General features: G+C 43.9%; 5 protein-coding genes, 4 non-coding genes and 2 pseudogenes across 13 annotated transcripts; 4 read left to right on the top strand and 7 right to left on the bottom strand.

Annotated features, from left to right (window-relative positions):
- Nucleotides 1-2414: 2414 nt before the first annotated feature.
- Nucleotides 2415-11278, bottom strand: Podn (podocan). Its single transcript, XM_035438668.1, has 9 exons — nt 10958-11278; nt 10379-10472; nt 9144-9208; nt 8507-8616; nt 7739-7895; nt 7321-7436; nt 6414-7071; nt 3467-3615; nt 2415-2598 (listed from the first exon to the last, which is right to left on the bottom strand). Exons 1-9 carry the CDS (start codon nt 11267-11269, stop codon nt 2415-2417), a joined length of 1845 nt encoding a protein of 614 aa, XP_035294559.1. The 5' UTR covers nt 11270-11278.
- A 17682-nt stretch (nt 11279-28960) lies between these two features.
- On the bottom strand, nt 28961-29064 carry LOC113834319. The gene has a single exon (XR_003482771.1). It is a non-coding gene; the product is annotated as a U6 spliceosomal RNA (small nuclear RNA).
- A 2147-nt stretch (nt 29065-31211) lies between these two features.
- Nucleotides 31212-106752, bottom strand: Scp2 (sterol carrier protein 2). The gene is made up of 16 exons (XM_027402413.2): nt 106563-106752; nt 98569-98626; nt 94500-94571; nt 91578-91709; nt 87946-88010; nt 86405-86531; nt 80437-80500; nt 73719-73805; nt 71993-72143; nt 70842-70989; nt 65407-65514; nt 60272-60425; nt 50334-50436; nt 44611-44740; nt 34514-34593; nt 31212-31792 (listed from the first exon to the last, which is right to left on the bottom strand). The coding sequence occupies exons 1-16, from the start codon at nt 106629-106631 to the stop codon at nt 31697-31699; spliced, it is 1644 nt and encodes a 547-aa protein (XP_027258214.1). The 5' UTR covers nt 106632-106752; the 3' UTR covers nt 31212-31696.
- Nucleotides 106753-115077: 8325 nt separating this feature from the next.
- LOC107978068 lies at nt 115078-115421 on the top strand (annotated as a pseudogene).
- A 14540-nt stretch (nt 115422-129961) lies between these two features.
- Echdc2 (enoyl-CoA hydratase domain containing 2) lies at nt 129962-142432 on the top strand. 4 transcript variants are annotated; one of them, XM_027402414.2, is made up of 10 exons: nt 129962-130094; nt 131947-132014; nt 132084-132171; nt 134278-134364; nt 135223-135315; nt 136993-137049; nt 137176-137363; nt 140450-140500; nt 141788-141835; nt 142285-142432. In XM_027402414.2, the coding sequence occupies exons 1-10, from the start codon at nt 129962-129964 to the stop codon at nt 142360-142362; spliced, it is 891 nt and encodes a 296-aa protein (XP_027258215.1). In that variant the 3' UTR covers nt 142363-142432. The 4 variants fall into 4 exon arrangements, with proteins under 4 accessions (XP_027258215.1, XP_035295618.1, XP_035295619.1 ...); XM_035439727.1 differs by lacking the exons at nt 129962-130094; nt 135223-135315 and having other exon boundaries at nt 131949-132014; XM_035439728.1 differs by lacking the exons at nt 129962-130094; nt 135223-135315; nt 140450-140500 and having other exon boundaries at nt 131949-132014.
- A 1511-nt stretch (nt 142433-143943) lies between these two features.
- LOC100761616 (protein zyg-11 homolog A) lies at nt 143944-179780 on the bottom strand. The gene is made up of 14 exons (XM_035439726.1): nt 179691-179780; nt 176704-176869; nt 172373-173124; nt 167491-167631; nt 157889-158065; nt 155098-155162; nt 154564-154663; nt 154424-154477; nt 153369-153530; nt 153250-153294; nt 150111-150305; nt 148026-148087; nt 146977-147074; nt 143944-144204 (listed from the first exon to the last, which is right to left on the bottom strand). Exons 1-14 carry the CDS (start codon nt 179778-179780, stop codon nt 144023-144025), a joined length of 2289 nt encoding a protein of 762 aa, XP_035295617.1. The 3' UTR covers nt 143944-144022.
- On the bottom strand, nt 148859-148976 carry LOC113834322. The gene has a single exon (XR_003482779.1).
- On the top strand, nt 159071-159136 carry LOC113834321. Its single transcript, XR_003482778.1, has one exon. It is a non-coding gene; the product is annotated as a small nucleolar RNA Z39 (small nucleolar RNA).
- A 16343-nt stretch (nt 179781-196123) lies between the features above and the next one.
- On the bottom strand, nt 196124-257691 carry Zyg11b (zyg-11 family member B, cell cycle regulator). 2 transcript variants are annotated; one of them, XM_027402417.2, is made up of 14 exons: nt 257456-257691; nt 241317-241482; nt 232303-233057; nt 225033-225173; nt 220264-220440; nt 214980-215044; nt 213290-213389; nt 212988-213038; nt 210670-210831; nt 210509-210556; nt 208806-209003; nt 208657-208709; nt 202628-202725; nt 196124-199808 (listed from the first exon to the last, which is right to left on the bottom strand). In XM_027402417.2, the coding sequence occupies exons 1-14, from the start codon at nt 257483-257485 to the stop codon at nt 199618-199620; spliced, it is 2235 nt and encodes a 744-aa protein (XP_027258218.1). In that variant the 5' UTR covers nt 257486-257691; the 3' UTR covers nt 196124-199617. The 2 variants fall into 2 exon arrangements, with proteins under 2 accessions (XP_027258218.1, XP_035295616.1); XM_035439725.1 differs by lacking the exon at nt 257456-257691 and adding an exon at nt 241921-241943.
- Nucleotides 200094-201830, top strand: LOC113834316 (annotated as a pseudogene).
- Nucleotides 246932-247038, bottom strand: LOC113834318. Its single transcript, XR_003482769.1, has one exon. It is a non-coding gene; the product is annotated as a U6 spliceosomal RNA (small nuclear RNA).
- Nucleotides 257692-267508: the final 9817 nt, after the last annotated feature.

Genomic DNA, 267508 nt, shown 5'->3' with positions numbered 1-267508 from the left:
CAACTCTTACGGCCAGAGCAGTCCAGAAGCAAGAGCTTTCATTGGTATAGGTCAGTCTGTGTGTGTGTGTGTGTGTGAATTGGGAAGAGGGTAGCTGCCTGAGTGTACCAGGCCAGTGTGGACTCAGAGGTCAGGATGTGGTGGTGGTGGTGGTGGTGGTGGTGGTGGTGGTGGTGGTGTGTGTGTGTGTGTGTGTGTGTGTGTGTGTGTGTGTGTGTGTGTGTGTGTGTATGTGTGTGTGTGTGTATGGGACTGTGCAGACAGCCAGTTTGGAGGGTCATGTGCAGCTGGCTGTGTGGTCAAGCTTGGGGTGTGGTGTCTGCACATGTCTGATTGTGTGACATATTACAGGAAGGGGTGGGACACGAGAGATTGTGGTCAGCCTGTGGCATTTGGATGCCCCTTGGGCTCAGCGTTGCGTGTGTCAGAAGGGGGCGCTCGTGAGGCACAGGCCTGGGCTGCAGAAAGGAGTTCGGTGGTCCATCGTCCTGTGGAACATGTTGGAGAGTCAGCGCTGGCTACACACAGCTTTGGGAGAAATGAATCAGAGGGAGGGGGGTTTGGAAGCTAGTTTACTGGGAGTGTGAATGGGGAGGTGCCCCTGAGAGTCTCGAACCAGAACTCTCTGGGACTTCTCCAGCAATCCATTCAGTTGACTTGACTATGGCCAACATCCACAAAGGGGAAGATTCTTCCTAACCCCAGAACTCCACAGCCCTTCCCCGTGAGAGCCAGGAAGTCCTCATGGAATAGCACCTTCCTGCTGACCCCTGGCTTTTAAGGACAGAACCTGAGACAAGGCCATAGCCGGCCCTGGGAGCTGGGTCTACCCCTCCATGCTCACAACCCTGTCATGCATCCATTAGTGGATACCTTGTCCCCATCATCTGATCTTATCCATCAATATTCCCCCCACCCCAACTACCAGCTCCTCCCAGCTTCAGGCCCCACTTCAAGTCACTATCCTAACTGTGGCCATGACAGGCAGCCTGCACCCTGGCCTCTTAGCCCCTAACACATTCTCTGAAGTCCTAACTAAAATTAGACATCCCCTCTGACCATTGCTCTCTTCATGGACACTCCCTATCACCTGCCCAGGTTTCCACACCCTCCCCACAGCTCTGCTACCAACACTTTCACCTGCCCCTCCTCCTGTCCAGGCTACCAAGCCTGACCCCCAGGACAGAGACTGTTAATCTATCCAATTTCTTTGGTCCTTGTCTTCCTGGTCCCACAACCCTAACCAAAAAGCTAGCCATGGATGAATCCAAATCTCTGCTTAGCATCTTCTACTGCATGGATAGAAAGCTGATGATCTCAGCTAATGTGACCAGATCCAGCCATCAAAGCCACTAGCCTGTCTGTGACTGCAGCCACTCAGATCCCTGGCCCTCCTTCCACAGTGGAACAATTACCAGCCTCCTGCAATCCCTACAGCAACCCTCATACCCACTCTCCTCACTGTACCACCCTCCCTCCACAGCATATCCCATGAGCAACCATTCCACCTGTGCCCAAAGGAGTACCAAGCAGAGTGAGCCTTTGTGAGTTTTACATGGCCTCCTCTCTACTGCCCCTCAGCCTTGCCACCCCAGAGTAGATATATTCTCTGACTTGCCAGTCACTCTCTCCACCCCTACCTCCCCCTCAGTTGTTCCCTGGGAAGTCACAGGGACTCTGTAGACATAGCCAGTTAGGCTCATAGATTCATCCAGTTAGGCTCACCAGTGCCCACCTCCCTCAAGCTCTTAGCACTGAAGTAGCTTGAGTCCCCTGCTTCTAGAGAAGTCCATGCATGTACTAGGTATGTGTGTATATGTGTGTCCACAAGTAAGCCTGTATGAATGGGTACCAATAGACATACCTCTATGCACACTTCTTCACACAGATATGTACATGTTGTTGCCTGTGACTATGTCCTGGAGTAAAGTATGTATGCATGTACACATGTATAGATGCTTGTGTGTGCAAACTTCCTTTACATTAATGGTCTACGGCTGCCCTCTCCCTCACTGCCCTGGACAAGCTCTTCCAGCCCCCTCGTGGTTTCTATACCTATCTCAAGGCCTAGAGTGACTACATCCCCATCCATCTCCAGCTCAGGCCTCTCTCCTGAGCCCCAGACTCAGGAGTCTCCGCACCCCAGGTATCTCCCAGTACAGTGCTCATCTGCTTGTGTTAGAATGCCTTGGCACAAACTGGCTTCCATGGGTGCTCTGCCACAGTAGACTCTCCCTCCCATGGTGCAATCCTACATTCAAAACAAACTGACAGATTTTCAAAATGAAGGGAAAGAATAGAGGACATGGTGAGGATGACACACAGAAACCTAAGATGGGGCAGGGACAGTGTGATGAGAGAGAAACACCACACCCACACAGACCACCCACCTGGGTCAGATTGGTGTCATTTTGTTACGGTCCCGTTTCCTCTTCCTCATCCTCCTCATCCTCCTCTTCTTCCTCTTCCTCATCTATGTGGCCCCGGTCCTTGGAAATGTCACCAACCTCAAAGTTGCCTTCAATGTCCAAGACCTGCAGGTGTTTCAGCCTCCGGAAGGCGCTTTCCACCACGGAGCCCATGGCCAGCTTGTTAAATCTGAGTGGCGGTCCATGAGTCAGTGTCAGGAGCCCAGGCTGATGCCCTCATGCCTGCCCAGCTCAGAAGGGAAGGGGGAATGGAGTGGGTGTCCGGGAAATGGCACAGCAAGTTGTAAAGGTTGGGGACTAAGAAGCATGGTGCACCATGGCAAGCAGACCTTTTAGGGCACTGACAGCTGGGAGGAAGGGAATGGCAGAGGACTGTCATCTACAAGGCAAGAGAAGTCTCCCATATGCATACACTCACTTCATCCACAGAGTAGCAGCCATGGGAGTTGTCTCTGCTGACCTCTGGCACTAACCCCAAGACCTGACCGGCACACAGGCAAGGTCATGGCTGAGCTGGTAAGGGATTTACTCAGTCCTGACTTTGGGCCCAACAGTGTCTCAACTCTGCTCAGAAGCCCAAGTCACACCACCTGGAACCTTCTGCTATCATCTGTTCTGTCTCCTCTCTGATCTGGGGGAGGGGTCGAATTGGGGGTGTGGGTGGGGTTGAGAAGAAGCCTGTGGAGTCTGAGTTCCCTGAAGTCCTAACCCCAGAGCCCAGAGGGATCTAGGCATCTGCATTCTGGTCTGACACCTGAGGCCCCCCTGGCTGGCTGTGAACACAGCTGTCACCTGTGTCCTCATAGCTTCTGGTTAGCAAGATGCTCTCTGGGCCTCCTCTCAAAACACCCTACACTTAACACTAGTCATTAAATGTTTCTGATGCCTGCTAATAGACTTATGAGCCCTTGCAGGGTTGCCAGAGCTGTGCTCATACTCTACCTGCCAGCTACTTCCCGGTGTCTCAATGGTCCATTTATTGTTAGATGTGGGGTCAGGAGGGGGCGGGTGCAAGCCAGGCTTTGGGGACTTCCTACCTGAGAAAGACCCCTTTGAGGTTGGGAGTGGAGTCGAAAGCGTTGGCAGGAACAGAGCTGATCTTGTTATTCTGCAGGTACAAGTACTCAAGCGATGGGGGGAGCCCCTGGGGGATCTCTGTGAGCTGGTTCCCAGCGATGTCCAGCAGCTGCAGAGGTGAGGAGGGGGGTCAAGGACTCCCATCTGTGCAGGGCACTTAACAGCTAACAGACTCCCACCAGGCTGTAGTCTATCTACATCTAATGAGAACCTCTGTGTGTGTGTGTGTGTGTGTGTGTGTGTGTGTGTGTGTGTGTGTGTGTGTGTGTGTGTTGGGGTGTCTGACAATCCACATTTTCTGGGTGGGGAAACAGTTCATCAAGGTTAATCCATCTGGAAGAGGCTGGAACATGCAATACCAGACCCCACATATTTGTTCTAATTGATGTAGATCCCACCCAGCCCCTCCCGCCTTTGCAAAGCCAAGCTGCTTGCATGCCATAGCCTTTCCTCTTTAATCCAACTGTCACTTCCATCAACCTAGACACGCCAGGACCCACGTGTGCAGGTCACATGTGCAGGGGCCAGGAGAACAGGCACAAGGCTTGTAGAAACCCTGGCACAGCAAGCAGAGCACAGGCTTAGAGCCATCTCATGCCTGGAGCCCAGGAGCCATAGTGGGGCAGGAGACCTGGTACACACTGGCTCTGTGCTCACCCTTGTTGCCCCTTCAAGTGCCAATGCACCTTCTCCAGCCCCACACTAGTGCTGCCATGGGACAGGAGTGCATGATCTTTAGGCTCCTTCATTGCCCTGAGAGGCTGGGATTGGGGGGTCAGCTCCCAGATCTCACACATCTCGGTAAGCCAGCATCAGGATTGCAGCAGAACCCCAAATTTCCAACTCTATCACCTTCTCTGCTCACAGGGCTTCTTGTTTCCCATTGTCTCCACAGCCATTGGCACCCTCCCCAATCTCAGCTTTGCCACTCCCTCATTCATTCCAGAGATGGTTGGCGCCCAAGGGTGCTGGGGACATGGATTCCATGAGACACCATCGCACTCTCGGAAGCCAGACAGGCTGTGTGGATGGACCAGAGCCTGACAAAACAAGCCACAGGCTTGGCTGTAATGGAGTGGTAAAAGGCCTCAACCAGCTTCAATACAGGAAGTGATTTCCAGGGCATTAGCATGGGGTAGATTGGAGAGAAAAGGAGCCATTACCTATCAAAAGACCCACAGTGTGAGGAAGAACCCCTGCTTGCTCCCCAGACACCCAGGCTGAGGCTCAGGGAAGTGTCTGACCTGCCTGTCCCTGCTACCGGGTAAGAGTGTTTCCTAGGCAAGATGACACAAAAGCTGAGTCTTATTGAGTCTTATGTATACCCCAACAAGGGCGGTGCCCCCTCTCTTTCTCACAGGATCTCCAGTTGTAGAACTGTGTCTAGTACAATGTGGGGACTCCTCCACACTTATAGGATGAATGAAAGAACAAAAGAACAAATGAACAGATGTCTCCAGCAAGCAAGGCAGGCAGAGTGCTTCCAGTAGAAGGGCTGGTGTATGCCTGAGCGGGAGCAGAGGGAGCCTTGAAACCCACAGCAGGGAGTATGGCCTGAGACTTCAAGGAAGCAGAAGACTGGGGCCTGTGTGCACAGGCGCTCTTCAAGTATGGGAGTGGCGAGATCCTAGGAAGGTGAGGTCCAGTTGAGAAACAGGGGGGTTGGCCTGGAGTATAAGCAGCCTGAATGGAGAGCTGTACTTGGGGTAGGAGCTGCCAGGCTGTCCGAGGCTGGCAACAGAAAAGAAGTATGCCAAGTGCAGCTTACAAGTTTCCCTGGGTGGGTTTGGGCCTTCCCCCTTAGTTAGAAAATGCAACAAGAGGGAGCAGGCGTGGAGGATTGGAGCCAAGACAGCTCCTGAGGAATAGTTTTAAGGGCAGCACGGAGGCTGGACTCTGGTGTGATTCTCAGGAGGGTAGCCTGGGCGAGGAGAGAACCCAGCCATGCTGCAGAACCAGCGGCCTCACCCATCACACCCTGTTCAGCTCAGGGTACCTCCTGGACTCTCTCTGCCCCCACCTCTCCCCAGTATTCTTTGAAGACACCCCAATCCTGATGTCAAGTCCCACCACCACAGCAAGTGGAGCACGTCAGACAAAAACGTGGGCCTCTCCTTCCACCCAGAATACAGGTAACTGGTAACCCACGGAACTAACGGATGAAGCTTATAAAGAAAAACAATGCAGAGAAAGACCTCAAACGTGGCATCTAAGCAGGCTCTGAGGAGGCCCGTGGGAGAGGGGACAGTGTGGAGGGTCTCAGCTTCTGTCATGAAGGATGGCTCTGGGAGGGAACAGAGCTGCTGTTCTGATAAATTTTACCTGCTCACTGCTCACCTCACATGAGAGGTTCTTCTTGAATAGTCATAGCAGCCGTGCTGATGATTGGCCCCTGAGTGCCTTGAGCCCCACCCCCACCCTGGCCGTCAGCTGACTGGTAAGATCAACATGAGCAATGCCCCAACCTCCAACATCAAGGCCCAGCCTTCTGCAGGCAGCTACTTCTGTGCATCAGGTCACTGGGCCCATGCTGCCCAAACTGCCCCTAGTCGTCCTGAACTAGGGACCCTGATCTGCCGCCGTGGCTGTATCTTACCTTTACCACCCTTCTCAAGCCTGGGCCTGCCTGTGGTGACCTGGCCTGGCCAACCCAGACACAGGCTCCTGTGTTCACTCCACCCTTTGCCTTTGCCCCTACAGGTAGGTTGGACCCCATGGTCACACCCCTCCCACCCTAAGTCAGCCTCCCAAGCAGGTGAATTAGCTCAGTCTGGCTAACCCACAGCAACCTGACTCCTGGCACAATTGTCCCTCATCCCAGTAGCTGCGTAGGCTCAGGGCAGCCATCCTAGTAGGTCCACCATCCTCTCTCCTCCCTGTGCCCCATCTGGCCCAGTCCTTTAGTACCTGCAGACCAGCAAGGTCCACCCAGGCACGGGGTCCTAGGGCCCGGCTACGCAGTCGATTGCCTGTGAGGTAGAGTTCCCGTAGCTGGGCCATGCCAGCTAGTGCCCCACGAGCCAGGGCAGCCAACTCATTGCGCTTGACCTTCAGCACGTGTACATTTCTAGGCAGGCCCGGAGGCAGGGTTTGCAGGCGATTGCCAGACAGGTCAAGGGAGCGCAGCAGGCGTAGCTTGCGGAAGGCATCCCGGTGCATCTGTGGGCTGGTGATGCGGTTGTAGCTGAGGTTGAGCTCTTCCAGGAAGTAGGTGGTGGCGAAGTCCTCACGGCCTATGCCCGTGATCTGGTTGTGCAGGATCATCAGAGTGCGAACTCTGCGGGGCAGGCCACTGGGCACGCGCTCTAGCGCATTGTTGTACAGGTGTACTGTGTGCAGCCGCTTGAGGCCCTGGAAAGCCAGCGGGTGGATGCCCTCGGCCCGCAGCTGGTTGCTGTGCAGCAGCAGGTACTCAAGGCTGCGGATGGGTGTCAACACGTCAGCATCTACGTTCTGGATGACGTTCTTCTCCAGGTGCAGCAGGACCAGGCTGCGGGGAAGACCCGCTGGGATCCGCGACAGGTTGTTGCTGGACAGGTCCAGGTACTCCAGGCTGGAGAGCTTCCTGGATAAAGGAGGGGACTGAGACGCTAAGCAAGAGCCCACACCCCACGCATACCTGCCATCTCAGCAGGCCTTATCTATACACTTGACTTGTCCCCAGAGACAGAAATGGCAACAGACACAAGCCCCAAAGTTTTGTCTCCAGGGAAAGCAGCCAAGGAAAGTAGACAAATGACTGTGCCCAGCTGGGACCAGCTGAGACTGCCTGGTGCCATGCTGATGAGAAGGATGCGGTGATACAGGGACCCACCAGAAGGTCTCGTTGTCCAGGCCCTCATCAGTCAGGAAGTTGTTTTGCAAGTACAGCTCCCGCAGGTTGCTCAGCTCACTGAAGGCCCCAGGGGGGATCTTCTCTAGCTTATTATTCTAGAAGAAAAGGGAGGGAGGGAGAGGGCAAAGTGAGAGGCAGGGGCAAGAACCAGGCCTCAGAATGAGATGCACAGAGAAACCTGGGGGCTACCAGGAGGGGAGTCAGACCTGCAGCATCTGGGTGTGCTGATGGTCCCCTCAAACCCACACTGACGGTCAGGTGCCCAGACATCTGCCTGCCCCACTAGGTGGCTAATACTCCTGCAATGAACTCTCAGATACTCTACTGGGCCATGCTTCTCCCTCAGCAGTGTGTGTCTGGCCATGGGTCTGCCCCCATCTGCCCTCTCTGTCCCCACCTTGAGGTGCAGCTTGTACAGGGCAGGTGGCAGGTGTTTGGGCACGTGGCGCAGGAAGTTGCTGGACAGGATGAGGATCTCGACGTTGCTGGAGCCATTGAACATGTTGTCTGGCAGCCCGGCATCTGCAAGCTTGTTGTTGTGCAGGTACACAGACCTGCAGGATTGAGGGACAGTCCTCACCCCACCTGGGCTCCCCGGCCCTAGGCCACCTTTGCAGTGTCCCTTCAAACTCTTACCCAAGCCCCGGGGAACTTTTCTACCATCTTAACCCAGGCATGTGGAGCTACAAAGCTTCAGAGCCCCCTCTATGGTCAGGGACAGGGAGCACAGGCTCAGCACCCTGCCAGAGGTCACCACATACATCAGTGGCAGAAACAGGACTTCCTGGTCCCAGCCCAGACTCCTTCATCTGAAGTCCAGTGTGGAGGTCCTGGGAGTAGTCCACCTCCTTAAGCAAGTTCAAAGAAGGGCAGCTCTGCCTGCTGGAAGCTGCTCTCAGACCCCACCACTCCCATGCATACGCTCTCATTCTTCATTTACTGGATGGAGACCTCCTGTCTCAGGTCTCAGCTTCCTGGATCCGGAGCTCCTCTAGGCCTGGGTGTTCCTCCAACACCCCGAGCACAGCCCATAGCTCACAGATTAGCTAGCCCCTTCTCAGGGCCTGCCTGTGTCTCCTCTTTGCCTTGGCTTCCCCCAAACCCCCACACTCACCCAACACACATACATTCCCACACACCCAGGATCATCCTTCTGACTTCTGACCTCAGATTTGGCTTTTGGCCAAAGGTGAGTCCATAGATCTTAGTGAGATAATTGGCAGCAAAGTCCACACTGATCAGGGCGTTTGGCAGGGATCGGGGTGCCAGTGTCAGCTGGAAAGGAAAGAGCCGGCAGAGAGACCAGTAGAGACTCACTCTGGGCCCTGCCACTGGGTATTCACCTGCCTCCCTTCCCTTGGCTCTTCCTCGACACCAAAGCCACTTTTCTAATGTTGAAGCTTGTCTTTTGAACAGATGTGCCCAGCTCCCATAGCCCTTAGCTTGGCAGTCAGAGCCCCTGCACCTGTCTGCACACTCCTGGGCTCCTGGGGAAGGGAGTTGGGGGCAGAAGAAACAGTGTAATTTGAAAAGTTGCTCTGGGTGGAGGGAAGGCAAGTGGCACTCCCGCCATCCTTTCTGTTCATTATTTACTTCTATACACATGTCTCCTTGTGTCCAGGCTTGTCTCAAATTCCTGGACTTATATGGTCCCCTTCTCAACATCCAGGGTAACAGGGACCCAGAGGCCAGGCTGGAAAGGGCACTGGGGAACAATCACAGAGCTCAAGGGAAGAGAGAGCCAAGAGGACCAGGAGGCCTGCCCACCCCAGGGAAGCCCGCCTGCCCTCCACGGCCCTCACCTTGTTGTTGGCCAGGTACAGGTAATTGAGGCTAGTCAGATGCTCAAACGCCTCTTCTGGGAGCCCTTTAAAGGACAGATCAGAGCCCTGGATGAAGGAGATACTACAGGGAAGCAAGAGAACCACCCACTTGCTAGGCAGCTCCCTCCCTTCCCAATCAGTTTCAGTGTTCATCACATGGCCCAAGCATAGAAGCAAGCAGCTAAGTGCGTGCGAGGGACCGAGTGACCTAGCCTAACCCTTTGAAACAGGAAGGAGTGCTCCCCTGAGGATGGCTGCAGGGGGGGGTCAGAGCCCCTCTTCAGTCTCAGCTCCACCTACAGGCAGGTGCAGTCAAGCTGGGAAGGGCTCTGTGCAGGGAAGGCCTCACCCCTGGTCCCCTCAGACAGCTGGCTTGTGAGGAGACCAGTTAGACTGGCCCTTCTCCAGCCCTGAGCTGGCCTCTGACATCCAGTTCCTGCTCCAGGACCCCCAGATGCTGGGACTGGCCCAAGTCAAAAGAGAGGGAACAGTTACATAAACCATGTGCTGTCTCTCCAAGGAATACCCTGCTGTGGAGTGTGACGTGACAGCCAGATAGAGCTCTAGCAACAGCAGTGAGAGAAACAAATTGCTAAGTAAAACAAAGCAGGCTGCCACCGTGATTGCAGGGGTTCAGCTGTGGCTTTAAAACCTAAGATGAATGACTGCAGATCACAGAGGCAGCTACACACTATAAACTCACCAAAACACATCAAATTGGACTGGACTTTTAAACTGGGTCACTTATGGCACATAAATTTCATATCAACAAAGCTGTTTTCTTTTAATGTGGGAAGGGAGAATACCGAAATCTTAATTTGATTAATTCTAAGTGGTAGGATTATGGGTTTTCCCCCCCTTCCTCTTTGTTTTATGAAAGTTCTATCCCAATTATGTATTACATCTGTCTTCAGGAGAAAAAAAAAAAAACAACTTAAGAATGTTGAACACTAAGGGTCCTTGCAAATTGGAGAGTCTTTGACAAGGTCCCAGCAAGCTTGTGCTCTCAAGGCCCCAGACCTCACCTTCTGGGTCTCAGACACTCACCACAGGTTCAGGCCTACATCAGAGAGTCCAACCCAAGCTAGGGCTTCCCTTCACCCCAGGGTCTACAGGGTGAGTTCTCCCCGTGGCCACCATGCCTCTCGGGCCACTGAGGCCCCGTGTCCCAGGTCCCTGAGCCAGTACCTCAGCTCCAGAGATGCCTCCCTCACCTCGGGAAGTCAGGCGGTTGTTCTGAAGGTTGAGCGTCTCCAGGCGCTGCAGCCGAGCCAGCTCCTCAGGGTAGATCTTCTCCAGCTGGTTGTTCTGTGGGGAGATGGTGGCAGCAGCAGTTCAGGGATAGTACATGAGGGTTCCATACCTACTCCGGGCCCCAGGAGCATCCCTCTCTTGGGCACCTGCCTTGGAATTCTCTCCTGAGGCCAATAGTGCCAATGCCTCCTGGAGCTGGGTCCCTTGGTCCTGGCTTTCCTAGTCCTGTAATAGTGTCAGTGGTGTCCCTATCAATCCAATCACTGGGCAACTCTGTGCCATTGGTGAGACATTTTCCTCTATAAGCTGAACATCCCAGACTCCTCCATGAACAAGCAGGCTATATCTCAGGGCTCTGTAACCAGGGCATCATTGGTACCATAGGGTCTGGTCTGCCTTGCTACCCTGAATCTGGGGGTGGGGGGGCATTGGGGAGACTGTGAATATTGGAGGTTCTGGGTAAGAAGGGAGTTGTGCAACTATGTTGAAGGCTTTGAGTTGGCAGCTAGGGGTACCTGCTGGAGGAGCATCAGCCTCACCTGCAGGGACAGATGGTTGGTGTGCTCCGGCAGGTCGCCTGGAAACTCACGCAGGTCAATGCCACCACAGTCTACAACGCCTTCCTGGGAGCAGGCACAATCTCGGGGACAGTTGATGGTGGTTGGGCCGGGCTCTGGCTCCTCAGGGCTCAGGACTAGCACAGGCTGCTCCTCCTCCACAAATTCATTCTCCTCAGGGCTCAGGCTGTGGGTGTCACTTTGGCCAAACACAGGTGCCCTCACAGCCAGTACAGGGCCCAGGAGCAGCTGTGGCAACAGCAGCAGGAGTGGTAGGCCCCTGCTGCTGGCCATGGTGCCTGTTGGAGGAGTGGCTCAGGCCCACCTTGGTGCCAGGTGATTCATGTCACATACATTGGGCATATAGTTATGGCCACTGGAAGTCATGATAGGCGCCTCGCAGGCTAAGACAGTGGCCACTCGAGAGCTTGATGACTGCTCCCATCTCTCATTGGGGTATATCCTCTGCAGTGATGGCAGTGCCATGAAGCTCTGTCCTTAGTCAGGGCTGCAAAACTGCCTATTACCCCCACCAGACTGGGTCCTGAGGATTTGCACCCCTATTTCACAGAAGGGATGCTAAGGCAGGGCCTGGGATTTGCTAAACTCCTGCTATCCTGGCATAGACAATGTGACAAGCTTTGTCCCTCCCTAGCAGGTGTGGCACTGTGCTCCAGCTCCCATGGAGGATCCCAGGACTTGGCCCTGCCACTCTCCCGTCATGAGCTGAGTTACACAGGATACTTAGTGACCCCTCCCTCGAGGCCTTTGCACATACTATTCTTTCTGCCCCAAATGCCCTTTCCCTCTCTTGTGCGATCAACAATTTCCTTTCCGAGAAATAACTCAAGTGCTACAGTGGGTTTGTGTAGGGGATAGAGTCTGTGATTGCCCAGGACTTAGCAATAGTTGACTTGGGCTGTGAACACTTAAAAGTCACAGCAGCTAGATTGAGAATAACTCTCTGTATGTGGGTACAGTCTGAGTAACCCAGAGCCAGGCAGAGAGGTGACTGGGCTGCTGCCATCCTATGACCTGATGTTATCCACTGTTGATGTTATTCACTCAGCCACCCTCCCCAGGACCTGACACGCTCACATGACCCTGCCCTTACAGAAACTCCACAGTGCAGCAGGGATGGGGATAGGCTAAGGATGATACTTGGCTACCAATGCCGCCCTGGTCCCACAGGCCAGGGCTTAGCATCACATGGACTCAGAAATGTCTCTGGGATGTGTTGAGTTGCAACAGGTGGCAGACCGCAGTGAAAGCCTCACCTCCTCCAATTCACTGCACCCTCCCTGCACCTCAGCCTCCTCATCTGTACCAGGCAGGTGCTGTCTAAACTCACAGTCCTGTCAGGACAGAGTATGACAACAGACACAGCATCTGAGGCCCATTAGGTGACAGGAGCAGCTGTTGCTCTGCACAGTAACATGTTCTATTGAGTGGCTGAGAGGTGCACAGTGTCCAGGCTCCAGGGTTCACTCAGGAATGGAGTGGTCACCAGTACGCAAGCCAGGATGGGTCTCTCCTACCACTCCCTCGGGAAATGCAACCATACAGCAGCTAGAAGGGTCTGGCCAGAGCTCGTCATGGCAGGATTAGGGAAACTGGGAAGTTGGCTGTGGCACTGGGTGAGATGTGGAGACCAGTGTGTGACTTTGGGCAAGTTTTGAAACAGTCTCAATTTCAGTTTCTCAGCTTCTTTCTTTCTTTCTTTCTTTCTTTCTTTCTTTCTTTCTTTCTTTCTTCCTTCCTTTCTTTCTGTGTGTGTTTCAAGACAGGGTTTCTCTATAGCTTTGGAGCTGTCCTGGAACTAGCTCTTGTAGACCAGGTTGGTCTTGAACTCACAGAGATCCGCCTACCTGTGCCTCCCAAGTGCTGGGATTAAAGGCGTGTGCCACCACCACCCGGCTAATTTCAGTTTCTTATCTGTCCTAGAGATAACAGAAGTGTCCTCCATGGGCACTCCATAGGTCAATGAGGTACACACAGCAAATGCTTAATAAAGCAAACATGAATTTCTACCTTCCATGACTCTACTCTAGTTGTTCTCAACCTTTCTAATACTGGGACATTTAGTACAGTTCCTCGTGCTGTAGTGTGTGGCCTTGTTGGAGTAGGTATAGCATAGGAGGAAGTGTGCCACTCTGAGTGTGGACTTTGAGGTCTCATATATGCTCAAGCTATGCCCAGTGACACAGCTCACTTCCTGTTGCCTATGGATCAAGCTGTAGAACTCTCAGCTCTTTCTCTAGCATCATTTCTGCCTACACATCACCATGTGCCATCATGATGACAATGGACTAAACCTCTGAACTGTAAACCGGCCACAACTAAATGTTTTTTTTTTTTAAGAGCTCCATGGTCATGGTGTCTCTTCACAGCAGTAAAACACTAAGACACCATGTCTTAGACTTAGACTTGGGGTCTGGCTGGTCCCAAACCATCTGCTCTGTATGGACTGTAGAAGACACTATAGCCCACTAGTCATTGTGACTCCCATTGCTGCACTATTTTTAGATACTGCTTTGTGTTTTTGGTGCCTCGGATGTCCCATTTTGCACTCAGCCCTGGGCCCTGGATACAGAGGTGAGGTAGAGCATATGCCTGTCCTGTCTGGGGTAGGTGATACTATAACCACTACTCACTCAGATCTGGGTGGCAGATAAAGGGGTCCCTAGAAAGACAAGATATTCCAGGGAAAGGGTAGGAAGAAGAGGACAACAGCCAAGTCCCTTGACCATGCAATCCATGTGGCCTAAGCAGACTTGAGCCCCAGGTCACTAGTCTGGCAGAGCCAGAGAGCCCAGCAGATGCCCAGCTCTTAGGTGCCAGAGATCAGAGAGCAGAAGTGACACTGGCAGTAACCCTGGCCCTCTACCCCCCTGCCACACCTCTACAGACAATTAGCCCTCCCTCCCTCCATAGCTGCATCCACAGTCTTCTGGCCAGAGCAACCAGGGGGAGATGGGAAGTGAGCCTCAAATTTACTCAGAGAAGGAGGCCAGGGAATGGATGCAGGGAAAGCGCTGGTCCTTGCATATACAAGGTACTCACTGGACAGCTGGCTCTCTTCCCTCACCTTTGGCTTGTCTCCATAAAAATCCACAAGCTTATCTGTACAAATACATAATTTACATCAACATTCTGAACCAAACTGAATGTTTTCTTCACCACTTTAGAGATCAGAGAGCAGAGGCCCTCTGGGATCAGCCACTGTAACAGCTGCTAAGGGTCTGAGCTGAGAGCTCCAGGGCTTCTGCACTGTCTCATGCACACATGGAAGCCTGAGGCAGGCTCCTCGCTAAGAGGTTCATGAGGCCCCATCTATCCCAGTAGACACTTGCTGCCATGTGTGGCTATGGAGCACTTAAGGTATGGCTAGTCCATGTTGAGACATGCTTTAAAGAACACACTATGTGTGTAGATTTTAAAGGCACTGCATGCAAAACACCCCATTAATATTAATGATACAGAATTCCTCATTAATTTTATATTGGTGAAATTTTATATTAACACTTTTAATATATTGGGTTAAACAAAATTAAGTTTACCTGTCTTATTTTACTTTTAAAAAATTATTTGAGCTGGGCGTTGGTGGCACACGCCTTTAAACCCAGCATTCAGGAGGAAGAGGCAGGCGGATCTCTGTGAGTTTGAGGCCAGCCTGGTCTCCAGAGCGAGTGCCAGGATAGGCTCCAAAGCTACACAGAGAAACCCTGTCTCGAAAAACCAAATAAATAAATAAAATTATTTGTTCTAGGCATAGTGGTGCATGCCTTTAATCCCAGCACTCAGGAGGCAGAGGCAGGAAGATCTCTGTGAGTTCGAGACCAGCCTGCTCTACAAGAGCTAGTTCTAGGACAGCCTTCAAAGCAACAGAGAAAACCTGTCTCAAAAAACAAATAAATAAATAAAAATCATGTGTATGTGAGACAGAATGTACATGAGCAAATGTGTATATGAGAGAGAGAGAGAGAGAGAGAGAGAGAGAGAGAGAGAGACGTGGGCGTGTGCATGCCAGGGTTAGCGTGTGGAGGTCAGGAGTGTATCTTCTCCTCCCATTCTTGCTTTAAGACTGCACTGCATATTCCATGCTAGCTGGGCATCAAGCTCCCAGACAATTCTGCCTCTGCCTCCCACCTTGTCATAGGAGTGCTAGGGATTACAGGTGTGTCCATCTGCATCCGTGGGTTCTGGGGACTGAACTCAGGTTGTCAGACTTGCACAGCGGTCGGTATACTTACTCACGGAACCGTCTCTCTGGACTCTCATTTTATTTTTCTTATCCTGGCATCTAGAACACTTTACATTGCATTTGTGACTCACATCATATTTGTTAGACAGTGCTGCTTTAGAGTCTGATGATACATTTGGTAAACTTTAGAGTCAGGTAAACTGAATCACCTGAGATGTGAGAGTTGAGGTGTCAAGTTCACGGGAGCTCAGAGAAAGCATAACCTTGTCACAGATGTCTTCCGACAGAAAGTGAAGCCTAGACAAGGCATTCTGATGGGCAAGTATCAGGCAAGAATGAAAGAGGCCAGTGTGTGTGACAGTCAGTGTGTGGGGTCCAGACAGTCCATGTGGAAAACTCCACAAAGGTCCCTGGACTGTCTGTGGCTGGTGGGAATGTCACAAGCGGGCACAATGGCCACAAGCCCAGGTCAGGTTAGGTAGGCCATGGGGTGTCAGCCATGTTTCTGGAAGATAAGGGGCTGCTGAAGTGAGGAGAGCAACAGGCTGCAGATGGAGGCTGTGACAAGGCTGTGCAAGGGTTAAAGAGGCTGAAGTGCTGATTCAGGGATGAAAAGCAAGGACCAGATTCCAGACAGAAAGAATGGATGTGGCTGGGAGCAGATGCTCACAACCCAGCATCACCTCCTGCACTCAGGCTCAGTGAATATTCACCGAGCCCCCACTCTCTTCTGAGCTATACCTTGCTGGAGCAAGAAAAAGCCCAGGAATAGGCATAAATTATGCTTCTAATTTGCAAGGTGGCCCCCACTGCTGCCCACCCCAAAAATCTCAGACTCCTTAGCAGCCCTACCCCAGAGGTATTAGCTTTGTCCTTCAAGGTTAGGTAGGCTAAGCCTCCCCTGATTCTGGGGGTTGAATGAATTTATGGAAAGGCAGAGGAGAAAGACCTATAATATCATCTGTTTGGATTCTCTGCCTTATAACTTAGTATGTTGAAAATAAGGGCTGGAGCGATGGCTCACCTGTTAAAAGCAGTACTCCACTTGCAGAAGACCCGAGCCCAGCACTCACTGGGATGATTTACAACCACCTGGAATCCCAGCTCCAGGGGTTCTGATACCTCTGGCCTCTGCTAGCACCTGCACACACAGACACAGAATTAAAAATAAGTCATAACCAGGCAGTGGTGGTGTATGCTTTAATCCCAGCACTCAGGAGGAAGAGACAGGTGGATCTCTGAGTTTGAGGCTAACCTGGCCTTCAGAGGGAGTTCCAGGACAGCCAGGGCTACACAGGAAAAACCCTGTCTTCCTGTCTTGGGGGGGCATGGAGAGAGAGAGAGAGAGAGAGAGAGAGAGAGAGAGAGAGAGAGAGAGAAGAGAAAGAAAGAAAGAAAACTAAGGGCTTGATGGCTCAGCTAGTAAAGGTTCTTGCCTCGAGTCTGATGACCAGAGTTGGAACTCCAGGATCCACATGGTGGAAGGAGGCAACCAGTTCTAGAAAGTTGTCCTCTGACTTCCTCACATGCTCTATGGCGTGTGCATACAAACACAGGATAGATAGATAGATAGATAGATAGATAGATAGATAGATAGAATAAATTAAAGACTAGAACTAATGTTTTTCTTCTGCCCATAGCCCTGAGCTGGTCTTGAAGGTTGAGTCAGAGTTCCCCAAGTGAACAAAGGGAAAGAAAAGCCCTCCAAGAAGATGGAAAGCATGGGCAAGGTGTGAAATAGGGACAGGAAAAAGGCAGAAGTGTGTTTAACCAGGGTAAATGGGGAATAGAAATTAGGATGATGCCATGGGCATTAACCACCATGCTAGGGAGCCATCAGGGTTCCAGTAGGTCATGATCAGCACTCTATATGACTCCACCAAGCCTACAGGTGCCACTTCCAGTCCAGGATTCAGACAGAAGGGACAAAGAGTACCCTCTCATGGTGCACAAAGTCATTGAATCTGACACTTCTTACCTTGCACACAGAAGACTGGGCCCGGGGTTCCAAGAGTATGCAGAAGGAGGTAGAAGCCCCAGACAGCCATTGATGAATTTCCCAGGGCCCTTCCCAGTTTTACGTGCCCTGTGAGCCCGTGATCTGATCATTTTGGCTTTCACAGGACAAAAGAGAAAGGTGGAAGAAAGACCCACCCAGGGGTCCTCCCAACTCACACCCCTGGTGCCTCTTTGTGCCTGGCAGAGCGCAGTAGTTTTATCTTCCCCAGCAGATTGCTAACATCTCAGGTTGCTAACATCCTTGCATGCCTGCATCCTAGCCAGGGTATTAGCCCTGGCTGCACACTGCAGGCTGCAGTTGCCTCCCAACCCAGGCCCCAGCACAGAAGCCCCAAGCTGACCCCACCCCCTTCTTCCAGCTGACTGCAGGTCAGGTATTTCAACTCTCGAGTCACCACGCCCAGTGCCCGCCACCACCCTCCTCCCGCCGAGGCTGGTGGTGGTTCCGTGACACCCACAACCTGGGGATAACTGTGCTTTTCGTCCTGCCCCTTTCTGTCCCGCTGGAAGTAGTTGTCTAGACAGACGGCAGGGTTGTGGCCCGGAGTGCACAGTGCACGGGGCTGTGCTAGACCACTCCGAGGTCCCTTGCTCGCCTGTGCGCCTCACCTGTCCGTGCACCGTAGGAACTGATTTCTGCCTCCTCCTGTGCTTGCTTCTGTCTGTAAAAAGGTCGGTGTTGGACTCGGTGGAGCCCCTGCTGAACTGACGTGGAAAGTCGCGGGATGCCCTGGGCCCAAGTTCTCAGTGCAGAGGTCCAGACCCCTTCCCAGTTCCACCTGCCCCCCACAGTCCCTGTCACCCTCCCGTGTGCCTCCACCTTCCCTCCCCACCCGCTCGCAGATTCTTTCCAGATGTGCGCAGCGGGAGGAGCCCGAAGGCTGGGACCAGCCTCTGAACATCGAGTAGAAAAAGCGTCCTCTGCCCCTGATCCCTCAGGGCTTGCCCCGACCCCGGTGTGTGTGTGTGTGTGTGTGTGTGTGTGTGTGTGTGTGTGTGTGTGTGTGTGTGTTGTGTGTGTGTGTGTGTGTGTGTGTTGTGTGTGTGTGTGTGTGTGTGTGTGTGTGTGTGTGTGTGTGTGTGTGTGTGTGTGTGTGTGTGTGTGTGTGTGTGTGTGTGTGTGTGTGTGTGTGTGTGTGTGTGTGTGTGTGTGTGTGTGTGTGTGTGTGTGTGTGTGTGTGTGTGTGTGTGTGTGTGTGTGTGTGTGTGTGTGTGTGTGTGTGTGTGTGTGTGTGTGTGTGTGTGTCCGACCGTGCTCCTGAGCAGGGTCCACCCCGCGACAGGGCGGGATGCGGCGACCCTCCCCGTGTGTGTGTGTGTGTGTGTGTGTGTGTGTGTGTGTGTGTGTGTGTGTGTGTCCGACCGTGCTCCTGAGCAGGGTCCACCCCGCGACAGGGCGGGATGCGGCGACCCTCCCCGGCAGCGGGGTGAGCACACAGCGGGAAGTCAGAGTGGGCTTCCCAGGCACGGCCCGTGGCCCGTGGTCCCTCTGCCCACCCGGCCACCGGTGCCCCTACCTGTGCTGCGCGCCGCGCCGTGGGCGGAACAGGCTCCCGGGTGTCCGCTGCGCTCCGCGGGCGCGGGCTCCTGTCATTCAAGTCGCGCCGAGCGCCCAGCTACGCCAAGTTTTGTTGTGGGTTCTCTCTCCCCGCCTCTCCCCCGGCCCCCGCCCCGCGTGCATCTGCCGGACGCCGGCCTCTCCCGACACAGGCGCAGGGTCCTGCCGGGCGCGGGGAGGGAGGGAGAGAGAAAGGGAGGGAGGGCCTGCGCCCAAGGCGCCGGGCTTGGCGAGGCCCCACTTCCCGGGAGTCCGCGCCGCCGCCCCGGTCCCTCTCCGCCCCGGCTAGCCGCCGCACCACGCCCCCGACACGGGCCAGGCGGGGTGCCTCCAGCGTACCACGTCCGACTGCCAGGCTGCTCGTTGGGACCGCTCCCCAGTCAGGCCCCCCGCACCTGAGGAGAGCCCAGAAGGCTCCTTCAACCACTGCCTCTGCGCTCAGCTTCTTCCTCATGCCTGAGAGGATTTTGCAACCATTCCAGATGCAAGTGCCTTCCCGTTCCCTCTCCCACCCTGGGGTCCTGGGCTGTGTGTGGCTAACGTGGCAGCGCCAGCCAAGACCCTGCTGGACCCCTTCCCGGCAAAATTCCGTTTTCTCCACCCCACCGTCTGCCCTCGCTCCATTGGCCCTGGGCCCACAACTTGGTGAACCTTGATGGATGGTAAATTGGTCCTGGAGTCTTCATGCACACAGGTCCTAGTCACAGAAAGGCAAGGGGGTCAGCAGGGAGCACCATATTGCTCCCAGGAGCTGAAAATGGTTCCAAGTAAAGGCGCACTAAGTACTACCAGCTGAAGCAACAGTGTTTGGCGCCAGGGCCTTCATGGTGGAAAGGCGGTGGAATGGGTTTGGGTGCTACTTGGAACCTCTGCTGTGAAACAAACCTTTCATATGTACCCTGGCCTTTGGGCAGGACTCACCTGGCTTTCTGAGAGGGATTAGAATAGTAAGTCAAACATGGAACCACTTGGCCACCTAAATTGCCAAGACCCTGAAAGACTGTGGTGAAGTGGCTCCGGACCTTTCACTCCTGTGCTGCCAGGCATTCTGTTTATGTCTCCATGCAGCAGTCTCTAAGCCTTACAGCCCTGCAAAGGAGAGACTGTTTCTCTGCTGGACTATGTAACTAACATTATCATTCAGAGCTTGGGGTTCTGGCCCATCTACCCATGTCAACAGCCCTCTGTGATGAGAACAGGCAGGTAGGTGAGTTGGTAAGGATAGAGCTTGGATTTGAACCTGCGATCATCTGTTTCCATTACCCATCACTGAAGAACTTAACAAGAATGGGAAAGGGAAATATTTTGCCTTCTTTGGCCTCAAATTCCAGTCCTCTCTGAGCTCAAACTTGAAAGTTGGTATGATTCACAGGGTTGGATAGGGCCCAGCAGAGATGCATCTCGTGTTTTCTGGACAGGGCCTAAATTCAAGTGGAGCTAACAAAACTGGATTCTGTTGGCCCAAATACCCATGAACCAAAACCCTAGAACAAGGAGAATCAGCACATACTGAGTGCTAACAAAGCACCAAGCACTGTCCTTAAATATCCTGTCCTCCACGCCCTGTGGGGAAGGGGCCACAGAGTAAACCATACCGGGAAGGGCCAGGGTGTCTCAGGGACCAGGCACATGGACACTATATACTCACTTCCCCCACCATCCAAACTAGCTTTGCCAAGCCAGTGCCCCAAAATGCTTTGTGTCTCTGTGGTGTTGAAGGTACAAGCTACATTACAGAGGTCTGGTCTGGAGGAATCATGGGTGTCTCAGGTAAAAAACGGAGAACGGTTCATGGGTATTTGGGCCAACAGAATCCAGTTTTGTTAGCTCCACTTGAATTTAGGCCCTGTCCAGAAAACACGAGATGCATCTCTGCTGGGCCCTATCCAACCCTGTGAATCATACCAACTTTCAAGTTTGAGCTCAGGTAAAAAACGGAGACGACCCTGGGGCAGAAGCAAGTCCTCTGGCTTTCAAACAGGATGCGGCACCGTTCAGTCTACCAGTGTTGCTTCGGCTCCTTCACCCTGCTTGTCAGTGTCAGCACCTGTTTGGTGTGAGATCACTACGGTGCTTGACATCAAATATAGGTTTTGGATGAAGACCTGGGTCCAAAGGAAAAGTAGTGGCTACACACCAAAACCTGTCTACACAGATACTAAATAGAGAAATCCAGAACTCTGCACAGCACTGGACTCGTGGTAAATACTCAGTAAACATACTGTTTTTACAACACGATTACCCACTCCTAACTAAACTCCAAGAGATGACCAATAGAAATGCAAAGACCAGCGTCATGGAGCACGCCTGTAATCCCAGCACTTCCTGAGACAGCTGGGCTACACAGTGAAATTCTGTCTCAAAAAGTGGTGGGGTGGAGGGTTGGGGAGATCACCCAGTAGGTAAAGCACTTGCCACACAAGCCTGATGACCTGAATTCAGATCCCCAGAACCCATAGGAAAGCTAGACACTGTAGCACGTGTGTCTGTGATTCCAGCGTACTCCAACCAGGAGATGAGAAGTGGAGAGAGGAAATCTCCAAAAGCTGTCTCGACTAGGTACAAGGTAAGGAAGGACTGACGCTGGAGGTTGTTCCTTCCCCTCACTTTCACACATTAGCCCCCATGCCTGAATTAATACACTAATAACATATACAGAAAGATTTTAAAGACGACAAGTGTTGAGAAATAAACTCCCGAAGCAAGCAACATAAAAGAGGGGGGAAGACAAGGCACACAAAGCTAGGGCTGAGGGACAGAAGGCTCTACAGGAGGTCTGATGATGAAAAGGAGCAGCAAGCTACTTATTACACTTATCAATTAGAGAAGAATTCCTTGAGCTTAGAACTCATGACCTTTCCTTATCCAGTGTCAGCACCCTGAAATGAGCTATAGCAGGGGCTGGACCAAATCAGAGTGCTGTTTGGGTCTATGGAGCCTGTCTGAAAGTCTTTATTGTTGTTTTCATTAGCACTGGGATTAAACTTAGGGCACTGTGCACACTAGGCAAGCGATCTACTGATAGGCTCTACCCTCAGTCCTTTTTAATTGGTTTTAACTTTGACACAGGGGCTGGTCAAGTTGTCCATGTCTTGAACTTTTGATCTGCTTGCCTACGACTTCTAGAGTAAGTAGGTTTATAGACCTGCAACCATCACACCTGACTGAAGGCTGTTGACAGAGGCCAAGATTTGGCGCTGGGAGATGGCTCAGCTGGTGAAGGGCTCATATCAAGATCAGCACACAGCCAGAAAAAGATGAGCACAGTGGCATGCACCTATAGCCTCAGAAACTGGAATGGAAGCTAGGTAGAGACAGGATGGATCCCTGGGGATTGCAGGCAGCTAGTTTAGCTTAATTGGTGAATTCTAGGCTCCCAGAGAAACCTTGTCTCAAAAAAAAAAAAAAAATAGAAAGGTTAGAGGCCTGGATCCGTTGGTAAAGTGTTTGTCATGCAAGCCTGAGGACCCGAAGCTTGGATCCCCAGCACAAAACATATGTGAAAGGTGGGGTCCCAGGAGCTCACTGGCCTAACAGTCTAGCCAAATCAGTAAGCTTGAGAGACCCTTCAAAAACCAAGGTGGAGAGCAACTGAGGGCAGACACCTAGAGAGTACTTCTGGCCTTCAGGGATATGTGCACACATGTTGACATGAACACACACAAAGACAAAACTCATCAAGGAAGCAGAGAATGGGAAACCCACAGGCTAAGTCATATACAAAGAAGTCTGGACTCCTATTACATTTCATACAAACTATTATTGGACTTATGTGTTTTTAATGTCCTCCACTGGGTTGAGCCCTCCAGGGCAAGAACCTTAAGTCATGTTGTGTGAGGTCCTAGGTAGAATGTCACATACCACCCCCCATCCTACAACATATACACACCAGAATGCCTACCCCTTAACCCCCACAACTTGAAAATATGTTATGTGACACAAAGAACTTTGCAGGTGTAATAAAGACTGTGGACATTTTCTTTGGGGAGTGTCTCCTGCTGGGGATTGAACTCAGGGCCTCAAACATTAACTAAATCTCCAGTTCAAGGTCATGGATTTCCTTAACTTTGTCATGTAAAGTTATCTAGCAATGCTGAGACATTTTGCATGCTGGAGACAGGAGAAACGAAACAGAATGGGCCTGTGATATCTGAGGTCTCCACCAGCTTTAGAGATGAAGGAGCTGTGAGTCAGAGAAGGAGGCAGCTCTAGAAGCTAAAACACGCACTGCCACCAACAAGGGCCTTCACGGGTAGCAGCATGGAGCTGAGTTCTGCCAAAATCCTGACCCATTACACCAGCAGCTTCTCTGGTGATCTCTGATGAGCTCCACATAGCAGTCCAAGTTGGCAGTAACTCAGTTTGTAAGACCCCAGGCCAAGCAGCCAGGAGAACCCAACCAGAAGTCCTGAACCTTGGTGGTGTTATCTAACCCTTCTTTCAGGAAACCCATGCCCAGGGAGGAAATGAGATTTGCCCAGGGGACCCAGCTAATGAGGGCTGGAGGCAGAATTCAAACTTGGGTATTCAGGTTCCAGCCCAGGGAGACTCTTGTGCAGCAGCCATTCAGTGGTCAAAGAACCTACTACAGAACAAGAACGGTCAGGCAACACACAACGGGCTGCCTTCACACTGAAAACCTGAAAGCCTTTGAAGATTCAATTCCTTTCAAAATCATGAACAAGTATAAAAAGTAAATGAGAGGAACGAGTCTTTCTCTCTTTAAAAGGCGAAGCCTTCAAAAACATCCGTCAGTGAAATGGCATGTTCTCCTTTCAGATGATCCTTCAGCCATCACTAAGGTCTGTCTCACAATGGATGTCCTCAGGGTTAAGATGCCTCTGTGGTTGGCGCCTCTGGTCCACTCACTACCAGTTTTCATTGCCAATAAGTTCAACTGATTTTCCTTTTTAAAAAATATTTTTATTAATTTATGTGTTTTGACCCACTGTATGTGTGTATAGCATGTACACACCTGGTGACCAGGGTGTCCAATACCCCTGCCACTGGAGTTACAGATGGTTGTGAACCACCAGGTAGGTTCTGGAAATTGAATCAGGGATCTCTGGAAGAGGAACAAGTTCTCGTAAACCACTGAGCCAACTATCCAGCCCTCAACTGATTTTCCACCAGAGATTTCTCATCCTCTACTTCTTCTCTTCACTTGTAATATCTAAGTAAACCCCCACCCTCCTTGGTCTTTCCTTTGCTCACATTTGTGAGCTGGTGCCATACTCTGCCCTTGGGAATCATCTCACCAAACCTTTGGCTTCTCTGAGTTGCCTTAGTCAACCATTCACTTACAGTATCTATGTCCATTTACTTCCATCCCAATGAAGGACCTAGTCTTGAACAGACCTGTGTCTTTCATATTACAGAAAGTGCCATATCCTAAAAAGTGAGTTATAACTTGCAGGAGAAAAAAGGTTAACATTGGGTAGTTGATTAATACTTACTTGTCTGCCTGTAACTTGTGCAACCTCATTTTCTTTAAAGATCACAATTTAATTATTTGTATGTGCGTGTATGGGGGGGGGTGGTATATGCACACGAGTGCAGGTACCCAAGAAAGCTGGAGGCACTGGATCTCCCTGGGGCTGGAACTATAGACAACTAAAATCTGCCTGATGTTGGTACTGGGAACTGAACTCACATCCTCTATAAGAGTAGCCCACGATCTTAACCACTGAGCCATCTCTCCAGCCCAATTTAATTCTTTTTTAATTTTATTTTATTTTGCAGTGATGTGATCAAACCCAGGGCCTTGCACATCCTAGGAAAGCATTCTGCCACCAGGCCACATCCCCAGCCCTTTTAGTTGCAATTTAAATAAACAGCACAGTATAATCAATTGCCCCCAACTATACTTAATGTTTATGCCATAAATGCAGCAACTATAGGTCAACATTTGTCATGTCTGCATACTGCTGAAAATAGTAACATGAGTATTGGCAGTAAAAACTTAAGAGAACTGACTATATGACCTCCACTTTGGCCAGCAAGTTTTGGATTTTTTCTTTTTTCCTTTTAATAGTTCTTCAAGAAGTCTGGCTAAAATCCCATACCAGATAAAACATCCAGCCAGATGGAATCAGACTCCACACTTCTCAAGGGCCAGAAATCTAGCCCAATATTCTCTGTTCTTACCAAGAATTAAAGAGCTGTTTGTTGCAGCAGTCTCCAGACACATCTAAGATTGGACTGTTCCAGAAGATTTTGTAACTCTCTATTGAGAAAAACTCTTAAAGTTGGCCAGACTTGGCTGTGGTTCCTGATAGCCCCTGAATCTTTCAGGGCCCTCTTCAGCTGCTTAGTACAAATCCCTAATTCCTACCAGTGTGGGTCCAACCCATGGAGTAATTTTTGTTGTTGCATAGGTCAACTAGAACTGCAATGGTTGGCAAAATCTAAGCCTCTGACTGTCATACTAAATAATTCTATATCTTTTCATTTAGTCACTGTTTAGTTACAGAGGAAATTAGATTTGAATGGTTCCTAGCGAGGCTTGGTGATGCATGTCTTTAATCCCAGTACTTAGGAGGCAGAGGTAGGTGGATCTCTCTGAGTTTAAGGCCAGCCTGGTCTACGTAGAGAGTTCCAGGACAGCCAGGACTTAACTACATAGAGAAATCCTACCTTAAAAAAAAAAAAAGATAGTTCTTAAGGAAAATGCAAGAACACATATGGTCAATAAAAGCAAACTGCCCCCAATCCTAAACCCAACCCAACTGATTATTTGAACTCAGAGAATTTCAGACTATCCCAAACCAGTAATTTCTTCATATAAAGATCTGAGACATGATCTACTGACTACACTTTAAAGCTACAACTACTAACCCTCACACCTCTAGGGCAGGCACAATCACGTCAAAACTTACTGTTTACGTGTGTGTGTCACACGTGTGCAGGCAGCCAGGAGGCCAGAAGCAGCACTGGATCCCCAGGAAGTGGAAGCCCCCCAACATGGGTGCTCCCTCCAGTAGAGCAGCAAGTGCTCTTAACTGCAGCTCCAACTTTAAAAAGGTGTGTGTGTGTGTGTGTGTGTGTGTGTGTGTGTGTGTGTGTGTGTGTGTGTGTTGCCTACATGTATGCATATGAACCATGTGTGCCTGGTGCCTGCAAAAGTCACAAGAGGGTGTTGGATTCCCTAGAACAGGAGTTAAGGATGGCTCTGAGCCACTGTGTGGGTGTTGGGAATAGAAACCAGGTCCTCTGCAAGAGGACTTTTTTTACTTTTTTCCCCCTGAGACAGGGCTTCTCTGTGTAGCTTTGTAGACCAGGCTGTTGTGAACTCACAGAGATCCATCTGCCTCTGCTTCCCGACTGCTGGGATTAAAGGTGTTCGCCACCACCTCCCGGCTTCAACAAGTACTCTTAATGGCTGAGCCATCTTTCCAGCCCCTCAACTTTTTCTAAAAAAGATGTATTATTGTTTTTATTAGTGCATGTATGTCTATGTGAGTGAATGCCACATGTGTGCAGGTCCCCTAAGGTGCCAGAAGAGGGTGTCAGATCCTTTGCAGCTGGAGTACAGGCAGTTGCAAGCCACCAGACATAGGTGCTGGGGACTGAGCTCACAACGACAAGCACTCTTAACTACTTTACCCCTTCTCCCTTCTCACAGAAGGTCAAACGAACTAGATCTTCACTTACTATTAGCTCAAGGTCACAAAGCTGTTTATCACAGTGAGGACCAAGCCACACACCTGACAGACCCCTAAGTTTCCCACAATACCAAGCTCCTCTAAATGTCTGTCTACAAGTCTCAGAAGAGAACACCCTCAGCTACAGGCTTTAAGTTCCTGTTTTATTTCCTTAAGGTGACATACACAGGGAAAACCAGAATACTTATGGAACTACCTTTTACAAGTATTTCACATTCTAAAAAGAACTCTTAAGCTGGATGTGGTGGTACATACCTGTTTGTAATCCTAGCACCTGGGCTGTGGAGGCAGGAAGACCAGGAGTTTGAGGTCATCCTCAGCTACACAGTGAGTTAGGGCCAGCCTGGGCTACAAGAGACTGTCTCAAACAAACAAACAAACAAAAACTTTAGTGATTACTATCTAATCTTCATTACGTCAAGAAATAGTTATTAGGGCTGGAGAGGTGACCCAATGGTTAAGAACTCATACTACTTTTTTGCAGAGGACCTGGGTTCAGTTCCCAGCACCCATATCAGGTGGCTCATAATTGCTTGTAACTCTGGTTTAATTTTTTAAATTGGTCTTAAAAACAAATTACTGCCAGGTGGTGTTGTTGGACATCTTTGATCCCAGCACTTGGGAGGCAGAGGCAGGTGGATCTCTGTGAGTTTGAGATCAGCCTAGTCTACAGAGCTAGTTCCAGCACAGCCAGAGCTGTTTTACCGAGAGACCCTGTCTCAGAAAAACCAACTAACCAACCAACCAACCAAACAAACAAACAAAAAACCCCAAACCCAAATTACTATTGGCTTACCTACCTCTAATGGATATTATATAGACGCTAGACATAAGATGAGTTTCCAGAACATTCAAGATATTTACGATGTAAGAGACCTGGTTCCTTCTTTGTAAAGAAACTAAAGGCCAGAGTGACTTAAATGCCTTTGGCTGACTTGGCTTACAGAAGGCAGAAATTGTCTCAGCCTCTCTGCCTCCACAGGCCTCCTACCCAGGCTTTCCATTAGTCCTCTGCTTATGAGACGCAGATGGTGGAATCCATGCAAAGTCATCTGGAGGAAACAGCAGAGTTAATGATAGACAAAGAACTAATGAACTCATCTTTCTTGTGACTTTACTTAAGGCTTCTGTTTTTAGTTGAAAGACTTAGGAGAGATTTCAAATGTTCTCAAAGAAAGATCAGGACAAGTCGGGCTAAGGAAGAATTCCTAATATTTTCTTTCATCATTAGGGTAGTAGACAGTCTACTTCAACAGACTACAATTCTGTGACTAGGTTCCCATCCTCAGACATGCCCTTCTATTGAAACTGTTGGCAAGCTAGCTTCCCTCCTTCTTCTTTTTTTCTTTCTTTCCTTTCTTTCTTCCATCCATTCAATCAATGACAATCAAGACTGAGGAAGGGGACATCAAACAAATGCACGATTTTGCCCCTAATGAGCCCTCTGGTGGGAGACAGGAACATATTATCATGAAGGAATGATTAGTTCCCTTTTGTGACTCATGGGGACAACTTCCTGAAGGACGAAATCTGAGTTTTCAAAGTGTGTATGGGGATAGGCACTGAGTGACTAGGGGTGACACAGAGAATAGCATGTGCAACACTACCTGGTTGGACTTCAGTAAAATCAAATAATGTGCCTGCTCAGTATGAATTCTTAGGAACCAAGTTTCCTACTTCCCAAGAGAACTCTCATCTTATGGAATTTTATTCCAGTCCAGCCTTCATCCCTAATATGCCATTGAACCAATTTTGTTTTGGCCACCAATGATTTCCATGTAGCCAAATTCTGTCAGATATCAAACTACAGATATCAAACGACCTCACTGACCCTTCCCAATTTTGTCTGTGCTCTCTTCTGGAGTTTCCCATCTAGCTCTCTCCGACTACCTGACCTCTGGTTTACTCAAGGCTATTCCCCAACTCCAAGTAATACCACCCATTCCTGCAACTTTTAATTCAATCCTTTTGTGCACAAGAACCAAATGTATGTCTCCAAATAGCTCATCTCTGACTCTTCTTGTCAACTCAACAGCTTTCCTAATATTTCTACCTGGGTATTTCTTGGGCATCCCAGAGTTAAGTTCAAAATATAAATGTTTCAAACCCTCCTGTTTCAGGTTTTGCTGTGGTAGAGCTAGGGCCCACCCTGTGTTATCAGCAGTCAGTCTCACCTCTGTATCCAATTGCCAGGTTCTGCCAGCTAGCTAGCTTTACCTCTACCAACTTTTCTACATTTGTCTCCACTGACAGTGTCTTTGTAGAGAAGAACACCACCCTCTAGCACTTAGATAGCCACTTTGCTCAGTCCATTGTCCCACAGCTGTGAAGGTGGAAGCTGGAACCATGACAGTGCCCTGCTTTCAGTACTTGTTCTGGGGGCCATCAGATACCCTAACTCCATCCTCTCCTGATACATGTGGCGTTTTGAAGTTTTGTGTGACACGTGACTTTCTTGTTTTCTGTTCTAATGAGACTAAATTTATTCAATATCCTAGTAAAAGTTTTGATTGCAAGTATCCAACAGTTTAAAAGTACAAAACAGATCCGAATACGTCACAAATTTGTATGTTATCCTTGCACAGGGGCCATGCTAATTATCTCTAGATCATTCCAAGTCATATTTGTGCACCAAAGCAAGCACACATGACTTTCTTTGAACAAAGACATGTGACCACAAGCTTTAAGAACACTACCTTTTTCTCTTCCTATGTCATGATGGCAAGGTGGACAGCAGCAGAGTGACAAGCCCTGTCTTCAGCTCCCAGCAGCTGCACTGAGAATGACACACCTTACGAATGCATTACCAAATGAACCAGGCCTACTGTAAGAGACTCCTGGTCCCTTGTTGCTCTCATCTTGGGCCTGTCCTTCCACTCACTTTGGTCTACTCAGTGACCCCTTGCAAGTTTTAGAGCAAGCCACCTTTTAACTCAACATTCTTTAGTGTTTTCCTTCCTAACCTTCCGTTCTCAGCTTAAAAATTATTTCTCACAGATACCTGCAGCCCTCTATCATGGCACCCTGATTGCTTGCTGTAGGAGAAACTGCTGACCAGCCTACCCAAGCCACAGGTACCCAGGCCAACCTGCATGAGCATGCATGGCAAGCACTTCCTCCCTGAGCCAAGCCTGCCAAAACACCCAGGGACTGCTGATGAGGAGACACCTGACTGGAAGACACCAATGAGGAAAAGACAACGAAGCAGAGTCAGCCGCTTGAGCCAATAGGACCTTGGGAGGGGGTATAAAGGCAGGTCTAACTTCCTTAATAAACCAATCTGCAACAGGCTCTGCTACTCACTGACTCCCAGTGCCTTAGTCGTTGGCGCTGTGTCTTCTCCCTCCCTCCCCCAAGGGGTGTCCGAAATGGGTAGCCCACAAGAGCTTGCCACACAGCACTTCACAGTCTATAATAATTATCCATCTCTTTGATTGTCCCCCTGACTGGACTGAAAACAACACAGAGGAAGAGCTCACCAGCATCTCTGGAGATTGAACTGTACCGTTTATTTGTAGTGCCTCCTATTTTTATAAGATCATCCTAAAGCCTATTTCTAGAATCTCTTGTTATCTAGGGCCAGAGGGGACAGAAGGGAGCAACAAGTGCAAACTACAGAGAAATCCGGCATTTTACTTCTTGGTATTCTCAGAGTTAAGAAGCCACTCGGATTAGGAGGTGGGTCTATTCCTTGAATCCATCTGTGGGACTTGAGGCCAATTGATATGGTTTAATTTATCCGCAGGTTCTATCAGCAAATGCCCTGTTGGTCACAGAACACAGAAAGCTAATGGTCTCAGGGACCTGAGCAAGTCCTGGCCACACAAACAAGGACCATACTTAGGGTGAATCAAACACCCTGACTTTTTACCTCTGACCTCTTTTGGGTAAAGGTCAACAAAAGCTGGGCCTACAGCTGGGCATGGTGTCACACACCTGTGATCCCAACACTTAGGAGGCCGAGACAGAAGGATTACCACAAGTTCCGGGCCAACGTGGGCTATGTGGAGAGTTTAGGCCAGCCAAAATTACTAAGACTTTGTCTCAAACCCCTCCCCCAAAAGCAACCAATCAATCCAGGTTAGACACTAAACTCCATGTGAGAAGACTAGCCTGGCCTGGCAGGAGACTGCTGGCTTAAATCTCCCTACTAACAAGGGACAGGGTCCAGGCAAGCAATTATTACTTGCTTAAGAGAGGCAGAGTCTTGGTCAAGTGTTCTTCCCACGCATACCATCTCTTTAGTCAAGAACTAGCAACCGTGAAAGCACAGTAGCTCACGTTCAGATAACATCCAGGTTCTTTGCTCCATAGACTAGAGAACACCGAGCAAAAGGAACACACACAATACAAATGAAGGACATAGGAAGAACTATTTTAATTTTCTTTTTAAATCTTCCAAAAGCATTATTTTTTATCCAAACCTAAGTTATAACAAAGAGCATCAGAATCAGAAAAACTAGAAGGAAGGATACAGCAGACAATCAAATGTATGAAAAAGAGAAATTGTGAGACTCAATTTATGAACTTATTAATATGAAGTTATAATTTGAAACTTGTGCCTCTGGGAGAAACTTTATTTAATTAATTTTAGCAATGGCATCCAATGGCTCTAATACCCTGATTTTTTTTAAGGATGCCAATTCAAAAATACTTTAAAAACAGCTCTGTTCAGTTGTAAATTCCCTCCTAAGCTCAGACCATAATTCTTGTATTTTAATTGGGAAGAAAAGAACTGTTTCAGATGGCATGAAATGCACATTTTCAAAGTTTTTTTCTTTTTTTTTTAAACTTAGTACAGAATTTTAAGAACTATTAGTAAGAACTTGATGCAGGTAATTAAAAGTGCGAGACACTAACTCCTGGTCAACTATGGAAGTCTGTTTCTTCTCCCATCCCCCCAAGGGGAACTCTCATTCCAAGTTTTCCACACATTGATCCTTAAATATACTTCTAAGCAAAACAAGAGCTTTGTTTACAGTCATTAGATTTTATTGTTCTGAATTTTATTCTGAAACTGAAATTTACCTCAAACCCTCACTGCCATAGTAGCCTTGTCATGCACAGTTGTATGCAAGTCTTCAAAGCAGCAGCCGTAGGCTGGGAGGCCCTATCCACCCCCAGCTCGGGAAAAACACCATTGGCCACACCCACTTAGCAACAAATCTACCTCATGCTAATCGGGAAATGTCGGACTAAGTCCTGACAATGAGACGTGGATATCTACATATCTATCCATCTCATCCTGATGTGCTGAGGTTTCCAAATGGAGATCTTCATAGCTTAGCTTTGCCAGGCTGAAGCTGGAGGCTTTGCAGCTTCATCGCCAGACCCATGTTACCAGCAATTTTCAATTTACCTTGAAAGAAGGCCTGTGAGTAATAAAAAATAAAATTCATTAGTTGGTGGGGTTTGTTCAGCATTTGCTAGTGTTTCTAGACTATTCAGGCATGAGATCATCTATCTGGGTCCTTAGCTTTCTGCAAAATACAAACTTTAGCTTTCTGGAACAGATTTAGAACAAGATCCCTTGACAGGAAGAATTCCCAACAGCTATGCTTTATGTAAGGGAAGGAGGGAGCAGAATCCCCAAATTCCCTTCTCTTAAAAGTTGGGGCTCTATCTCAAATGTAGTATACCTTGTTCAAATGCCAGACAAAACAGATCAACACTAGACAAATTTCCTTTAAAACATCATATATGGGCTTAAAATACAAAATTATAACAGGTTGTGGGGAGAGAAAATAAACTCAAAACCCATTTAGAAAGTCCTGGGATTCAGTGGATGATTGAAACTTCATCATTGGCTCTGCTCTGGTCCCTGAAGGGCTGGTCCCTGCAGAGGACACCCCCTACCCCCACTCCCCCTTCCACCCTCGTGTTCATGAGGTATTCCTGTTCCTCTGGCTCAGTGAGAAGCTTCAGCCACTCAGAAGGGCAGAGCCACAAACTGTTCCATTTAACAAGGCTGGGGATTAGATCACATGACATTTGCTAAATTTACTGTGTAACAAAATCCCAGGGAGACTCAGAAGTAGCAAAAGGAGAACTATAGCATAATTCCTGCTATGACTTTAGTGTTTTAACTCAGTCTGTAATAAGAAAGTACTGGCTGAGAAAGGTTTCTGGGAGTCTCAGAAGCACACAGCATGGCTGGGTTTTTCCACACCCAGGTAGGGCTCACTAACACTCCCTTTCCCCCAGTATGGACAAACTAAATATTTCCTTTTTATATGCAGAATGCCTTCTGTCTGATGACTGAGAGGTCAAGGTGTCTCGGAACACAATATATTTAACATATGTTATTTAAAAATACAAACCAGCTGTACTACAGAAATGCACCACCTTCTCCTTTTAAAGCCTCGGTAAAAAATAATGGAGAAAGCATTAGTGTCATCCACTGAGAATCCAAGCCTGAGGACTGTGTTAATCTGGCCCCTAGGTACTCTTTGTCTGTGCTTTTCTGCTGGCTAGATCACTGCTTTGCTTCAACCGCAGCCAAACACTGAAAGTAGAATTTCCACTGCATTTAATGGTTCCCAGTCAAATCCTCTATTGAGCATAAGGAAAGGCCATCAGCACATTAACAGACAGGGCTGCTGCTTTAATCTGCAGTTCCTCTGGGTGTTAACAGGTGCTGAAGGAAAACACGCTGATGCCATGTCCCCCAAAACGCTTGCACACAGATAAACTATAGGAGAGCAAGGACAGTGGATGTGTGAAGGGTGAACCTCTGCCATAGCCCAGCACAGTGTGAAGGGCGAACCTTTGCCAGAGCTGTGTGGTGTGCACAGAATGGGCATAGCAACTGGAAGAGTATGACAGCCAGCTCCTGTGCTGGTGGCCTCTGTCCCATCCAGGTTTCTGGAGTGGACTGTGGGCAGTGATGTCAGCGCCAGGGTGACGGCTACATTGAAGTATCACAGATGCACACTGTTCAGTCATGGCATTACTGAGACATACTCAGAAACCCATTTCAGAAGGAAGAGGTGCAGGAGTCAGATTTAGTTTTGTTCAGTCATGAATTACCTGGGAATACCACAAAGAAGATCCAACACAGCTAAGATAACAACAAAACTGAAGAAGAGTAGAGGGAAAGGCCTTGGGTTTCTTTTCTGCTAATGGAAGGCTTGATGTATAGAGTCCTCTCAACTCTGTTGATAAAGAAGGGCTCCTTGGCAACTTGGGGACCAGGAAGGACCATATGAGGCAGGTGTACATTTCAGATAAATACACTTTTTAATCTAAAAACTGTTTATAGCAACCTAAAACCATCGGGCACTGTACTGATGTAGAACCACCAAGAACATAAGATGTCTGTCTTCTGCGGCATTTGGGATCTAATGGGGATGAGACAGACTCAGGACAAGTGCAAGCTCAGCCAGAGGGACTGTACTCAAAAATTCAGTCAGTCCTTGAGGAACTGATTTGAAAAGTCAAGTCTGTCAAGGAAGGATTAAGGCACAGAGAAGAGCTTGGGCATCAAGATGAACACAGAAGGTCCTTTTGTGTCTACCACCATCTCTTCCTCCCTCCAAGTGTTCCTAGATTTCTTCTGAACCACTAACCCTGTATGCTAAGCCTTTCCTGAGGCCATCTCTTTCTCCACGTGGGCTAACCACAAGCCAAGAATGGCACCTTGGACCTTACCATGGATCTTACCACCTGTGCCTGGGATGTGTGCATATGTGTGCGTGCATGTGTGAGTGTGTGTGTGTGTGTGTGTGTGTGTGTGTGTGTGTGTGTGTGTGTACATACACCGAGGGCGTAGATCAACATTGGGGGGTCTTCTTCCATTGCTCTCCACCTTATTTTCTGAGACAGGCCCTCTCACTGTGAGCTCCAGGGATTCATGTGTCTCTGCCTCTCCAACACTGAGATTACAGACACATACAGCCATGCCCAACTTCTTTACATGGGTGTGTGGGTTTTCACGTCTGTGCAGCAGATATAGACTATCTCCCTGGCCTCTGCACTTAACTCTGACAGATCTGTATTTACCAAACTAAGTGTAGGGACCACTTCAGGTTCATCGAGTACTTCTAATACACAGGATGGTGGTGTTCTACAAACGTCTGCCACATTGTACTTACCGACTGAGGGTTCATTTTACCAGTCATCAAAGCCAGCAAGTCTGAGTCAGCCATGGTGATAGTGCAGTCAGCCTTCTTATCTAAAGCAGATGCATGCAAGACAACAAGAGAGGAGAGAAGAGAGATCATTCAGGGACATGACACCTGGAGACCACTCCTTCACGAGAATCACAGCTGAAGCAGCAAAAGGACATGACCCCCGGGAATAGTCTATTGCAGTCTGCTATGATGGGGTAGCCTTGATGTTCAATAGCAGGAATGAGTTGTGTTCTCATACTGGAACACAATGCAGCCATGGTCTGGAAGGTGAAGGTGTTGTATTTGTGACAAAAATGATGTAGAGGCAGTTACAAAGTAAACCTCAACAATGATCCTTTTTTTGCTTAAAAATACTATTCGGTGATAGAAATAAAAGAAAAATAACTGTCATCTTAGACATGATATGTTATTGTTACTGTAGTTGACAGACTCAGGGTGGCCCTCATGATCCCTGCCTACCTTTGCATAATCCCCTTGGGCCAGTGTAAGCAGGACCTGTGCCTTGTTTTAGCCAAAGGAATGTGGCACTTCTGGAATGGAATCTATGGGACTTAATGCTAAGTAAGCATCCATCTTGCTAGCAAAGTCACACCTGCACTCCTCTTGGCTCTGGTACATGAGGACTTCCCATAGAGAGGACCATATTTTCCAAGCGGTTGGGGGCAGCTAAAGCTACTAAAGCCATTATTCTCACAGCCACAGGAAATACATTCTGCCAACAACCCGGGTTAGCTTGGATGCCGAAACCAATCAAGCCCCCAGTAACTTGATTGCAGTTTTATGCAACCCTGTACAGAGAATCCAGCTAGGCTGTCATCAGCTCAAACACTGGAAACATGTGAGGTGATAAATGTGCCCCCACACACTGTGTAGCCCAGGCTGGCTCCAAACTGGGATTACAAGTACATGCCACCAAGCCTAGCTAATGTATATATTCTTTTAAGCCATTAAAGTCACCATAATTTGTTTTGCAATAAGAAAAATTAACATAATTACATAAGTAAGGGATTAACCAACTTTAAAAAAAAAAATCTATTATGTATACAGCGTTTTTTTGCCTGCATATATGCCTGCAGGCAAGAAGAGGGCACCAGATCTCATAGATGGTTGTGAGCCACCATGTGGTTGCGGGGAATTGAACTCAGGACTTCTGGAAGAACAGCTGGTATTCTTAACCACTGAGCCATCTCTCCAGCCCCCCAACATTTTTTTGTAAAAGATCAGACACTAAATATTGTAGGCTTTGGAGGTCACCATGTCTCTGTCTCAATTACACCATTCTAGGTAGTGCAAAAGCAGCCACAGATAATACACAAACGAGTAGCTGGGCCCATTTTTGTTTTTTTTTCCCTTGTTTTTTTTTTTTTTTTGCATTTATTTATTAATTTAGGGTGTGTGTATGTTCATGCACCACTTATGCCCGTGTATGGCATAGTGGGTATCCATCAGAAGACAACTTGGAGTAAATTTTCTCTTTCTACTGTGTTTCGGGACTGAACTCAAGTCGTCAGGCTTGGAGGCAAGTGCCTTTATCCACTGAGCCATTTCACCAGCCTCCCCAACAAAACATTTTAAAGCACTGTCAAATGGAGAGGAAGGTACCCACAACTCACAAATCTACAAACAAATTGTGTCGAGAACACTCAAAGAATTCCTACCACTCAGCTGTGGGAAGTTGGGTGAGGGGCTGGGGAATGGCTTAGGTGCTGCACAAGTCCAAGGAACTGAGTTCAGATCCCCGGGACTCACATAAAGCTGGGTGTAGCAGGGCAGCAGCACACGCCTTTAATCCCAGGACTCAGGAGGCAGAGGCAGGCGGATCTCTGAGTTTGAGGTCAGCCTGGTCTACAGATCAAGTCTGAGGACAGCCAGGCTACACAGAGAAACCCTGTTTCAAAAAATCAAAAAAAAAAGAAAATCCTCCCCCCCCCCCAAATGTGGGTATAACCTCAGCACTGGGGGGTGGTGCAATGGGCCTGAAGGTCACTGGGTCTTGTGGGCCTCAAACCCTGCTCCAAGTTTAGATTCAGTGAGAGACTCTGTCTTAAAGGAACACAGCACAGTGACAGATCAGGACACCTGATGTACTGCTCTGGACTCCACATGTGTGCATTCACACCTACACATATAAATATACATGGCTGTCCAAGAACTCACTACATAGATTAGGCTAGCCTTGAACTCACAGAGGTCTGCTTGTCTCTATCTCCCAAATGCTGGGATTAAAGGTGTATGCCAGCATGTCTCAGCCTAAAAGTGTTTTTGCTTTGTTTTGTCTTAGGGTAGATTTTATTGAATATAAATTATAGCCTGATAGACATAACTTTAAAAAACTGCCAGTTCCAAGTACTATTTTTTTAAGAAAAATGTGAGGCAACTAATATAAAATAGGACATTATAGCAAAATCCTGACTGATGTACTTTATGACTTAACACTCTCGCGCCAAAGAAACGTCCGAAGGCGTGATAAAATGTCCAGAACAGCTTTCTTCAGAAAGGCCTAAACTGGGAACAAGGTAAGGCAAGCTCGGCCTTCTGGCCTGGTAAAGATGAGATGCCGCTGCCTGCAACCATTTTACTGCTGAGTAAGGAGTCCAACACTAAAAAGAAGTAAATATGGGGTGATTCTATCTACAGGTTCCCAAAATAAGTAAAATTCAATCTGTGGTGACAGAATTTGGAACAAGGGTTCCTTTTGGGGGTGGACGGCATTAGGAGGGGCCTTAGGGAGGCTTCTGGAATGCCGGAATTCAGCAACATTCCGAAGCATCCTGATCTGGGAGGTGTATTATTCTGCAAACATTCGTCAAGAGAGTACTTCAGATCTATGCTCTTTGCCACAGGCTAGACTTCAATAAAAGTTACCCAAAGTAAAACAGAGTAAGAAAACAGGTGGTGGGTTAGAGTTGGTCAATAATTTGCCATTTCCTAGGCTAGATGGTAAAATTGGGGGGAGGGAAACACCTACTCTCATTTTATTTCTCCATCTTTTTCTAACCATTTATACTAAGTGTACATTACTTAAGTGGTGTCTTAAAAATATTTATTTTGGTATTACCAATGTATAATGATGGAAAAAAGACTGAACAACAAAGATTAATATCTCATTGTTAAATTAGCAATGATGACCCTAGGCAATGAGAGTTTTCCAGCAGAAAAGGACAAACTCGATAAGAAATCATTTTCTTAGCACTCAGCATTTTAAGCAGTCAGTCAGCATAACAGGGGTCCAATTGTTGGCTCCTCATCTTATAAAGGATTAGCTCAAATAAAAGTTGGTTTTCTCCCCCAAACCAAGTCACCTTTTACCCCTCTATTTTTTACTTCTTACATTTATCTGAAATGACACTACGTACTTGTGTGTATTTTTATCTGTCCGTGTACAAAGAATGAAACTTCAAGGGGGCAGGACCCCCCCCCACTCTTGTTTATTGCTGTAACACAAGTTCCAGGAAGAGGGTGTCACAAATAAAGGTCAGACAATAAACTGCTCAGATAATCTGGACCCGAAGAAAAGAGACAGGGGCCAGGAATGGCAGAGCATGCCTATAACTCCAGCACTCAGAAAGCTGACACAGTGAGAACCAAGCAAGCTTGGGATGCATAGTAATAACTTGTCTCCAAAATACAGGAGAGCTAGAGCAATGACTCTGAGGTTAAGAGTGCGAACTGTTCTTACAGAGGACCCACTTTCAGTTCCCAGCACCCAGGACAGCTGTCTGTAACTCCAGCTCCAGGAGATCCATAGTTCTGGACTCCTCAGGCACCTACACTGAAACATGCCATACAAAAACCTATAATTAAGAAGAAAAAATTAAGAGAGAGAGACATGGTGGACCTTTAATCCTAGCACTCAAGAGGCAGAAGCAGGTAGATCTCTGTGATTCCAGGACAGCCTGGTCTACAAAGAGTTCCAGGATAGCCAGGGATTTGTTATATAGGGAAACCCTATCTTCTGAACCCCCCCACCACCACCACCACCAAAAAAAGGAAAATGATGCCTGGCATGGTGGCACACCTCTTTAATTCCAGCACTCAGGAGGGAGAGGTCAGCCTGGTCTACCTAACGGATTCCAGGAAAGCCAGGGTACATAGTGAGATTCTATCTCGAATAAAGGAGGAGGAGGAAGGCCAGCGTAAACAAAGCATTAGGGAAGGCACACCCACATCGCTAAATAAGTAAAGCAAGATGGAGAGAGCTTTCACAGTAGGTTTTACCATTTAGGGACTGACATCTAATGGCCATTCCACTGTAGCTGCTACCAAAAGTTTCTCTTAAGTATAGGGTGAAAGGTCTGAAACTTAAAAAATGAATTCAATTTTCTGTCTAGAAAATCAAATCCTACTGCCAATACATAATATCAAAGAGTAGGTGAGGAGGTGGGGGGGATAACTAACTGAGACAGCTGGACCTGATTCTGTCATTTCCAGAAAGGATTCTTGAGCACGAGGCAAGTAACTTTGGGAAGAGACAGCTGCAGTGCTGAGCTCATCAGCATCTACTGAGCTCCCACCATGCTGAGCATGGCACACCTCTGTTCTTACGTGAGCTTTATAATTACCCTGTGCAGGTGAGAGAGATCACACAGTTGATGCAACCAAGAAAAATTAGTATTGGATATACTGATCCATGAAGTCTTAGACGCCAGGTGCTTTACAACCCTGCATCACAGTGAATTCCCACAACAGCTCTGCTGACAGAAACTACCCTCACCCATTTTCTGGAGGAGACAACGAGATGCAGGGAAGGGATGCACCTTGCCTAAGAGACTGGGCCAGGATCTGAACCCAGGCTTGACAGCCTCCACAGGCTCATCCTAATGTACCTGGGGACAGGAGACCCAGGGGCTTTCTCTACTGCGTTGTGACTAAAGGGCCAGAGTGAGAACTCAGTAGCTGAGGACATAAGGCAGGAACAAAGAAGTAACACGTCACATTAGAAGTTGGCTTCTGGGAGAGGTGCTATGTGAATTTTTTTCAAAGAAGTCAAGGGAGAGAAAGAACTCATGGAGAAGGGAGCAGAAGACATCCACAAATGGAGGAAAGATGATGGAAAACACATTACAAGTGTTTAACATAATTATGTGCTGTATACCACTACATACTCTTAGAAAGCAGATGGATGAAATATATGTACAAACCTTACTTTTTAACAGTAGCCCAAACTCTCCTGAATCTACATACACACCATAAAAGCCAGCAATTCTCCTCATGACTCCAGTTCAAACTAGGACATGTTACCGAGGCTTTAACATAGCTAATATCTAACAAATGGGCATTTGTGGTGGAGGTAAGAGGAACTGGCAGTTTCCAGAGATGGCTTTTACAGGCACATTTAAACACAACTCCTCGCTGCCAACAGGTGTCAGGTTTAGCAGAAATTACCCTGCCCCAGGGTTACCCCCATTCAGGTCTGGAACAGGGCACCTAAAATAAGGAGGAGAGTACATGGCAGGTGTTTGTGCAGGGAGTGAGGCCTTTTTGACATCGTTGATAGCCTTCTATAAGCAAACCATTTTTTGTGACCAAACAACCAGCTAAAGAGAACAGCACAGGAGAATTTTTAAATTCCTTAACATCTGTCAGGAAATAGAATTCTAAGTAACTATTAACCTTTATTTAAGTTTTAATTGCCATTACTGCTGGATTTGAGGGCCCATGTCTTTAATCCCAGTACTTGGGAGGCAGAGGCAGGTAGATCTCTACCAAAGCCAATCTGGACTACATAGCAAGTTCCAGGCCAGCCAGCCTAGGGCACATAGTGAGACCCACCCACCCCTCAAAAAAGCCATTACTATAGTCCCCAAAGCACCTTCTATTTTTAAAAGCTGCCTTTAGATGACACCTTTTAAAAAGTTTTCTTCTTATACCACTTCAGTGTGGCAGCTCATGGAATGCAAACAGTTTCTCTGCTCACTCATTTTTTTTTTTGGGGGGGACCCTATATTTAAATCAGGAACCTCTGCAACAAAGCCACCTTGTCACACTTGGCAGGCTCCCTATTTGTTGGTCCTATTCAACATTGCACAAAGCAGTGCCCCTAAGCATTCTCTCTCTTTTTCCAAATGCTTCACACTCTGCCAACCACCCCCTCCCTCTAGAGCCTGGATACCTAAGTACAATTGCAGGGAAAGGGGCGTCCATCCCTTGTAAGAGCTCTCCTCCACCTGTCCCTGAGGGCATGCTTTCCTTCGGGACCTCTTTCACTAATGATGCAGCAGCACAGGATCACTGTCTGCAACACCTTTCTTCCCTCTGCACAGCCTCCAGGTTCCCCTCAGCAAAATGTTCCAGCATCCACCCTCAAGCACTCACTTTGCTCTATGCCACACCAAGCTGTCACTCAGGATGTGGTGACACCATCCTCCTAAAAGTTCTCTCTGGCCCTGCTCACTCCCTTCGCAGTTTATCAGGCCTATGACAGCTCACAGTGAAGTGTTTGCCAGCTCATGTGGTAATGGCTTGATTCCCCAGCTGGAGCTACTACTGAGAGGAGACTGGGCTGTGAGGGTTCAAACTTCACCAGTTTTTCACTGATGAGGTCACAGCTGAATGGGCTGCTGGGAGGTAGGGCCTGATTAGAGGAAGTCAGTCAGTGTGGGCATGTCTCTGAGGGTACAGTATGTTCCTGATGCTTTCCTGGCTCCCTGATTCCTGGCTGACATGCAGTGAGCAGCTTTAGTCTATCGTGCTCTATCCCACCATAACAGTTTCCTCGTCATGCATGGGCCCAGACGCAATGGAGCCAGCTGCCCTTGAAGACCATGAGCCAAAACAAATCTTGCTCCTTGTTCTTACATCCCACAGCACTGGAAGCTGACCAGTGCCATCACAAGCACCCGTCCGTACACGGCTCTTCCACTTGTTCTTTAAAAGCTTTAATGAGCCTGGTGTGGTGGTGCACAACTTTAACCCCAGCTCCCGGGACACAGAGGCAGGCTCTGTGAATTTGAAGCCAGCCTGGTCTACATAGTGAGTTACAGAACAGCCAGAGAGACAGAGAAACCTTGTCTCAAAAAAACAAAAAATAAACACAGAAAAACTTTAATGATTTGATTATAATACATCAAATAGCTTTCAAACTTCTTCTTACGGCATTTTTTTTTAATTAAGTATTTTATGTGAAGGGGTGTTTGGGCTGCACATATGTCTGCGCACCACACGGGTGCCTGGTGCCTACAGAGGTCAAAAGAGGGTATCTGATCCCTTGAAACTGGAGTTATGGACAGCTATGAGTACATACTGGGGATTGAACCTGAGTCCCCTGCAAGAACAGCCAATTCTCTGAACTTCTGAGCCATCTCTCCAAACTACTATCGTGGCATTTTAAAATCTTTAGTAAGCTGATCCCAGGCCCTCTCCAGCAATATGGCTTCTGCAGGAAATGCTACCCGTGTCTTTCGTGGTGCACTGTTGTCATGTCTGAAGGTCTACCATGTGCTGTACACTGCTGGAATGATTGGGGATGCAGCAGTGGCCTAACAGACAAAGCTCTGCTGCCTGCGGATGTGCCACTGAGCTTTGGGAGTTTGGTCCACCAGGGAGCAAAGCACTGATAGGCAAGGCCCCTGAGGGCTTCGGCCCCAGAATATCTCTTGCTACTGCTACGTCTTTGCATGTTTGCCACTGCCATTTTTCTCTGGTATCTGGCATGGTATAGATGGCTGTGTGTGTGTAGGATCCCCACTGCCTTTAATAGAGAGATGAGAGAGAGAAACCCTGAAAGTGTGTGTGTGTGTGTGTGTGTGTGTGTGTGTGTGTGTGTTTCCCTTTTCGACAGCCACAGAGAAATAAGTTTACTGTCAGAAAAGTCAAATTGAGTGATTAGTTCGCCGATCTGTAGTCCCCCTCAGTTCCTGAGCTGCTGAGGGCTGGTCCTCATGGCAGCAGTCTGCTTTCACAGAATGTATTCTCAGGGTGGGTGAGTAGCGGCAAATGAGAGTGATAAGCACTACAGAGAAAACTAAGGAAAACAACAGTAAGTGTGGTTAGGGAAGTGACTGATGAGAAGGAAACTTTTGGGCAAAGATGAGGCAATGAAGCTATCTGGGGAAGATGGTTCCAGGCAGACAGAACAGACGGAAGCTCCCAAACGAGAACACCCCATGCTCAAGCTATAGCAGGAGGCCGGTTGCTAGAGCAAGGGAGGGAGAACACGGCAAGGCAAGCTGGCCAGATCATCTGGTGTTGTCACAGAAACCCTGATTCTGCTTGGAGTGGAGAGGGATACAAATCTGACTCTGGTTTTTGACCATCAGGCTGCTGTGTGAAGAACTGTGAGGGGCAAGGGCAGGAACAGAGACACAAAGCTCAGATCCAGCAGAACGTGGAGTGTGAGAAGAGGGGCCAAGGATGACCTCACAGCATTCAGACTAAGGAACTAAGAAAATACAACTTATAAGAAGAGGACAGACCACAGGAGTACATGCTTCAAGGGGAACAGGGCCCAGAGTTCTGTTTCACACACACTATCTTTAAGGTGTTTACATGGTTTAATATGCCCTCTAAAACACGTTAAAGTCTAGTTTCTAGTGTATCAGTATTAAATGATAAAGCCTTTTAAAGGGACCAAGGGCCATGAGGTCTCTGCCCTCAGCAACAGATAGAGGCCATTACGCCTCAAGAGTAGGCTTCTGGAAAAGGGCGGAGTTCAGCTCCCATCCTTCCCTCCTCTTTAGCCCACTTTCCTGACCCTTCCACTCTATCCCATGAAAGTAACAAAGCTCTCACCGGATGCAGCTGCCTTGTGCGCTTTGGATTTCCAGCCTCCAAAAAGAGAGCCAACTAAACTTACTGTTTATAACTTACCCAGTCTGTGATATTTTGTTATAGCAGTAGAAAACGCCCTAAGACAGGTGTCCATGTAGACTTGTCAGCTAAACAGCTATGTAGACACCTCTAAATTTAGTGGTGGGTCTATGTTGAATACATAAACCTGGGAGTCATCAGAAAATTGTTTTTAAAATATGAGGCTACATGAGATTCCCCAGGGAGTGAATGAACCAGAACTAAACCTTGCAACACTTCAATGCCTGAACTTGGGAGATGGGGAAATTATCAAGACAGGCCAAAATGAGCAGCCAGCTTAAAAAAAAAAAAAAAAAAAAAAAAAAAAACCTGAACATGTGATATGAAGGCTGGAATTAACAACTGCATCTAGTAAGGTGGCCATCACTAGGGACCTTAGCAAGAACAAATTTAGGAGAGATCGGGACAAAAGCTAGATGGAATGGGTTCAAGAAAGAATTGGATGAGAGGAAGTAGAGCTAGTGAACACAGCCAGGTCTGTCGAGGTCATCCACCATGCCCTGGAGAATGTGATCTTGAGCTAATAAGAGAGAATGCTCTTAAGCCCCACATACATGCTATGAACCAGGCAATATTTGCGGCCATTTATAGGTAAGAAAACCGAAGCTTGGCATGCTGGCTAGTTCATGTCAACCTCACCCAAGCTACAGTCATCTGAAAGGAGGGAACCTTAATTAGGGACCGATGGGGGAGGGCCCAGACTATTGTGGTGGGTCTGTCCCTGGGCTGGTAGTCCTAGATTCTATAAGAAAGCAAGCTGAGCAACCATGGGAAGAAGCCAGTAAGCAGGCCTCCTCTATGGCCTCTACATCAGCTCCTGCCTCCAGGTTCCTGCCCTATTTGAGTTCCTGCTCTCACTGCTTTTGATGATGAACTGTTATGTGGAACTGTGAGTGAAGTAAACTCTTTTCTCCTCTTGCTTTGGGCCACTGCATTTCATCACAGCAATAGAAACCCTCAGCAAGGATGAATAACTAGGCCAAGGTCAGAACTGGAGTGAAAGAAATCCAAGCCAGAAATCCAAGCCAGATGTGTCTATGTCCAGTCTAAGACTAGTATATCTTGTGTGGAGTACCCCCAACTTTGGAGGGGGTAGTCTGAACCTACATCTCTTCCCAAGGATAGAACAGTTGTTTTCAAGAACTTGTAACCTCTAACACAGGCCTTTGTGGGAACACCAAAGCAGTCTCCCCAGCTGAAAGCCCTTGTGAACTTGTCATTGCTCTAAGGGAAGTTACTATGGCACTTACCTGAGTTGGGCAGCACTGATCCTTTGCCGTTCTTCACATCTACCACCCAGGTGGCTTCTTTGCCCCCAGGGCCATCCTTCACTTTGAAGGCAAAAATGCCACCAATTTTCTTCACGAACTGTTCTCCTTCCTGGAAACAGAAGTAACACAGGTAGCTGTTACCTTATGTCCCCTCCTCTGGCTTTAAATAAAAATTTAAACAGGTACATGTGAGAAGCTAGGGCAGCAGAGTCCCCAGACTTCTGTAGGATCTTTACTCAGAACCCAGAAAGAAAACAAGGCAACAACAATTCTCCCATCTGTCAACTCTGAAAAGCAGCATGATAGAGGGAAAGAGGGGGCAAAAGGCATGCAGTGTCTCCTGGTGAAAGAGCCTGGATTTGCCCCAGCAGTTTGAGATTCATTCTGGTCTGTCTATACCAGCCTTTGATCCAAAGTCAGCTCCTTAACTTCTGATTTTGGTTCCCCACAATCAAAACTAAAAGTGATTCTGAAACCAAAATTTTCTTTAAAAGCTCAATTCCTGTCTTAGTATAAGGAACTATGTAAATAATATTCCATTTGCTTCTTAGTTTTGGATCCTAGGAATGCAATGGCCTAATACAGAAAATGCCACAGCAATCTCTGGCGGACAAGTTTCCCCTCTTTCCTTGCTCTTCACATCCTACTTTATTCCCACTCCACTTTCTTCACCTTCTTGAACATTTACGGCCCCAGACTCTGTTGTAGGCACCAAGGTTACAGTGTCGTGGGAGTCAGACACGGGCTGGCAGTATTCTGCACCATAGTGACAAAAAACATCCAATTAAAGGACGTACAGGGACACAGGAGCCGCTGGCAGGGTACACAAGGAAAGAAGACAACAGCTCATGACCTTGCTCTAAAGAAAAGGAGGGGCTGATGAGATGGCTCAGTGCTTGCCTGATGACCTGAGTTTAATCCTCAGAACCCATCATGAAGGTAGGAAATACTCAACTGCTTATTTCCCTGGGGGGATTTACACCAACTGACACCACATACTAACCTGTTTCTACGTGTGCAGAACCATGGCCCACATTTGTCTTCTCTCTCTCTCTCTCTCTCTCTCTCTCTCTCTCTCTCTCTCTCTTTCTCTCTCTCTCTCTCTCCCCTCTGTGTGTGTGTGTGTGTGTGTGTGTGTGTGTGTGTGTGTGTGTACATGGTATAACAGCAAAAGAGGTATAATTCAGATCCTACAAAACTCAGTCTGTTACAGTAGTGTTTTGATAACTTTTTTTAAGTGCACTCTAAGATGTGTGTGACAGTTAATCTTCATTACTAACTGGCAGGAATTAAGACTTGTCTAGGTGACACACCTTGCTGGTGGTGAGTGCATTTCCAGAGGTGTAAATGAGGGGAGAAGCCCCACCCTGGATGTGGGTGGCTCCATCCTATGTGCTGGGATCCCAGACCAAGTAAAAAGAAAAATAGGCTGAATGCCAGCACTTCTTTCTCCGCTAGATGCTCTTGGCTGCAGATGTGATATTATGACTCATGCTCCTGCCACCAGGCCTTCCCACCATGTTCAGTCTGTGCTCTTCTTAAGCCATGAGCCAAAATAAACCCTTCTCTCCTTAAACTGCTGTGTCAAGTATGTGGTCACAGAGATGGGGAGAGTGACTAACATACAATGTGCAACCCCAACATCATTAATTTCAGAACATTCTCATTTTCTCATGCAAATTTACACCCATCTGCAGTCCGACACCATTTTCTGATACTAGCTTCTGAAAACCACAATAAACTGGCTCATTCTGGGCATTTCCTATAAATAGAACCATACAGTGTGTTCTTTTGTGAGTGGCCTGTCTCATTTAGCATGTTCTAAGGGTTTGTGTGGGATTGTGTATCAACCAGCACCATTCCCCGCTCTCCTTTCCTTTCTATGGTCAGAAAATGTTCCACTGAATGCGGCTTATTTTGTGTTTTTGTTTTTGTGTAGTGTTTGCATGTGTGTCTGGGTTGTATGATTGTACATGTGGAGGAAGGGATGTTCACTCATGCAGGCACACGTGGATGCCAGGGGCTGATGTTTTTCTCACCTGTTTTTCTACTTTGTTTCTTTTTTTAGTTTTCGGTTTTTTGAGACAGGGTCTGTCTATGTAGCCCTGGCTGTTCTCGAACTCACTATGTAGACCTGGCTGGCCTCGAACTCACAGAGATCCACCTGCCTCTGTCTCCTGGGTGATGGGATTAAAAGAGTACTCCACCACACCCAGCTTCTACCTTCTTGACACAAGGCCTCTCACTGGACCTAGAGTTCAATGTTTCTGCTAGACTGGCTAGCCAGCAAACTCCCAGGATCTGTGTGTCTTCTCCCCACAAACACCAGGATGTTAGATGTCCCCGCCATACTCTGCCTTTATGTGGGTGCTCAGGGAATCTCAATTCAGGCCTCATTTCCCAGCCCTCCTGTTAGTTGTTTTCACATTTTTGTTTTGATGAATAACGCTGCTTTAGACATTTGTGTACACATTTTTATGTAGACAAAAGCTCTAATTTCTCTTAGCTAGGTAGTTAGAAGGAAACTGCTGGATCATTGGGTGCTGTTTAACTCTTAAAGAAACTAACCAACTGTCTCTAAAGTAGTTACAGCAATACTGCAACCCTACCAGCTATAAGTAGGGTTCAAATTTCTCTACATCCTCACCACTGATTGTTACCTTCTGTTAGTCAGCTGACTGGGTGCATTAGTCTTTTTTCTCATAGAGAAAATCGGCCTTTCTTGTTATTTCTTCCTTATTACCCTCCAGCCTACCAGAAAGCAGCCATGGGTCTTACAGCAAAGTAGCTGTTCTAAAGTATTTAGTCTACGACTACTTCTCCTCCCCTCAGTCCTATAGATCAAACTCTAGCCAGGTTTCTTCTGGGGCCAGGGGCCAGTGAATGACTACTTCCAGATGTGTCCGTCTGCTTGCACAGTGCCTCACGAAGCAGCCAGGAGCAGACACCATCGAGTTACAGTAGGAAAACCCCAGCAAGCATTTACAAGTTCTACCTTCTAAGTGCCTGAGAAATCCTGCAGTCTAATCTCTTACTGCTCAAAACAGATGTGAGTTAACTTTCACTTACACACCCATACTCTTCAGTCAATAGGACATTTTCATTTGAAACGGAGTAAAAGTGGGTAAGAGAATTAAAAGAGAAAAAAAAAAAAAACCCACAGTTGCAAAACTGGAGATCATTATTACCAAGAAGTCCTAAGTGCCTCTTGTGGGAGAAAAAGTACTTTCTGAGTGGAATGAAGGTCAGGGAGTAGGTGCTGCTGGGAACGCAATAGAACAAAAAATGAGGATAGAATTCAAAAAACGCCAGTGGAGTATTGGTAAGAAAGACAAAGACGGAAAATAAAACCTCTTGCTCGGTTGCCTCCACTAAGGCACAAAATGCATTAATTGACAAAGAGTCCGGACTTTCACTTCTCAGCACTGCAAACACTGAGGAAACTGACAATCGTGGGAAGGCAAAAGCAGACTAGGGATAAGGTTATGAAGGAGTACAGCATTAAAATGAGAGGGAGAGACAGAAGCTTGCATAGCTAAAAGCATAGTGCGAAGCTGAAACAGCACCTCTTTGTTAACCCCAGTAAGGAAGTCCTCCATGATGGATCCATGGCCAACCTCGGACTGCACAGTAGGTAATCTCTAACCCAATCTCCTATTTGACCTTTGAACTATGTCCTCATAGACATGTCCACTCATTTTACAGTGAACACTCAATAATGAAAGGCATTCAAAACACAGTAGTGAGCTATCATTTTCTGACTTAGCTGACAAAGATTTTTATATAATAAGCCAATATAGTATTGGAGAAGGTGTAGAGAAAGAAGCAGTTATTCTCTTGAATTGTTAGTAAGTTCTATTTCTGATGGGAATCTGGCAAGCTAGACTAAATGTTAAATGCACACCATTTAACTACCCAATTTTGTCCTTAATTATTTAAACTACTTAGTAATTGAAGTACAAGAGGAAATTTATAACAGCAATGTTGCACTTGTAAAATTGAATATAGTCACCATAAGTCAATTAAATAAATTATGGCACATATGTGCAAGCATGCATGCTGTTAAGGACCTATATACATGGCCACAAAGCATACTATAGGCGAAAACAGAATGAGGTCATGCCCCAAGATGGCAGCCTGATGGTCCTCCAGCTCTTGTCCCAGTGCCATGTCATCCACCTGGCTCTGCTCCAGCCCCAGAAGGGCTAGAGAATGCTGGTCCTTTCACAAGGCACACTAGCTACAGTGTAGACAGCTATTAAGAAATCCTCTGCCCTACATTAAGGGACTTAAGAAATGTGCTCTTCATTCCCTCTGTGGATCATACACAAAAATCTTAAAAACAACAAAAAACACTTGTTCTTGTAGAGATCCTGGGTTTGAGTCCCCGAACCCACCCAGCATCTCTCTCTCTCTCTCTCTCTCTCTCTCTCTCTCTCTCTCTCTCTCTCACACACACACACACACACACACACACATAATTCCAGTTCATGCTGGCAAAACACCCATACACATAAAATTTTTTAATTTAATTATGGTACATAAAAATAGATTTTCATGTATAGTACAATAAATCCAACATGTATCAAAAGAGTAGTTAAGTGTGTGCATTTTACATTTTAGTTTAGTTTACTATGCTAACATTTTAGTGAACTCTAAATGGTACAATTGAAATTTTGACATTTTTCTTTTCTTTTTAAAAAAGATTTACTCTTTTGTACTTATTTTTTAAATATCATATTGTTAATAAATTTAGATTTGATAGTTTTTTATTACTTATTTATTTATCTTATATGCATTGCTGTTTTGCTTGCATATATGACTGTATGAGGGTATCAAATTTAATATGTATAAATGTTTTGGTGCCTGGAGAGGCCAGAAGAGGGTACTGTATCCCTTAGAATTGGGCGTTATACACTGTTTCAAGTCACTATGTGGGTGCTGGAAACCCAGCCCTGGATCTCTGCAAGAGCTCTCAACTTCTGAACTGTCTCTGAAGCTACATAAAAATTTTTTCCTTTTTATGTGTTCCTGTATTGTGTGAATTTGTAAAATTAGAATTCTTTTTTTGCAAGAAGGAAGTAGCAAATAAAAAAAGACTTTGAAAACTGAGTGTGATGACTACCCTGTTAAGCCTAGTACTTCAGAGCTGAGGCCGAAGGACTATTATGTGTTTATGGCCAGCAAACAATCTATCAAAAAGACAAAAAAGGCTCCTTACATCTGAACTATACCCACAACTGGATATCTTCCCAACAAAGAAAACGAAATGCTTTTAAACATTATTTACTATAGTCTTTACATTCAAACCTGGAGATGTGCTCTGAGGGGTGGTGGCATACACCTTTAGTCCCAGCACTTGGGAGTCAGAGGCAGTTAGATCTCTATGTGAGTTTGAGGCCAGACTGGTCTACAGAGTGAGCTCCAGGACAGCCAGGACTATACACAGAGAAACCCTGTCTTGAAAAACCAAAAACCCAAACAAACAAAAATAAATAAATAAATAATAAATAAATAAATAAAACAAATCTGGAGATGTGTACATTTTCAAACTACAGTCTTACAAGAATTACAAAGAAGCCTGTGAAACACTCTGGATTCTAAAACACAGACTACTGTAGCACATGACACTATTTCACCTTGTGCTACCGCCAGCATCAGCTGAAACCGTGTGCCTCCCAGCCCTGGCTCTGGTCTCTCACCTCTTCAAGCTTCTTCTCGATCTCCTTAAAGACAAGATCTGCCTTGAATCCATCACCTGCAGAGCTGGTGGGCGCAGCCTCAATCTGATGAGTTCTGAAGGAGCTGTGGAAGGAATCAGTGTCAGCTCTGGGTGTCACAGAGGTATCTGGGTTTTCAACATATATGCAACAGTAACTTTCAAAAAGCCTAAGGACAGAGATGTTGCAACTCTGACCTAAAGAAAACCTTTAGTAAGTGTGTAAAACAATTACCCAACTTCCATTCCACAACAAACACTGAGTTCTCACTAGGTGAAGCTGCCCTTATGAAACTTACATGCCAGAGAGATCTTTAACAAAACAACAACAAAAAGCAGCTAAGTGGCAAGAAAGAAGGGACCTCCATGTGAGGTATGACATTGTAGATAATGGTCACAGAGAGCCCCTCCAGGGAGGTAATATTTATATTACATCTTCAACTGTGAAATGAACCAGGCCTACAAAGAGTTTTGGTGGGAAAGCCAAAGCTAGCCTGAAGGACCTTAGGTCTAAAGGTGGAAAAGGAAATACAAGGAAGCTAAAGGAGATACAGGCTGCCATGGTTACAGCAGAGGAGGAAGGCAGGCAGTGAGAAACCAAAGAGCACAGAACAGAACGAGGCCTCCCAAGCCTTAGGTAATTAGTTCAGTGGTTTTGTTTCTTCAATTTTCTTTTTGTCTGTTTATTTATCCATTTATTTGCAGCGCTGGGGATGGAGTCCAGACTCTTAGGCATGCTAGTGAAGCACTTTGCCACTAATGTGCCCCCAGCCCCTTTCATTTCAGTTTAAAGGTTTGGCATGTAACTCAGTGGGAGAACATGCATTCATCACGCAACAAAAAACAGACATATTAACAAACCACCCCCCCACACACACCCCAAGTTTCAGTTTTAAGTATAATCAAAACAATGGAGCATGATCTAATTTGTGTCTTGGAAAAGAAATCTAGCTGTCAGCTAGAAAACAGACAAGCTGGGAGACAAGCAGCTCAACTAAGAGTCTATTGCAATCATCCAAACGAGAAATGATGGCAATCAGAGCCTAATTACAAGCAAATGGATGAGGCAGTGGAGCACAGGCAAGGCTGGACTAGAGATTCACTTCTACCCATGATAGGAGATAATGTGTTGCATGACACATTGCTGATACCTAGGAGACAACCACTGATAATGGCCTGATGTGGCATCAGCAACATAGCTCTTAAAGCTCATAAGGGCCTCTTCCATTCACAAACAGTAGGATTCTGAGCAAATGACTGACTTCTTCCCACTACACAATGGGAGGGAGGGAAAAGACAGTGCCAATGACTTTGCAGAATTAAAACAAGAGCCTGAGAAGCACCTAATAGTGTGGAGTCCATGGAAAACAATAATAGCCATGAAGGTTGTAGGCTATAGGAAGTGTTAGGTCTGAGGAAGCAGTCAACTTTCAGCTGTGAGCTGTTAGATAATTCCTGACAGACCAGCACAGACTGGTGAAGGCAGGGGAGCCGGTCACAGGAGGGAAGCACATCTAGTCCCACCATCATTCCTCCCTCCCCTTTCACTTCAGTTTGAAGGTTTGGCATGTAGCTCAGTGGTAGAACATGCATTCGTCATGCTTAAGGACCCAGGTTGGGCCCCCACCCCCAAATACACTTCTCCTTTTCTTCTTTCCCTGTTTCTTATCATCTGTCTAACTATCATCTATCTATCCTTTATTTTTCATCTATCATTTATGTATCATCTACCTATCAATTATGTATCATCTATCCATCATCTATCTGTCTTCATCTATCATTTATATATATGGGAATTGAACCCAGGAGCTACAACACGCTAAGCAGGTCTTTATAGTAAGAGCTACACTCACATCCCTCTTTCAGTCATTTCATAACCATCTAAGCTGGTATGATAGTATAAGCCTGTAATCTCAGTACTTAGGAGAGTCTAGAGGACTGAGTTCAAAGTCAACCTTAGCTACATAGTGAGTTTCAAGCTAACCTGGGCTACCTACTAATACCTTGTCTCAGAAAAAAGAACTAACTGGGCATAGAGGCACATGCCTCTGATCCCAGCATTCTGGAGACAGGAGCAGGCACATTCCTGACCATCCTGGTCTACATAGGGAATTCCAGGAATACATAGTAAGACCTTGTTTGAAAGAAAAAGGAAGGAAGGGAGGGAGGGATGCACCAGCCCTTAAACACATAAGCAACACCCAATGGTTGCAGGCAAAATGCAAGGCAATAATGTTGAAGGAATGATCTGAGAGGTAAGATCCCACTAATACCTTATTAGAGCAAGGAGGGGATCTGCCTCCCTAAAGACCAAGCTGCTAAGATCTTGAGGGCAAAAAACGCTGATATGATGAAAGAAAATAAAGTAAGATCAGGGTGACCAACACAGCAAATGGGGAGAAAATGACATGTCATGAAGGTGGACAACTGGACAGAAGACACAGGCGGCACAAAGCTAGGAATCTGGGAAGCCACAGAGACAGCAGCAGTAAAGCAGAAGAGTGCTGTAATCCTCCCAACAGTGCACAATGACCCAGAGAGGGGACATGAAACAGGTGAAGAGAATGGTTAGGAGGCCGCTGCAGTGGTCCAGGTATAAGTGCTAGTGGCCTGGACTGTGGGCACAGTCTGCTAATGGAAATGACAAGAAGGGAACAGATTCAAAACAAAAACAGAATCTAGACACTTCGTTGCTGGAGTGAGGGATATGGAAAGAGGGAGGAAAGGCTGTCTTGGGAGTAACTGGGAACGACAGTGCCTTGAGGGAGGAAGAGTGAAGAGGGAGCAGAGAGGACTGGTGATCTACCTCAGCCATCAAGAGCTGGAGAAGTCTGTGATGTCAAAGGCAGGAGGACAGGAGAGTACAGAACTCACAGGAGTCAATCCAGGCAGGAGATCAAGTGGGGTAATGACCACCAACAGAATCAAAAGTATTGAAACCCTGGAATGGACTACAGAGAAGGCAAGACAGGACAATGGCCTTTGGAACCCATTATTTAGAGGTCTAGGAGCCAGAAACCAGGCAAAGGTCACAGAAGCCTAGAGCAGAAAGCATAGGAGATAAGAGTCGCTAAGTGAAACACTGCCAAAAGATCAAGTGCCCAGGAGATGTGACAACACTAATCTGGTTCTTCTGAGACACCATTTATGGACCAGTAAATTGAGTCCATCCCTGGAGCGGTGATAGCTAGGAAGAGTGAATGTTAGGGGAGGGGGGGGGACAAAAAGGGAATCTTTGGGTAATCTCTTAAAGAAATGCAGATTTCTTCTGGGTGTAAGCACAAAACAGTCCTGTGTTTATGATCTTCTCCAGGATTTTAGTGGTGTATACCTGTAATCTTAGCACTTGGGAGGTAGAGGCAGGAGAACGGAGAGCTGGAGATCATCCTCAGATACATAGTGAGTTCACAGCCATCTTGGGCTTCACGAGACCATATCACAACCCCACATCACATAAACTTCATCACCCAATCCACTTTTTTTTTTTTTTTGGTTTTTCGAGACAGGGTTTCTCTGTGTAGCTTTGGAGCCTATCCTGGCACTCACTCTGGAGACCAGGCTGGCCTCGAACTCACAGAGATCCGCCTGCCTCTGCCTCCCGAGTGCTGGGATTAAAGGCGTGCACCACCAACACCCGGTCTGTAACTCCATTCTATAGACAATGCATGAATGTGGTTTACAAACATACATTCAGACAAAACAGACATACACATAAAATAAATGAGTCTTAAGAAAAAAAAAAATTGTCGGGGCTGGAGAGATGGCTCAGAGGTTAAGAGTACTGACTCTCTTCCAGAAGTCTTGAGTTCAATTCCCAGCAACCACATGGTGTCTCACAATCATCTATAATGAGATCTGGTGCCCTCTTCCAGCCTGCAGGCATACATGCAGGCAGAACATTGTATACACAATAAATTTTTTAAAAAATCTTTAAAAAAAAAAAAGAAAGAAAAAATTGCCTCATGTGGTGGCATACACCTTTAATCCTAACACTTCAGAGACAGAGGCAGGTAAATTTCTGTAAATTCAAGGCCATCCTGGGCCACAGTAAACTCCATGCCAGGGCTACATAGTGAAATCCTGTCTTAAATAAATAAGTCTGTTTTTTAACCTTTAATCATCAATGTGCCCTCTTCCCAGCTACACAATTCTTGACTCTATCTGGTAAAATAATCGACCCTGGCAGCCCCAAAGTGTGCAAAGTATCTTGACTATGTGGCAGGTCCAGACATATTTCCAAAGGTCACGGTCTCCCTTGTTTGAAAAAGCTCTTCATTGATTAACCAATATTTCATCTAGATTAGAAGAAAAGTTAACATACAAAATACTGTTAATATTTTCTGAACATCCTTCCTTGCAAGTTACATAATATATGCCCTATTTGAAAGAAACTGAATAATAACTTAAACTCGGATAGCTCTCACACAGAAGATATTTCTCCTGATTTCTTTCTGTTTCATTATTTACTTTGTTTTGTCTTGCCATGTTGCTCAGGCTAGCTTACGTGATCTTCCCCTCAGCCTCCCAAGTCCCAATACTGGTGTATGCATATCATTGTACCTAGAGTCTCATAACTTCTTTTGATAAAAAAATTTTAGTAGAAACTAAATTGTGATTTGTTTTTATTTGAATTTGGTAAACACATGTTTACTGGAATAAGTCTAGCAGTGGATAATGTTGGAAGGGGCTTAAAGATTAATTTAAAGAATATTCTAGTTTGTGTTTGGATTCCTACTAGATACATGGCAAATTTCACTATAAGGCCTTCACAGACTCTGTATCAACAAATTTACACTGTGATGGTGGCTAAGACTTTACTTCTAAATCTGAAGCTTTCTTTAGCTAAACTGTCTTAACTCTGATCTCCAATTATCTATAATTATCTATAGTGAGTTTAGTACTACCTACCATGTGGGTTTTTTTTTTGTTTTTTTTTTTTTCTTTTTTTGGTTTTTCGAGACAGGGTTTCTCTGTGTAGCTTTTGGAGCCTATCCTGGCACTTGCTCTGTAGACCAGGCTGGCTTCGAACTCACAGAGATCCGCCTGCCTCTGCCTTCCGAGTGCTGGGATTAAAGGCGTGTGCACCACCAATGCCCGGCTCATGTGGGGTTTTTATACAAAGAAATTTGTCTGTGGAAGCATTGGTTGGTATGAAGCACTTTCATAGCATATACAATACCCTGGGTTTAATACCCAGCACAGCAGAAATAAAATAAAAAGTCAATACAAAGCACCTAGCATGTTCATGGCACATACCAGGCCTTTTTAAAGATCTCTTGCAATTCAACAACTGAAAGATTTTAGTTTGCTGAGAGAAAAAGTTTTGAAAGATTTTAGTTCACAGAGAGAAAGTTTCCCACGGGCCTTGGCCCATTACAAGGAAGTTGGCCCCAACCCTGGGCACATCCTATGGTTTAGATGGGGGCGATCGCCAAGACAACCCTCTTTGGGTCACACCTGGCTGGCCAACAGACAATCAAGGACTTTCTAGGGTACGTTCTGTGGTTTTTCCTTTGTAGAAAAGCAGGTCACACCTGGATGACCACTCTAACATGAGATCATACTTTGTAATCAATCACTTTGTGCCCCTTGTCTGTATGCTAATCTGCGGTTTTTTCCTATATAAGGAGCTTGCACCCTATGCTTGGGTGTGCAGCTTTCCCCGATATTGCTGACGCCTGAATGCGCATTCGTTCAATAAACCCTCTTGCTTTTGCGGCTCTTGGTCTGATTTCTGAGTCTCGGGGGTTCCTCGGGACCCTGTGCCCTTTAGGGGCCTGGGGTCTTTCAACAACACCACAACCCATCATTTACATTGCTGAAGACTTTAACGGACAGTTCTCCAACGATGACACTCAAATGGTGAATAAGCAGCCCAGGAAATGATCTCCAGAAAAATGATTAGCTACTGAGGAGATGCAAGCAAAATTGTGGGGTACCACTTCACATGCACAAGGACTGCTAAAATAAAAGACCAGTAATGACAAGAGTAAGGAGGAGCTTTCATGCAAATATCATTCAGCCTTCAAAAGGAATATAGCTTCTTGAAAATACTATGTTAAATCAAAGAAGCCAGCCATGAAAGAATACCATATGACTTCTTGTATATGAAACATGCAGAGTAGGCAAACCCAGAGACAGGGAGTGAACAACTGTCAGACTACAAATGAAACAGACTGGAAGTGAAAGCATTTGGGGTATGAGTTTGGGGAATGGGGTGGGGGGGGGGTGAAAATGTTCTAAAACTGATCATGGTAAGGATAACCCTGTAAATCACTGAACAGACTTTAAATGGTGAACTGTGCAGCATGTAAAGTGTATTTTAATAGAGTAGTTTAAAAATCACTTCTAAAGTGTTACCGTTACTCTTAGTATTTGAGATGAATACAAAGTCCTCCAAATGAGTCATTCAGTCTTAAATACAATGGGTAACAGGTCATTATGTCATTGATTTTTCTGATCAGAGAGGATTATGCAGTTGCGACATGGAGTAAAGTTCACAAGCCATCAGCAAGTACCTTTGATCTCAGAGCTGGCAGATGAGTCCAAATTGCATGACAGATACAGAGCCTCAAGAGCTGAGAGTTAAAAAGAAATCTCTTCAGGATATGGTGGGAAGTGCAACCAGACCCTCCTTGGCTGTGGCTGTGACAAGGGGATATTTCCCATTTTGTACTAAAAAGTCAAGTTCATTTTTTCCAAACTCCTGAGAGATATCTCAAATTCAATAAATAATACCATTTCAACTACTTAACCAGGGAGATGAACTAGAGGCACAGAGAAGAAGAAAGGCAAAAGTGCGGTGGTGGGGGGGGGTAAACTCACAGTTCACCCATAATCTACAGTGTATCACAGGCACACTTTGGAAGTTTTCTTAACTCTTAACTCTGAAGTAAATAATTTCAATATTTTCTAATAGTCCCCAAACAGGTATCATGACAAAAAAGTTAGTAGGGTGCTCTTTCTGGTCACCTCTCCCTAAAATGGCGCCATTTACACATGGTATTTAACTAGTTTTCTAGAGCTGGGCAGTAGTGGCGCATGACTTTAATACCAGCACTCAGGAGGCAAAGGCAGGCGGATCTCTGTGAGTTCGAGACCAGCCTGGTCTACAAGAGCTAGTTCCGGGACAGCCAGGACTCCATAGAGAAAACTTTAAAAACAAAACAAACAACTAGTTTTCTAAATTCCTATTCTAACGTGAGTATAGAGGCACATATGTCACATGATATTATCCCTGCATTTCTATTTAAAAATAAGCTAAACTAATGCATATATGTGTCCACTGTGTCTCCTGAGAAGGCCTGGGAGTAGCAATGAGCACCTCGTTAGTGACCAAGTGTGGTGTCTCAGCATCATTCTCTACTACAGGAAACCAAGACTCCTTGGAGAAATGACTGATGCTAGGGATGAGACATGGGAAATGTAAGAGGAGATGGAGAGATGAACCCAAATTTTTGTTCCCAGAACCCACATCAGACAGCTTACAACCACCTACAATTCCACCTCCAGGGGACCTGTTACCTTAACTCACCTGCATCTGCATGCCCAAACACACACAGGAAAATAAATATTAAAAATTTTAAAAAGAAAGTAGAAGGAGAAAGTGGGCTATCTTCTTGAGCCAGAAAAACGGGGAAGTTAGTACTGTAATGACTCATGGGACACAAGTGTCACCTTGAGGAGAATTCCCACTGGCCAAACCAGGGGCATTTTCAGCACCAAAACAACAGATACTAAAGCAGTGTGACCCCTGGGTAAAATAATGACTCGTGACTTCATACAGTGTATATGAATACATTTAAGAACGGAGAGGAGGGAAAGTTCTTTCTTAAAGCAGAATGTCAGTTAGTAAATACAGAAGAAAAAGTTAGAAAATCATCAATGGGTATTAAAATTAAAGGAGAGCCCCTGTTTGCCTTTTTCATGAATGTACTGACATTCACAAAAAGGGCAAACCAGAGAGGCAGAAAACAGAGCAGGGCTTGCAAAGAAGGTCGAGCAAGGATTGTAGGAAGGGTACATAAAGACTAAAGAGTTGGGCATGGTGGCACACGCCTTTACTCCCAGCACTCGGGAGGCAGAGGCAGGTGGATCTCTCTGAGTTCGAGGTCAGCCTGGTCTACAGAGCGAGTTACAGGACAGCCAGAGCTACATAGTGAGACTGTCTCAAAAAGAAGAAGAACTAGAGGACAAGGGAAGCAGGCCACAGAATCATCCTGCATCTTAACTGTGGTGGGAATTACAGATTGTACGCCACCTTCGTGTGAGAACTTGCAGGAATATACCTAAAAGTTGAAGCAGGACGATAACTGCCTCTAAAATAAGGTTAGCCTGGGCTACAGGGTGAGACTGTCTCAAAAAAAAAAAAAAGTGGACAAACTTCCTAATTTTATTCTGAAGAAAATGAAGTATCTATGCCAATTATACCATCTGTGTGGGTTTTTCATAGCTTGACTTTTACTAAGGGGTTTCAACTACAAGAGTGAATGGGGTAGTGTTCCAGGTTCATCAGCACAGAATGGATGAATCAGATTTGGAAAGAATAAGATTCAACCCCCTTTGTTTGACTCAAAAGCACCTACACACTATGAGACTGATCCTAGGGGGCAGGAAAAGTCACAACTTTAATTAAGCCTCAAGAGACCCAAACTGGAGTAGACCTAAGGGTTACAAAAGGCTGTGAATATTTAAAAAGGAGATAGTCTTTGAGATGGGTCTTAATGTTGGAAACAAAAATAAAATTCTAAGCAGAGAAAGCAGAGTGAGACCAGGCAAAGGAAAAACACCTCAAGGTTTGTAAAGGTGAAGACTACAATGGGATCTGTAAGTGTGCCCCTACCCTTTGTAGAACAAAAATGTGTGAATAAATGATTAAGTGATTACCAAGAATTACAAGAGAAAAAGAGTCTGTTAATGTTAAAAAGCCACAGTACGGTTAAAGACTTTTAAAGGATGGAAATTATGTCAATGATAATCAATTCATTCTGCTCAGAACACACCTGACCTCAGACCAGGCCCTGAGGTATCCCAGCACACTCAGAAGCAAGGTCGTTCACTTATGGCCAAAGGTGGTGGTGCACGCCTTTGATCCCAGCAGAGGCAGGCAGATCTCTTAAGTTTGAAGCCAGCCTGGTCTATAGCATGAGTTCCAGGACAGCTAGGTCTACAAAGAGAAACCCTGTCTTGATGAAACCAAAACAAACAAACAAAGGCTCACCGTGAAAAGGAATAATTAAAGCAAGAAGAAACGAAAGACAGATTTTGTGGACCAGGGAAGAGTCACTGGGATTTGGTAACAGAGGCAGGGAGCCGGTGAAAGGAAAAATTGGAAGATCCGAAAGAGGATACACATAATCTGGAACTAGTTACAGAAGGTGGTGGAAAACCAAGCGTACAGAGGAGCGCTGGGCCTTGGAGAAGGAGGAGCAACCGAGAGGCTGCAAGGCAGTTGAGGGATCCCAGAGGGCTGGGACAGAGGTACCTGAAGGAGCAGGTGCTTCCTTCATAGAGGGAGAAAGCAAGACACAAGGAATTCGAGCAGCAATGACACCTTATTCAGAACCCTGAATGCAAGGGTCCAATGGCACATACTTGGTTGGTTTCTCCGAACCACTCCGGCAACCCGAGAGGCCAAAGGAGAAAGCCGACCGTGGCAAAGGAAACCAGAAGGTGACTTGCCTGGATTCTACAGACTTGTGGGTCAGCATTCCTGGCTTCGCTGCCTCTTTCCGAACAAAATTCCCCTAAGGTTGACTGAGCTTTAAAACTAAGTCTTAACTTTTAAAGTCATATTAAAGAAGTAATGTCATGCTTTACCTCAAATGCCTATTCAAATTGTGAACTTTTTAAAATATGCAACTGTCACTTACTGTGAACGATCAGAAGGACAAAAGTGACAAAACTTGGTATTCCACTTACCTGGCAGCTTCAGGAAAACCCATCCTGTAGAGCGTAACAACCACAGCTCCTCCGAGGCCTAAATTGTGCTGCAGAGCCACCTTTGCCCCAGGAACCTGCCTCTTTCCGGCTTCGCCTCTCAGATGCCAGCAGAGCTCCACGCACTGAGCCAGACCTGGCGAGTCGAGCACAGAGCGCCCCGGGCCGCGTTAGAACGAAGTCTCCGCCCACTGGCCCCACGCGAGCCGCTAGTACGGACTTCTTGCCAAAGCCACCCTCGCTTCAGGAACTTAAAGCCCAAGATTCGCTGCTAGTTCCCACGCTAAGAGATCTAAAAAAATTCGAGTTCAGGAAATCGTGAAATGCTCACTCTTTCTTCAACCCATTCTTTTCTGGCAAGTTGAAATCGAAAACATAGCATCTAGCCAATTGTGGTGGCTCACACCTTTAGTCCCAGCACTCAGGAGGCAGAGGCAGGCGGATCTCTACAGGTTCAAGGCCAGTGTGTTCTACATATTGTAGGAGATGGGAGCGTTTTGAAAAGCAATGAGGAAGATCACATTGATCTCTAGAGAGGGGAATAGAAAGATACAGATGATATTAAGTGGGAAATGAAAAATTTGGGTAAGAGTAGGGGATCAAATTGGAGAGGGGAGAAGGAGACAATACTGATGGAAAGGAAGGAGGGATCTATAACACTAAGAATGTTTGAAATAGTCATAGGGGCTGGGCGGTGGCAGTACACACCTTTAATCCCAGCACTTGGGAGGCAGAGGCCTGCGGATCTCTGTGAGTTCTAGGCCAGCCTGGTCTACACAGCTAGTTCCAGGACAGCCAGCTCTGTTACACAGAGAAACCCGGTCTGGGGGTGGGGGTCATAGGAAAGCATCTAACTTTATATTTACCTAAAAGTACTTATGGTGCTACATACACACACACACACACACACACACACACACACACACACACACACACTTATTGTTTAAATGAAGTTATACATTTGGGATGATAATGCTTTTCCCAGTGCCAGGCATAAAAATCCTCCTTTTGAATTTTTGGTCAAGGGAGTTAAAGAAAGTCCCAAAACACTGAAGGTGTTGTTGTTACCCTTGGTTTCATCCCAGAAGTCAAAGGTAAGAGCCTATTGCTAAAGACGGCACATGCTAGGACACAGGACTCAGAGGAGTTGAGCTGGATCTAACCCAAAGGTAATTCTCCTCTCTGAGAATTACCTTTTTTAGTACCAGAAGGTGCTGTGGACGCTGGAAATAAAGGGGGGGTGAGAAATCAATAGTCCTACCCAGCTGAGGTGACTGTGAACCCCCCAAATGACCAGCCCAGCAAGATATCCCTAAAGGAACAATAGTGACATCCTTGACGGTAATCAACTGCTGTCAAATGAGGCTTAAGGCCCACTCAACAGGAAGGAAATCTCACCTGATACCATAACCTAGCCAATCACCAGTGGCTATGAGACCCTCCTGCCCCCACCTCCTAATCCAATATAATCTAACGGCATTCTGAACACTTATCCTTGTACCACAGAGAAGTGTACCTTTTACACCTCTTATGCCACTCAAATTCCTACCCTCACTCGGAAACACTTAGCTTGAAGATCTCAGTCAATAAAGCAGTTGCCACACAAGCTTGAGGGCCCGAGTTTGATCGCCAGAACTCACATAAAAAACAAACACCAGATGTGGTAGTGCATGTCTGTAATCCCAGTGTAGGGAGGCAAAGAAAGATCCTACCCTACTTGGTAAACTCCCAGTCAGTGTCTCAAAAGTCAAGTGGATGGTACGCCATCTCAGGAATAACACATGGAACTGACCTCAGGCTTCCACAAGCATGTGCATTCATATGCACCCACACACATATGTACACATTCATTCCTCACATACACACACACATTTGAATGAATGACGGAGCTAAGAAATGCTACTACAATGTTTGTGTCTACCTTCAAAGTGTTTTAAAACTAAGTACATTCTATCTACATTCCTTCCCTGTTTTGTTTGGTTTTTTGGTTTTTTGGTTTTTTTGTACCCACGGAAGACAACTATGCTAGTTAGTTAATTTTATTATTTTTTAATTAATTTTTTTGTCAGCTTGACACATGCTACAGTCATCTGGGAAGAGGGAACCACAATTGAGAAAATGCCACCATCAAATTAACCTCAGGCAGGCAGTCAGCTAGCTCACTGTGGACAGTGCCATTCCTGGGCCAGTGGTCCTGGTCTAAAGAAGCGGAGTGAGCCGTGGAGAGCAAGCCAGTAAGCAGCATTCCTCCACAGTCTCTGCTAAGCTCTTGCCTCCAGGTGGGGCTGTGGTATGGAAGCATAAGGTCAAATAAACCCTTTCCTTCCTAGGTTGCTTTCAATCATGGTGTTTAGCTCAGCAATAGAAAGCAGACTAGGACAACTGAATGGCATGCCAATTTTGGCAAAATTGTCAAATTTGATAAGAAAATCCAATGTCAACAAGATTAAAGAAAAAGACACATTTCCTATTCTATGGATGGGCATGTATGCTGGTATAATTTTCTTTTGAAGAAAGTTTCTAAAGCTCGGATTTTTTTTTTTCAGAGACAGGGTTTCCATGTGTAGCTTTGGAGCCTGGAACTAGCCCTTGTAGACCAGACTGGTCTCGAATTCACAGAGATCCACCTGCCTCTGCCACCCAAGTGCTGGGATCAAAGGCATGCACCACCACTGCCTGGCAAGCTTGGAAAATTTTAATTATCTTTGACACATCTGCAATGTGCCCTACAGGTGCATTTTTTTTAAGTATGGAAAGATAAAAGCATGCTTACTGCAACCTGTTTGTGAGAATAAACCTAACACAATCCAGGTATCTGTCAGTAAGTGATTTTTTTTAACAATAAGAATATGGGGCTGGAGGGATAGCTCAGAGGTTAAGATCATTGGCTGCTCTTCCAGAGGTCCTGAGTTCAACTCCCAGCAACCACAAGTTGGCTCACAACCATCTGTAATGAGATCTGGTACCCTCTTCTGGCCTGCAGGGATACATGCAGACAGAACACTATATGTATAATAAATAAATAAATCTTTAGAAAAAGAATATGATGTGGGCATTAAAAAAGAATACAGAGGCTGGGTGGGGTGGCATGAGCTTATAATCCTAGCACTTTCCAGGCTAAGATGGGTATTCAGGTCAGCCTCAACTATATTGTGAGTTCAATGATAGCCTGACCTAAACAACAGATTTTGTCTCAAAAATAAATAAATAAATAAATAAAGCTAAAAGGATCTAGAGATACATGAAAATAACACTGTACAATATATGCACTTATGTGAATAAAACTTGGGGTATGCTTTTGTTTGATAGCAGGGTAGCCCAACCTAGCTTTTCTATGTGTGCACAAAGGAGCACACACACATACTAAATATGAAAGCAAATCTTACAAAAGTCTTAGATTCTATGGGAGGGATCTGACACTACTGGAAGGCAGACTCTGGCAGGAGGAAATTCATGCTGCACATCCCGGAGCACCCATGACAAACAGAAATAATTCCATAGAAAATAGAAAATAATAAACCCCTGCCAATTTTTTAAAGTGACATAATAAAAGAACCAAAGAGATAAAAGAATACAAATAGCAAGGTAGCACACCATACTGCATTGCCTGTAAATATGCAAGTCTGCTTACTTGGCCTCCTTTGTTTTATCTTTTTTCTTGAAGAGCTTGGTACAGTACTCAGGACCTTCTGTATCCTAGACAAGTGTTCTACCACTGAGCTAATTTGACAGCCCCTGCAACCTGTCACTTTATTCCTCTCTCTTCCCCAATCCATCTAGCTTTTCTATTTTCTACTATGTTATAAGCTTACAAAATCTGAGGGGTCTCTTGTTGTTTGTTAGTTTTTTGATACAGAGTCTCTCTATGTAGCTCTGGCTGTCCTGGAACTCACTCTGTAGATCAGGCTGGCCTCGAACTCACAAAAATTTGAATGTGTCTGTCTCCTGAGTGCTGGGTTCAAAAGTGTGTGCCACCACTACCCAGCTTGAGTTTTAAATAGAAATAAAGCAAGGCTAACTGTTTTAATAAATACATTGTTAACTATAACTTCTCTATTGTGAAAACTGGAAGAAGTTAAAATATTCTACTAACCAACACACACAAGATAATAAAGAGAAAATACAACCCAACCCATCCACCTTTACAGAAACAAACCACAGAAATTTACTACTAAGTTATTTTAGAAACTGCAATACAGAGCTGTCATTTTTCAGTTAAAGACCTAAGAGTCAAAGTAATTAATTCCGGTCAGAAGAATCACGTGGTCAATGGGCAGCAGAGTCATAGTAAAATTTGTATTTCATAATTTCTAGTCTGGTTTTCTCAAGAGAAGATGAGTTCCATGCAGTGCTAACATGTAATGTGCTCATCTGAAATGATCTTATCTGGCTAGTCTGGTGAGCTCTGTTAGGAAACATCTGTTAGTTAGGTAAAGGGAAATGAAGTGACTGCAATAAGGAAGCATGTAAAGCTCCAGTTACAGGGCGGAAGTGACAGCTCAGAGGTTAAGGACCAGGGTTCAAGTCCCAACACCCACATGGCAGTTCACAACTGTCTGTAACTCCAGTTCCATGGGATCTGGTATCCTCATGCAAGCAAAATCCCAATGTACATAAAAATAAAGAAATCTTTAAATAAAACAAATAAACAAATAAAGCTCTAGTCACACAGAGTTCAGAGAATAGAGAATACAGACATACTGAAATCATAGACTTCAGCCACTCACAGCAGCTCATACCTATAATCCCAGCATTTGGGAGGGATGGGGGGGAGTGTTGCTGCAAGTTTAAGGTCATCCTGAATTATATAGTGAGTTCCAGGCCAACTCTGATTTTGAAAAATCAAAACAAGATGGCTTAGCAGATAAGCATATGCCACCAAGCTTGATGACCTCAGTTTGAAGGCCAGGACCCACATAAAATTAGAAAGAGAGAGCCAATTCCCACAAGTTGTCCTATGATCTCCTCGTATGTGTGCTATAGAACATGAATATACATGAATACATACACAATATATAGATAAATTTTAAAAAATAATTAAAAACAAATCAGGGTCTAAAATGTAATTTTGACAAAAAATAAAAATAAAAACTTCTGAAATCTGTATGTATTGTTACCTGTTGCTCCCAGTGGGTGTCCCTTGGAAATGAGTCCACCACTAGGGTTTACGACCCACTTTCCTCCGTAAGTGTTATCTCCTCTGTCAACCAATGCTCCACCTTGCCCTATGGGAGAAAGAAATTAACATTCACAAATGTTGAAAAAAAAAAACATTGGATAGGAGGCGTGTTTGCCTAACTTTTCCATATAGCCAAGGATTTCTTAATATAAACATTTCTTAAGAGCTTAATAATTTGTTACAAATGCTTCTAAGTGTTGAGTAATGATGTTGAGCAATAAAGGCTTATCTTTTTTAAGGCTCATCTTTCAAAAATGTTCTACATGAAACAAAGCATTTACTAGTTCCTAATAGCCCTGTAGCTTCCAAAATTACCCCAACTCTAACAGAGAGGCAGAAAAGAACTAATACGACCAAAACAAATACTCTCAACACTGTAACTGAAAATTATAGTTTCAAAATTCATAAGTTTCCAAAATGCATTTATTTTCTCTCTGGCTTCAGCTGTATTACTGTATAGCATATGATTTTTTTAATTTAAAAAATAGCATGCTGAACTTTAATCCCAGCACTTGGGAGGCAGAGGCAGGCAGATCTCTGTGAGGCAGCCTGGTCTACAGTGTGAGTTCCATGGCAGCCAGGGGTACACAAAGAAACCCTGTCTCAAAGAAACAAAACAAAACAAAGAGCAGGACTGGAAGTGTGGCTCAGTGGTAGAGTGCTTACTTAGCATGTGCATGTCCTAGTGTTTGATTCTAGCACCACAAAAAAAAAAAAACCAAACAAACAAAAATTCACTTTCATGAAATTCTGGAGAAAGACTGAAAACACTGATGAACCATAAAGGTTAAAAAAAATTATTTCAAAAACAAAACAAAACAAAACAACAAAACAAAACAAAACAAAAACATTATTTCACAGTCACAGGAGTGGTGCAAGGATCTTTTATCACAGCACAGAGTCAGGCAGACCTTTGTGTGATCGAGGCTAACCTGGTCTACATAGTGAGCTCCAGACCAGCCAGGGCTATGTAATGGAACCCTATCTCAAACCAAAATCTAAACAGAAAACAACTACAAATTTATTTCACATACTTGGTGGCCTCCACATTGCCTGTTAATGATTTTTTTTTCGAAGATTGGTGGTGGTTACAAAACAAATAAAAGTGCGTGGATTATATAAAATATTCTTCCAAATGCTTTTCTCATAAGATAATAAGGTCTGGGAGCTCCAGATGTGATGATAATGGTATGGGTGCTGTCCAGATAACAGTATGCAGAGTAGCCACAGCACCATGAAGAGAAGGAAGGAAAAGAGACTGCGAAAGTGGGAACAAGGAAGAGAGCCCTGGACAAACCATATGGGGTTCTGGACACATGTCCTGAGGGGGAAATGAACTTGGAGTGCTTGAGAAAGGAGGCAAGCCAGGCAGTGGTGGCACATGCCTTTAATGTCAGCACTTGAGAGGCAGAGGTAGCCTGGTCTACAGAACGAGTTCCAGGACAAATAGGGCTACACAGAGAAACCCTGCCTAAAAAAAATAGATAAAGAAAAGGGAGGCAATGTGGCTGCGGGAGAGTAATCACAGAGAGAAGAGGGTAGGGACACCTAGGTGAGGAGTAAAGAGACAGAATTCAGCCTGAACTTCTGTGAAAGAGAAACCAGAAGGTCTGGAAAAAAGGAATCACACTGACCTATTTCTAACACAACTAAGAGACTGAAGGAGTCCAAGCAGACTCAGGGCCAGCTGTGAGATGACCACAACCAAAAAAACTGTGTTGGCAGTGACAAAAACTGGCAAGACTGGTACACTCAGATTTATGTGATGGCAAGTCCAGCGACACCAGGACTCAATGAAGAATTCAGTGGGGGCGGTGTGAGAAAGATGACTCAAGATTGATTCTGCAGAGGCTGGAAGGATGGCTCCCAGTTAAGGCCACCTGTTGCTCTTGCAACAAGTTTGGTTCCCAGAAACAAACTTCGGCAGCTGACAACATCCTGTAACCGAGGGATCCAAAAGCCTCTTCTGGCCTTTGTGTATAGCCCTATACACGTGTGCACACATGCATGAGAACACACACATATGACTAATAAATAAATCTTTAAGACGAAAACAACTTTAAGAATGATTCTGGTTTCCAGTGTGATAAACTAGATGATATTAAAGATAGAATAGTTTGAGAAATATTAGCAATTCTATTCTGAACTTATGTTTGAGACGATGATAAGCCACCAAAAAGCAAATAAAACAACACACACATACACACACACACACACAAAAAAAAAAAAAAAAAAAAAAAAAACCTGTAACACTGTGAAAAGTGAGCAGTTTGCTCGCTGAATCTAGATTTCAGGAAAGCATTCAGAGCTGAGATACAAATCTGAAAGTCATCACCACATATAATATTTAACTGGGTCTGGTTCCACTACCAAAGCACGATGTCCACGGTACTCTTTTCCCCACAGGGCTCCTTCACTCACTGTGAGCAGAGATTTTGCCTTTCAGTTTAGTGTTTTTATGGTACTCCTCAGTGGTTCTCTGATTCTTGTAATTTCCCATAGGGTCTTTTACTTCTGTTTATTTGCCTTGTCCAACTCCAATGTGATAGTTTTTGTTTTATCTTATTGTATTTTATTTTGTTATTTTTTTTTAAAGTATATACACTAGTCTTGCAAAGGACCCAGGATTGGTTCCTAGGAGTTCACAATAGCTTTTAACTCCAGTTCCAGAGAATCCAATGCCTTCTTCTGGCCTGCACATACAAACATGCAGGCAAAACACAGAGAATAAAAATAAGAAACAACACAGGTCTTGTGTTGGGAGCCAGACAGATCCAAAGCTCTCTGAGAGGCCCTGATTAAAAGACAAATCAACGCTACTTCTGTGTCCTTGCCCAGGACAGACTTGGCAGATCCAGTCTGGGATGGAGACAGGACCTCAAGGGAGTTATGGTTTTGGTTCCTGGGAACCTGGCTTTTTCCCCCAGAAGAGACTAGAATTATCAGTTTCAAGGATGCTGTGTGCTGGGTCTACGATGTAATTGCAATCCCCTATGTTCCTTTTGTACAACATGGTTTGATTAGCTCTCTGCTGACTGTGTTCATTTCCCCCTGCAAATTATATATAAGATGCTGTACTTTTTAGTAAACCTCTTTGCATGAGCCATGCTTGTACAAACTTTCTTGATCTTTTTAAATTTATCATCCTTTGGTCCTCATCTCAGGAACCTGTCACTGAAGAAAACCCTGACAGCTCAGGACAGTCTTGGGCTGAGAGATGGCTTAGTGGGTAAAGTATTGCCATTCAAACATGAGGACCTGGATTTGAAATCCCAAAGCCCATGTAAACGCCCAGCATGAATATTTAACCCCAGTGCTGCATGAATATTTAACCCCAGTGCTGCATGAATATTTAACCCCAGTGCTTCTACCGCAAATGGGAAATGGAGACAGGAGAACCTCTGGATGCTTGTAGGGTACACAGCCATGAGCAATAAGAGAAAGACATTGTCTCAAACATGAAGATTGCCCTCTGACCTCCACAAGCATTCTGTAACACACACACACACACACACACACACACACACACACACACGATCTTTAAGAATGAAGAAAGTAATAAAAATTATAAATATCTAGGTAAGTATAAAAGACTTTTTCCTCTTAATGTCTTCAAAATATGATGAGAGCAACAATTATTTCATCATGTTAATATTTTCAATATAAGCAGATGCAATATATATGACAACTACAACAATGGGGTCAGTGGAGGCAAAGAGGAGTCGGTTAATGGGCTCATATGGTGGCAAGGTGTCTTCCTTGCTGTGGAGAGGCACAATATTAACTACAAGAAGACTGAAGGTTAAAGACACACCAGGACCTTGGAGCAGTAGTTCTTAACTGGGGAGGTTTTACCCACAGGGATGTCAAGAGACATTTTTGGTTGTCACAACTGTGGGAGGCATCTGCAGCTTTTTGTGAGTCAAAGGCCAAGAACACTCACTGCTGAATACCCTAAAAAGCACAAGCTCTACCACAGAATAACTGGGCTCAAATGCCAACAGGGCCGAGGCTGTCCTATTAACAGCCTCTAGAGAAGGAAAAGAAACAGAGGGGCTAAGGATGTAGCTAACTTTGTAGAGTGCCAGAACTTGGAAAATAGAAGAAGGGATGGCTCAGCAGGTAAAGTGCTCATGACTCAAGCCTGATGACCTGAATGTGTTCCTGGAATCCATACAAAGGGGGAAGGGAAAAGCAGCTCCATAATGCTGTCCTCTGGCCTCCTTACAGCAATATGCCAAGTGCACACCACAATACACACAATAATCATCAACTAAATAACTACAAAAATCTTGAAAAGAGATCAAGCCAAAAAGCCAGTAGATATGTTTAAAAAGTACACGACAAATGTTCAAATAATGTAAAAAAAAAGACAGAAGGGCAATGGGGAAGAAAAAGCACAGAACATAAGCAGAAACATAATAAAACAGTCAGTCTAAACCATATGGACATAGAAGGCTATGTTCTTGGACTAGAAGAAAATGTTCACAACATAAATGTTTACTATTGACCTGTATTATGGAGAATGTATGTGATATATATATTATATATATATATATTATATATATATATATATATATCACAATAAAGACAAATAACAGACAACCAAAGGGCAGAGATTTAAACAGATATAAAGCCAAGACACATGATCCATAAAAAGAGGGACCTAGGGCGACTCACAGCCAGCTGTAACTCTAGCCCTAGGGGATCCAACTCTGACTTCTGGACTCCATGAATGAGCACCTGAAGTCACACATTCACTTACCCACACACAGGTACCCACATATACACGTAATTAAAGATAATATAAATCTTTTTTTAAAGAAAATAAATGAATGACCAATAAGCACATAAAAAGATTTTCAATGTCACTAGTCATGAGGAATATGTAAATTAAGACTAATAAGACACAATTATATTCTCTTGAGCCTGCCTGAGGCGAAAACAACTGACCATCAAGTGTTAGTGACTGCAGTTCATACACTAGGAACGCTATGCTTTAGAAAAGGGACCCTTCACACCCCACCTATTAGGTTTTCTATTTCCCTTTCTTCAAAGCTTTATTTGAACACAATTTTAAAATACTTGGGATTGTAGACCTAATAAATCCTCTTTAAAATCTAACAGTACACTCTAAGTGCTGATTTGCATAATGTAAGTGAAGCATATGCTCTGTTATGCCAGGGTTGGTGCTGCCCAAGATTGGATATCCTAAAAACTCTCCCACCAAAACTTCTTACATCCCAATTTGCACAGTGTGGCAAAGCCAACGTGCAGGGAAAAGGCAATTAGTGAATTCTACTGTTTAATGATGAAAGTAAAGCCTTCTCAGTGGGATTTACACAGGCAAGGAGCCCTCCTCAAAGACGCTACCTTCTGGACAGAGCCCCAGTGCTTCGTAAGTGAGGAGTTCATTGGCAGAAAAGCAATCATGGAGCTCTATCACGTCAACATCGTTGGGTGTCAGGCCGGATTTCTCATAGCACCTTCTGGCAGCTTCTTTACTCATGTCAAAGCCAACCTAGAACCAAAAATCCATTCAGGAGTAAGTAAGGGGCCAAGGAGTGTAACAGAGTGACACATGCATAACAGCAAAAGCTCAAAATGCCACATATATTGAAATCTCAGCTGATTCTGCATTACATAAAAAGGAATGGTGTGGTGATTTAAAAGAAAATGACCCCTAAAGGGAGTGATACTATAAGGACCTGTGGCCTTGTTGGAGTAGGTAAGGCCTTGTTGGTGGAAGTGTCACTGTAGAAGTGGGCTTTTAGGTCTCATATATGCTCAAGATACCACCCCGTGTCTCAGTCCACTTCCTGTTGCCTTCTGATCATGATGTAACCAGCTCCATGTCTGCCTGCATGCTGCCATGTTCCCTGCCATGATGAAAATGAATTGAACCTCTGAACTGTAAGCCACCATGTCAATTAAATGTTTTCTTTTATATGAGTTGCCATGGTCAGGCCAGGGAGATGGCTCGGTGATTAAGAGTACCACACCCTTCCTTAAGGATCTGTGAAGGAGACAGGCTAGGTGCACTCTTGTAATTGGAAGGTGGAGGAAGGAGAATCGGGAATACAGGGCCAGCCTCAGCTACATTGCTAACCAGATGCTACTTATGAAAGAGCCATGACTATGGTATTTTAAATTAGTAGACATGCTGTTCTTTTGGTCTTTTGAAGAAGGTCTTCCAGAGGACCTAGGTTTAATTCCCAGCATCCACATAGCAGCTTACAACTGTCTATACCTCCAAAGTCCAACATCCTCACACAGACATACATGCAGGCAAAACACCAATGCACATAAAAATTAAAAAATATATATATTTTTTAAAAAGTTGCCATGGCCATAGTGTCTCTTCATAGCAATAGAAACCATAACTAAGACAATAGGCTACGTAAGAGCCTTTAAAGATCATGATCTCATAAGTACCTTCCAGAGCTAATGACAATAAAATGTTAGGTTGCAATTTAAAATAATATTTCCTTAATTTGATTTTAAAAAGTGAATCTCAAATATACCATTTTAATAATGCTTTTATCTTCAAATGTGCTTGGCAAGTCAGTCATCATCTCCTGTGCCACAATTTCCACAGCTTTGGCTTGCAGGCCATACTTGTGTACGAATTCTTCACTAGACACAATTGCCGCTGCAGCGCCATCTGAGGTGGGACTAGGAGGAAGTGAAAATAATTACTTACTCCAACGCCATCTCCTAGGGGTTCCCACTGGGAGCTAGGGGAGGGAAGACCAAGTTTGTCTCCTGGCCAATCCACAGTCTTCTCCATGGTGTTAAATTGCACATGCATCCCACTGAGGCTGTGATGGGGAGTGTACTTCTGTGTATGTTCATCTTATTGATTGTTGAATAAAATACTGTTTGGCCAATGAGGCAGCAAGTTAGATGGGACTAGGAGTCAAAGAGGATTCTGGGAAATGTAGTAGAGAAGTGGTGATCCAGGCAGGAAGTGACATAGCAGGGAGACTCATATTTAAGCAAGGACAAGCAGGAATGGCCCCTTTTCCCCTCCTCTCTTCCTCCAGATTCATGATGTGATCCACCGGCAAGGGAAGACACCAATGGAAGGTGTCCGATGATAAGTCTTATAAAATATATAGATTTATGATAATTAAGGCTGAGCTAGCAGATGAGAATTCTAGTCATTGGCCAAGCAGCATTTGTACATAATAGAAGTCTCTGTGTACTATTTGGGGCCCTCACTCAGGAGGGCGGCTGGCGTAAAGCACACACATGGCGGTGGGGCTCGGCGGCCTTTGGCAGAAAGATTTATGGTAACAAGGCTGAGCCTCTAGCAAGCCTTCAAATGCCCCTCATGCTCAGGTTGCAGTTTCTCCCCCAAGTTCTCACTGAAAGAATCCTGGATATGCCTCCACTGATACATGAGGAAATTCTGGAGACTTTCTGTGGAGAGGGACTAAAAGGCTGTTTCCTGGGTTAGTACTGTGAAGATCCTACTATGGACTCATACCACACTAGCCTTGCTCTATCCCAGAGAGCTCAGTCTGGAATTCTTTTGGAAGCTGAGATAGAATAGAATGGGGATACTAAAAAGTTCAGAGGTATAAGCCTTGAGATCTCAACACAGATCCCCAGTAAGCTAGGTGGCACACACAAGAGGCCCTCGATGAGTTGGGAAGGATTTTCTAAGTGGGCTGTCCTTCAGACTAACAGGTGAGAGCTGAACCATTTTTTTTCAGCTGCATCCCAGACAGTGTCTCCAGAGCTCAGCCAGGAATGTACACAGGACTACACAGAACTCAATGTTTGAGGGGCAAGAGAGTGACAGGCAAGTTTCAAGAGGTGACTGTGAGCATCATTAGAGCTATGATTCCTTCATTTCATATCTATCACAGAGAAAACTTTTCCGTATTAGAAGTCTACAGGGAAAACAAATGCTCCAAGAACCTTGGTGCTGCCCTGGCCTCCTAAGGCATACTTTTAATGAATAAACACTGACTACCCAAAGCAAGTAGGCATTACTAGAGAAGGAAGAAGTAAAACATAGTCTTTCATGACAGAAGGGGATCTGCCTCAGAGCACCAACAGGAAATAGGGGTACATGCTCATGGAGTAACCTGAGTGAGGCGACATTGGTAAGGTAACCCAAAGTGAGGTGATACTGGTAATTCTATGAAAGCTACACAGAGCCCACAGTTACCCACGGAGGGACAGACATGGGGGAGAGCAGTTAGTTTTGTTTTGGAAAAGTTAACATGCTTTCCTTACCAGCACTGCAAGACGGTCAGAAAATCAAAAATCTTTTTTGATTTCATTATTTCTTCTAAGCTGTATTCATCTTGGAACTGGGAATACCTAAATATAAGACGTAAGGAAGCAACTGTAATTTTTCCTGAAGATATCTTGGCCCGGTGTTACAGAAAATACGTGAATTTTCTTTTCACCACCCATAAACTTACATTAAGAAGTTTCAACCTTAAAGTCACTTGAATGAAGATCTTAAAATAAAGGGAAAAAACCCACTCCAAAATCGTAATGCTGTATATTAAAACTGTCTGTCCTAGTTGGGAATGGTGGCACATGCCTGCAACCCCAGAACTAACACTATGCTTGGTACTAACTATACTTGGCATTACAACTCAGGAGGAGGCAGGAGGTTTAGAAGTTCAAGGTCATCCTCAGCTACATAGTGAGTTCTGGGCCAACCTAGACTACTTGAAACAGTCTCAACAACAGCAGCAATAAAACCTGCCTGGGTTTTGTCATGGATTCTAGGTGCAGAGCTTCTAAAACCATTTCCTAAGCAACAGAACTGGCTTTGTCGGGCTAATAAGATGGCTGAAGCATGGCCCTAGTCAATCACTTCCTCCCCACTCTTCTTTCTCCTCCCTGTCCCTCCCCTCTCTCTCATTATAGCCCAGGTTGGCCTTGAACTCTCCATTTTCCTGCCTCTACTCCTAAGTGCTGGAATTGCAGGTGTGCACCACATACTTCCCCCTTTGTAACCTTTAAGATAGATATCTGTTCACCAAAAAGACCAACCACATAGGATCAAGGTGTAACTGCTCATCCTTGGCTGAGGAGAGGAAGTCTAGAAATTAAGTTCAATCATGTGTCCAGTCACTTAATGAAGCATGCCCATATAACAACGCCAATAAAAATTTTAGACACAGAAGGTGTGGGAACACCTAGATACTATTACCCTCATTGTTGCTAAGGAAGCAACCGTGAGGGTAATAGCCCCTCTCCATCGGGAGAGCATAAAAACTCTACACTGAGACTCTCCCAGTTAGGATCTCATGAATTCTAGACTGGACTCAAACTTGCTATGTAGCCAAGGATAACGTTAAACTTCTGACCCTTCTGCTGGGATAACAGGCATATGCCACCATGCCCTTTATATAATAACACTATAGTCACAAACACAGCACTTTCCTGAGTTCTATGTTATTCTAGAATCATAAGCCTGAGGAGGGGTCACAGGAACCCCTGGATTGTAGCCAGTGAGCCAGCAGTGTGGTGGGCTGGTCAGCTACCAGCATCAGGCATCTGAAGTGAGGTCAGTCTCCTGAAGGACAGAAGCTGACATGCCAGCCCCAAGAAACAATGTACCCAGCTGGTGTTAACACCAGTTAGATTATAGAACAGAACACCTTATTTTTTCCCCTGGTCAATTATAAAATACTAGTCATTAAAGTTAAATGACTTGGAGTCAGTGAGATGGCATAGGTAATGGTTCTGGCTACTCAAATCTGGTAACATGAGTACAATACCCAGAGCCCATATAAAGATGAAAGGAGAGAACTGACTCCACAGTTGTTCACTGAACCCCATACACATGCCACACACATCATGCACATAGCACACAATAATAGTAAATTAATTAATTTTTAAATCAAATGACTTGTTGGTTAGGGATATAGTTCAACTGGTAGAGTTGGGGTGGGTTTGTTTGCTTTTTAAGACAGAGTTTCTTTATATAGTTCTGGCTGTCCTGGAACTTGCCTTATAGACCAGGCTGGCCTCTAAATCACAGAGATCCACCTGCCTCTGCCTCCTGAGTTCTGTGCATAAAGGCCTGTGTCACCACACCCAGCTAGAGTGCTTTTCTAGTATGAGGCCCTGGGTTCCCAGCACCACATAAACTGGGCATGGTGGCACATGCTAGTGATCCTAACAATTAGGATGTAGAGGCAGGAGGATCAGAACCTCAAGGCCATTCTCAGATACATGTCCAGTTCAAGGACAGCCAGGGCTACATGAGACCCTATTTAGGAAAGAAACAGAAAAAATCACTGGCCCAGCACATGTGATATTCCAGGTTCCATAATAAACAAAGTTAACTTTGACCATGACTAACTTTCACGAACTACCTTATTTGAGTCATATCCCATGCTAGGCAAAGAGACATGGCTACAGTTCCTACCCTCAAGATATTCTGTATGTTTCCACAGTAAAGAAAGACATTCTGTTCTAATATTTATAATACAATACATACTATGACAGAAATGTTATGTGGGTGGTACGGGAGCACACAACTGTGCATTAAATCCAGATGCCCCAAAACAACTAACAAAGGAACAGAGGATTCCTGGCAGAAGTGGCAGCAGATGCAGAGCACCCTGGGGTGAAAAAGTCCATGGAGACAGGCAGGAGGCCTTGAAGTCTGGGGGGGGGTGTGAAGAGGCAAGATGAAAAAGGCGAGACAGGAGAAAGACCCAGGATTCGAGCAGAAAAGCCCATTTTATGGTGTCCATATTTCATACTGAAAACAGTGAGGAATAGGGTACTAAACGGGGCTATGGCACTGTAAGATCCGTATTTCAGCAGGAAAACTTGGTATGTAAAAGGGATAGAAAAATGACATTACCTAAAGCAAATTAGCAAAGAGGTGGGGGAGAGTAATTAGGTCAAGAAATGAAAGGGCCTAGTGTGGGAAACTAGATGAAGAAAAGGCACAACTTCCAAAGACAGTCCGTAAGGAGGCAGAACCTGTAAGGTCATCCCCAGCTACATATGGAACCCTGTGGGAGGTAGAGTCAACGATGTTCTAGCTTTCTATCTTAGATAGCAAGGTATATGCTGATGTCAGTGATCGTGATGAAGAACAGTGGAAACCAGGGTAGAGGGAAATGACAGAGTCAGAGTAGACCCAGTGGCTCTGATGTACCTGTAGGAACCTAAGTGGAGCCAACCAGGAGAAATGTCCAACTAAGTGCAAAGGCTCAGTTGTCATAGACTAGCCCCAGTCTTTCCTGCTTACCACAGATCCTCACAGCCTTTCAATAGCCTTATATTTTGTGGGAATGTGCTCAAAAATAGGATTTGAGGGTTTTTGTTTTCTTTTGTTTTGTTTTGTTTTTCTCTTTTGGAGGTAGGATCTCATGGAGCCCAGGCTGGCCTCAAACAAGATAAGTAACTGAGTGTGAAAGACCTTGTACTCCTGATGCTCCTGCCTCATTCGAGAAGCCAGACTCTGCCTTTTGGAGTCCCGAAGGACAAAACATGCACTGCTGTTAATACCTCAACATTCCAGGAAATCAGAAGCATCTTTAGTAGTTCTCCAAGAACTAAAGACAAGGATATCAGTTCTACACATCCTTACAGACATCAGTCGGCTCGCCCTAGCTCTAATAGTCACTGCCAGCATCTCCCCTGCATGGTAACTCTGTCCCAAGTACACTGCCTGAAACAGAATGGGGGAAGATGGCAAGGAAGAGAAGAAGAAAGAAGAGAAGGAGAGTAGTAAGAGGTCCCTGCAAGGGTCAGGTCAGGCAGGGATGCAAACCATGGAGAGGTGAAAATGAAAAATTGGTTCAGTCTGACTTACTCTGCCAGACTGGATAAAAATTCTAGAAAGTCTGATGCCAGGCAGTCTATTGCCAGCATATTTAAACACAATAAAATTTTTAAAGAGTTTCCAGGTGTAACACTATCCCTGATACACAAGGAGGCAATAACTATATTGAAACTTAGCTCAAAGTACATGCCATTTCTTCTAAGAAGATGGGTTCGAGAGAGAGGCTACCTGTATTAGCTTAAGGGCCTAGGGAAGGGTCTGGCATGGTCTTGGTCATACAGATACTATAGAGGTCATGTGGGCTATTAGCCACCTCCGGTTTTGGTTGTGGGAGCCAGGGGAACCGTGGCTGTACTGTTAATGTAAAGGTCATTTAGATTACTAGCCACCTTCAGTCCTGGTTGTAGGACTTTGATATGTCATGGTCCAACAGATTACCAGGCTATTAATCACCTCCAATTCCTAGCCTTCTAGAAAAACAGGTTTTACATCTTTCCCTTTGAAAGGATAATCCTGGGGCCTTAACATTCCTGGTTTCCCCAGAAATCTGTGGGCACAAGGACCTCGTGTTCCCAACAGAAGAGGAAGAGGAGGCAGCTACCATACATCATCTAAAGGAGTCTAAACTTAGCACATGAGCAATGGGATTCACCAGGACTTTCCCAATAGCCTTAGGTTTTCTATAAAAGATGGAATTTGTCTTGGATCTTAGGGATGGAATTTGTCCCAGTTTCTTTTCCCGCTGCTAAGATAAAATAACCTGACAGAAGTAATGAGGGAAAGGGATTTATTTTAACTCACAATTAAAGGTATAATCCATTATGGCAGGGAAGTCAAGGCGGCAAGCTTGAAGCAGCCGATCACATTCCCTCCCAGGTTGGAAATCAGAAAGGGGTGAGTGAATGGGATGGGATCAGCTCCCTCAACTTCCTGCGGCTGTGACTTCTCTGCAGTGATGGGTCTGGAACTGTGTGTGAGCCAAAGTAGAATCTCCCTTAAATTGTTTTTGTTACAGCGGCACAAAAAGAAACAAGACCGAATTCCGTATGCCCCAAGAAAGCTGACAACAGTGTGAGGAAGTACAAACATGGGATGATTTTTTTTTTTAAAGATTTTATTTATTTATCATGGATACAACATTCTGCTTCCATGTATATCATCTGCACACCAGAAGAGGGCACCAGATATCATAACGGGTGGTTGTGAGCCACCATGTGGTTGCTGGGAATTGAACTCAGGACCTCTGGAAGAGCAGTCAGTGCTCTTAACCTCTGAGCCATCTCTCCAGCCCCATGGAATGATTTTTGTGTATGAAACAAAAACGTCCCTATTACAGGTCTCCATTTAGTAAATGTGGCAAAGATAGTTGAAAAACAATTTTCTGATTACCTCTGTGCTAAGCATTAAGGACACGGAGATAAGAAATGGCTTTTGCCCTCAAGGAGTTTGTAATCTAGGAGGAAATAAATAGTTTGTAATCTAGGAGGAGGAAATAAGTAAACTGTTGTTACTCCTCAGGATGAAGCAAGCAGGGAGGAAGAATAGAAAAGGAGGGAAGAACTAATCTGACTATAGAGTTCAGAGGTGGGGCCTTGGGAGGTGATGTGGATTAGACAAGGTCATCAAAGGGGAGCCCTCATGATTGAATCCAGGTGGCTTTATAAAAAGTACAAGAGACCAGAAGAAACATATCTACATACATGACCCTAATCTCTCACTATACACTGTCCTGTACCTCCTTAGAATTCTGTCAACAAGAGGCCATTATCAAGCTGGACATGGTGGCACATATCTTTAATCACAGCACTCAGGAGGCAGCGGCAAGGAAGACAGTCTGGTCTACAGAGTGAGTTCTAGGACAGTCACAGCACAGGCTACACAGAAAAGCCCAGAAGAAGAAGAGGAGGAGGAGGAGGAAAAGAAGGAGGAGGGGAAAGGAGAAATTGGAAGAGGAAGAATGTCATTGTGAGATGTAGAACTGTGACTTGCATGTTCAGAACCACAAGGCAAAATAAATCCCTTATCTTTGCCGGGCAGTGGTGGCGCGCACCTTTAGTCCCAGGACTCGGGGAGCAGAGACAGGTGGATCTCTGTGAGTTTAAGACCACCCTGGTCTACAAGAGCTAGCTTCCAGGACAGCCTCCAAAGCCACAGAGAAACCCTGTCTCAAAAAACAAAACAAAATTCCTTATCTTTATAACTCATCCAATCTATGATATGGTGTTATTGGCAAAAGAAAATGATCCAACATGCATGGCATTGCTTTTATAGCGATTCCAGTTATGCGGCATCAGTTCAGTTCCCATGGACCACTTTCCCCAGCAAACACTGAGTTCAGGATATCAACCACTAAGCATTCACAGGATTGCTGGTGGACAACACATCTGAATACAACTGATACCATTTTCTTCTGATTATTTTTAGGATATAAATAATTATATTGTTCTTCCAGAATAAGTTAATAGCACTAAAGTGACTGAAATTCATCTCAGTTATAAAACTAATTTAACAATTTTTTTTGCTGTGCAAAGAAATGAACCTAGGACCTCATATATGCTAATCACAATCTCTAGCACTAACCTATATCATTAGCCCCAAGTAAATTTTTTAATACCTGTCACTCTCATTCTTATTTAAAAGAATCATTAAAGCCTCTCTTATTCTTATTTCAAAGAATCATTAATCCCAGCACTTAGGAAGCTGATTCAGAAGACTCTGTCTCCCATCTCCAAAAACAAACAAACAACCCTCCAAACATAAATAAATAGCCATTAAGCTTTAATGGTATTTTAAGCATAAATAAGCCAAGAACTAGAATGGCAAAAGCAGACAAAGTATGATTTGGGAATAAGCCTTTCTTCTATAAAAAAAAATAAAATAAACATCCAGGCTGGAGAGATGGCTCAGTGGGTAACAGCACTGGCTGCTCTTCCAGAGGTCCTGAGTTCAATTCCCAGCACCCACATGGCGGCTTACAACCATCTGTAATGAGATCTGGGGCCCTCTTCTGGCCTGCAGGGAAACATGCAGGCAGAACACTTGTAGACATAATAAATAATCTTAAAGAAAAAAAAAAGAACATCAAGCTAATATCTTTGAGATCTTACATTTGTTTTCCAAGGATACAATTGCTTATTACACAGTAGGATAGATCAGATTTTCATGCCATGTCTCTGAAGTACTTACGGGTTATTAACTGAGTGTTTGTGATTTTTCCATCCAATTTTTGCAAAGTGTTCAACTTTTGTTCCTGCAGAGAAAGCAAACATCAATCAATGTGCTATTTTCTTCGGCTCATTATCAAATGTCACAGCAGAACTCAGTGTTTTGCTAAATATTTCCATAGTTTCTCTTGCACTGATATTAGGGTTAAAGACAGCAATCACTCATATCATTTGTGATAACCAAATCTGAGTATTTCATGCATTTTGAATCAAGAGACATATGAGATAAAAACAGTTCAAACTGTCTATTCTATTTAATATAATTAAGATTCAATTTCAAAACTAGAAAATACAGTCTGGAGCCATTGTGCTTAGCTGGAAAGTATTTGCCAGCAGTGGCCCAGTGCCTGCCAGATGTCCCCAAGGCCCAGAGAGAGTGGGTATGTGAGGTACATCCTCCATGGCCTGATAAACATGAACAACTTCCATTTATGACACAGAAGGATCTTTAGAAAAGTTACAGCCAGTGAATCAATACATGCTTTCCACATCTTTTTTTGTTTTGCTTTGTTTTGGTTTATGTTCTGAAACAGGGTCACACTGTTTAGCCTTTGGCTGGCCTGGAACTCAATATGATGAGTATGATAGCTACAAGCTTAAAGAAATCTGCCTGAGGCCGGGTGTTGGTGGCGCACGCCTTTAATCCCAGCACTCGGGAGGCAGAGGCAGGCGGATCTCTGTGAGTTCGAGGCCAGCCTGGTCTACAGAGTGAGTGCCAGGATAGGCTCCAAAACAATACAGAGAAAAACCCTGTCTTGAAAAACAAAAAAACAAAACAAACAAACACAAAAAAAAAAAAAAACAGAAAGAAAGAAATCTGCCTGCCTCTGCCTCCAGAGGCTAAAGGCATGTGTCACCTTGTCTGGCTCCCAGTTCTATTTTTTAAGCCCAAACAACCTAGGCAAAGGACACTATGGAATAGGTTCATTTCTGCGATTCTATTTAACTACAGACTAGGTGAATTTTGACAGTGTGGTTTGTGGCCACAGTACAGGACTTACATTGTTTTCAAGGAGTGGTGCCAAACACCTGTAATCCCAACACACAGAAAGTGGAAACAAGGAGGATCAAGATTTAAGGCCAGTCTGCTCTACACTGAACGTTGTCTCAAAATATAAAATTAAATAGGGCCAGATGCTGTGGTACACGCCTTTAATCTCAGTACTCAGGAGGTGGAAATAGGGTCTCTACACTTTCAAATTCCTGGTCAACCAAGGATGAGATCCTGTCTCAAAATAAAATAAAGTAAAATAAAATAAAGGCCATGGGTAGAAACTATTGGGAGACAGACTTGAAGATTTATTGTTGTTATTTCTGATTTGGTTTGGAGTTTTTTAGTTGGTTGTTTCTTGTTTTATTTTGTTTTCCAGACAGGGCTTTGTGGCTTTCCATGGAATCCAATTTCACATATAAAACATCTCCTAGAAAAGAATTCTGCCAATTCTGCCAATTCTGCCAATCACTTACCACTTATTTCTTAAGCCTGACCCCAATTAAAGGCTAATGACCACTAAGTTTGAACTGCCAATTAAGTTTTTTGGCTATTGCCAGGCAAAGAAGAACACACCTGTAATCCCAGCACTTGGGAAGCAGAGGCAGAAAGATCAGGAGTTCAAGGCCATCCTTAACTACATGAGCCACCACCCCACACAAAATGTTCCCATTTTTAAAAGAATTAACTGTTCAAAGAATATGCTTAGTATAAAAATACTCCAATCCTCTAGAATCAAATTCTAAAACCACAAAAATCTGCTGATTCTATCAAGTTAAATTCTAAGAAGCAGTGGTTCATGCCTATAACCTCAGAACTCTGGAGGGAGATGGAAGCAAGAGGACTTCGTAAATTCCAGGCTAGGCTGGATTACACAGTGAGCTCCAGGCCAGCCCAGGCTACAGGTAGATCCTCCCAACAAACAAAATTGAATTCAATTATTTCAAATTTTAGACTAGAAAACTTATTAAGCTATCCCAAGTAATATAAAATTTAAGAAAACATGTAAGTTTAAAAATACACCAGTCCCAGGATTTCCAAGGCCAATGGAAGCTGCTGCATCTGTCTCTAAAGCCTCCAAAAATAATACAAACAAGAAGGAAAAGCATGAGTGGAGAATACCATATAATCAGCAAAACCAGAAAAATAATGATGCCCAAACCTCAAAATCTCTGTACGTTAGGAAAAAAAGAAAAACAAACACATAAAAAAGGGCCAAATCCCAACCACAGACCTTTGGGGTAACAAGAGCAGCCTGAAGGAAAACAGTACAAAGACAGTTCCTATAACAGAAATAAAGGACTTACTTTTAAATTTTTATTTACTTGTGAGTACACATGTATGTGCTATATGTGTGATGTGTGGGTCCCACGGATTTGAACTCAGGTCCTTATGCTTGTACAGCAAGTGCTCTTACCTGAGCCATTTTCTCAGGCCTCTAGAAATAAAACTTTAAATTGTAAATGTTTTTTTTTTGTTTGTGTGTTTTGTTTTTCAAGACAGGGTTTCTCTGTGTAGCCCTGGCTGCCCTGGAACTCTGTAGACCAGGCTGGCCTTGAACTCAGGGATCTGCCTGCCTCTGCCTCTGCCTCTGCCTCTGCCTCTGCCTCCCAAGTGCTGGGATTACAGGCTTTCACCACCACTTACCAATTTTTTAAAATTTTTTAAAGAAAAGTAAATGACACAATCATGAGGGGCTTTGGAACCAGAAAATGGTATTTGTATCACATTAAGATTAACTAATTTTGTCTTAAAGTAGGGGAAGACTGAGGTCTTGCTATAGCGTCCAGGCTGGCTTTGAAGGCCTGGAATCAAGCAAGTCCTCTACAATAGCTCAGACACAGACATTGATATACTTGACTTGATATTAATTTTTTGATTTTGATTATTATAATTTAGCTGTGAAAGTCTGTAATTTACTCTTTTTTTTTTTTTTAAGACAGGATCTTACTATGTAGCCCTAGCTAGGCTGACCTTGAACTCACAGATATCCTCCTGCTTGGCCCGGAATTAAAGGTGTGCACCATTACTCTTGGCCTGATCTCAAATATTTAAGTTACATTAATACTATAGATAAAAGATACTAAAAAAAATAAGGATAGCAAAATATAAATGATCTAAAAACAAGGTACTATGCATTTTTTTGTACTTGTTTTGAGCAACACTGTCATGAAATCTGAAATTATTTCAAGACAACTGTGAAAGCTGCCAGGCAGTGGTGATACACAACTTTAATCCCAGCACTCAGTAGGCAGAGGCAAGCAGATCTCTGAGTTTGAGGCTAGCCTGGTCTACAGAGTGAGTTCCAGGATGGCCAGGTAAACGAGGCCTGCATAAAGAAACCCTGTCTCAAAAAAAAAAAAAAGGAGAAAAGAAAAGAAAAGAAAAGAAAAGAAAGAAAGAAAGAAAGAAAGAAAGAAAGAAAGAAAGAAAGAAAGAAATTGAAAGCCATATAGGGCAACAACTCTTCCTAAGTCCCTAAGTCTAAAAGTGAAAAATCTATCTTTCAAAACTGATAATCTGATAATCTCTCAACTGACAGCCATGGAATGATGGGGGATGTCCTTCTGTGTATGTTTATCTTTATTGGTTGTTGAATAAAGTACTGTCTGGCCAATGAAGCAGCATGTTAGGTGGGACTAGGAGTCAAGGATGATTCTGGGAAATGTAGTAAAGTCTTGTGATCCAGGCAGGAAGTGACATAGCAGGCAGACTCAGAATATAAGCAGGGACAAGCAGGAAATCACTCTCTTTCTCTTCCTCCTGCTCCCTGCTCTGGAGCCACTATGTGATCCCAGCAAGAGAAGATGCCTGCCACTGGCGTCTGATCAGGTAAGTCTTTATAAAATATACAGATTAAGAAATCCTAATCATTGACCAGCAGCATTGTACCTAATATAAGTCTCTGTGTGTTATTTTTGCTGCCCATGTGGCAGCAGGGCTCAGGCAGCTTGGTGGAAAGATTTATCGTTACAATGAGCAATTTCAACTTTTAAATTACTGGGCCAGAGAGATGAGTCTGTGGGCATAAGAGCTTGCCACACAAGCCTCACAACCTCAGTCTGATACACAGAACCTAATTAAAATCCAGATGTAGAAGCTCATACCTATAATCACAACGAACCTATAAGAGAGGCAAGAGAGTCACCTGAAAGCCCAAGGACCACTATCTCGCAGCACACAGCACAAGGCAGAATCGAGAAGAAAGAGCCTGTCTCGACAAGGTGGAGGGTGAGCACTGACCTCCAGAAGTCACCCTCCCACATCCACGTGCAGGGAGTGGCACATGAGTAGCCACTCTCACACTCACACACACACAAAGAATGATAAATAAACAAAACTGTAATCTGGTCACATTCGTTATCTAGAAAGCGAGGGAACTTAAGGTCTGTATGATATTCAAACAATTTGATGCAAAATTCCTTATGACCTTATATGGGATATAGATTTCTAAATAGAATAAAAAAAAAAAAAACACCCAAGCTGATTACTTAACCCAGTGCTCTACTGAGGAATCTTCTCCACACGGTGCTATGATATTAACCACATAGGAACACCTTCCATACACTGGCAGGTAAAGCCAGGAGATCATCCATAGAAGAGGAATTGCTAGATTACCATTTCATGTCTACTAGCAACGTCTAACACTTCTGATATCCTCTACTCTGCCCACCTGTGTTACCAAGCTTACCATAACTGGAGAGAGAGGGTATTATCAAGATGGCTTTAGTGTTTTTCTGTTAGCATTAGTTAAGACAAGAGTGTTTTCATATTTAAAACAAAACAAAACAAAACTGAAAGCCAGGCTTGGTGGACTCAATCCCTAGTGCTGTCCAGTAGGAAGAGCAGAGCCTGAGTGAGCAAGGTGCTGCAGTCACCTGCCAGCACCCATAAATACAAACACATGAACAACTAAGAATGACCACCCTTGCTACACAGTAAGTTAATGGATATACTTCCTAATGAGATGATAAGCCCTCATCTGTAACATTATCAAAGGACCTCAAAGATCTTTCTAATATCCTCCTTCCTAAATTCTAACGTTGAAACCTGGCCTCAATGACTGGGAGATGGGGCCTTTGGAGGGAGGAAGTGAACTGAATGCTGATGTCACTACCAAAATTCACACATTGAGATCTAATCAATGCTAATATTAGCTGGAAGGCCCTTCATGAACAGGGTTAGTATCCTCATAAAAGAGCCCCTGGAGGGACTGGAGTGTAGCTCAATTGTAGAATGCTTGCCTACCATTCATGAAGCCCCAAGTTCAATGCCCAGCACCCTTATAATGGGTGGCAACCACCTGTAACTCCAGTTCCAAGGGATCTGATATCTTCTCCTGACCTCCAAGGGCACCAAGCATGCATGTGATGCCCAGACTAAGACCCACAAAAAACACCCATATGCATTAAAAATAAATAAACTTTTAAAAAGTTATTTTATCTTATATATCCCAGTCTCTTCCACATGTCCTTGACAAATACCTGTTATTTCTTATTACATGAATGTAACTAGTAATAAGCCTGGAAGGCGGTGCTGTTGTTGTTACTTTGAGGCAGGAGCTCACAATGTATCCTTGGTTGGCTTGGAACTCACTATGTGGACCAGGCTGGCCTCGAACTCAAGCAGATTCAGCTGCCTCTGTGCAGGAATTCAAGGTGTGTGCCACCACATCCAGCCTCTAGAGCAGTGATTCTCAACCTTCCTAATGCCACAATCCTTTAATACAGTCCCTCATGCTGTGGTGACCCCCAACCATAAAGCAACTCGTTGCTACTTTATAACTGTAATTTTGCTACTGTTATGAATCATAAAAAGCATCCTGATCCACAGGATGCTCTTAGGTGACCCATGTGGTGTGACACACCCACACAAACACATAAGGGAATCATGATGCACAGGTTGAGATCCCTGCTCTAAAGGGTGTTTTTTAACATACCATATTTTTCCATATGCTCTCTTCCAGCACACCCAAACATCTGTGGAGCAAGTGGGTGGGCAGACAATCCATACTTATTGATTAAAACATCAACATGCTTGTCAGTTGGATTGGTCCGATCTGGAAACTTAAAGAGAAAAAAAATAAAATTTAATGAGCAGCTAATATAAACGTGTTTCGTGTAACTTATACTATTGCCAAGACATTTGCTTATCCTGAGAACACAGTAAACAAAAAATGTTCAATGTGAATAAAATCATCAAGAAATACTTTGTCCCAGGAAAACATGAGAGGCTGGGTATGGTGACACACCCCAATACTTGGCAGGTAGAGGTGGGAGGGCCGAGAGTTTAAAACTAGTCTTAGCTACATAGCAAATCGGAAGCTAGTTTGGGATACAGGAGACCTTGGCTATTATTTTTTTTCTTTCTCCCAAGTTTTGTTTTTGTTTTGAGAAAGGGTCTCTCTATATAGCCCTGACTGTCCTAGACCTCACTCTGTAGACCAGGCTGGCCTGGAACTCACAGAGATCTCCTGTCTCTGCCTGCGAGTGCTGGGATCACCATGCTTGGCTTATTAATTATTTTAAGAAATTGCTTACAGGGCCAGGGAGATGGGTCAGCAAATAACGACTCTTCCCACACAGTCTGATGACCTAAGTTGACCCCCAGCACCTACATGGGTCAACAAGAGAACCAACTCCTGGAAGTTGTTCTCTGACTTCCTCTTTCATGCCATTTGCCATGTGAAGCCACTCAAGGACACACACACAAAACAAATACTTGTGAATTTAAGTCTTTTTCCTTAGGTTTTAAAAATATTTTATTTTATATGTATGCGTGTTTTGGCTGCATGTATGTCTTATGTACCTTGTGTGTGCCTGGTGCCCCCAGGAGGCCGTGATTCAAATGCATCCAGAAGAACAGGCAGAGCTCCTAACTGCTGGGCCATCTCTCCACCAGTGAATAAGAAAAAATGTTTATCAAATGTTCATTATCCACATTCAGCAGTAACCATTCAAGATGCAGGTAATAAAGGCATGAATGTGTCAGTTTAAGATTCTGCTCATCAGGCATTTAGATTGGGGGAGAAAAGGGACAAATGGGGAGACTCAATTATCATGCAAATAATGATGCTATAAAAGCAGAAAAACTGAGTGGGAAACTGGAATTCATGACAAGAGTCCGGAGCTTAGGTGGGGCTGTGAAGGCCTGGAGGAAGGCCACCATGGGCAGGCCGGAGCTTTGTTGGGGCTGTGGAGGTCCAGGGGATCCCATACCTTCTTCTGGCCTCTACACACCCAAATACAAGTAACATGGAATCACACACACACACACACACACACACACACACACACACACACACACACACACACACACGCTTGTGCAAAGAAATAAAAGCAAATAAATCTTAAAATATATGTATCTTTAAAATCAAATCATGTTCTCTGCTGCTTACTACAGACTCTATTTTTAATGATCAGATGGACAGTTTTCTCATAAAGGTAAAACAATCCCAAAGCAATAATAAATGAGACTCACTTTTACTCCAACAGATCCCTTCTCCATCTTCTCAAACCCAAGGGCCAACACACAATCTGCCATACCTTAAAGGAAATTTAATTATTTTGAAATTTAAAATTTCTAGGAACCCAACACAATACTATTGAATACTTCAATCTAAATATTAATCTACTCTAGGTGTGGTGGCACACACCTTTAATTTCAGCATTTGGGAGACAGAGGCAGGTGGACCTCTGTGAGTTTCAGGCCAGCCTGGTCAGTGAGTTTTGGGACAGCCAGGACTACACAGACAGACCTTATCTCAAAAAAAACCAAAATATAAATAAATAGATAAATAAATAAATGTGTGTTAATTTACCTGAAATAAAGGCATACCATAACCCTATAAAATATTTATTTGTACATATGTACACACTTATGCTTATGTATGACACACATGCAGCTGTGCATACCTGTGTGTGCACATGGAGGCCAGAGGTGATGTTAAGGGTCTCCCTCAACCACTCTCCACCTTGTTACTTAAGACAGGACAGCAAGCTCCAGGGGCCCTGCTGTCTCCGCCTTCTCAGCACTGGAATTGCTGGTATATGCCACCATGCCTGCCACCCGCCCTCCTCCGCTTTTTTTTTTTTTTTTTTTTTTTTTTTTTTTTTGACAGGGTATCACTATATATTTTTTGGTTAGCCTTGAATTTACAGATCCACCTACCTCTGCCTCCTGAGTGCTGGGATTAAAAGCATATGCCACCACTTCTCAAGACTGTTTTCTACATGGGTGCGAGGGATCTGAACTCAGATCCTTACACTTGCACTGCAAGCATTTTACCCAGCCATCTCCCAGCCCCCTCAGATTTAATAACTTAAAAATTACAGTGATAGCCAGGTGATGGTGGCGCATGCCTTTAATCCAGTAGTCAGAGGCAGAGGCAGGTGGATCTCTGTGAGTTCAAGGCCAGCCTAGGCTACAGAGCGAGTTCCAAGACAGGCTCCAAAGCTACAGAGAAACCCTGTCTCAAAAAAACAAACAACAACAACAAAACTATAGTGACAATTATTTTTCACATTTATTGAGTTAGTGTGTGTGTGTGTGTGTGTGTGTGTAAGTGTATGCTCGAGCAGCACATGTGGAGGTCAGAGCAAAACCCTGGAAGAGCTGGTTGTCCTTCCACTATGCACATCCCAGGGATCAAACTCAGGTTGTCAGGCTTGGTGGCACACACCTTTACCTATTAAAAAATCAAGAAGGTGCTTAATTCCTTCCCTGAGTCTCATTATACTAACAAAATTTTCCATCAGTGTGAAATGTTTCAGTAAAAAACAAAATACTAAAAAGCCATTTACAGCAGCTGGAGAGATGGCTCAGTGGTTAAAAACACTGCTCTTCCAGAGTATCCAGGTTCAGTTCCCAGCACCCACACTGTGGCTCACAACCATCTACAACTCCAGTTCCAGAAAATACAACACCCTCTTCCGGCTTTCGAGGGCACCAGTCATGCACCTGGTACACAAACATACATGTAGGAAAAACACCCATACACATAAAATAAACAAAAAATTTAAGTTACTACAATTTTTAAATATTTTAAATTTAATTATGATTTTAATTAAAATTCAAGGGGATTCCAACTAAAATCTCAAAAGAATTGTTTAAGGAGGAAAAGGACATCTAAAAATTACATTAAAGTTCAAGTGGAGAACAAAACATGACAAAACCAACTAAACTTTTCTTTTAAAAAAAGAAAGAACTACAGCTCAGTGGTAGAGCACTTGACCAGCAAACATGGAGTCCTGGATTCAACCACCAGCATGAAGGAAGGGAGGGAGGGGGGAGAGAGGAAAAGAGAGAGAAAGGGAACAAGGATGGAGAAAGAGGGACATCAACTTCACCAAACAGTAAGATGACACAGATCCAGGAAGAGATTGAAGGGCACCAGCTTACACAGTAAGATCGATTACAAGCTCTAAAATTCAGAGCCTAGGCGGTAGAACAGTTATCAAATCAGTAGACTAGAAGAGGGCCCAATAAAAGGCCGAGTATTTTTAGAAATAGAAACTATGATATATGATTATATACTTTATATAGGTGTAAATATATAGACATATGCATGAGCATATGAAAATATCTGGCCACCAAAAAAAAAAAAAAACTGTGCATAAATGCTTATGGCAACATTATTTCTAACAGCCAAAGAAAAAAGAAAAAAGAAAAAGAATGTCCATCAAAAGATGAATACCCAGATAAGACATAGCTTAGCCATGAAGTGGAATGGGCATAAATGGGAATAAAATACTGACATGTGCTATAAGAATGAACTTTTAGCCGAGCGTTGGTGGCGCACGCCTTTAATCCCAGCACTCAGGAGGCAGAGGCAGAGGCAGGCAGATCTCTGTATGTTCGAGGCCAGCCTGGTCTCCAGAGCGAGTGCCAGGATAGGCTCCAAAGCTACACAGAGAAACCCTGTCTCGAAAAACAAAAAACAAAAAACAAAAAACAAAAAACAAAAAACAAAAAACAAAAAACAAAAAGAACTTTTAAACAATAAATTGAGTGAAAGAAGTGACAAAAAGGGTCATGTATCACAGATGCAACCAATAGGAACAGGTGAGTTCACAGAGACAGAGCAGGCAGCGGTAGCGAGGGCCACGGTGGGGAAGAGACAAGGAGAGACCTTGGCTCATTTTCTAGAGCTTGTGAAACAAGGTTTTCATTACAGATGATAAAATGTTCTAAAATACACAATGATGATGGCTGCACTTTATGACTATACCTCGTCAAGAGTAAACTTCATGATATGGGAACTTTATTTCAATAAAGCGTTTGGGAGGCACTGGGGATATTGCTTAGAGGTACAGTGTTTGCCTGGTATCCTCAAGGCCCTTGGTTTTATTGCCAATAACACAAAAACAAATAATAAAAGGTTCTTTTTTTTTTAAAAAAAGCAATACCTATAAAATAAAGCAATCTTTCTCTGACGGCAACAAGGAGAGGTAACTAAAAGGGAACATCAATCCCATATTTATTTAAGAGCACAAGTAAGGGACCAGCAAGATGGCTCCTCAGGTGCAGGTACTTGCCACCAAGCCTGACAACCTGAGTCCTATTCCAAGGAACCACATAGCGGAAAAAGAGAACCAACTTCTATAAGCCTCAATGTATGTGCCTTGGTGAGTTCAGACACACGCAAATACACTAACAAATGTTTTAGAAAAAGTTTTAAAAGAAGAATAGAGCAATAAGCAAATACTCGGGGCTGGAGACAGCTCTGTGGTTAAGGGCACTGGTTGGTGGCTCCCAACCATCTGTAACTCAGTCCCAGGAGATCCGATGCCCTCTTCTGGTGCTGAGTCACAGCATGTGGTGCACAGATATATGTGCAGGCAAAACACCCGTACACAAAATAAAATATAACATTAAAAACTATTAATAAGGGGCTGGAGAGATGGCTCAGTGGTTTAGAGCACTGACTGCTCTTCCAGAGGACCCAGGTTCAATTCCCAGCACCCACATGGCAGCTTACAACTGTCTGTAACTCCAGCTCCAGGGGATCTGACACCTTCACACAGATATACATGCAAGCAAAATACCAATGCACATAAAATAAAAATAAATCATTTTTAAAAAACTATTAATAATAAGCAAACATGCCTTACCTCCTCGAATCAGTTGCTGGGCCACAAACAAAGCAGTAGAACCAGTAGAACAGTTATTGTTGACATTAATTATAGGAATGCCAGTCAGTCCCAGACTGTGATAGATAGCCCTCTGCCCACAGGTGGAGTCGCCTACAGAGAAACAAGGAAGAGCCTTAACACCACAGCACAGAAACCGTGGTTCTGTGGTTCAGCATGCCCATATGCTAATTTTTTCACTATTGAAGTTTTCGATAGTGTCCTACGCAGGCAGGACAGTGATGAACTGTGACCTCTGAGTCAGAAACAGTCACAGCACTATCTCCTGTTGTGCAAACATAAAAGGCAGTCACAACAAATGTTTACGTGCACTTTTTTTTTCTCTTCTTGAAACACGGTTTCGTGTAGCTCAGGATGGCCTGGTGCTCACAGTAGTCCTCCTGCCTAAACCTCCTGAGAGCTGAGATTCCAGGCCTGAACATCTCACAGGGCAGTAAAGAAGCAAGCACTTTCAACACCTTCCTCTTCCTGTTTCCTGTTTCAGTCAGGATTGGAATCTGCACCCTAGTACGTATGTCCCTGATCGCAACTTTGCATCTTACACTTTTTGTTTTGTTTTGTTTTGTTTTTCGAGACAGGGTTTCTCTGTGTAACAGTCCTGGTTGTCCTGGAACTCACTGTGTGGACCAGGCTGGCCTCAGACTCACAGAGATCCTCCTGTCTCTGCCTCCTGAGTGCTGGGATTGAAGGTGTGCACCACCACGGGGCTTTGCTTTCTTTACATGATACAGAGGTAGAGAAGGAAACAGTCAGGTGACTTAGGGTTTCTATTGCTGTGAAAAGACACCATGACCATGACAACTCTTATAAAGGAAAGCATTTCATTGAAGTGGCAGTTTACAATTTTAGAGGTTTAGCCCATTATCATTATGGTGGGACATGGTGACGTGCAGGCACACATGATGCTGGAGAAGGACCTCAGAGTCCTACATCTTGCAGGCAACAGGAAGTAGGCTGTCTCACTGGGAGTATCTTGAGCATAGGAGACCTCAAAGCCCGCCTCTACAGTGACACACTTCCTCCAACAAGGCTACACCTCCTAATAGTGCCTTTGAGGGCCTTATGGGGATTTCTTTCAAACCCCCATACCAGGTAACAGCAAATAATTCACTCTCACAGAGTTGTGTGATAAAGGAAATGATGGTTCACTTGATTCTCACACATACATTGTTAAAGGCCATCACAAAATGAATAAAAGCCACCATTTACTTTTCATATAAACATTCCACAATTTAAACCAAGTATGGTAGCACAGACTGTAAGTCTCAACTGCCCAGGAGGCTAAAGTGGAAGGACTGTCACAGGTTAGAAACCACCATGATGATCCAAAACTACTTCAGGAAGTTTTTGTGGCTAAGGAAGTAGCTCAGTTAGTAAAGTGCTTGCCTAGAATGCAAAGGACCTGGGTTCAGTCCTAGTACTATGTATGTCAGGTGTGGGGTACATGCCCGTTATTCCATCACTCAGTAGGTGCAGGCAAAAGGATCAGAGGTTAAAATCCATCCTTGAACTTGAGGCCAGCCTAGGCTGCATGAGACCCTGTCTCAAAAAATATTTTTTTTAGCTGGGCAGTGGTGGTGCATACCTTTCATCCCAGCAGTAGAGAGGGAGAGGCAGGTGGATCTCTGTGAGTTTGAGGCCAGCCTGGTCCACAGAGCAAGTTCCAGGACAGACAGGGCTGTTACACAAAGAAACCCTGTCTTGAAAATCTGAAATAATAATAATAATAATTTTTTTCTCACCAAGTTTTAAAGATTTTTGTATTCATCCATCCAGGCCTTACAGAAAAATATGACCCACACTGAGTACAAACTTGACTTTCCCTCTCAAGTAACGTGGCTCACAAGGCAGGAATGCTGGAACAGCAAGGTGATAGCAGCTGGAGGTTCAGACTTGCCAGGAGTCTTCTACTAAAACAGCAATGCTCACCAGTCCCTGGCAATACATGCATTTTACACACATTGCCCCAGTATGTCTACATCCTGGGATTCTCTGGTATCTTGAAAAGTAAAGGAAATAAATGATGGCTATGCACAAAGATTCATCTGTAGTATTATACATTTTAGTTACTTTGATTATGTAAGAACAGGATACCATTACTTCTAACAAATAAGCTAGTAGCTTTCAAAGTTAAAATACAGTATAATTACAAATGCAACATTGGGCTGGGGAAATGGCTTGTCTAGTATGTACAAAGCTCTAGGCTCACTCCTCTGTATTTAAAGCAGAGTGAGGTATGAGAAATGGGTAGATCTTAGTCAAAGGGTACAAACTTTTTCTTCTTCTTCCTTCTCCTTCTTCTTCCTCCTTCTTCTTTCTTCTTTTCTTCCCCTAAGACAGGGTCTCAGTTTGTAGCTCTGGCTGTCCTGGAACTCTCTATGTAGACTAGGCTATCTGGAACTCAGACATCCACCTGCCTCAGCTTCCCAACTTTTGGAATTACAAACATGCACTACCATGCCCAACTAAAAATTCTTGTTTGTTTTGTTGTTGTTGTTGTTGTTGTTGTTGAGACAGGGTCTCGATATGTAGCTCTGGATGTCCTGGAACTCACTTCATAAACCAGGCTGACCTCAAATTCACATAGATCTTCCTGTCTCTGCCTCCCGAGTGCTGGGATTAAAGGCGTACACCACCACATCCAGCTAAGAAATATGTTTAAGTGCTGTGAAAAAGCTTTTTACCAACCAAGGTATACTGCCCACTCCCCAAAAATGGTATTTTAATTTGTCTCCTGTTTTAATACCATAATGCCAAGAACAATTACATTGAGCCAACATACAAAGGTAACCTCTAAGTTCTGTCCTGAGGTTTAACATTCACTCATGAATTTGCTGCTAGATTTTATGTGCATAACCTTAGAACATTCTGTTTACTACATACCATACACATAGCCAATGCATGCCTGCTCCACAGCGGAATAAGGGATCTGGGCATCTGCCAACGCCTTCTGGCCTGTAAAAACAAGGAGTTCATCAAAAAGCCCTTGACAAAGTGACTTCAGGTAAGGTAAACTCAGTTTAGAGTTTCTTCAGATACCATTTATTTCTTTATCATCTGTTTGGTCCAAATGACAAAGTCTCCACCAAATCAACTTAGAGCTCCCCTTCTTCCTCTAAGGCACATATCTTCTTTTTGATGTTTTCTGTTCCAACTGCACCCCAAAACAAATATACTAAATCCTAAGACTATCCGCATGCAGCCCCTGCTTGCCTATAACTTACTATGTAGCTAAAGCTGACCTTGAACTTCTAATCCTCCTGCCTTTACCTCCCAGTGCTGGGATCACAGGTGGGGACCACCATGTCCATTTCATATGGCATGGGAATGCTGAACTCAGAGCATTATAGAATCTAAACAAGTACCCTAGCATCTGAGCTACATTCTAGTGCATCACCAAAAAGCCTTGGAGCTGCTTTTCCATTTACTATTTAGTTTTTTTGGTTTTGTTTTGTTTTGTTTTGTTTTGGGGGATGTGGTTCGAGGCAGAGTTTCTCTGTGACTTTGGAGGCTATCCTGGAACTAGCTCTTTCAGACCAGGCTGGTCTAGAATTCAGAGATCCGCCTGCCTCTGCCTCCTGAGTGCTGGGATTAAAGATGTGTGCCACCACCACCCAGCTTATTTGGGTTTTTAATTGTTGTAATCAGAGTTGTTTTAAATAGAGCAAGGGCTGGCTTGTGTTACAGGGTATTTTTGATCACATTGTGAACCCTGAGATTGTGTTAATTACTGGAAAAACCTGTTTCTAGTTGTAGTGTGGCTCAGCCCTAGCACACACCTTTAATCCAAAGAGCTTTCTGCTTAAATAGGTCAAGAGGCTGACCAAGCAACCAGTCGACAGGAAGTGAACATAGGATTATTAAGAAAAAAGCCATAGAGAGTAAGAGAGAGTCGGGAGGATGGCGAGACACACAGGAAGTAGAAGGGAGGGACATTCAGTTTAAGGAGTTGTTTGAGATGGTATAGGAAGGAGAGGCTTCTGGGACATCATCTGAGGAGGAAAGTCAGCTGGGTGCTTTCTCTGCCTCTCTGAGCTAGCAGGCTTTCATCCCAGCATCTGGCTCCTGAGTCTTTACTGGTAAAATCAAACAATTGAGATTTTGTAAAACAAAACAACAAGACCAAACAAACAGACAAAAAAACAATAACAACAACAACAACAACAAAAAAAAGGCCTGTAAACCACTTCATAGCCCAGTCTGGCAATGAACTCATGGCAATCCTGCCTCAGCCTCCCAAATACTGGGATTACATGTATGTGCCACCACACACAGCTCTTAAATCTCCATAACGGCAAGGTCCTTGTCTCTTTCATCTCCATGGCTCCATCACACATCTGGAGGGCAAAGTGGAAAAGAATGTCATTGCTGGAGACAGTTGGGGACATTAAGAACTGACATGCCTGATGGGCACAGTTGTGCATGCCTTTGATCCCAGTCCTTGGGAGTCAGAGGCAGCGGGAGCTCTGTGAATTCAAGGTCAGCCTGGTCTATATAGTCAAAGGTACAATAATAGAGACCCTGTCTCAAAAAAACTAAACAAAACCCAATGTGCCCATTTCATAAAGCTAGGATCCGATGACCATCCATCCTGTCTGCCAAACAAGAAAAGGAGCCTTGGGAGCTAGGGTATAGCCAGCAGGTCCCAGGCCCTGGGTTTGATGCCCAGTATCCCATAAACTAGGTGTGGCTGTATATTCCTATAATTCCAGAATGCAGGGAAGTGGAGGCAAGAGAACCAAAAGTTCAGGCCCATCCTAAGCTACACAGTAAGTGTGAGGCCAACCTCGGATACATAAAACAAAACACACAAAAAAGAACAGTATCAGATCCTGTCAGTGGAACTCCAAATGTAAATAATTTGTCAAGAGTCTTAAAAATGTTCATATTCATTATTCTGATTACTGGACTGCTAGAATCTATCCTCAAAAATAACCGAAAATGAGAACAAATATGTGTTTATCAATATGTTCATTTAAATTAACTTGAAATATCAAGAACTTAGGAACTTAAGTCTCCATAAACAATATAGCATAAATATGGTAAAATGCTGTATAAAAATTAAAATTTCTGGCCGGGCGTTGGTGGCGCATGCCTTTAATCCCAGCACTTGGGAGGCAGAGGCTGGCGGATCTCTGTGAGTTCAAGGCCAGCCTGGTCTCCAGAGTGAGTGCCAGGATAGGCTCCAAAGCTAGACAGAGAAACCCTGTCTCGAAAAACCAAAAAAAGAAAAAAAAATTAAAATTTCCTAGATAATTATAAATAACACATGAAATACCTCATAATAAAATTAGTTTCAGTAATTAGAATAGAAAGCTGGGAAGTGGCGGTACGTGCCTTTAATCCCAGCACTCTGGAGGCAGAGCCAGGTGATCTCTACAGAGATCCACCTGTAGGCCAGCCTGGTCTACAGAGTGAGTTCCAGGACAAACACAGAGAAAGCCTATCTCAAAAACAACAACAACAACAACAACAATAAAAACACAAACAAAAAAACACAAACAACAATAACAAAACCCACCAGAAAACAGATTAAAGCATCTCCCATTTCAGAGAAAGGCAGAAAACACTAGTCAAAAGAAAACTGTTTATCAAAACAGAAGACAAATATTAAAGAAATGGTGTCTGCCCCAAGAACCCACAGCAAGCAATTAATCAAATCTCTAATGACACAGCCATTTAGGGAATAACCACAGAAACTCCTTTGGGACTGCCTAGCAGTAAGTTAACAGGAACTAGGAGAGACTCCCTAGAAGGATAGTGTCTAGCAACTTCTCAAGGAATGGAGGGGCTCCTGAGATCTCCAAGTATGAGATACAGGTGTTCCCAGTACTCTGCCAAATCAACTGGAACTTAAGCTTACGTCTCCCCAACCACTCCTTACCTTTCCTACCACTTCTTAAGTTGACATTTACTTATTTGTTTCAACCATGCAAAGAGTTCCAATTTTTCCCTTTTTGAGAAAAAGAAAGCAAATGATGTGTAGCAAATATGTCTCTGCTGGAACTCAGAGCCATAGTTCAGGCAGCTGAAGAGAATGGCCCCAAAGGCTCAAGAATTTGAATGTTTGGTTCCCAGTTAGTGGACTGTTTAGGAAGGATTTGGAGATACGACCATGTTGGAGAAGGTGTGTCACAGGGGTGAGCTCTGAGGTTTCAAAAGCCCAGTTAGCTCTCTTCCTGCCTGCTGCCTGTACTCCAAAGCCTGCCTGTCTGCTGCCATGCTCCCCACTGTGATGGTGATGGACTCAACCCTCTGAAACTGTAAGCAAGTCCCCAATTAAATGTTTTCCTTTATAAATTGCCTTGGTCACAGTGTCTCTTCATAGCAAGAGAACAGTGACCAAGACAACAACCCTACTTTCCTTTCCCCAGCTGCCTTTACCACCTGTCCTAGCTGCCTTCTGTTGCTGAGCCAAAACATTCTGACCAAAAGCAACTAAGGGAAGGGCAGGGTTGATTTGGCTTTTACTTCATTTCACAGCCTATCACTGAGGGAAATCAGGACAAGCACTCAAAGGCAGGAACCATGAAGAACCACTGCTGGCTGGCTGACTGGCTGGCTGGCTCCCTTTCTGTCTTGTTCACAAGCCTTCCTACATCCATTAATAGTCAGACATGCCCACAGGCCACTCAGACCTGGGCAATCCTTCAGTTGCAACTCCTTTTGCAAGTGACTCTAGTTTGTGTCACATTGACACAATTAAAGTTAGTTAAAGTTAAAGTAGGACACCATCTCAACACACAGTTTAATAACATATGAAAGTATACAACACTGTCTGCTCTAGCTACGTATGTCCTTCCCTTCTCTTTCCACTACACCCATGGACAAGTTCCACGGGAGGTCCTCCCCATGACTGTGTTTCTTTTTGTGCTTGCAAGGCTGCCCCACTCATGGAATAAGACAGACCACACAATAAGCTATTCAATCTCCAAAAATATTTTTCTATTACCTGCTTCCTTTGCCAAATCAGGATAATCTCTTGAATTTTCACCTCCAGGCTTCATGAACTAGAATACAAAAGAGGATGATAAATAGAAACATGTACAGAGGGTTTGGTTTTGTTTTACAACAGTATCACAGAAATTCATTCAGTTATTCATTCAAACAAAAACACCGTACTGGGCTAAGGATATGACTAAGTGGGTAGAGTAACCAGGCTTGGTAGCCAAGGCCTGTAATCCCAGCAGGAAGCTTGCTATACAGCAAGTTCTGGGTCAGCCTGGGATTTATGACATCATCCCAAGAAAAAAGGGGGTGGGGGGACAAATGAAATGCTGCCTGTGCAAATCTGACAATCTACGTTCAAGCCTCAGAACCCACTGTGTAAGGAGAGATCTGAGTCCCAAAAATCATTCTTCACACAGTATACATGCATCATATGGTTTTCTCTCTCTCTCTTTCTCTCTCTCTCTCTCTCTCCCTCCCTCTCCCTCACACACATACTCTCTCTCTCTCTCTCTCTCTCTCTCTCTCTCTCTCTCTCTCTCTCTCTCTCACACACACACACACACACACACACACACACACACACACACTACAGAGCTACTCTGAACACAAAAATCCAATCTTTACCCTCAGGGAGCTTCCAATCTAATACAGAATAGGCAATAACACTAGTATTGTAAGTATAGAGTAATTGACAAAGACCAGTTTAGGAAACAAAATAAGAAAGCCTTTGCAGGGAACCATTTATTTTCAATTATTTATTTTGTGTGCACAGTCAGAGGACAACTTGGAAGAAGTGGTTTTCTCCTCCACCATACAAATTCAGGTAGGGAATCTAACTCAGGTCAACAGGAGTGGTGGGGGCACCCACTGAGCCATCACACAGGCCCCACACTTAGGTTTTTTCTGTTGATATCTGATTTATCAAGAGACAGAGTCATATCTGATACTTGCTCATATCTTCAGTTTAATCTTCGGCTCTACATTGTTTTGATTGAAGTCTATGAAATAAATCTCATCTGACACAGATATACAACTAGAAAAATATTTAAATATTCTTTTTTCCATGTCTGTGTGCACTGTGAATATGCATACAAGTGCACACATATACAAGGTTGATATTGAGAGTCATCCTCCTGTGGTTGCCCACCTATTCATTGCGGCAGAATCAATGAAACCCAGAACTTTCAACCTGGAAAATCTTGGAGGCAAGCTTGCTCTGGGGAATCTCGTCTCTGCACTCCAATGCTGGAATTAACAGGTTGGCCATATACCTGGCATTTACATGGGTTCTAGCAATCCAGATTTGCCAGTGACAAGCATTTTAACCACTGAGTCTTCTCTCCAGCACTATTCTTTCTTTTTACTGCTTTCTTCAAATGGTGCTAGGGATTAAACTCAAAGCCTGGCCAGGGATGGTGACACATATCTTTGATCCCAGCTTTAGAAACAGAGAGGCAGGCAGATTCCTGTGAGTTCTAGGCCAGTCAAGTCTATATAGCAAATTTCAGGCTAGCAAAGGCTATAACAGTGAAGCCCTGTCTCAAAAACAAAAAAGCCAAACAAACAAAAAACAACAGACAGGGCCTTGATGTGTGCTGGGCAAGTATCCTGCCATTGAGTTACAACCCCTGCCATGGATATTTCTTTTTAACACTAAGTAAAACTTAATAGGTAGAAATTATTTGGGGGGGAGTGATGGGGAATGTCCTTCTGTGTATATGTTTATCTTATTGATTGTTGAATAAAGTACTGTTTGGCCGATGAGGCAGAAAGTCAGGTGGGCGGAACTCGGGTGGCCTGGTGGAAAGCGCCCACATGATGGCAGGGCTCAGGTGGCTTTGGCGGAAAGACTTACTGTTACAGGGATGGTTTTCGAGACAGGGTTTCTCTGCGGCTTTGGAGGATGTCCTGGAACTAGCTCTTGTAGACCAGGCTGGTCTCGAACTCACAGAAATCTGCCTGCTTCTGTCTCCCAAGTGCTGGGACTAAAGGCATGCACCACCACCGTGCAGTAGTAGAAATTATTTAATGTGGAAATTGGAATTGGAATTGTAACGTGGAAACTGTATATATGTTTCTGTTATTGGTTGATGAATAAAACACTGATTGGGCAGTAGCCAGGAAGGAAGTATGGGAGGGGCTACCAGAGGAGGAGAATGCTGGGAAGAGAATGCAGAGAGAGGTTGCCAGGAGATGCCATGTAGCTGAGGACCCTTCTCCAGTAAGACAAGACCACGTGGAAATACTTAGATTAATAGAAATGAGTTAATCGGGGTTCACTTAAAAAAAAGAAATGAGTTAATAATTAAGAGAGAGCTAGCCAATAAGAAGCCTGAGCCATTAGCCAAACAGTTTAATAATTAATATAAGTCTCTGTGTGTTTATTTGGAGCCAAACAGCTGTGGGACCAGGCTGGAAAGAAACTCCAGCTACAGTAATGGGCAATTGAAACCATACCAGTGAACTCTTCATAATGTGTTGTAATAATATCTTGTACTCTGATCTAGGCATGGTGTTGAGTGCCTACAATCCCAGCAACTAGGAAGATTGAGGCAGAAGGATCACTTGAGCCCGAGAAGTTTGGGGCCAGCCTGAGCAAAATGGAGAGACCATTATCTCAACAAAAGGAAAGTGGAAGGGAAGAGTCTGTGAGATGGCTTGGTAGTAAAAGTTCTAGTTCAAAGGCCTGATATGAGTTCAATCCCCAGGTCTCACAGGGTGACAAGAGAGAACTGACTACACCCCAAACACACACACCCCCAAACACACACACACACACACACACACAATCAAATCTTTATTTATCCAATGAACAGATCCACAAACAATCAGTTACTTAACAAATGTGTCTTTTGGAACAAACATTATCCATTAATCATCTGCAAAATAGTGGCTCCAGGGCTGAGACTGTATCTCTGTTGGTAAAATGTTTGCTTAACATGTGTAATCTCTGGATTTGATCCCCAGCACTGCATGAACCAGGTATAGGGGTTGCGTGTGCAATCCTAGCACTCAGGAGGCAGAGGAAAGAGGATCAAGACTTGAAGACTCATCTACTGTAACATAGGGAGTTTGGAGGCCAACCTGGACTACATGAGATCCTGTCTCAAAGTAAAATAAAATGAAAAAATTAATAATTCTAGCTAAGTGTGGTGGCACATATCTTCAGCCCCAGCACTCAGGAGCAGAAGCAGGCAAATCTCTGTGAGTTTAAGGCCAGCCTGATCTACACAATCAGTTATAGGACAGCCAGGGCCATGTAGAGTGACCCTCTCTCAAAACCAAACAAACAAAATAGTAATTCTGTAAGACATACATTTCTTCTAAATTTGATTATTATATAATTTCCCAACATCACCACTCACCTCATAATATTTATTTGTCCAGCAGATACAGGATTCCTGATTTTTCTCCTAGGAACTTGAAATTTTATCATTGGTAATAATTACGACTAGATAACTGTTTCCTTTTATTTGCAGTTTTTAAGAAAACCAATAGGTTCACTAATGTCCAACAAAGATTTGCTTTCAAGATATAAATAAATTATTTGGACTCAATAGTAATGGACTTTAATCAATTAAAACCACTATCATGTTTAAAGGTCAAATGGCTGGGCTGGGGAAGTAGCTGATAAAATGCTTGCCTTCTGTATGAGAATGTACTTAAAAACCCCCAGTGTGGTCACCTATTTATGGTTCCATCCCTAGGGTAAGCAGAGACAGACAGATGACAGGCCCTCACTGGACAGTCACCTACCTACCTAGTCAGAGACAAGGGAGAAGCTCCACCACAAAAGAACAAGGTAGACAGAACCTCTAGACTCTCTCACCTATGCACACACACACAAAGTACAAATTGTCCTAGCTTTGGCCACTGAGAGCTTTCTCAATTGGCACCTGGCTCTTGACATAACCCAAGGGGGTACTGATTTCTTCACAATTATGACAAAATTATGCAAACTTACCTTGATCTTTACCTTATCTAGATTTTGCAATTTCTCCAATCAACCAATTGTCTTAACAGAAAAAAGATATTTCAGGGGCTGGGGTTTGGGAGTCTGGGGGCCTGGGGGCCTGGGAGCCTGGAGGTATAACTCAACTGGTAGAGTATCTAACATGAAGCCCTGGGTTCCATTTCCAGGATCACATAAACAGGAATTGACAGCACACACCTTAATCTGGGTATTCAGGAGGTAAAGGCAGGAAGCCTAGAAGTTCAAAATCATCCCCACCTACATAGTGAGTCTGGGGCCTGAATGGGATAAATAAGACACTTTCTCTGGACGAAATAAAAGATATTTCAAGACTTTTTTTTTCTTTTTTTTAAAGACAGAGTTTCTCTGTGGCTTTAGAGGATGTCCTGGAACTAGCTCTTGTAGACCAGGCTGGTCTCGAACTCACAAAGATCCGCCTGCCTCTGCCTCCCGAGTGCTGGGACTAGGGGCATGCGCCACCACCGCCGGGCTAAAACCTCAGTCTTAACATCAAGAATACCACTGATTTCTAGGTATTTTTTTCTGATTTCTAGGTATTACTGTTTCTAGGTCTCTTTGAATTACAGAGCTAGGACTGTTTTTAAAAGATGAAAAATCTCAGATACTCACATTAATACTTCCCACTCAACTTTAGTATTTCAGTATGTTTTATCTGCTGGTTTGTTTGTGGGTTGGTTTTGTTTTGTTCTGTTTTTTTGAGACCGAGTCTCTTGTGTAGCTCAGGCTAGCTTCAAACTTCCTATCTTCGAAGCTTAGGATCTTGTTTCGGTGTTACAGCATTTTCCTAGCATGCCAAAGGCACTGGGTTTGATCCCCTAGAACAACAACTAATTTAAAAATAACAAAAAGTCTGCACAGGGTTGGCAAGATGGCTCAGCAAATAAAGGTGCTTGCCACATAAGCCAGGTGACCTGGGTTCCCACAACCCACAGTAAGATGGAAGGACAAAATCAACTCAATAAAGTTGTCATCTGAACATTCTCTCTCTCTCTCTCTCTCCCTCTCTCTCTCTCTCTCTCTCTCTCTCTCTCTCTCTCTCTCTTTCTCTCTCTCTCTCTCTCTCTCTCTCTCTCTCTCTCTCATACACACACACACACACACACACACACACACACACACACACACACACACACACACACACACACACATTAACTTTCTTTAAGTTTAAAGGAAGCTTTTTGAGCATGAGTAAAGCTTATTGCCTACTAAGTTTCACCTAAAGTCACCTAAAGCTGACTTTTCCCTGGAAACGTTTCAAACAATTCCCCAACCCATGACAGAAAGGTAGTGTATATTTGGGCATGTTTTCTAAGAACAAAGCTGGGAAAAACCACATCACATGGAGAATTTTTGTGGTAGTTGGGTTTTGTTTGGTTTTGAGATAATTCTGCTATCACCTGCAGAGTGTTAGGATTACAGGAGTGTGCTACCAGACAACTGGCTTCTACCTGCTTTTAGTCTTCTAAATATTTTCTGGTCTTATGGTTTCTGCCCCAAAGCACATTGTTACTCATTGATTTAATAAGATTTGGGGGAAAAAAACAAACAAACCAAGAGATGAGTTCATGTTTGCAATATTCCAAGCCTAACTAAAACTTCCAAATTATCCTTTTTTCTCTATTCTTTTTTGTTTATTTATATGGGTTTTTCAAAATCTGCCTTCAGTTTGTTAGTGTGTGTGTATGTGTATGTGTATGTCCACTCTCTTCATGTCTTGGTCGGAGAACTTAAGAGTCAGCACTCTCCTTGTAGTACATGAGGACCAAGGATCAAACAAGGTTGCCAAATCTGATGGTGAACTTTTACCCATGGACCATCTTGCTAGGCCTTGGTCTTAGTTTAAGATAAGGTCTTATACAACCCAGGCTGACCCTGACCTTTGATTCTCCTGTCTCCACCCACTGACTTCTGGAACTATGGTGTGCACCGCCATGTCTGGTTTATGCTAGACTGGGTTTGGAACCAGTGCTTCGTGCATATTTGACAAGCTCTCTACCAAGTGAGTTGGATCCCCAGCCCAATCTTGCTTTTTTTTCTCATCTTTGCTCATACATAACACATATAGCACCCATATTGAATATACGCTTAAAGGGTGAAACCATCTTTTTAGTCCTGTCTTCTTCGTCAAGGAATAGCAATGCCTTTTTCACCTCAGCCTCCCAAATGGAAAAATAAATAAGCATATCTTATTTTTTTAAGATATGAAAAAGAAATAAGATAAGCTTTTTTTTCAGAAAATGTGCTTTTTCTATACAGTCCATATAAACAGACATTAAACAACTAATGGAAAACTGTTTAAAGTGGAACATACAAAAAAAAAAAAAAGTAGAACATACTGGCAAGGTGTGGTGGGATACACCTGCAGTCCCAGCACTAGGGAAGTTTGAGTAGCTGGATCAGAAGTTAAAGTCAGACAAATCTATATAGTAAGATACTGTCTTTTTTTTTTTTAAGCTAGAAAAAAACTTTTGAAAGTTCTATTACCCACCTATATCAGAAGCTCCCCCTACAAGAAACCATGGGATGCTCTCTAAGCTTTATAAAATAGTAGTCAACTTTCCTATTTACATGTTTTGAATGAATTACATGCTACTAAGACAATATAAAATTTGCTAGGAATAGTGGTGAACTACTTTAATCACAGCATTCAGGAGGCAGAAGCAAGAGGATCTCCATGAGTTTGAGGCCAGCCTGGTCTACAGAGAAAGTTCTAATATAGTCAAAGCTACAGAGAAACCCTGTCTTGGGGAAGGGAAATAACACAAAAATTAAGCCTGTTTTTTTTTTCCCACAGAAAAAAAATTTTCTCAAGTAACTCTTTCACAAAGTATATCCATCTAATATGGATTGTCTTTGAACACCAGGGATTATCATTGTGGAGGATACAGCAGTGAATAATCGTGGTACCTGCCCTGTAGCAACACATTAGGAGAATATAGACTTCTAAACAAAAAATTTCAGTGTGTCAAAGTAAATTAGAGTTAGGTTCAAGTCTCTGTGAAAAAGCCAAGATAATGGAGGGTTTCCTAGAAGATAAGATCTGAGCCGTCCCTTTAAGAACACAAAGAAGCAGGCCCCCAACTCTTGAGAGGCAGAGGTAGATGGATCTCTGTGAGTTCGAGGTCAGCCTAGTCTACAGAGATAGTTTCAGGACGGCCAGGGCTACACAGAGAAACCCTGTCTCAAAAGAAAAAGAAAAAAAAAAAAAAACCCACAAAGAAGTTAACCAAGGGATGTCAGCTGGTGGAAGTGCCATTAGATGCAAAGCAGCAGAAGATTGAGAGAAGCTACAGGTAACTTGGCATTACTAGGTCACGGAAAGTAGTAGTCAAGGTATTGAGAGAAACTCTATAGAAACTTCGGGTCACCTTAGTACCAGAGAACCAGCAACATGGTCAGAGGATGGAGGAAACCTCCGTTGTTAAGTGTCACTTGTGCATACCCACAGCCACACCTGCTGCTATCTGAAAAGGGCACTTATAGCCACTACAGAGCTGGCGGCATTCACCATCTCCTCTTCTTTCTGAAGACAGCCCTGGCCTCTGTCCAAGCTCCAAATCTTTTTCTGTCGTTTTGGTTTGTTTTGTTTGGTGAAACAAGGTCTTGCTACATAATCGTCTATGACCTCGAACTCCTGGCTGCACCTCCGAAGGCTCACACCACACACAGATGTGAGCCACCCGGACAGCCTACCTCGGATTTAGAATCTAAGGAAATGTTAGGTCTGGGTTATCTTTGGGGTTCCTTCACAGGCTCAGCAGAAAGAAAAGGGAAACAGGAAGGAGAAGGAAAAATAGCCGAGGGAACAAACCCGAGACATTGCGACCCTAGGAGCAGCATCATAAACCCCCGAGTCGCCCCTCTGAAGCCCACGCGACTCTAGAAGGGATGGGACAGCAGTGCAGCCTGCGACCGTCCCCGGGCCACGCTTCCTGTCACCTCGGGGCTGCTGGGCATCACAGGGACTTGTCTCCCGCGCCGCGCCTCACAGCTCTGTTTACCTTGGTCATACCAACGCCGACCACGAACACCCGGCGCAGGGGCGGAGAAGTCAACGAGGCAGAAGGCATGACTCCGGCAGCGGACCAGGAGGAAAGCGCAAGGGGAACGGACGGTGTCCCACGAACTGAAGCCTGGCTGAGCCAGAGCGCTTTGAGGTCGGGGTTCCTAGCCCTAGGCGTCGGGGGCGGGGCCTCGGCGTCGGGGGCGGGGCCTGGTCATGGGGACGGGACAGGAGGCGGTGTAGTGCGTCTGCGCATGCGCAGCTGTTCTAGTGGCGAGGAGTTTTTCATCGGGCCATTCAACTGACCCATCCAGATCCAAACAAAGTTTCTCAAGCAAGAGGAAAAAATCCTGTAACCTGGCATCTGCACCACTCTGTGTTTGTTTCTGTGCTTCCGCCCTTTACAGCGAGAGGGGGAAGGCCATAGAGGAAAGTCAGAACTCTGAGGATTCTTTGGAGTGTTAGAAACGTTCTGTTATCTGTTGGAAAGGATAGTTTCAACAATCAGGGCGTGTGAGCTGCTGCAGCACGATGTACACTAATAAAGTCAGAATTCTACATGTAGATAACATGTTTTTAAAAATGAAGTCAGAGGGCCGGAGAGATGGCTCAGCAGTTAAGAGCACTGAACTTTCTTCCAGAGGTCCTGAGTTCAATTCCCAGCAATCACATGGTGGCTCACAACCACCTTGAATGAGATCTGGTGCTCTCTGCTGGTGTGCAGACATACTGTATACATAATAAATAAATAAAATCTTAAAAAAAAATGAAATCAGAGCCAGGCCCGTGGCTCACAGAGGCAGGCCGATCTCTAATAATTACAGTTCCATCGAGGCCATTCTAGTCTACAGAGCGAGTTCCAGGACAGCCAGAGTTACACAGTGAAACCCTGTCTAAAAAATAATACCAAATGCCATAGCAATGAGCTCCTGTAATCCAATCAGAAGCAGGTGAATTTTTAGGAAGCTCCAAAGACATTAGCACAACCGACCCCATGTTAGAGGTATCATGCTGACCTTAAAACCTAGCACACAGGTCTCAATATATGCCAAAGAGGTTATAAAAACCTAATCCATCAAAGACCTAGCCCATAGTTCCAGGATCCAGGAAAGTTCCTAAATGTGCTAACCTTGCCTTTTGGCTTCCATAGTTCTGCTTCTTGCTAACTAAAGTGTGTCAAACAGGATGCGGTTTTTGTGCATAAAGGACAAAGAACTGTGAGGATCAGGGCTGCATAATTTGGGCAAATTCCCTGTCTCAGGCCAGCAATACAGACTTTAAGACTGTCTTCTGATGTTCTCTGATGGACTTACCTTCACACAAAAATTCAAGTCCAGCTAGGAAGTTCCAAGCTACCAAGTGAGACCCTATCAAAAAAAAGAAAAAAGAAAAAAAAAGTAAAGAACAGAAAGAACTGACACACACCACACACACACACACACACACACACCACACACACACACACACATATATATTAATATATTATATATATATATAATATATATATAGAAAGAGAGAGAGAGAGAGAGAGTTCCTCCTGCCTCTGCCTTCTGGGTGCTGGGGGAGTTAAAGGCAAGTGCCACCGCACAGCAACTATGTATATTTTTTATAACAGCTGGATCTTAGTCAATCATAAGCATTTTCCAATTGTTGAGACCATGTCCAAATAAGCAACAGCTTGCTATTGCTGTACTTTCCTTCACTTTCCTTCAATTGTTCTGTCTTCAAATTTTCAAATATTGCCCATATTTGAAAGCTGAGTTCTCTGAGCCTCTTTTGATTATGAATGATGCCTAGCTTATGAATCATTCCTTGGGTGGTTGTGCATACCTTTGATCCCAGCACTTGAGAGGCAGAGGCACATGGATCTCTGTGAGTTTGAGGCCAGCCTGGTCTACAGAGTGAGTTCCAGAACAGCCAGGGAGAGCTATATAGAGAGACCCTGCCTCAAAGACAAAAATCAAATACACTGTTCAGACAGACTTCTCTGGAGTTTTTTAAAGCATAGCTGGCTGGCTGTTATTTGAAGAGTCTGTATTCATCAGATAGCCTACTCACATTTATTTGTAACTCCAAAATCAACACTTGAAGTGATAAATAAGTTTCCCAAAGCCGTATTCTCAGGTGAGGTGAGACTAGGACACAATCTACTCTCTTAATCCAGTTCTCATACTGCAAACAAGTGTTTGATTTGGCCTTACTTGGTCCATACCTGTCCCTTTTTTACATTTTTGCATTCTTGTGCATTTGTTGGCAGGTTTGCTATTCTACAACTGCCCCCACACATAGTGTTGCCAGTCTTTCTAGTGTTTCCAGATGCAAAAAATCTTGGTGACAAACCTTATGAAAAATAGACATATGTTAGATAAACCTACTTCAGACATAAGTTACAGTGCTATTGGCCATGGTTCAATATTTTAAAAATCAGTAAATAATTACTTTATACACAAAACAAGGAATATTTTGTGTTGCTCAGTTGACAGAATTGTGGCCTGACACTCTCAGAAAGCTAATCCTGTGTTTCCTCTGATCCAGTGCTTCAATTGACCTTCATATTATGCAACCTCCATGAAAACCAGAACTGAAAGCCAATTGCTATGTGCACCCCTGTCATTGTAATAGTTACATGGGAAGCTGAGTCAAGACAATAACTCAAAAATGGAAACCAACCTATGCAGCATAGAATAGAGGAGAGAGAAAGAGTCCAAGAGATTTGACTCTACTATGTGTGTCCCTTTGTATACAATTTCTTCAGTCCTTTCTAACCCTCAGGACCTGCGGTAAGCCCCCCCCCCATAGATCTCCATGGCAGAAAGCATCATTGAGCCAGAGGAACACTCTTTCCAGGACACCTCTTGTCATTGTTTTTAGACTGCTAGAACTTAAGGATGTGTATTTGGAGCTGGAGAGAAGGCTCAAGAGCACTTGTTGCTCTTTCAGAGGACCTGCGTTCTATTCCCAGCACCCACATGAACACTCACAACTGAAGTCCAGTTCTGTCTGGAAGTCTAGTTCTATTGTATTGATGCCTTCTTCTGACCTCCATGGGAACTGGGCACACATATGGTAAGCATACATACATGCAACCAAAGCACTCATACAAATAAAACAAAATAAATAAATATTTAAGGGTGGGTATGCATAAATTCTATTTAGGTATGAGAGGAGAGTAACTGAGAAGCAAGCAGGGAAACTGGAAATATTTGTTTCAGGTAGAATGGAAAGCAGCCAGGAGGAAATGGAGCAGGATAGCTATAAAGGAATATCAAAGAATAACTAGTGAGTTCTGATGCTGAACACTAAGCAGGGTCAGTAAGAACCAGCCCCATTGTTGCAGGGATCTCTGCAAGCGTCACAGTCATCAGAGAAAGGTTCCACGTGAGGTAAGAAGAAAAACTCCACTTAGTCAGTCCTGGTTCATCTTCTGGAGTCTGACACCAGGCCAGTTTACTTTAGACATATTTAAGTACAATATAATTTTGGGGAAAAGTTTCCTAGCAATGACTATCTCAATCCCACACAATAAAGCTTAAGGCATGTCTGAAAGGTTCAGGCATTATGCTGGCCTGCCCCTGTTACCTGGTGGAATAGGCAGTACCCTGGTCAGCCCAGGGTTCCGTGGGAACTAAGTCTGCACACAGGTGCAGAGAACCGCTTTAATCCCCGCCCATTAATGCTCTCTCTGCTCTCTCTACACTTCTCTCTCTTTACCTTCTCTCTACTCTTCTCTCTGCTCTTCTCTTCTCTTCACCCACGTATGTGCTTTCTCTGCCTCTCTTTGACGACCGACCATGGCAGTCAGCCATTACCCCTGTTGTTCTTCTCTCTTAGTCTCCCTACTCTGCCAGGCCTAATAATAAAATGTCTCATCTGCCTCTTTTCTTCTTTATTTCTAATTTAAGCAAAAATCTAACAGTGTCTACATTGAAATTCTTTTTTGAAGTACATGTGACCTCTACCATAAAGATGAGTTCTATAGCTTAAAGGTCTAGGACAGTGGTTCTCAACCTCTGGGTTGCAACCCATTTGACAAAACTTTAACCCAAAAAATTTACGTTGCAGTTCAATAACAGTAGCAAAATTGCAGTTATGAAGTGGCAATGAGAATAATTTTCTGCTGGGGGTGACCGCAGCATGAGGACCTGTACTAAAGGATCACAGCATTAGGAAGGTGGAGAGGCTCTGGCCTAGGATCTGGTGTGGTCTCTGACTGAAACAGAGTAGAAGTCAGCAGGCTAGAAAGTGCACGTGACATCCCCTCTAAGAATGGTTTCTATTGACTGAGAAACAAAGCTAAAAAATAAAGATCTAGGGAGGGAGAGTTTGGGATAAACATGGGATGAGGTCTGGCTGTACAAATAACATAGGTCACAGGTAATTAATGGTTTATACATTTCCTTCATTGAGGAGAAAACCCTGTGAGATAAACATTCCTGGTTTCCCCAATCCTTATCTGTGAGTACTCAAGCCGTCTGCACAGTCTCTGAGGTTTAGTCAAGTTCAAACTGAAATCAGCCGCCCTCAGGAATACTATAAAGAAAACACTTGCATCAAGCAGAGAAATGGAACAAAGGGGCCCATAGTTCACAAGTCATTTTCAGTATTTCAAAATGCCTACTAAAGATTTATATCTACCTTACTAATAACAATAAATATGCAATTGCAAAAGTCAGCATAAAGTGCCTGGAAAGATGGCTCAGTGGTTAGAGCATGTGCACATACACAGAAACACTTAAATACACTCTGTCTTAGGGTTTCCACTGCTGCAACCAAACACCATGATCAAAAATCAAGTTGGGGAGGAAAGGGTTTATTTGAATTACACTTCCACACTGTAGTCCATCTTCGAAGGAAGCCAGAACAGGAACTCAAACAGGGCAGAAATCTGAAGGTAGGAGCTGATACAGAGGCTATCGACAGATTTTTCTTTGGGCTGCCAACTCACAAAAATGACGTGGAGACTTTATTTATTTATTTATTTATTTATTTGGTTTTTTGAGACAGGGTTTCTCTGTGTAGCTTTGGATCCTATCCTGGCACTCGCTCTGGAGACCAGGCTGGCCTCAAACTCACAGAGATCCTCCTGCCTCTGCCTCCTGAGTGCTGGGATTAAAGGCATGTGCCACCAACGTCCGGCTGACATGGAAACTTTATTAATTATAAAAGCTTGGCCTATACCTTAGGCTTGTCCTGTCATGAGAAAAAAATAAAAGACCCAGAGACAGATATTATGGTTCAAACTTCAAGCTGAAGATCAGAAAAGCAAAGTATCGGGGCCACCAGCTCCTACCACTACCCCAGGCTGAAGGGACTGATCCTGCTGCCTCTCCTCAGCATGGCTGCAGAATCCTGAGACTGAATGTCTTCCTATCATCAATGTGGCTGGAGAATGAATACCTGATACTGACTACTGAAGACCCTGTTCCTATCTTTTATACCCCTCTAGTGCTGGGATTAAAGGCGTGTGATCCCAGGTGCTGAGATCATCTTTGTGTGAGCTGTTTCTCTTTAGGTTTGGATCTACCTTGTGTAGATTTGGATGGCCTTGAACTCAGAGAGATCCTTTTACCTCTAAATCTTGAGTCCTAGTATTAAAGGTGTGTACCACCACCTCCTGGCTTCTGGATTAAAGGTGTGTGCCTGGCTTCTATGGCTTGTGGCTGACTTTGCTTTCTGAATCCTCAGGCAAACTTTAATAAATCATAAATAATCTATCACCACACTGTCCCACTAACTCTTATAACTTAAATTAACTCATTCCTACTTATCTACATAATTGATGACTACCTCTCCTCTTGCATGTCTTGCTTCCTTTATGTCGGCTGGCAGCTCTGTCTTTCTTCCCTGAGACCTCTCTCTGTCGCCAGAAGTCCGACCTAACCTCCCCCTGCCTAGCTATTGGCCATTCTGCTCTTTATTAAACCAACCACAGTGACACAACTTCACACACTGTAAAGGAATATTCCACAACAAGAAGCCATGGAGGGGTGTCACTTACTGGTTTGCTTCTCATGGCTTGTTAAGCCTGCTTTCTGATAGAAGCCTGGGCCAGCAGCACAGGGTGTATCACAAACAATTGTCTCGGCCCTCCCCAATCAATCTCCAATTAAGAAAATGCCCTACAGACTTGCCTACAGTCCAATCTTATGGAGGCATTTTCGTAACTGAGGTTCCCTCCTTTCAGATGACTATAGCTTGTGTCAAGTTGACATAAAACTATCCATATACATAATTAAAATAATCAAAATAAAATATTTTAATCAGCATAAGAGTTAGTAAGATAAAGGCAAATGTTGACTATAGTTGGATGTTTTCTTGTCCTGCCCGCCAGTTCCCAAATAACCACTCTAAGGCTTAATATTAATTATAATTGTTTGACCAATGGTGCAGGCATATTACTGACTAGCTCTCACAATTCAGTTAACCCATTTTTACTAATCTGTGCATCACTACATGGCTGTGGCTTACCAGTAATCTTCTGGCATCTTACCCTTTGGCAGCTACATATAATCTCCCTGACTCCACCTTCTTTTTCTCTGTAACTCTGTTTGGATTTCCCACTTAGCTATATTCTGCCTGGCCATTGGCCAAAACAGCTTTATTCATCAACCAATAAAAGCAACACATGTTCGAAGCATACAGAAGGACATCTCACATCAGCTAATAAGCATCACTACCTGAATTTGATCCCCAGGACCCACATGGTGGAATGAGAGGACCAACCTGAAGGTTGTCCTCTGACTTCCATGTCTACTTTCATCTCTTGACTACACACATACACAATAATAATCATAATAATGTCTGAAAAAAATTTAAATCATCGTAAGTTCAAAACATCCATGTCCTGCCTGAGTCCACTTAGTAAATCAGAGCCCCTGGGAGAGGGGTCTCCTCTTTTCCTATGGATCCCTAGAACCTAGCATGAGGCAAGGCACTTACTAAGCAGGTATTTTGTTCTTGAAAGTGTGATTGGCTGATGAAGGCAGCAATGTGATTAGATGCAGCCACCAACCAAATCAAATTTCTGTGTGTGTGTGTGTGTGTGTGTGTGTGTGTGTGTGTGTGTATGTGTGTGTGTATGAGTGTTTGGTGTGTATGTGTGTGTGTGTGTGTGTGTGTGTGAGTGTATGTGTGTATGTGTGGTGTGTGTGTATGAGTGTGTGTGTGTCTGTGTGTATGAGTGTGTGTGTATGTGTGTGGTGTGTGTGGTGTGTGTGTGTGTCTATGTGTGTGTATATGAGTGTGTGTGTGTGTGTGGTGTGTGTGTGTGTATGAGTGTGTGTGTGTGGTGTGTGTGTGTCTATGTGTGTGTGTATGAGTGTGTGTGAGGTGTGTGTGTGTCTATATATGTGTGTATAAATGTGTGGTGTGTGTGTGTGGTGTATGTGTGTATGAGTGTGTGTGTATGTGTGTGTGTGGTGTGTGTGTGTGGGTATGGGGGTGCCTATGTGTGTGTGTGGTATGTGTGTGTGTGTGTGTGTGTGGTATGTGTATCTGTGTGTGGTGTGTGTGTGTGTATGTGTATGTGTGGTGTGTGTGGTATGTGTGTATGAGTGTGTGTGTATGAGTGTGTGTGTCTATGTGTGTGTGTATGTGTGTGTGTGTATGAGTGTGTGTGGCGTGTGTATGAGTGTGTGTGTCTATGTGTGTGTGTGTGGTGTGTGTGTATGTGTGTGTGTGTGTATGCATGTGTGTGTGTATGTGTGTGTGTGTATGAGTGTGTGTCTATGTGTGTGTGTGTGGTGTGTGTGTATGTGTGTGTGTATGCATGTGTGTGTGTATGAGTGTGTGTGTGTGTGTGTATGAGTGTGTGTCTATGTGTGTGTGTGTGTGTGTGGTGTGTGTATGTGTGTGTGTGTATGCATGTGTGTGTGTATGAGTGTGTGTGTGTGTGTGTGTGTGTGTGTGTGTGTGTGTGTGTGTGTGAGTGTGTGAGTGTGTGTGTGTGCTTGTGGAGACAGGTGAAAGTGGGGAGGCTTCCTCAATTATTTCCCACTTTAGTGTTTTGTGCAGAGCCTCTCATTGATCCTGGAGCTGAATAACTTGGGTGGCCAGCTAGCCACGGGGGTCTGCCCATCTCTGACTCTCCAACACTGGAGTTTACAGGGGTGCTGCCCCCAGTTTTCATGTGGGTGCTGGGAAGCAAACTTGGATCCTCATACTTGCAGGGCAAGCACATTACCAACTGAACCATCTCCATGAAGCCAAACAGAACTTCATCGTTGTCTTCTTCTCTCCTCCTCCTCTTCTTCTTTTCTTCTCAACCTCATCCTCATCCTCCTCTTCTTCAAGACAAGGTTTCTCCATGTAGCCCTGGCTGTGCTGGAACTCTCAATATAGCCCCAGCTGGCCTCAAACTCAGAGATCCATCTGCCTCCTGTGTGCTGGGATTTAAAGTGTGCACTGCCCTACTAGGCTTCCAACAGAGTTTCTTAGCCATAAAGTTCAGAACAATTGTTATGCAACAGATACTGGACATGCCTCTCTGGTGACGTTGCTTAGAGGCGCTCAGAATGGTCCAGTGTTTGACATACTGACGTTGGCTTTCCTACAATACAGCCTCTAACAAAACTAGGCTGTCTCGAACCCCTGGCAACAGGATTGTTTACCTTTATACCAAGAAGGTTGGGAAATCACCTAAATCTGCATGCGGTGTGTGCCCAGGCAGACTTTGAGGAGTTCGTGCTGTCAGACCGAAAGTTCTTATGACACAAAGAAGCATGTCAGCAGGGCTTACGGTGGCTCCATGTGTGCCAGGTGTGTCCATGACAAGATCAAGCAGGCTTTCCTTATTGAGGAGCAGAAAATTGTTGTGAAAGTGGTGAAGGTGCAAGCACAGAGTTAGAAAGCGAAATAAATATGCAGCTTTTTTTTAAATAAAAAAAAATACTGGACATTCACTAGATGTTGATTTCAAAATAGGAATCTTTAGAAGTGGTAGGGTTAAGAAAATAGGCAATAATAAATACTGAAAGGATTTAGGAAGAACAAATGCAGCAAACTGCATAATTTAAAATACTTAGAACTGCAAAAAAATTACTTAGAACTGATGGATTAAATACAAATAAGGCCAACATGGTGGTTCATGTTTGTAACCCCATGTGGTAGCTTGAATAGGAATGGTCCCCATAGATTCATGCGTTTGAATGCTTGGTGCATAGGGAGTGGCACTATTAAGGGGTATGGCCTTTTAGAGGAAGTGTGTCACTGTGGGGGCAGACTTTGAGGTTTCATATATGCTCAAGTCATATCCAGTGTTGATGTTTCTCCTTCTGCTGCCTGAGGACCAAGATGTAGAACTCTCAGCTCCTTCTCTAGCACCATGTCTGCCTGTGTACTGCCATGTCTTACCATGATGACAATGGACTAAACCTCTAAAACTGTAAGCGAGCCCCAATTAACTGTTTTCCTTTATAAGAGTTGCTGTGGTCATGGTGTCTCTTCACAGCAATAGAAACCCTAACTAAGACACTCCGGGACAGGATTGCAAAGTCAGGAAACAAAGGCAAATTGCTGCAAGTTCAAGGCCAGCCTGATCTCTAAAGGAAGTTCCAGAACAGTAAGGCTATAGAATAAGGCCCTATTTCAAAAAACCAAATAGAGATGGAGAGGTGTTAAGCATGAGAACATGAGTTCATTCTCTAGAACCCACAATGCCAAAAAATAAATTACATGGCGTATGCCTTTGATTCCAGCACTGAGAGGCAGAGGCAGGCAGATCTCTAAATTCAAGGCCAGCCTGATCTGCAGAGTGAGTGCCAGGACAGCCAGGACTACACAGAGAAACCCTGTCTCTAAAAAACAAAATTTCAAGGAGAGTTAGGTAGAAGGAAGGATAGAGCCCACAGTGAGGAAACTGAAGAGGACTCTGCCCCAGCCTGGACTCCAAAGTTGCTTCATTTCCTCTACTTTGCAGGTAAAGAACTGATGGTGAAAAGCAATGTTGATGTAAAAAAACAAAACAAAACAAAAACCACAGCTCTTACCTCAAAGGGGACAAGAGGGAGTTTATTCTTGAGAGTAAACTATGAATAGCCACTGCCAGGGAGAACAGAGTTTAGGTTACTCCATTTCTGTGTCTTACGACATGGAAGCAGTTTCATGAAGCTTTACAGTAAAGGGACAAAGAAAGTCCTAGAACAAGGCAGTTTCAAAGTACAAGAGCAGGTGCATCAGAGAGGTTACAGCCAAGCAGATAGACCTTAGATGCTATCTGATCATTGAACGTAAATAAGCGGGCATGGCCACGCCTAGGTATGGTTGAGGAGAAGGTTATTGTAGATACGAGAGAGAAAACAGCCAGAGGCATCTGGAAGAGTCCAGAATGAACAGGGCCTTGGGAGAGGGAGGGAGAAGGGGGTGGGCAAGCAGACCAAGAGAGATCCAAGAGACCAAGAAATTCTGTCCAAAAAAGGCTGAGTTATATAGGGATCAGAAGCTGGGAGAAGGGAAGGGTAGGGGCTGGGTGAGAACTGCTGGGAGGGACTGCACACAGGTACTGAGTGATGCTGGGAGAGCAGGCAAAAGTCCACTTTGGTATGTCAATAGGCACCTCAGCCAGCCACTTATCCTGGGTTTCTATGAGACTCATCGTCTCAGCCCTGTTTTTGTTTTTGTTTTTTTGTTTTTTTGTTTTTTTGGTCCTATATGTTTATTAAGATATTAGGTCTAGCCGGCTGGTAGGCAGGCACTAGCTCTTTGTGAACAGGAGGCTAGGAACACTCTGAGAGAAACTGTAATGAAATCCCAGACCTAATTCCTAATTCCAAACCCCCATATGCTCAAATTCAAGAGATACACCTGCCTCTGCTTCCTCGGTGCTGGGATTAAAGGTGTGAGTGCCCACCACTGCCCAGCTTGAAACTTAAACAGAAACCAGACTTTACACATACACACACACACACACACACACACACACACACACACACACACACCACACACTTCTTTCCAGGAATTCTCTCTCATAGTAGGAACTTAACCAAAGACACACTGCAAATAATGGGAGACCACGTAAAGTCTGCCTTAAGCTTTGCTTGTTTCTAGTTAACTTTAAAAATCCCTAGCTCCAAGTTGGGAGTGGTGGTACCTACCTTTAGTCCCAGCACTCAGGAGGCAAAGAGGCAGGCAGATCACTAGTTTCAGGAGCTGGGGAGATGGCTCAATGGATTGAGACAGTTTGGGTCTCCAGCACTGACATAAAAACAAAGCAGGCGCCAGGCGTTGGTTGAGCTCGCCTTTAATCCCAGCACTCAGGGAGGCAGAGGCAGGCGGATCTTTGTGAGTTCGAGGCCAGCCTGGTCTCCAGAGTGAGTGCCAGGATAGGCTCCAAAGCTACACAGAGAAACCCTGTCTTGAAAAAAAAAAAAAAAAAAAAAAAGGACATTGTATTGGGGGCTGGAGAGATGGCTCAGAGGTTAAGAGCACCGACTGTTCTTCCAGAGGTCCTGAGTTCGGTTCCCAGCAACCACATGGTGGCTCACAACAATCCGTTATGAGATCTGGTGCCCTCTTCTGGTGTGCAGATATACATGGAAGCAGAATGTTGTATACATAATAAATAAATAAAATCTAAAAAAAAAAAAAAAAACCAAAACAGAGCAGGCACAACAGTCCACCTACAATCCTGCTACTCAGGAAGTCCCTTATGTGTTAGACTAGTGAATCAGGAGATCTCCCAGTTCAGAGAGACCCCACCTCAAAGAATAAGATGAAGAGCAATTGAGGAAGACAGCTGATGACAACCTCTGCAAACAGGCACTCTTGCAAACACGCATGCACACATATACACCAGAGAGAGAGAGAGAGAGAGAGAGAGAGAGAGAGAGAGAGAGAGAGAGAGAGAGAGAGGAGAGACTAAATCACTAGTTTCCAAAGGGCACCCACTAGATTTCGCCTCTGCAGATTTCACCTTTGGCTGAAATACCCATTGCTTTAAAGCTACGGTTTTCACTATCTCCACCAGATCCACAGCAAAAGATGTCTTCAGTATCTTAGTTGTCAACACAAGAAACACAGCTGTCATCACAAACAGAACAGGAGACAGTTTATGTTAGAACCAAATTCTAATGACCATGGCCCAGAAAGCATGGAACTAAGTTATCCCGGTTTCCACATTCCCTTTGAAATTAGTATCCTGATATCTTACAGTACAGAACAAAGTTACAAACCAAGTTTTGAGAGCCAAACCAATCCAAGACTTTCTCAGAGACCCTGATGAAAGGACAAACGGAACATAGTTCAGTGTCCTTGGCCAGAGGCAGTCTTGGCAAGGTTGAGTCTAGGGTCAGAGCCTTGAAGGAGTTAATATTTCAGTTCCTAGGAACTTGTCTCCCCCCGCCCCCCCAAGAAAAACTGGATTTGTCAGTCCCAAGGCCATTGTGTGCCCCTCCCTGACAGTCTTGAGATACTCTGTGTTCTCTTTTGCAACACTGTTTGCTTAGCTTTCAGCTGACTCTGGCCCAATTCTCCCTACGAACAGAGTATAAGATTATGTACTTCTTACTAAACTTGCTTGCCTGAGCCATCAGCCTGAATAAGACTTCCTAATCCTGAGCCAGGCGTTGGTGGCGCACACCTTTATTCCCAGCACTCAGGAGGCAGAGGCAGGCAGATCTCTGTGAGTACGAGGCCAGTCTGGTCTCCAGAGTGAGTGCCAGGATAAGCTCCGAAGCAACACAGAGAAACCCTGTCTCGGAAAAAAAAAAAAAAAAAAAAAAAAAAAAAAAAAAAAAAAAGACTTCCTAATCCCAAACTTTGCTGTCTTCTTTATTTTCTCATTCCATGGTCTTGCCATGGGCATTCCATAGTCTCATCCCACGGTCCCTATAGGACTTGTTACTGAAGAATGACCTGCTGACCCAGGTCAATCAAAGCAAGTTGTGAGCCACTATGTGGTTGCTGGGAATTAAACCCAGGTCCTCTGGAAGAGCAGCCAGTGCTCTTAACCTCTGAGCCATCTCTCTAGCCCCTGATCATTGTTCTTATTGTATATAATTTCACTGTGTTAGAGTTAAAACCTTCCCTTTTTATTTAGATAAAAAGGGGGAAACGTGGGATATTTTGATGGCACTCTGACACTCCTGAGACTGATAATAAAGTTTACTTTGAATCAGAGGACAGAGCTAGCTACTAGCTGATCAGAATTAGCTATAGAGGTTTTGGAGGACCCAGGACATACAGACAGACACAGGAAGTAATCAGGAGGGGCTTAGAAAGATTTTTGCCCATTTTGGATTGAAGAAGGAGAGAGAGGAAGTCACTGGTCGATTCTTCACCGCTTCTCTGATCATTCAGGTTCTTACCCTGATATCTGACTCCAGAGTTTTTATCATAAAGAATATTTAGATAAATGCTTCCACAAGTCATGCACTGAGTTCCAGGTTCAGCTTTTGTGAGTCATCACTCATGCTGGAGTGGGCTTTTGGTGAGACTGTTGTCCTTGAGTCGCTTCTGCTCCTGTAAGCAACCCCCTACTCATAATTCTGTAAGTAATCATTAAAATCATTGCTTTACCAAGGTGGTTGAAACAAGTTGCGATTGTTATAGACTATGGAACTTTTGACATTGGGCTGAATGCATTTTTTTTTTTTTTTTGCATTATGATATGGCTATAAGCCTCTGGGGGACAGGAAGTAGAATGTGGTGGTTTGAAGGAAAATACCCCCCAAAGGGAGTGGCACTAGTAGAAAGTTTGGCTTTATTGGAGGAAGTGTGTCACTGTGGGGGCAGGCTTTGAGGTCTCTTTTCTCAAGCTTCACTCAGTCAACTTCCTTTTGCCTCTGAGTCAAGATGTAGGACTTACAACTCCAGCACCACATCTGCTTGTGAGCCACATGCTCATAGCCAAGATGATAATGGAGTGACTTTCTGAAACTACAATTGAGCACCCCCCACCCCACCCCCACCCCTACCCCCGCAACTAAATGTCTTCTTTATAAGAGTTGCCATGGTCATGACCTGGTTTACCACAATTAAAACATCTAACCTTTTGATTTTTCTTAAAATTTTTATAAATCGCTTCTCCTATCCAAGTATCATCATAAATATGATATCCAGTATCAGCTGTATTTCTAATCCATTCGTCTACTGGTGCTGATCTTGCCTTTAAAGGCCTAATCACTCTTTTGCATCCTGAATTAGCATTTTTTCAAAGACCAAAAATTTAGTTAATACTTTTCTAACTTCTGGATCTGATATCATTCTATTTACAGCTGAAGTCAATCTTTGTAAAAACAAACAAAAAAAATCAATGTTGCCTTCTTTAGGGTCTTGTGTAATTTTAGTAAATGACTCAGTCCTCTTTCCTGATTCTTCATCCCTGTCACAAGCACTCAAAGTTGCTGTATGGCTTAAGGCCAAGGTGTGATCATCTAAACTATCTATGGAAATCAGCATACTGGCTTTCACTGAGAAGCTGATCTTGAGAAATTTCCATACCTCTAGCCATACTTAATTGTTCTATGACCCTGGCTTCCTCTCTCCACCATGTATTCAAGGACCAGCTTCCAATATTGCTGTAACTAAATCTTTCCACTCTTGTGGAATAATTCTGTTCTGAGTTGCCCATGAATTTAACATCTGCTTCACAAAAGATGATTGCATGCCATATGAAACCATTGCTTCCTTAAATCTCTTCAAATCCAACATTTCTACAGGATCCCAGTTAACTCCTGAATAGCCTTGAAGGTACATATCATCTTGTTGTTGTTCTTGAGTGGTAGTTTAATAAATTAAGATTGGTTTCCTAATATCCTTGGGCTGTTCCTGTTTAGTTTCACAATGAAAGGGTGTGGTAGGTTCTGCTCTAAACTCCTCTATGTGTGAATATTTTTCTTAGTTTCATTTGTAAATCTATGGATGTTATCTTATCAATCAATTTTTCATATTTAGCACTGATATCAAGCTACTTTTTAAAAATTGTTTTTCTAGACAGGGTTTCTCTGTATTGCTTTGGAGGTTGTCCTGGAACTTGCTCTGTAGACCAGGCTGGCCTGGAACTCACAGAGATCCACCTGCCTCTGCCTCCTGAGTGCTGGGATTAAAGGCATGTGCCACCAACGCCCAGCCATATTGTTCTCCATTCTTAATGTGGGTAAACACTCTTAAAAAGCAAACTAATTCCCCCTTTAAGAATGCCCAGGTGTCTCACCAGATCTGCAAGCAATAACAGCGAAATGTGAGGCTGACTTTTGCTGTGCTGCAGAGCTGTGCAGAGAACATGGGCAGCTGGCCAAGGGCAGCTGTAGCTCCCTGCATGTGGCTGGGGGCTGAGAGTGTGTGGCTGTGGCAGCAGCAGTAAAAGCTGGAAGAGGTACCAAGGTGCTGACCTGGTGTGGCAGTAGCCCAAGGAGGGGGTCCAGGAGAAGCCTGCAACCCACAAGGAGGGGGAGCCAGCTGCCTAAAAAGTGGACATAAGGAGACATGAGGAAGAAGTGGTGGGAAGCGAGGGCCACTGAATGACAGAGCTGGCTGGTGGTGGGCCACTAACTCCCAGTGAGTGGCATTTGAGACCAGGGATGGGCAGCAGCTGGAGGCTACTGTAGACAGGCTGCAATGGGAAAACCCAGTCTTGACCGGAGTGCCTGAGAGGAGGGAAGGAAAGCCAGCCATGGTGGCAACTCAGTCTACTGCAAATTGACTGCCTCGTGATTCATGCCCTATGTTGGATACCAAATGAAGCATTTATCTAATTATTCTTTATTAACAAAAACTCAGAAGTCAGCCGAGTGGTGGTGGTGGTGTATGCCTTTGCATACTTCAAACAGAAGGTAGAGGACACAAAAGGTAGCAGTCACAAAAGGCAGATCAAAGCCCAGGCACTAACGTTCCAGAATCAGCCAGCTCAAGGCTCTGTGGGATCTCTCATTACAGTTGTGCATCCACTAGAGCAGAGAATACTCTTAATCACCGAGCCATCTCCTTGGCCTTTGTGTAGCATTTTATTTCTTTACGTATTCTAGATATCAATCCTCTGTCTGATGCATAGCTGGAAAAGACTCCCTTCTATTCTTTGTGTAGGCCACCATTTCACTTGGGGTTTTTTGTTTTGTTTTGCTTTTGTTTTTCAAGACAGGGTTTCTCTGTGTAACAGCTCTGACTGTCCTGGAACTCTGTAGACCAGTCTGGCCTCAAACTCACAGAGATCTGACTGACTCCCAAGTGCTGGGATTAAAGGCATGTACCACATAGCTAAAATTTTATTATTTTGTGTGTGGTGTTTTGTGTGCAGGCATGCCTATGCACCACATGAATGAAGTATCCCAGAGGCCAGAAGATGTTGAATCCCCAGAATTGTGAGTCACCATATGGGAGCTAGGAATTGAACCCGGGTCTTCTGCATGAACAAGTACAAGCACCATAAGTTAACCACTGTACCATCTCTCCAACCTGATTTATGCCATCGTAGGGGCTATTAAGTGTGGTTGTTCCTAACAGCTCTCTAACATTTAAGGAAAACCTCCTTCAATTCTGATTTAGCTGAGAGTTTGTTTTACTTTTTTTTTTGTCATGAATGAGTATTGGATTTTATCAGATGATTTTCTGTTTTTAACTTATTATTTTTAAAAATTATTGAATTTATCTGCCAGGCGTTGGTGGCACACACCTTTAATCCCAGCACACACACACACACACACACACACACACACACACACACACAGAAAGAGAGAGAGAGAGAGAGAGAGAGAGAGAGAGAGAGCACCCAGGCTCACCTGTTGGAGGAGGGGGCCTGTTGGAGGAGGGGGTGGTTATTTCCCACAGTGAACTGGGCCCCTTCCACATCAATCAGCAATTAAAGACATACCCACAGGCCAGTCTGATAGATGCAATTCATCAATTGAGATTCCCTCTTCCCAGGTGTCTTAGTTTGCTTCCCTGTTGCTATGATAAAACACTGGCCAAAACAACTTAGAGGGAAAAGGGATTGCTTCATTTTACAGTTTCTGATAACAGTGGATCACAGAGGGAAAAGTCAGGGCAAGAACTGGTGTGGGAGCAGAAGCAGGAATCATGGAGGAAAGCAGCTTACCGGCTTGCTTTTCATGACTTGTTTGGCTTGATTTTTTATATAACCCAGAGGTTATAAAAGTGCCCCACGTCCAGGGGTAACACCACTCACAGTGGACTAGGCTCTTTCACATCAATCATTAGCCAAGGAAATGCTCCCCATGCCAATCTGATGGAGGCAATTCCTCAGCTGAGATTCCCTCTTCCCCTGTAGGTCTAGGTTTGTGTCAAGCTGACAAAAACTATGACAGCAACCTTTTGAGGTATAATTTGAAAACCACCAAAATGATATAAATGATGGGTTCTAAGAGAATTAATTGCTTATTCTGAAGGGACCAGACCCTCACCCGGCTTTGGCAGCCATGACAGGCTGCAGAAAAGACTCAGCAAGATGTAGTCCTCTGACTCAGTCATATGTGCTGAGCTTCCTGACTTTGCCCGAACTGCCCCAAGCACTGGAAAGCCAGATACCTCCATGTGGCAAGGACCCCATCAGAAGATAGCTGGTGGTCTCTGTATGTGCTTTACTGGCTCTGGATGTGCATTATGGCAACAGAGACATGCAGAGCATAGCAACCACCCTGGGAGGGTCTGTAGGCCATAGCAACCAGTTGACCAATCAACACAGGACAGGTTGTTCAAGCTCAGAAGTGCACCAATCCTGAGACTATTGTGGACCCCTAGACACTCCCCTTGCTCTGCCCCAATAATTTCCTTGCCTCTTGGCACTTCTAGATCCTTCTAGCTCCACCCTCTGTGTCTGACGGATGCAGGAATTGAATTAATACAGTTAACTTGTTATGAAGGGACCAGTCCCCCATTTCGGTAGCCATGACAGTAACACATGCTTGCTATGACCTTGCCTTGGTCACTAAGAGGTCAGATGCCTGCCTCGTGGCAAGGAACCAATCAGAAGTTAGCTGGTGGCACTATGCTTTACGGCTCTGGGTGTACTTTACGGACAAGTGCACAGCAATGACGCACAGAGCATAGCAACCACCCTGGGAGGGCCTATGGGCTATAACAACCAATTGGCCAATCAACACAGGGCAAACTCTCCAAGCCGGAAGGCACACCAATCGTGAGCCTGTGCGTACCCCTAGACACTCCCCTTACGCTGCCCTACAAGATCGCTCGGCAGCCGGTTCGAGGTGTCTTTTCTAGCCATCCGCCATGGCGGGTGGGTGAAAGACCTGAGCTAACATGGGGTTAGCTCATTAAATTACAATAAAGCCTCATGCAGTTTGCATCAAGCTCTCGAATCTGCCTGGTGATTGGGGTGACCGCAGTCGTGGCCTGGGACCCCGGATACTTGAGTTTTCCGGGGGTCTAACAGCACAAGCCTTTAATCCCAGCACTCGGGAGGCAGAAGCAGAAGATCTTTGAGTTCAAGTCCAGCCTGGTCTACAGAAGGAGTCCCAGAACAGCCAGGGCAAAGAAAGTCTGTCTTGAAGGAAAAAACAAACAAACCTGATGAAATAAGCACCCAGCAAACCCTACCCTTAGGAAACAAGATCGTTGACTACAGTGAACTCAATCATATACATACTGAAAGACCCCTGGAGGCTCAGGCGCCCAGGATCTCAGCCCAGGACCTCAACAACCCCAATCACTAGGTGGAGTCCAAAAACTTGATGCAAACAGCAAGAGGTTTTATTGCAGTTGTTTAATGAGCTAACCCCATGTTAGCTTGGGCCTTTCATCCACCCATCATGGTGGATGGCTAGGAAAGATGCCAAGAAACCATGGCATAGAGATCTTATAGGGCAGCGTAAGGGGAGTGTCTAGGGTTATGCACAGGCTCAGGATTGGTGCGCCTCTAGGCTTGCAGGGCTTGCCAACTGGTTGTTATGGCCCATAGGCCCTCCCAGGTTGATTGCTATGCTCTGCATGTCATTGCTGTGCACTTGTCCGTAAAGCACACCCAGAGCTGTAAAGCATAGCACCACTAGCTAACTTCTGATTGGTTCCTTACCACAAGAAACCTAGTGACCTCCTAGTGATCAAGGCAAGGTCAGGCAAATGCGTGTTAGGCTGCCATGGCTGCCGAAATGGGGAGCTGATCCCTTCAATACCATCTGTCCTCATTTGCTTTCTGTTGCCTTAATAAACAGGATGACCAAAAGCAACTTGGGGAGGAAAGGGTTTATTTGGTTTATAGATCTATTTTTCATTCATTGAGGGAAGCCAAATCAGGAACCTGAAGACAGGAACTAAAGCACGGATCATGAAGGAATGCTGCTACTGGCTTGCTTTTTAAGACTTGCTCAGTCTTTCTTATGCAACACAAGACCACCTGCCCAGGCATAGCACTGCCCACAGTAGGCTGGGCCCTTCCATATCAATCATTAAGCAAGAAAGTGCAGAGCCAAACTTGGTGGCACATGCTCCTAATCCCAGCACTTGGGAGGCAGAGGCAGGCATATAGATCTCTGTGAGTACCAGGATATCCAAGACTACAGAGTGAGAACCTGTCTCAAAAAAGTAGAAAGAAAATGCCCCACAGACTTGTCCTCAGGTTGATCTGATGGAGGCAATTCTCAAGTGAGGCTCCCTCTTCGTGGGTCACTCCAGTTTGTGTTAAGATACTAACCAGCATCTTTATATTATATTATATCTCACGCAATTTCTGTGTCTTATGGACACCTTTTGTAATACACTTAGACTTCTAGTTTCTGTCCTCATTTCTATTTCCTCTTGAAACAATCATTTACCCTCAAACAAAACTAATTTACCATGTAACCATTAGAAGAATTCTCTTTCCTTTTTAACCTTCTTTAATAAAAATACATTCTATATGTGCAACTTTTATTTTTTTTACTTTTTGGTTTTTCGAGGCAGGGTTTCTCTGTGGCTTTGGAAGCTGTCCTGGAACTAGCTCTTGTAGACCAGGCTGGTCTCAAACTCACAGAGATCCTCCTGCCTCTGCCTCCTGAGTACTGAGATTAAAGGCGTGCACCACCAACACCCGGCTATATGTGCAACTTTTATAACTTCCTTTTATGTGATGATTTCTCTCTATTTTGTCTGTTTTGGAAGGGAGGGGTTGAGTTTCTATGGGTAGCTTTGGAGCCTATCCTGGAACCTACTCTGTAGACCAGGCTGGCCTTGAACTCACAGAGATCTGCCTGCCTCTGCCTCTCCAGTGCTGGGATTAAAGGTGTACGCCACCACCACCCCGGTATTTTGTCTTGCGAAAACATTTTTTCTTAATAAAATAATTATATTGCAGTGAAAACTCAAGATGCTGCATAGGAAAAAATTGCTAACAGTCTTTGGTACATTTCTATATTTTCTTCAACTCAGAGGTGTGGGCAAGATGAGCCTGATCTCTACTGTTGTTGTGTCTGTCTTTACCTTTGGGTTGCCTGTTAGCATCCTTATAGAAGCACATCAAAGCACAGAAATCAGTCCTTGTCTTAACTCTGCAGTCACCTTGGATTCCGAGAACTGCAGAGCCTGCTAGGACCACCCTCAGATGAAGGCGAGGCTATGTGCTGGAGCACACCCATTGCTTCCTGGCAGTCAATCCCTTCCATCAAGCAACAGGGATTCTTTGGAACCATATCAGAGACAGTGATCAACCAGACAACACTTGACCAAGACATCAGTCATTCACGGGTTTTGTACCTTGTTTATTTTATTTTTCTATTCAAATGTACCACTCTTGTCAGCACCCCAAAGACAGACCTGGGGCTATCGGACCCTTCTATTCTCTCTAACAGTGTCATATTGATCTAATCCCCTTTCTCTGTCCCTCGTCATCCCCCCCTCTTAAAAAAAAAGGAGGGGACTGGTAAGATGATTTTGTAAGGATGTGACAGCCAGCCCTAACCTGATGGCACTGTGTCCTTACCTGCCCAGAAATGAAATACTCTGTCCTTGTTATGAGAGTGCTCAGACATGAGTAATAATTTACATAGGTCCCCTGCACTAACTAAGAAACTTAGTATGGATCAGGCATCCCTTACAGGCCAGGCCATTGACTTTTTTCTCTGGAATGCCTGGGAGATCCTAGTTGCCTGCAGGTGAGATAAAAATAGGATAATGGAGCCAGAACTTTAGTCCCAGCACTTGGGAGGCAGAGGCAGGTAGATCTCCAGGTTCTAGGTCAGCCTGGTCTACACAGTGAGTTTCAGGACAGCCAGGGCTACACAGAGAAACCCTGTCTTGAAAAAACAAAATAATGGTAATAGTAGGATAATGGGCCGTGAGGTAGTAACAGCTGCCTTTGCTTCTGTAAAGCCTGTTTATCCTACGGAGAAGGGAATGAAATGGACTTTTATTACCGTGTAGCGGGAAGGAAAAGACGACTGGGGGAAGTAAAACCATTTTCCTGACCAGCTGTGAATTCCATGGATATCTGTAGTGCATACCTTACTGATGTCTGCCCTTAGTACCGCCTTAACCTCCACTTCTGCGTGGCATGCTGCAGTGGCTGTAAGGCTGCTGTCCTTCTGCTTGCAGTAAGAATAAACGCATCTTCCGGGCGTTGGTGGCACACGCCTTTAGTCCCAGCACTCGGGAGGCAGAGGCAGGCAGATCTCTGTGAGTTCAAGGCCAGCCTGGTCTCCAGAGCGAGTGCCAGGACAGCCTCCAAAGCTACACAGAGAAACCCTGTCTCAAAAACAAAAACAAAAACAAAAACAAAAACAAAACAACAACAACAACAAAAGAATAAATGCATCTAATCTAAATCTGAATTGGGTCTAAGTCTCTGATCTTTCCCTGTGGATATTCAAACACCACAACTTGCAGAGGACCAGGACTGGATATCTGGTACCCACATGGTTGCTCACAACTGTCTGTAACTCCAGTTTCAGGAGAACTGATGCGTTGTATGTCTCTGGGGGCCCCAGGAAAGCACATGATGGATGTATAGGCACACGTGTAGGCAGAACACTCATACACAAAAAATAGTAAGTCATACACAAAAAAATAATAAAATAATGTCTTAAGTTAAACGAAGGTTTTTGTTTCTTTATGTTTGTTCTTTTAGTTTTGAGGCAGGGTCTCATTATGTAACCCTGGCTGCCTTTCAACACACAGAAATCTGCCTGTCTTTCCAGTTCAGGAAAGGTGGTGGCTGACTCTCTTCTGGCCTCCACTGGAAACCAGGCATACAGGGTACACAGGCAAAACACCCAAGCACATTAAAAAAATAATAATAAAATAAAGTCATTTTGACTGATATTCAAATAGACATTCCTGTTCTCTTTTGGTAACTGAAAGGATTCTCGTTTTTTTTCTTTCTTATTTATTTATCTATTTATTTATTTATTTATTTATTTATTTATTTATTTATTTATGACAGTCTCTGATCCAAAACTCAATATGTAGACCGGGCTGTCCTTGAACTCATAAAAATATACCTGCCTCAGTCTCTGGAGTGCTGGAATTAAAGCCATGGAATTCAGATTCTCCTTCACTCTCCCCCGCCCCCGTCACAAGGTTTCTCTGAGTAACAGCCCTGGCTGTCCTAGAACTCACTATTTAGCCCAGGCTGGCCTCGAACTCACAGAAATCAGCCTGCTTCTGCCTCCCAAGTTCTGGGATTAAAGGCATGTGCCGCCGCCACACAGTTCATTTTTAAAAGGCAGTTTGTTGAACATGGGATTCTTGATAAACAAATTGTTTTTTCTTCCTTTTAGCATTTTGAATATAGATTGTATAGTTTGCCGCATTATTTGTTATTTTGTGTTGTTTGCCACAGGCTGGCCTTGAGATCACTGCCTAGCTGCGGTTATCTGGCTATTTGTAGTTCCATTTAACAAAGACACTCTCCCGCGGCGCGCGTGCTCATGCAGTGATCAGTGGCATGAGTTTTACTCTTAGGTGGCTTAGCAGTGCGTCCATAGCTGGGGGGGGGGGGGAGTTTCAACTCAAGATACTTGATTGATCCACCCTGGGTGATCCAACCAGGTCTCCCTGCAAGGCCTCTTACAAAGGTAAGTTAGGTGGACAATCGAGTTCAGAAACTGGCGGTTCATAACTATTTCTATGAGCCAATGTAGTTAGGTAAAGTGGGGGGAGCCAGCAGTGGCCTTACTGCCTCTGGGAGATGAGACCTTGTCACTGGGTGCAGACCACCCCCCAGTGACTAACTAATGAGATGACATGGCACGTGAAGAAGGTGCACACCACACCTTACGGTTTGGACACCACCTTCCTCACCTCGCCTTCGGAGGAAAACTGCAGCCAGCGTGCCCAGATCTCACCGGGAAGCTGAGCTTTCCCACACCGCCTGGGGTCTCCCGGGTCGCGGGCCGCCGCACCCTTCTCTCCTCCCGTAGGTGGAGCCCTTAGCGAGACCTCGCCCGCCCCGGAACTTCGACTCTCCGTCTCAGCCGAGGAGGTCGCCGGTCTCCGAGCCACCAAGCCAGCCTGTTCCAGATGCTGCGCGCCCTGCCCCGCGCGCTGCGCCTCTCGCGGCCCTGGAGGTCCCCGGGGGCCCGCGACTGCGCCTCCAACGCCAAGACCGGGACGCCAGAGATCCAAGTGCACGCGCTGACAGGTCCAGACAAAGGTAAAGTTGAGGGCGAGGCCGGCCGGGACCCAACACGCCGGGAGACTCCGGCGGGAGGGCAGGAGGATTGGAGTTCAGGCCGCCCCAGGGTGGACTTTGTCTGGATCTGTCTCCCCAAACTCTCTGGAGGCCTGGAGGGAGGTGTGCAGCGGAGCGGAGAGCTCGGAACGGAGCTTTGCTCCGGGGATCAGGACCAAGAGTGTTGGCCAGGACTTTTCCTTCGTCCGGCCTTGGCAATGACCAGGGGGCGGAGGCGGCAGATCCAATCCGGATGGACCTGAGGGGACAAGGAGGGAGGGAGGGAGGGAGAGATATGCGTCCGCTAACACACAGGGCAAGTTCATGACCATTGACAGCAAAGCCTTCTATTGTACAATGTGCTGTGAAGCACCGGTGTTTGTTTGGACTTGGTGCCTGGATGCGATCCCTCTCTCCAGTCTGTGTAAGCCCCATCCCATCCCCTTTCCCATGTTTCACGTATTGTTTTATCGTTCGCGTCAGATTTATTTACTTAACTTTATTATTGAATATGTGTGGTTGCGTATGCCCCAGGGCACACTTTAAAAAAAAACAACTTTATGTCCTTTGTGGGCATTTATGTCTGTGTATCACACAAGAGCCTGGTGCCCGTAGAGGCCAGAATGTCCCCTGGAACTAGTGATAGAAGGTTGTGAGCAATCACGTGAGATCTGGGTCTTGAACCCAGATCCTCTGGGAGTGCAGCCTGTTTTCTTATTTGCTGAGGCATCTCTCCAGCCCCCACCGATAAAAATAAAGAAATCTTTTTTTTTCTAATTTTTTGATGCAAACAGCAAGATGCTTTATTGTAGTTGTTTAACGAGTAACCCTAGGTTAGCTCCGGCCTTTCACCCATCCACCATGGCGGGTGGCTAGGAAAGACCAAAAATAAATCTTAAAGAAGAAAAAATAAAATAAGCCAGGCAATGGTGGTGCACACCTTTAATCCCAGCACTCCTGAGGCCGGGCGGTGGATCTCTGAGTTTGAGGCCAGCCTGGTCTACAGAATGAGTTCCAGGACAGCCAAGGCTGCACAGAGAAGTCCACTCTTGGAAAAACAAAACAAAACAAATAAAATATTTATTTTCAGGGTCAGAAAGATGGCTCCGTGTATAGCCTGATAATCTGAGTTCATCCCTGGGTCTCTGCCTTTTTTCCCCTCTGGGCTTTTATATTTCTTACTTCTGTATAATAAGACTCCTTGTGTGATTTACTTGGGACCTGGGTGACACGCCCCCTCCAAAAAAATAGAGCTAAAAGAGTAAAACATACAACAACAGAGGCCAGTCTGGAGTACATTAGCCCCATCTCAACAATTATATTAAGAATAACAATAATTTTCTGGAAAAAAAAATCCATGAAGGTGACTTCTACAACTTGACGAGAGAGGAGGTGAACTGGTTATTGTCTCTGGTGAGGGCCTGGGGTGGTTGTTTCAGTTCTATTTCTTTATCCTGGATGGTGGATACAAGGATATTTGCCTGAATATTACTCTTTAGAGGGAAATGTGTGGTTGGGGGTGAGGGAGAATAATATGGAGGGAACTATGGAATTAAAGGCACCTATACGAGAGAGCTTGTGGGTCCGCCTGAGTGCCATGCTGGTAGCTCTCGTTTCTCTTGTGGCTTTGATTCACAGATCACAAGCCCTTCTACTCCCTCTCTGGGGCAGAGAGAGCAAAGGTTATTCTGTTTAATGGCTGGAGAAACTGAGGCCCAAGTCCAATGTGTGGCTTGCTGCACTTCACATAGCTCCTCAAGGGAAGAGGCTACCTTGAACCTCCTGCTCCAGGCCTCAGTTTGACTATCTCACCAAGGCTGCCTGTCCCTTGCAGGAATCACCGAGGTTCTGATGAATAGGCCTCATGCCCGAAATGCCCTGGGGAACGTCTTTGTCAGTGAGGTAAGGTATGGTACCCCAGGGCGTGGACTGGGATGGGCCAAGAAGTATCTGACCACATGTCCTCTACAGCTGTTGGAGGCTCTGGCCCAGCTTCGGGAGGACCAGCAAGTCCGTGTCCTAATCTTCAGAAGTGCAGTGAAGGGTGTGTTCTGTGCAGGTGGGTTCCCTTCCACCCTCTTCTTAGGGATCTGGCATACAGCATAGTCCCATTTTACAGACAGTGAGGGTCAGCATAGAATTTGCTTTGAACTTGGTCTTTCTGGTCTACTTTGCTTTCTTCTGACCTTTTATGGAGGAAATGGAGACACTGAGTCCCAACATGCTCATAAGGTAAATTCCAGTCCTTGTCACTAGAGCACTGCCTCCAACCTGCATCACCTGGCTCTCACAAGGGCACCTTGAACTTGTTTCAAAACCCAGAGAAACATGCAATCCAAGCCTACAAGGGGTAAGTCAAAATCATAGCTCTTAGCCCCCTTGGACCCCACAGCCCAACCTTTAAAGAATTAATTAGCTAAATGTGATGACATATGCCATAATCCCAGCACTTTTGAGACTGACAATAAGATAAAAATAATTAACTCGTTTTACTTCTTCCTTCCTTCCTTCTTTCCTTCCTTCCTTCCTTTCTTCCTTCCTTCCTTTTCCTGTAGCCCAGGCTGACCTTGAACTCACTTTGTAGCTGAGGATGGTCTTGGACTTCTGATCCTCATATCTCCACCTCTGAGTGCTGGAATTACAGGTGTGTGCTGCCACCCCCAACCCCTAGCTTGTGATTTTTTGGGGTGGGGGTGGAAAGCCATGAAGGCTGGAGAGGTGGTTTAGCAATTAAGAGCATATATGGCTGTCTTAGGCAGGCATGGTGGTGGAGTAAATGAGAGCTACATCCTGATCAGAAGGCAAGGTGGGGAGGAGAGGGAGAGACTGTGGGGAGGAGAGGAGGCTACACCTCCTAATCCTTCTCAAATAGTGCTACTCCCTATACAAGTAGATGAGCCTATGGGGGCCATTTTTTTATTTTTTATTAGTTCAAATTAGAAACAAGCTTGCTTCACATGTCACTCCCTTCTTCCTCTCCCTCCCCTCCCCCAACCCCCCACCAGCTCCCCACCACATCCCACCCTCTGCTCCCCAGGGAGGGTAAGGCTCTCCATAGGGGTTCCCCAAAGTCTGTCATATCATCCTGGGCAGGGCCTAGGCCATCCCCCATGTGGTCAGGATGAGAGAGCATCCCTCCATGTGGGATGGGCTCTCAAAGTCCCTTCTTACAAAAGGGATAAATACTGATCCACTACCAGGGGCCCCATAGAGTGCCGAGGCCTCCTCATCCTCCTTATTGACATCCACGTTCAGGGGTCTGGATCAGTCCCGTGCTGGCCTCCCAGACATCAGTCTGGGGTCCATGTGCTCTATGGGGGATATTTTTATTCAAACCACCACAACTGTTATTGCAGAGGACCTGAGTTTGAGTCCCAGCACCCACATCAGATAGCTCACAACCATCTGTAACTCCAGCTCTGGCTGTTGCTTTCTTCTGGCCTCTACATAGGTGTACAAACACATAACACATACATAATTTAAAATAAAAATAAAATATTTAAAGGCCAGGAATGGTGGCACATGCCTTTAATACCAGCACTCTGCAGAGGCAGGCAGATCTCTGTGAGTTTGAGACCACTTTGGTCCACACAGTGAATTCCAGAACAGTCAGATGTGTGTGTGTGTGTGTGTGTGTGTGTGTGTGTGGAGAGAGAGAGAGAGAGAGAGAGAGAGAGAGAGAGAGAGAGAGATAGAGAGAGAGAGAGGAAAAAGTTATTTTCTGTGAGTTTTCTCTTCATGTTCTTTAAGATTTATTTTTAGGGGGCTGGAGAGATGGCTCAGAGGTTAAGAGCACTGGCGGCTCTTGCAGATGTCCTGAGTTCAATTCCCAACAACCACATAGTAGCTCACAGCCATCTAGTATCTGATGCCCTATTCTCGAATGCAGAGCCAGGTCCTCCAGAAGATCAGTCTTAACCACTGATCCACCTCTCCAGCCCTTGACAATGTTCTTTGATGTACAAAGGATGATTCACTTTGAAGAAGTCCTCTTTGTTTTGATGACGGTTGCCCTCTCTTTACTGATATCTGCGCCCCCTGCCCCCAAGGCTCCTGGGACTGGGTTTCCTGGTTCCTCCCTGACTGCTTCTGCTGGCTCCTTTAACCACCTGGGATTTTGTAACAGGCCATTTCATAGTGGTCACCAGAAGCTTGCCCTCTGCAGGTGCAGACCTGAAGGAGCGGGAGCAGATGAGTGCTGTGGAAGTGGGGATCTTTGTCCAGCGGCTGCGAGGCTTGATGAGTGAGATTGGTAAGAGTCTGAGAATGGGGTGGAAGGCTGAGGGCCCCTGCTGGCACCGCCTCTGCCTGACCCCAACCCTTCTCTGAAGAGAGTATTCTGTTTTGAGCTCAGTATGGACACAAGTAATCTTACACAGAGCAGACAGGGAAGGAAGCATTTCTTCTCTTCCTCCCTTTAAAAATTATTATTATTTTTTTTATTATTATTTTAGACACCCTAGGTATTCTAGGCTGGTACTCCCACATTGCTGGGATTGCAGGCATACATATACCTCAAAGCCTAGCAACAAGCTATTTCGAGCAGCCCTTGCTTTTTGGCCATGTACCAGTCCAGTGGACCTCCCTGTCCTCAGTGTTCCTGCCTAGTAACTCCAGAGTAGACAAGCTCACTGAACTTTCAGGCTTGACAATGGCTGTTCCTATTGCCTGGCATACCCTTCCCAGCTACCAAACTTTTTAAGTGACCCTTTAAGGCCTCCAGTGTTTCCTCCTACAAGAAGTCCTCTCACCAGCTCTAAGCTTCCTGTCCTCAGAGCACAGAAGGCCTCAGAGCGTCACTGCCTGGTTATGAGTCTGCCTTCCTTCTTGGGGGGTGGGGGGGGTGCACACCTAGCTGAGTTCCATTCCAGCACCCTGTGCAGGGCTTGGCACACAGGGAGGCAGGTCCCAAAAGAGGGTGGGTTTGTAGCACCAGCCCTATTCCCAAACCCCATCAGGACCTAGAATTTCCCTATTGGGAAAAATGGGGTAAGATCCTCAGATAACCTGGCTGAAGTTATCAGGTGAGGTTCCTCAACCTAGGATCTGCAAGGCCCTCTGTCCTGGACCTGCTAGGTTTTGCAGGCTAAGCCAATCTTTGTCTCCACAGCTGCCTTCCCTGCACCCACTATTGCAGCCATGGACGGGTTTGCCTTGGGCGGGGGCCTGGAACTTGCCCTGGCCTGTGACCTCAGAATAGCAGGTACTTGGCAGGGTAGAGCTGGAGGGATGGGGTGGGACAACCTAGCCAAGCTGGGCATGTCAGATTTCTGTTAAGTCAGCCACCACTCTCAGCCTTCCAAACGAGAAAAACCCTGGCAGTATAAGAAACATGGGAAGCAGGTGAAGCTGCTTCACCACCCACTGCTGTCATAGACCATGCCAGTGAGAGCTCCTTTCCTCATCTAAGAAAGGTTGTAAAAGCTATTGAGTCACAGCTGACCATGCAGCAAAGAAGAGGGAAAGCCAAAGGGGACAAAGTTAGGGATTTGACCATCTAGATCTGGCCAAGTCAGATTACTTGAACTGAACAAGGGTGAGCCACGAAGACTGTTTGTCACTGACCCAGCTCATTGCAAAGGTGACTGGGCAGTGTGTTCTGGTTCATGGCGCCAGCCAGGTTTGTGGTTACTTGTTCTACAGGTGAGCCCTAAGTTGTGGAGGGTAATCAAGGTCATTAGTCACTTTTCTTTTTTTTTAATTTATTTATTCTTGCCTGCATGTATGTCTGTGTAAGGGTGTCAGATCTTGGGAGTTGCAGACAATTGTTAGCTGCCATGTGGGTGCTGGGAATTGAACCTGGTCCTCTGGAAGAGCAGTCAGTGCTCTTAACTGCTGAGCCATTTCTCTACCCCCACTGGTCACTTTTTTGTTGTTTTGTTTTATCAAGACAGGGCTTCTCTGTAGCTTTGGAGTCTGTCCTGGAACTTGCTTTGTAGGCTAGGCTGGCCTCAAACTCACAGAGACCCACCTGCCTCTGCTGGGATTGAAGGCATGCAACACCACTACCTGGCTCCCATTGGTCACTTTTCAAGGTCAGACTTAGCTGGGAGAGCACTTCTTAAAGGTAGACAGAGTGTCACCAAGGTGCCCACCCCCTCATGCCTTCTCTTTCAAATCCAGCAATATTAAATTATGTATCCAGGCATGAGGGTGGTTCCCATCTACAGTGTGTGAAAGAGAGACTTGACCTAGCATACTTAAGGCTTGGTTCCATCATTCCCAGCACCGCACACACAAAGTAGCTGGAGGGGGTTTGATTCTATAGCCAGGCAACAGAATTCTGCAGGAGGCCACTTACTCGCCCACGGTTCAGGCAGCTGACTCAGAGTAGAGAATGAAAACCCCTCTTGAGTAATGGTGCAGCCCCGTTTTACTGCCTACACTATACAGGTCAGGTGGCCTGTACTTAGGGAACTCAGCAAAGGACTATAAAGGAAAAGCACTCAGGAAGCAAAACTTAGAAACTGTCCTGTGCACCTTCAGGGAAACTTCAGGCTGACGCAACCTATGAGGGAGAACCATGGTGCTAACAGTCCATGTTAGACCTCAGGGTCCTTGAGACAGAAAACCCAGGAACCTACAATCACTGCCGGGTGCCCGCTGGGGGCCCCTTCCTTGTTGCTGGCCCTCCATTCATTCCCTAGTCTGTGTGACATGGGCAGAAGGGCTGCCATCTTTTCCCACCATGGATGCTCAGGAAGGGAAGACCTGCTGACCACGGCAGCTGGCGTAGTGGGTGGCTGGCCTGGGCAGGGGCTGGAAAGGTCTGGGCATGGCCAGACCTTGAGGAGGTAGCTGGAGAGACAGTGATGGTCTGCCCAGGGACTGCTAATAGAGGATGAGCAAGGGGCAACGTCATTCTTTTCTGTTTAAACAGCTTCCTCAGCTGTTATGGGGCTAATCGAGACCACCCGAGGACTTCTCCCAGGAGCAGGTAACTTCATCTTTTCTACTTCCTTATCCTAGGTCATTTCCTCCTTCTGTCTTGTTGCCAAGATGAGTTTCTCTAGATTTGCCCTTCTCAATCTGACTCACTGCTCTCACCTCTCCATACTGGCAGGAGGGACTCAGAGGCTGCCCCGCTGTCTGGGCGTGGCCCTAGCGAAGGAGCTCATCTTCACAGGCCGGAGAGTGAATGGGATGCAGGCCCATGAGTTAGGCCTGGTAAATCATGCTGTGGCTCAGAATGAGGAGGGTAATGCCGCCTATCACCGGGCACTGGCACTGGCTCAGGAGATCCTGCCTCAGGTATGGTGACAGTTGGGGCACAGAAGGATGGGATGATGGGAAGCCTAGGGACCAGGTGTTTCCTGGAGTTTGGACACCTACTGTGTTATCCAGTAGCAAAAGCCAACTTTAATTCTAAGTTAAAACACAAAGTGAATTTAGAAGGGCTGGAATCTAGTGGGCTCCAAGTCATCAAAGCTGTGATGACAGCAACCTTCTTCATCTCTTGTATGGCAGGGTGAAGTTACTTAAATCACACTGAACAGTCCCTCGTCCACACTATACCTTTCAAATGCCAGCTGGCACATGTGATATTGCACAGCACTGCTGTCAAGTGTTACCAAAGACTAGAAAACTAGGTATGCTACCAGTCACATTTCCTACCACACTACATAGTGGATTGTTCCTTGAAATATTCAGGATATACATTAACTCATTTTTTAAAATCCATAAGGAAGGATTAGGAATTGGTAGAGTGGACTTCATCCATGCTAAGCAACCACTAATGCTTGGCTAGTGAGTTAAAGGCTAGCCCGGGCTATATGCAGGAGTCCTAGGTTCCATCCCCAGCATTGAAGGGGTTGATTCCACAAAATTTAAACTGCTTGCTGGGCAGGTTTAGACCCAGGATCTAGCTGACTTGGGTCTCCAAGGCTCTGAGGTCTGCTGGCTTTGCTTGGAAGTAAGATGAGATCTCTTTTCCATAAAGGTATAAGGCAACTGAACTCATCAAGGTCACCATGAATGAAAACGAAAATTACAGTAAAGTTTAGGATTATGTTATTAGAATATGTGTCTGGGGAGGTCAGCCAGTAAAGTGTTTGCCTCACACGCATTAAGAATCTGAGTTCAACCCCCCAGAACCAATGTAAAAATGCCAGGTGTTCTGAAGGCCAGGCAACTGCAATGAACTGGGAAGCCAATGAGAGACCGTGTCTTTAAAAATGTGGACCAGTATGCCAGAGGATGAATGTGAGGCTGTCATCTGGTCCCCACACACCAGAGGTGGACATACACACAAACGCACAGAGACACTCATAAGTAGAATCTGTACAAAATTTTTAAGTTTGAAGTCAAATATATTAATTTCAAAACATTTTTAAAAGTTACAAAATAGGCCGGGTATTGGTGGTGCACACCTTTAATCCCAGCACTCGGCAGACAGAGGCAGAAGCAGAGTGATCTCTGAGTTTGAGGACAGCCTGGTCTACACAGCTAGTTCCAGGAAGGCCAAGGCTACACAGAGAAACCCTGTATCAAAAACAAAACAAAACAGGTCTACATTTGAAGCTGGGTGTGATGGCAAGTGCCTTTGAATCCAGCAGCGCTGCCCCCCCCCCCCGCCCCCGCAAAAAAATTACATTTGAAGCTAGTTGTGTAACTCAGGAGGTTGAGGATTTCTTTGAGTTCGAGACCAGTTTGGTCTACTAAGAACCTGTCTTAAGCTCCCCAAACTTGTAATGATTTTAGAGGGGAAGAAAATTTCTCTATGTATTCTTTGGCGCAAGGATCAGGGTATAAATGGAGCTTGATGCCCCTTGTGGGCAACCTCATGCTGACAAACTTCTGACAGTAGTCAAGTATGGGACAATGGCATCATCCTAGAGTTACAGGCATTTTGAGTGCTTCAAAAGTAGCAAGAGGGAGAGTTGGGAATGTGACTCAGTGGTAGAATGCTTGCCTAGCATGCACAAGGCTCTAGCTAGGTTCAATCCTTAATACTGGCAAAAAGTTAGGAATGATAGGTAGCACATGCCTTTGAACTCAGCAGAGGACAGCCTGGTCTACATAGCAAGTTAGCCAGAGCTACATAACAAGACCTTGTCTCTAAAGTAAAATTAAAGTAATCTGTGAGCCTACCTACATTGATTGACAGCTGTCCCACATCTACAACTTTCTGAAGAGGGGTTGTATAATAAGCAATTACCACCTAGTCGGCAAACCATTGAATAGGGAGTGAAATGGTTCTAGAATCTATTCAGACCGATTAGGATACATTAACCTTTAACTAAATGAGTTGGCTGTTTTCCATTTGAACATCAAAGAAATTAACATCCTAAGGCCACATTGACCCACTATTCTTATAGCCAAGTAACACCTGAATTTTATTCATTGTATTTCTAATTTTAATATATTCACATAGCCAGAAATTTATTTGTTTATGGTATATAAAACATGTGTTTAACAATTTAATTTTGCAGGGTTTTTTGGGGGGGTCTCATGTAGCTCAAATTCATCTTCCTGCCTCCACCTCCCAGGTGCTGTCCTGGGGGTACATTAAATTTTCATTCTTCTTTTTTTTTTTTTTTTTTGGTTTTTTGAGACAGGGTTTTTCTGTATTGTTTTGGAGCCTATCCTGGCACTCTCTCTATAGACCAGGCTGGCCTGGAACTCACAGAGATCCGCCTGCCTGTGCCTCCTGAGTGCTGGGATTAAAGGCTGCACCACCAACGCCCGGCAAGTTTTCATTTCTAATGAGAGAAACAGTGCTGTTGACTGGTTGTCATTCATGGCAAACAAACCAAATAGAAGAGAGAAAAGAAGGGCATAAAATAAAACCCAAAACATTAGTGCTTGCTAGGATGAGCGCTAGAAGGGAAGGAACAACAGTGGGAAGATGACTGGAAGTTGGGGGACTTGCTGGCCCCAGTGCTTCAATCCCATGAGCCTCTACTTCACATCTGTAAAATGTGTTGTCCGTAAGCACTCTGTTACCATCTTTGTGGCACATGCCTGCAATCCTGAGACTAAGGACCACAAAGAAAGACCAGCTTCAGCAAAATCTTGTCTTAAATGTTTGCTCAGAGGTCAGGGGCCCACTGTGGCTCTAATTCAGTGCCTAGCACTTGCCTAGCATGGGTGATGCTCTGGGTTTAAAGTCCAGCACCAAAGACAGTTATAGTTTGTGAACTATAATGGGAAGGACATGTTGGGAGGATCAACTCAGCTGGTTAAGACTAAACAGTCAGGAAGTGTGCTTCTTTCACTGTAGAAAAGGAAGCTTGATTCAAGAGGTCTATCAGTAGGAAGGCTGGATGCAGAATCAGACCTGTACCTTCCTGTCCAAAGCTCTTCACTTACAAGTCTCTGAATGTTCTCTCGCCTAGGCACCCATTGCTGTGCGACTGGGCAAAGTTGCCATTGACAGAGGAATGGAGGTAAGATTCTACTGGTCAGGAATTGTATGTCAGTCATTGACTAGGATGTATCCCCATCACTTCTGTATAAGGAAACGGGTAAGAAGGGTAAGACCACATAAAAGTGAGAGGTAAGAAGGCAGATCTGTGCGGTTCTCAACTCATGTACCTGGGCTTGGGCTGGTGGCTACTAAAGGAGCCTAAGTGTAGGTCTCAAGACATTAGCTTACCTGTCACACTGCAAACTATACCAGACCAGAGATGAGAACTGAGATGTAGGGATGAAACATGTCCACTGTCTATGTGGTATTAATGGTATTCTCCTTAGGACAGCCAGTATCGGGGACTGGCTCAGTGTTAACTAGCAGTGCTGAGTTAAAGACTGTGTGTGTGTCTGTGTGTGTGTGTGTGTGTGTGTGTGTGTGTGTGTGTGTGTGTACTTTTAATCTCAGCACTCAGGAGGCAGAAGCAGAAGGATCTCAGAATTCAGCTGTCTTGAACACAGCAAAGAATGTTTTCTAGAGCTGAGGATTAGTGTCCAGGCATGACTGTACACAGGCATGATTGTATGTATACACCTACAATCTCAGGGGTTGGAAAGCTAAGAATTCAGGGTCATCCTAAGCTACACAGTGAGACCCTGCCTCACTGCAGCTCAATGGTAGAGCACTTGCCTCACATACCAAAAGCCCTATGTTCATTCCTGGATACTGTGTGTGTGTGTGTGTGTGTTTTCAATCCTCAATGGCATGGGATACGGGGGAAAGTAGGGTTAGGCTCCAGAGAAAAGTTATAATACAAGCAGAAACACGTTCATATGAATTGACTGAGTAGGAATGGTAAGATGGCAACCTGGAAGGGAAGAGTCTCAATCCAAGACCACTTCATTTCAGTCACTGTTGTATCACATGTCTCAGACTCCTCAGTAGATCAAAATGCTCATTTTGTAAAGTAAGTTTTGAATAGTGCTTGCTAGTGACTGTGCCAGTGTTAGCAACAGTGAGCATGAGTTAGCAGAGGATAGAGAATGTGCCAGGCCTCATTCCTAAGTCCTGACAAAAGGCATAGCCAGACAGTCTGGAGGAAGAGACACTGGCTGAAGCATGTAGAAGCCAATTCTACCTAATTTAGCATCATCACACACCTTCCTACGCATCTCTCTCAGGACCCTTTACCACTGCTGTAAAGTCCAGGTATCAGTTACAGAGCAGCAGTTATTTCCACTCATAGACAGTAGGGTGGGCTGGCTCTTTGTGGATGGGGTTGGTTGGACAAAGTCATATGGACTCAGCGAGTACTTTTTTGCAGGTGGACATTGCATCAGGGATGGCCATTGAACATATGTGTTACGCCCAGGTATATAAGTACTGTTGGCTTGTGCATGTTGGGGGGTAAGCAAATATGGGGAGCCTCATGCAGTCTAACTATGCGAGTGCCTCCTAAATAACCTAAGTGGCTCCAAGAGAATCACAGGTCTTCACCTCAAGACTCTTTCTTTAATCATTTAGTATCCAGAGAACCACAGAACACAAAGATGCTTCACAAACAGGAAAAAAAATCACTTTTGCTGTCCAGTACCAGTTATCTCTATTGGGGGCTAAGCTGGAATTACTATGCTAAGGCCTGGTTAGACAAATAAGCAGACAACCCTGTGGAGGGGCTATACACTCTTTTGATAACTTGTGAGAGGGGAGGGGGAAAAAGCTACTCTCCATCATACCTAGATCCACTTATGCAATGACCATATATCTATATCTATCTATACATATACATATATACATATACATATCATTGTATCTTTGCAGAACATCCCAACCCAAGACCGACTGGAAGGGATGGCAGCCTTCAGGGAGAAACGCCCCCCAAAATTTGTTGGCAAGTGACCCAGTTAATTTTAACTGCACACCATAAATAGGATCCAGAGGAAAAGTTCGCAGGCTAGCCCTCTTAAGTTCACCTCTGGCCTTTGGTTTCTCCACAAGAACGATGACAGACACTGTAATTGGCATGGTGCCTAAAACCAAGGTGCTGACCACCTCACTTACTGCCACCTTCCACCTTGCTCACCAGGCCTTCCTGGTTCTCTTGGGGAGCAGTGAGAAGGAAGCCCTCATTTCTTCCTTTCACAGAATAAACCAACCGGGTTTGTTCTGGACAAACCATTTAACCTCTCTAGAACTCAGCTTTTTTAAATCTGGAAATAATCAGCTGTAACTTAAAATCCTTGTGTTCAATAAACGTGCTACAACCATCGGCTTGTACTGAAATTGTGGGGACCAGTGGATGCCTTCTGCAGACAGTAGAGTGGCAGGAAGGCCTTCAGTACTCATCCAGGATCATGGACAAAGAGTTAGCCGCCCCGAAAGAAGGGGTGGGGAATCAGGCGGGCAAACTTGGTGCCTGGAGGACAAGTGGCATTTGAACTGGCAAAGGTAAGCTAAAAGGTGCCATATTTGGAAAATAAAGGGCCAGCTCCTCACAGGCCCCTGGATACCTAAATGCCCACCTCCTCGACTACCAAGACTGCCGAGAGCTGAGCATCCTCGGCACAAGCACCAGCCATACTGTTGGTTTGCTGCCAAAGCATGTACCAGGATGTGTTTGTATCCCAGAAGGGAGAAAGTCACAGGAGGGCTGCACACATTGCACATCTTCCCACTGGCAAATGCTAGTGGTTCCCAGGAACACAATGTTCCAGGTACTAGAACTCAGGTTCAGAAACTAAAAACAGTAGTGTGTGAGTAGAGAGTGCAGTTTATAGACATGGACATCATTAAGATGATGCCTGAGACAGTGGAGAATAGAATAAGGTAATACACAGCCAAGGCTGGCTTGAGGTTATAGTTTAGAGTGTATCTTAGAATTGCTAAGAATGAGTTCCTTCCTCAATTGATGCTCAAAGAGGGCTTCTGACTACTCCAGTTAAGAGTCTTGACCAAGATGGCTCAGCAGTAAAAGTGCTTACTATTCTTGCAGAGGACCCAGGTTTGGTTCTCAGCTTCTAGCTGACAACTGTCTGTAACTCCAGCTCCAAACTCAATGCCCTCTTCTGGCCACTGTAAGCATTCACTCACATGCATGCATGGACACAGATCTTAAGTCTAGACCAAGCTTTAACCCCACACATTTATACATACTCAGTGGTCTGACTCCTCAAACTGGAGGAAAAAAGGGAAAGAAAAATCAGAGCTATCAGGGTGTGGTGGCTCAGGCTCACCACCCCAGTACTGAAGCAACAGGACTGCTGAGCTCAAGGCCAGTCTGTTTTGTTGTTTTTTCCCCCTTTTACCTCTCAAAAGTACTTTGGTATTAAACAAACAAATCAAGAGAAACAGCAGTAAAGACTGTTCCTCCCTGCAGCACATAACCAGGGGAAGCAGCGATACCAGGTCTCCCTGAAGTCTGTTCGGCAGGAATAGGACCGGCCTTCTTGTAACAGGAAAGAAAAACACCAAGACAATTGATAAATGCCAACAACCAGTTTCAAAATTCCATTACCCAAAGGCAGAAACCCTGTCCTTAAGCAGCACCCTTCAAAGGCCCCTAAGTCAAAGAGGGCACTGGGGCTGTGGGAGGTCTCTGGTAGTTTGTGAAGTGCATCCTGAAGTCCTCCAGGATGGAGGCCGCCATCTGCCTCACCTGGGCATTGGCCTGACCACGCTCCTGGATATCACACACGAGCTGCAGTCCTCCTTCTTCTACCAACAGTTTGCAGTATTTGCTAGCTAAAAGGAAAACAAAGACACTTGTGAACAACTGACATTTTAAATGTTCCCAATTCATCATGTTCACATGAAAGACACAGTGGAAAGATGAAACTCTTCATGGCCCAGTAATTAACAGGTAAAAAATGAGTCAATTCCTGAATAATCAGATATGGTGAAACCACAGATGGCCATTGTAGTGTATTTTTCTAGACAACTGTATGCTTCAAACACCTTTAGGTCTAGCTATTAGAAAAAGGAGCACACCAGAGCTGGAGAAATGGCTCAGCAGCTTTAACAGCGCTTCCTTCATTTGCTGGCTCCTTGTAGGCCCAAAGAAAACTCCCATTCCCCAAACTTTAAAAAGCAGTCCAATGAGCTCAACCTGGATGACAGAATTTATGGTGATCAGATAAAAGCCAGCATTGCTCAGGAACTTCTTCCCACCTACCAAAGGGTCATATTGCTACCTGTGGTTCCTTTTAGCATATCAATGCTCATGCTAGCCTCCAAGGTTCCCTCAGTATCAAAAGTAACTGTTACAGAATTCTAAATCCTGCCCTTCTCATCTTTTCCCCTACCATAAATTCCCTCCAGCTCATGAGCTTCCCTTCCCCAGATACCCATTCTCCATATAACCTTGTTATTCAATGTTGTTCAAGTGCCTTCTCCTTCTCTCTCTCTCTCTCTCTCTCTCTCTCTCTCTCTCTCTCTCTCTCTCTCTCTCTCTCTCTGTCTCTCTGTCTCTCTCTCTCTGTTTTCTCTATTCTCTACACCCTGCTGTTCTCCCCTCTCTGGCAAATAGCCTCAGTCTGCTTTCTCTACTATACTCTTCAAGATGCCTGACTGTTCTCTTTCTCATATCTATAATAAAAAAGGTCCTTCCCCTTAAACATACCATGGCTTAAACACACCATTGGCTTATGCAATTCCTAGCACCACGTAATTCTAGTTTCAGGAATTCCAACACCCTCTTTTCACTGTTTCCTGCATGCAATGTATGTGCACATGCATACATTCAGGTACACGGATGCACAGAGAGATTCTAAGGCTCAGCTGAATGGATAAAGTAAAGGAAGGCTCTTGGAGCCAGACTAAGAAGGGAAAGAAGCTCTGGGGGCTGGAGAGATGGCTCAGCAGCTAAAAGCACTTACTGCTCTTCCAGAGGGCTTATCTGTAATTCTAGTTTCAGGGAATCTGACACCCTCTTCCAGCCTCTATAGGCACAGTTACACATGGAGGCAAAACACCCATACACATAAAATGAAGCCAGTTCTGTTTAGTGCCTAGCACGTTCAACAGGGTGGAGTCCACCCTCAGCACCTAAAGATCAAAAAAGGAAGAACAGTATAGCTGACAGTACTGACCTGTGAGGAACAGGATGTCTCTGTCGCTAGACATCCACTCCCAGATATGCTTGTAATTCTGTAGCTTTTTAAAAACCAGTAAAACATTTTCACTTTCCCTTTAACTATGGGTAAATGGAGCAGACACAGGTAAACAATTTTTCTTTTTTCTTTTATTTAATAATTTTAGATTTAATTAAAGAATTTTAACAAATTATGTGTGCATGTAAGTACCTATGCAGGCCAGAAGAGGATGACAGATCCCCTGTAGATGGAATTAGATGGTATGTCACCCCAAGGTCTGAGTGCCAGAAACAAAACTTGGATTATCGGGAAGAGAACTAAGTATTCATAACCACGGAGGCATCTCTAGCCCAGTGGTTCTGAACCTTCCTAATGCTGCAACCCTTTAATGCTGTGGTGACCCCCAAAATTATTTCGTTGCTACTTTACAACTATAATTTTGCTACTGTTATGAACTGTAACATAAATAGCTGATATGCAACCCCTGTGAAAGGGGTCATTACTCACAGGCTGAGAACTGCGGCTCTAGCCCCTGTTGTATTTTTGTTTGTGAGTTTGTATCTGTTATGTATGTGCAGTCAAACATTCTATGGCACACATGCAGAGTTCTAATGAGAATGGCTGTCATAGGCTCTTATGATTAATGCCTGGTTCCCAATTAGTGGAACTGTTGGGGAAGGATTAGGAGGTGTGGCCTTGTTGGAGTGTGTGTGTGTCTCTGGGGATGGGCTTTAAGGTCCCTCTCTGCCTGCTCCTTCAGATCAGGACAAAGCTTTCAGCTACTGCTCCATTACCATGCCTGTCTGCTTTCTCCCATGATGATATGGACTCTGAAACTGTAAGCAAGTCCCCAGTTAAATGCTTTCTTTTATAAGAGTTGCTGTGGTCATGTTGTCTTCCTACAGCATTAGAACAGTGACTAAGATGAAGAACCAACTCAGGTTGTCAGGCCTGTGCAACAAGTGCTTTCTCTTTTACCAACTGAGTCATCTCCCTTGACCCAATAGAACAGTTTTTTTTTTTTCTCTGTGTAACCCTGGCTCTCCTGAAACTCACTCTGTAGACCAGGCTGGCCTATAACTCAGAGATCCACCTGTCTCTGCCTCCCAAGTGCTGGGACTAAATTCACCACTACTGCCCAGCTTTAATTTTTTTGTTTGTTTGGGGAGGGGGAGAGCATTTTATTAAAATCAATTCTAGCCAGGCGTTAGTAATGCACGCCTTTAATCCCAGCGCTCAGGAGGCAAAGGCAGGCAGATCTCTGTGAGTTCAAGGCCAGCCTGATTTACAGATCAAGTTCCAGTATAGGCTATAAGGCTACAGGGAAACACTGTCCTAAAACACTCCCCCGCAAAAGAAATCAATTCTAAATTCATCCATTACTCAGGATATTAGCTGGAAACCGTCTGCTCTGAATACATACGATTTTTACTGCAGACATGATGCATGGCCCATAGTGCCCAGAGCTGAACTTCTGGCTGAGAGAAGTTGTCAAGGAGTGGGGAAAATGATTTCAAAGATCTATAAAAAAAAATTACAAAGATATCAATTCAGAACTCTAGGATATAATTTTTTTCAATATTTCCCCTACAGAGTCTGTTCTGCATAGAGACAGATGTACTATGCAGTCTTTATGGATGTCAGGGTGATATGAGATGCCCTTTTGTATTCTGTTTTTATTGCCATTGATTAATAAAGAAGCTGATTTAACCAGTAGCCAGACAGAATAGAGCCAGGCGGGAAATCCAAGCAAAGATACAGGGAAAAAGAAGGCAAAGTCTAAGAGATGCTAGCAGCTGCCAGGGAAGCAAGATGTGAGGTAACAAGCCATGAGCCTTGTGGTAAAATATAGACTAATGGAAATGGGTTAATTTAAGTTGTAAGAGGTAGTTAATAATAAGCCTGAGCTAATAAGCCAAACAATTTGTAATTAATATTAAGCCTCAGAGTGGTTATTTGGGAATTGGCGGGTAGGGGAGAAATGCCTGGCTACAAATGGCACCCATCGTGAGGCATGTATATCCACATGAAGCCTAAAGAAGCCTTTTGTTTGCTTGCTTGTTTGTTTGGTTTTGGTTTTTCAAGACAGGGGTCTCTCTGTATTGCTTTGGGGGCTGTCCTGGAACTCGCTCTTGTAGACCAGGCTGGCCTCGAACTCACAGAGATCCGCCCAGCTGCCTAAAGAAGCTTTAAGAAAAAGATTCTAGCTGGGTGTTGGTGGTGCACGCCTTTGATCCCAGTACTCGGGAGGCTCATTTAAGAAACAGCATTTCATATGACACTAGTATTCTCTGTCTCATTTTATTGCATGCTGTCAGACTCTAAGGAGAACTTAAGTCTTGGCTTTCCTTAGAATTTACCAAGAAGAACCACAGGATGCGAACATGAGGCTACTTGACATAATACCTTATTACTGCATCACTGCAGAGTGCACAAAAGGAATGACTGGTTGCTGTAACACTTTAAAGTTACCTGTAGGTCACCAATGCTGACATCTTACACCATGAACTTGGCCAATCCTGGATTGTTGCATGCTGCACCCCAGAAGAGAGAGGGAGAAACCCAGATTATTATGTGCTATTGTTAAATTCTGTTACTGAAAAACCAACACAACAGGCTATTTCACATTACTTACACATATTTTAAATAAGAGTGTTTTTAAAAATGTGAGGCTTATTTAAAAAACTAAATCAACTAGATAACTACACTGTATAAAATTGATGAAAAACTGCAGTGGAAGGTGTAAGAGCTCAGTGGCAGAGTGCCTACCCAGCCTTTTGTCCAATTAGTGCCTGGTAACGTGAGAAGTAAAGGGGATAGGGATATGACTCAGCAGGTAAGCACTTGTTGCTTTTGAATCCAGAACCCACATGGTGGCTCACAATCATCTAAAACTCCAGTTCCAGGGGATCTACACCCTCTTTGGCCTCCAAAGGCACCAGATACATGTGTGGTGCATAGATAGGCAAACATTCATAAACATACAATTAAAATAAATCAAAGGACAAAAAAAAAAGGAAAAAAAAAGCAGGGCTGCAGAAATGAGCACTGACTGCTCTTTGCAGAGGACCTGTGTTCAATGCCCATCTACCTCCTAATCCTGAGCCCTAGGATTAAAGGTGTCTACCACTACCTCTTAGCTTCTGGCTGCTGGGATTAAAGGTATGTGTCTGACTTCTATGGCTTGTGGCTGACTTTGCTTTCTGAATAGTCAGCCAAGCTTTAATAAATCATAAATAATATATCACTACATACACTTTCCTTAATTCTTATATTAACAGAATGGTAAATCTGTTTTTTGTTTTGTTTTTTAAACAAAAGATCCATCCTTTCTTCTTGCAAAATATGAACTACTACATTTCTCCAGGACATTTACAAAAAGTTATCTTCACTGCAAGAAGAAACAGACAAAATAAATGTCCCCACAGTTTAAAAAAGAAGCAAACAGAAAACAAAGTAGAATGAGAAGTTATTGATTTAAGAGATATAGCACTGACAGGGCTACTCAGTGAAACACTGTCATGAAAACCAAACCAAACAAACAAATAACAAAAAGATTGGAACTCCTGAGGGAAAAAACACTGGCATACCAGGTACTTTCTGAAATGAATTGGAGGTAGCATTGAAAACATTGGACCAGGCCTGTAGTCCCAGCACTGTGGAGGGTAGGGAAAGAGGACTGCCAGCAATTACAGGTCAGCCTGTGCTACTGAAGCCTTGTCTGAAGAAACAAACACAACAAAAAACACCAGGAATCTGTCTAAAAGGTTAAAATGATTGGCTTAGATCTCTGCTAACCTGATGGCAACCTGATGAACAAGTAAGGGCAGAAACACCATACTAAACAGACAGGACATCTAAATGCTTGATGCTGAGACAGCCCTGTCCCTACTTTTCCTTCACTGGGCTGCTGTGTAGACAGCAGATTCTTCTCCAAGTTAGCTCCAACTAATTCATACCTCTCCAACCTGAACCCAAGTAGATAATAAATTCAACTCACCACACATCTCACTGGCTCAAAGAAAAACTTTAAAATACAAAACTTTAGGGATTAGAGAAATGGCTCGGCAGTTAAAAGAGCACTTGCTGCTTTTGTAGAGGACCCAAGATTGGTTCCCAGCACCACTCTAGCTACAACATCAGCACCCAGGGATCAAATGCCCTCTTCTGGCCATCCCAAGCACTTGTGTGCAGGCAACATGTGCCCGCGCGCGCGCACACGCGCACACACACCATTAAAAACAAATACAAAACTCTGAAACTATTGTTAGAGCTAGGTACAGTAGCCCACACAGGCAATCCAAAAGCCCAGTGAATCTGAGGCAGGAGAAACACCATGAATAAAAGCAGGGTCTGAGCTAGAATAAAGAGACTCATTTCAAAAATAAACAACAAAATTCAAACAGACCAAAAAAAAAAAAAAACTATCACTAATAATATTTAATGAGATGAGTAGCAAAATTCAATAGATGTAGAATCTTTCTAAAACTCATTTAAGGAAAATAAGTTGTCTGAGGAAGAAATTACTCTGGATTTTGGAAAGAATGATTCTTGTACCAAGTCCTGGAGAAGATCACGCCTCTGCACATCACAGGCTAGCCAGTGCTGTCTGTCACAGGTCAGATGGGCTATCACACCAGCAGCGAAGTAGCTCACTTCTATGTTGCTGTTGTGGAGCAGACTGATGATATGTCTCAGCAGGTCTTCTGTCACCAGCTTGGGAGTGAGCTCTCTGACTTCAGCTATGTTGTTCTACAGGGTATAGGAACACCGCAGGGCAGGGAGGGAAAAAGGATCAGGAACCAGCAGCATCTTCTCTACAGCTCCCTTTAGACACGGTCCCAGAATTTACTCCAGCCCCTTCTCTCCAAACTTGGCCTATGATCCAAATCCCACCCCTGCATGAAGAGCATGATCTTTAATACAAAAGAACTGAGAGTAAAGCACCTCTCAGTTAATGTTTAATCCTGCAAATAAACTTGACATTCAGCAAGACTAACTTGTCAGGTTTACACTGCCAGTAACTGCCTGAACTAGGAGGAGTTTGAATCTAGGTCTAACACAAATGCTTACATTATCTTGAAATTAAAAATGAAAGCTGTTCTACTTCTTTTTTTTTTTAACACATTGCATTCATTTTCTACGCTGTGTGATAAATGACCACAAACTTACTGGCTTAAAATAACATGCATTTCTATCTCACAGCTGCTTTGGGGCAAGAGACAGGGCATGACTTAGCTCTGGTCTCTACAATGAGGTTTCACACAGTCACAATTTCATCCAGAGGCTCTAGTGAGGAAATCTACTTCCAGTCTCACTCAAGAATTCATTCCCTGTGGCTGCAGAACTAAGATTTCAGTTTCTTGTCCAATACTTAAAGGAAAAAGTTCCTTGAAATATGGATGGCCCTCTTCTCCAGCCATGTTCTCATTGTCATTCTGAGGCAGTGGAAGCTTTGTATATATATGTGTGTTACTTTTGTAAAGTAGCATCCTATCAAAGTTGCTGAGAAAGAAGGAAGAGGGCCTGCTCATACTAGAGGGGAGAGCTGGCATGGAGACAATATAAGCTCTGGGAAACCTCACTCTTTAAGAGTCCCCTGTGAATTTGAAAGCAGAAAGGCCCGAAGGGGTGGAATGGTTGTAAAAGGGAAGAGAATCAGTTAGCATTTCAACTTCTTTGGTCCTCAGGTCCAGACACTAGTATGTTGAAAGGAATCACAACTGTAAAGTCTGAGGCAGCCATTGCTCTGGTTTTGAGACTCTGACTAGTCAATCCTTCAACCAGCTAAAACCCCTGTGAATAACATGATTTCAGTGGGAAGCTTATCTGACATTAGTCCCCAACAAAGAGACATAAGTTACCATTAGTATAACTCTAACTCTCAAAAGTCCTTGTGAGTCTTTAGCAGTCAGAAGGACTAAAACATATCTGTCCAATCAGCAAATAGGATGTTTCTCATCTAAGATACACAAGGCTTCCATTCAACTTTCTGAGGTTATTTTCTGCTGTTTTCCTTTTTCACCTCTTCTCCAAATTCCAACTCTTCTGGAAACAAATTTCTAAATTATGGGAAATCAAGAGGCAGAATTGACATATGAATTTGGAAGTTTCTGAAAAATTAACTGCCTTGACAATCTAGAATTATCGGTAAGTGGTTCCTATTGGAGGGTCTGGAGCCTGGCTGCCTGAGTTTGCATTTTCATCCTACCTCTCTCTTACCAACTAAGTAAGACAAATGGGTCCCGCCTGTACACTGTGGATAGAGTACAGTTGGAACACACAATCTTTTTTTTTTTTTTTTGAGACAGGGTTTCTCTGTGTAGCTTTGGAGACTATCCTAGCACTCGCTCTGGAGACCAGGCTGGCCTCGAATTCACAGAGATCCGCCTGCCTCTGCCTCCCTAGTACTGGGATTAAAGGTGTGTGCCATCAACACCCGGCTGTAACACACAATCTTGCTTATCCTTGAAATAATTTTTTTCCTGATATTCCTTAGCAATGAGACTGTGCTGGTCCTCCCATAAAAAAAAAAAAAAAAATGCTCACTGCCCTTAATCTCAGCTTGACAACATCAAATGCTTTTGGCTGACATTAGCAAACAGGATACAGGCAGAGCTGCGAAAGCTCTGGCAGATGGGGAGTTACCCTCCACCACCACTTTGAGATCTCTGTGAGACATAGACTCAGCAGACCACCAGTGCCAACTCTGATCCCAGAGTCAGATCATCCTATCTCATTCAGCCTGCAGCCCCAGAATCTCTCCCTCAAGACCAGCACAACTGTAGACATGAGCTGAGTTCAAACTATGGGTCAACTGATTCTTATGGGAAGAAGTATACATGTATATGTGTGTCATGTCTGTGCAGTGCACATGTGTGTGGAAGCCAGGGGTCAACATCTGTTGTCTTCCTCAATCACTCTTTTCCCTGCTTTTTCAGAAAGACCACTCACTGAACCAGGGTCACAAGGATTTGGCGAGACTGGCTGTGAGCCCCAGGGATCCTCCTGTCTCTGTGCCCCCAGTGCTGGGATTACACTCATGCACCACCACACCCAGCTTTACACACAGGTTTTGGGGATCCAAATTCAGGTTCTTAGATTTGCATGGCACACACTCTACCAACTAAGCTGTTTCCAGGTTTCTCTTGTTTATTTGGCTTTAATTTTTGAGTCAGGATCTTCCTATGTAGCACAGCCTGGCCGCAAACTTGTTTGTCTCCCTGGAGCTGAGATTACAGGCCTAGGCACAATACGCACCATCTATAGAGTTCAGTAAGTAAGATAGCTACTATTATATTTTAACTTTTACTTTTATTTTGTGTATGCCTGTGTACTGTGTGCATGCAGTGCCACAGAGGCCAGAAGAGGACATTGGGTTCCCTAGGACTGGAGTTACAGATGTTTGTGAGCTGCTTTGTGGGTACTGGGAATCAAAGCCAGGTCCTCTAGAAGAGCAACAACTACTCTTAATCATGGAGCCATCTCTCCAGCCCCAGACAGTTATTATTTTAAGCCGCTAAGCTGTGGGTTGTTCACAGTAACAGATAATTACTGTACAAGGATTATCTGCTTGCTCAGAATATAATCATTAAATGAATCTATACATCTAAACTGACTACAGAAGTGCCCAATATAAAGTAGGTACTATGTAAGTATTGCTTTAATTAAAAGTAATTCAAATAATTCAACTTACCAAAAGACCAAGTACTTTGCTTTGTATCACAGACATGGAAAACGTCTGTAAAAGAACACACAGGTTACTATACCACGAAGAAAAGAACTTTATGTCTAAACTCAATCCCACCTTCCCACCTCTAAGACTTGGATGATGATTGCCAATCCTTCATTCTCAATAAAGTACTTGCAGGCCGATGGAGACTCATCTGTAAGATTCCAAAGTGCTTTCAGAGTAAACAAGAAGGTGACATCATTTAACTTCTCAGCCACCTTTTGTCTGAGTATTGTTAGAAGTTCCTACAAACCAAAGAGACAGGCAGTAAAATCACCCCCTGTCCAACTCTTTCCTATGAAAGAAAGGAAGGGAGAAAGTGGGAGCTGGGTTGATAGAGTACTTGTAAAATGCATGAAGCCCCAGCCTGGCTACAAACACCTGTGCCACACATACATAAAATAAATCTTGTTTTTGTTTAGAGACAGGGCCTCACGGGTAGCCTTGGCTGTCCTGGAACTCACTATGTAGACCAAGCTGGCTTTGAACCCACAAAAAGCCCCCTGCCTCTGCTTCCCAGTGCTGGATTAAATGCCTAAACTACCATGCCTCGCTACCTCAATGAGTAAGAACAGATCTGACTGACTCTGCCTCCCGAGTGCTGAGATAAAAGGCCATGTGCCACCACCACCCAGCTATTACTTTCTTAATTATTCAAGAAAGTGCCATACATTTGCCTCATATCCAGCCAAATCCAACCCTCAATTTTGACTTTCTCACTCAAACCACACAGTTGCCTTTCACAAACCTCTTCTCAAATAAGCACAGAAAAAACATTTTAAAAGCTGCATTCAGCTGTGCAGTGGTAGTGCATATCTTTAATCCTAGCACTTGGGAGGCAGAGGCAGACAGATCTCTATGAGTTCAAGGCCAGCCTGGTCTACAGAGCAAGTTCTAGGACAGTCAGAGCTATTACACAGAGAAACCCTGTCTCAAAAAACCAAAACATAAAAAATCCATACACCTTAAAAAAAAGTTATTAAAAAATAAATAATAAAAGCTTCATTTATAAATTTGTTCCTTTTTTTAAGTTATTACGGACCAAGGATATAGTTCAGTAGTAGACCATTTGCCTAGCACGCAAAAGACTCCAGAATAGTGGAGTAGGAGTGGTGATCACCTCAGCTCACTGGCTTACCTTGATGGTAATGATGAGCTCTTCCTGAAGCTGCTCAGTCTCCTCAGGTAAGAGCTGAAAGCAAACAGAAGACCCAAGTGAAATTCCTAAGTTCTCCCAAGCCTAGGAAGGGGGAAATGGTAACCCTGGCACACACCTACCTTCAGGGCTAGAATGGAGGTGATGCTCACTGCCATTGTTTGCATCTTGGGGTTCTCACGCCTGCACAGCCACCTCATAACAAGCTTGGCAGCATTAAACCTGAAAAGCAGTTACTTTCTTCAGTGGTGTAGCCTCTGGTAAGTTGTCCATGCCCCTCCCTGTATAAACCCTCACCCATTTTTCTGTAAGTAGCCCTAATTAAGCTAACTGGTTCACGAAAATGAAGACATGAAAAATAGAATGAAGGGTGGCTAGTTGGGAAGAGGAAGAGGCTCAGAGTAGAAGGGAACGAGAGAGTATTTGGGGATGAATAAGATCAATACATTATATACAGGTACAGAAATACCACAATGAAATCCAGTATCGGGTATAGTATATGCTAAGGAAAATTTTAAACATAAAAGTAAAACTCAACTTCTAAAGCGTTAGCAATGAAAATAAGAACATTTCAGAGAGAGCCCAGGAGAAGTACATTCCAGAATGTAACTAAGTGCTGCTGGCCTGAACTAATCAGATGTGTTATCTGTACTTGCCTGTCAAAGGGAACGTCCATAAGAATCTTGGAACTGGTTAAGGAGAGAAGACAATTCTTCTGTAACTATTAGGGAAGAAAGGATGAACACTCATCAGCAAATGTGATGCTCCATTCTGAGAGCAGTTAAGAAATGTGGCTGGGCCGGGCGGTGGTGGTGCACAACTTTAATCCCCCAGCACACAGGAGGCAGAGGCAGGCGGATCTCTGTGAGTTCGAGACCAGCCTGGTCTACAAGAGCTGGTTCCAGGACGGCCTCCAAAGCCACAGAGAAACCCTGTCTCAAAAAAAAAAAAAAAAAAAAAAAAAAAAAAAAAAAAAAAAGATATGTGGCTGGTATGACCAATGACTACTTATGTAGAACTCGCCGTGAATTTTTATTTTCAGAGACAGGTTTCTTTGTGTAGCCCTCGCTGTCTTGGAACTAGCTCTGTAGACCAAACTGGCCTCAAACTCAGAGATCCACCTGCTTCTGCCTCCCAAGCACAGGGATAAAAGGCGGGCACCACCACCCAGCCTCTCTCCACAATTTGAATTTACTCCTACAACTGGAATAAAGATTGAATTGTACTCTTAAAGACCAACTCCCATGTTTTAATATATTTTTATTTTTATTTCATATGCACTGGTGTTTTGCTTACATGTATGTCTTTGTGAGGGTGTTGTCAGATCTACTTTATGAAGTTACATTAATTTTGTGTGTGTCTCTCTGTGTGTGGGTGTGCATGTCACTTCAAGCATGTAGAGGTGAAAAGACAACTTGGAGTGACCAGCTCTCTTCTTCCATCATGTGGGTCCTGGAGATCAAACTTGGGTTAACCAGGATGCCTGGAGATGCCTTTATCCTGAGAACTATCATGCATTTCAATTAGATTTGATAAATTTATGCTGTGAATAACCACCACTGCAATCAAGATTTAAATGGTATCATGCCACCCACTCTTTTAGCAGGTTTTGCTTGAATCGTGTTTTTTAGGGTCACCTACGTTTCATGTACCAACCAGTACACTTCTTTCTTGTCAGACAAGACTCCCTTAAATGCCATCACATCTGAGTATCTATTCATCTGTTGTTGAAACACTTGGGTCAGTCCACCTTTTGATGATTTCAGATTAAGATACTATGAACATTCATGTTTAAATTCATTGCTTGTTTTGTGTGTGTCTGTGTGTGATCTATGTGTGCTGACTTGAGTGTCTTCACTTACTGTTCTCCACTTTTTTAGTTTGTCTTTTTTTGTTGTTTCGTTTTTGAGTTTTACTATGTATTCCTGCCTGACCAGGAACTCAGAGATTCCCTGCCTCTGCCTCTGAGTGCTGGGATTAGAGGCATACATGTGTGCGTGCAGCACAACCAGACAGGTTTAAGGACTTTTTTTTTTTTTTTTGGCTTTTCAAGACAGGGTTTCTCTGTGAAGCTTTGGAGCCTATCCTGGCACTCTGGAGAGCAGGCTGGCCTTGAACTCACAGAGATCTGCAGGTTTAAGGACTAAAACTCATGCCTGCAGAGCAAGAGTCTCTACCATTGAGCCATCTCCCCAGTCCCTCAACTTTTATTTATTCGTTTATTTATTTTGAGGTTCTGGGGACTAAACCTACAACCTCATGCATGCTAGTAAGTGCCCTACCACTGAGCTACACTCCCAGGCAAAGAACTTTTAATTTTGATGGTTTTATTTTCTGGTGCTGGGCCTTATATACACTAGCAATTCTCTTTCACTGAGCTATGTCCCCAGTCCTAAAGAAAAGCTTTTGCTTTTAGTAACCTAGCATATCTTATGACTTGTGAGGTAAAAAGAATTTTCTCCTAAACATTTCATGGCCTTAAGTTTCATATTTAATTCTATGATTTTACTCACCTAATTAAAAATATTTTATTACATTTATTTAGAAGTTGAGGATGAGATGTGCGTGTTGCTTTCTGATCTCTGTGCAAGCACATATGAACATGCACATGTGTTCACATATTCCTGCAGAGATCAGAAAGCAACTTACAGGAGGTGACATTTTTCCTTCCATCATATGAATCTCAAGGATCAAACTCAGGTCTTTTACCTGCTAAGTGCTAACTTTTATCTTGTTGGCCCCAATTCAACTTTCTTTTTTCCCCCTGGGATTTCTGTGTTAAGATCTCTTGTAGCCCTGTCTGGTCTTGAATTCTCTGTATGTAGCAGCAAAGAATAACCTGAACTTCTAATCCCACTGCCTCTGCCCCAACCCACCCCCCACCTCAAGTGCTAGGACTATAGGTGAATACCATCACAACTGGCCTGATAATGTTAGTGGATGTTTCTTAGTAAATGTTTGTTTGTTTGTTTGTTTATTTATTTATTTATTTATCATGTGTACAGTGGGTGTCAGAAGAGAGCACCAGATCACATTACAGATGGTTGTGAACCACCATGTGGTTGCTGGGAATTGAACTCAGAATCTCTGGAAGAACATTCAGTGCTCTTAACCCCTGAGCCATCTCTCCAGCCCCATGGTTTTTTTTTTATTATTTTTATGCTTTTGGTTTTTGAGACAGGGTTTCTCTGAATTGCCATGGCTGTCCTAGAACTCTATCATAGACCAGGCTGGCCTAAAACTGCCTTCGAGTACTGGAATAAAAGGTGTATGCAACCATTCCCAGCTTTCTGAGAAAATGGTTTCGGCTTCATTGCTTATACATATTTCCTACTTTTTTCTATAACATAAGTTATCTATAAAATAAAAAACTGCAATTCAGTAACACATATTTTCCATATATATGTTCTAAGGTTAAATATCAGTCAATAATTTAATTCAAATTACCTGTTGGTAGTAGGGGAAATTCTTCATTGCTTTGAAGAGTAGATAGATGACCTCTGACAACAGGCGAACAGGCATTCTCTTGGCCAGGTCTTCACGCGTTAGGTTGAGGACACAAGCACTGGCTGTGAACTGCACTGGCAGATCCTGCGGATGATTCTGCATTCCTATAGCCACTAGCTGAAGATAAATTAGTTTTTAGAGGGACAAGACACCACTAAAGACTCTGGTGCAGATCCTGTGGGTGATTCTGCATTCCTATAGCCACAAGTTGAAGATAAATTAGTTTTTAGAGGGACAAGACACCACTAAAGACTCTGGTACTGGCCTGGCAGTATTGGCACATGCCTTTAATCCCAGCCTTAAAGGAGGCAAAGGCAGGTGGACCTCTGTGAGTTCAAGAACAGCCTGGTCTACAGAGCCAGTGCCAGGACAGCCAAAGCTACAGAGAAACCCTGCCTCAAAAAACAAAAGATAGATAGATAGATACATAAAATTATGGTACTTTCTTCAGTATATTTTGGGTGGTACAAATATTTGCTTATTGGGATAATAACAGACATTTTTCTATTCTTAGCATTTATTCTGTAGGACATTGAGGAATTGCAGCAATTGCTTCAAATCCAATTGTAGCTATTAACTAGTTGGGTGGCTGTGGATCTGAATCTCTTCATCTGAGCCATGAATTTTATGATCGCTTCCCGAGCATCACCCAAACTACTGTGGCAAATACTGCAAGGGACCCAAACACCAGTCAGATTATGTTATTTGGGGGGATATTTTGAGATGGGGTCTCATTGTGGAGGTCAGTTGACCTAACTCAGCAATCCCCCTGCCTCAGCCTTCTAAGAGCTAGGATTCAGACATGTTCTCCCAGTGAATCAGATTATACTTCATTCTTCAGCATAAATCCTCAGAGTTCACACCAAGGGATCCCAGGCATGAAAGTGAAGGCAGTGGGGGGACAATCATATGAGAAGACTTCACTTACAAAGCACATTAGGCAGGGCCTAGAACCTAGACAGTGAGAGGTAAGAAGTGAAAGAATAAAAAGAAAAAACAAAAACACCCAAGATAGACAAAAGGATGGTATGCATGCATTACTAAGGGAAAAGAATTTTATTTCTTTAGATTTAGTCTATGAGTGCTGTGCCTACATGTAAAAATAAATTTTAAAACTGAGTTCTACATGTGATGAAGCAAGTCAGTATGGATAAAACTCATGATAGCACGTAAATGCTTTCTGATGTATAAAAAGTAAAAATAAAAATAAATGAGTTTATCATTTCCTAAGCCAAAATTCAGGCTGGCCTCATTATATAGCCAAAGATAACCTTGAACTTGTGATCCTCCCATCTTTGCCTCTCGAGTACTGGATTCACAGGTATGTGTAGGGGACACTGTAGCCACGCCTGCTAGGCCGTCCCTTCTTCCATTTCATCTTCAGCTTGCTGTACTTACTGCTGCCCCGCTGGCTGGCTAGGTTGTTCTGTAAGTAAGGCCTTTCCCTAATAAATTCCCTTGTATTTTTTACCTGGCTCCATATTGGTAATTCCCACAATATCTGGTGTCAGGAGTGGGATATTGTAAACCTAGGCCTCGTTTGGGAGTGCCCCGAGGGTCCCACTAGCTGGCCGGGAAAGCACTCCCTCTCTCCACAGGTGCTCCCAGCTCCTAGCTGACTGCTGCTGCTGCTGAGCCGCTCAGAACAGTCCACCCAGCTGGGAGAGTTCTACAAACTTCCCCACGGTTTTACCACCCGTTTCTAGCTGCACGTGCATGGGACAGGCCCAGATTGTGGCCTGCCCTTTCCCAGAAGTCCTTTGCCCTTCGAGCTCCCCAGGGCCTGCACAAGCCCCAAGTCAAGTCTGCTTTCTCAGGATCTGTGGCTTCCCCTGGCCACAGAGGCGGTAAAGCAGCACCTTTTTCAGCGGTTGTGGCCGAAAGGCCTTACATGCTCCCAGCTAAGTGCCGCTGCCGCCATCTTACCTGACCAACTGCTGCCAAAAGCTGTACAGACTATCTGAACGCCTGTGCCACCTGCTGGTCAAAGATAGTTACTGCATCTGGAGTAGGAGCCATCAGGTAAAATCATGGCAGAATATTTATCATTTGCTTCAATTGGTAATATCTTTACTTATTATGTGAAGTCAATGTTTGAGGAGGGTGCTAATCTGCCAATTACCTGCCTATATGCAGTAATGGCAGTTACCTTGCGAGTACAAATAACATTACTAGCCAGAGGCCTCAGGAACAGGGACAAAGATAACCACCAACTGCTTGTAGAAAATAACAGTTTACGCAATGAGGTTTTGGAGAACAGATTAAGTCAGGCCACATTTGTGCAACAAGTGGAACAGAAGTTGGATGATAAGCTTGGCTCTATGTCTGATATGCTAAAGACAGAGCTGTCTGTTACCCAAGATGAGATGCAACGTATTTCTGATAAGATAAACACAGAGAGATGCTCCATGTCTGAGGCGTTAGAAGCTAGGCTGTCAGAGGACCATGACGAACTAAAGAATATCTGTAGCCAACTAGAAACTCAGGTAGACTCTGTGTCCCAGAAAGTAGATGCAAAGGTGCAAAATACCCAGGATAGGTTTGAAGAATTGGACAATGCCATTCAATCAATTATTGAAGCATCTAAGGCAGCAGATAACAAATTTTGAGTCTAGATATGAATGTTTGGAAGATAATTTACAGAACAGGGCTGACAGATTAGATAGGTCCATTCGGTCAATTGCTGAGGCCTCCAGATCAACAAATCATGACCTTGAAGCTAGACTCCAATATTTAGAAGGCAGTTTCCATGCCATCCAGATGCTGTCTAAGGATGAGCATATTAAAGACCTAGAAAAATGTGTAGAGGAGCAGTTAGAGCAATTTACGGATTCACTAACATGCTTGGAATCCTTTGTGATGCAGGAAATTGAAACTTTTCATGAGGATATCATTACTAGGCTTAAAGATCATTGGGATGCCTCAGAGACAGAAACACTCCAATCCGAGGCACTTACTCTACCCAGGCATCATGACTACTCTTCTAAGGTTGTTACTTGTACGCCATTAGTGTACCAAGCTACCAGGTACCTACCTTCAAAATCCACCTTCTAAGAAACACCCTCAGGGACAGATGGCTTATTATGGCAACCTATACAGCTGAAGGAGCTTAAGCATATTAAGGAATCAGTTGTCTCATATGGTCTCCATAGCCCATACGTAAAACAGCTATTACATTCATGGGCAACCTTTAACAGGGTGACACCCACAGATTGGGAATGATTGGTAGCATCTGTACTTGAGAATTCATGCTAAATCCAGTGGAAGGCATTGGTTAGGGAAGCAAAGCTCCTTGAGCATCAAGGCATAAAGGACGGTTATGAAGACACCCTAGATAAGACTCTTGGTGAGGGTATTTATGCTTACCCACAGGCTCAGCCTGAATATGAAGCCCATATACTGTCCCTATGCAGGAAAGCAGCATTAAATGCCTGGGATAAGGTTTGTGAGCCAGGAGAACGCCTAGAAGCTTATACCAGAATAGAACAGGGACCCACAGAATAGTTCCAGGACTTCTTACAAAGGTTAACTAGGGCAGTAGAATTACAGGTAACAGATCCGGAAACAAGACAATCAATTATATATACAATAGATTATGAAAATGCAAACCCAATATGCAAAAGAATACTTTTGCCATTAAATATCAGATCAGCTCTGCTAGAAGAATGGGTTTTGCATGCAGCCAACAACGAATAGATTGTGCAAGATACTGGAGCTTGGGTAGGAGAAGCCATCTCGAAAGGTTTAAAAAGGCAACAGGAGATTAAAAGTTCTAGAGGTGAGGATGCAAGGGCTTGGGAAGGAGAAGCATCTTACAGAGGTCAACATAGGTACCAAGAAGCCAGAGTTTACCACTACTATGAATCAGAACCTTGGGTAGGAAGAGCCTTCCCCAGGAGACCACGAAGACACCAGGAACCTAGATGTTTCAGCTGTGGTAGAATGGGACATATTAAGAAAAATTGTAGACAAGGGAATTCTAACAATGCCTCATACGGAAGGCCACTGCCTTCTGGATTGTGTAGAAGATGTAGTAAGGGCAGACACTGGACCAATGAATGTAGATCGACCAGGGACATGCAAGGAAACCCGTTAAGGCCGGGAAACCCCAAGGCCTTAAGACGGCCTCCTTAAGACGGCCTCCTCAAGACGGCCCCCACATTGAGAAAGGTCCAGTAGTTCCCAGTAGCAGTGGAAGACAATCTCTCACAGGACGAATAGATAGTTCTTTGCCTACTGTGAAAAATGATACTGCTCTAGATGGTAGTTTGGATAGTGATGAAGAATCAAATGTGAATGGACAAAATGAGAAACGCATATTTTGGCAAACTTCTATTAATGAAAAAAAGGCCTCAGTTGAAAGTGAGAATAATAAAGTTATTACTGGCTTAGTAGACACTGGGGCAGATGTGACTATTATCACCCAAAAGTCCTGGCTTCAGAAATGGCCTCTTAGAGAGGCAAATGTACAATTTTTAGCAATTGGAAATCTATCTAGAGTTCAACAGAGTGTTCACTCAGTGGTCTTCATTGGACCGGAAGGACAGAAAGGGAGACTGAAACCATATGTGGCAGATACAGCTATAAATCTCTGGGGTCGTGGTCTCTTACAGCAATGGAATACTCAGATTAATATTCCTCCAGTGTTGAATACAAATTATGTACAATCTTTAGATTGTAGAAAAGATCTGGTAAGACACTGTGGAAAATGGTTACCAACCATCCAGGCTGTACAGAAACTAGGTACAAATGATAGACATTCAGAGGAGCCAAAGGCCCTGCCATTGAAGTGGCTTACAGATGAACCTGTTTGGGTAGGACAATGGCCTATGACCTCTGAGAAGCTAGAGGCTTTAGAAAGATTAGTTTAGGAACAGCTAGATGCTGGATATATAGAGGAATCTACCAGCCCTTGGAATTCTCCTGTATTTGTTATCAAAAAGAAGTCAGGTAAGTGGAGAATGCTGACAGGCCTGAGAGCCATAAATAAGGTAATTCAACCAATGGGCTCTCTGCAGTCAGGAATGCTGTCACCTTCCTTGATTCCTAAGGGGATGGCCAATCATAGTCATCGATTTGAAAGACTCTTTTTTTCACAATACCATTACAAGAAAATTATAGAGAAAAATTTTCATTTACTGTATCAACTCTTAATAATTCACAGCCAGTTAGGAGATATCAGTAGAGGGCTTTGCCACAAGGAATGCTAAATAGTCCTACTTTGTGTCAGCACTTTGTACAGCAACCTTTGGAAATAATTAGTAAGAAATTTTCACAATCTCTTGTTTATCATTACATGGATGATATTATTTTATCAGATTCTAATAAGGAGACTTTGGAACGTATGTTTGAAATGCTGAAGGAAGTTGTGCCTCACTGGGGGTTACAGATTACCCCAGAAAAGATACAAAGTGGAGATTCTATTAACTATTTAGGTTACAAGACAGACTTACAAAGAATCAGGCCACAGACGGTACAAATTAGGAGAGATCATTATCAAACTCTTAATTCTCTTCAGAAATTATTAGGAGAAATTTCTCAATTACAGACGATTATTGGTGTGGAAGGTCATGACTTAAAGCATTTAAAAATGGCCCTTAAAGGTGATAAGGACCTAAACAGTTTGAGAATATTATCCGCTAAGGTGGAAAAAGAATTACAATGGGTAGGAAACAGAATATTGGATGAGCATGTAGGTCAGATAAACCTTAATTTAGACTGTATTTTGGTTATCTTGCCATCCAGAGAATACTCTTCTGGGATTCTGATGCAGAGGGAAGACACCATATTGGAATGGATATTTCTGCCACATAAACAGAATAAAAAGTTAAAGACATATATAGAAAAGATTTCTGATTTGCTTTTAAAGGGAAAATTAAGACTCTGTCAACTGACTGGAAAAGATCCAGCAGAAATTATAGTACCTTTAACTAATGAGGAAATTTCCTCCTTGTGGAAGGATAATGAATATTGTTTGCTCTTACTGACTTTTTTGGAACGATTAGCAACAATTATCCCAAAACTGACAGAATTAAATTAATTAAAAAAAAGACAGTCTGGATTCTTCCACGTATTGTAAGACAAACTTCCATTTCTGGAGTTCCTACTTTCTACACTGATGCCAACAAATCAGGTAAGGGTGGTTATAAAGCAGTTGAGGTAAGCAAAGTAGTCCAAAGTCCATATACATCTGTACAGAAGGCAGAATTATATGCAATTCTCATGGTACTTATGGATTTTACAGAGCCTCTTAATATAGTTACTGATTCTCAATATGCAGAGTCCTATTACACATTGAGACTGAAGAATTCGTTCCTGATATAGAATTAACTTCACTGTTTATACAATTACAGGAAACAATCAGAACAGAAGTAATCCTCTATACATTACACATATCAGATCCCATACGGGTCTGCCAGGCCCACTAGCACAAGGCAATGATGAAATTGACGTTTATTAATTGGAAGTGTTCTAGAAGCCTCAGAATTTCATAAGAAACATCATGTAAATAGCAAAGTTTTGAAAAAGGGACTTCTCTATCACTTGGCAACAAGCCAAGGAGATAGCGAGAAACTGTCCTACTTGTTCCTTTTATAATCAAACTCCATTTCCAGCAGGTTGTAATCCTAAGGGCATTCGGAGAAATGAGGTTTGGCAGATGATGTCTTTCACTTTGCAGAATTTGGAAAATTGAAATATGTGCATCATACTATAGACACATTCTCAGGGTTCCAATGGGCTACTGCTCTTAACTCTGAAAAAGCTGATTCTGTTATTACACACCTGTTAGAGGTGATGGCAGTTATGGGTATACCTGCACAAATAAAAACTGACAATGCTCCAGCATATGTCTCCACAAAATTGGAACAGTTTTGCAAATATTTTAACATAAAGCATGTCACTGGTATACCACACAATCCTACGGGACAAGCAGTGGTTGAGAGATCTAATAGAACAGTTAAGGAGATGCTCCATAGACAGGCTGGGAAGACTAAATCCCCCAAACATAGGTTGCATAATGCTTTATTAACACTAAACTTTCTTGATGCCAATGAGAAAGGACAAACAGCTGCAGAAAGACACTGGACTACGGAAAAAACTGCTGAACTGAATCAGCCGGTATACTTCAAAGATGTACTAACTTCTGTATGGAAACCAGGACATGTGTTACAATGGGGTCGGGGTTTTGCATTGGTTTCCACGGGAGAAGGAAAAACTTTGGATACCATCAAAGTTGATCAAGATTCAAGTGGAAAAGGAAAAACCTCTCGTTGAGGACAAATGACAGGTATTCTACTAAGGTATATCTCATAAACTAAATAGAAAACTTCCCAAAGGAAAGGGAAGTGTTATGCTTTTATCTTCACAGGAAAACTCATTTCCAGAAGTCAAAGGACACTGCATGGGTAGACACTTAAGAAGAGAAGGTAGCTATAACCAAACAAAAGGAATGTGTCATATGGTAAACTTTATAGCTGTCTCTTAGAGAACTCTACTTCTCTTTATTTCCTAGTCCCTATTCAATTAAACCAATGCTGGATTTAGAGGTGAATTTGGCTTTCCTCCTCTAAAGTCCAAGCATGTTGTTTAACTAAACTTTAGATATTCTGTATTGTATCAAGAAGCCAATTGATGTAATACAGAATAAGAGAAAAGTTGGGGACTGTCTTTGTCTTTTCTTGGCTCTTTCTTTCGAGGTGTACACCCTCTCATAATTGTTATTCTCCCATGGTTACCTTTTCTTTCTTTCTCTTTTCTTTTTCTTTTTTTTTTTTTGAGACAGGGTTTCTCTGTGTAGCTTGAGCCTATCCTGGCACTTGCTCTGGAGACCAGGCTGGCCTGGAACTCATAGAGATCTGCCTGCCTCTGCCTCCTGAGTGCTGGGATTAAAGGCGTGCGCCACCAATGCCCGGCATGGTTGCCTTTTCTAGTATGCATACTTACACAAGCAAACATTTCTCCACCAACATTTATGTTTGAGTCCCACATAGCCAATGAAGACCTTCCTGACAGCAATCCCTGGACGCCCTGGAAAGAAATTGGGCCATACCTCCTCGACTGCACTGGATCCAACTTACTCTGTTTCAACTGAAACTCCAACCAGAGCTTCGGTTTAATCAACTTTAATCAAGCTGAAGATTTCAAGTGAGATCTTCAATCAAGGGAATCCCATCTAACATGGACTGGATACAATCCATTCAAGACTTTCACTATACTATAACATGTTGTTCCTACAGGACCCAACGAGGCTATTGCCATCCCATTTCAGCAGTAAATAACTTGGAGGATGCTATATCCCCATTCCCCCATTGTTGTCACTTAGGATAGTGTATATCTAGTTAGGGATAGCTTCCTATTGTTTATGGTTGGTATTGGAAGGAGGTGTTCAGGCTTGAACACCTCTTTCAGATGACTTTAGGGTTTAGTTAAAATACATAGTTAGGATGTGACACAAGCAGATTGTTGTATCTTCTTTTATTTCACCTTTATTATTGTTAATTTTGGATACTTTACACTGTTAAGTTTTAATCCTCTTTTAGACTAAAAGGAGAATTGTAGGGGACACTGCAGCCACGCCTGTGAGGGCGTGGTCAGGGTGACATAGGGAAGGTTTAAGAGTGAGGGGAGCTCATGTGGCCACCCCTTTCTTCTGTTTCATCTTCGGCTTGCTGTACTTACTGCTGCCCCCACCTGCTGGCTAGGTCGCTCTGTAAGTAAGGCTTTTCCCTAATAAATTCCCTTGTATTTTTACCTGGCTCCATATTGGTAATTCCACAATAGGTGTGTACCACTATTCCAGGCAACAATTCATTTCGTTTTGTTCTGTTCTTGCTTTCTTTCAGAAAATCTGAATATAGGACAAGTGACATATAGCCCAGTTAGTAGAACACTTGTCTAGCATGCACAAAGTACTGGGTTCAAAGCCCAGCATGGCAAAACCAGGCATGCATACACCTGTAAAGCTGGCACTCTTCTGCAATCTTAGCACTCAATCAGAAGAAAATCAGAAAACCAAGGTTGCAACTGGGAGTGTAGCTTAGCAGTGTTTCCTAGCACACATGAGGTGTCCTCAATCCCCCACATTACATAAACTGGGCACAATGGCACATGCCTGTAATTCTAGCTCCTAGGAGGTAGATGTAAGAGGTTCGGTGGTTCAAGATCATCCTCAGCAACATGAGGTTAAGCCCAACCTGGATATGTGAGACTCACAAAAGGAAAAGAATGAAGAAAATCAGATACTAGTTTTAAAACTAAACAAATAAACACATAGAAAATGTCTAGAGTAAAGTGAATTCAATTCCTACAAATAGATCCATAACTTCAATTTTGTATGTTAAAAAGATAATACAATCTATTATCTTCCTGTAGTGTTCAATAAACAACCCCCCCATGTAGATTAGGCTGGCCTGGAATTCACTTTGATCTGCCTTCAGCCTCCTCTAGAATGCTGGAACTAAAGGTATGCATGCACTGCCATGCTTGCTAGTAAACAACTTTCAATAGACCAAGCAAGAAATGACAAAATGTTTCTGCTGTACCTTTAGAGTTGCAGGCAGGGTGACTTGCAGTGAAAGCGTCTCTGTGAAGAGCCTGTAGAGAGCTTCCTTCACAAAGCAAGACCTGTTCCTGTACTGGCTCAGTGCTTCCGAAATCTGGCTCATGTTGGCTCCTCCAGCAACCTGAAAAACATGGAGTCACAGAAGGCTTCACCTCCTCATACAAGCATTTGGGTTCTGCCAGCTTTAAAGCAATAGCAGGTAGTTTACAAAGTTGCTCCCATTTAGTTAGAATTCTAACAGGATCTTCCTCATCCTCCACTGCAGCTCGGTATCATAACAAAGCAAGTTGGTGGTGGTATCAGAATCACAAACTTCTCCCTAAACTATAGTCCAGTTATACCTGGAATCCCAACACTCAGGAGGCAGAGACAAGAGAATTCTTAAATTTGAGACCCTATCTGAATCAAGGACTGGGAGAAAAACAGAAACCACAAAACCTCAATTGGCTGTGATCTGGATATTTGCCTTGGTGTAGACTACTTGCCTAGCAAGTGTGAAGCCCACAGTACATTTCCTAGTGCAAACAACAAACAAGCCACACAGGAATGTGCAAAATTCCAACACTCAACAATCATGATGGAGGCCTATCCGAATGTTAAGTACTCACACAGGAAAAACATCCGGTCAAGGCAGGAAGGCACAGGAAAAGGAACTCACTTGTCCTTGTTGCTAACCCCCCCTTCTCATATGTCATAACTCTTCCTTGCTATCTCAGGATGATGTGTTAAACAGCCCATTTCAATTGGCCTAAAGGTATCAGAGGTCTCCTGATTTTCAATCATACCTTCTATTATACCCTCTCCTTTAGCCACTCTCCAAAACATAAGGAAAAAGAAAGAAAAAAACACTAGACATGACCAAATTCCTGGGTAGTAAAGATCAAGTAAAAAACAAACAAATAACAACAACAACAAAAATCCAGGAACAAAGAAAAGGATCTTACAAAATGAAAAGAAACTTGAAAACATCCATCCTGCCTCACCACTCACACCATCAAACTGACAAGAAAGTGCTTTTGTTTTGTTGAGACAGGGTCTTACCCCAAATTTTCAATCCACCTGCCTCTGCCTCTGCCTCACCAGCCCTGGAATTACAGGGGTGTGCCCACCTAGGGAAGTGCTTTTGTAAAAAGAACTGACAAAAAGTGAAAAGATTCAAACCAACTCCATAGCAATCAGAAGGAATGAGGAAAAATGCAAAACTACATTTCAGCTGAGAACAATTCTTCCAATAAACCAGGCACAAAACTTGGAGCCTCAGTATGCACTTTGGTATATGAAAGACAAAAACGTGAATAACGAAGAGGTGAGGAAGGGAGTAAGGTTTAAAAAAACTGAGGCAAAGAAAGGTTCATTAAACTCATCTGCTACCTGAGTTCAACCCCTGGAATTCACATAAAGGACAGTTGACTCCAGTTATCCTTTGTCCTCCACCTATGCTTTCCCCCCTCCTTCGAGTGCGTGAGAATGCGCGCGCGCGCGCACACACACACACACACACACACACACACACACACACACACACACACAGTAATAATAGTGATAATGGGGCCGGGCGTTGATGGCACACGCCTTTAATCCCAGCACTCGGGAGGCAGAGGCAGGCGGATCTCTGTGAGTTCGAGGCCAGCCTGGTCTCCAGAGCGAGTGCCAGGACAGGCTCCAAAGCTACACAGAGAAACCCTGTCTTGAAAAACCAAAAAAAAAAAAAAAATAGTGATTATGGATGGGGCTGATTTGATGGCTAAGAGAGTAAACATACTTGCTGCCAAGCCAAGCCTGGTGACCTGAGTTTTCTGGGAGAGAATCAACTCCTGAAAGTTGTCCTCTGATCTCCAACGCATGGACCGACACACACACTCTCATGCAACTGTGTATGTGGACAAGTAAGTGCATTTTTTTAAAGTCAGGCATGGTGGTACAAACCTTTAATCCTAGCACTTGGGGGGACAGAAGCAAGTGGATCTCTGTGAGGACAGCTTGATCTACATAGCAAGTTCCAGGCCAACCAGAGATTATAATAAGATACTGTCTCAAAATAAAACATTTTAAAATGGTAATAAAATGAATAAATGTAAGTTTGAGAGATGGCTCAGTGGTTTAGAGTACTTGTTCTTGCAGAAGCCCTGGGTTTGATTCCTAGTTCCCACGTGGTGGCTCACGTCCATCTGTAACCCTAGTTCCAAGGGATCTAACACCTTCTGATTTCATCCAGCCCCAGGCACACAAGTGGTACATATACACACACAAAACAAAACACTCATACACATAAAAACTTCAAAGAAAAATTAAAATAAAAAACTTAAGCTGGGCAGTGATGATACATGCCATTAATCCCAGCAGTGGGGAGACAGAGGCAGGCTGATCTCTGAGTTTGAGGCCAGCATGATCTACAGAGTAGGTCCCAGGACAGCCAGGACAACACATAGAAACCCGGTCTCAAAACTCCTCCCTGCAAAAAATTAATGACAATATAAGCCAAATACATCAGTGATATTGAGGAATACATAGGCACTTACTCACAAAAGGATTTGTGGAAGGGGTATACAAGTATACCTGTGTGTGTACATGTGGAGGCCAGAGATGGTACTGAGTGTCTTCCTCTGTCACCCTCCACCTTATTTTTTGAAACTAGAGGATTTCTAAATGGTCCATAGGGAAACATTTTTTTAAAAAAATCCATGCTGAAAAGATGGCTCAGGTTAAAAGTTCATACTACTTTTACAAAGAAGGAGAGTTCAGTTCCCAGCATGCACAGCAAGCAGCCCCTGCCTGTGCCTCCAGCTATAGGGAATCCAACAACCTCTTCTGGATCCCACAGGTAATGCAGTCACATTGGCATTCCCCATACACATATGAATAAATTAAAAATAAAAATAAATTTAAAAAAACTATGCAATATACAAGAATAGTATCTATGACAGTGATTTTCAAAACAGAAATAGAGTATGTTCATCTAATACCAGAAAAAGTACGCACACTCTGGCTGTTTACAACTCAGTGGCTAAGAGTACTTGCTGTTCTTGCTGAGGGCCCACGCCTTGCCTGTATGGTGGTCCACCTCTGCCTGTAACTCCAGTTCCAGAGGTTATTGAAGGGGACAACCAAACCACGCCTGCTCGGGGCTGGCTACAGGTGTGCCTGACCATAGGGCGTGGTTAGGGTGACATGAGGAAGGTTTAAGAGTGAGGGGCACAAACATGGGAGCCTCTTCTTCCCTTTCTTATTCGGCTTGTGCTACTTACCTCATTTCCTGCCAGCTGGCAAGGCTGCTCTGAGTAAGTAGGGTACTCCCTAATACATATCCTAATTTCTATACCTGACTCCATATTGGTAATTCACCTTTAAGATATGATGCCCTCTTGTGGCCTCCATGCCTACTGCAAAAATGTGGTGTATATACATACACTAGGCACACGTGCACCACACCCACACCTACACCCACAGAGGCAGGTTTTTTCCAGACAGGGTTTCTCTGTGTAGCTTTGGAGCCTATCCTAATAGTTGCTCTGGAGAACAACCTAGCCTTGAACTCAGAGATCTGCCTGCCTCTGCCTCCCGAGTGCTGGGATTAAAGGCGTGTGCCACCGACACCCGGATTCTCTTTCTTTTTTTAATGTGCTGGGGTTTTGGGGGGGGGGTATTTGTTTGTTTGTTTGTTTGTTTTGAGACAGGGTTTCTCTATGTATCCCTAGCTGTCTTGGAGCTCTTTATACCAGACTGGTCTTGAACTCACAAGGGATCTATCTACCTGCCTCTGCCTCCCTAAATGCTCCTTAAAAAATTATTTTTCAGGGGTCTGGAGAGATGGTTCAATAATTAAAGTACTAGCTGAGCCTGATAGTAGTAATGCACACCTTTAATTCCAACACTCAGGGACAAAAAGGTAGGCAGATCTCTAGAGTATGTGGCCAGCCTGCCTGGTCTACAGAATTCCGGGACAACACACACACACACACACACACACACACACACACACACACACACACACACACACACACACACCAATCATACACATAAAATAGTCTTTAACACAGACACTTGGATCTGAGTCCCAGCTCTACCATTTAATAGTTCCATAACTGTGGGAGCTTCCCTTTCCTCATCTGTGAAATGGGAGGATTAAAGGGAGGTAACTCCAGAACATGGATTTTGCATGGGAAAAAATAGTTATCGTTATCAAGCTGGACATGGAGGTGAAAACAGTTTCTGTGTGTTTGGGGGGTGAGGCACATGTTTGCAACGATGTATGTAGGTGTGTTCACCCCAGACAGCAGGTGTGAAGGCCACAGGCCTTCATGGAAGGATACTTCCTCACTAACTTCTCTACTATTGTTAATCGTACTCATATTTTGAGACAAGTTTCTACTGAACCTGGAGCACACCAATTGACTACCTTGGCTGTCTGGTGTGCTCTTGGGATCAGCCTACCTCTGCTCCCAGGGCAGACATTACAAACACTGTTACAACCACTCCTCCCCACTTTTAAAATAGGGATGTTGAAGATCTGAACTCTGATGCTCATACTTTCCCAGAAAACACTTTACCCACTCAGCCATCGCCACAGTCCCACAACTTGTTAGACAAACGATGATAGTTAAGAAAGGCTGGTGGTGGTGGCAGCTCAGGCCTTTAATCATAGCACTTGGGAGGCAAAGGCAGGTATATCTCTATGAGTTGAAGGCTGGCCTGATTTACATAGTGAGTTCCATGACAGCCAGAGTCATGTTGAGAGACCCTGTCTCAAAACAAAAACTAAAATAGGGACTCTGTATAAGTAACCCATACCTAATATGGATTCTAATATTCAGGAACATATAATGTTCTGAACAAATAAAACAAAAATGTATGTTAGAACAAACCTTCAAGCCTTGCTTTTCCATAAAGAAATTAGAATAACCAGCATCCGTAGACAAGAGTCCCACAAATCGCATCTCAGGCCGCTGCTGTACGAAGGACTCCACAACTTCATCAGTGATGCCAGTGCCCCCAGAAATATCCAGGGATATAAGGTTGGGCAGTATGTCCTTCTGCTGTAACAGATGTAAAGCCAGGTCTGATCTGAGCTGCCTGTGATCAGAAATATCAAGGTGAAGCAGGCAATTCAGTTGTCTGAAGACTGCAAGAATCTGTGGGTTGGTCATGGTCAGGCACTTCAGGTAATGCATTGTGAGAGATTTGAGCCGGTCCTTACAGGTGAGGAGTGCAGAGATATTAGTGACCAGAGTATTGGAGATATCCAAGCTTTCCAGCTTTGGTAACTGAGAAACACTCACTAGGTCTTCACTCCAAAAGGACACATTGGCAACGCTTAAAGTGTGCAGACCAGTGAACTGACCCAAGGCCTGTAGTCTCGAGTTTTGAGGGACACTAGTTGAGTCTAACCGAAGACACTGAAGATTTTTCTGGATCCAGGCACTGCGTCTGAGAGCATAGATGATATCTGAGGCTAGAAGCTCAGAATCCACTGAGGTGGCATCCACTTCAACAAGCTTGTGATGGCAGAAGGCTTTTGTGAAGGCCGATGGTGAGAGTTTAGCTCTTTGGATATTTATCAGCTTCAGGTTTGTTTGCTTGCCTTGGAAAATGCTTACTGTCCTGTCAGTTATCTTACCTGTAAGAAAAGCAGAGCTGCTTACATTGACAACAAAATCCCATGCCTTTTCTGGCTGTGAAGTAGCAGTGAATGAGGAAGACAGATGCTACTAAAATTTCTAACCACACCTGGCAATGGTGGCGCATGCCTTTAATCCCAGTACTTGAGAGGCAGAGGCAGGTGGATCTCTGTGAGTTCAAGGCCAGCCTGGTCTAACAGAGCAAGTTCCATAGCTACTGAGAAACCCTGTTTTGAAAAAAAAAATTCTGACCACATTTACTGCTGCTTACACTGTACCAGACATTATTCTGTAACTATTCTCCAGGCTTACCTCCTTTATTTTTGGCACTAACACTAGGTGGGGATTGTTAATACTGTTAGATGAGGAAACTGAAAGAGTTTAACTTGCCAAAGGTCAACTTATGGAAGGTTGTAATTTGGAGCTCAGGTTTATCTACACCAACCTTGCTCACAGAAAAAAAACAAAAACAAAAACAAAAAAAACCATAAAATTCAATAGGGGATGAACAATAAGCAAATAACCCTATTATAATCACTTTGGGGCAGGGAGGAGTGGGGCATTCAAGACAGGGTCTCACTATGTAGCTCTGCCTCTGCCTCCCCAGTGCTAGGATTAAAGACATGAGCCACGCCGGGCAGTGATGGTCCACCCGTTAATCCCAACATTCGGGAGGCAGGGGCAAATGGATCTCTGTGAGTTCGAGACCAGCCTGGTCTACAAGAGCTAGTTCCAGGCCAGCCTCCAAAGTCACAGAAAAGCCCTGTCTCAAAAAACAAAAACAACAACAAAAAAAGCTTTTTCTATTATGATCGCTTTAAATCAAAATACAGGATAACTTAACAAGCCACTTACTTATCCCTGTTTTCTTTTTCCAACTTAAAAAAAAATTTACATTGCTTTATTGTATGTGTATGAGTGTTTTGCCCAAATGTGTCTATGTCCATTATATGTGTGCCTGGTGCCCACAGGTCAGAAGAGGGCATCCAATCCCCTGGAATTGATGTTACAGATAGTTGTGAGCCACCATGTGGGTACTGGGAACCTCTGCAAGAGCAACTAGTGTTCTTAACTCCTGAGCCATCCCTGCAACCTTGGAAGATTTTATTTTCTTCATCTACAAAACGAACAGGCTGTACTAGACTCTGTGTTGTAAAGATTTACAAAGCACTGTCTATATAGAAGAGTCTATGCTAAGTAATGGGCATATCAGACACCTGTAGCCCCAAAGGAACTCAATCTAGGCGGGCATACCAGTAGATAATTAAAACACTTAACTTGTACTCACAGCAGTAACCCATGATGGATAAAACTGGGACTGGTGAGAGTAATGTGCTTAAGGGAAGGTTGTGTATGTGTGTTTTAGATGGGGAAGCATTCTGTAGCCCAGATACCACTCTTAGATTTTTTTTTTTAAAGAAAGACACAGCTGGGGACCACTGAGAAGGCTCAGTGGGTAAAAGGTGCTTGCTGCAAAGCCTGAGGACTGGAGTTCAATTCCAAGGACCCGTGTATTGAAAAAAACAAGAAGACAACTCACAGATTTTAGTTCTTTCCTTCCACCATGTAGGTCCCAGGTCTAGAACTTGGGCCATCAGGCTTAATGACCAGTGAGTGCCCTTACACTTAGCCTTCTTGCTGCTCTCTCCTTTGTTTTTGCTGTTGTCCTTGCCCCCACCCCCAGTCAGAATGTCCTAGAGCCCAGGGTGGCCTCAGACTCTTATGAAGATGACTGATATTCTGATCCTCCTGCCTCCTGTTCTCACTGGATTTACAAGCATGTACCATTGAGTCTGGGCTCTTTTCTTGTGTCGTGCAACTCACTAGACATGTTTTCCACCACTGAGCTACATCTTCAGCCTCAAAGAAACTTAAAAGGCTCTCACACATCCCATAATGTAGAGAATAATGGATGAGGATGCAACAGAACGTTGGAAGCCGGAAACAGGTAGATAAATGACAATGACTTCATTTTCTTTACCTATTATTAGGCCAGCAGCAAGAATAGCTTAGAAAGCTTAGATCATCCTGTAAATTAAGATAATCAAAGTAAGAACTATAAATAAAGGTATTTTTCAAATAATAAAGCACTGAGGTTCCTGAGGCTCCCAATATATTATAGGCTATTGTCACTGTTGTTAGATGCCCTCTAGAATTAGAGGGTAACTAAGACCCTACTGTTGAAGATGCCATGTACATTGATTGTATGAGTAATCAAGTAATCAAGCTGGAACTGAGTTGAAAGCTTCCCTTCCTTGCTGGCCAGACCTTACATAGTGCTGAAAGATGCTAAGTAGGCTGTCAGGGGAGAACCGTCCAAGTCTTACTCAAATGTGGACTACACTACTGAGGTGCCAGGCAAGACCTGGCCACTGGTGCAATAGTGGCAAGTCTGTAATAGGAATAACCAACTGTTCTTCAGTTGGATTTGAAATTCACACTACAAGTGGGAATTTATCTCTGGCACTGCATACTTGGTCAAAAGTCTGTAGCCAGGGAGGCATAGGCCTTAGCAGGACTGTTGCTGTTTTGTTAACTGGACATGACATGCCTGTGAAACTACCTTCCAAATACTTTTGTGTCATAGATCAGTACTGTTGTCAGCTTTGGTTGAAGAGGCTTATAACTGCTTAGCTGCTAGGAATGAATAACTGTCTTAGGGGGTATGAGTACTTGATATGCAAATGTGAAAACCGGAAATCAAATCCCCAGAACTCAAGTGAAAAGCACTACATGACCAAACACATCTATCACCTAGAGCTGTGCAGGTGTGGAGATAGGGGTTGCTAGGGCTTGCTGGCTGTCAGGTTAGCTCCAGGCTTAGTAAGAGACTGTTCTCAAGGAGCTAAGGAAGAAAATGATAGTGCAGATCACCTGATGTCCTCTTCTAGCCTCTGCATGTGTATACAAGGGCGCACACACACACACACACACACACACACACACACACACACACACACACACACACCAAAAGAAAGAAATAGAAATAAAAAGCCTGTTGAAAGCTGAGCCCTAAATGGGTGTTTTCTATTATCCATTCCAAGGCTCATAGAAATTGCAGAAGAGACAGGGAAAAGAACCCTAAAAGCCAGAGGATTGGCCATTGCAATCTTGTTTTCTCAGTGGCTGTATTAATAAGAAGACCTACAGAAGACTGAGCTAGTCAACATTCTGTCAGAGGGGGAAGGGAATCACAAGAGCCCATTCTCCAGGAGGATATAAATGTAATTAACAGTTGCTGTGCATGCAAGGGTAGGGGGTCCTCATCAATAGTACAGCCACTGGTGCTCCTGTGAATAACCCCTCTCCAAGGCCTCTGAATGTCCTAATTAAACCCAGTGAGTCACACACACACAAAAAATAAGACACTTTAAGACTACACTATAGCAGGCGTTGGTGGCGCACACCTTTAGTCCCAGCACTCGGGAGGAAGAGTCAGGCAGATCTCTGTGAGTTCGAGACCAGCCTGGTCTACAAGAGTGAGTGCCAGGATAGGCTCCAAAGCCACACAGAAAAACCCTGTCTCGAAAAACCAAACAACAACAAAAAAAGACTACACTATAGAGAATGTTTAGTACCTTGCCGAGCCAGCCTCTCAAGGAACTGATCAGCTATTTCATTAGGGAAACACCAATGCTCTGGAAGGCACAATGTTCCATCAGGTCTTTTAGAACACCACTGCTCTAAGTTGGCAATCAAGACATCCAGGCAGATGCTGAACAAAGAGTAGGGTGATGCTTCCTCCTAAGTAAGCGGAAGAGAAGAAAGAAAAAAAATTTAAATTACCAACCAGAAAAAAAATTACAGGTATCATATACATTAAAAAGATAATTTAAACCAGTAGCGACACACAATTCAATTTTAATCCCAGCATTCAGGGCAGAGGCAGGTGGATCTCTGTGACTTTGAGGCCAGCCTGGTCTACAAAGGGAGTTCCAGAACAGCCAGAGATACACAGAAAAACCCTGTCTGAAAAGCAAAACAAACAAACAAAAAAATGTAGAAACTTTTTTTTTTCAAGACAGGATTTCTCTGTATTGCTTTGGAGCCTGTCCTGGCACTCTTAGACCAGGCTGGCCTTGAACTCACAGAGCTCCACCTGCCTCTGCCTCCCGAGGCCTGGGAGATTAAAGGCGTGCTCCACCAATGCCCCGCAATAAGTAACTTTTGAAGGGCAAGAGAATACAAAATTCGTACACAAAAATCAATTTTATGCCGGGCGTTGGTGGCAAACGCCTTTAGTCCCAGCACTCGGGAGGCAGAGGCAGGTGGATCTCTGTGAGTTCCAGACCAGCCTGGTCTACAAGAGCTAGTTCCAGGACAGCCTTCAAAGCCACAGAGAAACCCTGTCTCGAAAAAAAAAAAAAAAATCAATGTAATGTATTTGCAAATACAACACAATTTTACATGAACATTAAAAACAGAGAGTTGAGCTATATGCTTTTAAATCCAACGGCATGAGAATCTCTGTGAGTTCCAGAGAAAAAAATTAAAAGGGCTGGCCATATTGTTAGGCGATTGTAATCCCAGTGCCTAGGAGACTGGAAGAACTGAATCTGAAGGCAGTCTGGGCTGTACAGGGAGACCAGACCCCATCTCTCTCACATACACAATTTCCCAGAGCTGGGTGTACCTCAGTGGAAAACTACCAAGGGAGCCCTAGAGGTTCACCTTTACATTCAAAAACAACCCACCATCTCAACTAGACTGGTTCCTTCCCTCTGAACTCAGCCTCCCAAACTCAGGGGTTAACAGGCGACCACAGGAGTTTTCATTCCCCATGTGAGCACCCAAGGTCAGCACACTCCGGGTCAAGTTCCAGTGTAGAACCACTCCGTGCTTTCCAATTTCTGCCTTCTCTACATGGTTAATGGAGCCGGTCGGTGGGCAGCTTGAGAGAGATGCTGCAGAACTGAGGAAAAGGGCTAAGGGGGCTTACGCGCTGAGGTGAAAGTAAGGAGACCTCAGGGGTGCTGAGGAAGGAGGCTGTGGGCCTGAGGAGGGAGGCTGAGAGGGGCTGAAGGGGCTTGCTGGGTTGGGGTCTGAGGGGAGCAGGCTCTGGGGAGAGGAGCTGGGCTGGGGTCTGAGGGGAGCAGGCTCTGAGGAGACCCACCGGCTTGGGGTCTGAGGGGAGCAGGCTCTGAGGAGACCCACGGGCTTGGGGACTGAGGGAAGCAGGCTCTGAGGAGACCCACTGGCTTGGGGTCTGAGAAGAGGAGCTGGCTTGGGGTCTGAGGAGAGGAGCTGGCTCTAAGGAGACCCACTGGGTTGGGGTCTGAGGGGAGCAGGCTCTGAGGAGACCCACTGGCTTGGGGTCTGAGGAGGGGAGCTGAGTTGGGGTCTGAGGGGAGTAGGCTCTAAGGAGACCCACTGGCTTGGGGTCTGAGGGGAGCAGGCTCTGAGGAGACCCACTGGCTTGGGGTCTGAGGAGAGGAGCTGGCTTGGGGTCTGAGGAGAGGAGCTGGCTCTAAGGAGACCCACTGGGTTGGGGTCTGAGGGGAGTAGGCTCTGAGGAGACCCACCGGATTGGGGTCTGAGGAGAGCAGGCTCTGAGGAGAGGAGCTGGGTTGGGGTCTGAGGGGAGCAGGCTCTGAGGAGACCCACTGGCTTGGGGTCTGAGGGGAGCAGGCTCTGAGGAGACCCACGGGCTTGGGATCTGAGGGGAGCAGGTTCTGAGGAGACCCACTGGCTTGGGGTCTGAGGAGGGGAGCTGAGTTGGGGTCTGAGGGGAGCAGGCTCTGAGGAGAGGAGCTGGGTTGGGGTCTGAGGGGAGCAGGCTCTAAGGAGACCCACTGGCTTGGGGTCTGAGGGGAGCAGGCTCTGAGGAGACCCACTGGCTTGGGGTCTGAGGGGAGCAGGCTCTGAGGAGACCCACGGGCTTGGGATCTGAGGGGAGCAGGTTCTGAGGAGACCCACTGGCTTGGGGTCTGAGGAGGGGAGCTGAGTTGGGGTCTGAGGGGAGCAGGCTCTGAGGAGAGGAGCTGGGTTGGGGTCTGAGGGGAGCAGGCTCTAAGGAGACCCACTGGCTTGGGGTCTGAGGGGAGCAGGCTCTGAGGAGACCCACTGGCTTGGGGTCTGAGGGGAGTAGGCTCTGAGGAGACCAACTGGGTTGGGGTCTGAGGGGAGCAGGCTCTGAGGAGACCCACGGGCTTGGGGTCTGAGAGGAGCAGGCTCTGAGGAGACCCACGAGCTTGGGGTCTTAGGGAAGCAGGCTCTGAGGAGACCCACGAGCTTGGGGTCTGAGGGGAGCAGGCTCTGAGGAGACCCACGGGGTTGGGGTCTGAAGAAGAGCTGGGTTGGGGTCTGAGGGGGGCGGCGCCGGCGCGTAGCGGGAACTCAGCATAGAACGAACTTCAATTCCCGCGCCTTCCTCAGCGGCGCCGCGAACAGGGAGCACGAGAGGGCGGGACGCGACGTCCACGGAGTCCAAGCGGGCCTGCTCGTGAACTCCAGGGAACCGTCAGGATCGACTCGCCGTCCGCAGGGGGTTGGCCGCCCCGCCCGCAGCACCCGCGGGCGCGCCCCACGACCGGGGCCCGGGGACCCGGACGGCGGCCACACTCACCTGCAACACGCAGCGGCCCTGCGGATCCTCCTGCGCGTCGGGCAGGATGAGGGTGCGCGGGCACAGAAACGGGTGCAAGAAATGGACCATGGCGCCCCGGCTCGCGCGAGCCCGACTGTCTGCGCCACGCCACGGCGCACTCGCGGAGAGCGCAGAGAGGGTCGCACGGAGTCTGAGTCCCGGCTCGCCCTCCCGGCGCGCCCAAGCCCGCCGCGACCCCGCCCCCGGCCGGACGTCCAATGGTCCTTGCTCGCTAGGCGCAGCCAGCCACCCAACTCCTATTCACCCCACGGAGGCCGACCGTCGTCAGAACCATGCTGGTGAGGCCGCCCCCACGGGAGCACTGTATATTTTACTTGATTTTTGTTTTGTTTTGTTTGTTTTTCCAGGCAGGATTTCTCAGTGTAGTCCTGTCTGTCCTGGAACTCACTATGTGAACAGGGTGGCCTTGAATTTAGCGATCCACCTGCCTGTCTCGAGTGCTGAGATTAAAGGAGTGTGCCACCACCGCCCTTATTGAAATTTTGTGGGTTTTTTTTTTTGGGGGGGGGACAGGTTAGAGATGGAACCTAGAGCCTTACTCAATGTAGGCAAGAATTCTACCATGTCCCAGATTTTTAAATGCTTTAACAAATTAAAATGAATTTTCAAAGGTCTTGCCCCTAGAAGTATGACACCAGTCATGTTTCGACTCCTAGATGTAAACTATACAAAAAAATTCTGGAGGCTGCTGATCTGCATCAGAGTAAAAAAAGCACGTGCAAGCCCGGATGACCTGTGTTCCATCTCCGGAACCCACACAAAGGTGGACGGGAACAACCGACCCCATACTGCGTGCAGTGTCATGCCAGTCTGCATACATGATGTGCACATACAATAAAATTCCAAAAAACAGCACAGGAGTGAAGCCGAGAGAGCCAGAAGTTCAAGGTCATCCTCAGAAGAGTAGTTTGAAAGCTAGTCTCCCTTATAAGACCATCTTATTTAAATATACATATATTTATTAAATATATATATATATTGCTGGGGTCCATGCCAAAGAGGGAGGAAGGGAGGGGAAGAGGGGAGAAAGCGCTTAAATCCTTTGGATTGTTGTAGGCATCAGAAACTTTCCTCTACAGTAAAATCAGGTGATTGGGTAAGAACGCTCACAAGATTGAAGTCAAGATTGCAGAAGATAAAGTTTATAAAATACTATCCAAGGTCAGGCACCTCCCTGAAGCCTTCTAGATAAACGAATTCAAATGTTAAAATTAGTTTTCAAGAACAAATGACCAGGAAATACTTGCCTCTCTGTCTCTCCTTTTTCAGCTACCCTGGAACTTGCTTTGTAGCTGACCTTGAATTGATTCTCCTACTTCCACCTCCCAGGGTGCAAGGGGAGCACAACACCCCACCACAAATGCTCTTTAATCGTTTTTTTACTAAAAATAAAACAAGGAAGAAAATTCGGTATTGTCCTTGAGGTCCCCACTTTACCTGCAAGGAAATGAAGAACCCAGAGAGTAAATATGTGAGGCTGGCCTGGAGGCTACAGCCCCAGCCCTCCATAGGCAGAAGCTGAGAATCAACACTAATTCCAGGCCAACCTAGTCTATTTAGGGAATTCTGCCCAGAGTACATAGGAAGGTCTTGCCTCAACCAAGACAAGCACCCGTAATTCCAGCACTCTTTCTTTCTCCCATTTCTGATAACATTAACAATAAAATAGGTAGACCTGAGTGTTTATGTGGGAGCCTTCTAGACTAGAAGGTAAAAATGAAGATAATTTTGCAAAGGACCTCTTCTAAAGGGCTAAAGAATGTACCTACTTCCCTGCCCCCTGCCCCCTGCCCCCACCACACTCCACAGCTTCCTAACTCCTAGGGTTTGTCAGAACGTGGCTGAGCTACACCTGTTCCTGAATTTACCTTCTCTGCTAGCTGAGATGCAGGGGAATGGCTGCTAGATTTCAGTTACTCATCACTCTGCAAGAACAGAATTTGGAAGATGAGAACAAACTGTTGAAGAAACTAAAAATCACAAGAGCCAGGATGAAGAGGGTGTCGTCGGCACATGCCTTTATTACTAGCACTTAAAATGGAGGCAAAGGCAGGTGAATCTCTGTGAGTTCTGGGCTACCTAGGGTGGGCCCACATAGTGATAACTATCTTAAAACACACACACAAAGGTAACAATCTAAGAATCTCTTTTTTGGGATTTCTTTGTTTGTTTGTTTGTTTGTTTGTTTGTTTTTTGAGATAGGATCTCTCTATGTAGCTTGGCTCTCCTGGAACTCACTATGTAAACCAGGTTGGCCTTGACCTCACAGAGACCTGTGCCACAATGCCTATCTCACAAAAAAAAAGAGTTCTAAATATTTATTGTATTTTATGTGTGCCTGACCATGGTTGACTAATTAAAGCAAGCTCTATTTTATCTATTTGTTTGTTTGTTTATTTATTTATTTATTTGAGACAGGGTTTCTCTGTGGCTTTGGAGGCTGTCCTGGAACTAGCTCTTGTAGACCAGGCTGGTCTCGAACTCACAGAGATCCGCCTGCCTCTGCCTCCGGAGTGCTCCCATCCTGAGCTCTATTTTAAAGGTCCATTAAACTAGGATTTTAGAGAGCACCCCTGGCTAGTTTTTAAAGATCCTTTTATGTAGGGGAGGAGGAACCCACTAGCGTAATAGAAAATAGCTGCAAAGGCATTTACGGGCTCAAGATAATTGGCTGTTAGAGAAAATAGAATGAGCCAGGTGTTGGTGGTGCACACCTTTAATCCCAGCATTCTGGAGGCAGAGGCAGAAGGATCTCTTGTGAGTTCCAGGCCAGCCTGGTATACAGAGCGCATTCCAGGACTGCCAGGGCTACACAGAGAAATGCCTTCTTGAAAAACCAAAAGGAGGAGTCAGGAGAGATGGCTTTGCAGTTAAGAGCACTGACTGTTTTTCCTAGAGGTCCTGAGTTCAATTCCCAGCAACCACATGTTGGCTCACAACCACCTGGAATGAGATCTGGTGCCCTCTGCTGGCATGCAGGGAGAAGACTGTATACATAATAAATAAATAAAATCTTAAAAAAAAAAAGAAAGAAAGAAAGAAAGAAAAGAAAAACCAAAAAGAAAAAGCAAGAATGTGCATCACGTAACTGGGGAGTCATACACCACAGGGTTGGAGGGCACATGTATAGATCAAAGTATCCCTGAAAATATTTTGCAGGGCAAGGGGTAAGCAAGGGACAGTCATACATTATGGGGTCACAGGTTCAAAAACATGTTTTGCACGGCACATTGGGTTTAAGAAACTGAAACTTGTTCCTAACTAGAAATAGAAGCCTATCCTTGTAGGGTGTAGGGACTTAACAACAGTGTGGCTCCCGTTTTGAACGGAAGCCAACATGGCTCCTGGTCTGGTTTCACAGCAACACATGCATACAGATGTGTGGGATTCCCTGGAGCTGGAGTTACAAGCCATTTGGGTGCTAGGAACCAAACACGGATCCTCTGCAAGAGCATGAAGTGCTTTTAACCAGTGAGCCATCTCTGCAGCCCCTATGAGAGCATTTTCATTTCTGTACTAGGAAGGGAAAGGGACACATGTTTGTGTAGAGCTAAGAGGTTAGTGGGAAACACCTGATCTCGGGTGAGTTGGTACTTGTGTGGGCAATTTCTGAGAAGAAGCTGTGTCGAGTGAGTTCCAGGACAGCCTCCAAAAGCTACAGAGAAACCCTGTCTTGATAAGCCAAAAGCAGAGTCGTGGGGCGGGGGGGGGGGGGGGGGACTGTGTCTACAGACATCGATGGACTGCTTAGAATTCAGTGGTGTGGAGATCAGAATGTTGTAGCCCCACAAGCTAATTACCTTATCTTGGGCTAGCTCTAGCCCTCTGCAACGGCCATTCCATGCTCACTTGTGTCTGAGGTAACATCTCGTGACTAATAGACCAAAACCTTTTGGAATCTATTAACAGACCACTAGCTTCCACCAACCCCCAAGCTAAGGATGTCCTTAGATAGCATCTTACACCTATAGAAAAATGTCTTCTCTCTTGCTGTAATTGCTTCTCTGGTGTATCCACCATCGCAACTTGTGGAAGAAAGGGTTTATTTGGCTCACACTTCCACATCATGTTTCATCATCAAAGGAAGTCAGCACAGGAACTCAACAGGGCAGGAACCTGTAGGGGTGCTATTTACTGGCTTGCTCAACCTGCTTTCTCCCCCCCCCCCCCCCCCCCCCCCCCCCCCCCGCCAGGGTAGAGTTTCTCTGTGCAGCCTTGGCTGGCTGTCCCAGAGCATGCTTTGTAGAAGACTAGGCTAGTCTCAAACTCACAGAGATCTGCCTGTTTCTACCTCCCAAGTGCTGGGATTAAAGCTGTGCTTTTTTTCTTCTTCTGTTTTTTTTTTTTTTTTTTTTTTTTTTTTTTTTTTTTTTGGTTTGCTTTTGACACAGGGTTTCTCTGTGTAGCTTTGGAGCTTGTCCTGGAACTCACTCTGTAGACCAGGATGGCCTTGAACTCACTGAGATCACCTGTCTCTGCCTCCTGAGTGCTGGGATTGAAGGCATGCGCCACTGCTGCCCCACTCTAACCTGCTTTCTTATAGAATCCAGGACCAACAGTCCTGGGATAGAACCTCTCACAATGGGCTGGGCACTCCCACATGGATCATTAATTAAGAAAATGCCGAGTTACACAGAGAAACCTTGTTTTGAGAAAACAAAAATAAAATGAAATGAAAATGCCTTACAGCTGCATCTGTGAAGGTATTTTTCTCAATTGAGGTTCCCTTCTTTCAAATAACTGTAGCTTGTGACAAGTTTACATAAACTTGGGGCTGGGCAAGGTGAGGGTCACTGGAAAGCTGGCTCAGTGATTAAGAGCACTGGCTGCTCTTCCAGAGGACCACTTGGCAGCTCACAACTGTCTGTAATTCTAGTTCCAGGGGATCCAACACCCTTACATACAGACACACATGTAGGCAAACACCAATTCAAATAAATAAATCATTAAAAAAAAAAAAAAAAAGAACTAGGGGCTTGAGAAGTACTTGTTCTTGTTAAAGGACCCAGGTTCCATTCTCAGCACCCACATGGAGGTTTACCACAGAGGCATCAGGCATGCATGAGGTGCACAGACAGACATACAGGCAAAGCACTCAAACACACAAAATAAATAAATCTCAAAAATGAATAAAAACTAGCCAGCACAATTTCTAAAAATTGTTTTATTATATGTGTATCTGTGTTTTGCCTGCACGTATACATGTGTATGTCCCGCATACATGCCTGGTGCCTGCAGAGGTTAGAAGAGGGTGTCAAATCTCTTGGAACTGGATTTGCAAGTGGTTGAAACCTTGTCTCAAAAAAAAAAAAAAAAAAAAAAAAAAGACCTGGATGGTATTCACTATGTTCATAGTTTTTTCTTTTTCTTTCTTTCTTTTTTTTTTTTTTTTTTTTTTTTTTTTTGGTTTTTCGAGACAGTTTCTCAGTAGCTATGAAGCGATTCCTGGAACTCTGTAGACCACCAGGCTGGCCTAGAACTCACAGAGATCCACTTGTCTCTGCCTCCCTAGTGCTGGGATTAAAGGCCTGAGCCACCATGTGGTGGCTGGGAATTGAACTCAGAACCTCTGGAAAAGCAGTCAGTGCTCTTAACCTGTGAGTCACCTCTCCAGCCCCTGTTCATACATTTTTTATCTGTTAATTATATCTTAATTAGGAAAAAGAATATTGACAAAAATCAAATGGCTGCCTGGAAAAGAATTACAACTGTAGACACAGTTGTTTTCTCCCCCTACCAGATAGAAAGATGCATTTGTTTAGAGAAGAGTAAGTGATAAAAACTGTGTCCTTTTCTCTTTTTTTAATAATTTCTTTTTGTTTTATATACATAGGTGTTTTGCCTATAAGTATGTCTGTATGCAGGAATCACATCCCCTGGAATAGCAGTTACAGATGAAAGACCCCTGGAGGAGGCTCAGGCCCCCAGGATCTCTGCCCAGGACTGCATCGATCCCAATCACTAGGCGGAGGTAAAAGCTTGATGCAAACAGCAAGAGGCTTTATTGCAGTTGTTTAACAAGCTAACCCCATTAGCCCGGGCCTTTCATCCACCCACCATGGCAGATGGCTGGGAAAAGACTCCAAGAAGCCACGGGACAGAGATCTTATAGGGCATCGTAAGGGGAGTGTCTAGGGGTATGCACAGGCTCAGGATTGGTGTGCCTCCAGGCTTGGAGGACTTGCCCTGTGTTGATTGGTCAACTGGTTGTTATGGCCCATAGGCCTTCCCAGGGAGGTTGCTATGCTCTGCATGTCATTGCTGTGCACTTGTCCATAAAACACACCCAGAGCTGTAAAGCACAGCCCCACCAGCTAACTTCTGATTGGTTCCTTGCCATGAGGCAGGCATCTGACCTCCTAGTGACCAAGGCAAGGTCAGGCAAGCATGTGCGAGGTTGTTATGGCTACCGAAATGGGGAGCTGGTCCCTTCCCAGACAGCTCTGAGCTGTCATGTGAGTGCTGGGAATTTAACCCGGGTCCCCTGGAAGAGCAGCCAGTGCTCTTGAGCCATCTCTCCAGCCCATCTGTGTCCTTTTCTTAACCCACTCTCAACCCCAGAGTCCTGTCCAACTGTACACCTGTCTCCTGCCTTTTGTTTTGTTTTGTTTTGTTTTGTTTTGTTTTGGGTAGCACTGTCAATTGAACTTCAAGCATCTAGAATGCTAGGCAAGGACTCTACCACTGAGCAGTATGGCCAGCCTCCCTCACACCTGTTCTAAGTTTTCTATTTCAGGGGTTTGTTTTTTGTGGCTTTTATTTGTTTGTTTGAGAGAGGGTTTCATGCTATATTGAGCTAGTCTAGAATTCACTATGTAACACAAACTGGTCTCAACACAAACTTGTGACAATTCTGCTTCAGCCTTCCTATTTTTGGGATTGTTAGTTTGAGCCAGCATGTGCAGCAGCTGGGCATTGAGACTGGGCATTGAATCAGGGCCTCCCAAATGCTAAAAAGGCTCATTATCATTGAGTTACAACCCTCTTCCCTAGCTAAATCAAACTATCTGTATTCCTGGTGGTAGCCTTTCCTTTGACTGTTGTATATTGAAACAGTGTGGTATTTTGAATGAGAATGGCACCATAGGCTCATATATTTTCATGGTTAGTGCCCAATTGTTGAAATATTTGTTGGGCTTTCATGAGGAACCTGCCTGTCCTGATGCTGGTGGGTCTTTGGAGTCAGGTATGGCCGGTTATGGTCAGCTCCAACCTTAGCCTGGGAAAGGCAGCCATCAGAAAAGATTTAGAAGAAACAAATTTAATCACAAGTTTTCAGCTGCGAGATGCCTTGTGTTTTACTAAAGTCCTCAATATCTCTCTTCTTAATGAAACCTCCTCATATTTACATGGCTGCATAGTTTTGAGCAATTAATCTATCACCAATTTTTTTCTAATGCCACCAGTGCCTGATGGGGAATGTACTTCTGTGTATGTTCATCTTATTGATTGTTGAGTAAGGTACTGTTTGGCCAATGAGGCAGCAAGTTAGACAGGACTAGGAGTCAAAGAGGATTCTGGGAAATGTAGTAAAAAAATGATGATCCAGGCAGGAAATGACATAGCAGAGAGACTCATACATAAACAAGGCAAGAAGGAAGTGGGCCCTCTGTCTGCCTCCAGAGTCACCATGTGATCCACCAGCAAATGAGGATGCCAATGGAAGGCGTCTGATGAGCTAACAGATGAGAATCCTAGTCATTGGCCAAGCAGCATATGTACCTAATTTAAGTCTCTGTGCATTAATTGGGGCCCTAACTCCGCCGACAGAACTCAGGCGGCTGGCAGAAACCACCCACAGGAAGGGCTCAGGCAGCTTTTGGCAGAAAGATTTATGGTAACAGAATGGTGTCAGTGAGTGGGATGACCCCATGCCCCAAGGTTCCCAGAGGAAGAGGGAAACCTGCACCACAGCCTGCCCTGCTGGGCCGCTGAGAGGCATCGGAGCAGCTTCCATATGCTCGCGCTGTCCTGGCACTCCCAAGATGATAAAGACAGATCCAGATAAAGAAAAACCTCTAAAGGTTTACACTACATTAAAAAATATATGTAGGCTTGTGAGAGAAAAAGTAACCGGAGGAAATAGAGTAGCTGGGTATGGTAGCACACACCTTCAATCCCAGCATTCCAAAAGCAGAGGCAGGTGGATTTCAACAGAGAAACCCTGTCTCAGAAAGAAAAGAAAGTAAAAAATAGAATAATAGAAAAGCCACCTAAAGATAAAAAATACACGGAGAGTCTGGATACTATATGCTATATTGTCTTTAAATTGTTTGATTGCCAAGGAAAGAGTTACTGCTGCTAAAATACATTTGATTATAAATGCTGCTAAATTAATCCAACGTATACATTTAAAAAATGCTTTGACTTCAAAATTTAAGTCAAAGGACAGGCTACTTGGAAAAAAAGTTTTTGCTTGTGTTTCCACAGAAAATCAAAAGCTGTGGATTCTTTCCAGACTAATATGGTTTGATCAGGCAAGACCCCCTGAAGCAATGACCCAACTGATCCTACATTCAAAACAGCTGAGATGGTGCAGCCTTTTAGACTACAAAAACAAGGACTTGGTCATGGTCAGATTTCTATGTTTTATCATGATCCCCCTGGTATGGACATCACCCCCAATGAGCAGGAAGCAGTTTGGAATGAACTATGCCCAAATTCCCTAATACTGTTTATAAATATTTGTTTTCACTTAAGTGGGGTTAGTTATAAATGGTAATGGACATAGTAAGAAAAAAAGGAGGAATAGGATATAGGAATGAATACTGTGCATTGGTATGGATTTTCATTTATTGATACAACTTTAAGGTCAATTTTGTGATATATATATATGTCTCCTTGTTTAGGTATTGTGTTTATACAGATCTTTTTAAATGATATGCATAATTAAATACAGGTTATATAATCATCTATGATAGTCAGAACTTATAATTAGGTTAGTTAGGTTTTCTAGATATAGAGAGATGTATTTGAGATGAAAAGGTATTCTTCAAACCTTTCAAAGACTTACAAAATATGGCATTTAAATGGTTTAGTGTTTTTCTTGGCAGTGAGACAAAACTGCTTCTGACACACCAAATATGTCTGAGAGGAAAAAGGGCATCGAAGAAACTCATCATGGAGTTTGCTTTCAATATGGCAAGATTAGCCATTTGAGCAAGAAACTGCTCTTGCCTAGACTGTTTGTTGCTGTATAAACTGGATGTGCAGGACCCACAAGAAAGTGACTGTTGAACTTACAAAACAAGACAGTCCTGAAGGGTTCCTGTTGAAATGGAGAAGTGTGCCAGACACACTATGGCCTATGGGCTTAAGATGGATGCCCCAACGTTACAGAAGAACTTTGGGTGACTGTCCAGGTAGCGAGATGTCTCTGTCAATTCTAGAGTTTATATATTATCCTTCTGTGGTCTTTGATAGAGTTGAAGACAGATAGTTATGGTTATAGTTTTCTTCAGTTATTATAAAAGATAAGTTACCTTCTTTTTATTTAGACAGAAAAGAGGAGATGATGGGGAAAGTACTTCTGTGTATGTTCATCTTATTTATTGTTGAATAAAGTACTGTTTGGCCAATGAGGCAGCAAGTTAGACAGGACTAGGAGTCAAAGAGGATTCTGGGAAATGTAGTAAAAAAATGATGATCCAGGCAGGAAATGACATAGCAGGGAGACTCATACATAAACAAGACAAGAAGGAAGTGGGCCCTCTCTCTGCCTCCAGAGTCACCATGTGATCCACCGGCAAATGAGGATGCCAATGGAAGGCGTCTGATAAGATAAGTCTTATAAAAATATAGATTTATGATTATTAAGACTGAGCTAGGGGCTGGAGAGATGGCTCAGGGGTTAAGAGCACCAGCTGCTCTTCCAGAGGTCCTGAGTTCAATTCCCAGCAACCACATGGTGGTTCGCAACCATCCGTTATGAGATCTGGTGCCCTCTTCTGGTGTGCAGATATACATGGAAGCAGAATGTTGTGTACATAATAAATAAAATCTTAAAAAAAAAAAGACTGAGCTAACAGATGAGAATCCTAGCCATTGGCCAAGCAGCATTTGTACCTAATATAAGTCTCTGTGCATTAATTGGGGCCCTAACTCGGTGGGCAGAACTCAGGAGGCTGGCAGAAAAATGCCCATGTGGTGGTAGGGGTTGGGCAACTTTTGGCAGAAAGATTTATCGTAACATGTGCCTCTGTTGTTGGCCTTAAGATCACCCCCTCAACCTGGCCCAAGTTGTTGGTCAGGCCTGTTTAATTAATCCTCTTTAAACTGGAGTCATGCCAACTTTTTTTGGGTATGTTCTTTTGCAGGCCTTATGCCTGCTTAGACGCCATCTCTTTGGTTGCCCGAGAGATAATTTGCAGTGTGTGTTCTTCCACCCTTTTCTTTCTTATATTCAATAACACTCCCTCGGGAGAAGTGCTGAATAGTTCCCTCCAGGAATGATGCCGCTTGAGAAGCTGTTGGAATGGTGAAATATCAGCCTTGGTGGTTGGTGTTCCGGGTATCATGCCTACACCAGTGGAACACTTGGGAGAGAACCAACTCACCCTTACTCGACAGGAGAGAGATTTTGACTTCACGCTTCATGGTGGCCATTGTGGCCACCATTGTACCCACTGCCATGGCAGCTATAGTTTCTGGCATCGCTGTCTCTCAGTCAGTTGCCACAGCAGGCACGATGAATAAGCTCTCAGGGGAGGTTGCTTCTGCCTTAATTTCCCAAAATAATATCAATTCTCTAGTACAATTGGGCACTTGAAGATTAATGAGACCAGGGTACCTTCCCTATAGGGAGATTCCCTCTTAAAGGGACTGCCTATGACAATTCAGTTAATTAAGCAATGGACTGGTGTTGGTGGCCCACGCCTTTAATCCCAGCACTCGGGAGGCAGAGGCAGGTGGATCTCTGTGAGTTCGAGGCCAGCCTGGTCTCCAGAGTGAGTGCCAGGATAGGCTCCAAAGCTACACAGAGAAACCCTGTCTCGAAAAACCAAAAAAAAAAAAAAAAAAAAAAAAAAAAAAAAAAAAATTAAGCAATGGAGTGGGCCTCTACCTCCTAATAACTAAGACTAAGAGTGCACTAGACTACACCTGGCAAGAGAAACATTTCCAGAACAGCTAGAGGAGAAACAATTTATTAGATTTTTAAAGGAGATTTGTGCTTAGGATACAAAGAATTGGAAGCATCTGTTAAGGTTTTTTTGTCATTGTCCATTTGGGCTTTTGTTGTTTGCTTGATTTTAACAATTTCTTTCACAAAGTCCTGGTGTCCAGGTCAGTACTTCCATGATTGGAGACCTCCCCATGGGTGGCTAGTGGCAAATGACTATTGTAAGCCAATTCTAGTCAGATGTAAGAAGTACAGATAAGGTTTGTTTGTTTGTTTGGGTGCTAGGGACAAAACACAGTTTTTCATGGATGCTAAGCACATACTCTTCCACGAGCTATATACCCAGTAAGATATATAGCTTCTTTTCTCTTTCTTTTTTGGAAATCTTTATTACATTAATTTTGTATATGAATTGTTTGGGATGCTGGGAGGCACTCACATACCATGAAACATATGGGGGCCCGAGAGCAATTTGTAGTTCTCTCCTTCTACCATGTGTATTCTTGGGATTGGCAGCTGCCTTCACCCACTCAAGATCTCTTTCTGTATCTTCTATGGCTCAACCTTCACTTTGAAGTAATCCTATCCTAATTCATCGGGTTGTTAGTGTCTTTGACCCCCCTTTGAAGAAGGAAATGGTCTCTTCTGTGACATCCCGTGTTTTACTGTAGAAGTGTCTACAATAACAGCACTGAGCAAGAAGAAGCTGAAATCACAGACTGACCAAGTGCCAACCGGCTCCATTCTGTGAGCTGGGCAAGAAGTATTCACGGTAATAGTGTTTTGAAAAAGAAAAAAAGTTTGGAAATTGGCTTTCATGATTAGATTGGATTCTTCTCCTTTCAGTGATTGGACTCACTGCCCAGTTAGAATTAGGTGTGATAATCGTTCCCTGTAACAAGGCACTTCAGACTGTTCTGGAACACACTGTCAAATAGTATCTTTTATTCTTCCCCATTAAAATTAAATTCCTTGAAGTGTCTTAAGCATGTTTGAGTGATAAACCTAGGCGCTTTTTGTTATTTTTGAGGTGGGGGAGTCTTACTATATCACACAGACTGGCCTTGGACTTGAGCCTCTTGCTTCAGTCTCCCTAAGTGCTGGGATTATAGGGGTGAGCCAGCGAGCCTGATTCTAACATAAGTACTTCATTATGGAATGATGTTCTAGCATACAGACTTCTGCAGATTTCAGAAAGCACTCATAATGGATTATTAAGGCTTAATACTAATTTTCAAAGGATTTGGAATGAAACAACACATTTATATAAAATTTGTAACATTTATTTAGGCAAAAAATCCCAATCTGTACATACAACATTAATACGTAAGTGATGTTCCATCTGAATATATAGTATAAGAGCAGAATGCTCTTCTTGTTCACCAGGCCATAACTAGAAAACCTTCAGCCCAGACAATACAGAATTGTGTTTGAAATACACCATTCAACTTCCCCATGGGTTTCCTGATCCTTGAAAAAGATTAAACTCATCAGAGTTCAAGCAAAAGATAGCTTTTCATATACACAGTCTAGAATTTGACAGAGGAATCCTGAAAAATCAGATATTTTGTTATTAATTTACTTATTTTGGACTTTTCAAACGAGGTCTTTCTATATAGTTGAAGATGGCTTGGACCTCACTTAGTAGCTTGGGCTGGCCTCCAATTCAAGACCCTTCTGCTTTGTCTCCTGGGTGTAGACATTAAAAGTCGGTGATTAATTTTGTTATACTTAAGTATTTAGTGTGGAGCATGAGTGTGTATAATGTACACATAGGGATCAGAGGACAGCTTGTGGGAGTCAGCTCTCTCCTCCTACTATGGGGCTTCTCACCATACACGAAATTGAGCCCGTGCTTGGCAGCAAGCAACTTTACCTAGTAAGCCATCTCACTGGCTTTAAATGTTTCTGCAGATTATCTGAGAAATTTTGACCTAACATTAACCTTTAGAAGAAAAAATCTCTCAAAGATTTCCTTTTATGACGGTGTGTCAACTTTCATTACTTAAGAACTTCTTGCTTCAAAATCAATTAAAATAAGATTGAGAGTCTGGTATAATGGCACACACCTTTAATCTCTACATTTGGGAGGCAGAGGCAGGTGGATCTCTCTGAGTTTGAGGCCAGCCTGGTTTACATAGCAAGTTCTAGGTCAGCTAGGACAACATATTGAGAGTTTTGACTCAAAAAACAACAAAGGCAGGCAGATCTCTGAGAGTTCAAGATCAGCCTGGTCTCCAAAGTGATTTCCAGAAGAGAAACCCTGTATCAAAAAACACCCCCCCCAAAAAAAAACAACAAACAAAATCTTTAAAAGAACTCAAAGTTTTCCATAAAGTAAGCTCAAAGTCAAGCATTTATCATTTAATGGAATAGATTTATGATCTGTCAAAAAATAATTTTAGAAAAAAACATATAAAATTGTTTTTTCTGTCCAGGAACTCACTCTGTAGACCAGGCTAATCTCAAACTCAGGGATCTGCTCTGAGTGCTGGGATTAAAGTTGTGCCCTACCACACCCAGCTAACAATTTTAATTTTTGAGGTGGATCTTATGTTGCTAAGGCTCATCTTAAACTCCCCACTCAAGTCCTCAAATGATGCTTCTGCCTCAGCCTCCCTGGTATCTGAGAATATGGGTGTATATAGAATTCAAGACCTTCCTGGCCCAGCACTTGCATGTTAAGGTTACAGCATATGCTACCACACTGCTTGGCATATTCTTACTCATCACTGGTCTGTCAGCGAGGCTGTATTGTCCTAAAGAGCCATCCTTTCAGCACTAAGAAACTGAATTGGGTTTTGTATAATTTAATTTTAAAAAACTAGGAAAGACAGAAAATGTTCTTTCTTAGGCTGTTAGTCACCATGGTGTCTTGATTAAGACTGGAAACAAATGCATGTACCACAAAGTGTGCCACATCATGCAAAGCCCATGAAATTCTAAGTAACACAAACCATGACTCACCTAAAACTCAACTGCAAAATTCTCTATCGTAGTCTTATTTCTATCACTGGTGGGTTTTACATTATTATTAAAATGAACACTTTTGAGTTAACACTAAGAATTAAAAATGTGTCAACATACAGCAAATGACAACTGAATATCCAATATCCACTAGATGGTCATATGAAACCTCCACATGGGATTTAAGAAGGGCAGCAAGTTTGCAAACCTCTCTGGAAGCAGTCTCAGAGCAGTTCTGAAGCCCAAACATACAAACTCTCCACATAAATAATGTGCAGATAAAACTGGAAGGGCTGACATTAGGACACTGCCTATAATCTATAACTTCAGTTTATTAACACTGTTGAGTCATAACTGAAGTCTCACAATAACCAACTAATAAAAATGTGCCATTGGAGGAGACAGGTTGCAGGCTACCATATACAAAATGATCCATTCTCTCCTTTTCAACTTGGAGTACTGCTACACATTGTTCTGAGCTTCTGGGAGGAGGATGTATTTTAAAATACTAAGCCAAGCCTGTCTTAGTGCACCCCTATAATCCCAGCACTCAGAAGGCTCAGGCCAGCCTGGAAAATTTATTAAGACTCTATCTCAAAACAAATGAAGGCAAAAATGAAGGCTGGAGAAAACTCAGTGGCTGCTCTTCCAGAGGACCCAGATTCAATCCCCACACAGCAGCTCACAACTTTCTGTAAACTCCAGTTCCAGAGGATCTGACATTCTCACATAGGCATACATGCAGGCAAAGCACTGATGCACATAAAATAAACCGTTTTTTTAAAAAAGCAAAATGGCTGGGAATGATGGCCCATGCCTATAATCCCAGCATTTAGTATAGGGAGGCAGAGTTCAAAGTTATCCTCAGATACATAGTGAGTTTGAAACCAGCTTGGGCTACATAAGATCCTGTCTCAAATAACAAAATGAAGCAAAACCAAAAACCGAGACAAATTTCCTGGTAATTCACCATACGGTGGCTCACAATCATCTATAATGACATCTGGTGCCCTCTTCTGGCATGTAGGCATATATGCAGGCAGAACACTGTATACATAATAAATAAATCATAAAAAAAAAATCACCCCAACATTCAATGTTTTCAGTAACATGTACCAAAGGAAAAAGTATGGTTGAAGGGTATCAAAGACAGAATAGTGTTATCTTAACACAACAGCCTTGCTGAAGTGACTAAGAAGCTAGGCAGTCGGGGCAGTGGTGGCACTCACCTTTAATCCCAGCACTGTCAAGACAGAGGCAGGCAATCTTTGTGAGTTCAAGGCCAGTCTGGTCTATAAAGTGAGTTCCAGAGCAGCTAAGGCTGTTATACAGAGAAACACTGTATCAAAAAAAAAAAAAAAAAATGCCGGGTAGGTGAAGTGTGTTTGGGGCACACAGGCAGGGTGGCTGAGAATTCTAAGTGAGCTCTGGTTAGAGATAAAACAAGGCAAACAAACAAACAAGTAAAAAACAGACAAAAACTGACTAGGAAGACAACAGGCCAGCATAAAAGAACTCATTTGTAAGAGGTACTTTATTAGCCAAATTTTTATGATTGACGCAGTTTTTGTTTTAAAGATTTATTTATTTTTTTGCTTTAAAGATTTACTTATTTTTGTTTTAAAGATTTGTTTATTTATATTATGTATACAGTTTTCTGCCTGCATGTATACCTGCAGGCTAGAGAAGAGGGCACTAGATTGCATTACAGATGGTTGTAAACCACCATGTGGGTGCTGAGAATTGAACTCAGGACCTCTGGAAGAGTAGCCACTACTCTTAACCACTGAGCCATCTCTCTAGTCCTTATTTTGATTTTTTTTGACACAAGGTCTCACTAAATAGCCCTGGCTCTCCTGGAACTATGTGAAGTCACAGAGATCCACCTGCTTCTGCCTCCAAAGTACTGGATTAAAGGCATGTGCCACCAAGCATTCGTGGTTGGTTAGTTTAAACATGAATCTTTGATTCTTTAGAAACAAAAAATACAGAAGCAAACTCCCAAGGCAGTTTCCACTCATCCTCATGGTGGGTGAACTCTCCTGACCAAGCTAACAAGCAGCAACAATCAGGGGCAACCCTTGGTTAAGATCAGTAGTCACCGTGTCCACCCCTTTTTACTTCTTGATTTATAGGTAATTAAAAAAAACATTTAATATCCTTCTCTCTTTTTCTGATAGTAGGAATTCAACTCAGGCCACTCATTCTAGTACTGAGCAGAGTTATACTCTCAACCCAAAAGGAGAAAAAAGAATCAGAGTATAAAGACTATAGCAAAACTTACTCGATGCACAAACACCAGATGTTTTGATTTGCTATACTTTGCTTTATTTGATTACAATCTTACAAAGTCTAATTCCATTTCCTTTCTGGGAGGGGTGCTGGGGACTAGACCTGGGACCTTGTGGATGCACTTCCTTCAGCAGATCCAAGTGTTGCTATTGCTGACTCAATGGCTTGTGTCTGAGTACACCTATGAGTTCAGCAAGGTCATTCAGCTTAACCTAAACTGTGCCTGAAAGCACACCCTTAAGCCAGTGACTTTGGAGGTACCAAGTACTTACATTATGGTCTCCAATTACAAAGGGGAGGCCTACTGGGTGGTGGTGGTGCATGTCTCTAATTCCAGGACGTGGGAGGCAGAGGCCATCAGATCTCTGTGAGGCCAGCCTGGTCTACATATGGAGTTCCAGGACAGGCTCCAAAGCCACACAGAGAAACCCTGTCTTGGAAAAACAAAACAAAACAAAAAAACAACAAAAGGTGAGGCCTGTAAAGACTAGTTGGACATACCAAACATATATTTACTCTATTTTAGCTATATTCAGGACTTTATTGAAAACTGTCTTAATGATGGCTTTCATAAGCACCCCAGCGCCAGACACAATAGCACATGCCTGGGATCTTACTACTTACTCAGAATTGTCAACTGTGTGGGATCAAAGTAGACTACAGCCTTGTGTCTACATTTAGTGAGACTCTATCTCAAAAACAAAACCACACCATCCCCCACAAACAAAAATCAAAACACACATCTTGATACATCTGGGATGTGGTCAGTTTTGTTTTTTGGTATGATTTTTAGTTTTGCAATGTAGCCATGACTGGCCAGCAAAATATAAATTGAGATGTTTTTTGAGTCTTCATGTGTCAGATTATTCTGAAAACCTCTGTAGTTTTTTGACCATTTCTTGTTCTGCTTCTTGAGTTAGGGTTCTGAATTTGCTATGTGGCTGGCGATAATGGGAATACAAGTGTGTACCACCACACTTGACTTTATTTTTCTAAAGATTTGTAAAAGCAGAAAGTTTAGAAGGAGCCTCTAGGAACATGCACCTTGTCTTGACACTTAAAGCCAAAGTTTTCAAGCAGGCTTTCTCCAAAGTATATAGATAGACCTGGCTGGTCAACACCACCAACAGGATACTGCAGACTATCCTATTGTCAGAATTTTACTTTTAGACATTAAAATTGAGGGTGAAGTGTCACCAAAAAGCAAAACTCCCTTGAAAGAATTCTCTTTTCTCTGAAATATGCTTAACTATGAAAAATGAGTTTTTGTGGGGGAAGCTGTTAAGACAGGCATCATTAAATAGTCCAGGCTAGCCTCAAATATTCAATAATCCTGTCTCTCCAGTGGTCAATCATAGGTTTGAGCAACCATCTCAGGTGAAAATGTATCTCGCAGCTCTAAAAATCCCTTGAACCAATGAAGTAAGAATTAAACCACTAAAAGAAAAAAAGAAATTAAACCATTGTTTTATATAGCTTTTTGATAATTCTATGTATGTGTCCTTTCAGTTTGATTCAGCACTCATTCCTATGAAGGAAGCCCAAAACATTCAAGTCTGAAGACTGTGACAGTGGCGTGAAACATGAGTCAGACATGTTGAAAGCATACTAATACATCAATCAGCTGGACTCTCGTGTAGCCCAGGATGACTTAGAGCTAACGGTCCTCTCGCCTTCATTTTCCACACACTAACTAGGATTTCAGGTATGTGCCCCATGCCCAGCTTAAACTAGCTCCTTTCTAAACTGAAATGTTTCTGACTTATTTAAAAATATCAGTTTAAAACTCTACTGAAAACATTTTAGATGAGTATGAACAAAATGTGGTCAGAAGACATTTCAGATTAAACCTATACACAAAACAAGATGTAAGTGTACTTGTTTGAGATGGGTCTTGCTATCTAGCCCATGCTAGCCTTGAATGACCCCTGCTCTTTAATGTTTTGGATTAAGGACAAGTGCTACCAAACTCCCCTTAAAATAAAAATTTTGTTCTGTTTTGTGAGAAAGGGTCTCTGTGTATTGCCCAGGCTGGCTTGCAACTCTGTACCCTAAGCTCATCTCCAACTTGTAATTCCTTCTGTCTCACCCTTGTGATTGATTACTGGATTATGGGTCTAAAATGAAATGATTCCCGGTCTAAAATGAAAAATGAAATTGAAATTAAGTTTGTTGGTAACTTGGTATCTCTCAGGTTCATAGGACAATAACTGAGTCTTCATTACATCAATCATCTTAAAGGCAACTGTCTTTTTAAAAGTCCATCAAAAACATTTCCTTTTACCTGCTCAGCTACACATTTAACCATTTAGCAGCAGCCTATTCTTCTCTTGCATGTTTGGAAGTGAGATGTGGACATCTTTTTCTAACACAAAGACATAATGACATACACTGAATGTCATTCTAACAAAAGTTGGTCTCAAGCTCCACCCCTCCTGCTTTAGTCTCCTGAGTGACTCGAGTATAGTATGAGGCGTTTATGCTGACAGACACCCATATTTTATCAGGAGAAAAAAATTAACATTTGTGTGTATGTTGCTGAGTATTTAATCAATACATGCTAAGAACATACTCTACCACTGAGCTACACCCAACTCAAGGTTAAACTTTCATAGCAAATTTTCTGTTGTTAATTGTATTTTAACTAAGCAAAATAACTCTGTAAATAGTCTCTACTCCACTGAATAAGAATGACTTTGGGAAAGAAGGGGTAAAAATAGTCAGTTTAACCAATGACATTTTAAAAAACTGCACTCTTTTACATCATGACAGTGTCTCAGAGAGGCTTTGACACAGAATGCTGGGATGTTATACTGAGGTAACTGGGGAAGTATCTCTGGAGTAACCTGAAGACAGTCCGTGCTTCCAGACTTCAGTATGGAAAACAGCTCCTGCTCCTGGCCTTGGTGGGGGGGGGCAAGGAGAATTGTCCCATTCTCAGAGCCATACCACAAAAGCAATGTCTAATTCCTGTTCCCCTCTGTTCTTCTTTCTTTTGTATTTCTTTGACTGTCATCCAGGTGCCAAACAGCACAGAGCTTCCAGAGACACAATGGATTTCCACTCACACAAAGAAGCACACCTTGTGAAAGCTACACAGAGAATGAAGGTATTTTACATAAGCAGAATAACACTCACAACTGAAGCAGTGCTGACATCATGTCAGCAGTCCTGCTCACGCTGCTAATTACCTGGAAGGGACTCTAGAGAAGTCTGGCGTAAGGGTTCGTGCAATTAATCATAAAACTGTAAAATCTCAAGCACAGGTTAAGTTCAAACACCAAAAGATTTCTTAAAAGACAATAATGAAGGAAGACCTTTCTTGCTTCATAAGTTAAAAAAAATCACAAGACAAATCAGACTGTTCACATGGGCAGTACTATACATCACCAATCCCAAATGGATCACAGGACCCTTACACTCACACTCACACTCCCCAACACCAGAGCACACTATTCCAACCACAAAAATGATTCCTGCTGTTCATTATCCAACTATCTATGGCTATCAGTTTAGTCGGGCCTGGGGCTGTTTTTTACAGGGAGGGGGCCTCCCATGGCGCACAATGTGTTTTTCTAAACTGTCCAGAATGGCTACAGCAATTTGCTGGACGTAGGGATCTGTCTGCTCATGCTCTTTGATGTTGTACAAATGCTGCAGACCTCCTTCTTCAATCAGCATGCTGCAGTACCTTGAAGCTGAAAGAAAACATGACAACATTTCTCTTAAGATATTTATAAGTTTTGAAGTTATCCCACAACCAGAACAAATTCTTCAGAGCTTAAAACAAAACAAAATGCAAAGGCCAGGCATGGTAGAACATGTAACAAACCTACATATTAAAGACCCTGTCTAAAAATTCAAAAACAAAAAGCCCCTCACAAATCAGGTGTCCTCCTCTACCAATCTCTACTTTATTCCCTTGAATTCAGGAATCTTAAAAAAAAAATTATTTTATGTGTATGGGTGCTTTGTCTACACATATGTCTGTGTACCCCTTGCATGCCAGGGCCCAGAGAAAGCCAGAAAAAGGTATCAAATCCCCTGGAGCTGGAGTTATAGATGGTTGAGTCACCAGGTGGGTGCTGGGAATTTCAAACTCAGGTTCTCTGGAAGAGCAGCTGGAGCTCTTAATTGCTGAGCTGGGTGGGTGTGATGGCACACACCTTTAGCCCCAGCACTACAGCAGAGGCAGGAAGATCTACATGAGTTCGAGGCCAGCCTGGTCTACAGCTTGAATTCCAGGGTAGCCAGGGCTACACAGAGAAACCCTGTCTGTCTTGAAAAACTAAAAAAAATGGCTTTCTGGAGGCTGGGGAGGTGATTCAACAGTTAAGAGCACCTACATGGTGGCTCACAACTGTCTATAACTCCAGTTCTAGGGAATCTGATAGCATGTAAGGGATGCACAGACATACATGTAGGCAAAACATCCATACCCATAAAATAAAATTTAAATAATAATTTAAAAAAGGCTTTCTGGAACTGGGTATGTCAGTGGGCTTAAAAAAAAAAATAAAAGAGCTCAGTCTCCAGTGCTCCAGGGGCGGGTGGGGTGGGCTGAGCCGGGGCTGCCACAACCTCTGCCACTACCGCCGCCACCCTGGGAGGACCAGAGCAGAGCAGCGCACGAGTCCCGGGAGAGAGGGGCTGCGGGGCGGCCGTCCCTGTCTAGGACCAAGGGGCTCGTGGCGATGTGAGCTATAAGCGTGGACACTGTCACCGGAGCCGCTGCCGCCATCGACGAGTCCCCCGGTGAGCGCAGGCCTGGATGCACGGTGTTCGCCTTCATGCTCTGTCTGCTCGTGGTGTTGGTTCTGTTGATGGTGCACTGTGTGCGCATACTGCTAGACCCCTAAAGCCGCATGCCCGCCTCGTCCTGGACCGACTACAAGGAGGCGCTCGAACGAGGGCAGTTCGACTATGCGTTGGTGTGAGGGGGCACCCAGTCCCGGGCTGGTCCTCTGAGATGGCCGGCCCGGTGGAGGAACGCCACTAGCCTGGACTGCACTCTGTATTGTGCCCCAGATACCCTAGCCCGGAATTGAAAGCGCCCGGAGAAATCCAGTCCTTACCCCCTAGCCACCCATCTCCCTTCCTGGCCGGGCCAGAACCCCACCTTGTGCCTTTATCTGTCCTGTCCCCCTCTCTTTGCTGATCCCTCAACTCTGTATCCCTTAGTGGGCGAATCATCCCGCACCAACCTCAGCCTTCCCCGGCTACCAGGCATGAGTGTTACATCTTTTCCTGAGATTGTGGTCTCCTCTATCCCCTTCTTCTTTCCCTTGTTGTGATCATCACCAATTTCAATGCCCTCCTTGAGTTCTGGCCCTGGCAGGCAGGCAGGCTGTCTTTGGCTCTCTATGGACGCTGCCTACCCACAATGCATGGTACAGCCTGCCCCAGAGACAGACCCTGAAACCCCACCATGGTTGCTGCTGTGTCGACAATGTCTGGCACTTCATGTGCGGGAAGGAGTACAAGCAGGCTCATCCCCTTCAGCCCCAGCCCCAGCCCCAGCCCAGGTTAGAGTGCCTTTCCTCTGCCTCCCCGCTCACAACTCCCCCATATCCCCTGGCCCTTCCCTTGCTTTTCCACTCCTCCCTGCTCCTGAACGATGGAGGTGATAATAAAAGCTATTATTGAGCGCTTAAAAAAAAGATTAATTAATTATGTATACAGCATTCTGCCTCCATGTATGTCTGCACACCAGAAGAGGACACCAGATCTCATTATGGATGGTTATGAGCCACCATGTGATTGCTGGGACTTGAATTTAGGACCTCTAGAAGAGCAGTCAGTGCTATGAGCCATCTCTCCAGCCCTGGCAGTGGCTTTTTCAATCCCAGCATTTGGGAAACAAGTGAATCTCTATGAGTTAGAGGCCAGCCTCGTCTACATAGCAAGTTCTAGGCCGGAAAAGCCAGGGTTACATAGTAAAATAAACAAGCTTAGGGTTGAAGAGATGGCTCACTTCTAACAGGCACTTGTTATTCTTATAAAGGACCTGGGCTTAGCTCCCAGAACCCACATGGTGGCTTATAACCATTCCAACTCCAGTTCTGGGAGGATATGATGCCCTCTTCTGGTCTCAACAGGCACCAAGGCAGGTGGATTTCTAAGCTAGGGCCCAGTCTGATCTACACATTTCGAGGACTGCTGGGAAACACAGAGAAACCCTGTCTCAAAAAAACAAAAACAAAACAAAACAAAACAAAACCAAAAAACCTCTTAAAAACAAAACAAAAACTCCATGTCTTCCAGAGCTGAAGTGACATGTTAGTGAAGAGTCATGTCTAGCATGTTCTAGGCATGGTGGTACATGTCCATCTCACCACTCAAAGTTGAGGCAAGAGCACTGCTGAGAGTTTATGGCCAGCCTGAGCTATACAGTGAGTTCTATGCCAGCTTGCCAGGACTACATAGGAAAAACCCAACAACCCATTACCCCCACCCTCAAATGACTTTCTGTAAAGGAGAATTTCACTTGAACCACGGTTCTAATTTTGGTACATACGATTCTTGCTGCAGACGTGTTGCATGGCCCAAACTGCCCACAGCTGGACTCCCGGTGTTGTAAAACAGCCAAGTAGTGGGAAAAATGGATTAAAGGATCTAAAGGTTCAAAATTAAAGAATCAAAGTCACATTTTATACAAAGCATCATTTCTAAGCAGCGAGTCTTACATCTTTAAGAAAATACATGGCTGGGTGTTGGTGGCACATGCCTTTAATCCCAGAACTCAGGAGGCAGAGATAGGTGAAACTCTGTGAGTTCAAGACCAGCCTGGTCTACAGTTCCAAGTGCCAGGAAAGGCTCCAAAGATACACAGAGAAACTCTGTCTCAAAAAACAAAACAAACAAACAAACAAAAAAATTATGTGCCATTTCTAAAAAAGCAATACACACCTTTTCTTTGTCATGGCTATTTAAAAAAGGACTGCACTGAGACACCATGGCATACAAAAGGTATTTAACATATGTATAAGGGAGGGGTGTGGATCTTTCAAAAGCTTTTTGTTTGTTTGTTTTCCATTTTTGGTCTTCCCCCTTAGATATCTATCTGAAAAAGTACACTTTATACTTTAAAATTAGTTACAAGAAGACAGATGTAGTGGCTCACACCTTTAATTGGGAGGCAGAAGCAGATGGATCTCTGAGTTTGAGGCCAGTCTGGTTTAGAGACTGAGCACCTGAATAGCCAGTGAGTTCCAGAATAGCCAGGGTGATATAAAGAGCCGTGTCTTTAAAAAAAAAAAAGTGGGGGGAGGGTGTGAAAGCTACAACATATTAATAAAGAGAGCCATTCACCACGGAGATAGAACAACTGTAAATATATACGTACCAAAGGCAGCTAGAGCTACTACTTTAGAAAACAACATAGCTTGTGCAACTAAGTCCATGTGTCAAAAAAAATTTTTTTTGAGAGATCTTAAAAGAGCAACCTAATGTTGTACCTCAAAGTCCTAGAAAAACAGTCAAACCCCAATGCAGTGAATGACAAACCATAAACAGGGATGAAAGTTATGAACATGGAGACTAAAAACAATGCATAGAATCAATTAAGTAAGGAGTTGCTTCTTAGAAAAAAAATAAAAATGACAGTTCCCTTAGCTAAACTATCCAGAAGAAAAGAGAAGACCCAAATTAATACAATTAGAAATTTTAAAGGTGTTACAACAGATTACAATGAAGTTCAGAGAATTATTAGAGAATATTTTTAGAAATTGTATTTCAGAAAATTGGAAAAATTGATACAATTCTAAATGACCTACCAAAATTAAGCAAAGAGGACATATACAACTTAAAACAGATCTATAGCAAGCAAAATGATTGAAAGTCTAGAGGGTGGAGGGAACCCTGGAATGGTGGTGAACATTTAATCCCAATACTCAAGAGGCAGACAGATCTCAGTGAGCTGAAGGTTTACATAGTGATTTCTGGGCCAGGGAAGCTTGTCTCAAAACATAAACACAGAAACCAACCAACCACCAAAGCAAACAAAAGCCAAAAGTGAATTAAATTCCTACAAAGCAATTTAAGAACACATATGACCAATCTGGCTTCATTCCAGAGACTCAGGATAGGTCAGTATATGCACATCAATAAATGTTATATAGCACATAAACAGACCTGGGAACAGAAATAATGATCATCTCAATCACCAAAGGCCTTTTTACAAATTCAGCTTTCATGATAAGTCTGAGGAAATTAGCCCAATACAACAGGCCTATGTAAGCTCACACTATACATCAAAAGGCAAAGATAGATAGATAGATAGATAGATAGATAGATAGATAGATAGATAGATAATTTCCTTATTTAAAACCAGAACTGGGAAAAGAATTCCACTTTTTCCACTGTTACTTAATTTAGGACTCATGTTTTAGGTAGAGAAAAGAAGTAAGACAAAAGGATAAAATAAACAAGGCATAAATGGGAAAGGAGGGTATCGAATTATTACTTTTTTATTTTTTGGTTTTTCAACACAAGCTTTCTCTGTATAGCCCTGGCTGTCCTGGAACTTGCTCTGTAGACCAGGCTGGCCTCAAACTCACAGAGATCCGCCTGCCTCTGCCTCCCAAGTGCTGGGATTAAAGGCATGTGTCACCACTGTGCAGCAAATTATTACCATTTGGAGATAATTCTTAGTTCTGTTAAATATTTTCAGCAAAGCAGCATCATATAAAACCAACATCCCCAAATTAGCAGCCTCTGTCTATAGCAGTAGCAAATCTGCTAAGAATTAATTCAAGGAAGAATATTCCATGCAGAGTAGTTACATAAAAAATAAAACACCCAGAAATAACCTAGCCAGGGAACGAAGGTCTAAAGACACCAAGAAGGAAACTGAAGACAACACTGAAAAAAGTGGACAGACTTCCAAGCTCATGGGTTGGTGTAATTAATGGTGTGAAAATGGTCACATAACTGAAAGCAATCTACAAATTCAATGCAACCTCTATGAAAATTCAATGGCATTCTTCACAGAACTAGAAAAACACCCTGAAGCTCTCATGAAAACACACAAGCAGGCCTGTGATGTGGTCCCTGGGATAAACACTTGCATTGCAAGTCTGTTGAGAAACTAGGCTCCAGAACCTCAGAAGACAACCACTGCCTTCCAAAAGTTCTCCTGACTGTCTAATGCATACCACAGCATGTTGGCAAAAGCATGTTTACTCTTACACACACACACTCACAATCTACTTTTAAAAAGAAACAGAAAAGTCGCTGAATGTCAAAACAATCTGAGCAGAAAAGAACAATGCTGGAAATAGCAGAGTATCTGACCTCAAACTATAGTACAGAGCCATAAGAATAAAGCAGCACAGCACAGGGGCAGAACCAGACATTCTGGCCAGTGGAATAAAAAAGGAGGACTCAGAAAACATACATTGGAGGGAGCTGAAGAGATGTCTCAGCAGGTAAGAGCACTGGCTGCTCTTCTAGAAAAGAAGTGACTAAGTGAGGAGAGCAAGAAGAGGCCAGGAAGGAGAGGAAGGGAAGGCTGCATGGGTAGGAATAAAAATACAAATATGTGACTTTTCTAAAAAATAAAATAAAGTAACATATATTTAAAAATCTTTCTTTCTGGCCTAGTGAAATGGCTCAGCAAGTAAAGGCACTTGCTACCAAGTCTGACAACCTGGGTTTAATGCATTGACCCACTTGTTGGGAGGAGAGAACCAACTGAAAGTTGTCCTCTGGCCTTCACATGAATACCAACAGTATGCACAAGCATCCCTGCTCCTCCACACAAAATAAATAAACATTAAAAAATGTTTAAATGGGCCAGGTGGTGGTAGTGGTGCACACCTTTAATCACAACACTCGGGAAGCAGAGGCCGGCAGATCTCTGAGTTAGAAGCCAGCCTGGTCTACAAAGCTACACAGAGAAACCCTGTCTTGAAGAACCAAAGACAAACAAATAATTCCTTATTTTTTTTTAAAAGATGGTCTTACCCTTTAGCCAATCCTAAGCACCTTTAACTTCCTGTGATCCTCTTACCTCAGCCTCCCTGGTGCTACAGTTATAGGTAAGAGCCCTCACACACATCCACTTGACTGCATTCCTCCTTTCCTTTGTTTTTGTTTTGCTAAAGATTTATTTATTATGTATACAATGTTCTGCATGTATACCTGCAGGCCAGAACAGGACACCAGATCTCATTATAGATGGTGAGCCACCATGTGGGTGCTGGGAATTGAACTCAGGACCTCTGGAAGAGCAGCCAGTGCTCTTAACCACCGCACCATCTCTCCAGCCCTTCCTTTGGTTTTTATGTTTTGTTTTGTTTTTTTTCGTTGTTGTTGTTTTGAGTCAGAATTTCTCTGTGTATCCCTGACTATCCTAGAACTCACTCTGTAGACCAGGCTGGCCTCAAACTCAGAGATTGGCCTGCCTCTGCCTCCCAAGTGCTAGATTAAAGGTGTGTGCCAGCCACTACCTCCCAGATATTGTAACTTTAAAGATTTAGTTTTGACTTGACTGAGTGTTTTGGTCCTGCTTTTTTACTTTCTTTAGAGGCTTTCTGAAATACTGGCAGACATCATCTTCTTTAGAGATACTCAAAAGTTTTGCTAGCTCTTTTGGACTCTAACTGCCAAGGCACAGTATCTATCAGTCCAGGAATCTCCTCTCTCCTTCTTTTTTGCAGGGGGGTGAGGGGAAGGAGATAACCAAGTTGAGAATACTCCTCAGACTGGCATCCATAATGTATCCTTGAACAGGTCTGTGCTTCCCCTCTCCAGTTCTCCTTGATCTATTAACAAGAATACCCCTTGCCAGACCACACCTTTAATCCCAGCCTGATCTACAGAGAGAGTTCCTGACAGCCCAGTCAACACAGAGAAACCCTGTCCCCCAAAACAAACAAAAAAGCCAAAAACCTCCTCAGTCAACAGCAGGTACCCTCTGCCATAGGTCAAAACAGCTTGCTTTACGGGAAAACTGTCATTCCCACCACTGATTCGGACCACATAATCCTTCCACTCTTCACCCAAAGCACCAGCAGCCACTTCTGTGGCAAGGGGCTTCTTATAGGAAGATGAAGCTTGCATTCATCATCTACTATAATGAGTTTCTGACAGCCAGTGGCTGCTTCATCTTGACACAACCACTGCCTAGGGAATGCCATGGAAAAGCCCTGTCTGCCTCTACCTTTTTTTTGGGGGGGAGAGGAGGACCCTACGGAATCAGTACATAGCCCAGGCTGCCCTTCAATGTGCTATGTAGTCTAGCCTGCTCTCCTACATTTGCCACTTTTTAAAGTTATTATTGTGTCCTGTGTGTGAGTGCACGAGTACAAGCACGCACTGGGAGGTCAGGGGACAACCCCTGGGAGTCAGTCCTCTCCTTCCACTGTGGTGGGGGTGGTCTAACTCAGATCCTCAGGCAAGCTCTTACCCATTGAATCATCTCCCTGCTTCTTGAGTACTGGCGTTACAGAGATGAACCACCACATTGGTCCTTAGATACACACTTTAAAGACTTTGATTTGTAAAGTAGAAAATGGAGACAGTCCATGATAACTGGCAGAACCCCATGAAAAAGGTACAGAATTTGCTTTTCTGTTTGTATTGGTCTAAACAAAAATGGGTTTAAAAACTGTTGAAGAGGGGCTGGAGAGATGGCTCAGCAGTTAAGAGTACTGGCTGCTCTTCCAGAGGACCCCAGCTAGATTCCCAGCTCCTACATATAGGCTCACAACCATCTGCAACTCCAGGTCCAGAGGACCGACCCAATGGCCTGTGAGGGCACCGCATGCACACGGTACACAGACATACAATCAGACAAAACACTGACTGCACATATAAAATTAAAATAAAATCTAAAACACAAGCCAGCATTATGATGTGGCCAATAAAAATAAGTCGTAATAAATTTATGCAGCAATGGGAGTATTTCAGACAATAAGTTGCTTATCTTCCCACCTAATTTGCCACAGGCAGATTTAGCCTTCCTTAAGGCCCCTTTGTTGTTGTTTTTTTGTGGTAGGGGTAGGATGGGAGTTGAGTGATAGGGTCTCATGTATCCCAGGCTGCCCTCAAGCTTGCTGTGTAGCCTAGGACAGCCTTCAACTTGTGATCTTCCTGTCTCCACTGCCCCAGCATTAGCACTTCAGACTCAGGCTGCCATACTTTGGTTATGTAGTGATAGGGATTCACAAACCCAGGGTTTTATGAATAACACAGACAGCACTTTATCAGGCATATAACTCAGCCCTCTTGGTCATCTTTAAATTTAAAGAGCAGAAGACAAATTCCAGAAATCTGCCTTCAATCAATATGGATAAAGGAAGGAATGCTGAATGAATAGTAGAAAACAAATCACAATACTTTTTTAAACCCCCTTGAGACAGGTCTTGTCCTATAGCCCAGGTTGGCCAGGAACTTGGCAATCCTGCCTCAGCCTCTTCAGTGCTGGGATTATAAGCATGCACACCATGAGTAGCTACTTTACTCAAAACCAGTACTATGAGAGATACTTCAAGAAAGACTGTAAGAAAAATGACCAGATTACTTAATAATCATGCTAATTACCTGTATGCTACCATCTCACACTCTGGAGTTGGCCATTTCAAAATAGCTGAATGCTAGAAGACACAAGACATAGGATATATTACAATATTTTTAACAATGTTACTTTACAATGAAGCTTTTATATTTAACTGTTACAAAAATGGCCCTACCAAATCATCAAGAAGAGAATTCCTCTGGCTACGGCTCAAGGTCCATGCCTGTTCACCTCTGGATATTAAGTGGGCGATAATCCCAGCTGCAAAGTAACTGACTTCTACTTCCACACTGTGCAGGAGACTGCTGATATGGTCTATGAAATCCTTCCACATTAATTCAGAGTGTAGCTCTTGTACTTCAGCTATATTGTTCTGGAAGAAAAAGAAGGTATAAAAGTCTTATGCAAAGGAAACAGCTAGGACAACCGTTTCAGACACTAGACATTCAGACACTAATGGTGATCGACAAAGTACACAAGGAGGCATTTTGCAGACTGCAATAAAGGAAAGGGAAACTGTGGTAGTCTGAGTAGTAAGTATCCCCTCGTCTTAGATACTTCAACACTTGGTCCCAAACTGATGCTGCTGCTGGGAGGTTTAGGAAGTGTGGCCTTGTATTACTTTGTCACTGGGGCATACTTTAAGGTTTCAAAGCCTTGCACCATGCCCAGTGTGCCCCTTCTCATCATGTTTGGAATTCAAGATGTGAGCTGTCAGCTTCTATTCCTGCTGCCATTCTGACACTGACTGCCATCATGGATTCTTTCTTTAAAAAAACTTTTCTTGACTGTGAGTTCAAGGCTGGCCTAGTTTACAGAGCTAGCTTCTAATATAGCCCGGGTTAGCTTCCAGTACAAAACAAAACTTTTATTTTATTTTATTTTTTGAGGTCTTAAAAATTTATATGCATGAGTATACACCAGGTGTATACAGTGACTACAAGCCAGGAGAGGGCATCAGATCCCCTGGGGCTAGACTTGCAGGTGGTTGTGATTCTCCATGTGGGTTTCTACCCAGGACTTGACCCTGGGTTTTCTGGAAGAGCAACCAATACTTTTCCTTTTTTTTTTTTTTTTGAGACAGGGTCTCACTATGTAGCCCTGGCCGTCCTGGAACTTGTTCTGCGGAACAGGCTGTCCTAGAACTCACAGTGATCTGCCTACCTCTGTCTCCCAAGTGCTGGGATTAAAGGTGTACGCCCCCGCTCCTTGAAACCAATACTCTTTTTCTGTTTTTCAAGACAGGGTTTTTCTGCATAACCCTGGCTGTGCTCTATCTAAACTCAAGAGATCCACCTGCCTCTTCCTCTTGAGTATTGATGTTAAAGAATGGTACCACTACACTAGGCTTGTTTTATCTTTTTAATTTAGTAATTATACTTTATCTGTTTTCCATTGTCACTACATATTCAAAAAACAACACAATGCCATTTTTCTATATTTCTTTTATTTATTATGTATTATTTTTAAGACAGAGTCTCACTACTATGTAGGGACTTACAGAGATTCACCTGCACTACCACTCCCAGCCTCCTTCCTTCCTTCTTTCTTTTAGAGACAAGGTATCATGTAACCCTGGCTATGAGAGGAGAAGATGCTTTGAACTTCTGATTCTCCTGTCCCCACCCTTCATCTCCCAAGTGTAATCTCATTTTTATACTTTATACTCATGTTTGTATTTTCTTTAAACATCCAAATTTGTATGATGCAGAGGGATGGAAACCAAGTTTCATGAATGCTAGACAAGCACTCTACCAATGGACCTATATCCCCATTTGTTTACCGCGCGTGCATGCACACACACGTGTGTGTGTGTGTGCATGCACACACAGAAGATAATTATGCCTTGTAATTAATCAGGAATGGTATATAACTTACCAAAAGTCCTAGAACTTTTTGTTGAATGGATGACTCAGTTGGGAAAGACTGTATAAAAAAAAAGAGAAAGAACATATAAATATCTAAAGAAACAAATATAATAGATAAATAGTTCAAAGAAATCAACCACATTCAAACTGTTAAGTAAAATTCCATTCTACCTCTAGAACTCTCATGAAGAGTTCCAACCCTTGATTTTCAATGAAGTGCCTGCATGTTGTTGGGGATTCATCTGTGAGGTTCCAAAGTGCACTCAAAGTAAATTTCAATGTAGTGTCCACTGAATTTTGATTAGTTTTCTGCTTCACTATTTGAAGAAGTTGCTAAGGAAGAAAAAAAGAGTTAAGTTTTCATTATTGAATTGTTGTCATAATTTGAGATTACCAATAAGCACAAATCTATGAGGACTATTCTCATAGCTTAAAGCATCCCTGTAAAGGTTTTAAAAAATGTAAACTATATGTATTTATTATTTAGTGTGTTGGGGGGAGGCCATCCAAACCACAGCATGTGTGTAGAGGTCTGAGAACAATTCACAGGAGTTGGTTTTCTTTCCACAGTATCATTTTCTGGAGGTAAACTGAATCTAAGAAATATTAAATAATTTGGTCATAATCAACTTGATAAAAGAATTAGAAGGCCACTGGGCAGGCATTGGTGGCACATGCCGTTAATCCCAGCACTCTGGAGGCAGAGGCAGGTGGATTTCTGTGAGTTCAAGTCCAGCCTAGTCTACAGAGCGAGTTCCAGGACAGTTTCCAAAGCCACACAGAGAAACCCAAAAATAAATAAGTAAATAAGAAATAATAAATAATTAGAGAGCCCAATTCTAACAAATTTCAAGTTTTCTTTAAGGAAAAAAGGAAAAGGCTGGGCATGGTAGCTCACACCTGTAACGCTGGGACTTGAGAGGCTGTGGCAGGAAGACTGTTACAACTTCAAGTCCTTCCTGGGCTACACACTCAATGATAAGAGAACTGAAGTTTACACGGGGTTTTAAGATAACAATAGCTTTGACATGTCTTATAAGCTACATCTATAATAACTAGCCTATGAAATGCAGTTTGTGAGCTAGGTGTGGTGGTGCGTGCCTTTAGTCACAGCTCTGGGGCTGAATAACATGCATCAGGCTCTGGGTTCAACCTCAGGAACAACAAACTTAGCTATTATCATCATTACTATTAACTTTACTTACATGAAATATATCCAAGTAGACCACTCTCTTAAATTTTTTAATATTCTGTCAGCCAGAATTACTGAGGTATCTACATAGTTCCTAAAAGCCCTTCACCTCTGCTTTTTGAGACAGAGTCTCATTATGTAGCCCTGGCTAGCCTAGAATTCACAATGTAGACCAGTTTGGCCTTGAACTTACAGAGATCTACCTGCCTCCATATCTCAAGTGCTAGGATTAAAGGCATGTACCACCATGCCTAACTCAAAATATGTCCCTAACAAAAACAAAGCATTGAATCCCCTGGAAGTGGAGTTGCAGGTGATTATAGACCACTCAGTGTGGGTGGTGTGAACCAAACCCAGGTCCTCTTGCAAGAGCAGCAAGTGCTTTTAATCCCTGAGCCAAGGACTGACTACTAGTTCACAGCTGTTTGTGTCTGTCAAGGACCAAAGTTACTTCAATTAAAAAAAAAAAAAAAAATTTGGGCCTGGAGAGATGGCTCAATGATTAAAGAGCACTTGCAGAGAAATCCCAGCATCCACACGGTGCTCACAACTATCCTTAACTCTAGTTTCAAGATATTTACTATATTCTTCTGACCTCTACAGGCACCAGGCATGCACATGGTACAAATATACACACAGGCAAAAGACTCATATACATAAAAATGAAATAAATGTATAAAATGGGAAAAAAAGAATACATTTGGGGTCGGGAATACAGCTCAGTGGTGGAAAACCTGCCTGGCAAGGTCAACCCCTAACTCTACACACGACCAAAAATCAAATCCAAACAAAACAAGAAACAATTGAATACATTCATTTAGAAAAAGTGAATGAATTAAAACAAATAGAGAGAGACTAGGACAGGGGTGGTCTGTAGTAGAAAGATGACTTAGCATGTGTGAAGCCCTGGCTTATATCCCCAGGAACATGTACACCTATACCCATACATATCCACAAAAGATATACCACACTACTTGTCAGGAAAAAAGAAAAGAATACTATCAAGGGCTGGAGAGATGGCTCAGAGATTAAGAGCACTGGTTAATCTTCAAGAGAACCTGGTTTAATTTCAGCACCCACGTGGCAGCTTGCAACTGTTTATAACTCAGTCCCATGGAATCCAATTCGCTCTTGTAGACTCCACAAGCCCCAGGTCACCTCTACACAGTGCACAGACATACATGGAAGGAAAGTACCCATACACATAAAATAAATAATTTTTAAAAATTAAAAACAAAAAACAAACCAAACACCAAAACACTATGTAGTATCCTAAAAAGAGGGAAAGTAAACTTACCCGGACAATGAAGAGCTCAGCACCAAGCTGTGCAGTTTGTTCTGTAGAAAGCTAGAAGCAAATAAAGATAAAGTAAAGGTCCAAGTATTAATAGGTGTGAGTTTACTATAATTTACCATAACAGCCTCCATAGCCAGACTGAAATAGCTCATTAGTCTCCAATTCTGCAATATTCAACAAAATTAAGTAAGCAGGGTAGCAAAGAGGTTTACTAACTTTTCTGGCACACAAACAGAGGGGGGCAGTAGAACTGTAATGAGCAACCACTGCCTTTAGGAAATCATTCAGCAAAGTTCAGGTACCTTGGCAGCCAGGATGGAAATGATAGCAACTGCCATTCTTTGCATGTTTTGATCTTCGTGATTGCAAAGCCACTGCATGACAAGCTTGGCTGCTTCAAACCTGAAAACACAAGAGGGTTTCCTCAGTCTTGGAGATCCAGGTATGATTTCAGGGAGCCAGGTGAAGGCTGATACTACCTACAACTTAGTGTGTGGGAAGGGAAGCTTTCTCTCTCTTTTTTTTTTTTAAGACTTTATTTATTTATTATGTATACAACATTCTGCTTCCATGTATATCTGCACACCAGAAGAGGGCACCAGATCTCATAACAGATGGTTGTGAGCCACCATGTGGTTGCTGGGAATTGAACTCAGGACCTCTGGAAGAGCAGTCAATGCTTTTAACCTCTGAGCCATCTCTCCAGCCCGGGAAGCTTTCTCTTAATGAATGTGAATAGCAAATTACCATTAGAGTTTTCAAAATGTTGCATTTTTGGATTCCTTCCTATGCTGGGAACTGAACCCAGGGCCTTGTCTGGGCAAAAGCTCTAACACAGAGATATATCCCCAGATCTTTATCTTATTTATTTATACTGTCTATTATTTTTATTTTCCCTACTTGTAGTGTGTGTTTAATTATCTATGATGTGCATGAGAGTGCAGGCATGCTATGATATATATGTGGCAATCAGAGGACAAATTTTGAGAATCAGTTCTCTCCTTCCACTGTGGGTTCTAGAGTTTGAACTCAGGTGGTCGGGCTTTTGTAAAAAGTGCTTTTTATCAGCTGAGCCCATCTTGCCAGCCCTTATTTGTGTCTTTTTGAGACAGGGTCTCATGCTGCTCAGGCTGTCCTCAAACTCTCTATGAAGCCAAGGATGACCTTGAACTGCTGACCTTCCTGACTCCACCTTCCATGTGCTGGGATTACTGGCATGTGTCACCATACCTGGCTCTTTGTTTTTATTTTGAGACAGTCTCAGTAAGTTGCCAGGTAGGCTTTGAACTTCTAATTCTCCTAATGGGATTATAGGTCTGCACCACCGTGCTCATCAAAGTGATAGCAATGGTAGAGAAACAGGAGCATAGGGGCTGAGGAGAAAGCTCAGCTGGTAAAGTGCTTGCTGTGCAAGCATGAGGACCTGAGTTGAATCCCCAGCCACCATGTAAAAGAGCTCGGCATGGCAACGCATACCTGTAATCTTAACTCTGGGGAGGCAGAGACAGGAGGATCCCTGGGACTTGATGGCCAGCCAGTCTAGCCCATTCCGTGAACTCCAGGTTCAGTGAGAGACCCTGTCTCAAAAAAATAAGGTAAGGAGCAATTGAGGAAGACACCCAATGTCAACCTCTGATTTTCACACGGATACATGTGCACATTGTACACACACACACACACAACAACAACACACACCCATAAGAACATACACAGAGACACAATAATACAGAAATATAGTCAAAATTGGCATTTTATCTTCTATAATGAAAACACTTCAGTATTTCAATATCATAGCTTTAAGCATGACCTTTGTTAAAAACTTTTAAGATTAATTTTATGTGAGTGTGTGAGCACAAGCATGCTCTCACACAGCATGCATATGTAAATTAGAGGGACAACTCGGGGGAGTCCCTCAACAACTCCCTCAAGTTGTCCCTCCTTCTACCATGTGGGTCTTGGGGACTGAATTCATGTTGTCAAGCTATTACTTGCCTGTTAAATGGAACATCTTGAAGAATACGGTCACTGCAGAGTGAGAGCAGGCAATTTTTCTGTAACTAAAGGATAAAAAGGAGAGAGAAAAAAGAACAAAACAAAACTGAAAAGAACATCATTCTCTTATCTTTTAGCCAAAGACAGTCTTTTAAAAAATATTTTTAATATTATGTTTAAATGTGTGTGAGGAGAGTGTGAGCATGCTGAGTGCTGGAGACTGAACCCAAGGCTCATGAATGCAAGGCAAACACTCCAACTAAACTCCAGTTACTTATACAACCAGCTCCAGTTACTGTTTTTAAATTCTGAAAGACCAAAACTTTTGTTCTTGGTTTGAGACACATCTCTCAGTTATGTGGTTCTGGCTGTCCAGGAGCTTGCTATATAAACTAGACTGGCCTTGAATTACCAAAGATCAACCTGTGTCTGCCTCCCAAATACTAAGATTAAAGGCTTGTACCACCACACCTGATCAAAAGTATGTTCTTTAAACTAATTCTTTATAAATGCTACCAAGAATAAATTGTTTTAGAAAAACTTTATACTTTTAAACATGAGAATTCAATTCAGATTTTATATTAGTATATTAAATTATGTTCTTTGAAAGCCCTTTAACTGCTGGGTGGTGGTGGACATGCCTTTAATCCCAGCACTCTAGAGGCAGAGGCAGGTGGATCTCTGTGAGTTAGAGACCAGCTTGGTCTACAACAGCTAGTTCCAGGACAGCCTCCAAAGCCACAGAGAAACCCTGTTGCCCTTCAACTTTAAAAAAATACTAATTTTTATTTTGCCTGTGTATATATATATGCCCAACATGTATGCCTAATGTCTGCAGCGGAGCCTCCATGTTGACACTGGTGTTAGTATTTAGGCATCTGTATTGACCTGTCCTTGGGGTTCTGACAGGATACACCCTCAGCTGCAGCCACTAAGAGCACCACCAGTGCATATTCACTATGTTCCCTTATATACGGACCCTGTCCACCTCCCATCCTCTCTCTCTTTCTCTCTCTGTCTGTTCCCCCCTTTCTCTCTCCCTCTCCCCTTTCCTTTCCCCCTCTTTCCTTTCTCCTCTCTCTTGCTGCTCCTGTCTCTGGGGCCAGTCTCCCCTCTCCCCTTTTTATGATCCTTTTTTCTAATTAAAAAAAAAAAAACAAAAAAAAAACAACCCTCTTCTTGAACCCTGTCACATGGCGGCTTACTCTCGACTGCTGCTTTTCTTACATTCTAACTGGGAATGGAAAACCTCTCTAAGAGCAAGTCTCGGCCTGCACCCCACTCCCTACTCCATTCATTTGAGTCATGGTCTCATGCAGCCCAGGCTGGCCTCTGACTTACTATGTAGCTGAGGATGACTTTGAACTTTTAGTCTTCCTGCTTTTACCTCTGAAGTGCTGGGATTACAGGCAAACAAGTGTAAGCCCTACTCCCAGGGAAGGAACCATGGGCTTTGTATATTCAAGGCAAGCACTCTCTCAACTGAGTTATATTCTTATGCTTGGATGCTTTCCTAGCTATATTCTTAGGCTTGAGATGTCTCCCTTGAGCTCCCAGCAGTACAGTATTACTTAGCTGAAATGTCTGGGAGAAGAAAAAGCAAACTTCAGAGCTTTTAGTGAAAGGCAAGATTTCAAAGAGCAAGTTATGTTGGAGCCATTATCTTGAAAATTGGTTAGGAAAAGCAGTGGAACCATTATGAGAATAGGTCGGCTACTCTAAGGACAAGCAGCAGCTCTGACCAGAGTGTAGGAAGGACAAGCATTAAGATATGGGAACACTGGCATGGACTTTACCAGTTAAGCAGACCAAATATGAAAATCCAAAATCTAAAATAAGAAGCTCTCTGAGGTCAGGTGGTAGTGGCGTATGCCTTTAATCCCAGCACTCAGGAGGCAGAAGCAGGCAGATGTCTGTGAGGCCAGCCTGATCTACAAGAGCTAGTTCCAGGACAGCTAGGGCTAAAGCTCTCTGAGTATCATAAAGGCATCAAAGGTCTTGTTTTTCGGTCTCCAACTTTCAATTTTGACATTAGAGCTCTTAAGCTGACTTGTTTCTTGGTACTCGCTATGCTGTGTTATGAGTTTTTCTGTCTGAATTGCAGACCTCATCATAGGGAATAAAGAGACACAACTTAATTGAACTAATGGCTTAAATTGGTAACAGAGAAGCATCACTGGATCTGATCAATGGTTTATTCCCTCTGCAAAATATCATAAGCAAACAGAGAAAATGACATTTGTTACATTCTTCAAGTTTTGACCAGCTGGAATTTTGACTTTTATTGCTCTAGCCTCAGATATGCAAGTATTCAAGAATTTTCAATACTGCCATTCACTAAATTTGGCTATCATTAGCCTAATCCTACACTGTCCTTCCTACAGTCTGGTTACAAGCAACTTGCCCTCATTGGAATGGCTTGTACATTCCCATTTAGGTTCCATTGCTTTTCTTATCCATTTTTCATTTGTTTGTTTATTGTTTTTCAAGACAGGGTTTCTCTGTAGCTTTCTAACTTGTCCTGGAACTTGCACTGTAGACCAGGCTGGCCTCAAACTTACAGAGATCCACCTATCTCTGCCTCCTAAGTGCTGGGATTAATGGCGTGCACCATCACCACCACCACCACCACACCACCACCACCACCACCACCACCACCACCACCACCACCACCACCCCAACCAGATTTATTTATATACTATCTATCTGTGTGTGCCTGAGTGTACATGTGGACTATGTATATGCAATGCCTGCACAGATCAGAAGAGGACATCAGATTCCCTCCGAAGCTGGAGTTACAGATGATTGTTGGCTGCTATGTGGGTGTTGGGAGCTCGTCTAGGTCCTCTGAAAGAGCAGCAAGTGCTCTGAACCACTGAGCCATAAGCTAAGTAACATTTAAATGTTGTATTTATCTATCTGTGGTGAGAATGCGTGGTTTGATATGCATGAGTATGTGGGAGCCAGAGGTCTACACTGGTAATCTACTCACCCATGAGTGGATGCACCATTCCCTAAACTAGGATCCTAGACTGGATAAAAGGAAAAAGGGTGCTAAACACTAGAAACCACCACCATTTGACTACTGATGGAATGTCGCCAGCCAATTCTCCTGCTCCTGCTGATGTGATATTCCCACAACAATGGACTGTAACTTCAAACTATTAAGCCAGTTGATCTCAGCAGAATATTTTATCACAGACTGGAAAAGTAACTAATATACTTACTGAACCTGGACTAAAGTTTCAGCTAGACTAGCTGGCCAAAGAGCTCCCAGAATCCACCTGCCTCTACCCCTATAGGGCTGGAGACCTGAACTCAGGTAGTCCTCAAGATTGTGCAGCAAGCACTTCACTCAATCTCCTAATTCCCTAAATGTTATTAAATAGAGAAAATATTTATAAAATACATGTAATATATGGCAATACCTCTTAATCTTCAGTAGATAGACACCAATCACCAAAAATTTATTTTGGAGGTGAACAATTTGTGATAGGGTCTCACATTTCCTAGACTGGCTTGAACTCACTACATAGTCAAGGATGACCATGGATCCCTGGTCTTCCAGTTTCACCTCTTAAGTGCTTAGAATACAGGAATTTACCACCACATTTGGCCTGCACAAATTTTGTATTTGAAAGTCTTTAACTTCAAAAAATATTATATTTCAGGTATTCATCTGTGTGGGGATGGGGTGGGGGGACCAGAAGACAACTTGTGGCAGTCAGCTATCTTTCTCAATGTGGGTTCTGGAGGTTGAACTCAGGATGTCAGTGGCAAACATCCTTACCTGCTAGGCTACATCATCAGGAGACAGGAAACAGGAGAGAGGAGAGAAGAGAGGGGGAGGGGGAGAGGGAGAGACTGAGAATGCCAGGGCACATGGTCATGTGTGAAGGCAGGCAGATCTCTTGAGTTCAGGCCAGCATGGTTTACAGAGCGAGTTCTAGGACAGCCAGGCCTACACAGAGAAACCCCATCTTGAAAAACCACTACTGTTTTTTTAGCACCCTGATGTATGACTAACCCCAGATTGGTGCTCTAATTTTTATATATACATACTTTTTTAAACTATATGACAGGTTTACTAAGATACAATTCATATAGTATACAATTCATGTTATCTGTGGTTTTTAGTCTATGAAGTTATACTCCTATGACTGAAGAATTAGTACAGTCACCCCCCCCCCCCTTTTAAGACAGTGTCCTGTAATTCAACTAGGCCTTAAACCTGCCATGTAGGTGAACATGACCTTGAACTCCTGCTCCTCTTGCTTCCATATACTGGGTTCTGAATTAATAGCAAGGCACCACCATACTCAGTTTTGTTCAGTGCTGGGGATTAAACCCAGGGATCTGTGTATGCTAAGCAAAAATCCTACAAACTGGGCCACATCTCTTGCCCAGTTTTTAGCATGTTTTCCTATCTCCAAAAGAAATTCAGCGGGGCGGGAGACATGGCTCTGAGGTTAAGAGCACTGACTGCTCTTCCAGTGGTTCTGAGTTCAATTCCCATCAACAGATGGTGGTTCACAACCATCTATAATGAGATCTGGTGCCTTCTTCCAGCCTGCAGGCATACATACAGGCAGAACATTGTATACATAATAAATAAAATCTTAAGAAAGAAAGAAAGAAAGAAAGAAAGAAAGAAAGAAAGAAAGAAAGAAAGAAAGGAATCAATTAATTAATTAATTAATTCATCTAAGGATACAGCTTAGTGACAGAGTATTTGCCCAGCATTGGCAAGTGCCTGGGTTTGAGTCTTAACACTGAAAAATAAAATAAAATCCCACATCTGTTACCTATTACAATCACTCTCTATTTCCCCCACCCTTACTTCTTAATATTTTATTATGAAACTTCTTTCTCAGTTTTCCTTTGCTAATTACAGCAATAGGGTCTTGGTTCTGTTTTGTGTTTTGTTTTGTTTTTGCTTTCTCTATGTAGCCCTGGTTGCCCTGGAACTTGCTGTGTAGACCAGGCTATTCTCAGACTTAGAGAAATCACCAACTTCTGCCTCCCAAATGCTAGGATTAAAGGCATGCCTGGAACACCAATAAGTTTTAATTCTGAGCATGGTGATGCACGCCTAATCTCAGGATTTTGGAAGTGGATTTGGGGGATCAGCAGTTCAAGAACAGCTTGGGCTACAACAGAGCCTCTTTTGAAAGAACAAAACAAGAAACAAGAAGGCTTGGTTTATTAAATTGAACTGTATGGAAATAGGAGGCAGTAAAAGAGGAATCTAAGAATACTTAAATGGGAATTCACAGGTGCTTACCTGCTGGTGATTAGGAAAATGTTCCATGGCCTTGAGCAGCAAATGGGTCACATCAGCGAGGAGCCGGACAGGCATGCCTAAAGCAAGGTCCTGCTTAGTTAAGTTAAACACACAGGCACTTGCAGCCAGTTGCACAGGCAAATTCATAGGATGGTTTCTCATCCCAGTAACCACAAGCTGAAACAAAACAAAACATTTAGTCCTCTTAATTGACCTCATAAACACAAATCCTCTTCATATAATAAGGCTGCATTGTTGTTATGGAATAACTTCAAAGACATGTTCATATGCAAAGCACCTAGGCCATTATTATTCTCAGTTCCCAAACTTCCCTCCCTCAACAGTGCTGCCAGTTAGAATGCAATAAAATCCATCCTCTCTCTGGACTAGACCACTATTCTTTCACTTGTCTTCTTTCCCTTCTGTTCTTCAATTCAGCTGAAAGCTTAGCTTTGTTTAAAATGTATTTTATTACTTACTTATGTGTGTATGTGTGTACATATGTGTGTATGTGCCCACAGAGGCCAGAAGAGGGTGCCGGATTCCTCAGAACTAAAGTTATAGGCAGTTGTGAGCTGCCCGATGTGGGATGTAAACCCCAGAGGTTCTCTGAACAGCAGCAAGTGCTCTTAATTAACCACTGAGCCCTCTCTCCAGCCCTGGAAAACCAAGCTTTCAACCACACTAAGAAAACTGAAGTAACTGGAAAAGAACTTCAGACTCTGACTACCGCATGTATTCTCCTTACCAGGACACCTTGCCAAACCATAAGTGATCTTTTGCAATCCTTTCTAAAGTTGACCCCTCCATGGATATGCCAGATCATTTCCTTGTCTGTCTACTCAAGGAAATGATTATTTCTACATCGTTTTTAAAAGTCTGGAGTGGGAAGATCAGCATATTTTAAAACCTATTCATTTATAAATAATGGGGAAGGGCACTGCACTTGCCCATAATTCCAGTACTGGGAGGCTGAAGCAGGAAGCCTGTAGATATGAGGCCAAACTGGATGACACAGCAAGATCCTGTCTAAAAACAAAACTCTACTTAGGTAAATGGGCTTTAATCTTTAATCTCTAAATAAATCAATGAGTATTTCAAATCAGAGCTAGATATCTAGTTCTTTGTGCTCAGTTTTATAGAAAGCAAAGCTGGAGCTGGGCAATGGTGGCACATACCTTTAATCCAAGCACTCAGAAAGCAGAGGAAGGTGGATTTCTGAGTTCAAAGTGAGTTACAAGACAGCCAAGGCTACACAGAGAAAACCTACTGCGGGGGAGGGGTGTGCATACCTGTTACAGATGTTTTTCCCCACCAGCCTGGTCCCACAGCTGCATTAGCCCCAAATGAACACACAGATGCTATATTAATTATGAAACTGTTGGCCAATGACTAGGGCTTCTTATTGGCTAGCTCTGTCTTAATAATTAACCCATTTCTATTAATCTAAGTATTTCCACGTGGTCTTAGCTTACCCCTTTGCGGTCTCCCATGGCATCTGACTCTGTTTCCCAGAATTCTCCTTATCGCCTAGACCCGCCTATTCTTGCTGCCCTATTGGCCAACAGTGTTTTATTCATAAACCAATAAGAGAAACATATGTACAGAAGACATCTCCATCACACACCAAAACTGGAAGGGGGAAAAAAAAAAGACATAGCAAGTACTAGCATCTACTGGTTTACCTGGAGGGAGTGACAGGCATTAGTGGCAATAATAGAATGTTATGATTCCTATCCAAGCCCGTTTAAAAATTTAAGATACCTAGGGTATCAAATCAGTACTAGCACTGCCCCTGACTTATTGTTTCTTAACCCCTCAGTTTCACAGTCTATAAAATGGTAGATAAAAGCCACCTCTTCAGACTGTACCTGCTAAATGAAATATGAAATAAAGTCTTATACTCACAAATTTAAAGTGCGTAAGAAGAATTATCTGGGGTTAAAATATAGATCCTTGAGGCCCATATAGCCTCATCAAATCTAAATTTCTTGTGCTCCTACTTGTTGGTTATGTATATCTGTGCTAGAGGTCAAACACAAGTCCTCTACCACTAAATGAAACACTGGGTGTAGCAAATATTCTCTTCTAACCAACCTCCACCTCTTCCTTGAGACAATGTCTCAACTACATATCCCTGGCCAGCCTAGAACTTGCTCTGCAAACCAAGTTGGCATTGAACTCAGAGATCTGCTCACCTCTGCCTCAAAAGTTCCAGGGTTAGTGGCACACACCCACACCCTACTTTTAAATTTGTATTAAGGCAAGGTCTCCTTATTTTTAGTTTTTAGATTTATTGTACTTTTATGTATATGTACGTTTAGTCTGCATGCATGAATGTGTACTACATGCATGCCCATTGATTACCTGGAACTAGAGCAATGGATGGCTGTAAGCCACCATATGGGTGCTAGGAATCAAACCTGGGTCTTCTGCAAGAGCAACAAGTACCCTTAACGGCTGAGCAATCTCCCCAGCCCCAAAGCTCTCATGAAGCCTAGGTTGTTCTCAAACCTGCTACGTTGCTCACTTGGGCTTGAATGTGAAACCCTTCTACCTCATGAATGACTGAGTTATATGGCTTAATACAACCATGTCCAACTGAATATACCTCTCCCTTTCCTCCCTCCCTCCCCTCCCTCTCGGGGTGTCTGTGTGTGTGTGTGTGTGTGTGTGTGTGTGTGTGTGTGTGTGTGTGTGTGTGTATACTGGGGAATAAACATTAGGGTCATGAATTTTAGGCAAATGCTCTACCACTGAGCTATAATCCCCCATTCCTTACTTTGTACATTTTTATTTTGAAACAAATTCTTGCTATGTAATATATGCTGACCCTGAGCTCACTCTGTGATGTAGTTCAAACATGAACTTTTAGCCTTCCTGAGTCTGTCTCCTGAGTAATTGGGAATTATAGGACTGTACCACCAGGCCCAGCTAAATACTTGTGTTCATTTTAATTTTTTTTAGGACAGAATCTCTAATCCCAGCATTTGGGAGGCAGAGGACAACCTGATCTACAAAGTGAATTCTAGGACAGCGAAATCTACGTGGAGACCCTGTCTTAAAAAAACACCCCCCACACACACTTAAAGAATTTCCTTTCTTGGGTGCTTGGGGGGGGGGTGTAGCTTAGTTGTGGAGCACTTGTCCAATATATGAAGAGCCTTGGAGTTAATCCCAGCACAACAAGAAAAATGAAAAAGGAAATCTTCAAATCTTTCTCAGCTTACAAAAACATCTTAATTGATTAACACCATGGGTCTGTTACAAAAGAACAGGTATTTATAAAACAGGAGGGGAAAATACCTTACAGATTTTTTTTCATTTATTTGTGCATGTACATGCATGTACCTGGAAGTCAGAGGAATACTTTTGGCAGCCAGTTCTCTCCTTCTACCTCATGGGTTCCGGGGACTGAACTCACCTCCTCAGGCTTGGCAGCAAGCTCCTTTAAGTGCTGGGCCATCTCACTGCTCCCCCCACAACACTCCTTTTTTTTGTCATACTGAGGATTGAACCCAGGGCCACACGTGTATGAGACAGAACTCTTAACAGTGGGTTAAGACAAGATTTCACTATGTAGACCAGACTGGCCTCAAATTGAAAAGATCCACCAGCCTCTGCCTCCTGAATGTTGGGATTAAAGAGTATGTGTCAATGTACCTAGTTTAATGAACATTTTTTCCTTAGATAGGGTCTCACATAGCAGAGGTTTTCCTCCAACTCACTATGTATCCAAGGATGCCCTTGAATTTCTGATTGTCCTGTCACCATCTCCCAAGTACTGGGACTACTGGCATGTGCCACCATGCCCAGTTTGTACAGTGTTAAGAGTTTAAAACTTTGGTCTCATTCATCCTAGGCAAGACTCTACGAACTGAGCAACATCCCTAGGCCCTACCTTATTGAAATATTCATTTTGGGAGACGTCGTATGTGTGTGAGTGGTGTTATGTACATGTGTTTGTGTAGAAACATGGAGACCAGAGGACATCATTTGTCCTACTGTGTAGCATTCCACCTTGTTACTTTGAGATAGTTTCTGGTGTCCAGCAAGCCCCAGTAACTCTCATGTCTCCATCTGCCTCTAGCACAGGGGCCTACAAAGCCACACTGGCTTTTTAAAACATGTAATGGAGGATTTGAACTTGGCTCTTCACGCTTGCCCACTAAATATTCTTTCCCAATGAGCTATCTTTCTAGCCCTACCTTTTCTTTCTTCCTTCCTTTCTTCCTTTTTCTTTCTTTCTTTCTTTCTTTTTTTTTTTTTTCTTTTTAGAAACAGGATTTCTCTGTGTAGCTTTGGAGCCTATTCTGGCACTCACTCTGTAGACCAAGCTGGCCTCGAACTCACAGAGATCCACCTGCCTCTGCCTCTCATGCTGGGATTAAAGGTGTTTGCTACCAACACCTGGCTAGCCCTACCTTACAGAATTCTAATATTGTATTTCTAAAACACTTCTGAGTGGGAAGTAATACAAGGTTGATACACAATGCAGAATACTGAGTCCATTCCTATACTTCCATTTTCATGTAATAAAACATCACAGGGTTACTGGTCTGAAGTAACAAAACAGCATTGGAAAGCATTTATATTACTTAATGAGACTGCATAAACTTCAGGAATGATATGCAATTAACTTATTTATAATAATAACTGAAACCTGGATCATCAATCCCATTAAAAATAAAAAAGAAGTAAAATACAAGTCAAAACTAAATATACAAAATCTTCTAGAAAATTTTTTATCACCAGTTTCTTGTTCTTACCTTTAAGATTTCTGGCTTTGTTTTTTCCATCACATGAGTCAGGCTAAAAAGATGAAATAAAGCTTCCCGGACAAAAAATGCTCTTTCACTGTACCGCCTTAATGCTTCTGCAATTTGAGTTTCATTGGCTTCTCCAGACACCTTTGAACAGCCAGAAAATGAAGTGTTTAGAATTCTTTTCACCCTCTACCTTTCTGCATCTTTTTTTTTTTTTCTTTCCCCCGAGACAGGGTTTCTCTGCAAAGCTTTGGAGCCTATCCTGGCACTCACTCTGGAGACCAGGCTAACCTCGAACTCATGGAGATCCTCCTGCCTCTGCCTCCCAAGTGCTGGGATTAAAGACGTGCGCCACCAACGCCCGGCTTCCTTTCTGCATCTTAACATCAGCTAACACATGGAATTGATCACTTTCTAACTCACCACAGCCATCATCTCTAGAGACACAGCACAAGCCTGTAATTAATATTTTCTACACAGCTCCTAGAATAAATCTCAAGACTTCATACTTTATCAAGCCTTGCTGTCTCACTGAGGCTTTTAAGCTGCCTCTTAGGGTAAACTCATTCCTTTAAATCATAATGCTATCATGATTGCTAGCCTTTCTCCATAATCCTTAAAAAAGCTAAGCTCTAGCTCAAAGGTCATCACATACAAGGTCCATTCTAAAATTTTCTCTTTGCTTAACTAGTCTGTACTTACCTTTCCTAAGCCAAGCCCATCTTTAGAGAAATCCTTCCTGACACACACCAATGTAAGTCAGGTTTCCCCCAAATTTATTTTTCCTAGTTATCATAGTCCTCCCACTTTAAGACTCATTTACCACTCAATGTGTATCAACAGTGATTAGCATTACAAATGGCTTAGAGGGAAAACTTATTATGTATGCATCAAATAAACCTGTTAATTTCACCAGATTGAGTAAGATTCATAAGAGGATTGAATCTAACTTATTTTGCACAGGTTAATATGCTTATGTTAAACTGTGGTTCAGGGAGTACTGGGAAACCAAATACAGTTAATGAGAAGAGACGCTATAAAGTAATCAAACTAGCAAGTGAAAAATGATTGCCAGATGGTGGTTGTGCACGCCTTTGATCCCGGCACTCAGGAGGCAGAGGCAGGTGGATCTCTGTGAGGAGTTCTAGGTCAGCCTGGTCTACAAAGCAAGTTCCAGGACAGACTCCAAAGCTACACAGAGAAACCCTGTCTCAAAAAAAAAAAAAAAAGAGAGAGAGAGAGAGAGATTAAGTCACAGGGCTGCTGAGATGGTTTTAGATGGATCCCTAAAACCCAAGTAAAGGTCAAAAGAGAACCAACTTGACAAAGGTGTGCTCTGACATCTACAAACTCGCATATGCACACTTGTATTATGCATGAACAGACACACATATAATGATGATCGCCAATGAATGATGAGATCTAGGTACTGTACAATCCCCAGTGAATTAATAATCTGATACTAACTGTTGATATTATAGGAAGAAAAGACTAACATTATGCCCAGCCCAAAGAGTACTTAATTTAACTAAACTCCAAACCCAGCTAGTAATTTGCAGAAAATATAGGAATGGTGGTTCAAAACTGAACCACAATTTAGGAGGTGAGGCAGGAGAATCATAAGTTCAAGGCCAGCTGGACTACACTACCAGTACCACGTCAGCATGAGACGTTACAGAAAGACCCTATCTATCCCAACTCCTAATGTGGCAAAAAGACAGAAAGAAACATGGACCATGAACATATGTAGCCAAACAAATTTTTAAATTCTACTCTGAGGAGAATTCTAAAAGTAAAAAGGACTTTTGTTATTGTTATTTTGTTTTGTTTTCAGTAGACCAGTTTTGTTTTTGACAGTCTCACAACGTATCCTTGGCTGGCAAGAACTTTCTGTTTAAACAGGTTAGCTGTGAACACATAGTGATTCACCTGTCTCTGCTTCCAAGTGCTGGGAGGTATGCACCATTATGCTGGGGCCAGTAGACACATTTAAAGGAAAAGAAAGGAAGGAGGGGCCTATGAGACAGTTCTTTGGGTAAAGGCATCCGCCATCAAGCATGAAAACCTGAATTTAGTTCCTGGAACCTACACAGAAGAACCTCCTGCAAGTTGTCCTACAACCACCGCACCTATACTATGGCATATATACATAAATGTAATCATTTTTTAATTTTAAAAAAGGAAGAAAAGAGAGGGTTGCTGGGTGTGGTGCACACCTTTAATCCCATTAATTAGGAGGCAGAGGAAGGAGGATCTCTGAGTTCAAGGTCAACCTGGTCTACATAGTGAGTTCCTGGTGAATCAGGAGCCATAGTTATACCCTGTCTCAAAAACAATAAAAGGGATGCAGGAAAATGGGCATAAGATTACATGCCTTTAAGTCCAGAACGAGGGAGATAAGTGGATCTCTGTGAGTCTGAGACCAGCCACGTACACAGTGAGATCCTGTCTCAAAAGAAAAAAAGGGGGAAACAGAGCTGGAGAGATGGCTTACAGGTTATGAGTACTTATTTTTGTAGAGTATCTAGATTGATTCCCAGCATCATATATAAAATTTAAAAATCTAAAAAAAAAAATTAAAAATCTAAATATAAAAAACTGAAAAAGAAGAGGAGGAAAAACCTATAAACTACAAGATGCTGCAAAGACACTCCAGGGATGGAGTGCTGCCTCGGTGGTTAAAACAGCATATTGTGCTGGGCGTGGTGGCACACACCTTTGATTACAGCATTCCGGAGGATCTCTGTGAGTTCAAGGCCAGCCTGGTCTATAGAGCAAGTTCCAGAACAGCCAGAGCAGTTACACAGAAAAACCCTATTTCAAAAAAACCAAAGTGGGGACAAGACAAGGTTTCTCTGTCCTGGAACTCACTCTATAGAACAGGCTGGGCACAAACTCAGATCCATCTGCCTCTGCCTGCCTCCCAATTGTTTGAATGTGTCACTATGCCCTGCCTAAAACAAATCTTAAAAAAGACTTCCAAAAAAACCTTTTTGCCTTTATTTATTTTTTGAGGGTATGTGTGCCATGGCACCTGTGTAGAGGCTAGAGGGCAATCTGAAGGAGTCAGCCTGATGATCTGAGGTCAATTCTGGGCACCCATGTGATGTAGAAGATAAATGACACCTGGTGACTTCCACATACATGCATCAAGCATGCACACCTCTCCCCAATAAATATATAAATGTGGTTTTAAAAATTAGACCTAAAGTCACAAAATAAGCCAGGTGGTAGTGGTCCACACGTGGAGGCAGAGGCAGGTGGATCTCTGTGAGTTCAAGGCCAGTCTGATCTACAAGAGCTAGTTCCAGGACCCACCTCAAAAAACCAAACCAAACCAAAAACCCAAAACAACAACAACAAAGAATAACTGCAGGGCTCGAGAGATGGCTCTTCCAGAGACCTGGGTTCAAACCCCCCAGCACCCACAAGGCAGCACAAACTCCTGTTCCAGGAGATCTGATGCCCTCATACAGACATACATGCAGGCAAAACATCAATGCATATAAAATAAAAATAAATCATAAAAAAGTTAAAAAGAAAGAATAATTGTTTCTCAGACTTTTGGGTAAGATTAACTATAGAAACAAAATAAAACACAAATTTGCAGGGCTATGCCACGGAACATTTTAACAGCAGAATCCTTAAAATTTGAGGAAAAATACAGTAAAAGTGAAGGGACCAGCTTCCCTTTTGGCAGCCATAATGGCCGAACATGTGCTTCTATGACCTTGTCCTAGACACTAGAAAGTTAGATGCCTGCCTCGTGACAAGGAACCAATCAGAAGTTAGCTGGTGGCGCTATGCTTTACGACCCTGGGTGTGCTTTACGGACAAGCGCACAGCAATGACGCACAAAGTATAGCAACCACCCTGGGAGGGCCTATGGGCCATAACAACCAGTTGACCAATCAACACAGGGCAAGCCCTCCAAGCCTGGAGGCACACCAATCCTGAGCCTGTGCGTGCCCCTAGACACTCCCCTTACGCTGTCCTATAAGATCTCTCGGGAGTCCCTAGGAACCGTCTATTGTGAGCCATCCGCCATGGCGGATGGGTGAAAGACCCGAGCTAACATGGAGTTAGCTCGTTAAATTACAATAAAGCCTTCGTGCAGTTTGCAGCAAGCTCTCTGAATCCGCCTGGTGATTGGGGTGACCGTGAACGTGGCCTGCGACCCCGGATACCTGAGTTTTCCGGGGGTCTAACAAAAGAAAACAAGGAAGAAAAAATAAACAAGGTTTAAGTGTGATATCCTAGAAGGTAAATTTAAAAAAGCAAAAGTATTACAAGAAGGAAGACAACATTGAAAGGTTCAGGCAGATACCTTGGCAGTTTAAAGGGTCCTGTGTTGTGTGGCCACGTCATGGCTAGGTCACTCATTACGGGGCTGCATGGGGACTCAGTGCATATGCTCGAGCTCCCCCTTATAAACCCAAAGCATTATTCTCCTCTCTCTTTCTGGCGATCAACCATGGTGGTCGGGCCATTAACTCTGTTTCTGGTGATCGCCCACTAACTCTCCTCTCTTCTCTCTCACTCTCTGCCCTACTCTGTTCTTCCATTTCTCTCTCCCCCTCTCGCTCTTCCGCTCTATAATAAACTGGTTAATGTATTCTCTATAATTCACATCCATCTCTCACCCTTCTAATTTAAACAAAAATCTAAAAAATTTAACTGTCTCAAATACCACTTTGGGTCAAATAGGATGAAGTATGAAAATCAAGATTAGATTTAGTAGATGTCAAGGAATTCTTAAGAGTTCAGACTTGGTTGATAAAGTAAACCTTGGAAGTGAGATGGCCAACAAATTTAAGAACTCTACTTGTGAAGTACAAGACTGAGGAAACTAATGATGACAAAAATCATAGGAATTCTGTGGTCAGAAAACCAGCTATGGCGGAACTGAAAACTGAGGAAAAGCCAAACCAAGACCTACTTCAGAAGAGGTAATAGGTTTAGTGGAAAGCACACAAACTTTAGATTCTAACTATCCAAGGCACGGAATAGATTCTAAGATCAGCTGGCTGTTACCCCTAGGAAAATCATTTCTGGGGCTGGAGAGACGGCTCTGCAGTTAGGAGCACTGGCTGCTGCTCTTCCAGAGTACTTGCCAACACCCACATGGCAGCTCACAACTGTATGGGATTCCAGTTTCAAGAGATCTGATGCCCTCTTCAGGCACCAGGCACACAAATGGTCCACATACATCGAGGTAAAGCATTTGCACATACAAAATTAAACTAAGAAGAACGACTTTTGGGACAGTGTAGGTAGCATATAGCTTTAATCCTAGTCCTCTAGAGATAAATGCAAAAAGAAGGATCACTGTAAATTAGAGGTCAGCTCCTTCCACATTGTGAATTCCAGGCCAGGCAGGGCTACACAGTGATGATACCCTATCTAAAAACAAAACAAAAACAAACAAACAAACAAAAAAACAAAAGGGAAAAAACCCACTTCCTTAAATTAGGAAATTAGGTGTGGTGGTTCACATCTGTAATCATAGCAGCTAGGAATCAGAGGCAGGAGGATTATGGAGACACCCAAATAAGTAATGCATATAAAAGTGCAATAAATGCATCACATGTTCTTAGAAACACCTGCCCTACTGGGCAGTAATAACACACACCTTCAGTCTCAGCACTGGGAGTCAGAGGTCAGCCTGGTCTACAGAGCTACACAGAGAAGCACCTGCCCCATATAAATACTGGAAAATTACACTGGCTGTTTTTTGCATCCATTAGTGTGGTCTTATAAACAGACACAAAAAGCCAAAAGCCAACCTAAACTCATCACAAACACAATATTAAGATAACCATTTCAGACATGATTCTAATCAATTACACTGAATTGGATAATTTTTTGTTTGTTTTCAAAACAGGGTTTCCTCTGTGTAGCCCTGGCTGTCCTAGAACTCACTCTGTAGACGAGGCTAGCCTCAAACTCAGGGATCTGCCTGCCTCTGCCTCCTGAGTGCTGGATTAAAGGCAAGCACCACCACTACCCAGGTAAAAGAGGCAGGCAATTTCAGCTCTCCTCCTCCTTCAACCTGTCTTCTTTTTGAGCTGTCAAATCAGTAGTTAAAAAAACATCAACCTTTGAACATAGTTGAATAAAAAAAGTTCTGCTGGCAGTGGTGGCACACGCCTTTAATCCCAGCACTTGGGAGACAAAGGCAGGCCTCTTCGAGTTCAAGGCTAGCCTGGTCCTGTTCCAGGACAGCTAGGACCATGTGTCCTACACATAGAAACCCTGTGTCAGGAAAAATAAAAAGTCTAATGACCCTTTGTTTTGAATCAGGTCCTTGCTGTGTAGACTTGACTCACCTGGTCCTTGCTATGTAGCCTAGGCTGGCTTCAAACCCTCCTGTCTCAGTGTTCTATGCTACCTACGATTCATAGACATGAAACAGCATGCCTCACTTATTTTAAAAAATATTTTTTAATTTATGTTTATGATTTTGTCTGTATGTACGTCTGTTTACTACCTGTGTGCCCAATGCCTGTGAATGCTAGAAGACATCAGATCCTCTGGAACTAGTTACAGATGATTGTGAGCTGCCATGTGGGTGTGCTGGGAGGTTGAACCAAGGCCATGCCCTCTGGAAGTACAGCCAGTGCTTTTAAATGCTGAGCCATCTATCTCTCCAGCCCAAATATTTTAAAAACACTATTGTTATTGTTGTCATTACTATTAATATTATTTAAGACAGGGTCTCACTAAGTAGTCCTGGTTGCCCTGGAATTCTGTGTGTAGACCAGTCGGGTCTCAAACTCAGAAATCTGCCTGCCTCTGCCTCCATAGTACAGGGATTAGAGGTAAGCACTCTACCAAATCAACCCCATCCCCAAGCCCCACTGGACTTTTCGAGACAGGGTCTTACTTTGCAGCCTCTGCCTCCATGAGTGCTTGGATTAAAAGTGTTCACTATGCTTGGCCCCACTGGCCTTTTATTTGGGAATATTACCCTAATGCAAGCCTTTTCACTATACAGTGATTTTCCATTCCTTGTTTCATATATTAGACATTTATCCTAATAAAGTCTTGTGGAACTAAAAAGTTGACCAGTCAGATAAAATACATTTTTATGATCTAACCTTCAGCCGAGTGTTGGTGGCGCACGCCTTTAATCCCAGCACTTGGGCCTTTAATCCCAGCACTTGGGAGGCAGAGTAAGTCGAGGCCAGCCTGGTCTACAGAGCGACTTCCAGGACAGCCTCCAAAGCCACAGAGAAACGCTGTCTCCAAAAAACAAAAAAAAAGATCTAACCTTCAAGTGTCCTTTGCCCGTGAGGAATTCGGAATAACCAGCATCTGTGGCCAGCAAACCCACAAACTGCATGCTGGGCCGCTGCTGTATAAAGGCTTCAACAGCTTTGTCTGTCACATGCTTTCTCCCTGAAACATCCAGGGAGACAAGACTGGGCAAGATGTCCTTTTGCTCTAGTAACCGAAGGGCTATGTCTGATGTAAACTGTTTATCATCTGAGATGTCAAGATGATTCAGATGTTTCAGTTCCCGAACAACATCCAGGATCTGGGTAGTAGTCATTTTTAAACATTTCAAATGGTGCATGGTTAGAGACTTGAGTCGTTCTTTACAGGCCAGCAGGGCAGTGATATCTGTGATTGAGGTGTTAGAAATATCCAGGCTCTCCAGTCTAGGCAATGAAGCAACTTCAGCCAAATCTTCATTGTAAAAGAGCACATTAGTGATGCTCAGAGCTCGAAGACCAGAAAGCCGGCTGAAACACCGCTCATAAGGATCTTCCAGGGACAGAGTTAATGAGTTTAGTACCAAGCACTGAAGATTTTGCTGGATCCACTTATTACTGCCAAGGCCACTTATGATGTCTGTGATAGTGATGTCGGCATTCACACCTGTGGCATCAAGTTCTACTAACTTATGGTGGCAGAAGGCTTTCCGGAAAGCAACGGCAGAAATCTTTGCTTTGCGAATGCAAGCTCGCTTTAGGCGCATCTGGTTACCCCTGAATATTCCCACAGTTCCATCATTCAGCAAACCTAGAAAAAAACAAATAGTATTTTAACTTCAGAAAAACAAAACCACAATTTAACTTCAAAAAACAAAACTACAAACAGCAAATACTTCCAACATCTTTTAAATTTCTAACACACTTCCATGCTGCTGTATTTCACTTGATACAATTCGATGAGATGAAGATTCTATTACTTAGGCTCAAAAGAAGACTTTCCAAGATTATGGAGCTGGTAACAGTAGACCATGTAGGGGAAATGCTGACCACGCCCACTGGGTGGCTGGCAAGGCACTGCAGGCCATGCCCACTTGGGCATGGTCAAAGTGACAGAGCAAAGCTTTAAATATCAGAGACGCAGGCATCCGGTGTAAACCTGGTCGCTGGCACTGTTGTGTGAGTACTTTCCTAATAAACCATCTGTTATCAATCTAGCTCTGACTCCATTGCAGTCCACTTTAAGACAGACATTCACTAACACCTGGTTCTCTTCACCCTATGAGGCACACAGGCAGCTGTACTCCCCAGCACTTCCTTTCCATTAGATAGGACCACATGCTAGATATAGTCGAGCTGCAGGCTTAAGCACCTGAGAGTCAACTCTATTTTCCTTCTGTGACAAAGGAGAAGGCTTCAAGTTCTAAAGATGTAGTATTATGTATGAGTGAGGTTTAAACTTTACACTAATATATTGATACCAATATATTTCTAGAATATCTTTTAAGTTCACAGTACATTATTACATAAAGATACACACAATATATTTAGTACATATAATGGCTAGAATTCATTATTAAACCATTAGCCAGAGCTGGGTATGATGGCATACACCTTTAATCCCCACACTCAGGAGGCAGGGGCAGGCAGATCTGAGTTCGAGGCTAGCCTGATCTACACAGTCAGCACTACACAGAGAGACCCTGTCTCAAAACAAACAAAAACCTGACAGCCAGACAGGTTTCTCTGTTTAACAGCCCTGGCTGTCTTAGAACTTGCTTTGTTGACCAGGCTCGCCCCAAACTCAGAGATCCACCTGCCTCTGCCTCCCAAGTGCTGGTATTAATGGCATGTGCCACATCCACCTGGACCTACACTTATTTACTTATCTATTATTTATTTACTTATCTATTGTGTGTGTGCACCACCACACCCTGCTTGGCTTAGTTTTTAGATTTTTTAAAATTTTATTATTTATTCATGTGTACGCACATGTCTGCTCATGGCATGGCATGAGTGTGGAGGTCAGAGAACAACTTTGTGGAGTTAGTTCTTTCCTTTCCCATGGATCCCTAGAATAGAACTCAGGACTTAGGCTTGGCGGTAATGCTATTTATCCAGTGAGCCATAATACCAGCCTCTGGTGTACTTTTGTTGTAGTAGAATATTATTTTAAAGTGTATGGCTTTTTTTTTATGCTGCATTTGTTTAACTCTGTGAAGCTGTGTTGCTGTGCCTGTCTAAAGTACCTGGTGGCCTAATAAAGAGCTAAATGGCCAATAACGAAGCAGGAGCAAAGATAGGTGGGGTTGGCAGGCAAAGATTATAGAGGAGCAACAAGGAAACAGAGAAGCAACAGGAGAAAAGGGGAAAAGAGGACATCAGGGGCCAGCCACACAAAAAAGAAAGAAAAGATATACAGGAATAAAGAAAGATAAAGCCCAGAGGGAAAAGGTAGATGGGTTAATTATAGTTAAGAAAAGCTGGCTAGAAACAAGTCAGGCTAAAACTGGGCATTTATAAAAGCCTGTGTGTGTGACTTATTTGGGAGCTGGGTGTAGGGCCTCCAAAAAAGCACAAGAATAAAACATAGCACAATATTTTGTTCTTGTTTTTGAGGCCCAGTCTCGCCCTGTGTCTCTGACTAGCCTCAAACTTGTAGCCAGTGCTTGAAACCTTATTGAAAAGATTTAACATCTGGGCACTATAGTACACACTTGTGATCCCAGCACTAGAGAGACTGAGGCAAGATCATTGTGAATTCACTACTTAGTTAAAACCTCAAACCCTCAAACACACACACACACACACACACCAGAAAAAGGTTGTGTTTTCCTTAAGAAAGAAGGAAAAACAAACCAAGAAATCATACAACAAATGCAAATAAAAAGAGCAAAGTAGAAGCCTCTTAGAAATGACCTATCCTGCTGAGTGATGGTGCATGCCTTTAATTCCAGTACTTGGGGTGGGGATGGGGGGGGGGGACAGTGCACAGATCTCTGAGTTTAAGGCCAGCCTGATCTATTGAGCTAGTTCTAGGACAGCCAGGGCTACAGAGAAACCCTGCATGGAAGGGGGGGGATGATCAGACAATAGTATTACAAGAATATGACACTTTGGAGCCATATCTCAAAAACATTACAGAGCACCAAGGCAGTGGTAGTGCACACCTTTAATCCCAGTACTCAGGAGGCAGAGGCAGGTGGATCTTTGTAAATTCAAGGCCAGCCTGGTCTACAAGAGCTAGTTCCTGGACAGCTAGGGCTATACAGAGAAACTTGTCTCAAAAAACTTATTTAAAAAAAAAATTATATACCAAACAATACCTACTAAAAAGAAGTAACAGCCATACCTATAATATATACTCTGTGCACAGTGGTGATTGCAAGCATTTGGGGCAAGATAAATACTACAGGTTTAAAAGAACTTTTATGGTCACATCAGCTAGTCTACACTAACAATGCTGTTCAAGCTGCCACATAGTCATTATCAAATCAGAACTAAGGCATTTTTGTCTGAGAGCTGTTGCTATGTGATGGAATACTTACCCAGTGTGTTCAAAGTTTAATTATTGTTAGACATTTAAAAGCCTCCATGAAAGTTGTCACACTGAACAAAAACTGAGTCAAGAGAGCACAGGGACCAACTCTGGACACCTAGAGTTGCAATAATACAGCCCTTTCTTAACAATGCACCTTGCAACCTGCTGGCAGCCTGGGAACCCTACACACACCTGCACTCATCTGCATATAAGCCTGCTTTAACAATGAAAACAAGTTACTCTTCTTAGCAATCCCCAGATAACACCTATTTCTAGTCAAACATGTTGTGAGATGTATCCAGTATCTGGGCCAATTCAGCCTAGACAGGTTGTAGGTACATAACTATCAGGACAAACTGTGTCCTCTGAGAGAACTTTTTTGTTGTTGTTATTGTTTCTTTTTTTGTTTTTTCAAGACAGGGTTTCTCTTTGTAACTGCTCCAGATGTCCAGGAACTCTCTCTGTAGACCAAGCTGGCCTCAAAGTCACAGGGATCCACCTGCCTCTGCCTCCTGAATGTTGGGATCAAAGGTGTGTGTTACCACTGCAGGGCACTCTGAGGATTCTGATGGGGGAAGTGCTTCTGTGTATGTGTTTGTCTTATTGGATGATAAAGTACTGTTTGGCCAATGAGGCAGCAAGTTAGGTGGGACTAGGTGTCAAGGAGGATTCTGGAAAATGTAGTAGAGATCCAGGCAGGAAGTGCACAGCAGGCAGACTCATATATAAGCAAGAACAAGAAGAAGTGGTCCCCTTTCTCTCTTCCTCCTGCTCTCTGCTCTGGAGTTGCCATGTTATCTGCCGGCAAGAGAGGGCAGCCAGCAGAAGGCATCCTCAATAAGATAAGTCTTATAAAATATATAGATTTATGATAATTAAGACTGAGCTAGCCGGACACTGGTGGTGCATGCCTTTAATCCCAGCACTCGGGAGGCAGAGGCGGGTGGATCTCCTGTAAGTTCCAGGCCAGCCTGGTCTCCAGAGCAAGTGCCAGGATAGGCTCCAAAGCTACACAGAGAAACCCTGTCTTGAAAAATAGAAAGAAAGAGAGAAAGAAAGAGAGAAAGAGAGAAAGAGAGAAAGAGAGAAAGAGAGAAAGAAAGAAAGAAAGAAAGAAAGAAAGAAAGAAAGAAAGAAAGACAGACAGACAGACAGAGAGAGCTAGCAGATGAGAAATCCTAGTCATTGGCCAAGCAGCATTTGTACCTAATATAAGTCTCTCTGTGTTACTTGGGACCTTAACGTGGCGGCAGGGCTCGAACAGCATTGGAGTAAAGACTTATTGTTTTTTTTTCTTTTTTATATATGTGAATTACAAACAAGATTGAATTACATGACAATCCCAGTTCCTTTCTCCCTCCCTTCCTCCCCTCCCACCCCCCAACTAAAATCCTACCTATCATATGTCCTTTCTTCTACTCTACACCTGACTCAAATTTTCTGCTTCCTCATGACCTCTGCATTCTTCCTTTTCTTCCCTTCTCACTATCGTAGCTTCCTCCCCTCTCTTCCCATGTTCTCAATTTGATCAGGGGATGGTGATCCTTTCCCCTTCTCCAGGGGACAATGTTTGTCTCTTTTAGGGTCTTCCTTGTTTACTAGTTTCTCTGGCAGTGTGGATTGTAGGATGGTAATCCCTTACTCTATGTCTAAAATCCACATATGAGTGAGTACATATCATGTTTGTTTTTTTGTGATTGGGTTACCTCCCTCACACATATCATGTTTGTCTTTTTGTGATTGGGTTACCTCCCTCAGAATGGTTTCTTCCAGTTCCATCCATTTTCCTGTAAATTTCAAGATTCCATTGTTTTTTTCTGCTGAGTAGTACTCCATTGTGTAAATGTACCACATTTTCTCCATCCATTCTTCGGTTGAGGGGCATCTAGGCTGCTTCCAATTTCTGGCTATTACAGCTAGTTCTGCTATGAACATCGTTGAACAGATGTCTTTGTTGTATGAATGTGCTTCTTTTGGGTATATGCCTAGGAGTGGAATTGCTAGATCTTGTGGTAGACTAATTCCCATTTTCTTAAAGAGTCGCCATACTAATTTCCAAAGTAGCTGTACAAGCTGGCACTCTCATCAGCAGTGGAGGAGTGTTCCTCTTTCTCCACATCCTCTCCAGCAAACTGTCATTGGTGTTTTTGATTTTAGCCATTCTAATAGGAGTAAGATGGTATCTCAGAGTTGTTTTGATCTGCGTTTCCCTGATGGCTAAGGATGTTGAGCACTTTCTTATGCATCTTTCAGCCATTTTAGATTCCTCTATTGAGAATTGTCTATTTAGTTCTGTACCCCATTTTTTAATTGGATTGTTTGGTGTTTTTGAGAATAGCTTCCTGAGTTCTTTGTATATTTTGGAGATCAGCCTTCTGTCAGATGTGGGGTTGGTGAATATCTTTTCCCAGTCTGTGAGCTGTCGTTTTTGTCCTGCTGACTATGTCCTTTGCCTTACAGAAGCTTCTCAGTTTCAGGAGGTCCCAATTTATTAATTGTTGATCTCAGTGTCTGTGCTACTGGTGCTATGCTCAGGAAGCGGTCTCCTGTACCAATTAATTCAAGGGTATTTCCCACTTTATCTTCTAATAGGTTCAGTGTGTCTGGGTTTATGTTGAGGTCTTTGATCCATTTTGACTTTAGTTTTGTACAGGGCGAAAGGCTTGGGTCTATATGTAGTCGTCTACATGTTTGCATCCAGTTATGCCAGCACCATTTGTTGAAGATGATCTCTTTGTTCCATCGTATATATTTGGATTGTTTGTCAAAAATCAGGTGTTCGTAGGTGTGTAGGTTAATATCAGGGTTTTCAACTCCATTCCATTGGTCTATCTGTCTATTTTTGTGCCAATACCAAGCTGCTTTCAGGACTATAGCTCTGTAATAGAGCTTGAAGTCAGGGATGGTGATGCCTCCAGAAGTTCCTCTATTGTACAGGGTTGTTTTGGCTATCCTGGGTCTTTTGTTTCTCCATATAAAGTTGAGAATTGTTCTTTCAAGGTCAGTGAAGAATTGTGTTGGGATTTTGATGGGGATTGCACTGAATCTGTAGATTGCTTTTGGCAAGATTGTCATTTTTACTATGTTGATCCTGCCTATCCAAGAGCATGGGAGATCTTTCCATTTTCTGGTATCTTTAATTTCTTTCTTTAGAGACTCAAAATTCTTATGGCACAGGGTAAAGACTTATTCTTACAGGGTTATTTTAGGGAGACTCCCCCACTTACTATCTTCTGCTCAGGCATAATCAGGCATACATACGATTAAAATCATTTGCATCATGGTAAGGGACATGTAGAGAAAAGGAAGTACAACCCAAACCTGTCTGTCAATCAAAACAGAGAACCACCCTCACTAACATCTCCTATAACCAGCTCCACCTTCCACTAAACTCCATAAAGTAAAGCCCCAAACAGTAACCAAGTTTCTTCAGTACTCTCCCAATCAGGTGGTCCCGTCTCTCTTGGCAGTGACTTTTGTTTTGCCATAATGAATCTTTCTTTTTGTGTGTACATCTTTTCCAAGTTACGTGGACAAGCTACCACAAACTGGAAAAAGAAAAGTATGCTAGGGCTAGAGAGATGGCTCAGGGGATTAAGAGCACTTGCTCTTGCAGAGGACCTGGGTTCAATACCCAAGACCCATATGGTGGTTCACAACTATCTCTAAGTCCAGTTTCAGGGAACCCAACATCCTCCTCTGGCCTCTGCAGGCAACAGGCACACAAGTTATGTACAGTAACAGCAGAGCTGGGGGAGGCAGGCAGATCTCTAAAATCAAGGTCAGACTGGTCTACAGAGTAAGTTCCAGGACAGCCAGGCCTATACAGAGAAACCCTGTCTCCAAAACCCCAAAACCAAAAACAAATTTTTAAAATCTCAGCAACAGAAAAGAAACTAATATAACACAAAACTGAAACTTTTTTTTTTTTTGAGATAGGTTTTCACATAGTGCAGACTGAACTCAAACTCACTCTGTAGCTAAGGATGACCTTGAACTCCTGATTCTCTTGCCCCCAGTCTCCCAAGTGTTGGTATTACAGGCATGTGTGAATACACCTAGCTTTTATGTTTGTTTATTTATTCATATATTCAGCAGGGTGGGAAGTTCAAAGGCAAACCTTCACAGCTATGGTCTAGTGGTTTTTGATAAGAGCCAAACAGTTGTGAGGGAAGAATTTTCTGTGTGTACAGGGACAACTGAATACCCATGTGTAAAAGAATGAAGTTGGACCTAGATCTTAAACTATATACTAGTCGGTTGGTGGCTTTCTAAAACAAATTTTTAGACTAAACATGCTGACATGATCACTGAGAAATGCTAGTATTGCATAATCTCTTAAACTGTTGCATAGCATTGTGAGTGATTTACTTTTAATATATATACTACTTATTGATAGTTATTCCAGGTCCTGTGCCAGGATTCCACTTAGGCAATTCAGTAAAAACAAACATAGACATTTCCTTTTCTAAATTATACTAAATAACTCAATTACAGCTCCATTGTCCTTGTTCTTTGGAGTGCATAATCTGCACACACACCTAACAATATATTTCTCTTTTTTCACATTTAATATGTGTGGGGATGGGAAAGTATGGGCAGAGGCCAGAGGAGGTTTTCAAGTGTCCTCCTCTATTGTTCTTAAGTCTTCTTCCTTTGAGACAGAGTCTCTTACTGAACCTGGAGCTAATAATGGTTCCTTCCTTCCTTCCCTCACCCCCCCCCCCAGACAGGGTTATATCTGTGGCTTTGGAGGCTGTCCTGGAACTAGCTCTTGTAGATCAGGCAGGTCTTGAAACCCACAGTTTTTTCTATAATAATTTGATTCTCTCACTGTCAAGAGAAGATGTAAGGTATTTCTATACCTGTTGATTTTTATGTAGAAATACTGTAGTTGGAGAAGTTCCTTGTGACATAATAATCACTTTTTAGGTCTTGGAGAGATGGCTTGGTGAGCAAGAGCATTCACATTAAGAGTCTTGATTCTAGCATCCACATAATGGTTCACAACCATCCCTAACTCCAGTTCCAAGGGACCTGACACTCTTGTCTGATCTGCATATGCACCGGGAATGAATGCACACACACACAGGCGAAACACTCATCTAAATAAAATAAATAATCTAAATGTTCGTTGGGGGAGGGATTGTTTTGTTTTGGTTTTTCAAGACAGGGTTTCTCTGTATTGTTTGGGAGCCTATCCTGACACTCGCTCTATAGACCAGGCTGGCCTCGAACTCACAGAGGTCTGCCTGCCTCTGCCTCCCGAGTGTTGGGATTCAATGTGTGCGCCACCAACACCCAGCTGTGTGTGTTTTAAATTGCTTCTTAAATCAAAAAAGAAAAATAATGGCTTGCCTAGATTGGGAAGGGGGAAAAAAATCAGTAAATCTGAGGCAAATCAGGTAAAAATAACTGAGTTCCTTTTCCTAGAATCAAGTTCATCTGACTTTTTCTACTAGTTCTAAGAAAATAATTAAATGAGCCATAGTAGCACACAATTTGTCTCTCCCATCTTTCATCATTTACCATGAAATGCCATGGTCTGAAGCAGTCGATCAGCCACCTCCTGTGGAAATACTCCAGGTTCCTGCAGACATAGTGTTCCATCTTGTCTTGCTGAACAGAACTTCTCAAGGTTGGTGGTCAGGAAACTCAAGCAGATGTCAAGTAAGGAATAGGGAGATGCTTCCTCCTTGGAACACAGGAAGGAACATAAAGGGAACACACACAAAAATGAACAATTAGTTTCTAGAAAAGTGGAGAATAAAACTTATTTACTCATTCAATAAGTATTTATTACCTATGAGACAGAGAATGAACACTGTGACAGCAATAGATACCATGTTAGGCAGTGGGATACAATCTCTAACGTCCATTTCAGAAGCAAGAGAACACAAGTCCTGAAACCAATCTCTATACAGCCCCGTAAGTATTACAAGGGAGGATACACTGGGTATGTGCAAACACACAGCAGGTTCTAACCAGTCAGAAGCAAATAGGGAAGGCCTCAGAGGAAGAACAGATCAGTTTCCCTAAGTCATCACTGTGATACCCTAATCAGGTATTTATGGGTTCTCCAAAAGACAGCATTCTTTTTTTCTTTTGAGACAGGGTCTCCCTGTGTACCCACCTCTGGCTGAACTGGAACTCAATATGTAGACCAGGCTGCTTCTACCTCTGGAGTACTAAGACTAAAGATGAACGCCACTGTGCTCATCCACAAAGACAAAATTCTTAAACTGTTGACTTTCATATCTGAATCCTCCTGTGTTGGCCAGTCTTATGTCCACTTGACACACAAACCAGAGTTATATGAATGGACAGAACCTCAACAGAAGTGGGAAAGGTTTATCTTAGCTCACAGTTTCAGATTTCAGCACAAGGTCAATCCAGGTGTCAGGAACTTAGAACAACTGCTCACATCACAACTACAATCAAGAGCAGAGACAGGAGTCACACACATTTGGTGTTCAATTACCCTTCTTTACTCTTACGCATCCCAGGACCCAAAGCCAGACAACTGTGCCACCCACTTTCAGGCTAAATCTTCCCACATCTATCAAGGCAACCAAGACAGTCCCCCAAAGACAAGCCTACAGGCCAACCTGATGTGACAATCTGTCACTGAAATTCTTCCCAATGATTTTAGATTGTGTCAAGTTGACAATTAAATTAAACATCACATATCCCTATTCCATCAAATAAGGTTTTTTTGTTTGCTTGCTTTTTGGTTTTTTTTTTTGTTTTTTTGGAGACAGGGTTTCCCAGTGTAGCTTTGGAGCCTGTCCTGGAACTAGCTCTTTGTAGACCAGGCTGGTCTCAAACTCACAGAGATCTGCCTACCTCTGCCTCCCGAGTGCTGGGATTAAAGGTGTGCAACACCACTGCCTGGCCAAGTATTTTTATAGTCTTCCCTTTCACCAGGAGTGTGTTTTTTAGTTTCTGCCTTTATGTAGTGGTCTCAGTTCTGATTCTTATGAATGAAGTTCAAGATGTTGTCTACTATTTGAAAGGTTCCTAAGGTTGACAAGTTCATCAAAAGACAATAATGGTTCCCCTTTTCCTGTACACCTGAAAGATTTGTTTTGCTTGTAAGTACCTGTATAGGCTGGGCAGTGGTGGTGCACACCTTTAATCCTAGCACTTGGGAGGCAGAAGGAGACAATCGCTGAGGGCAGCCTGGTCTACAGAGAGAGTTCCAGTACAACTACAGCTACATAGAGAAACCCCCCTCCTCACAACATCCCCCTCCAAAGTCATTTTATTACATTTTTATTTAATTATTGTGTATGTGTATGCATGCACCCATGTAGGCATGTATATGTGTATGTGGGAGCACATGCAAAGTACACACACAGAGGTCAGGACACCTGTCTTAGTCACTGTCCTATTGCTGTGAAGAGACACCAAGACCAAGGCAAATCTTATAAAAGAAAGCATTTAATTGGGTCTTGCTTACAGTTTCAGAGGTTTAGTCCATTACCATCATGGTAAGAAGCATGGCGGCACACAGGCAGTCAGGGTGCTGGAGAAGGAGCTGAGGATTCTACATCCTGATCCATAGGGGGGAGGGGGAGAGGGGAGAGAGAGAGAGAGAGAGAGAGAGAGAGAGAGAGAGACTCACTCACTCTAGGCCTGGCTTTTGAAGTCTCAAGTCCACCCTCAAGTGACACACTTCCTCCAATGACCCTTTTCTAATCCTAAGAGTTGGCTCTCTTTCTGCACACGGGTCCCAAGGACTGAACGCAAATCAGGCTTTGTGCCTTTATACACTAAGCTACTTTGACAGTCTTTGTTTTGTTAGAAATAGGGTCTCACTCTGAAGTTCAAGTTGTCCTTAATTCATGGCATCCTTCTGCCTCAGCCTCCTGAAAACTAACAATCCTGATACTTTGGTATCCTGCCTGGCTTAATTTTGTTATTATTGTTGTTTGTAATGCTAGGGATCAAGCCCAGGGCTTTTTTAGGCTAAGTAAACTATCACTAAGCTACAGCAGTTGTTTATTTTCTAAAGATTGGGTAAGAAAATCAGGTAATTTACAAGATTATAACAACTTTATGATAGAAATTACTGATTTATTATTTTCATTTTATTTTAGAGACAGGGGTCTCACTGTATTGCTTAAAGCTGGCCTAGGGGGCCAGTGAACGGCTCAGCAGGTAAAGGTGTTTGCCACCAAGCCTAATAACCTGAGTTTGATCCCTGAAAACCATGTGGTAGAGAGCTGCCCCCGGCCATGTTGCTCTGTGTCCTCCACAATATCACTATGGCACTCCTCACTCCTTCCAACTAAATAAATAAATGCAAAAAAATCATTTTAAGATTATTTATTATTGCCGGGCATTGGTGGCACACGCTTTTAATCCCAGCACTCGGGAGGCAGAGGCAGGCGGATCTCTGTGAGTTCGAGACCATCCTGGTCTACAAGAGCTAGTTCCAGGACAGCCTCTAAAGCCACAGAGAAACCCTGTCTCGAAAAACAAAAAAAAAGGATGATTTATTATTATACTTTGTTTTTGTTTTTTGTTTTTTTGAGACAGGGTTTCTCTGTGTAACAGCCCTGGCTACAAAGCTAATTCTAACTTTGTAGACCAGGCTGGCCTCTAACTCACAGAGCTCTCTGCCTGCCTCTACCTCCCAAGTGCTGGGATTAAAGGCGTGTGCCACCATACCTAGATTAATTTTCTTGACAGTTTCAGGGTTTTTAAAATTTGTTTTTATTTGTGTTTTGTCTACATGTATATATATGCATGACATGTATGCCTCATGTCCACAGAGGTCAGAAGAGGGCACTGGATCTCCTAGAAGTTGTGGGCCATCATGTGGGTACTAGGAACTGATCCTTCATCTTATGCAGCAGCAGCCAGTGCTTAACTGCTGAGCCACCTCTGTAGCCCTAAGATTTCATCTTTCAAGTTTTTTTTATTTATTTACTTGTTCATTTATTTGGAGTGTGTGTCCCAAAGAGACCAGAAGGGTATCAGATTCCCTGGAGCTGGTGTTATAGGGGGTTGTGATCTGTCTGCTGACATGGGTGCTAGAAACCAAACTGTTGACCTCCTCCAAGAGGAGTAAGAGCTTTTAACCTGACCACTCATGTGCACACAATCTCTCTCTCTCTCTCTCTCTCTCTCTCTCTCTCTCTCTCTCTCTGTGTGTGTGTGTGTGTGTGTGTTGTGTGTGTGTGTGTGTGTGTGTGTGTTTGGCTACATGTATGTCTGTGTGAGAATGTCAGAAGTTCTGAAACTGGAATTACAGACAGATGTGAGTTGCCATGTGGATGCTGAGAATTAAACCTGGGCCCCCAGAAGAGCAGCCAGTGCTCTTAACCACTGAACCATCTCTCAACCCCATTTTTTATTTTAAGGATTTATTTTATTTTCATTGACATGTGTGTATCTATGTGAACATGTCACAAGTTCATGGATGCCTGAGGAAGCCAGAAGATATTGGGAGCTGAAATTCTAGGTGATTGTCAGCTGCCTGATGAGAGTATTGGGGATTGAACTCAGGTCTTCTAGAAGAGCAGCAAACACTCTTATCCCCTCTGTGCCATCTCTCCAGCCTTAAAAAAAAATCTCTCCATTTAACTTACAAAAAAAAAAAAAAAAAAAGCCTGGAAGTCTATGCAGCTCAAGTTGGTATCAAACTACTTCAGTTTCTGGAGGCCCTGAGATTATAGGTAGTATTACACTTGGCTGTGAAATGCCTTTTTTATTAACATCTTTTTGTAGGACTGAGTAATACTTGGACTTGGGACTCCAGTTGTCTGGATTAAAATGCCATTTACAAAACTATGTAAACTTATTAGGTAAAGGACTTAGTCTTCCTGTAATTCAGTCCATGATCTAAAAAAATGCAGGTAACAGTACCTACCTCATGGGACTGTTGTCAGAAATAACTACACTCTAAATGCAGAACTCTTGAAGTAGTGCCCAGCATGTACTAACTGCTGAGTCAGTGCTTATTATAGAATGTAAGTTCCACCAGGAAAAAAAATGTCTTGTTCACTGATAGTCATAAGCCTAAAATAACACCAACTACATCACAGCAACAAACATGTATTAAACAGTGAGTCATAGAGCACAAATTTACTGTTAGGTGTACTTTAAGACCTAGAGAAAGAGAGGACATACTCAGAGACATTAAATCACAAGGTTAGAACTGAAATAAAAGAATGGAACTAAAAGGCAGCAAGCGTCAACCGAAGCACACCTTGCCCATTTTGACTTCCTACCACCATACTTCACGAGAAAGCACCTCTTAGTTTGTGGATTTTTGTTTCTGTTGCAGTGCCAGGATTGTACAAGTACAGTGTCACTGAGCTACAGCCCTCCCATCATTTTCTACCAATAATTTCACCGGGTCAGACTTCTAGGATTAAGCCATCTGAGACCAGATATAATCAAATCCTCCACTCTACCCTTTCTGACATCTTACAAATGAAGAAGTCAATAAAGTAGTCTCAAGGACACAGGTGCTATCATCCTCAAAAACACAGATATTAAGGCTGGAGAGATGGCTCTGTAATTAACAGCACTGGCTGCTCTTCCAAGGGATCTGGGTTTGATTCCCAGCATCCACACGGCAGTTCACACATTTGTAACTCCAATTCTGGGAATCCAACACCCTCATACGCACATGCATGCGGGCAAAACATTAATATTAAACTAAAATTAAATTAAACTAAAATATTAAAGTAAGCTATGCATGATGGTACACACCTGTAAGTAATCCTAGCAATGGCAAGGCTAGACAGAAGGATTCGAAATTCAATGCCACCCTGGGCAACACAGCTGGTTCAAAGCCATCTAAGGCTACATAGTGAGTGTAAGTCTCAAAAAAACCAAAGGCTGTCTATGTAGCACCATGGTAGGGCATATCCCTAGCATGCAGAAGGCCCTGGATTCAATTCCAAGCACTGAAAATAAAATAAAATGCTGTAGTGTATTTGAGCTGAAGATAGAACTCAGTGGTAAAGCATTCGCCTAGCATGCACAAGCCCTGGGTTTGATCCTCAGCATTGCAAAAATCCAGCCAACCAACCTAGACCCTTAAGTTATTAGTAAATACGAACACCAGTGAAATAAGAGTCTTGGTATGAAAAGTTGGTTAATGCATTTTTTTCCTTTTTTTTTCTCTTCTTATGGAACGCTTCACAAATTTGCATGTCATCCTTGCGCAGGGGCCATGCTAATCTTCTCTGTATCATTCCAATTTTAGTATATGTGCTGCCGAATGGAGCACGAAGGATGCTTATGAAGAAGTTTTGTTTTGGTTTGGTTTTTGGTTTTTGGTTTTTTTGTTTTTCCGAGACAGGGTTTCTCTGTGTAGCTTTGGAGCCTATCCTGGCACTCACTCTGGAGACCAGGCTGGCCTCGAACTCACAGAGATCCAGGAGGATTAAAGGCCTGTGCCACCAATGCCCGGCTGCATTTTTTTTAAGATTTAGTCGGCCAGGCATGGTGGCGCACACCTTTAATCCCAGCACCCCGGAAGCAGAGGCAGGTGAATCTCTGTGAGTTCAAGGCCAGCCTGGTCTACATAGAGTTCCAGGGCAACATCCAAAGCTACAGAGAAACCCTGTTTCAAAAATAAAAAACAAAAAAAGATTTATTATGTATACAGTGTTCTGCCTGCATGTATGCCTGCAGGCCAGAAGAGGGCACCAGATCTCACTATGGATGGTTGTGAGCCACCATGTAGTTGCAGGGAACTGAACTTACGACCTTTGGAAGAGTAGCCACTGCTCTTAACCTCTGAGCCATCTCTCTGGCCACCAGTTAGTTTATGAAAATTTTAAACTCTTTTACAGTAATTACCTGTAATTTGCTAAAATTTTGTTTTGTTTTGTTTTTTTGTTTTTTGTTTTTCAAGACAGGGTTTCTCTGTATTGTTTTGGAGCCTGACCTGGCACTGGCTCTGTAGACCAGGATGGCCTTGAACTCACAGAGATCCCCCTGCCTCCACCTCCCAAGTGCCAGGATTAAAGGTGTGTGCCACCATGACCATCATTTACTAAAATCCTTTATTCATTAAGCTAAAAAATTCTTTAAACCCTGGGAGCACCAATCCCAGACCCCTGTCCCTGAAATCTTCAGTTCTTTTCTAGACCCGAGTGTTCACTCACTGTCCAGACATTAGGTGGGGAGAGTTAATGCCAGTTCCAGCTACAGTGGGAACTACAGGCTTCTTGGGTTTTGAGTGACAACACCTGAGACCTGGTCCTAGGCAGTCTCAGAGTTAAACATTTGAGTTGTTAGTGCATGGTGTCTGCAGCATGACCTTGCAGAATCCAGAATCTCATCTTCTGCATGTGGGGGCTGAGAATTGAACCAGGGTACTGTTAGACTGACCGACCTCCCAAATCCCCTGGGTTAACTTTTTATTTAAATTCTTTAATTACTACTCATATTTACATACCTCCCATTCTCTCACACTCCCATCCTCCCACTAACCCCCCCAACCCACCCCCCAACTCCACCCCAGGGAGAGTGAGGCCCTCCACAGGGGACCTTCAAAGTCCATCATATCATTTGTGGGAGAGCCTAGGCCCTCCTTGCTGTATCTGGGCTGTAGTAGTATCCCTCCACAGGGAATGGACTCTCAAAGTCCATTTGTGCTCTACGAATAAACATTGGCTGCACTGTTAGAGGTCCCATAGACTGCCTTGGCCTCCTAGCTGGCACCCACATTCAGAGGGCTTGGGTCAGTCCAATGCTGTTTCCCCAGCTTTATGACTAGGGTCTCCATGCTCTCAGTAGGTCAGGTCAACTGTTTCTGCCGGTTTCTCTAGCACAGTCTTGGCTCCTTTGCTCATCCCTCCTCCCTCTCCACAACTGGATTCCAGAAATATGGTTCAGTGCTTAGGTGTGGGTACCTGTTTCTGCTTTGAACAGCTACTAGATGAAGGCTCTAGTGATGGGGAAAATACTTCGGTGTATGTTTATCTTATTAATTGTTAAATAAAGTTCTGTTTGGCCAATGAGACAGCAAGTTAGACGGGACTAGGAGTAAAAGAGAATTCTGGGAAATGTAGTAGATAAGTGGTGATCCAGGCAGGAAGTGACATAGCAAGGAGACTCATATTTAAGCAAGGAGAAACAGGAAGTGCCCCCTTTTCCCTCGGCGCCTCCTCCAGCAGCTCCATATGAGCCACCGGCAAGAGAGGGCACCATCAAAAGGCATCCTCTATAAGATAAGTCTTATAAAATATATAGATTTATGATAATTAAGACTGAGCTAACAGAGGGGCTGGAGAGATGGCTCAGAGGTTAAGAGCACTGACTGCTCTTCCAGAGGTCCTGAGTTCAATTCCCAGCAACCACATGCTGGCTCACAACCATCCTTTATGAGATCTGGTGCCCTCTTCTGATGTGCAGATACACATAGAAGCAGAATGTTGTATACATAATAAATAAATAAAATCTAAAAAAAAAAAAAAAAGACTGAGCTAACAGATGAGAATCCAAGTCATTGGCCAAGCAGCATTTGAACCTAATACAAGTTTCTGTGTATTAATATGGGCCCTAACTTGGGAGGGTGGCTGGCATAAAGTGCACACGTGGCGGTAGGGCTTGGCATGGCGGAAAGATTTATTGTAACATTCTAGGAATAGTAACCAAGGTAGACATCAATCTCATTACAGGGGAAGGGCATCAAAGGCATCCTCTCCACCACTGCCTGGATTCTTAGTTGGGATCATCTCAGTCTTCTTGTTCTCCTTCCCCCACCCCTTCTTCAGGGTCAACTTTTAATCCTAATGTTTAATTAAAGTCCTTTTTTATCCTATTGTTCAGTTGCCAATTTTGATTTTGCACATTAAAGATCAATAAAGTCTTGTTCTCTTGGCAAAAAAAAAAAACTTTAAAAACAACCAAACATTTAATAAACTCAGGGAATGCTAATATGTAGCTTTTGCAAGGACTTTGTTTAACGAATAAAGGATTTTAGTAAATGTATCTTTTGTTGTTTTGTGGTCCTACGGAATCTAACCCTGTGCCTTGTTCATGGTAAGCAAGTGCTCTGAACTGCACTTCAAATCCTTTGTTTGTTTGTTTTGACATGGGGATCCCTATGTAGCCCAGGCTGGCCTCAAAAAGATCCTCTTGTACCTCCCATATATTGAGATTACAGGTGTGTGTACTGTTTTTAATAATCTCATAAGTTCCTAATGGCAATTTATATGAAACTGAGAATCAGTAAGCAAAATTCCAACACTATCATCAAAATGCCCTTCCCCCAACTTCACAGTGAGGTCACTATAGAAAATGCACTGGAAGCAGCATGCCAGATCCTTACAGTTTGTTTTCTTATACTCTTTCCTCCTATTTAAACCATACTATACTACTGGGCTGGTAGTGTAGCTCAGTGAGCAAAGGGATTTTCTGAAAATGTACAAACTGAGCTCAATCCCCAGGTCCCAATGGTGGAAGGAAAGGACTGCCATAGTTGTCATTTGACCTCCACACACTCTCAACACACAGCTAAATAACAGAACAATGATTTTAAAATAAATGATTTCCAGGGAATTGCTACTATTACAACATGATGATTGTGAGAGTTTATATACCTACTAACTGTACTGAACAAAAGCTGTCCCCATTCCAGAACATGTTTCATAATTCAGTTAAGAAGGGCCATCCTCCTTGGGGCTGGAGAGATGGCTCGGCGGTTAAGAACACGGATTGCTCTTCCAGAGGTCCTGAGTTCAATTCCCAGTAACCACATAGTGGCTCACAGCTGTCTGTAATGAGATCTGGTGCCCTCCTCTGGTGTGCAGGCATATATGGGGGCAGAATGTTGTATACATAAAAAATAAATAAATCTTTAAAAAGAAGGAGGAGGAGGAGGAGGAGGGCCATCCTCTCAGTGTGTTGGTGGCGCAGGGCTGTAATATCAGTACTTGGGAGGCAGAGGCAAGCAGATCTCTGTGAGTTCGAGGCCAGCCTGGTCTACAGAGTGAGTTCCAGGATAGGCTCCAAAGCTACACAGAGAAACCCTGTCTCGAAAAAAACAAAACAAAACAACAAAGAAGGGCCATCCTCCATCTCAAATATAACACTACTTCACATAAAGTCTTTCCACCTGGGTACAGAGGCCTATACCTCTATTCCTAGCACTTGGGAGGGTAAGGCAGAGGATCACCTGAATCCACCAGTTCAAGTCCAACCTGGACAATATAGCAAGAGCCCATATCAAAAAGTAGCAAATCATAAGCTTTTCAAGATACTAAGGGTTCTTAATATGACTCAAAGTCTCTCAGTCTGATCACAGGTTTGTGCTGTCTAATCTACCAAACCTTCAATGCTAAAGTCACAGGTTCTAGAACACTCCCTGCCTAGCCTTCATGCTACCTTTAGTGACTTTTGTTATTTTGTTTTGCTTTTTGAGAGAGGGTCTCCTGTAGCATAGGCTGACCTCAAAATCACCAAGGTAACTCTGAACTACTGATCCTCCTGTTGTCACCTGAGACTAAGCATGCACCTCCCTAAGCCCCCGCACCCATATTACTGATCCCTTTCCTCCTCCTAACTAGCCCCCCTTCTATTTTCATGTAAGAGAAGAACAGGACCTCATGAGCCTCTCCCCTTCCAGGACAGAGTAATGATGAGCCAAATCTTGGGTGGATCTTGTAACACAAGTAACCAGAGCTAGCTGGGTTTAAGAAAGAAAGAGCACAACAATTGTATCCTGATCCTCATGCCTCTATCTACACTCTTTACTTTCAGCATTTTCTGTATTCCTGACTTTTCTCAACATACCTGACAAAAACAACTAAAGGAAAGGATTTACTTAGGTTCACAGTTCAAGGAATATGCATGTTCCACCATGGTGGGAAAGGCATGTCAGTGAAAGTGAGGCAGTTGGTTACATCCCACCAGCAGTTGGACATCAAAGGGCTAAGGCCTAATCCAGACCCAGCTTTAACTCAAAATGTCTGTCCTGTGGCAACACATCCCCCAGGTGGGCACTACCTCTTACAGGTTCCACAACCTGCAACAGGAAGACCATATGGAAGTTAACTTAGACACAGGAGCATATGGAAGACACTTCACATTCAAGCCGTTATATTGTTGTTCTAATATATTTTTAATTATGTGTGTCCATGTGTGACTATGTGGATACGAGTGCAGGTGCCTGAAGCAGCCAGAGGCCAGAAGAGGACATCACATCCTCTGGAGCTAGAGTTAGAGGAGATTGTGAGCCATAAGATGTGGGCACTGAGAACCAAACTGAAGTCCTCTGGAGGAGCATCAAAAGCACTTTAAACCACTAAGCAATTTCTTCTGGGTACCCTTTACAGCACTGTCATACTTTTAGTTTTGTTTGTCCCTCACTCCACTCTCTCCACCTCCCTGTCCCCATCTCTCCTTCTCCCAATATTCCCTATTCCACTTGCACCACTTTTTTTTTTAAGATTAACTTTTATTTCTAATTAATGTATGTCAGTTTGGGTATGTGCATATAAATGCTGGTGTCTGTGGAGACCGGAGATATCAAATTCCTCAGAGCTGGGGTTACAGATAGTTGTGAGCCACCCAATGTTGGTGCTGAACATTGAACCTGGGTCCCTTGGAAGAACATCAAGCGCTCTGAACCAGTATTCCCTCATGTGGATTTTGTTTTTGAGACCGAATCTTTATAGTCCTAACTGTCCTAAAACCCCTTATGTAGCAGAATGTTGGTGGCACATGCCTTGAATCCCAGCACTTGGGAGGCAGAGGCAGGCAGATCTCTATGAGTTCGAGACCAGCCTGGTCTGCAGAGCAAGTTCCAGGACAGCCTCCAAAACAATACAGAGAAACCTTGTCTCAGAAAACAACAACAACAACAACAAAACCAACAAAACAAAACAAAAAATTCCTTATGTAGCCGGGCGTTGGTGGCGCATGCCTTTAATCCCAGCACTCGGGAGGCAGAGGCAGGCAGATCTCTGTGAGTTCGAGGCCAGCCTGGTCTCCAGAGTGAGTGCCAGGATAGGCTCCAAAGCTACACAGAGAAACCCTGTCTCAAAAAACCAAAAAAAAAAAAAAAAAAAAACTCCTTATGTAGATGAGGCTGGCGTTAATTTCGAAGAGATCCTCCTGCCTCTCTCTGCTTCCCAAGTGCTGGGATTATGCTACTATGCCCAGCTTTATTTATTTATTTATTTATTTGTTTGTTTGTTTATTTAAACCACTGTAACCAAAGTGCCTATACAATATTGCCCAGTTCTTAGCAGCTGGCCAAAAAACATCTCGGCATCAACGTTTTATACTCTGAAGATGAGGCAGACTCTAATAATCAACAATAACAGAAATATAAAAATATAGCAATTGAGATATATCCTATGAAAGAGCTGCATAACAGAGATGGGTGTGACCTAGGGGTTTTTTGCTGCTATTTTGTTTGTTGTCATTTGAGGAGCAGGCAGGACAATCAGGGTTTCCCTGAATCTCTTTGACTGCAAGTCCACTACACATGTGGTTCCTTCTCATTACGTTAGCCTGTCCACAACAGAACTCTTATAATTTAATTCTTCAAGTCTCCACTTGGAAGAAGGATCCTTTCCAAAGCCACACTGACTATCATATTCCATGATGCCACCATGTCTGTCTTAGCACATTTTAAGAATGCTAAAACCCTTCACATTCTCAAAGATATAAAAAGGTAGAGACCACACCTGTTTCACAAACATGATACTCCCAACACAAACAGAGTCAAATGGCAAAAACACTATTAGATGAATGAAAGGTCAGGGCTGTATCTTAGGTCTGAAGTACCAGCATTACAAGAGTTCTTGTAAGAAACACAACTCTCAGACTCAACTCCAAACTTAATGAATCAAACTCTGGAGGTAGGAAGGCCAGCAAACCCTTCCTGATTCACATAAACTGAGAACCTCTGCCTTAAATATGAAGTATCAAAAATGTACCATAACATTTGAAATATCTATATTACAAAGCATTATAATAATCATTTATTTACTAAGTATATGTTAAATGTACTGTGCAAGAAAAACAAAAACAAAAGAGTAGCCCCTACTAGTAATTTCCAGCTCACAACAGGCCAGTATTTTCCCTCTTCACCCCTCCCATACACTCTTACTGTGCATACATATTTTAACAAGCAAGAACAACAAGTTAGCTGAAGTTTAAAACACAATAATGCTCAATTATCTGCTGTGGTCTGAATGTGTTTCCCCCAAATTCATAGGTGAATGCCTATTCTAGCCTAAGCAGGTAGGACCTTTGGAAAGTGATTAGATCAGCTAGTCCGAATAAGACTAGTGCCAGTATATAAAAGAAGCCCCATGGAGTAGCCTTGCTTATCCACCACATACAGATACAGAGAAAACATGCATCTATGAACCAGGGCAAAAACTCCCACTAGACACTGGGCATGGTGGTGTCTTTAATCCCAGCACTTGGCAGGCAGAGGTAGGCGGATCTCTAAGTTCGAGGCTAGCTTTGTCCACAGAGCTACTTTCAAGACAGCTAGGGTTATACAGCAAAACTGTCTTGAAAAAATACAATAAATAAAATATAATAAAAAAGGTGATGGGGAAGGGGATAGGACTCAGAATATAGCTCAGATGACAGAGTCCTTACCTGGCATGCACAAGGGTCTGGGTTCAAAACACAGCTCAACATAAACCACGTATTGTGGTACACACCTAAAATCTCAGCACTAGGGAGGCTGAGGCAGGTGGTTCAGGAATTCAAGATCATCCTCTACTACATAGCGAGTTTTAAACCAGCCTGGGCTACACTGAGGCTTTGCTGTAGGGGAGCTGTAAAAGAAGGGGCTGGGAGATGATAGTCATATAAATGTTTTTCTGGAAAGCATGAGGCCCGGAATTCAGATCCACAGCACCCACATAAAAGCTGGGCATGGCAATGTGTGCCTATAACCTGGTGCTGGGATCTCTGAAGCTCACTGGCCTACCAGCCCAGCCAAATGAGCAAACTTCAGGTTCAGGAAGGGATTCTGTCTCAAAAAAACTAAATAAATACCGGGATTTGGGAGATAACTCATAGTTAAGAGCACTTCTTGCTCTTTTAAAGAACCAGGGTTCAATTCATGCTTACAACCATGTAATATTCCACTTCAGGGGATTTGACACCCTTTTCTGACCTCCACAGGCACCAGGCACAGAAGCAGTACATTTCACACACAAGGAAAACACTCATTCACATTTAAAAACTTTAAAAGAAATTTTAACTAGAAGAAAAAACTCTGGCCTCCACACATACACATGCATACATACATATACATGCACATGAGCACTGACACACACATGTACATATAATATATACGTTAACACAGAGAGAAAATAAAAAGAAAGCACCTTTTAGACAATGAATGTGTTGGTGCTTGTCCCTGGATATCCTATGCTCCAAAACTCTTAAAATTTTGTTGTTTATAAGTTTGCCCGCTGATATTTTGTTACAGCAACTTAAATGGACTAAGACAGTACCTTTCCCACCTCATTTCCTACTACGCATCCTATTTCTTCCCGGCGGTAAAAAGCTAATCTTTCACTACAAATCTTTTATTTCCTCTTTTTTCTTTTCCTTTTCTTTCTTTCTTTCTTTTCTTTTCTTTTTTTCAGAGACAGGGTTTCTCTGTATAGTCCCTACTGTTCTGGAACTCACTCTGTAGACCAGCTGGCCTTCCAAGTGCTAGAACTAAAAGCATTTACCACCATACCTAGCTTTCATAATACATCTTAAATTTCATTCATCCTTCTACTCAAATTTATAGTGAAGCTTTCTTCTTTTTTCCAAAATATTGCATATAAATTCTATTCCTGGGGGCTGGAGAGATGGCTCAGAGGTTAAGAGCACCGACTGCTCTTCCAAAGGTCCTGAGTTCAATTCCCAGCAACCACATGGTGGCTCACAACCATCCCTTATGAGATCTGATGCCCTCTTCTGGTGTGCAGATATACATGGAAGCAGAATGTTGTATACATAATAAATAAAATCTTAAAAAAATAAAAAAAATAAATTCTATTCCTCCTTTAGGCCTAGCTCAAATGACTCCTTTGAAGGCCCACATTCCCAAAAGTCTAACAGTCTAGTATCTTCTCCAGCAAGATGGCTCTTTAGTTTGTCACTACACTAATCCCACTATATTCTTTTTTGCAACAAAAGCAAGATGTTTTGGCTCACCCTGAAGAATATGCTAGGTGCCTTAAATTTCAGTGTGAGACTGTATTTGTCAGGTGGGGAAATGAGACCATAAACCAAATCATTCAAGTATCTACCTGATCTGGGCACTGGAAATAAAGGGAATTAAGTAAGGCACAGTTGTTTCCAGAATCTACATTCCATGGGAAGGAACAGATTAGCACACAATGACAGTAATAAAAGTGAAGGAGGCAGTCACTGGAGAATGGCAATGTATGAAAGTCAGAGTCAAGTGTTTATATGTTAAATGGCCAGACAGTAAATTACTTTCCTAAAAATCAGATGGAGGAAAATAGAAACTAGGAAACTATGATTAGCCTGAATTCTTTTGACTAGAATGTATTATTCCTTTGACTAGAATTTAGATCAAAATTTAGCTTATTGTAGACGATGGAATAATGTTTTCAATACATACCGAAAAACACAGGTAACTCAACTCACTTAAAAAATGGACTGTAGTCACAGCCATTTTGAAGCACAAGGAAAATTTGCAAAGAAAAGGTTCCTCTAAGAAAGGACAGAAAGGGCAAAACAAATGCACCCTTTAGAAGGAAGGAATTCAGAAGCCTGTCACAATATGACTGACTGCCAAGCTGATTTTCAGACCTCACATGCCCTTGGTCTCTGCCTACCAACAAAAACAAATCGTTTGTTCTGAGCAATAATTGTCAAGCTTGCAAATTAAAAAAAGGCTTTTAATCTCCCAAAGTGTAACTCCACATGAAAACACACTCAAAAAATTTCAAAACCTTTTTAGATATTTCTGTCAAAAGGCCAAGTGATCACAATATGTACTACGTAACACACTATCACTCAGGTTCTTGCAATGACACTAGGTAGTGAAGCTTCCAGACTATTCTTCCATACCTCCAATCTCCCCGCTTCCGCCCTCCAAAACAGAAAAGGGAAAAAGGCAGGCTACGAATCTGTTCGTGCCCGCCCAACAGCTCCCGGGAAGCAATCGCCTTCAAATTGTTCCTGCTTAGACCCCTGAAGCTTGAAGAAGGAAATAGGGACAGATGCGCAAGCCGGCGACGAGGACATCCGACAAGGGGCAGAGGAAATGCAGATGGTCTAGGACCAAGGGGAAGAGGGGGCGGCGGAGATAAAATGGTGAAGAGAGGAAGGGGGGCGAGGAGGGAAAGTAGGCAAAATGCGGGAACGAAAAACAGGGAGGGAAGGGGGGCTAACGATCACAGAGAAAGGGAGAATGGTTGAGGAGAAAAGGGAAAGGTTAAGGACGGGGGCTGGAGGGGTGAAGAACGCGAAGGAGGCAGTCACGGGGGGGAGGGACAAAAGGGTGTCACCGGAGAGGAGGGAGATTAAAGGATGCCCCCTAAAAGGATTCGCTCCTGCTGGATGGGGAACGCCGAGCCAGAGGAGGCAGAGGCCGAGGGTGCGGGAAGAAGGGTGAGGAGGCTAGGCTGCCCGGCGTCCTCGGGCCATCGGGGGTTGGGGTGGGGGATAGGCAGGCCGCGCTAGCTCACCATGGTTGCGTGGGCCTGGTCCTCCGGCATGCAGCCTCGGTCCTGAGTGTGGCAGCGGGCCGAGCCCGAGCCCGAGCCCGAGCCCGAGCCTAAGATCTGCCGGCGCGGGGGCTCCAGGAGGCTCGGGTCGGGCAGCGGCTCCGGGCAGGGCCCAGGCCTCGGCCTCGCTCTTCTGAACTACAGCACCACAGCCGCAGCCGCAGCCGCAGCCTGACCGAAACACAGACTCCGCCTCGCTCGCCGTGCCCGCCGCGCCCCGCCCCCACGAGGTCCCGCCCCTCTCCCGTGCCTACTGCGCCCTGCCCCCTTAGAAGTCCCGCCCCTCTCCCAGTGGCTGCTGCGCCCCGCCCCACAAGGTCCCGCCCCCTAGAGACTCCGCCCCGTCCTAGCCTAGACTCCCTTTTTATAGGGAGAGTCCTTAAAGGCTCCACTCCCTCTGACACCGGGTCAAGCCTTTCTGACTGGAGGAGCTTTAAACCTTACCACCTCCAGGAAACTGAAGTGCTTGCCGTCACTCATTTTTTTTTTTATAAATTTATATAATGTGTATTGATGTGAGGGTGTCAGATCCCCTGGAACTGGAGTCACAGACAGTTGTGAGCTGGGAATTGTACCCGGGTCCTCTGAAAGAACAGCCAGAATTCTTAACCTCTGAGACATCTCTCCAGCCCCACACCCTAATTTTTTAAATTTAATTTCTGGTTCCTGGTCATTAATTATTGTTGTCATCATTATTGGTGATTTCAGCGTTTTTTTGTTTTGTTTTTTGAGACAGGGTCTCTACAGAACCTGGCTGTTCTGAAACTCATTGTGCAAACCAGTCTGGCCAGGAACTCATAGAGATCCTTCTGCCTCCTGAATGCTGGGATTAAAGACATACACCACAATACCCCAGCTCAAATACTTAAAAATAAAATTATATTTATTTATTTATTTGGGTGTATTTGGGTGTGTATGGGGTGGGAGTACCTGTGGAGGTCAGAAGACTTCCAGTTCAGCAAGTCGGTTCTGCTCTTCCACCATGTTGATCTCGGAACTGCCCCAGATGATCATTCCAGGAGGCAAGAATCATTTAACCTCTACATCATCTGACCAGTCCTAAGTAGTTTATTATTTTTAATTTTTATTTTATGAGTATGGGTGTTTTACTGAATGCATGTCCGTGCACTACTTGTGTGTTTGGTCCCACAAGGCCAGAAAAGGGAACCAGATTCCCTGGAACTGGAGTTACATAGTGGTGAGCTACCATGTGGGAGCTGGGAATTGAACCAGTGTTCTCTGGAAGAGCAGCTAGTGTTCTTAGTTGCTGAACTCTCTCTCCAGCCAAGGATGTTTGATTATTGCAGTGCTCTGGCCTTTCTGGCTACCCTCCTCTGCAGATCACCCTTGTTCCTACCTCCCATTGCCACATTTCTTACTGCCAGTGATTGTGACCTCTTGAAATGTCCATTCTTTTTTTTAAATTTATGTATTTATTTATTGTGATGCTGAGGATGAGCCTAGGGCTCTAACATACCAGGCAAGTACTCTGCCTGCCACTGAGTCACATCCTCTGGCCCCACAATCTTAATTTTGACTATCTCCCTTCCCCTCCTTAACCTCCTGCCTTTTTAGTTCACTCTCCGATACTCCAACATTCAAGTCATTCAAGATCCAAAAGCCATGGCCTATTGCGTGGGAATCAAGATTCACTAGACTCAGTACAGGTTAAGTAAAGTTGATTCGGGAAGAGTGCACTCACACAAGAAGCAGGTGTCCACCGCAAGTTCCAGCTCCAAGGATTCACCAAGACCACCCTCTGTGACCTGACCGGAAGCAAGAGAAAGTGCTGGGGTCCAGGACCCCAGATCTAGTCCTACCCTCCATCATGTCAGCACCTGTGACCACGCCCAAAGGGGCAGTGGTCAGTGCTACAGGTGAGGGCAGGGTGGATATCTCACTAGAATTCCCTTTTAGTCTAAAGAAAAAGATTTAGGCTTGATATGAAACTATATACGAAGATAGCAAATATCAAGTGTGCTCTAGGAGAAGGAAAAGTAAGAACAAACACACTTAAGACCTATCGCCAGTGAAGCAACAAGAGAAAATGGCAAGAACTACATATCTAGTCCTAGGGTGATGGCATAACAGAGATTACTATAGAGTTGTCCTAAGCTGGAAAGTTTTAAGTCTTGTACCTCATATTTCTATCTAGGAAGAGAGAACAATAACTGTGACAGTCTAATCTTCAACTTCATTGAAGACCTGAGAAGGAGGATAGCAATACTAGAGTAGGCAGGAAGTGTAGACAAGCAACCTCCAAAAGGCACAGTGAAGACAGAAACAGCAGACTACATGGACAGTCACCCAGAGTCTCACAGCAACATAGGGGCAACCAGCTTAGGCTAAGACTTGGAGTACCTGACTGACCAACACAAGCAGGGAGGTAGAAAGGCTCTTACCCTGACCAGGCAAGATTGAGCAATCATCTAAGTTTATCTCCTGCAAGCACAATAGGACAGCGTGTCCAAAGTCAGCGGGCGAGGTGGGGCAGTTCTTTGCCCAAGAGGCCATTAGCCAAGGAGAGAATGGACTCCTGAATGAGTAACATTGGTGCCCATCATATTCTCAGGAATAGCTTGGTGCTGTCAGGAGCAACTGTGTCTCATGTCAACAGAGTACTAATATTAAAGTATTTAAATGCCATATTCTGCAGGTCTATGAAGTATTTGAAGATCTAATATCTATGTCTGACTAATCTCATAGATAAGAAACATAGTTGGTAATAGTCTGTAATTCTCAGAAACATAGTTGTACAATGGCTGAAGCTTCCCAAAATAATTTAACCAAGACAATGACTTAAAAAAAATGTAACTATATACATATATATAATTCTCAATAATAGAGATGGAACTGAAATGTCTTAACTAGAGGTAGAAATGGAAAGTGCAATATGATAAAATATCCTAAGTTGTATCAATATACAGAATGCATATACATAAGATAGTTTTATGGGCTGGAGAGATGGCTCAGAGGTTAAGAGCACTGGCTGCTCTTCTAGAGGTCCTGAGTTCAATTCCCAGCAACCACATGATGGCTCACAACCATCTACAATGATGAGATCTGGTGTCCTCTTCTGGTCTTCAGGCAAACATGCAGACAGAACACTATACATAATGAATACATAAATGTGTTTCTAAAAAAGATTTTAAAAAAGATCAACAGTCAACATACAATAATCCAACAATTTAAGTTATCTATAGCTAACAGTTGCTAAAGTTAGTTCACTAGAAAATATGTTAACCTACCTGTTGTTCTTTTGTTTAAGTTAAAGAAAGTTGCGCTATGGAGATGGAACAGACGCGATGGAACACGAAACAGGAGATATATTAACCATGAAGTTTATTTAAGTGGGGGAGGGGGAGAGTGAGAGGGGGGAGAGACGAGAAGAGGGTAAGAGGTGAACAGTAAGAGAGAGAGAGAGAGACGAAGAGGGTAAGAGAGCGTAAGAGGGCAGGGATCTGTCTTTTAAAGGGGTCCTTTATACACCTACATGCAGACTAGTACTCATGGAACCCTGGGCTGACCAGAGTACTGCCTGAGTGCATTCTGCCAGGTATCAGGGGCAGGCCAGCATAATGCCTGAATCCTTGCATTCCCACCTTTACTTATTTTTAAAAAGGTGGGGAGTTAGGCATGGCAGGTTAGGGAATAAGGGCGTCGAGTTCTCAAGACTGCTTCCTGCTGACCTGGGGGGCGTTGACCATCTTTGGGGAACCTGAGAAAGCTGGGGTGCTGCCACATCCTGGGGTAGCTGGTTGCTCCAAGGCAGTCCAAACTGTATGGAACTCTCTGGTGCCTTTTAGACCTGACAAGATGTTGGCAGAGCAGAGTACAGAGTTAAGTTTAGGAAAATTTTTTATCTTAGGTCCTGGTACTTGAAGGGAAGATTGTAGAATGAGGGAGGGGTTTCTGAGGAGTCCCAAGATGAGGGAATGGAATCCCGGAACCAGGAAAAGATTGAATAATATCTGGAGTGAATCTGACCTGTTTGGGGGGGCCAATTTGGCTCCCTGGAACTTACAAGAATCCTTAGAGTTTGTGAAAACAAAGGTATTAGACACATTAGCAACATATTTATGTTAGAAGCGACTTGGCTGAAAGAATTAACATTTTAAAAACTGACAGATATTTTTGGCATAATAAAAAGTACTTTAATCTTGACCTTGCAGTTACGATTGTATAGTGGTATAGTTTGGTGACTTGTACTCTGTCAGAGTTGGATTAGTAGCTTATCAGAACTTTATTGGTTAATGTTAAGACTATGAACAGTAGCATAATGAGAAAGAGAAATCTGGAAACATGTTTCATTCTTTCAGATGTCTCAACTCATTTTATTTGTCATCGGTTAAGCCTTTTTATCCTCAGACCTTCATAACTTTAATTCATACACCTTACATTTTCCTATCTTCACATAGGTAAACCTTAAAATACCTGTTCTTGAAATCTGTTTTGTGACAGTTGGAGCTTTGCCTGTTGCTTTAAGCTGGCAAAGCTACCAGTTGTCAAAAGCATCAGAGTTCTTGAGAAGGATAAAATTTTACCTGAATTAATGATTAAAGAATAACAGAGACTTACTAGCCAGCTGCGCGTACAGCCACCCCCAAAGTCCTCCATAGTTGTTGAGGGCAGTGACTTTAAGGACACACGCCTTCTGCTGATAGCATGGGACCTGTGGATTAGGAACTTTAGGAAGATTTGCCTATCATTGGCCCAAGCTACGTGGAGAAAGTCGATTCCACTGTCCTATTGTCCACGGTCTGAAGAGTCCTTTGCAGCAGTTGAGGTGAAAGGCAGGGTTGCTTAGTGGCTAGCAGTGCGACTTTTCTGGGTGGAGTTTCTTCAGTGCCAGTCTTCTTGGAGGAAATGGGTGGGACCAGCAGCTGGCCTGTCTCTCTGTTATAAAAAGCTTTTTAATAAAACATTTTAAATGTCATATCCTCTAGATCTTTGAGCATTTGAGGGCTGTCTGTCTGTTTAGTATATCTGAGCAGACAAAATTTGTCTTTAGTTATTTTCCTTAAGCAGATAGGTGGCTACAGACTGACTGTAGCTAGTTTTAACTTAGTAGGTTAGATTTACACCTATAAAGGACAAAGAAGTAGAGAAAAATCCCCTTTTGTAATAGAAGCTTTACCCCTGTAGACAACTTACAGGAAGGACTGGGTGGTATAAATATTTTGTTAAGTTGAAATAGACCTTTATAGCTTTAAATGTTTACCATCATTTAAAGATACATAACAATTTAGAAATATTTGAGACTTAGCAGTTAAATTTAAGTTGCATATAAAGTTAAATTTAAATCATGTGTACAGAGACAAGCAGACATATCAAACAGGACTAGATAAAAGTAAAAAGGGAGAACCAGAGTGTAATCTCTGATCCGTACATTGTAGCAAACTGACAGAAGATTTAAAGAGACACAGTGGACTGAAAACTACCAGTGACAAGAAAGCAGATCCACAGACATATGCAGGCACATGTGCAGACAGCACATGAGGACCTGGAAAGACACAGTATTCATAAACAAGCCATGCACAACAGGGTCAGTGAAAGAAGAAATTAGAGACAAAAATAAAAAACAAAAGGTAAATGAATTGTATCTGTCAGCAGGGTTTGTCGGCAGAAGCTGGCTAGACTGTCCCTCTGCCTAGGCTGAGGGAGGGATTAACCCATGGAGTGGGCGTGCCTACAGCTAGGTCTCCTGGTCAAGATGGCTGCCTCCCTAAAGACATTCCCAAGCTAGGCCACATGGCTAAGATGTCGAATGCCATAAGCACGTTCCCATCTGCTGGCAAAAGTGGCTTTTTTTCTCCACAAGTGAGGCAAAAAGATGTGTGAAACTGTTGAACACAAAAGTGAGGTCCAACCTCAGGAGACACACCCCTCAGAGTCACTCACAGGACACAAGCTCAATGCAAAAGCAAAAGGATTTTATTCCAACGCGTTGGGGTCGCTCCCTGGAAAGAGGACCACCCCGAGTTTCCAAAGCAAGCAGTTTTTATGTCTTTTTGATCACTAGGCAGGAGTATGACAACATATTGATTGGCTATAACATACATGAGTCATTTAGTGATTGGTTAGGAACTGAACTTACAATTTTGCCCACAAGGGGTTTGGAATGTTATTTTGGTTTTTATACCTGCAAGGCCATGGGACAGCTAGTGGTTTTTCTGAGAACAGAGTGACTTATACTTATTTTCAAAACTTGGGTGCTCTGGAGCAGGGTAACCCATAACAATTTTTAGAAACCAGACAATTGTTGAAGATAATTAATAACTTAAGGGACCAGCTCCCATTTTGGCAGCCATAACAGCCAAACATGTGCTTGTCTGACCTTGTCTTAGTCACTAAGAGGTCAGATGCCTGCCTCATGGCAAGGAACCAATCAGAAGTTAGCTGGTAGTGCTATGCTTTAAGGCTCTGGGTGTGCTTTTCGGACAACTGCACAGCAATGAGGCACAGGGCATAGCAACCACCCTGGGAGGGTCTATGGGCCATAACAACCAGTTGACCAATCAACACAGGGCAAGCCCTCCAAGCCTGGAGCCACACCAATCCTGAGCCTGTGCGTACCTCTAGACACTCCCCTTACGCTGCCCTACAAGATCTCTATGCAGCTGCTTCGAGCTGTCTTTCCTAGCCATCCGCCGTGGTGGGTGAATGAAAGACCCGAGCTAACATGGGGTTAGCTCCTTAAAACAACAATAAAGCCTCATTCAGTTTGCAGCAAGCTTTCGAATCCACTTGGTGATTGGGGTGACCTCGGTCCCGGAGACCTGAGCTTTCCGGGGGTCTTACAATAACAATTTCCAGAGACTGGTCATCATGACCGCCCATTTCATGTGTTTTTTGTTCCAGAGCTGTGTGTGGCCAGAGTGATTTTTAAATACATGCTGGTAGGTATCAGGCTGGGCTTGAGTTGGGGTCTTTCAAAACCTACAGGACACCAGAGTCCAAGTGGCACAACATCCAAAATAGACCACCGTAAGTCCAAGAAATGAATGCACCAGTCTACGGACAGTGCTAGGGTACAAAACCTGAGAGACCCCTCATGGGTCTGAGAAACGAATGCACCAGTCAGTACAAAAACCCAAAACCTCAAACCTCATTCATGGGGAAAGAATGAAATATAAAAAACTCTCAGAGTATCCCAAGCAGACATTGCCCCAGGCCAGGCCACTGCGAGCTGCTGGCATCTGCACAAAGAAACAGGACATTCCCAGGTGGAGAAGGTTCCCACCAACGAGAAGGGCAGAAGCCGCTGTGGCAGGCGGAGAGTTTTAGCATGCCAGAAAGGACAAAGGAGGTAAACAGACAAGTTTAAGAAAAGAGATTGTTTAGCAGAAAGGTAGAAGAAAGCTTAGAAATATAGTAACCCTTTCATTTACCTGTCCACTGGCTGTAACCGGAAAGGTCCCATAAAATGTGAACTCCCAATTTGAAGTGTATTTCCCACCGGTGAGGCCGAAGATGGCTCGGTACCATCCCAGAACTCGGCCAAGGGCGGGAAAGCCCAAAAAGACATGGAAGTCCATAGAAACAGAAGTCTGAACGGCAGAGAACAAAAACCACTGGAGGCTTAAAACAGAAACACACCACTTAACAAGTGTGGTCCTGGACCTCATCCGTGAGAAATGTTCCAACCAGGAGAAGGGGTGTCTTACCTGGTCGCAAGGAATGGATAGATGAAAAGTGGGCGAGACCAGAGTACTGCCCGAGTGCATTCTGTCACGTAACAGGGGCAGGCCAGCGTAATGCCTGAATCCTTGCAGAACCTATATCCCATCTTAACCATACCTTTCCCATCCATAACCTTAAACATTTCTAAAAGAGATACCCTAGTCTGAGCATCACCTTGCATACCCAACCCTAAACAACTAAAACCAACCCTATGCAGGTGAATACTATCTCTTAAAGCCAACAGTAAGGAAAGGGGGTGTTGTTTTCTTAGGATTACTCCCCACTGGGATAGTCAAACCCATGTTCGGGTTTGGGGGGTGGGCGCCAGATATTGCATGAGAATCAATACTCAGTATAGGTTAAGTGAAGTTGATTCAGGAAGAATGCACTTACACAAGAAGCAGGTGACCACCACAAGTTCCAGGCTGCCCTCTGTGACCCAACTGGAAGCAAGAGAGAGCCCTGGGGTCCAGGACCCCAGATCTAGTTGTCCGCACCTGTGACCACGCCCAAAGAGGCATGGTCAGTACTACAGGTTCGGGCAGGATGACTATCTCAGTACACTGGCCCTGGCCTACTTCCTTTAATTATTTCCCCGAACTGCTTTCGGCATCTCATTTCAAAAATTCATTTCGAGTCTTGCCCATGATGAAAATCGTTTCCACTATTCACTTTCTTTCTTTATCCCTTCTCTCTTTCCTTTACACTATCAAAAAAGCTCCAGGGGCTCGAAGATGGCTCAGTACTGGCTGCTCTTTCAGAGGACCTAGGTTCGGTTCTTAGCACCCTCATGGCAGCTCACAACTATGGGTAACTACAGTTCCAGGGGATCTGACACCCTCTTCTGGCGTCTCAGGACACCAGGCACAAACATGGTTCACAGACATATATGCAGGCAAAATATCCATGCACATAAAAGAAATAATAATTTTTTTAGATAAGCAGTGGTGGCACAGGCTTTTAGTCCCAGCACTAGGGAGGCAGAGGCAGGCAGATCTCTGTGAGTTAGAGGTCAACCTGGTCTACAGAGTGAGTTCCACAGCAGCCAGGACTACACAGAGAAGCCCTGTCTCAAAAAAACAAACAAACAAAACAAAACAAAACAAAAGATCCTATATCCAACTAAAAATTACCAAAAAGGACCTGGAGTGTAACTCCAATTTTTTCTTCAGGGTTAGTTAGACCTATACTTTTGTAAAACAGAATAAAAAAAGTTACCAGAAAAATAAAAATTTAAAAACAGGTAAACTGGCTGGAGAGATGGCTTAGTGTTTAAGAACACTGGTTGTTCTTCCAGATGACCGGGTTTAATTCCCAACAGCCATGATAGCTCACAACTGTCTGTAACTCCAGCTTCAGGCACCAGCCACAGGCACCAGGCATACATGTAATACACAGACATACATACAGACAAAGCACCAATATATATAAAAAAAATAGAGTCTAGAGAGCTAGCTCAGCAGTTAAGGGAACTGGCTACCCTTCCAGAGGACCTTGATCTAATTTCCAGCACCCTCATGGCAGCTCACAACTGTCTGTGATTCCAGTTCCAAAGGATCTGACACCCTCACACCAATGCACATTAAATAAATTTTTAAAAAATGAGGGTGAGTGACAGGCAAGCACTGCATACATGAAGCCAAAACACCAATGAACATAAAATCAAAATAAATTATAAAAATAAATAAAAATAAAAACAAGGATACTAAGCATAAGGTCTCTCTCTCTCTCTCTCTCTCTCTCTGTGTGTGTGTGTGTGTGTGTGTGTGTGCTCTAACCCCAGTGTGGTGTCTACTACTGGGCAGGGCCCTCTCAGGGCCACTTAGTTTCCGCTTTCAAGTATACAGTTCAGGTAGCATTAAGTGCTGGTGTAACCGCCATCACCAACCTTGCAGCTCCAGACCTGCCACTTGCTTGATTGCTTTCACTTTATGGTACTGGAAATTAACCCCAGGGCTTTGCACGAGCTGTGCAAGTGCTCTTCTCTTGGGCAATATCCTCAGCAGTTGGAACTCTTCTGCTCTTGCAAAACTGAATGTCCATGCCCATTAAACAGTAAATCCCCTTTCTCTCTCTCCACCCCTTGGCAGGCACTGGGCTACCATTTGTTGAGGTTGTTGCAGTACTGAATATTAACTTGATGCCCTCATTCATGCTATGCAAACTCTCTACCACTGGGCCACACCCCAAAGGTAACATAGTCCTAGTTTTTAATCTCTGTGAATTTGATTACACTAGGTCAGGGGTGTGTATGTGTGCGTGTCCAGAGATTGAACCTATGACCTCGAGCAGGTCAGGCATGCTAGGCAAGTACTCTACCACTGAGCTGTA

Source organism: Cricetulus griseus, chromosome 2 (genome assembly GCF_003668045.3).
Source record: "Cricetulus griseus strain 17A/GY chromosome 2, alternate assembly CriGri-PICRH-1.0, whole genome shotgun sequence".
In the NCBI taxonomy this organism is placed as follows: domain Eukaryota; kingdom Metazoa; phylum Chordata; class Mammalia; order Rodentia; family Cricetidae; genus Cricetulus; species Cricetulus griseus.
Note: the sequence above shows the minus strand (reverse complement) of the source record. Positions and strands in the feature narration are given on the sequence as shown.

Excerpts from the sequence above, each read along its gene's own strand:
- LOC100761616 (XM_035439726.1), bottom strand. The coding sequence starts at position 179,780 with ATGGTCCATTTCTTGCACCCGTTTCTGTGCCCGCGCACCCTCATCCTG. Across the intron at positions 173,125-176,703 it reads TGAGAGGCTGGCTCGGCAAG|GTAAGATAACTGACAGGACA; the intron begins GTACTAAACATT and ends CTTTTCTTACAG. Across the intron at positions 150,306-153,249 it reads GCAAAGTACTTGGTCTTTTG|AACAACATAGCTGAAGTCAG; the intron begins GTAAGTTGAATT and ends TATACCCTGTAG.
- Podn (XM_035438668.1), bottom strand. The coding sequence starts at position 11,269 with ATGGCCAGCAGCAGGGGCCTACCACTCCTGCTGCTGTTGCCACAGCTG. Across the intron at positions 9,209-10,378 it reads CAACCGCCTGACTTCCCGAG|GGCTCCCAGAAGAGGCGTTT; the intron begins GTGAGGGAGGCA and ends TGTCCTTTAAAG. Across the intron at positions 7,072-7,320 it reads CTGGACAACGAGACCTTCTG|GAAGCTCTCCAGCCTGGAGT; the intron begins GTGGGTCCCTGT and ends TCCTTTATCCAG.
- Echdc2 (XM_027402414.2), top strand. The coding sequence starts at position 129,962 with ATGCTGCGCGCCCTGCCCCGCGCGCTGCGCCTCTCGCGGCCCTGGAGG. Across the intron at positions 132,015-132,083 it reads GGAACGTCTTTGTCAGTGAG|CTGTTGGAGGCTCTGGCCCA; the intron begins GTAAGGTATGGT and ends TGTCCTCTACAG. Across the intron at positions 140,501-141,787 it reads CCATTGACAGAGGAATGGAG|GTGGACATTGCATCAGGGAT; the intron begins GTAAGATTCTAC and ends ACTTTTTTGCAG.
- Scp2 (XM_027402413.2), bottom strand. The coding sequence starts at position 106,631 with ATGCCTTCTGCCTCGTTGACTTCTCCGCCCCTGCGCCGGGTGTTCGTG. Across the intron at positions 72,144-73,718 it reads CTGACCGTCTTGCAGTGCTG|TCCCACCTCAGATGGCGCTG; the intron begins GTAAGGAAAGCA and ends ACTTCCTCCTAG. Across the intron at positions 70,990-71,992 it reads ATAAAAGCATTATTAAAATG|GTTGGCTTTGACATGAGTAA; the intron begins GTATATTTGAGA and ends TTTTGGTTCTAG.
- Zyg11b (XM_027402417.2), bottom strand. The coding sequence starts at position 257,485 with ATGCCGGAGGACCAGGCCCACGCAACCATG. Across the intron at positions 220,441-225,032 it reads CAAAGCCAGAAATCTTAAAG|CTTGTGGTTACTGGGATGAG; the intron begins GTAAGAACAAGA and ends GTTTTGTTTCAG. Across the intron at positions 199,809-202,627 it reads ACACGTCTGCAGCAAGAATC|CTTCAAGGTACTGCAGCATG; the intron begins GTATGTACCAAA and ends GTTTTCTTTCAG.